At 44.8% G+C, this 276,407-nt stretch overlaps 2 protein-coding genes and 1 non-coding gene across 3 annotated transcripts; all 3 read right to left on the reverse strand.

The window, feature by feature from the left end:
* Positions 1-6,119: 6,119 nt before the first annotated feature.
* NECAB2 (N-terminal EF-hand calcium binding protein 2) lies at positions 6,120-204,082 on the reverse strand. Its single transcript, XM_056862621.1, has 13 exons — positions 203,838-204,082; positions 186,952-186,976; positions 148,788-148,896; positions 108,329-108,354; positions 103,400-103,497; positions 50,416-50,552; positions 36,900-37,018; positions 35,665-35,744; positions 22,293-22,349; positions 17,399-17,511; positions 14,116-14,193; positions 7,477-7,568; positions 6,120-6,173 (listed from the first exon to the last, which is right to left on the reverse strand). Exons 1-13 carry the CDS (start codon positions 204,042-204,044, stop codon positions 6,145-6,147), a joined length of 1,170 nt encoding a protein of 389 aa, XP_056718599.1. The 5' UTR covers positions 204,045-204,082; the 3' UTR covers positions 6,120-6,144.
* Positions 8,283-8,354, reverse strand: TRNAI-GAU (transfer RNA isoleucine (anticodon GAU)). Its single transcript has one exon. It is a non-coding gene; the product is annotated as a tRNA-Ile (tRNA).
* Positions 204,083-236,696: 32,614 nt separating the features above from the next.
* On the reverse strand, positions 236,697-249,383 carry OSGIN1 (oxidative stress induced growth inhibitor 1). The gene is made up of 5 exons (XM_056862614.1): positions 249,300-249,383; positions 243,052-243,188; positions 242,100-242,291; positions 239,161-239,252; positions 236,697-237,789 (listed from the first exon to the last, which is right to left on the reverse strand). The coding sequence occupies exons 1-5, from the start codon at positions 249,355-249,357 to the stop codon at positions 236,787-236,789; spliced, it is 1,482 nt and encodes a 493-aa protein (XP_056718592.1). The 5' UTR covers positions 249,358-249,383; the 3' UTR covers positions 236,697-236,786.
* Positions 249,384-276,407: the final 27,024 nt, after the last annotated feature.

The following is a 276,407-nucleotide window of genomic DNA, read 5'->3' on the forward strand; positions in this document are numbered from 1 at the left end:
TATTACTGATTTTTTTTTAAAAAAAAAAGCTCTCTAGTGGTGGGGAGAATGACAGCCACAGAGAGCTGGCGCAAGGTACTCATGCAGAGAACTCCTACTCGGATGCGCTGTTGCCACTCTGAATGCCTCTATGTTCACAGCAACAATGAGAACTACGCTGCCAGCCATCTCTATGAGGAAGCAGCCCTAATATGGGAGGAAGATGAACTGCTGCTTGAGAATAAGTGTCCCAGGCTGACATGTGAAGCTGGATACCTTAGTCATGGCTGGGCAGGCTGCCGTCTTTTCCAGTCAGAGTCTCCTTCTTCCTGGCCACAGTTCCTTCTGATATTTATCCAGATGTTCCACTTTAAAAAGAAACTTATCCTGTGGCCAGACCTTGAAGGGGAGCCCTGATCAAGTAACTCGAGCTGGCATGTGTTGCAAAGGCACTCAAAGGGCATATCTACAACTCCAGGCTGACATTAGTTTGATGCCCAGGTAAATTCTGTGCTCATTTTTATGTGGCAAAAATGCTGAGAAATGAGTTTAGACCCCCTTTGCAGAATGTAAAGTTTCCTGGGTTGCATGAACAGAGGGAGGGACCATTAGTAGAGTTACCAACTCTGAGTTGGGAAATTCCTGGAGCCTGGGGGGTTGGAGCATGGGGAGGGACCTCAGCTGGGTATAATGCCCCAGAGCCCACCCTCTAAAGCCGCCATTTTCTCCAGGTGAACTGATCTCTATCGGCTGGAAATCAGTTGTAATAGCAGGAGATCTCCAGCTAGTACCTGGAGGTTGGCAACCCTAAAAAAGCAGTCAGCCAGTTGCTAGAACTTCTAAAAACAAGATAGTTGAAGCTCTACAGAGGCAAGCTCACACCTCACTCTCTACCTCCCAGCAGTACATTTTGCCAATTGTCTTGGCAAAAGAGGTACACTGGGCATATGGATGGCCTTTCTGGAAACACAACCAGGTAGAGATGCCAGCCTCCAGGTGGTATCTGGGGATCCCCAGGAATTACAGCTCATCTCCAGACTACAGAGATCAGTTCCCCTGGTTAAAATGGATGCTTTGGAAGGTAGACTCTATGGCGTTGTATCCTGCTGAGGTCCCTGTCCTCCTCAGGCTCCATTCCCAAATCTCTAGAAGTTTCCCAACCTGGAGCTGGCAACCCTATCCCTACCGGTGGCTGGGGGGACCTTGCAACCCTACAATCAGGAGTTGGAGGGGCTTCAGATGATCTACTACTTGCCTGTCAGGAAGGTTGTCTGTGATGGTGGTGCCCCCTCCATCGCTGCTGGTGATGGGCCAGTTTCTTCTCCTCTCATTCAGGTTGCTATTGGCAACTGTGATTCTGGAGCTTGCCGGTTCCCAAAGGGCCAGAGTCGTGATTTGCTGGGGAAACTGGAAGTGTGGAAAACTAACTGCTCCTGACTTGCCTGCAGTTTAAACTTGCGACGCTGAAGGCACTGGTTTCAAGCAGGCTCGTCTGCTCTTGTGGATTAGCAGCTTGAAAATGAAAATGGTTGTTCTGCATTCTGGCGTAAGCCCAGCTCCTGCAGCAAGGCCCTTATATGCTCTAGCCTGAGACTACATCTAGGTGAAGTGGTGCCTTTGGTTTAGGGTTGCCAGCTACCGGTTGGGACATTCCTGGAGATTTGAGGGTGGAACCTGGGGAAGGTGGGGTTAGGAAAGGGGTTGGACCTCAGTGGGGTATAATTGGAGTTGCCAAGTGCCAGGTGGTGGCAGCAACCCCCCACCAATCCATCTAGCTGCCTGCCGACCAGCTGAAAGTTGGCAGGCAATGCGTGCCTGCGCGCCTGCCCGCAGCAGTACATCACTTCTGGTTTATAACCGGAAGTGCTGCATCAAGAGGCCTTTTCCACTCAAACTGGGAGTTTGAGTGGGAAAGGCCTCTTGCGATCTAAACCGGAAGTAACGTAATCGCTTTGGTGTGCGATCCCACCTCACCTCCACCTTAAAAACCTCCCGCCAAAGGGGCTTCCGGTGCTGACGCTGGGCTGATTGCTACGTCCTCCCAGGGGCTCCTGGGGAAAATCCAAGTTTGCGTGTAATTTGGGGTGTTTTACCGCACCCCAATCCAGCCCTTGCAAGTGGGCTGAGAAGCAGGAATTCCCTGCAGCCATATATGCGGTTTGATCTCCTGAATACTCCGAGGAAGCTTTATTAAGTCTCCCGGAGTTTCAGACGTTTGATCCCGTGGGCACGAAGGGATTGAAATCGCCAGCGCGCAACTTCGGCTTTAGAATCTACCCTCCAGCACCTTATAAACATCATAAGGACTACATCAAGATTAAAACCTCACCTCCAGACGCCCAAGTGAGTAGATAACAATCCTTTGCTTTTCACTGGCGTTATCGAATAACAGGGGGTTGAAGAAAACATTCCTGGTAATCGTTTCTCTCCCTTAATTGAACTGGATGATTTTGCTGCATGAGATCCATCAGACAAAGCAGCAGGAGCCTTATCAAACTGATCAACTTAAACTAAAACAACGAGCTTGAATGATTGACGTAAGATCTGCCAATCCGACGCGTTCTTAAAGGAAGGGGAGGGAGAAACCTTTGAGAATTTGCTTGGGGTAAAAAAGGTCCTCCAGCCACGTTTTACAACAAAGAGGATTCCTTGACCGGAAGACTCTGTGCTTCCTTCAATATCCCTCTCTATTGTTCTACAAACAAATCAACAGGAAGAAGGTCGTAGGACCAGAAATTCGTCTTACTCGTGTTACACCAAAACCATTCCTGAAGGTAACAACCATAGAGAAGAGACGATAGAAGGTCCGCGATGAGGCAACTCCTGGAATACTTCCTGGTTCTGCCGATCTAGAGCGTCTGGTAAAACTCGTTGGTATTTTCAACTTTAAAAAGTTATTTTAAGCTTAAATACTCACTTCTTCAACCCGAAAAAGATATTAAGCTGGTCAATGAAATATTCTCTATCAACTACATGTAATGGACTCCTGCTAGATGACCATCAATTTTTTTAACTAAGTTACATATGTAAATGTCTGGAACCTCTCCCTGATCTGGCTAAATTCATAACCCTGCCCTTATGAAATTAAAGGAAACTTTACAGAATTTAACCATGGAAAAAAAAAGTACAGGACATGCTTGCTAAACATTCTGAGGCGACAATTAAACAAGTAAAACAGATATCAACACAGATGGCTCAACTGATTTCAATGATGATGACTCTTGACCAATCATCACAGGTATGTAATCAGAAGTTGGATCTGGTTACAGAAGATATAAAAGTCATGAAAATTCAAATGATGGCCACAAATACAGACATACAAGTAATGGATTCTTCTGTCCAAAAAGTCATGGAAGAATACAAGGATACAAAGAAGAAGACAGAAGTCCAAGAAGGTAACCAGCTGGTGACAAAGAGATCAGACATACAAGAAATGGACTTTTCATTTAAAAAAGTCATGGAAGGACGTGTGGATATAAGGAAGAAGAGAGCAGGTCAAGGAACACAGATTGAAGCCATGATGGAAATGAAGCCCAGAAAGAATTACTTTTGGATACGTACCCTGTCTGAGGAAATAAGAGAGCATAAAGAAATCCTGTTCCCATACCTGACTGACTTATTTCAGTTGCAGAAGGAAGTATTAGACCATGGTTAAAGGACTGATTTAAATATGATTGCTGGATTGGAAGGCTTTGACAGTGTGGATGGGTGGCATGGCTATTAACGATGTGGTGGAATTAAGATTTAGACATCATTTTGGGATTATGTAAACAAGTCCTCCTTTTATAGACTATTAATTGATATAAAAGTATACTGGAATATGTGATTATTACTTTAAAGAAAATGTTGGAATGTACTAAGGATATTGGTTTTTTCTCCTTTTTTTTATAAGGGGTGGACTTGTGATATGGATCTGGGATATGATTTACACTGAAATAAGATCGATTAAACAGGAAATATCCCTAAAATATTGGAGAGGATGTTGTTTAATATGATTAAATTTATGTTATACTGGCTGCAATCTTATGCAGCCAAATGGAAAGGGACAAAGGTTTCAGAATAAAGGGATTAAATCATTTAAATGTTAGAACTGGTGGAGTTGGAGAACCTAGGGAAAAGGGGAGAATTGAAGGAATCATTGTGATAATGTATAAGATCTGGGAAAAATGGAAGGTTACTTTTTACTCTGATCCAGAATGTAAAATTTTATATAACATGAAACTTTAGAATGAGATTAACACTAGGATCAGAATATGTTAACGAAGGATAATAACACTTTATTAAGAGGTAGATGGAGGTGATGGGGAAGTCAATTTATTTTTTATGTTTAATGGTAATCAAGACAACAATTAATGTAATTGTGATATTATTTTTACATTGTTAAAATTATGAAGAATTTAGTTTTAAAAAACCAATAAAAATTTATTAAAAAACAAAAACAAAAACCTCCCGCCAAAGGACAGGAGGGACCTGGTAAGCCTAGGTACAATGCCATCAATAGGGTTGCCAATTGCCAGGTAGTAGAAGGAGATCTCCTACTAATTCAACTGATCTCCAGCCGATAGAGATCAGATCACCTGGAGAAAAATGGCCGCTTTGGCAATTGAACACTATGGCATTGAAGTCCCTCCCCAAACCCCTCCCTCTTCAGGCTCCGCCCCCAAAATCTCCCGCCGGTTGAGAAGAGGGACCTGGCAACCCTAGCCATCAAGTCCACCCTCTGAAGCTACCATTTCATCCAGTAGAACTGATCTCTGTCATCTGGAGATCAGTTGTAATTCTGGGATATATCCAGGCCCCACCTGGAGGTTGGCAACTCTACTTTGGTTTATTTTTTTTTAAAAAAACCTAAAAGGTCTTTTAATGGATTATGCTTAAAGGTCTATTCTAAAAATCTCGGGTCAATCAGAGACACCCTCCCCATCTTGTTAAGCCTGTGGGTGCTTCTGGAATTCTGAAAGTGAATAAGTACCACCACAAAATGGCTGCTATGGAGGGCGGAGGCCAAACACAAAATGGCTGCTACGGGATGCTGGGACTAGGGTTGCCAGGTCCCGCTTCACCACCGGCGGGAGGTTTTTGGGGCGGAGCCTGAGGAGGGTGGGGTTTGGGGACTTCAATGCCATAGAGTCCAATGACCAAAGCAGCCATTTCTTCCAGGTGAACTGATCTCTATCGCTTGGAGATCAGTTGAAATAGCAGGAGATCTCCTGCTACTACCTGGAGGTTGGCAACCCTAGCTGGGACCTATCACACCATCTTGGGAGGTTCCAAACCAAGCATCTTCCTGTGATGGGGGGCAGCCGTTTCTGAATGGGAACTCTTTTGCAGATGCAAAGTTGATGCCTCCTGGGCTCTTCTGAAGCATCTCCTGCTCCAGTGTGGTAGAGGAAAGGGTTTTGGATGTGTCCATGAATGAAAAGTTGTGAAAAGAATATGCATTTGGTAGGTCTGGCGGATCCTGCACATGGCCAATGTGCATTGTGCAGGTAGGCTTGCTGGAAAGTTCTCAGCGCAGTGTTCTGCTCCGTTGCCTGTGTAGCAGCAGTCCCTCTCGTTTGTCCAGGTCTATATATGAAGTCGTCCTTTATTCAGAGAAAAGTGAGCCTGCAAAAACTACTGTTTTGCTTGGGTTATTCTGCCCCCTTAACACCAGTAGCCCTGAAGTGCCCTGCCCCAAAGAGTTTACAATCTAACCTGAGATCCCGGCGAGGGGAAGTGGGTTTGGGGTACTTGGATAGGATTTTTCTTCCTGAAAAAAAAGTCTCCTGGAATACAGGGGCATCCAACCATCGACCCCCAAATATACAGCAAGTTAATAGCCCATTGCCAGAATTGGGATGGTGTTGCCCTGCACATTTGTGGTCAAGAATGGACCCAACCAGGACACTGGCTGCTCTTGTTAATTTGGGGTGATGAATTGTGTGTCTGGCAGGCCAGAAGGCTTGGCTTTGAGAGGTCTGTTTTTTCCTTCACTTCAAACAGCAAGCAAATAACATTTCCAGGTAGAAATGTGTTGAAAAAGACGACACCTGTAACAAAGTCATTAGAAAAGACAGGATATTTTTTTTTTGTTCTCCGCAAAAGAGGGGCAAGCGCCAAGCACGCTGGGGCAGGAGGAGGAGATGACACCAGCCTCCCCCTTCGTCTTCTGTCCTCTCAAAGTCAGTCTCTGTTCAGGGTACACCAAGCAGCTGCCAGAAGAGGGGAGGGAAGAGAAGCCAGAGATGTCTTACAAGGGCACCGTTATACCCATCAGCAAACTATTGACTCCACCCCATCACCACATGTGGGCATTTTTCAACTGTGCCTATGGCTAGAAGGCAAAAAGTGTTGAGAGAGGAGAGAATCTAAACAACCCTTTGCCAGCTAAGAACATAAGAATAGCCATGCTGCATCGGACTGAGGCCCATCAAGTCCAGCAGTCTGTTCACACAGTGGCCAACCAGGCGCTCTAGGAAGCCCACAAGCAAGATGACTACAGCAGCATTATCCTGCCTGGGTCTCACAGCACCTAATATAATAGGCAAGCTCCTCTGACCATGGAGAGAAGAGGAATGCATCATGAATAGTATCCATTTTGACTAGTAGCCATGAACAGCCCTCTCCTCCATGAACATGTCTACTCCCCTCTTAAAGCCTTCCAAGATGAAGCAGAATACTTCTAATCTGCTGTTGCCAGTAGGTACGGGGTGCCCATTTGGTGCTCAACCACAGCATAGGGGCAAAAGAGGGGTGTCTGAGCCTCTTGGCGACTATTTTCCTAATCCCAAATTACCCCACAGGGCCTTGTTGGGGCAAAGATTTAGCTCCTGAGAGCAGCCTGGTTACCCATAGGGACTTTCTTTTTGTTTCTTTTTCTTTGGATTTTTTTTCCTTCAGATTTTTGTTCTCCCATGGACTATAACTCTAAATCAGGGGTCCCCAACCTTTTTGAGCCTATGGGCACATTTGGAGTTTTCAGAGGGGATGGTGAGCACCACTCCAAAAATGGCTTCCAGAAGAGGCAGAGCCAAACTGCAAATGGCTTCTGCAGGAGGCGGAGTCAAATGTAATACCTCCCTCCTCACACCTCTTGGGAAGAAGGAAAGCCTGAAGGGGAGTGGAACCACATGGACTAAGAAAAGCCCACGTGTTTACCAGTTCTTCTCATCTTCCACCCTTTCATTTGAATGAAGGAAGCCAATAAGATGCCCTGCCTTACAATGGCCCCACCTGCTTTCGGACAATCTCAGGCACAAAGGGAAGTCCTGGCAGGTGCCATGGCACCCACGGATACCACGTTGGGAAACCGTGGCCTAACCTGATTGGGGGAAGAAAGTGCAGAATCTACAACTTGTTACTGGGATATGAAACAGTGGGGGAGCCTGAGTGCCTAGTTACTGAAAGTCTTCCTGAAAAATCACCTCCCATGTGACTCTCAATCCCAAATGAGCTATCAGATACCATGCTGATCATCCACCCTCTATGGAGTCTGCCAAAGTCCCAGATCAGTACCTGGAACAGACACGCTGGAGACTGCTTCTGGCTGAGTCAGCGTGTCCACCTTCACATGTTGAAAGCTTTTGCTAGCGGGAGTCTGCAGGTGCCTGGAGATGAGAAAAGAAAAGCAGCCAGTTGACTTATGCCAGCCACAGGAGGCTCCTGGTGTAGTGGGTGGCAGCCATTGGGGCTGAGTTTGCAAGTGGAGCAATAAGAGAAGAAGAAGAGTTGTTTTTTTACATGCCAACTTTCTCTACCACTTAAGGAAGAATCAACCCAACTTACAATCACCTTCCCTTCCCCTCCCCACAACACACACCTTGGGAGGTAGATGGGGCTGAGAGAGCTCTGAGAGAGCTGTGACTAGCACAAGGTCACCCAGCAGGCTTCATGTGGAGGAGTGGGGAAACCAACCCAGTTTTGGATTTTCTTGTAGGAGTGGAAGAAGTTCCTCTTGGTAGTGGTATTCGGAGGCTTATTGGTTCAGCATGGTGACATCAAGGGAAGGCCACAGCGTCTATGCTCCGTTGTTGGCCCTCCATAGTAACCAGTGTGTGAGACCAAGATGCTGTACTAGATGGACCACTGGTCTGATCCAGCGCAGCTTCTCTTACGATTGAGACCAGGATTGTCTTTGCCCTTACACTGTAGCCTCAGAAGAATTCATTCTGGTAGAGCCAGGGAAGTACACATGAAGCTGCCTTATACTGAATCAGACCCTTGGTCCATTTAAGTCAGTATTGTCTACTCAGACTGGCAGCGGCTCTCCAGGGTCTCAGGTAGAAGTCTTTCACATCACCTAGTTGCCTGGTTCCTTTAACTGGAGATGCCGGGGATTGAACCTGGGACCTTCTGCATATCAAGCAGATGCTCTACCACTGAGCCACAGCCCCTCTCCAAGTAGATTTTTCAAGAGCTAATTACTTGGCGTCATAGGGCTGGATGTGGACCATGCCTCTGTGAGAGTGTAGGATGCTTGCAGCAGGTGTTATAAGGCAGAGAATTCAGCATCCTGAAAATACCACATTCCTTCTTCGAAAAGGGAGCCCTCAAGGTTGTGAAACGCCAATTGAAATCTCACTAGCCAGACAGCTGTCCAGTGGTTTAGGTTTCAGTTACTTGCTCTCCCAAGTCCCATAACAAATTATGCCAGAGTCTAGAAAGGCAGAATAAATTATGCAAATGTGATGAATAATCCATGCAAATTGACTAAACCTTCTTTAGTATTTTTTCCAGAATGAAAGTACACTTACATCTGTGATCAATGAGAATGTGCTCCCTCCACATCTGGCTAGGCAGAAGGTAGATTTTTATCCATTACATTTTCTACAGGAGTAGAAAAGAGTAGGAGTCCAGTAGCACCTTAAAGACTAAAATTTTCAGGCAGGGTATGAGCTTTCGTGAGCCACAGCTCACTTCTTCAGAAAGCTCATACCCTGCCAGAAATTTTGTTAGTCTTTAATGTGCTACTGACTCCTGCTCTTTTCTACTGCTAGTGACAGACTAACACGGCTACCCATTGTGATTTTCTATAGGAATTTTGAAACCAGCTTATTTTAAATTGTTTTCTTGCCTCTGACATTGAATGAACAGTGCTTACTTCTACTGACAGATGATTGGTCTATCAAGGTTAGTACTGTCTACACAGACAGGCAGTGAATCTCCAGTCTCAGGCAGACCTGGGACCTTCTGCATGCCAAGCAGATACTCTACCACTGAGCCTGCCTGGAACCAGACCCTTTTCCATTGGCATAGTCCTCTTGCTGTTTTGCTGGTCAGTGTGTCCCCTGTTTTTGGTGAGAGCCAATAACCCCATCAATGTATGCTTTCATTTAAAATATTCCTTTGGAATACATGTGTGTGTGTATGTGCCATCAAATCACAGCTGACTTATGGTGACCCCATACTGTTTTCAAGGCAAGAGACGTTCAGAGGTGGTTTGCCATTGCCTGCCTCCACATGGGCTGAGAGAGTTCTGAGAGAACTAGTCTGGCCCAAGGTCACCCAGCAGGCTTCATGTGGAGGAGTGGGGAATCAAACACAGTTCTCCAGATTAGAGTCCACCACTCTTAACCACTAAAGAGTCAGCATGGTATCATGGTTAAGAGCAGTGGTTTGGAGTGGTGGACGGTGATCTGGAGAACCGGGTTTGATTCCCCACTCCTCCACATGAGTGTTGGACGCTAATCTGGTGAACCAGGATGGTTTCCCCACTCCTCCACATGAAGCCAGCTGGGTGACCTTGGGCTTGTCACAGCTCTCTTAGAGCTCTCTCAGCCCCACCTACCTCCCAGAGTGTCTGTTGTGGGGAGGGGAAGGGAAGGTGATTGGAAGCCGGTTTGAATCTTCCTTAAGTGGCAGAGAAAGTTGGAATATAAAAACCAACTCTTCTTCTATACCACACTGGCTCTCTCTAAAGTACACAGAGCATTGTATCTAGGAGAGCAGGACTTTTAGGGGGGGATGGAGAAATAGTGGTATGCAGCAGAGTGGATGATGTGCATGTAGATGGCAGGAAGCCTCTGTAGGGAACTCAAGACACTCGGATATCTCGCTGGGTGAGAGTTTTGGCACAGTGTCTAAACTTGAAATGATTTTTTTTAAAGGAAAAGCAAAATTGACAACCGATCTCACCACTGTGGAATGTGTCCAGACTCCTCCTGGTTGTGCAAGTTGAATGACAAATGTACTTTCCAGCAAACTGAGTTGTCAGTCTTGTCCCTGCTGGAATGTTTCGTTCTGTCTGCCTGCATTTTTTATGTTTCTTAATGTGCCACATGTGCATATGCCCATTCATGTCTCTGCCCATCACGGTCATTAGTCTAAAACCATGGCCCCTTTTTTAAAGGATGCAAAGAAAAGGGTGTGTGTGTTAGGGACAGCATGGGTGCTAGCCAATCAACACCGGTCATTGCTTAGCTTTTGCAGAACAGTTTCATTTGTCTAAGGGTCACTCCGAAAAGGTATGTTTAATTCAGTGGCATAGGGGTTCTATTTTTAAAAGCTCCATTGCCTCCCAAAATGTCACATGTTCAGGTTTCCCCCCACTGCAATTATATCACATTTAAAAATGTGTTTAGTTCAGGTTTGCTGTCTTGTTGCAATGGGAAGGGAAGCAGGGGTGGGCAGTGAGAGGAAGAAACTGATAAATATGGCTCTCTCTCCATTCCACTGGTTAAAAACAGGCTTTGGACTCAACCCGTTGTCTTTTTTAAAAATAGATTTTGGCTGATTCATACAGAAGTTAATATTTACATTTGGGCTGTATGTCACAATTTCTCCACTCCTGTATCCCAGATACCTCATTAGAACCTTTATCTCTTGGACGCTGTCACTCTCAGAGATGGAACCCTCTCCCCTCTCACCAACCACTCCTACCCCCTCATCCCTGTATCCCCCTGTCTCATTAACTTCTCCTTAGCTGATGGCTGATAGCATTCATCTTAGAGATTTACATAAATACAAGTGGAAAACCACAAGGACTTGGCCCAAAATCTTCCAGTGAACTTCCACAGCAAGATGGAGATTTGAACCTGGATCCCCCAGACATTACTCTGAAACTCTGCTACACCATGCTGGCTTTCATAGGGTCCCTGCTGTTGAACAGCAGCAAGCAGCTAGTCCTAGTTGAGTCATGCAAATTGGGTGGTACTAATTCACCTGTCCTCCTCAGGCTCCACCACAAAATCTCCAGGAATTTCCCTGAAGCTAGCAACACTAGTCACATCTGGCCCATATGAGTCCTCCCTCAGATGCCAAAACAGCCTGGAAAGGGCCCTGCCTTTTACTAACAGAAACTCAAGCCTGGAATGCTGTGGTTGCCTAGCAACAGCCACTAAGGAAATCCATTTTTAAAGCTACAGGTACTCCTTTGATCATTTTTGGGTTTTTAAAACCCACCAATATATTTTTTTTTTAAAGATTTCACATTTTTCTGCAAACCTGGAGCCCTTTTCAGGTTTGTAGAAATATCTTTCTTTTCCATTCACAGCCCCATTCACTGGATTTAAGTATCCAAAGATTTGTTGACTTCACTATTAGAATATAAGATGTGAGTGCTGCATTCAAGCTGGCTTATGTAACCACGCTAATATGAACGTAACAATCTACAAGCTGAAACCACTGAAACCAAACTGTCCAAAAAGTTTCCTGTACTCGTAGATGACATTTTACAGGGCCTTTAAAAACCTTTTTGCAGGAAAGCTGCTACTGAATATGCCAGTGTTGCTAACTCAGGGTTGGGAAATTCCTAGAGACCTGGGGGGAAGGGATCCTTTAGATATATTAATAAAATATACGGGACCGCCTCTCCTGGTATTTTCCCCAGAGACGCTTAAGTTCATGTAATTCCAACTTGCTGGTGATCCCTGGCCCAAGGAGTATCCGGCTGGCCTCAACAAGGGCCAGGGCTTTTTCGGCCCTGACCCCTGCCTGGTGGAATAGCCTCCCTAATGAGATCAGGGCCCTGCGGGACCTTCAGGAATTTCCTAGGGCTTGTAAGACGGAGCTATTCCGCCGGGCTTATGGTTGAGGCCAGCGACGGTTCTCATGATAATTACTGGCCTCCCTAGTCCTTCCCCCCGTTTCCTCGCTGCTGAGCACCACCCCTTCAATACCACCTTAGGGTGTGGTTAGATTAATTTTATTACAAATTTATGTCTCTGGAGTTGTGGCGCCATTGAGGGGCATTAATGGGCTATTTTAAATTATTTTAAACTATTTTAATGGGTTATTGCTTTATTGTGTTTTTAGACTGTGTAAGCTGCTCTGAGCCTGACCTTCGGGTTGGGGAGAGCGGGGTAGAAATGTAATAAATAATAATAATAATAAAAAAAATAGCAAGCAGTAGCAAGCTTATGGTTCATTACCCAACCAGGAGGAGAGTCAAGCTGCAGCTGGCACCTCTCTCTACCCCCTCACCCTACCTGTTTTGCTGCAGTCAGGTGTCCAAGGTGTGCTTGCCTTAGACTCATGAAGACACACATGAAGCTGCCTTATACTGAATCAGATCCCCAGTACATCAAGGTCAGTATTGTCTACTCTGACAGGCAGAGAGCTGTGATGGATAAGGGGCTAATCTGCAGCAAGAGCTGACAGACCAAGAGTGGGCGGAGCCAGAGAGCTGACACTCGGAGCTCTGAGAGACAGAAAAGCATTCGAAGCTAGAGACCCAGCCTGGATAGAAGGCTGTGAAAGTAGTCAAAGCTTGGGACCCAGCCTGGATAGAGGGCTGTGAAAGTAGTCAAAGCTTGGGACCCAGCCTGGATAGAGGGCTGTGAAAGTAGTCGAAGCTTGGGACCCAGCCTGGATAGAAGGCTGTGAAAGTAATCAAAGCTTGGGACCCAGCCTGGATAGAGGGCTGTGAAAGTAGTCGAAGCTTGGGACCCAGCCTGGATAGAAGGCTGTGAAAGTAGTCGAAGCTTGGGACCCAGCCTGGATAGAGGGCTGTGAAAGTAGTCAAAGCTTGGGACCCAGCCTGGATAGAGGGCTGTGAAAGTAGTCGAAGCTTGGGACCCAGCCTGGATAGAAGGCTGTGAAAGTAGTCAAAGCTTGGGACCCAGTCTGGATAGAAGGCTGTGAAAGTAGTCGAAGCTTGGGACCCAGCCTGGATAGAAGGCTGTGAAAGTAGTCAAAGCTTGGGACCAGCCAGAGAAGGCTGTGATAGATTGGAAGCTTGGTAGCGAGACTGAGCGGAAGCCAGACTGTACTCTGTGAACCTGAGGGGTTCTGTTAAAGCCGAAGCTATTGAAACACACAACCTATGGTAGTGACAGGAGTGAGAACTGGGTTAGAGAGGGCACATTCTTAGGTCACAAGGGGGAATTAGTCTCTGAGGTAGAGCTATTCCGGTAGCAGGTAGGTGTGGAGGACTACAGCCACTCAGGTGGGGTAGTCAGAGAGAGATAGGCTGGGGACAGAGTTTGAGAGTCTGAATCTGAATAACAGTTCTGAGGGACAGAACTAAGCTTGAAACTGGGAACTGAAGTAATGTGAGTGAAGAAAACATCTAAGCTATTTCTCTGACGTAATCTTGCAGTATATAAATCTGACTCTGAGTTTTCCCTCCAAATTCTGCCTCTTCCTTGAAAACCAATCTCTGTGAGTTCTGTTCAATAAACTTCCCTGTTTTGTCTGTTCAAGTTAAAAAGCCTCATGTGTCCTATTTCTCTCTGAGGTAAATACTGGTGTGGGGCTGGAGGAGAAGGAAAATAATTTCCTCACAAATATACTCAGGCCAACGCTTTTTCCCTTAGCATATACAGGCGGGCTGAGAGAGTGGGATATTGAAGTGGTTGAAAGGGAAGGTGAATCATAAGGGCTTTCACATCACCTACTACCTGATTCTTTAACTGGAGATGCTGAAGTACTCTCCCATTGAGCCATGGACCCTCCCATGGCACTGAAGGGGAGGGCCTTTGGGATGGTAAAAATGCCTCGAGCTGCCTCTGGTGCCTACTTTGCCCCACCACCCAAGCAAAGAGGACCAGAGTGAAAAGCTGCTGGAGCCCCACAGCAATCCGGGGCACCCTTGCTAGGGGAAACATTTCCACCTGGGCATAATACGGGGGATCTCTGAAAAGGAATTACACAAACTCTGCATATGCAGGGGCTGCTGCTGCAACATGCCTTGACTGCCTGATTTTGCTCCCTTACCGCTTCCAATCGTCCTCGCTTTCCCAGAACTCGTAGACGATGAAAGTGACTCCGTCTGGCAGCCTCACTGCAGTTACACTGCAAAAGAGAACAGAAAAGTGAAGAAAACAGACTGCAATCAAAAGTGAGAATGGTTATGGCTACTGCAGGAGGTCTGCAGAGTGCCAAGGTCTGCCACACCACAGCTGAAGGAGGCGCTTTCTCTCTGATAATGGTCCCTGTTAGTTGATGGCCACAATCAGTGCCAAGTGGGCCATTAACAGCAGCAAGGAGCCCTTTGCTAACTGGCTCTGATTGCTAGCCTTCGCAAATAGATCAGGAATCTTAACATGGTCCTTGTCCTTCCATCCCAATTTTACCTTGTGGCATAAGGAAGAGCTGCTTGTAACCTGGATCCACATGCACCTGGTATTATGGACCCTGGCTGATTCCCACCCCCCTGAAAGCAAAGCATCTGTCTTTATGATAGGGTGGGGGTGTGCACAACCCCTACGTGAAGCCCAATGACAAGGGTTGGGCCACACAGTATAAGGAAGAGGACACCTTTTGCCGTGTCCTCCTAGGAGGAAGGGAAGTGAGGGGCAGGTGGTGGGGGGTGGGATTGGCTAATCTTTGGTATAAAGCAGATAATTGCACTTTTTGTTTACAAAGCTAATACATAAGCAAAGATTTGCTTTGTGAATCATGCAAAATAATATATTATTTTGAGAGGAATGTAAATGCTCTGATGCTTTTCTATAACATCACAAACCAGTTTTTCCATAGGTCTCATACGTATCTAGATTTAGGACACCAATTCCATTTGTAGGCAACAGATGATCTGTTAATGGGTGGTTAAAAGATCTTTTGTGTGCAATATATTTTATTCCAAACATCATGCATCCTATAATGGGTGCTATAATGCATTTATAATCGATACTGTAATCCATCCATGTTCTTTATACCGTTGCTGTAAGTGCTGTTTTAAAACACAAAAAACCGAAATGTTTCATAATAAAGTCCTCCTGAGTTCACTGGGATGTATGCCTAAAGAAGTATGCAGGTTTAATGGACTTTCCCGGTTCCAGAAAACAACGGGTTGGATCCAGATTAAATTTTCCACTGACAGATGGCACTCTGTTAATGGACCAGAACGTTCCTGCCTCCCCCCTACCACTGGAGATCACTGATCACCAAATGCTGCTTGGGGGGGGGGGGAGGGACCGTGAGGTCAAATCACAGATGTGCAGCAGACAAGGGAACTTGGCTGAAATTACACCGCCTCTTCCATTAGTGGAAAATTTAGCCTGAATCCAACCCAACAGATCAAAAATTGTAAAGAAAGAAATGAGCGTCAAGAATTATGGAAATAGTTTTAAAATTATTGAAGTGAATGCCCATCAAGGAGGCATTAAAAGGAAGCCTTTTTTCTTTATTAAAAAAATTCACTTTTTTGCATGTGTGTGGAATATGCATGCATGCACACGTAATTGACAACGCAATCCTAAACAGAGTTACGCCCTTCTAAGTCCATTGAAGCCCATGGGCTTAGAAGGATGCAGTTTGACTGAGGAGTGCAGTACACGGTTGGATACTTATATTTCTGTGGTTTGGTGAATTATTTATACTACCGTTTTTTTTCTAAGCTTGCTGAAAGTTAAGGCTTTGGTTTCTGTCTCAAGAAAGGTAGCTGGATAATGAAGCTTTGAGTGATGCTCCATTTTAGATTCTTCCAATATGGGTGGGTAACAGCAGACACTTATAATCCTAGCTCACTTATACTCATGTGGAACTAGAGATCGTTGCAAAGGTACCCTAACTCTGCAGTGCTCTGGTCTCTGAAGGAAACTAGCCTTATAAAGGTTCTTATGAACTTCCAAGGAGCCTAGGAAGGAGAAAGCCAAGCAGTGAGATCATGCCCAAGAACTGCAAACTGAGTTCTACTTGTGATGTCGATCATGCCCATTTCTCCTCTCTCACTGCAGTCAGCTGCTTCTGAAGACTTGGGACCCTTGGAAAGGATATGGAAACTGCAGCAGGAAGGGGAGACTCGGGGGAGATAGCATATCTTGTGCAAGCAGAAGTGTCCCGAAGTGGCAAGTTGGATCCAATCCAATATATTCAAGACAGACCAATCCATACAATCTCATTAGAAATGAACTGCAGAAGTTATCAACCCCAGAAAGGGGGGGGGCAATATAAAATAAAAATGAACTAGCCTACTTGTGTCAGAAAATAAGAAATATAGGATAGGTAAAAGTGGTATTTTTATATATGCGTGTGCATGTTAAAAACACCTACATGTATATATACCTATCCAATATTTCTTATTTTCTGACACCAGTAGGCTAGTTCATTTATTTTATTATATATATATTATTTACTTATCCTATATTTCTCATTTTCTGACACCAGTGGGGTAGTTCATTTTTCCAGAATGAGCCTCTAGCAAATATTTCTATACAACTTCCAAGATGCCACTGATATGCATATTCATCACCTCATGAGCACTTCCTCAACTAGTGACTTGCATGTGTAAGCTATTTACAGTCCTAGCACCGTAGTCATAAATTTATTATCACCTCAGAAACAATGGATTTCAATGGAGTCACTTCAAGTGAAGAGAAAACCAGTAATAAACATATAGCCATCAACTGGTCCACAGAGTGGGGGAGGCTACTTAGAGTTGGCTTTGTGGGCCAAATCTCATATTCTCTTGGACTGCCACCTAAATTTATGATTCACCAAGAGGAAACCTAATAAAACCTATAGTTTTGAATTTCTCCTCAAATAATACAAAAATTCTTTACAAACTATTAGCTGATAAGGACCCTGAGATAATCGAAAACGTAATTTCTGATGATAGTAAATTTCTGATGATAGTAAACCGATGGTCGAAAGTAGACTCACAACATTATTTATTAATATTTATATTAATTAATTTATTTTACTCTAACTTTTATCTTTTTATCCTTTTATACACTACAGATTGTACTATGCCAATAAAGGTATTTGAATTTGAATTTGTGGGCCAAAAGAACTTACTCATGTCTGAATATTGAGGCTTACTGAACTCATTCAGCCCCCAAACACCAACAGTTTTGACCTGCTCACCATTCAATTCCATATGTAGAAGTCTACAACAACTAAAGTAAATAAATAGTTATGGAAACTCAGCCCTCCCTCTGATTATTGCACAAATCGACTATTGTATGCACCACATTACTTTTGGCTATTTCCTCAACTGCCCTCCTGCTGGCAATGTCACACACATTTTCAGCAGAAATGTAGAAATTGTACTTACTGGAAGCAGTCCTGTTCTCCTGCCACATTTTTCAAGTACTGCTTAAGTGATCCACAGAACTCTCCCATGTGCTTCTGGGAAACGGTCATCTCATTTCGTACCAAAAGAAGATACTGAAGTTGCATTTAAGAAGAGAGGAAGGAAACAAAACAGAAGACAAATCTTAAGGAAGTGGAACTTTGTATGCGTCTGATTCCACACTGGTAGGAGAACGACGTAACACCAACAGTTTAGATGGGATGGCTTGTTGCCCCCATACACCTTGCCTACAATTCAACCCCTGTGCATCACTTGGTAGGGAACACTAAGGAAGCCAAGGAGGCAGAATAACATACATCCTCTCAAGAACACTACAGAGAGGTGCCTTTATACAAGTTACCCAAGGCTTTTTTCTCCTACATCCAAGGTTTGCTTATGCTGAGTGAAACTGTAGGTCCAGCTTGCTCAGGACTCCACCGGCATGTATGTTAAGTGCCGTCAAGTCGCTTCCGACTCATGGCGACCCTATGGATCAATGTCCTCAGAATCTTGTTTTTTTGTTTTTTGTTTTTTTAAGAATCTGGAATATTTATTAAAAAGTACATTGTTACCACTTACAAGTAGTTAATATTCAAAATAGTAATTTATGTCAAAGTATAAGAACTGTAAAAACATTTTACTACTATGACAAAAATATTGAATATTCAGCAACCAGGACACAAACAAGGCATTCCTGGTATCACTAGTTGTGAGGATACTTCGGTCTACTAAATGGTGCTACACCAGAGAATGTGTTTGAGAATCATTCTAAAAGCACTGGTAGCAGTGGAGAAATCAAATCTATTTAATAGAAATTACCATAAACTTTCCATCACAAAATACTTTCTTTTTATGTAGCTAGGATATGTGAACCTTTTTTTTTTAAAGGCTTCTATTACATTAAATATGTTCAGGAAATCCAACGATTATTTAAAACTGTACACTATGAAACAGATTCTGAATGCTGGATGGATTTCATTGCATTCAGAGAAAAGAGGTTTAAAAAGTCAGCATCTCTGATCAGCTTCTGGTAGTATATGAGCATGCAGGCATTTGAGATGGAATGTTTGAGCGTGTACAGTTCATCATCGATTTTCCCTCACCTCGCTTTTCTTTTTGTAATTCTTCATCATTACACCTTTGTTTCATCAGGCGTCTCATTCTAAATTTAACACTTAAATCTGAAAAAATCATTCCCTCCTGAAATTAAAAGTCCTTTTGAATGTCATGACAATATTCCTTAGTTAGCAGTTTCAGAACAGCTAACTTGGTGCAGTGCTATCTTAGTTTTGAGGTAGAGATTACACTGCAGCCTGTATATGAATAAAGGTGTGCTATATTAAGCATGCAAATTCTAGGACAACAAATGGTATGCTTTTAAGAGGAACTGTGTACTTGGCTGGACAAAATCTGAACAGCCCCATCATTTACTTATGCAAGAAAATACTTCAGCTGTTCTACCAACTCAAGACCATTTCCCCCTTAAGATCCGAAGCGTCCTATCTTTAATAGTCTTGCTCAGGTCTTGCAAACTGAGGGCCGTGGCTTCCTTTATAGACGCAATCCATCTTTACACAGTCAATCCATCAGGATTCCACCTAGCAGGAGCTTTCCAAGGTCCTGAAAGGCAAGTCTGGAGGAGCTGCAGTCTTCCACATGCGAAGCCAGTGCTCTTCTACTATTGAGCTTGCTGCCTCTTTGGAGTCCACTGGCCCTTAATGTCAAGCCCCTTACTTACAAACTATACTAAATGTGTGTGAGAGTCACATTTAACATCTTTGCTATGAGTGTGAGTTAAGCGCCATCGAGTCGCTTCTGACTTACGGCAATGTTTATTTATTTTAAAATACTTATATCCTGCCTTCCCACAATGCTGCAGTTGGCTTACAAAATGTAAACATATACAGTCAAAATACATAGCGGAAATACATAAATCAAATTAAAACTGCATCAGGTACACCATGTTAAAACTGCCTCTCCTGCAATAAATATTCCCACCAGCTGCCAAAGACATTCACTAGTTATTTCCACCAAAGGGAATGTCCGAGTAATTCCACTTTTACAAAAGGGAGAGTGGAACATTTCCATACCATATCCGGCTGGCTGTTCCAAAGTGTGGATGCAGCCACCAGAAATGAGTTTACACAGGCTATAGAGAAGCAGACCTCCTGAATAGAGGGGACAGACAAAAATGAGGTGCCTAATGACTCTAGGTGGTGTATGAGATCATACGTGGATAGGCCCAGGCTAGCCTGATCATGGCAGGTGTCAGAAGCTAAGCCAGGTTGGCCCTGGTTGGTATTTGCATAGGAGACTACCAAGGAAGTCCAGGGTTGCTATGTAGACGCAGGCAATGGCAAACCAACCTGAACGTCTCTTGCCTTGAAAACCCTATGGGGATTTGACTTGATGGTACTTTCCATCACCAGCAGGCCATAAAGGGAAAGAAACACAGAGACCACCCCTTAATACCAAGCAGCGATGAAGTGGAACAAACGGAAATTCATTCTTCTCAGCTGGGTTTTAGAAAGCTACTCCCCCCCTTTTGCAAAAGCAAGGCGGATGAATTTAAAGACCTCCCTGTGAAATCTAAGTACCCATTTCCAGATGAGACATTGAGGGAAAGAAGCAGGTTCGGCAAGTTATTTTGAGGCCCTGTTTTTTCATACTCCAGTTGCTTTTCTAATCACAAGCAACAGGATTTGATTAGAAAAGCAATCTCTCCGCTTAACCTTGCTCATGTCTGGAAGCAAACAGCAGCACGGCCAATAAAGAAAACCTCAGAGCACAATCCAAAACTGAACTTAAAAAAAAAAAAAAAACACCTGTTGCCATGGGGAAAGAAAGTCCACTCTATAATAATTTTGGGATGGTTGCAAAAATCCTATTGGCATGGATTTAGCAATCGAACCTAGTCCTTCCTCCCACTGCTTTTCATATTGAAACCTACTCTTACGAGAGATAAGCGGTCTGAAAGGGGTTTGTGCTTTTTGGTCTCCCCTCCAATTTCTCCCTAGTGTTCACTAGGACCGTGAACATTTCGCCAAATTGTGTTTTTTTTTTTGCTGTTCCACAGATGCACACTTTTGTGACCCCAATATGCACAGATTGCAGGAAAACCCATGTGTTGCAGAAAAAGAAAGAAACTAGAAAAGTGAACAGAAATGCCTTCAAAACTACTTCTTTGTGCGCTGGACAGCGGTTCTTTTGACTTAAAAAAGGTTTTTCAGCAAAGCGTTTCTTTTGAAGGAATTTATTTTGCTTGCTTCAATATTCTTAAGAGCACCATCGTGTGCGTCTGTGATATAGAAATACAACAAAACAAACCTCTTCAAAATTACCCCCTTATGTGACAAAAAGTTTAGTTTTTTTAAAAAATTCCAGCAAACAAGGCTGAAAGAAAATATTAAAATATCTGTTATATGAGCAAGATTGTAGACCTGGGGATGGTGGGTGGCTTGCCTCTATGTCTTTGGATTTTTACAGATGGTCAGCTATGTTTATTTACCTACTTCACTTTATCCTCATAACAATCTTGTGAAGTAGGCCAGGTTGGCTGGCCCAAGGTCCCACAGCAAACTTCCATGGCAGAGCGGGGATTTGAACCTGGTTCTCCCGGATTCTAGTCCAACACTCTAACCACTATAGCTCTGGGTTGAATTCCGGGCCCTGGTCTTGTCTGACTCTGTCACCATATCCTTCTCAGAGAAGCTTCAAAATGACAGCAAAATCGCAATCTCAAGAGCAAACATTTTTTTTCAAATGCATCTGAGCTCTGTCGCTAGGAATAAGTTAGGAGACAACAGCCAAAAAATGCCTCTGGGCAGTCCGACTAACTGCAAGACTAACAAGTTCATAACATTCATTTAGCCAAAAAAAAAGCAAAAAAAAAGCAAAAAAAAAGATTCTTTAAATTAGAGCCAAAACCTGTCGGGCACAGGACAGCTTTATCTTATCCTTCTTACTTACTGGGACTTTTTTTCTTTCTCCTCCATTTTCCTTCATGCAATCTCAAGGACAGAATAAGATCTAGAGGTTTTTGTATGTGGCTGATAATTGACTGTACAACCTGTATTTTGACTTTTTAATATGTATTTATATACATTTAGCTAAATAACTATTTATGCAAACTCAGTAATCCAATTACATATTATATATTACAGATTCCCATGAAGAAACCTCTTGGTGAAATGCGCAGGGAATGCTGGGAATTTTAACTGAGTAATAAAATACATTTTTATCATATGTTGCACCATCGGCCTTGTTTTTTAAATCTCAAATCCCACCTCATTCCAAGGATGGGTTACTCTCTCTCTCTTTCAGCCTACCTCACAGGGTTATCGAGAAGATAAAATGAGGAAGAAAGAGACATGTGCATTGCTGTGAGCTCCTTGGAGGAAAGGTGGTATAAAAATGCACTCGATTGATAGATTAAATTTAGAATATATTGCAAAATATTAGCATATCTGGACTTAAATACTCATTTTCTGCAAATGAGTGTGTGTGGAGCTGTAAAAAGCAGCCCTGAAAATAAATGTGAACAAGAAAGCTCTCGTTCGATTGCTAGCAGCTTCTTTTCTCACAGGCTTGAGGAAGTAGAGAGTTTGACCATATGGCTGTGGTAGCTTTTCATGTTGGGAAGAGGGGACAGCATGGGACGGATAACTGGAGGGACTCAACTGGAGGGGGAGTCAGATTAAGCTTTCCGCCGGCCTTACTCAAAGAAGAGATGACCTTTCGAGACACTTCTCCAGCAGATGGTGGCTGAAACGAAGGTAGAAGGGGGAAAAAAACCCTGCCTCTCCTGCTTCTGCTAATTTGCATATGCAAATATATCCTGTCTGCAAAGACAGACAGGCGCTTCGCGACTACTTACTGCGCAGGCCGTGTTTTCGCTGTCTGACAGTCGTTGGTGCAGGTCAAACCAGAGAGTCTGTTGTGGGGGAAATGAAGACAGGAGAAAGTTGGAAACAGCTAGATAAAAGCTAGGTAAAAGCAGCTAGATAAAAAGCAGCTAGATAAAAGCAGCTATGAAAGAGTCGTACGGGTGGATCCGTGTGTGTTTATTTGTGTATTCACCCCTCAGGGGTTCTGTGTGAGCTAAAGCAAAACTGGAGCATCCAAAATATTTTTCTCCCAGTCTGGCTTTGGTAACCAGAAGTGAGCTCGGCTGGAAGAGAAATGCTGAAAGCAACAGAATACAGAGAGGTAAGGAAAGAGGGGAGGCAGGGTTTAGCTCCCCTCACCTACACCCTCTATATTCTGTTAAGACAAAATAGATTCTTTCTGGCCCCACATAAATTGGTAGACACTTGGATCTGTCCCTGCTCCTCTCTAATTTGGCCCTAAGAAGAAGAAGAAAAAAAAACACAGCATTTTGCACAAATAGTTTTCAAATGCCTCACAGAAAATATCTTGTATATTGGGGACAGGTGTTCTGGGAAGCTGCTCCCTGTGATGCTAGCTTTTTACTTGCATGGGCTTTTTTTAAATGTAGGAAATAATTCAATGATTCCCCATGCAGTCTCATATGGTACATTCTGCCACATATGTAGCTCAGCCTTCATTTGGCACTGAATGACAGAAATGTTCTGTCTTTGGAATTTTATTTGTGACAATACATTCACCCATGCAGATCTATCCCTTGATGAGACAGTGATCAACACACACAAATGAAGCAGCCTCCTGGCTCTGCTTTCAACAAAAGCTTGGAGGTTAGATGACCAAATTAGAAGACTTGACCATGAACTGGTTCCAGTGCAAAGGCAGAGAGAAAGAGAGTCTCCCTTTTAACAGGGCTGTATTTTTAATGTCTTTGGAAGTTTTAGGCAGTTTTCATCGCATTTTCCCTTGAATATATTAGACTGTTTTCATTGCATTTTTTTCTGATCTTATAATCCTGCTTTAGTGCATCATTTCTCGTATATATTATACTGTATTTAGTGCCTTGAACCAGGATGAAAGGCAGGGTATAAATGGTTCAATAAATAAATAAATAAATAGGTCTTTAATTTTGTGATCAGCTCCTATTGTATTGCCTGTTGTATGCTGTTATTACATACATATTTTTTTTTTAAAATGGTGCAATCCTCCTTGAATCTCTGCAAGAAAAGTGGACTATAGATTAAGTTGGTCATTAAATAAAGAAATGGAAGGAAAGTCAAAAATACTGTGAGGCAATCAACAAATCACAAGGGATCGTGGGCCAGGGGTAGAGTGTGTCTTTTGCATGTGCAAAATCTTGGGTTCAGTCCCTGGCATCTTGAGTGCAAAGATCTTGGGTTGCAGATGTTGGGGCGAGCCTTTCTGTGGGTCAGGAGAGCTGCTGCCAGTCAGAAACAGAAAATATGGAGAAAGAAGGTCTGATGCTGTTAAGTGCAAAGCGCACTCCGTTGCTGTCTCCAAGTGCAAAGCACGCTCCGTTGCCGTCAGCCCACTCTCCCAATGATCACAAATAACTATTCTTCCAGGCAGACCTTTTAATTTGTTGCTATAGAGTCCAGGTAAGATTCCGTGCTGAAGTGTTGACTTGGTGCCGGCCTCCCCAGCAGAGCGGCACAGTGTCACCCTGACACAACCACTTCTAAACACTTTTACTTCTTCTCGCTCACAAAAACGTGCCATGCCGCCACCTAGCTTGAATCAGCTCCTAATCAGTGGCTTCTGGAAAGGTTTTCATTTCTCCCGGGGATTAGAGATGAAGATATAATGCCTTCATTCACTTTGTGACACGCAGCAGAAGAGAGGTTTGGTTCCTCTATGGAGAGCTCGCCTGGCCTCTCTGAATTTCTTGGTCTTGGAGAGCCACAAATGGTGGGCCCCGGGGCCTTGAAAGCCTTTGTTAATTTGGGGAGATTTTTGGGGTGGAGCCTAAGAGGGTGGGGTTTGGGGAGGGGAGGAGCTTCAATGCCATAGAGTCCAATTACCAAAGTGGCCATTTTCTCCAGGTGAACTGATCAGTTCAATAGCAGGAGATCAGTTGCAATAGCAGGAGATCTCTAGCTAGTACCTGGAGGTTAGCAACCCTACCAAGCAGGATGGAGGCAGTCCATGCCAGCAAATTCTGGAATAGGATTGCCAGCTCCAGGTTGGGAAATATTTGGAGATTTTGGGGGTGGAGTCTGAGGAGGGTGGGATTTAGGGAGGGGTCTCTTTATCCAGGTGAACTAATCTCTGTTGCCTGGAGATCAGTTGTAATCCCAGGAGATCTCCAGCCACCACCTGGAGGTTGACATCCCTACTCTGGAAGCTGAGAAAGGGAGGGGCAAGGAAGGAGTTGGAGCCTGCTCCTGGGGCAGCCTGCATAAGGGTGGTTGGTCTCTCTGCCTGGTTTGCTCAGGATCCTGACCTAACCAGATGGAATGCACACTCCCCTTTCTTTCTTTTGGACTAAATGGGGACCATTAGTCTAAACAAGGAAGATAATCTTTATGGTGGTTTTAAAATACTCTCCCTACACCATCCATTAAATTTCACGGGCATAGTATCTGAACTCATGCCAATGTGTTAAAAGCATGGACATTAAAATGCTGCTTATCTCTAACCTTTCCATCTTGATCAGTCTTCCTCGTCAAGTTCCTAAATCCTTATCGTTCCCCTCTGAGAACTAATTTTAATGTGGTCGTCTGCTCAACTTGCCACCCAAAGGAACAGCGGTCATTTGCACGCAGCTTCTGTGCGCTAAACATGGATTTCAGTCCAAAAATAATCCCTGGAAATGTACACATGCTCTAAATCCTACACATATTGACTGATTTTGAGAGGTGGGGGGAGGGAGAGATGTTGTTGCCTGGACAACCATTTCCTAAAAATATTGCTGGGATTATTGTTGTTTTATAGCGGGGGGGGGGGGCAAGTTGTTATGACAACAGAGAAGGGAGAATGGCTTCAACTCTTCTCGAAAACAGTCCCTATAATGGCAGGCAATACTTGAAGCAAGTGAACACTGGAGATCTGTGGCCAGTGCCGCTTTCTAGAAATGTACTCCAATGAAAATGTAAATACCAATTGCCGAGGGTTGCCAACCGTTCACCCTTGCTGATTATCTTGGCTTAGTAAAGTACCAGAGGTCACAAATGTAGGTCTCTAGCAGCAAACCACAGTGGCAGGGTCCATTTTGATTCTTGCTCAAAGCACCTTTTTAAAAATCCGACCTTTAAAATGCCCACAGTCCCGATGCAAGAGGCGAAAGTCAAACAAATTCCACCCCCCCACACACTCGCCTGCTCCTTCTTTCCTTTGTTTGTATAGCCATTAGCAATCCTTGTTTGCATAGCTAACCTGCGGCTGTGATTCTTTCACATTTTCTTGAGTGGATGCTTTGAGGCAGGGATGGAGCGAATAAAAAAGGTCGAGTTAAAGGAGCTCTTAAGAAATGCGAAGCAGGTATGCGCCAGCTCCGCACTGACTTCTGGAATGGTGGTTCAGCGTGAAGAACTCAAAAAAATATATGCAGGGCACTTCAGCCTGGATCGCGCTGCTAATTGCCAAGCATAAATGGCCAGTGCCTCAATCGCCACACTGCTAGAAACTAGATTAAAAGAGCTTGCCAGAGGTCAGATCTGCTGCTCTGCTCTCTGATGCATTTAGTGCCACCACTGTGAATGGCCAGAGAGTGGAATTGTAGCTGCCTGATCGGATGGGGTCAGGTGACATGCAAGACCAATGGGGATTTATTGGGTCCTGAATCAGATGTCACATTTCATCCCACACCCCATTGCCTAGTAGTCTCTCTCCTAGAGGGATGGGGTGGTGTAGTGGTTAGAGCGTCAAACTAAGACCTGGGATGACTGGGTTCAAATCCCTCACTTGGTTATGGAAGCCTGCCAGCCTAACCTACCCTCGCAAGGTTGTTGTTGCAAGGATTAAGGAGGAGGGAAATGTTGTGAAAAGATGCTTTGAGTCCAATCATGGAGAAAAGCGGGATACAAATTTAAAAAATGACACCACAGAGATTGCACAGGACCTATAGAAAGTATTATTGTTGGCAAATGAGAAGCTGAGGTGGTTTGCCATTGGCTATCTCTGCAGAGCCTTCCTTGGTGGTCTCTCTTCCAAGTACCAACCCTGCTTAGCTTCCAAGATCTGAGGAGATCGGGCTATACCATGCCATCTTAAGAACATAAGAAAAGCCCTGCTGGATCAGACCAAGGCCCATCAAGTCCAGCAGTCTGTTCACATAGTGGCCAACCAGGTGCCTCTAGGAAGCCCCAAACAAGACGACTGCAGCAACATTCTCCTGCCTGTGTTCCACAGCAGCTAATATAATAGGCAGGCTTTCCTCCCTCTCCAGATGGATACGCTTTGTGATATGCTGATGGCAAAAACAGTTACAGGAGCACCTGCTTTATATGTGATAAAGTATGTTATATTGAATAAAATGGAGAAAGAGAATCCCCCTCTGACCATGAAGTCCATGGATATGCTCTGATAATTTCAAAAGCACTTCACTATTCTCTTATTGGGAAAGAGATTCCAATTAAGTGTCAAAAGCTGAATTCAGACATCATGGCAAACCTATGTTTTCTGTGATAGGTGCGAACATGGCCTGTTTGCTGTGCTTGTATGTTCACTCTTCAAATGTGGAGGCCAGCCGAAGTCTTCTTTGAATCAAACTCGTTTGCCATGACATCTGAATATAGGAGTTAGGGTTGCCAACCTCCAGGTACTAGCTGGAGATCTCCTACAATTCAACTGATCTCCAGCCAATAGAGATCCGTTCTCCTGGAGAAAATGGCCACATTGGCAATTGGACTCTATGGCATTGAAGCCCCTCCCCTCCCCAAACCCCTCCCTCCTCAGGCTCCACCCCAAAAACCTCCCGCCAGTGGTGAAGAGGGACCTGGCAACCCTAATAGGAGTCCTTCTCACCACAGGTTTCATCCCATAGATGCATAGTTCGATTCAAGGCTTCCCAAACTGGAAGGCTTCCAATTGTGGTCCTTGCATGAGGGGAGAAGAGCAGCGGAATTCAAGTGTAACAGACAAGTTGTGTTCATGACCATCACAAACAAATAGAGGCTTGCCATGACACTGGAATGTGGTCACAGTTTCCAAAAAGTGGGGGGGGAGAAGCATCTATGGTGAAATATATTTGACAATGACTCCAATTCAATGTTTGTTTGTCTTTTGCAGTCAAGTCACAGCTGACCTATAGCGACCCCGTAGGGTTTTCAAGGTAAGAGATGTTGGGAGGTGGTTTGCCATTGCCTGCCTCCACATCACACCCCTGGTGTTCCTTGGAGGTCTCCCATCCAAATATTAGCCAGGATCAGGGCTGAGAGTGTATGACTGGCCCAAGGTCACCCAGCAAGTTTGCATGGAAAAGTGGGGATTAGAACCTGAGTTTCTCAGGTCCTAGTCTGATACCTTAACCACTGCACCATGCTAGTTCTCCCAATTCAATGTAAAGAACTAGAAAACTATATTATGTGTGCCCAACACCATGTTTCTCAGGCCGTGATTGCTACTGATGCTACAATTGGTATCGGTTAAGTAGACAACTGAGAATGTGACTTTATTTTCTTCAATAGCATTTAAATGACACCCACCACTTTCCCACATCAGTTAACACTGCTGGTATTATTGTAGTATATACTTGCTTCTGTGTATTTCTAGTTTTTTTGTTTATCAAGTTATGAAGAACACGATAAACAAAATAAATAAAGAAAAAAACACAACTATATTATGTGGGCATATTTCATGCCTGACACACAGCCATGCAGATTTCAAAGTGACCCATGTGAATCAAATGAACAAAATCAAATCATTCTTTATTGCAGTGCAAAGGAAAGGGCATTATTATATATCAAAAAGTATCCAACCAACACTCCCAGTCATGTTTCACCTCACCCAGTGATTTGGAGAAGGGAACTAATTTTAACTGGGGATGTTTTCACTATTATTAAAGGCAAAAGGAAAGAGGGCTAGGGGAAAATTGCTTAATAGTTAAATTGCTCCTACACATTTTGCATATGTTTCTTCAGGGGGATCTTTCTGTACTTAAACATCCTGAGCAAGCAGTTTTTTCCCCTTGCAACTATTATTGTAAGCCACTTGAACCAAGAGGAAAAGCTGAATATAAATGTTTTAATTAATAAATCGTAAATAAATTATTTGGCGACTAAGGCTGTTTGCACCAATTGAGATCCGAATCGAGAGCCTTTCTCTTGGTATGGAAAGGACACCTCACATACTTAAAAAGTTAGTCCTGTTCTCATTAAAAATGCAATTATATTTTAGGTCCTGTCAGCTAGGTAAGGGAAACAAGATATCACCAAGTCCTACCACCAGCTACCCCAAGGCTACTAATAATCACTCAACCAAAGCGACGGGGGAAGCAACCTCTAGTATTTAGGCAATAAGTGAGATTAAACTGATCATATTTCAGTTTTCTTGTGCCTTGCAGGGGCTTACAGCAGTTGCAGAGAGGAAGTGGGCATGGGACACTTATTAAAAGGAAAAGGAACACGAACAAAGCTTCCGGGCATCACAAACTTCTAAGAGTTGAAAACAAGCTCAGTCTTTTTTGGCCTCTCGGGAAGGATCCCTGATGAAAAAATGATGCTGGAGACTGTGCTTGGCATAGACATGGTCTTAACCTGTTCAGTTAGTGAACAGAGACTGTAGAAAAGAAACTGGGAGGGGGTGGGTGGAATGGCAGGCAGGGAAATTGTCCCTGCTTGCTGCTTTGTGACATCTGAGTCAGTCTTCATCCAAGGTATTATGCAATGGTTGCTTTTTTTGGGGGGGGGGAAGAATTGAAGAGCCCGCCTCAGACACTCAAGGAGATTATATGCTGAAAGGATTTCAGGGTAGTCATTTCTGAAAAAACTGTTTGCTCCGAAGACTGGAATATTCCCAGAGAGGTCCTTCTAGGCTGGATGGCTTTACAAGAAACCCCCACCATCCCCTATCTACAGTGGCTCCATCATCCTCTGCTCCTGGGATTACTTTCCCTGACTCCTTCCAGTCCCAGCCCAAGCAGCTGCTGCATCTGGGTTGTCGCCCTACTCACAACGCCAACAAGACTGCACAAAGCTCGGGGACACCGGTTTATGCCATGCGGACATACCCAAATTCTATGGACCTTTCTGCAAACCCTCCTTGGTGGAGGAAAATGCCATTAGGTGCAGCTGACTTATGGAGACCCCATAGGGTTTTCAAGGCAAGAGTCAAACAGAGTGTAAGGTCTGAGTTCACCTGATGAATCCCAATCACCAAACGTCCAGACAGGGTATTCTAAGAGGCTGGTTTATTTGGGAAGCATAAGGTGAGTAGCAGGAACTTACAGGGGAAGGTACGAGGACTCTACTGGGGGGGGGGATACAGACAGGTTGGAACATATACAGAAAACCAAAGGCACAGTTGGTTACCAAGCCGAGCCTGGTTCCCATGGTAGATTACAGTTATCACACAAACGGAGAGAAAGCAGTCATAACAAACTTCTGAGAAACAGAACCTTGAAGGCCAGCTACCTGGAGCTCACACAGAGGTGGTTTGCCATTACTTGCCTCTGCATTGCGTGTTAGGATGTCCTTGGTGGTCTCCCACCTAAGTACTAACCAGGGTTGACCCTGCTTAGCTTCCAAAGTTTGATAAGGTTGGGCTTGCCTGGGCCAGCCATGTCAGGGGGCCAACCTTCTTTACCTGAGGAAGCCTGGAATAGGAGACTGCGATAAAGAAGTTCCTGAATGCATGGTTAGAATAGGGTTGCCAACCAGGTAGTAGCTGAATATCTCCTGCTATTACAACTGATCTCCTGCCGATAGCAATGAGTTCACCTGGAGAAAATGGCCACTTGGACTCTATGCCATTAAAGTCCCTCCCCTCCCCAAACCCCGCCTTTCTCAGGCTCCACCCTGCAAACCTCCCGCCGGTAGCAAAGAGAGACCTAGCAACCCTAGGTTAGAAAGTAATTTTTTAAAATCCCAAAGCAAGGAAAAGATAAGAGCTAGGGTTGCCAAGTCCAGGTTGGAGAATTCCTGGAGATTAGGGGATGGAGCCTTGGGAAGGCAGAGTTTGGGGAGGGACCTCAGTGGGGTATCGTGTCCATCCACTGAAGCTGCCATTTTCTCAGGGGAACTGATCTCTGTGGTCTAGGGATGAGTTGAAATTCTGGGAGATCTTGAGACACCCCCCCCCCCGGAAGTTGGCAACCCCACACCTGGCTTGTACATGACAAATAGCTTATTAATTCAGAATGAATTTCAAAATTTTATCAACAATTTTAACAAACTGGTTTTGATTATGAATGCTGCTTCCGACCGTCAGAGGTTGCCTTGCTCTCGCCCTGCGTTTCCCCACATTTTGCCCGCGTTTTCAGAGACCTGTTTTGCCTCGAATTTGAAAACGCAGAGAAATGCGGAGAAACGTCATGCATAATCAAAACAAACACCTAGAGTTGGAGGGGTGACCATGAGGGAAACACCCTTGCATAAAAGGCTTTAATGTCTACTTTGGTCTGATGGTGAGTCATTCATGGTGTTGACCACCTCGGCTAGCAAACCTTGTTCCTTCCTGTAATGCCCACGTTCTGAGACCCCCAAGAGCAAGACAAGGTGAACTATACAGGTAAAGAAATTTTACTTCTGTGCCAAAAGAATGTCTCTTCAACAGAGAAAAGGTCTGTTTTTATGCCGCAGCAGATCTAGGCTATGCTCGGTAGGTTTATTATCCATCATAACTGTGGGGATATCCATAAAAGTCTTATTTCAATAACCAGTGAAACTAGCCCTAAGAGGGGAAAAGCCAATCTTTGGAAGGAGAGAACGCTGAAATGGCTCATTTAAATTATGGATTTTAAAATACCATTGAGGCAAAGAATATTTCTGGTATGTGCAATAAATCACAGATTCATTATCCCCTTAGGGTACAGTTAAAAGAGAAAGGAATTGTTGGAATTCAGCAGAGACCTTCTGCAGAGCCTTCAGAAGGGGAGGGATCAGGGCTGCAAACTAACAAACCCAATTATTATTATTATTTTCAAAATGTTTTTTAATCTGTTCATTGAGTTGTCCTTGGTGCTGGCTGCCCCCAGTGCGGCTATTAGGCATGATGGACTCAGGCTTATTGGGAAAGAAACTCTCTGGGTTTGAATAGTCCACCCTAACTGCAGTGGTGAAGAAGAAGAAGAAGAGTTGGTTTTTATATGTCAACTTTCTCCAACACTTAAGGGAGACTCAGACTGGCTAACAATCACCTTCCCTTCCCCTCCCCACAACAGACACCTTGTGAGGTAGGTGAGGTTGAGAGAGCTCTAACAGAGCTGTAACTTGCCCAAGGTCACCCAGCTGGCTTCGTGTGTAGGAGTGGGGAAACAAATCCAGTTCACCAGATTAGCCCCCACCACTCATGTGGAGGAGGGAACCAGGTTTGATTCCCCAGATCAGAGTCCACCACTCTAAACCACCGCTCTTAACCACTACACCATGCTGGCTCTCAAAAGCACAGTCCTCCTCTGCAGCTTACTTCTTGCCACAACACAGTCCAAGCAGACTCACACCCCAAATAAGTGTTCATGGTGTTGCATTTGTGAATATTAGGCAAGATGCCAGAATAAACCATGAACACATGCCTACATGAAGCTGCCTTATATGGAAACAGGCCCCTGGTCCATCAAAGTCAGTATTGCCTACTCAGACCAGCAGCGGCTCTCCAGGGTTTCAGGCAGAGGTCTTTCACATCACCTACTCACCTAGCCCCTTTAACTGGAGATGCCGGGGATTGAACCTGGGACCTTCTGCATGCCAAGCAAAGGCCCTACCACTGAGCCATCCCCCCTCCCCATGCATGTCAAACACTCCAGCACAAAGGGATGAAATTTCAAACTACCCTTATATAGGGTTACCAACCTCTGGTGAGGCCTTGAGATGTCCTAGAATCACAGCTGATCTCCAGGTGACAGAGATCAGTTTCCCTGAAGGAAATGGCTGCTTTGGAGAGTGGACTGTATGGCATTACGCCCTGCTGAGGTCCCCCCCCCCCAGCCTGCACTCCCCTGGATCCACCCCCCCCAAATTTCCAGGAATTTTCCAACCAAGAGTTGGCAACCGTTCTGCTCCTATATTGCCTAATCTGACTGGCAAAAGCTGTCCAGGATCTCAAGCAAAGAAAGTTCTTTTCCAATACCTGCCACTTGAGATACTTTTAACTGACTATGATTCTGTGGAGACACTGGGGATAGAACCTGAGACCTTCTGCATGCCAAGCAGAAGAACTTCCACTGAGCCACAGAAACTCCCCTTGGCCACTCCTCTCCAGCTCTTCATGGCAGTAGGTTCCCAACTTGATGCATCAACCAGCAGCAAACTGTTTGTGATAAGGCTCCCCATTCCAGGAAGAGTTTGCAAAGAAACAGGGGTGTGTGAACATCTGAAGGTGTGTATATGGAGGAGGCAGGCCTATTCAGGGGCCAACAAAAAGTCAGTGCTGTAAAAGCCAAACTGGCTTATAGCAATATAGAGCCATGGCACAGTGCCTAGGGTTGCCAGGTCCCTCTTCACCACCAGCGGGAGGTTCTTGGGGTGGAGCCTGAGGAGTAGGGTTGCCAACCTCCAGGTAGTAGCTGGAGATTGCCTGCTATTACAACTGATCTCCTTCCGATAGAGATCAGTTCACCTGAAGAAAATAGCCGCTTTGGCAATTGGACTCTATGGCATTGAAGTCCCTCCCCTCCCAAAACCCCGCCCTCCCCAGGCTCCGCCCAAAAATCCTCCTGCCGGTAGCAAAGAGGGACCTGGCAACCCTACTGAGGAGGGCAGGTTTTGGAGAGGGACTTCAATGCCATAGAGTCCAATTGCCAAAGCGGCCATTTCCTCCAGGGGAACTGATCTCTATCGGCTGGAGATCCAGTGTAATAGCAGGAGATCTCCAGCTAGTACCTGAAGGTTATAAGCAATTAGAAAGAAATCCCTATGCTGTATAGTAGAATACTCAATCCAAAGAAACCAGCACGCAGGCTCAAATACACATAATATGAAGCATATGAAAACACAAGTTTACTAACAGTCTAAACAGCACAAAACACACATAAAACAGGCAAAAAATATATGTAGCCTAGGAGTGTCCAACAGATCCGTATAAACTTCTCTGAGTGACATGAGTTTACTTAGAGTTGCACTATTTACACATGAGTCGCACTACTGATACAGGAGTTTATACAGATCTGTTGGACATTGTTGGACACTTCTAGGCTATATATTTTTTGCCTGTTTTATGTGCGTTCTGTGCTGTTTAGACTGTTAGTAAACTTGTGTTTTCATATGCTTTATATTATGCGTATTTGAGCCTGCGTGCTGGTTCCTTGGATCGAGTACCTGGAAGTTGGCAACCTGAACAGCGCCACATTCAATTGCAACACTTGTTTGTAAAATCTGATGCCATTTTATTGGTTTGAACAAGGCTGCAGGAATGCCCCAGCGTTTATTCCTTTATGTTTCCATATTACAGAAATCAAACGGATGAGAACGCACTCTCTCTTTTTTTAATTCAGTGCGCCACACTGAGCCTTCGCAACAGCCTTGTGCATTTCATGGTCTTCTGCCACCGACGGCACATCTTTGCATAATGTTATTTTCATGGTTTTTAGTTTGAGCACAGCGTTCTGCATCGCCTGTGGCCTTCGCACTCACCTTTTCCTTTTAAGTATTCCAGGGCAACACTTCTGCTGCTGCGTTATGACTGAGAGATTTCCTCTCTCGCCCACAGTCCTTCATTTTCATGACACGGTTCCCAATCCTATTCAGCAGGTATCTTGTCATTCTTCAAAGTGCTACCCACATTTTCTCATTTTATGTTAAACATTCACATCTTGGCACAAAGCCAGGCATTCTGGAAGGTCGCACAATAATGGCTTATTTCATTTTTAAAAAAATCAAGCTGCTAAGCTTATCAAAATTAATTTAAAATCCAGTATTAATTAATGAAAGAAGATTACGTGAATGACCACTGCAGAAATGCTGGAAGAAACTTGGAATCAAAATTGTCTTCTAACCCAGTACTCCATCAATATGTCAAAAGCCTTGATACAGGATTGTGGAAACAATCCTAAGTGGGTCTACTCTGAAGTAAGTCTTATGTTATCCCATGGGACTTACTCCCAAGAAAATGTTATCCATTTATTTAGAAGATTTTTATGCCGCCTCTCCCAAGTCCTGTTCAAGGGGGCTTACAATTACAATAATAAATTATCAAATAAAAACAAACAAGCCATTAAAACAATCCCAGGGACAGCATGAAATTATCCATAAAACAGACTTCAGATAGAAGTAGGCCATAAAACAACTGGAAAGATTGTAAATTAGAAATGAGTCAAAAGCCCAGGTAAAAAAACTGTTTTGACTGGCGCTTAAAAGTCAGTAAAATAGGTACCATAGAGCAGCACTTGAGAGGTAGATTTCAACTAGTTGGCTAAACTGCAGAACCGGGTTGGTTTCCCCGCACCTCCACATGAAGCCTGCTGGGTGACCTTGGGCCAGTCACGGTTCTCTCAGAACTCTCTCAGCCCCACCTACCTCACAAGGTGGCTGTTGAGGGAAGGGGGAGGGAAGGCGATTGTAAGCCACTTTTAAACTCCTTAAAGGTAGAGAAAAGCAGGGTATCGTCTTCTAAACTTTGGCATCATATATTTGTACTTAATATCCAGAGGGAAAACTAAAAATCATGTGCACATCTGATGAAAAGGTGTTAATGATGACAGAAGTGATTCCTGTGGAATTATCAGGGGACACAGTAACAAAGATTGGATCTTGTGACACCCTTCCTGCTAAGCAATGGTACCCCTCAGATGGAGGAAGTTTTCTTCTGAGAGCAGAAGACCTTCATTTGGAGGAAGAGTCATTGGAACCAAACCAGTGGCTAGGGAGGGGCCATGGCTCAGAGGTAGAGCGCTTGCTTGGCATGCAGAATGTCCCAAATTCAATCCCTGGCATCTCCAGGACCAAGCTGTAGGTGATGTGAAAGACTTCCAAGGTGGTAGGTGATGTAAAGGACCTCTGCCTGAGACCCTGGAGAGCCACTTCCAGTCTGAGTAGAGACTACTAACTGTGATGGACCAGTGGTCTGATCCAGCATAAGACTGCTTCATATATTCAACACATTATTTTCAATACAATGTGATGCATGGCTTCTTTTGGTCTCTTTCTGTCTGCATTTCTTTATCAGTGTGCGCATTTATGAAAATGGATGAGTGCAAATTAAATTTTAAATGAGAATTCTATGAAAATAGAACACTTAAAAGAACCCCTTACCTTGTTTTCCAGTCTTCCAATCAACTCTGCTAACCGGTTGATTTGAGCTTCCAAACCTTCCTCCTTGGTGTCTGAAGATGCTATAGAAAGAAAAGAGTTATGGGGCAAAAGAGAAAACAGTATGCACACCTGGGATTCTCTTTCACCTAGGCATATCCCCATGAAGTTGACGAACTAGTTCTGTGCTTACCCAATCCACAGTGAAATCACAGGTGTGAATTCGTTTGCATTGGAAAAAGGATTGCTCACTCAGCATCATGTCAGCAACATCATGGTTCCAGAAGCATCTGAACTGCTAGATGCTTTATGGATATGGGTTCAAATCCAATGGACATGGGTGCAACTGGCGGTGGTTCTAACGGCTTATCAAGAAGGTCATGTGGTTGGCCAGATGGACTGTGCCTGTTGTGGCTTATTTATTTTAACGGTATTACAGAAACACTGGGGCATCAAGCGAGACCCACCACTTTCCCCCCACAGTGAGGATTTGAACCTGGGTCTTCCAGATCCTAGTATGACATTCTAACTGCTACACTACTAATGGCCTAATGCAGGGGAACAGTAGCAGATGTCTTTCCTAGAGGAGTGCAGACTTGGAAGGGACATAACTAACATGGCTTCTGCCCTCTCCCCTGGGCTACTGGATCACCATATGGGCTAATGAACCACTGCAGAATGATGGAGGGTTATTGTACCCAAGGTTTACGTAGAGTCAAGGCTGCTTGCCAGAATTCTGTTACAGGACAAACTGGCCCCCTCTGCACAACTGCTAATCTAACAAATAGCAAAAACTTTGTACGAAAGAGGAATGAAAAATTCCATGAGCAACATTACTGGGCTTAATTTCCCTTGGGTAAAAGAGCTCTAGGGAGTTACGCCATCTTTGTAAAATTAATTTATATATAGAACATCATGGAGAACACAAAGAATCATAGAAGCGGGCAGCAAGACTTCTAGTCCTGCATAGATTCCCTCCACTCCAAATAGTTTCACATTCAACCAACTCACAGCTCCAAAAGTCTCTGTCGATCCCTCTAAATCCAAACAGCAAAAGGATCCAAATTTTGTCTCTGCTTCTTCCCACTATCTGGTCAGTATTACCCTCCCAAACTCAGATGGGTATCACATTTCACAAACTGGAGAGAAATTCCCGGCTGATGACCCCAGATTATTAGCATTACTAGTAATCTTAAAAAAGGATGGTGTGCCAGGATTTAAAAAAAAAAACACCTTACCGGTTTGGAAACTTTTTCTGCGCTCTTTGGTCATGATTCTGTTATTGGGGGAGTAATTAGGCACAGGGTTGTCATACCAGGTGTCCATGACACTGTGGCCAGATTTACTGTGCAAATGTCTGAAGTTAGAGACAGAAAAACATGAAAGAATACAAGGAATTAATCTTGTGGGCTCTCCCCACTCAGAGAGAGATACAGTTTAAAAATTGCTTTGCAAGAAAGGTACCCTCTAGACCACCAGCCCCAGGTCATGGTGTTAAAATATCCTTGCACAGGGATTGCAATGGAACAGAGCTCCCTTCAGATCGTGAATATCAGCTCAACAACTTCCCATTTGATTAGAGTGTAATAACCCAGGGAAGGGTAATTGACTTGTGTTATATATGCTGTGAAGTAGCAATCAGTTACAGTTTAATTCTTGTGAATTAAAAATTACATGTACAAACCATCTTCTATCAGGGAACTCAAGCCAATATAAATGGGGGCTCCCAGAAGGTCTCTATTGAGCATTGATCAGACATAGGCTTGTTTTGCTTCAGCAAGGATGATGCATTGTGCACCTTCCAACTACGTGCCCAGACCCAGTTTGATCAGAAGAAGAAAAAGAAGAGTTGGTTTTTATACCCTGCCTTTTCTCTATCTTCAAGGAGTCTCAAGACGACTTACAATCACTTTCCCTTCCCCTCCCCACAACAGACACCTTGTGAGGTAGGTGCGGCTGAGAGAGTTTGGAGAGAACTATGACTAGCCCAAGGTCACCCAGCAGGCTTCATGTGGAGGAGTGGGGAAACAAACCCTGTTCTCCAGATTAGAGACTGCCGCTCTTAACCACTACACCATGCTGGCTCTCAGAGGTGGTCATATGTGCATATGAAGGTGCCTTATACCGAATCAGACCATCGGTCCATCTAGGTCAGTATTGTCAACTTAGACTGGCAGCAGCTCTATTGGGTCTCAGGCTGTGGTCTTTCACATCACCTACAACCAGACCCTTTTAACTGGAGATAGTGGGGATTGAACCTGGGACTTTCTGCATGCCGAGCAGATGCTCTGCCTCTGAGCCATGGCCCCACCTGTGGTCTGCACAGTTGCTTGGGGGACCCTTTTCCCTTCCACTTTCCTATACCTTTAGCTTTCCAGACTGTGCCAAAGCCACGACCAGGGTTGTGATCCAAGGCGAAGTTAAACACAAACCTACACCAAGAACAGTTAGATTCAAGTCCAGTAGCACCTTAGGGACCAACAAAATTTTCAGGGTATCAGCTTTTGAGAGTCAAAGTTCCCTTCGTCAGAGACAGCCATTTGTCATGGGCCATTCCTACTCCTGTCTGACAAAGGGAGCTTTGACTCTTGAAAGCTGATGCCCTGAAAATCTTGTTGGCCTGTAGGGTGCTACTGGACTCAAACCAGACAGTTCTACTGCAGTCCAACATGGCTACCCTCTGATACAACGGAAGAAAAAAGGGGAACAAAGAAACTCAACCTAAAAGTCAGGGGAAACCAAAAGGGTTGAGCGAAACAAACTAATATAACAACCAATAAATCTATTTTTATTATATATAATTTTCCTTTCCTTTATCCCTTAGAAGCTCCTTGATCCATTGATCTTGAGCAGCGTAGTTTTAAATCTAATGTTTGAGGGATATAAGGACTGAGCTAAATCTTGCCACTGACAATGTAGCCTTGGGATCCCGATCACTTAATAAAAAAGGCATTATATCAGACACAGAGGCATTGGATTTATGTATTAAAAGAGGAGAAATATATCGTGATCTAAAATCTTCATAGAAACAACATTTTAAGAGCACATGATCTAATGAGTCAATTGAGCCAGAAGTCCTTTCTGAATATGGCAAATTGCTTTATTATATATTGTGCACAATAGTATTTAAAAACACAGGGCCTAAAATACAGGCTTCCTAAAAAGCACAGACAAAGTTACAAATATTATCAAAACATAACAGTTGACCAAAATGTGATCAGATGTGTTTCGGCCTTTTACAGGCCTTCCTCAGTGGTCATGCATACAACATTTTACAATACACATTGGTCAGATTTTGGTCAATTTATGGTCAATTTATGTACTAACATCAACTGTTATGTGTTGGCAATATTTGTAACTATATAATAAAAATAGATTTATTGGTTGTTATATTAGAAGAACAAGAAGAAGAGTTGGTTTTTATATGCTGACTTTCTCTACCACTTAAGAGAGACTCAGACCGGCTTACAATCACCTTCCCTCTCCACCCCCACAACAGACACCCTGTGAGGAAGGTGGGGCTGAGAGAGCTCTAACAGAGCTGTAACTTGCCCAACATCACCCAGCTGGCTTCATGTGCAGGAGTGGGAAACAAATCCAGTTCACCAGATTAGTGTCCGCCTCTCATGTGGAGGAGTGGGGAATCAAACCCTGTTCTCCAGATCAGACTCCACTGCTCCAAACCACCGCTCTTAACCGCTACACCATGCTGGTTAATGTTTAGCTCAACCCCTTTGGTTTACCCTCTGATACTACACCAGGAAGTTGGCATTGAATTCTGAAATCAAACCCAATTGTTGCTTAGATAACTATTGGAAGCAAAACGGGTTGAGTAGATCAATTATTGAAATCCATCCATGCCAATGTCAACCCATTAAACTGATGAAGAACAGATGCTCTCTGACTGATAGGCCGACCAAATCTTTGATTCAGCTGTGCTGCCAGCTTGTGTTCATTCAGAGCCGGTGTTCATTCAGTCTGCCTACAAGTGGGCAGATAACTCGACATTCAGTACCATTAATTGCCCAGGGAACAATTTCCTGTCTATTCTCTTCACCAAGATAAGTCAGTATCCTTGACATCTGCAGAAGATTTTTGCAGGGGAGATGAAAAATGGATCTGTCAGATAAGCTCAAAAATAAGAACTGAAGGGAAAAAATAGAAGGGGAAAAGGTAAAAAAAAAACCCTACTGAGAGGATGTTACATAATTTCACAAACAGTCACCAAATTAGACCCTGTTGATATGCCTGATGTTCAGCTATGACTACAGCATGGCGAAGTAACGTCTTGGGAAGGATCTCACCTCCATGAACATCCCCCCATGCATCCTGGAGGAAAACCCACTCAACCCCAACAGCAGAGGCAATAATTTGCTTCTCTCCTGTTATTCAGAGCTTCATAAAATGCAAGCAGCCAGGAAGGAAGAAATGGCTGATCCTCTCATTTGTTGGCCAGAGGGAAAAGAGAGACAACGCTCTAACTGCTCTACTCCAAGACTTGTTCCTTCATGACTGCTTGCTGTTCTGATGATCTGGCATATGCTCTGAACCATCAGCATGTTTATCAAATGTAAGTTGTCCTTCATACTCAAGAGAACAAGTACATCTTTACACATGAAGCTGCCTTATACAAAGTCTGACCATTGGTCTATCCTGGCCAGTATTGTCTAGTTTGATTGGTAACTCTCCACAAATCTCAGCTAGGGGTTTTCCCATCCACTACTCCCAGATCATTTAACTAGAAAAGCTGGGGATTGAACCGGGGACATTCTGCATGCCAAGCAGATGCTCTACCAATGAGCCATGATGCCTCCCCAAGTAATCTGACTTGTTTTGCACAGGGGCATATAAGTTCTGTACTGACAACCTCATAGTTTAGGGGAAGGGTACAGTCCAGTGCCAGAACATGTACTTTGCTTGTCAAGGGTCCAGCTCCAATCAATGGCCTCTCTAGTTCAAGGATTTCAGGTATCAAGTGATGAGTAATTCCCCTCCCTGCCTGAGACCCCGGGGAGGCACTGCAGTCTGAGTAGACAACTGTAAACCATGTGGACCGGTGGCTTGGCTTGACATAAGGCTGCTTCATATATTCAAAAGGAGTTCCTAGTGGAGGCATGACTCAGAGATGAAGCATCAGCTTTGAATTCCGAAGGTCCCAGGTTTGATCCTTGACATCTCCAGTTAAACAATCTCATGTAGCAAGGGTTAAGACCTTTCTTCGCCTGAGACACTGGAGAGTCGCTGCTAGTCAGAGCAGACAAAAATGAGCTAACTAGTGGTATGATTCAGTATAAAGTATTTTCATATATTTATATATATGTTCATATAAAAACCAAGGGATATAAGTCAAGAGTAGCTGTGAATCCTAAAAGCACCATTTTTATCATTTAATATAGGGGCTCATCAAATCTACCATAAAACCTTAATCTCATTCATGCAGGAGAATGATGTGTTTTCAGGCATCTGCTTCTGAATCCCGCGGGGCAGAGCTCAAGAATATTCTTAAATAAGGATGGATGGATTTAGAGAAACAGGGGGAAAAAACCCAGAACAAACATAACTTAAGAAATAAATACAAAACTGCATGGAAGGTGACGGCACCGCCATACTCGAAGACTGATGAAGCTTTATTTCCCCTCTCAATTTATTTCCCCTCTCAATCAATCCTTCTCAATTTATTGAGTTAGCTTGCATAGGCAGGGCTACCTCAGCAAAACCCGTGAAGACCACAAAGTGCAGCAAGCTCAGTATACCAGACCCAAGTAGCTGCATCTAATCCCCCCATTGAACTGATTCACAAAATACAAGGTCCTTGTTGGCTGCCACAAGGGCTTTGAATCACATGTGCACTGGGAGTTCTTTGCTTCGCAGGGTCATATTCCAACTGCAGAGCATATGGAGAAGGGGATTCTGCTAAAATGGACCTGTGTGTGTTAAGTATTGTGAAGTCGTTTCTGACTCATGGAGACCCTATGAATCAATGTTCTCCAAAACGTTCTCCAAAACAGCCTTGCTCAGGTCTTGCAAACAGAGGGCCGAGGCTTCCTTTCTAGAGTCAATACATCTCTTGTTGGGTCTTCCTCTTTTCCTGCTGCCTTCAACTTTTCGTAGCACGACTGTTTTGGAAACTTGTGTGTAATGACAGCTGCACATAAGTTTCTGGATGGAGAAACAGCACCTCCCCAGGTCCATTTTTTAAAAACCCTATGATGAGACAATCAAAAAATGGACCTGGGGAGCTGCTATTTCTCCATCCAGAAACTTACATGCAGCTGACATTACACACAAGTTTCCATGGGGCTCTGAACCATGTACTCCAAACAAACTCTAAACCTGAAGTGTATCTTCTAACTCTGAACAAGGTCAGATATTTTCTTGCTTTGATATTGCTTAGCTATGGCACTTCCGGTCGGACGATCCCCTCGCCGACAGTGTTGAAGACGCTCTCCTGCTGCCAGCTGCCGCGGGGCAATTAACCTCCCCCGGGAAAATCCGGCAAGCGGCACCCCTCGGAGTAAGAGGGGATGCGGAGTCGGGAGCTGGTGGCGGACCCGTCATATGAGCGATAGCCGCCTAGAAACCAGCGGCGGTCGCTCTGACGGGGTTCCGCTGAAGAGCCAGCGCCATCTTAAAGAGACAGCAGGAGAGAGCGAGGTGGGAGCCGATTTTCTTTATAATTTTTTTTGAAAAACTTCACTTTGATTTTTAAAGTTACAAATTGGGGTGTGTGGCATTGTTGGTTTCTAAATAAAAACTCTGAACTATCTACAATTCTGTTACGTTTTATTTTTCTGACTTTTGGCTTTTTGCCAGTTGTGTGACGCATCTTAAAAAGTTTAAAAAGTTTTTGGCAAGAGTGAGATCTTCAAAACAAATGAAAGACTTGGGAATCAATTAAGTGACATGACTCAAAATATATGAGATGTCATAGTGATTGTATTCTCCAAACTGAAATAATCTGAAACGTAATGATTTAAAAGAAACCTTCTGCCCCCCCCCCCACTTCCCCCTTGTGGAATACAAGTGCTGGAGGTTTTGCTTTCAGCTTTTTTTAGCCTACTGATGGGAGACAAAGAGAAGCATGCAAAAGACATTCTTAAAGATACAAAGCTGGTTGTGCAGTCTTCTCTTCGAAGGGCCTCTGTAACTCAAGTTACAACTAAAACAACTTCTCCAGCGGCATCAACATCTGTCACTGCTAAGATGCTTCCAAAGTCTAAACCAGAAGTGACATTGACCTCTGTATTTGAATTGCTTACTAAGACTCATCAAGATGTTACAGAAATGAAGCAGGAGTTATCCCAGAACACAATTACTACATCTCAAAATTCGGCTGCAATTGCTTCTTTGCAGGATACAATCATATCGCTGACTGTCAGGCAAGATAAAGTTGAAACCAAGCTTAAGAAAAATGCACAGGAAACCAAAGAAATTAAGAAGAAGGTGGATACCCTTGAGATGTCAATAGCAGCTTCAACTGACAGAGAACAAACACATCTTGACCAAATGGCGATGATGGAGCTTAAGATAAAAGAATCCTCGATACGCATTCGTGGTTTGAGAGAAAAAGTGGAAGACCGGGATTTACGTGGGTATCTGACAGTTCTTTTGGCTGATTTTTTACAAGAATCTGGAGAAGTGACTGAAGGAATGATTGTGACAGCATATAGGATAAACTCTGCATATGCAACCAGGAACAAAGTACCAAGGGATTGCCTGCTTCAACTGTTTTCAAGAAGTCATCGAGATTTGATACTTAATCAACACTTCAAGACACCGATCAAAGTTGGAGAAGAGCCTTTGAGATTGATGAAGGAAATACCTGCAAGGTTACTGATGAAAAGGAAAGATTATATGGAGATTGCTCAACGTTTGAGACTTAGTGGCATCCAGTTTAGATGGGAATTTCCGCACGGAATCGCTTTCATCTTTAAATCAAAGAGGTTCAAGTTCACAGATGTGGATAAGGCTGCACAGTTTCTACGCAGATATGATGCGGAATTGGTTAAACTTATTAAACCAACCAAACAAGATCAAACCAGAGAATTTACAGAGGAAGAAAAGGCATCTGAAGCATCAGGAGGTGGAGAATTACCTATAGATCTACCAGAGGACTCTCTAAGTGATGATCCTGAAGGCTGAACTAATTAACAAGGGGGGGGGGAAGGGAGGCAGTGGGAAATAGGGATTTTTAATTTGTTTAGTGGAAGAATACGGGATCTAACTGAATTTTGATATGTTACAGGTTTTATCTTGGAATGTTAATGGATTGAATTCGCTTAACAAAAGAAGAAAATATTTCACCAACTACAAAAGGTTAAAGCTAATGTTATTTGCTTACAGGAAACGCACATACTTCCAAAAGATATATTTAGATTGGAACAAGCAAGGTTGGGTACAGTATTTACAGCATGTAATGAAAGCAGAAAAACTAATGGAATAGCTATGTTTGTACCTGCTTTGTTAGAAAGTTATCTATCAAGATATTGAGGGAAGAATTTTAATGGTGGAAATAATATGTGGCTTCCAGAAGATAATGCTTGTGGGTTTATATGCGCCTAATGTAAACCAAAAAATATTTTTTGACAAATTGTCAACATTGCTAGCTGAATATGCTACAGTGAAAATGATATGGATGGGGGATTTTAATGGTGTTATGGCACCTAAATTAGACAGATCAGGGAAAAAGAAAAAAGCATCCAATGAAGGAAAATTGCCAAGGGTTTTTAATGCTCTTACAGATGAATGGGATATGTTTGATGTCTGGAGATTGGCACATGGTAATAAGAAGGGTTATACTTTTTTTTCACAGAGACACCTTACATATTCCAGGATAGATATGTTATGGCTATCGAAGGGTTTAATAGAAAAATCAGAAGTTGCAGAGATCCTGCCAAGGGTTTTGTCAGACCACAATCCGATATTAGTTAAAATTAAATTGGGAGATAGAGGATGTAAAATCTGGAGGATGAATGATTTTCTATTAAAAAATACTAAAATAGTTACCAAAATGAAGTTGCAGATTCAGAATTACTTTAAAGAAAATGCAGATAAGGGTACTCGTGAAGATATAGTTTGGGATGCTGGTAAAGCAGTAATTAGAGGATTATTGATTCAACAAAATACAAGATGGTATAGAGAAAGGGAGAAAAAGATAAAATATATACTAGATGAAATAAAACAAGGGGAACGTTGTTTAAGCAAAGTACAAGATAAAGCAGCCAAACAGGAACAGCAGGATAAGATCAGAAATTGCCAACAGCAATATGAATTTATAATTGCAGAAGAAATTGAAAGAAAAGTTATGTATAACAAAGATTTTTTGAACATGCAAATAAACCGGGTAAAATGCTAGCATGGCAACTTAAGCAAAAAGACAAAAGAGTACCAATACTTCAAATTAAAAGGAAGGGTAACAAGAATTAAAGAGGAGATATTAGAAACATTTGTTGAATTTTATACAAACTTATACAGGGAAAACGTAATCCCAGAGGTAGAAATAGATGAATATCTTGCCAAATGGGACTGGGTGAAAATAACACAGGAGAATAAAGATCTTTTGGATTCCCCAATAACTAAGGAGGAATTGGAAGAAGTAATAAATAAGAGTAAAGTGAATAAATCTCCCGGACCGGATGGTTTTAATGCGTATTATTATAAAATTTTCAAGGAACAGTTAACCCCTTATCTACTGGATGTGATGAACCTAGGAATGACAAAAGGTATTATCCCCCAAACCTGGAAACAGGCAAATATAGCATTGATACCAAAGGCAAATTCTGATACACTGGAAGTCAAGAACTATAGGCCTATTTCATTGTTAAATACTGATTATAAATTATTTGTAGCAATTTTAGCTACTAGATTAAAAAGGGTACTGAATCAAATAATACATGAGGATCAGGCCGGCTTTTTACCAGGAAGATTGATTAGTCAGAATGTAAGGGTGGTAATAGATCTTTTGGAGTATGCAGAACAAGATACTACACCAATAGCCTTAATATTTTTAGATGCTGAAAAAGCTTTTGATAATGTTAATTGGCAGTTTTTGATTAAGGTATTGAATTATATGGATTTTGGCGAAAAGTTTAAAACTGCTATAAACGGAATTTACACACAACAAACTGCTAATTTGATTATAAATGGATCATTATCACCAAAGATTGAAATTCAAAGGGGAACGAGACAGGGGTGTCCTCTTTCCCCTTTATTCTTCATTTTAGTATTAGAATTATTATTGAATAATCTTAGAAAAGTTGAGGATGTAGTTGGAATACGAATAGGTAGTAATCATTATAAACTTAAGGCATATGCAGATGATTTAGTATGTTTTTTGACTGATCCAATTGAACAAATTGACAGATGGAAGGAAATTTTGGAGGTTTATGGAAAGCTTTCAGGTTTTAAAATTAATAAAACTAAAACAAAGATTTTAACCAAAAATATGACTCTCTCACAACAACGATTATTAATCAAAAAGACGGGGTTTAATATTGAAAACAAAATTAAATATTTAGGTATATGGATATCGAATAACAATCTCAATTTATTCCATTATGTAAATCAATGGCAAAAGATAAAGAACGACTTGATAAGTTGGGAAAAATTGCCATTATCATTGTGGGGAAGAATTTCGGTAATCAAAATGATGTTACTACCCAAAATGCTTTTTCTGTTTCAAAACCTACCAATATTGAAAGGTGTACAGATATTTGAAGATTGGAAAAAAGATATTATTAGATTTTTGTGGGGTAAAGAGAGACATAGGATTGCATACAATAATTTAATAGAATTAAAGGAAACAGGAGGATTGGGACTACCAGACTTGAGAATGTATTACCAAGCGGCATGTTTCACCTGGATCAAAAACTGGATCTTCTTAGAGAATCTGAAGTTATTAGAATTAGAAGGATTCAATTTGCGATTCGGGTGGCACGCCTACTTATGGTATGAGAAGGAGAAAGTAAATAAAGATTTTAATTTTCATATTATTAGAAAAAAATTATTAAAAATATGGAACAAATACAAATTAGCTTTTGAAAGTAAAACTCCTGGTTGGATTAATCCTATAGAAGCATTTCTGAGAAGAGGTGCACACTTAAATTTGGATGGTAAGGTTTATAGGGAAATGATAGAATTTAAAGATGGGAAGTGGCTACTGAAATCGAGAGATGAACTTCAAATTAAAGACTGGTTTATGTATTATAAATTAAAGGATGTTTTTAATAAGGACAACAGGTTGGGTTATAATCAAACTAAATCTAACTTTGAGATTATATTAGCCAAGGGCAACAAGGGATTGATAGGTAGGGTTTATAAATTACTTATAGAAATAAACTTAGAACAGGAAAGGATTAAACCAGTGATGTTGAAATGGATGCGAGATTTGGGGCATAATATAGATCTGGAAATATGGGAAAAGTTATGGAAAAAAGAGTTTAAGTTTACCATCTCAAATGAAATAAGAGAAAATTTATATAAAATGTTTTATAGATGGTATATAACTCCAGTATTATTAAGCAAAATGAAAAAAGATGGTAAGGCCTCTTGTTGGAAGTGTGGTACGGATATAGGTACATTTATGCATGTTTGGTGGTTTTGTAAAAAAATTAGGAGGTTTTGGAGATTAGTTTTGAATGAAACAAATAATTTGATTAAGTCCAAAATTAAGAGAGATCCCGCTTTTTGTTTATTGGGTATTTCAAAACAAGATTTAGATCTAGGTGACAGAGTCATATGTTAATATAGTTTTGCTGCGGCAAGAATCACAATTGCTAAAAAATGGAAGCAAATAAATAAACCTTCAATTAAAGAGTGGAGAGAAAAACTATGGTTGTATATGCGGATGGCCAAACTTACAGCTTTTCTACATGATAAAGATATGGAGGATTTTAAATCTATATGGTCAAAGGCCGCCGCATATTGGGATAAATCGGCAAAAACGGATTTTGAAACTGTACTTAACGAATTGTAGTATTATGTGATTCTTAATTAACTATAAGATGAGAATTTTTTTTTTTATGTAGTGTCATAACACCCCAACGGAAGTCCAATGGTGATGGGCACTGAGGTGGGGGCTGGGACTCAGGGCACTATGGAGATATATATTAAGAGAATGTATCTTTTAATTATTAGATAATTAGTGCTCTTTGTATTTCTGTTTGGTTGTTTTGTTTGTATTTTATGTTTTGTTTCTTTTTTGTATGTTTTATTAAAAATTTAATAAAAAATTATTTTAAAAAAAAGATATTGCTTAGCTATGATCTGGGGACAGATTTTTTTTTTTTTCTTCCAAATGACGGGTTTGGCAACAGAGACCTTGCTAAAAATGAAACTGCTGCACTGAAGGTATAAGTTATGACTAGGCTTGGAACGAGGAGGACCAAGGCATCGTCCCCACCTGCTAAGTAATCCTCATGAATATACATCTGCTGCTGGCAACTGGCAGCTGGCAGCTAAAAGGGAAAAAAAAATCAAAAGCAACTGGGAGTAAAGTGGGAACCAAAAAAAAGGAGGAACTCTAGAAACATTTCAGACTTTCTTACTGTAAAGCCTACCTTAATGCCAGCTTTTTGCTGAAAGAAAGGAGAGAGCAGGAGGGGAAATGAAGACAAAGCATTTTGCTGTTCAGAGCTGCGATCTCTGTAATCATCACTAAGACCGCTTCAGAGGGTAGCAGTGCTGGTCTGCTGTAGAACAACTCGATTCGAATCTAGTAGCACCTTAGAGACCAACTAAAACCGCTGAGTCTCATCTTTAATTCCTAAAGGTATCCAGCGTGGTGTAGTGTTAAGAGTGGTGGTTTGATTCCCCACTCCTCCACATGAGTGGTGGAGGCTAATCTGGTGAACTGGATTTGTTTCCCCACTCCTACACATGAAGCCAGCTGGGTAGGGTTGCCAGGTCCCCCTTCTAAACCAGCGGGAGATTTTGGGGGTGGAGCCTGAAGAGGGCAGGGTTTGGGGAGGGGAGGGACTTCAATGACATAGAGTTCAATTGCCAAAGTGGCCATTTTTCTCCAGGGGAACTGATCTCTATCGGCTGGAGATCAGTTGAATTAGCAGGAGATATCCTGCTACTACCTGGCAGTTGGCAACCCTACAGCTGGGTGACCTTGGGCAAGTCACAACTTTCTTAGAGCTCTTTCAGCCCCACCTACCTCACAGGATGTCTGTTGTGGGGAGGGGAAGGGAAGGTGATTGTAAGCCGGTTTGAGTCTCCCTTAAGTGGTAGAGAAAGTCGGCATATAAAAACCAACTCTTCTTCCTCTGCCTCCTCTATGACATACACTAAACTTATAACAGGGGCTTGTGTTTTAGTAACTTTGGTGCCTTTCATATAAAAAAATTTCTCCACCTTCCCTCCTCAACTGCAGGAAGCTTTTTTCCTTTTTACTTCCACACGACACCATAGTCATTCTGAGTACTACCTGTGTGGCTCTGGAGTCTTTCCCATTGCTCTGGCTTAAAGGGAAAATAGCAGGGTGGTTGCAGGCAAGCATCCATGTGAAGTCAACCCAGGGATGGGGGAGCAACTAAGTCCCACTTTTCTCCTTCCCTCTCCGGCATTTAAGGGCTTTAAAGAATATAACAGCTATTTGATAGGAATAACTGCTGACACATTTGACACAGGGGAGAAATGACATGTTATAAGAACCTCAGGACTGGCACTGAAAATGGCAGGCCGGTGTCAGGTAAATCCCCCTCTTCCACAGCATGAAGTACCACCACTTTGCCTATATCCTACTGCCATTGTACTGTGCGGCCCCCAGCCCCGCTGTACATCACGGGATTGGGCTGGAAAGGAACAGAGTAAGTTATACTAAATGTTAGAGAACCGAAGACAGAGAGCCAGATGCAGGGCTGCCGTCAAGGATCTTGATGAAATCTCTTATCTGATGTGATTCACATGGAATGAAAGCTCTAATAAGCTACTTTCTTTGTGGCTTGCTGCTTCCTTTCTTTAATTTAGAATAGGCGGGGGGAGAAAAGGTCTCTTGATGCAAGCTTCTGATTTCCCCCCATTTCCATGGCAACCATTTTGGGTTCCGGTCAAGAAGCTTTATGCTCTGTGGAGTTTGGTGACATTTCAGCTCCTATTTACCACATCAAATTCAGCTGGTGCTTCTTGATATATTTTTAATTGGTTTCCACTCTTTCTGGATTTTTGCAAAAAACAATTGGGGGAAGGGAATAGAAACCACAGATCTTGAATACAACTTCCTTCCACTTACTCCAGTTCTCATCTTCCCCAGTTCCTGAAACTTCATTTGGCAACAAAGCTCTGAAAAGAATCCCTGTATTCTTCTCCTGCTTCTACCATGCTGCCCCTATGCCTGATCAGCCCTGTCCACATGAACACATGAAGCTGCCTTCTACTGAATCAGATCCTTGGTCCATCAAAGTCAGTATGGTCTACTCAGACCGGCAGTGGCTCTCCAGGGTCTCAGGCAGAAGGTCTTTCACATCACCTACTCGCCTAGTCTCTTTAACTGGAGATGCTGGGGATTGAACCTGGGACCGTCTGCATGCCAAGTGGAGGCTCTACCACTGAGCCACAGTAGCAGATGTGGGGAAAGTAACATATCACTCAGAGGTAATAATCCAGTTTGGGTTAAGAGATAATGGACTCATCAAGCATCGCTCTGCTTAAAGTTTTGTAGGAGATCAAAGGCTGCATAAAACAGCAGTAGGTTGTCAAGTAGACTAAATGTATGCAGTGCGATGAACTCAAGGCCAGATAAATATAACCAACCTTATCTGACTGGTTTGCTCGTCAATAGCATCCACAGCACTTTCCACAGAGCTGAGCAAGGACTGAATCTGATTCGCTGTCTCCTTCAGCAGGAAACGGGTCACAAATTGGTCCACGTTAGTTCCTCTTTCATATACCTGGGGGGAAGGGGAAGACAGAACTCTGAATAACTACACGTATAGTATCATGTTTTCTTTCCTTAGTTTATGAGGCATCTTCAAAACCCCACTTTCTATTAATGCAAACCAAGTTGGAAATTAGCAACGTTAGAAGGCAAAATAATAATAATAATAACAACAATAATAATGATGATCATAATAATAATAATAATAATAATTATTATTATTATTATTATTTACTGAACATCCTTGTCGGACCTTTGCAGACATGCTCTGAGCATAAGGGATCCTCAGTATTAAGAGTGGGCTTTATCACCAACCATCTTCTTTAATCAAGAGAGGTCAGGATTTAAATATGGTCTTATCACTATAGGATGTAAGAGAGACAATTTCAAAATCCTCATCCCTGTTTTGATCAAAAACGCCATTTCTATTTTACCTCTCTTTCTGAGCTCTGAACCCATTACTTTCTGCCATTTTCTGTTTCCGCGCGCCATATTTTTCTGTTCAACCTGCTCATTTTTCAGCCTCATTTGTTATCATTGAACCAGCAGGATGCATTATATGTACTGTACATTATACATATGCATGATTTACATAGTACGCAGAGGTGCATAAAAACTACAACCATCTGTATGCAATACTAACACACATGAACACACATGAAACTGCCTTATACTGAATCAGACCCTTGGTCCATCAAAGTTAGTATTGCCTACTCAGACCGGCAGCGGCTCTCCAGGGTCTCAGGCAGAGAGGTCTTTCACATCACCTACTTGCCTGGTCCCTTTAACTGGAGATGCCGGGGATTGAACCTGGGACCTTCTGGCATGCCAAGCAGATGCTCTACCACTGAGCCACGGCCCCTCCCCATGGATATCAAATAGACTGAATCAACAGTGGAAAACAGAGAATTTAGACCCCTGACAAAAAAATAAATATAAATATACGGTAACAAGAGACAAAAATAAGGGCTATTTGCTCGTCCTGGGTGTCTCATTTGGCTGAGCATCTCACCAAGCAATCATTTTCTATTCAATGTTTGATGCTCCATGATTATATCAGTAATGTCACCAAAGGTCATATTTACCTGGCTCTGCATACTAATTTCTCCTGCTCACAATGCTCTGTTACCTCATAAAACAGAGTTCATTTTTCCTTCTTTGGGTCAGAATATAAACTGTAATTCAGAGCGTACACAGGTAATCATGCAATTTTCCAGTGGATCTGGGTACCGAGTAGGGACATTAGGCATCCTAGCCCATGGGTTCTCAACGGGGGGGAATCCCCCCAGGGGGGGGATTTTAGGGTTTCAGAAGGGGAATTGGGAACACTGTTCAGCAAAGTGTGATGTCCTGTAGATTATGTACAATCTGTAAAATTGTAGTTTGTTTTTAATTTTGAGTTAGAGTGAGAAGGGGGGAATTATATTATGAACAATGGTGAAAGGGGAGAATGGAGCAAAAAAGGTTGGGAACCACTGCCCTAGACTCTACATATCCCTGGAATCCTTGCACCCAGGATGCTATTGTTTCCGTGTTCCAGGCACAAAAAGGAAATGGATACTCCACAAAGAGACTCCATAGTTGAGAAAAGGTGCAGGAACTCATGAGTAAAGAGCTGGGAGTGATGGTAATGGGGAGTTTGTGGCATGTCCATTGTGCTCTCGATGGTGACACTGTGGGAACACAGCAACATCTCTGGGTTTTTGAAGCACGGTTAAAAATGATTTGTTATTCTCCCAAATAGCTCATGGTAGCCAAGCTCAGTTCTGAACTGAGCGGAGGGAAGTTTGCTCATGATCGAGGCTAGCTTCCAGGATTTTTAAAAACATTCTTATCTTCTCTCATTCCCATTTCATTAGCTCTTGGTGATGTAAGCAAGCAGGCAAGTTATTTCATTCTCCTACTATTACTACTACCACCACCACTACTACTAGTACACGCACACACACTAAGTAGTGGAACATGTCATTAGCCAAATCCCATTCTGTTTTCATTCTCTACCCTACTGCACACTCTAGTTCAAATCAGGAATGAACTAGTAAGAATGTTTTTAAAAGCAATTAACACAGCACACACACACACTAGTGGGAGCTATAGAATAAATACTAGTTTCATATTCCCAAATTCCATTCAACATTTTCTCATACTAACCCATGTCATTTCCCTGACCCACAGAACTGGTTGCCGACAATGGAGAAATGTTATCAGTAAGTCTAACTTGTGTGTAAAGATGGCAAATAAATATTTGTAAATAAAAAATCTGGGGACATTGGCAGCCCCATGTCAAGTGTCACATGTATTCCCCCCCCCCTGAAAGTTCTGTAAAAGCAACTCAACACAACCTTGGAGGAGAAGTACAAACTTTTGCAAGAAAGGGGAAATTGGAGGTGATTGATGTCCTCAAGTTCTTGGGCAATTAAATAGAAATTACAGCAGAGCTAGGGGAAAAAAGATTTCTGAATCTACACTCAGTGGCTTAATTATCTGTCTCAACCGATCCAACTGGAACACCGAGAAATGCTTTTACCTTGGATTTATTTGCTAAACTATGCTAAGCAAACAAATAAAAATCTGCTACACCAGTACAGAGGAAGGGTAAATCCAGCATCTCATAGACGGTCGTTTGTCTTTTTATTTATATAGAATAAACTCCCAGAAACAGCATTTCTCTCCCCAGTGTTCCAGATGGATTCATAGGGGCAGGCAATTAGGCACGGTGTGGGAATTTAACACTACTTCTCCTCAACCCAGCTGTATTTTCTGTTTAATTGCTCAAGAATCAACAGGCCATCAATCACCTCCAATTGCCTTGGCTGATTCTTCCGTTCCCCGCATGAGTTTGCAAGGTTTTCGTCAAGTCCTTTTTACAGAACCTTGATGGGAGAAACCTTGCATAAAAAGTTGCCTTGGATCTAATCAGACTGTTGGTCAGCATTGTCTCATCTGATCGGTAGTGGCTCCGCAGAACCTCATATGAACACATGAAACTGCCTTATAATGAACGAGACCATCTGTTCATCGAGGTCAGTCTTGTCTACTCAAACTGGCAGCAGCTCTCCAGGGTCTCAGGCAGAGGTTTTCCACAACACCTCCCACCTACCTCAACTTTTTAAAAATTAGAGATGCCAGGGATTGAACCTGGCACCTTCTGCATGCAAAGCACATGCCCTACTACTGAGCCTCAGGGCCAAACCAGAAGACTGGGAGTTCTGTAGACAGATATAGTCATGGTGCATGGATCCTGATTCCATTTGGGACCACAGCATAGGAGGGGGGATGGGTTTTTCTTGAATTGCAATAGCACTGGGAAGTTGCTATTGGCCATGCTGGAGCAAACATCAGGAGCAAATAGGCAAAACCGGGCAAACAGTAAGTCCCCCCAATCTGTTTTGGGTCAAGAAAACAGCCAGAGAGAGACTTAAATGCCCTCCCTCATGGAAGGGGAACAGCTCTGATTCAAATCAAGGTTCTATGCACCTGTTATTTTTTAAAATGGGAGATGCTGTAAGCAGAACTCTCAGCATGTCTTTTGGCTTGGCAGTCAGGCCAAAAACAATATTCCCCAACACCTGCAACCTGAGATCCTTAGGACTCAACCGGAGATATCCTGCAAATGAAATAGGTGGTCTGCCATTGAGCAACAGTCTCTTCTCAACCTTTCTCAGCCAGGGGGTTGGAAACAGGGATTGTACCATCCCTCTCCCCCATGCTGAAAAAATATGCACTGGCATATGTTCACTTATTAGTGGGAACAAGTCAAAGGACTGCTTCTCACTTTCAAGCTCTAAAGTAGTACTAGAAGAAGAAGAGTTGGTTTTTATATGCCGACTTTCTCTACCACTTAAGGGAGACTCAAACCGGCTTACAATCACCTTCCCTTCCCCCCCAACAGACACCCTGTGAGGTAGGGAGGCTGAGAGAGCTCTAACAGAGCTGTGACTAGCCTGAGGTCACCCAGCTGGCTTCGTGTGTAGGAGTGGGGAAACAAATCTAGTTCACCTCCACCGCTCATGTGGAGGAGTGGGGAATCAAACCCGGTTCTCCAGATCAGACTCCACCGCTCCAAACCACTGTTCTTAACCACTACACTAAGTGTTGGAACAAGGTACCTGAAGGACCTCCTTCTTCATATCAGCCAACTTGCCAGTTAAGGTTGGCATCTCTGTGCCCCAGTCTGCAAAATAAGGCATTCAAAACCGAAGACTCGTGCCAACAGGTGGGTATGACAGAAAAAAGGCACTAATGGCATATAACATGGAAATATCAGGCAATATTCAATACAATAAGTGCTAAACTATTTATAAGAACAATGCAAAGATGCAAGGCAATGTATACAATGCAAGCAATGCAGAACTAATCCAGATAGGAATCAGCAATCAGGTAAGACAAATCACAATGTCAATGCAGTAATGGTACAGTACTTCTTGTGTCCAAGAGAATAAAGACACTGTAAATAAAGATAGTCTTTTCATAGGTACAGACAAGCCAGGGAACTCTTCATAGATTCAAGAGCCAGGAAAAATGGGATTCCAGTATTAGTCCCCAGTTGTTTCAGCTGCTACCAATTAGAGTATGGGCTTTTTATACAAGATGTAAGTTTCTTCCTGTAGATGACGCAAATCGCCATCCACTAGCTACACTTTGCTACATAGGGTATACACCTAATTCTTGAGTAAGTGTATTTAATGGAATTGTTGTATTTATTTTATTTTATTGCTCTTTATGTTTATGTTTACTATTTCCATACATTATGGTCACCCTTTATGTGTGTATATATATATATAAGGCTATCGTATTTTGGTCACGTCATGAGACGACAAGAGTCACTGGAAAAGCAGTCATGCTAGGAAAAGTTGAGGGCAGCAGGAAAAAAGGAAGACCCAAGAAGAGATGGATTGACTCAATAAAGGAAGCCACAGCCTTCAATTTGCAAGATCTGAGCAAGGCTGTCAAAAATAGGACATTTTGGAGGACTTTCATTCATAGGGTCGCCATGAGTCGGAAGCGACTTGACGGCACTTAACACACACACACATATATTACAGAACATATGTTCTTAGCAATGTGAATCTCACTATTAAAAAGCTGCCAGAATTTGGCCATAAATTGAAGAAGCATGATGCGAAATACTGGAATCCCATTTTTCCTGGCTCTTGGATCTATGAAGAGTTCCCTGGCTTGTCTGTACCTATGAAAAGACTATCCTTGCATCTTTGCATTGTTCTTATAAATAGTTTAGAACTTATTGTATTGGATATTGCCTGATATTTCTATGTTATATGCCATTAGTGCCTTTTTTCTGCAAAATAAGGCAGGCAGAAACTAGAGACAGGGCTTTCTCAGTGGTGGCACCCCATTTGTGGAATGGCCTCCCTCTTGGAACATGCCTTGGGCCTACTTTACTGCCGTTTAGACACCAGGCCAAGCCATTTTGACACACCCTGGCTTTTAACTGAACTTTTATCCCAGCACTGTTATGTGTTATGTAGCTTTTATGATTTTTTTTTTGCCTCTGATTGTTTTATGCTATTTATTTTGTCAAGTCTGCTGCATTTTTTAAACATTTATCCCAGGTGCTTTTACTGCTGGAGAATGGTTTCATTAAATTGTCTTTAATGGATTGCATGCATGTATTGTTTTGAATCTGTATCCATTATGATTAGTTCTTTTGTTGGCAATCAGTTGCCTCGAACAAATTCTGAATAGGTGTCGATAACCTTTACTATATAAACAAACAGTCCATTGTATAAATGGTTAGAATAGAACCAACTTTGCCATCCCACCTCCACCAGAATGGGGACGAGAGCAGGAAGAGGCAAATCTTTTTTGCCTACATTACTGCAAGGCAAAGGCAGCAAAGCGATATCATTGCAAAAAGATAAGCACTCCAGACGAGTCGTGGGGAACTTTTATTTAAAAGTTTAACAACAAAGGGAGGCAGACTTTGTTTTTTATTGGCAGCTATTTTTAATAACTCCACCAAGACTTAATAAGGGAGCACAGAGATATCACTCATTATAATTTATTTGAACACACGCACAGGCAATTTGAATAATCAAAGTCCCATACATGCAAATGGCTCTGGGTTTATGACAGAAAAGATTAACTAAGGTCTGTTGCTATGGGAACTGATGAAGGCACACAGATCTCAGAAGAACCAAGGGCGCTCTTCCACCTTTCTATTTAGAAGAAAAGCAAAAAAAGGGGGAAGGGGAGGAGAATGGTTGAAAGCCTACACATGCAAATTAATTCATGCAATTAATTACAAATCATGCAAACTCATCCCCTTCTTGCAACAAGATAAAAAAAAAAAAGATCCAGCTGAGGTCCAAATCAGAGACGAGGGGCCGTTGTTCACTTGCCTGTCCCATTCATGTATAAAAGGGATTGGGCCAGCATCAGATGGCTGGGGATCTGGATACCACTTGGGCAGAAGCCAGAAATGGGAGATCACTCCCAACTTGACCCCAGTAATGTCAAAACTCAGTTTCCCCTGCCTCTTTATCATGCTCCAGAGTAAGGCTGAAAAACAGCTACTCTCTTCTTTGCATTTTGGTGGGACAGAATTTCTTGCTATTCTGAGCAGACACTGGCGAATGCAGTTGGGAAATTTATAGAATTAGGAAATGCCACCAAGCCTGAACTATACCTGATGGTGTAGACACACATACCGAAACCTGCTGGCTGCTTTTGGAGATATTATTTTGTAAAATTTCCAATATAGCAAATATCTTTGCTTCTGAGTCATCAAAAGAACCTGAAACTAACTTTCATAGGTGGTTCTTTTGAGGTGTTTCTAACCACTACCCTTCCCCATCCAGCTCCACGCAGCTGTACATAGTTCATGTTGCTGTCATCTTCCAGGGCTTCTGCCATCACTTTGAGTGATATTTACTGACCCAAACAGAGCTTAGGCAATATGGCAAAGGATTGCTTTTTTAAATATATGGTGAGAGTAAACCAACCATCTTTTCCCTCTTCCTATGAAAGAATATTGACCAGGGAATCTTCTGCCCCCCAGTCCCAGCTTTCATGGGAGACCCAATCCATATTAATTTTGGACCACCAGAGAGCCAGTGTGGTGTTGTGGTTGAGAGCGGCGGACTTTAATCTGGAGAACCGGGTTTGATTCCCCACTCCTCCATACAAGCTGCGGACTCTGATCTGGTGACCGGGTTTGTTTCCCCATTCCTACACATGAAGCCTGCTGGGTGACCTTGGACCAGTCACAGTTCTCTCAGAACTCTCTCAGCCCCACATACCTTACAAAGTGGCTTTGGGTGGGGAGGCGATTGTAAGCTGCTTTGAGATACCTTACGGTAGAGAAAAGTGGGGTATAAAAACTAACTCTTCTCCTCCTTCTTCAAAGGAGGAGTCCAGAGACTCCAAGCCAAAACAGCACTCTTTCGAAATCTGCTGTCAAATCTCAGCAGATTCTGATCAAATGAACGGATGGTGAATGGAACAAGCCATTGTTTCAATGCTGCTTCCCCCACGGATCATAAATTATTATAAATCATGTCATAGAGAAGTTAATCAGGTGTTAACATGTAGACAGAAGTCTAGGAGTAAACTGTACTAATGGGGAGTGCAAAAGAAAAGATGAGGGCTCTGCTGTAGCTCAGCCAAGCTTTGCCTTGATCAAAACTTCAGACATTTATAGATAGCCTACCCTCCTCCCAGAAATTCATTTTCCTCCCTTTCAAGGTGCATGGTATATGTTTGCAAACAAAGCCAATCTTCCAGGAAAACCCATTTGAATAAAATTCATAATTCTCTGAAATCACATCACTGTAGGAATGGGAATCAGGTGTCAATTGAGATAAGGAATGAACAAAAATGGGAGGGAATCGAAATCATTCCTTTCACTATTGAGTGTGACACAAACATATTCAAATAACCAGCTATCTGGAGACCGAAGCCATCTCTCATGGAGGCAGGTTTATTTTAGGAAAGTCTCCACCTGTGCTGCCATTATTTCCTTTTTAGACAGTATTTAGGGGGGCTGCCCATTGTGAAAGGCAGTGTAGTGGTTAGCGTGCTGGTCTAGGATCTGGGAGGACCAGGTATGAATCCGTATTCTGCCATGGACGCTTCTTAGGTGACCTTTGGCCAATCACACACAGCCTTGCCATGGGGTTGTTGCGAGGAAAATGATGTAAGCCACTCTGGACCTCCCTTGAGGAGAAAAATTGGGTATAAATGAAGTAAGCATACCAATAAATAAATCACTCAAGGGCTTGCAGAAAGACACGCTTAAAGAGCTGGCACTCCATAGTGGTGAGGAGTCAGCTCTGCTAACCAGGAAACCCCAGTTCACATTTTGCCTCTTGCCAGCACTAAGAAATGCACTCAGACATTTGTCTTCTGGACATCTCTGTTCGGTACAGTACAAGGACTGATGAAGGCATCAGCCCTCCATTATTCGACCCAGGGCCCAACATTCAGGAATAAACTGGGAAGATGGATTTAGCTCTCATGGCTCACATACGTTCACTGGACCACTGAGATGACTGACAGGGCCATCCTAAGCACAATTAGTTACAATGTTCTAAGCCCATTGACTCCAATGGACTTAGAAGGGTGCAACTAATTCTGCTTAGGATTGCACTGTACTTGCTTTTAAAGGAACCCCTGCTTCAGCTGCCTTCACATCCTGTGGTGGTGAATTCCTGATCAGTTGTGTGAAGATGCATTTTGTTTTGCGTGCCCTGTACTCCAACACCAATCAATTTCTTGGAGCAGCCAAGAGTTTGAGTCTCCTGAGAGATACAGCAAATTCTCTCCCTCACTCTCTGCACTCTGTCTGCACCGTTTATAATTTTACAAGCCACGGTCTTGTCCCACCTTAGATATCTTAATTTTCAAAGTTGAAAAAAGTTCCAACTGCTTTGGCCTCATAGAAAAGATGCTTCAGTCCCATGATATTTTTGTTTAACTTTGAATGACAAGTGTGTGTGTCTATGTGGACAGAGGGTGCCTTCCACACTTCTTGTGCATAATGCGCTTCAGAGATCAGCAAGCAGCTACAATTATACTTCACACAGATGTGCTTTTCCTCTTTTCTGAATTCCCTCAAATTAGTCAGTACAGCCAGGCTATGCGGTCATATGCAGCAGATATTGTCTCTTCATATAATTACAACCAACATCACCAGGATAAGCTTTTAAATTACAACTATGTAGTTTCCGAGTAGATATCTTTCACCCATCTGATAAAATGACCTCTGTGTTATTTATGTATTTGTTTATGTATTTATTATTTCCATTTGTTACCCCACTTTTCATGGCCAAAGCCAGGTTCAGAGCAGCTTGTGTGTGTGTGTTAAGTGCCGTCAAGTCACTTCCGACTCATGGCGACCCTATGAATGAAAGTCCTCCAAAATGTCCTATCTTTGACAGCCTTGCTCAGATCTTGCAAATTGAAGGCTGTGGCTTCCTTTATTGAGTCAGTCCATCTCTTGTTGGGTCTTCCTCTTTTCCTGCTGCCCTCAACTTTTCCTAGCTTACAGAATATAAAAGTCATATTAATCCATAAAGGAATTAAAACATTTAAAAATAGCCCTAAAAATTGTAAAATCATTATACTAAATTACCTAGGTGCTTCTAACATACGAATCATAATACAACAAACTTTAGGTAGGCGAGCAGATGGAAGGCACCAGATGGACTAAAAAGGTGTTACCGCAGTGGGGAGGTTAGGGAGGCCAGCCTTTATATATAGGAACAGTAGCTGGCCTCAGCCATAAGCCTAGTGGAATAGCTCTGTTTTACAGGCCCTGCGGAATTCTTTGAGGTCCCGTAGGACCCCTGGTCTCACTAGAGAGGTTATTCCACCAGGCAGGGGCCAGGGCAGAGAAAGCCCTGGCACTGGTTGAGGCCAGCCGGACACTCCTCGGGCCAGGGACCACCAAAAGATTGTTAGAGTCCTCCGGGGAACATACCAGGAGAGGCGGACCCGCAGATACGAAGGTCCCAGACCCTGTAAGGTTTTAAAGGTAATATTTGTTATTTCAGCTGCAGCAGACCAACTCAGTTGCTCGTAAGGTAATTCAGAGCTGGGATGTCGAATGGTGTAGCCCGATCTCACCAGATCTCAGAAGATACGCAGGGTCGGTACTTGGATGGGAGAGCACCAAGGAAGATTCTGCAGAGGAAGGCAGTGGGGCTAACCGCCTCTGCTTCTCACTTGTTGTAAGTCGCCATATTTTGGAGCTTCCGTTTCCCTGTCCATGGTGCTGAACTCCCCCCCCCCCCCCGTTGTAACTAGAACTGGACAGACAAGCGGGCATTTCCGCATCTTTTCATTTTGGTCCTAGCTCTTTTCTTTTGCAAATTTACCATTTCCATTTCTTTCTTAAATGCCACATTTATGTTCTGTGCACTCATGTGTACAGTCAGTGTACATACTGGGCGCTCTGCAGTTTTATCTGTGGTCCACATCACTTTATGCTTCACCATAAAACTCAGGAAGTTTCAAGCTGGGCACTTTTCAGCACATTTCAAGCACATTTCCCCCTCTTCTTAGGGAAGAATCCCTTTGAAAATTGTTTCCTCACTTTCAGAGACAGTCGTGCATTTTGATGGCCCTTGGACACTGAAGTTCCCTTCTCTACCCCCTATTCAGGGCTATGCTGGAGGAAGTGCACTATGGCAAAAAAACTGAAGAAGAGTTGGTTTTTATACCCCGCTTTTCTCTACCTTTAAGGAGCCTTAAAGTGGCTTACAATCACCTCCCTCCCGCCACAACAGGCACCTTGTGAGGTAGGTGGGGCTGAGAGAGCAGAGAGAGGCCTGTTCACATTAACCATCATTAGTTTAATTCAACTAAGGTTTCCCATGATGTCTGACTCAAAGAAAGAGGGAGGGTGAATGAGAATGAATGTCACAAGTTCTCCGTTCTTTTTGCTTTTTCTGGGGGGCTGGGGCAGGGAATGTGTGAAAAAATGTCTGGGGAAAAATATAGAAAAACCATCATCTATCATCCCAGAAACATATGACACATAACAGTATTTACAACACCCTAAGTTGAGCCTGAAAATGTTATGCTCCCTTTCCAGTTAGTCCTCTGATTTAGAGGGCCTATATGGCAAATGGAAATATCTGAAAGGTATTCTAATTGGGGTTTTTTAAATCAATGTTTGAATGCAATCGTGTTATTTCTCAGATGAATAAATCGAAGGTGGGGTTACACATACATAAAACCAACTCAGTATTAAGGCACAATAGACCTATCATGGGGACAATGCTAAAAAAATCACACTTGAATGACTTCCAAAACAGGAGAAGCTGTAACATTTTCAGAAAGTCATCAAGGATTGGGCCTAATGAGACTCTCAGGTTCCACAGCTGTGCCATCAAAAGCTAAATTTCTTTCTCATCCTCAACCTAAATTAGTCGCATTTTATTTAATTGGCCAGGGGTCTGCAGCTGATGACTCCATTGCCAAATAAGGCTCTTGGAAAAGAAAAGTGAAAAATAATTAAATTAAGGTATATTGGAGTATCAGGTGGGATGCTAGAATAACCAGGATGTGAAAGATAATTCACAGTGGGTAGCCGTGTTAGTCTGTCTGCAGTAGTAGAAAAGGGCAAGAGTCCAGTAGCACCTTAAAGACTAACAAAAATATTTTCTGGTAGGGTATGAGCTTTCGTGAGCCACAGCTCACTTCTTCAGATACAGCTAGAATGTGAATTCATCTGTCTTTAAGTAGAGGAGAGTGAATTCAGACAAGCATTAGTATGTAAATGTTAACAGTATGTAAATGTGAATAGCAGGCGTGATGGGATTAGGTGTGGTATGCAGAACAGTCTGTGATGTCCAGGGGAGAGATGGGTGTGGAGAAATCAGCATTGGTAATGAGCCATGAATGCAAGGTCTTTATTCAGCCCAGGTAAATGCATTGACTTTAGTTTGAATATCAAATGTAATTCAGCAGTTTCTCTTTCCAATCTCCAACTCTCCCCTGGACATCACAGACTCTTTTGCATACCACACCTAATCCCATCACGCCTGCTATTCACATTTACATACTGTTAACATTTACATACTAATGCTTGTCTGAATTCACTCTCCTCTACTTAAAGACAGGTGGATTCACATTCTAGCTGTATCTGAAGAAGTGAACTGTGGCTCACGAAAGCTCCTACCCTACCAGAAAATATTTTTGTTAGTCTTTAAGGTGCTACTGGACTCTTGCCCTTTTCTACAGGATGTTAAAGGAATGGCAGACAACCATTTTTGTGGGAGTAAAGTGCTTCCTAGAGATGCTTCACAGAAAGAATATAAGAAAAGCCCTGCTGGATCAGACCGAGGCCCATCAAGTCCAGCAGTCTGTTCAAATAGTGGCCCAACCAGGTGCCTCTAGGAAGCCCACAAACAAGACGACTGCAGAAGCATTGTCCTGCCTGTGTTCCACAGCACCTAATATAATGGGCATGCTCCTCTGATCCTGGAGAGAATAGGTAAGCATCATGACTAGTATTCATTTTGACTAGTAGTTATGGGTAGCCCTCTCTCCCATGAACATGTCCACTCCCCTCTTAAAGCCTTCCAAGTTGGCAGCCATCAGCACCTCCTGGAGCACGGAGTTCCACAATTTAACTACACGTTGTATGAAGGAATACTATGTGTTGTGTGAAGAAAATGAGAGATGGGAACAGTAACGTTGCCAACTTCAACTTGGGAAATGTATGGAGATTTGGAGGGCAGTGTTCGGCAAGGACAAAATATGGGGAGGGGAGATCAGCATGGGTGTGATGGCATAGAGGCCACTCCCTGAAGCTGCCCTTTTCTCTAGGGGAACTGATCTCTGTAGTCTGGAGATTAATTGTAATTTTCAACACCAGGCCCCGCCTTGAGATTGGTAACCCTAGTGAACAGTGGCCATGGACAGGCCATGTTTTTCCTCCAGGTTGTTGGCAACCCTACTAAACTCCCCCTCTCCACAGATCCAGCCAGAAAAAAAAATGAGGAACTTAAAAAGAACCACAGCCAGAGCTGAAAAGCCCAAATATGTACCTCCCTTCCAAACTCCCACATGTTGTTTTACGCCTTAACAACTAAACGATACATGCCTACACTTTGTACGAAAGCAATCAAGCTCATTTTGCAAGTCCCTGGCTGTAGCACTGAGATGCTAGAACAGCACAGAGGTACCAAAAATGTGGGGGCTGGCAGGTATTATTAATTGGAGACTCAGAACATTTTGCGGCAAGCCTTGAGTTTAATTACAAGCAAATCCCTCAGCTGTGTCGTAGTCACTAAAACCCGGAGGAGGCCAAAAATTGCTCTTTACATTCTCCCCAGCTTCGGAAACAGCAAGGCCAGCACCTCCTCCTTTCCATGTCACAGTAGGCACGCAGTGCGCGAAGGCCTCGGAGACCAAACTGCACCTCATGTGGGAAATCAGTGACAGATCCTGTAGCTACGACACTCCATTTTCCCTTAAAATGCAACCGGGTGGGGAGTTGCCAGTTTGTTCAGAGCCTCAGTGCACGTGGGAGAAGTTCCAACCCTCTAAGGTGCTATTTGAGAGCCCCGTGGTGCAGTGTTAAGCTGCAGTACGGCAGTCAAAAGCTCTGCTCACGATCTGAGTTCGACCCCAACGGAAGTCAGTTTCAGGTAGCCGGCTCAAGGTTGACTCAGCCTTCCATCCTTCCGTGGTCGGTAAAACGAGTACCCAGCTTGTTGGGGGTAAAGTGTAGATGACTGGGGAAGGCAACGGCAAACCACCCCATAAAAGGGTTCCAGTTTCTGGCTTGATGGATGTTTCCAGCTGGAGCTCCGATAAGGAGTTTTAAATTTTAAATTCACCTTTTCTATTTTCCACCCCTATCTTATCCTGTTTTGGATAGCTTTATCAGTGTGCTACAAGTCAGCCTTATCCTTGTGGCAATGGCGGAATTACCAGAACAAAAACCTCTAAACAACTGTCCAGCCGATATGGGAATGAAAAAACATCCTCGGTCAGCAGTCAAGGAGCTGGATAGTAACCACCCCGTAAACATAGTCTGCCTAGTAAAAGTCGGGATGTGATGTCACCACAGGGTCCGTAATGACCCGGTGTTTGCCCAGGGGACTACCTTTACCTTTAAGGTGCTATTTGCCCTGTCGGAGGAAATGCACATGGGATTGACTTCCAAGAACTATCTTTTTCTTGCTATTCTCCTAGCAACAAAACAATGTTTATAAAATAACGCACTGTGAAATGTTTAGATGGTAGTACAAAGTGCCATCAGGTGGCAGACAACTGATGGTGACCCTATAGGGTTTTCAAGGCAGGAGACTAACAGAGGTGGTTTGCCATCGTCTGCCTCTGCATAGTGACCCTGGACTTCCTTGGTGGTCTCCCATCCAAGTACTAACCAGGGCTGACCTGCTCAGCTTCAGAGATCTGAGTAATTAGGCTATCCTGGGCCATCCAGGTCAGGTCAAATGTTAACATTTGCTGCCTTTAATAGCCCAACACATTATAGAAACATTAGCTAAAGCTGTCCTAGATTTTCAAACTTCTCACCATTTTTTTGGTATTAAAATATGTGCTATCCTAAGATATATGATGAGTTATGTGCAAACATGTGCGTTCTCATAACAGTCTCTCTGGGTCAATGTTAATAGATGTCATTATTTCATTTATATGTTTTCAAGGGATCTTTCTTTTTCACATGAAGATGAGAAGATGCCAAAAAGAGGGCTGTTTAAATTTTAGAATGGAGAGAGAATTCTGGAAATGGGCTCTTTAAAAAAAGAAGAAGCTTGCTTCTAGCTCTTTCCCAAGATTAAAATCATTCTTCTAGACTAGCAGGGAAAGTGGCTAATCCCCTGAACCGGTCTCATTAAACCCTGAGATCCAGCAACTTGAGCAGGCTCTTGGCTGGTACCCTTGCCTTGATGCTTAACCATGGGAGTAAAACAACAGAAAAAAAGATGCTTTAGTTTGTTATAACTTAGAGGAGAAAAGGGGGGGATGCCTACATTGACGCAAGATAGGTGCCGCCGTTTGAATCTAGTGCTCATTAAATGTCTCCTGGGTATGCCTTCCTCATCCGTGCTGGAGATTTAAACTCTGGGCAGAAAACACCTTTAATTGCCCAGCATGCAGAATGCTAAAAGACTTCTTCGAAGTACAGACATCCAGAGGTCAGATCAGTGACTCTTGCTGTAAATAAGCAGGCCCTTCAGTTATGGTGGAAGGCTGCTTTCTCTCCTATTTTCATATAAAAGTGTTTGTTTCTTGTGGGGGGAAGGCATTGTGTGGCTTTTAATGGCTGATACCCAAAAAGCTTCCTTTAGAAACATTTTCCCCCAAAGGGTAGCTGTGTTGGTCTGCAGTAAAACAGATTCGCGTCCAGTAGTGCCTTAGAGACTAACAAGAGAAACTAGACACATTGTTTGCTAGCAGATAGTTTCAGAAGGTAGCTGTGCTTCTCTGCAGAAAATCTAGATTTGAATCCAGTAGCATCTTAGAGATCAACAAGTTCTTAAGGGTATAAGTTTTTGAGAGTCAATGCTTGTATCTGGCGAAGGGAGCTTTGACTCTCAAAAGCTTATACAGTGTGTAACTGGGTATCCATCAAGATGTTTTAGAAAAAATGAAAATTGCATTAGGAGAGGGACTATAAAGGAGAGAAGAAGAAGAGTTGGTTTTTATATGCCGATTTTCTCTACCTTTTAGGGATGAATGAAGAATTCATTTATTTGTTTAGCCATAGGCCATTACAAAATATCTTTACATATGTACAAAAAGCTTAAAAAGGGATAAAATTGCATCAATATACATTGCCTGGATAAAAACTATTTCATACAGAATCTCTATTAAAACAAATATTGCAACTCATTTGCTTTCCTATACAAAAATTTTCTTAATAGCTTCAAGAGCTCTAATCTTTCCGGCCACAATGGCAAATTGAGACATTCTGGAGGTGACATGTGAATCAGAGGGTGAAAACGCATGGTCGCTTTATCCTCCTTTAATCCCTGTTTTAGCCAGGATCGAACGCACAGGCGAAACGCATGCGTTTGATCCTGGCTGAATCCTGGCTGAAACAGGGATTAAAGGAGAATAAAAGCGACCATGCGTTTTCGCCCGGAGTCAGAGAGTAAAAAAACCACTTTATCAATTTCAGAACAAAAATTTACTCCCTTCAAAATTCCATCCAAGAATTTGGCTCTAGGCTCACTATACAACGGACATGATAGCACATAATGAAAAATGTCCTCTGGTGATAAAGATCCACAGATACATGTGCGATGTTCCTTTGGGATACCTTTTAAGGAGAATATAATAATTTATTAGGACTATGACCGCAATCTTGGACCAAGGAAAGAGGGAGGGAGGGGAACACAAAGGAAGGATAGGAAACATAAAACGTAGTAAACATAAGACAATATTAAATTAACAGTGCTAAAAACCAGGCGTCAGCCCAATAGATAAAATTCCTAGCTAAAATAAACTAGGGGCAGAGCGAACTGACTAAAAGTTGTCAGAGTTAGGCATTGAAAGTTCTTTCTTCTTAAGTGCAACCACTCTGGCCAAAAAACGAGCCACATTTGATGTTACCAAACCATTGTTTAAATCGCCAAGCAAAAATGGCAACACCCAGGCATGTGAAGGGAGGTCCAAGCTAGTAAGAATTGGAGCAATAAAAACCTCTCTGTCCTGAGACCAGCGAGGACAACGGAGCATCAAGTGGTCCAAAGTTTAAATTTCGCCCGTATTGCATAAGCAGAGACGATCTGGGTAAGGTATCCTGCTTAATCTGCCCAACGTGACCATAGATGGAAAGGCATTTTAGATGAGCTAAAAGAAAAGCCCGACGATGTGAGGAAATTGGAACCGTAGTATGGAAATTTGGAAGCTTCTCTGGTGGAGGGAGCCCCAACACCAAACCGGAACAAGTACGTCTGGCCCTCACAACCGTGCTGGCCCAATCTAACTCCTTCAGCCTCTTCAAAATTGCCACTGATTGAGATGGCACAAGATTATCAGAGGGAGTAGAAATTGGAAGTCCCAATACTTTTAATTTTTGTGCTAGAAGAGTCAGCCAAGGGTTGGGGGATGGATCCTTGAGAATAAGATGGAGAAACCCCACCTGGGATGGAAGGTTAGCGTGGGACAACTTGAACCTAAGCTTAATTGCTCTCCTCCACGCACGTGCCTCAAGCGAGGGTTGGGCCAATTCCATGCGGAGGGCTGTCCCAGCAACACACCTGGGAGTTCCAGTAATTCTCCTGAGAAAGTTGTTTAAGTGAGAATCTAATTTCTCATCAACACCGGAAATCTAAATGTCTTCTCCGTACAGAATTTGGGAGACCACCTTTGCATTAAATACTTCAGTGGCGGACGGAATGTGCTTGGCCCCCTTGGTTCGGAAAAACTTCTCCACCATTGCAGTAGTGGATCTTGATGTCTTCTTCACATGATCCAGATGGGCAGACCAAGATAGATTATAACTGAAGACGATGCCCAAGCAGCGGAAGGAGGAAACCCATTCGAGCTGTCTGTTTTTAACCTTGAAAAACTGAGAACCTCTTTTCCTGGTGGCAGAAAAGCGAAGAACCTTTGACTTGGCATAGTTCACAGTAAGTTCTTCTTGGTCACACTATTCCAAGAAGAGATTAACAGTAGACCTCAATCCCACTTTGGATGTCACCAACAAAACCGCATATCCGCATATAGTAAAAGTGGTATGGAATGGTTAGCCAGAAGGGGTGTGTGTTTAGCTCCCTCCTTGAGGCGAGGCACCAAATCGTTGATAAATATGTTAAACAGGGAGGGAGAAAACAGGCATCCCTGTCTTACCCCCTTTTGAACTGGGAATGGGTCTGTCAGTGTTCCGCTAGGGTCAACCCGCACAGAGGCAGTTGTTCTAGAGTAAAGGGCCATAATCAAAGCCAAGAGTCTGCGGTCTATACTGGTGTTCATCAGTTTCCTCTAAAGTCTATGTTGGGAGATGGAATCGAATGCAGCCCTTAGGTCCATAAAGGCCACATATAAGCATCCCCTAGGGCGACTAGAATATTTGGAGGCCAGCTGGAGGAGGATCAGACAATGGTCTGTGGTGGAAGAACCTCGTCGAAAGCCACACTGCTCGGGGTAGAGATAAGCCTCTTCGTCAAGCCAGTCCTGAAGCCTCTCCAAGAGGAGTGCGGTGTAGATCTTGTTTTAAGGAGAATCAAACTGGTTTATAATCTCCTTCCCTTCTTCTCCCGGCAACAGATGCCTTGTGAGGTAGGTGGGTCTGAGAGAGTTCGGAGAGAACTGTGACTAACCCAACGTCACCCAGCAGGCTTCATATGGAGGAGTGGGGAAACCAACATGGTTCTCTAGATTAGAGTCCGCCGCTCTTAACCGCTACACCACGCTGGCTCTCAAAAGCAGTGGGGGAGGTGCTTAATCCAGCCCCTTCCTCAGCCTGCCCCAAAGCCAGTTTGTAGGACTGCTGCTTTTGCCTTTCTTGTCCCTTTGCAAATTTCTGCATGGCATTGGCCCCACACATCCCGTGTGCTCTTGTGAATTGTCCCTTGCCTTCTGCCAGATGCTTTGCTTACAGTTTCTCACAGCGCCATGCTCATCTTTTGTGTCGTGGGAAAGTTTTGACGGCAATTATTTTGTGGTCACTCCAACTGCAGGCTGACAGCTGAAAAGTTATGGCTCAGTAGCCCCTGCCCAGCAGTGAGAGAATCCTAGGCTCAAAGGGAGCATTTTCTCTGTGAGCCTCTCTCCCCCTGCCTCATTAAATTTGCAGTCAATGTTCAGCGTGTCCTCACTGCGAGATTTTCTGCAGAGAATTCCTAATGATTGGCCTTGGGGAAACACATCAGCCAAGGAAGAGAAGGAGGCTGCATTTGACTCCTGTAATCTTTTATGGAAATATATATCAAAGAGTTACGAGAAAAATTAAAGTGGCACAGAGTTTAAGCCTCTATTTCTGGACTGAAAACTGCAATCGGTTACTGGATGTTTGGATATAGAACTAGCCCTGTCCCAAGCCCTAGGGCACCTGGGTTCAGTTTTAATACCGGAAATGACTATCAGGATTCTATTGAGATTGGAACTGTTTGGTAAGATTTTTTTGTTTTGTTCCTGCACTAATAAACTGGAAAATGTGAAGTTCTGCCTCCTCTTTACTGTTCAGCTACCCAGCTGAGATGGGACTCCCAACCCTTGTTCTCTGTGCCCCTGTCTCCAGAGCAGGGCATTTTCTGTAGTGGCACCTTGCCTTGCGAAAGCCTTCTATCTTGAGGCTTGCCTGGCATCAGCCATAATGTATTTAAGGCACCAAGTCAAAATATTTCTTTTTTACCCATTCATTTAACTAAGGGGCTTCATCTTTCTACCTCCTTTATGATCGTCTTCTGGTCGGAGGTCTCTTTTATAGATATATTTTTTTAGGCTGTTCAATTGTGGTTTTATGCTGTTTTAATGACTGGTTCATTTCTATGTTTATATATTGTGTGCGTTTTATGGCATCGAGCTGCCTCAAGTAGGACTCTGGAGAGCTGGCATATAAATTCCCTAAACAAATAAAAAATAGCAAAGAAAAGTAACAGAGTTCAACCTACTTGCAGGGCTTCTGATAATCACCATGGGCCCCCAGATAAGATAGTCTCTGGGCCTTGTTTCATACCAACCAGGTCTCCCTCAATAATCAACAAATCACATGCTTTCATCCAAGGAGCTGAGGAAGCATACAGGATTCTCTCCTTCCTCATTTGTTATTCCCATCGACCCTGTGAGGTAGACTGTATGTGTTAAGTGCCGTCAAGTCACTTCCGACTCATGGCGACCCTATGAATCAATGTCCTCCCAAATGTCCTGTCTTTGACAGCCTTATTCAGAGCTTGCAAATTGAGGGCTGTGGCTTCCTTTACTGAGTCAATCCATCTCTTGCTGGGTCTTCCTCTTCTCCTGCTGCCCTCAACTTTTCCTAGCATGACTGTCTTTTCTAGTGACTCTTGCCTTCTCATAATGTGACCAAAATACGATAGCCTCAGTTTAGTCATTTTAGCTTCTAGGGTCAGTTCAGGCTTGATTTGATCTATAACTCACTGATTTGGGGTTTTTTTTTTTTTTTTTGGCAGTCCACGGTATCCATAACACTCTCCTCCAACACCACATTTCAAAGGAGTCTACTTTCTTCCTGTCAGCTTTCTTCATTGTCCAGTTTTCACGCCCATACATAGTAATAGGGAATACGATGAGGTAGATTAGTCTTTGTCGTGAGTCAGCCTGAGAATTACTCTTCAGAAGAAGAGGCGGCAGAACAAGCCCTCACTCCCTCTGAAGAGATAACACCGGAACAGCAAGACGGGGCCTCTGAGCCAGAAGACCGGCCGTCTGAAACAAGAGACCAGGGAAGAGAAAGCCTTTCACCTTCAGGGTCTCCTCCACCAGTGGAGAGAAGAAGAGTAAAAGGTAGAATGGCATTGCAGCAAAGGAGAAAGTCGGCCCGGCTTTTGGACAAAAGACGTAAGTTAGCGCAGGAGGAATCAGAGTCTGAAGCTGACAGTTGAGCTGAAACACCTGGAGAGTCACGAACGCAATATAAGCAAGACTGACCGTTAAGTGCCTCGTGGGAGCAAATGTTATTGCATGCCGCCTGTCTCTTATCTTGAGAAGCTTCATTTGGAGTCCAGTTTGCCGTGGTGTTGAACTTGGAAGAAAGCCGTGGCCTGCAGCCAAGACCTTAAAGGCGAGGAGCTTGTGTCTGTCTGTGACCTTGTTCCTGTATTGTGAGTATACTGCTCCTGTCCTTATTAAGGAGCTGCTGGGCCCTCCCGGCAAGAGTAAAATACGCGTCAGGCTCTGCTTCCTTCAGCACCGATACGTCGCTGTGTGGAAAGCAGAGACTCAGACCTGCCTGTACGCAACAGTCTTAGGGAAAGTGAGAAACACCCAGTGAGCCAAGTAGGGATTTGAACCCAAATCTGCCCTGTCTTGGTCCAGCAGTCTTCAACCACTACATCTCACTGGTTCTCACTGATGGCACCTGAAGGAAAAGGCAAGTAAGGGCAATTGAGGGCAATCAGCAGAGTTTTTTGCACAGAGCGCTGAAACCCACATGGAAAGACGGGTTTTCTGATGCTGCCAACAATCTGTGTGGAAAACCTGACAAGGTTTTCTCCTCAGCTCTTATGTAAAGGTTGGACTTTTGAAACTATTAACATGCTCAAGTTTTCTTTACCAATTAGCAAGATGTAGTTATGTTTGCTGCCTGATTTTTCTGCAGTTTTACTGACTTTAGCACTTGTGGATTTTTCCTAGTCTTGATCGAAAATGACAAGTTAAGAGCAAAAAATCTCAATCTCTCCTCCATCTTCTATCATACAATGGCTTAATTGACCAACAATTATTTTTCACAGCCTCTGGCATAAATATTTTAACTTTGTTAGGGGTGAAAAGACAAGCTGGAAATAAGTGTTCAGGGCAGAATTAATCAGAACAGACCTCATTAAATCTCCCTAGGAAAGGCTGACAAATTTGTTAATAAGACCCAGGGCTGAAACATTTTGGGTGATCGTTGTCTTAATGGCATGCTCTTTGCAAAACAAGTTAACAACATAAGACTTCTATTAACGGAGATCCAGAGAAATTATTATGAAAACGCATATATCGGCACACAACCCACCATGTATCTTAGCATGCCAAATGTTTGAATGCTTCCATAGAAAAAAGGGGAAAAAGAGGACAATTTCCTCTAATAGTTCTATAATGTTCCAAGTTATTACCAGCAGGATATCCAAGCATTTCACAGCACATTATTTTAAGAGTGTTGAAACAAGTGGTTTACAGCACAATCCTAAAAACACTTCCCTGGGATTAGGGTTGCCAGCTTGGGGTTGGGAAATATCTGGAGATTTTTGGGGTGGGGTTTGGGAGGGGAGGGACTTCAATAACATAGAGTCCAATTGCCAAAGCGGCAATTTCTTCAGGGAAACTGATCTCTATTGGCTGGAGATCAGAAGGAGAAGAGTTTATTTTTATATGCCAACTTTCTCTACCACTTAAGGAAGAATCAAACTAGCTTACACTCACCTTCCCTTCCCCTCCCCACAACAGACACCCTGTGAGGCAGGTGGGGCTGAGAGAGTGTGACTAGCCCAAGGTCACCCAGCTGGCTTCCTGTGTAGGAGTGGGGAAACCAACCCGTTTCACCAGATTAGGGTCCGCCGTTCATGTGGAGGAGAGGGGAATCAAACCCAGTTCTCCAGATCAGAGTCCACCGCTCCAAACCCCCACTCTTAACCACTACACCACGCTGGCTTAGTTGTAATAGTGGGAGATCTCCAGCCACCACCTGGTGGTTGGCAACCCTAGCTGTAAGGCCATCTTGGGTGCAGTTTCTTTGATGACCTGATCCATTGTCCAGTTCATCTACCTATCAGTATCTCTGACAACAAAACATATACTGATCGTTCTTTTGACAGAAGCCAATGAAACATTTTCATGACCAGCTTTTACTGGAAAAAGAATAGCTGTTCTGCTTAATTACTCACCATGCCTCCATCAATAAAGGCTGTTTTTCAACAGTAAAAGCCTGTCCTGTTTAGAATTGCCAATTTCATATTTTCTGCCTTAATTGCTATTCGAAAAGCTGTTTCTGCATGCGCACACACAGAGACACATACACACCAAGTCTAATATTTCCAAACAGCATCGGGTTTAAATTCTCTTAATTATTATGGCATTACTTTTAATTCTGGCAGAGTAAAATGCAGATGGGAGGAAAATCAAGAACATAACCCTCCATAATAGAAAGTTATTTCTTCACTAGCAGATTTCCCTTATGACAATTTTTATGCCTGCATTAATGTTATGTTAATCAACTCACTTAACCACATAGATTACAGCCATGCCTGACTGAAATGGAGATTTAATCACCAAACTCGGGACGGGGTGGGGTGGGAGGAGAACCATGTTTGTATGTTCTAGCTGAAACTGTCAGGTGCTAAGCATGCTGAGATTTTGTGGGATTTCCAAGAGTTCACTCTCAGCATAGGATTGGGGATTGTAAAACACTAATTTCTTTAAGATTACTTTTTCTTTAAGGTTACTTTTTAAAGGTTTACGTTTTCTAAACACCCTTTCATGACCAAAGTTATATTAGCTCAAGGGGGGTTTGTTTGAGGGTCATTTATGGGGGTTAGTTATCTCAAAAAATCCATGCAAGCAGAAATGGCCGGACAGAGCTGAGTGAGGCCAGATGAGTAGAGATAAGAGGCAGTGTTCCAGGTCCTAGTCTAACATTCTAACCATTATGGAAGACCTAGATTCAAAAAACCCCACTTCTCCATGGAAGCTTGCTGGGAGGTCTTGAGTCAGTCACTCTCTCTCAGCCTAGCCTACCTCACAGGGTAGTTGTTGTAAGGACAAGATTAAGACGGGGAAACCGCATAGGCTGTTCCGAGCTCTTTGGAGGATGGGTGGAATAAAAAAGGTGCTAGGTAGGCATGTTGGAGAGCTACTGCTTTGGGGAAACATCCTCCCCTGCTGGATTTTTTAACCCAAGAATGTTTCGATTTTAAATACAAGTTGTTCTTTGAATGGGAGCTCATGCTTAAATGTAGGGAAGGACAGCAGCTTGAAAAAAACCTCAGGTCAGGTAATTCAGCACTGCAGGTGTGCACAGAGGCCTCACCCTGGTTGCAGCCCTAAGCCAAGCTCAAGAATCACATTTTGTAGCATTAAATCACTAATATCCCCCAGGCTTCTCCCTGGGAACCGTGGTAAGCAATTTGTTTTATTAGCAGAAGTGAGCTCGTAATGAATTTCTCTTGCTTACTCTTTCCTTATCATGTGCTCCAGTCATTTGCCAATTTCATTCCCCTGAGCTCAGACAGGCTCCTCTGCAAAGATGTATTTGTATTCATTTAAATAAATAAAGGATGGGCTGCATGTTATCATCTGAATGGGACAAAGATGCACACTTGAGCTTTTCAAATAGGCTGGATCTAATATCCTGGCTATGGTAAAGAACCCCCATCTTTGGAGGTCTTTAAGCAGAGGCTGGATGGCCATCTGTCGGGAGCGCTTTGATTGTGGTATCCTGCATGGCAGGGGGTTGGACTGGATGGCCCTTGTGGTCTCTTCCAACCTTGTGTGTGATTTTTTTGTGAAATTGAAGACCAAAGCAGCATCTGAAAATAGGTTGCTAGGCTACCTAGAGTTTGTAACACAATTGGTCTGAACTATGGTTGTGCATGTTGGGGAGGTGGGCTTGCATGTTTGAAAGTTGTCCCCTAAAAAAAAAAGATCCCATGCTTATCTCTTTCTTATATTCCTTTGCAACATTTTCAAAGTGGGGAATTGTACAGGAACTTGGATCTGTGCACTAGTCTGTGGGATAGTGGCATTAGAGCGCAACCTGCTGCTAAACAATGGGAAAGCATGGCTAGAAAGAAAACCTGAGAATTGTAGCCTCCAGTATCAGGGCGGCTATGGGTGGAACGTTTGAAAGAAAAATCACGGTCTTATCAAAGTCCTGGCTTTGAGAGCCAACTCACACGTTGGGTTGCATCCAACGATGCACCAATGGAAACATGAGCTCACTCAGTGGGGTACTGCTTATGCAAGCAGTAGCATAAATATACTGCACTACAGACCAACAACCAGTAATTACTTGCACAGTGTCATGTGTGTGTGTAAAGTGCCGTCAAGTCGCAGCCGACTTATGGTGACCTCTTTTGGGGTTTTCATGGCAAGAGACTAACAGAGATGGTTTGCCAGAGCCTTCCTCTGCACAGCAACCCTGGTCTTCCTTGGTGGTCTCCCATCCAAATACTAACCAGGGCTGACCCTGCTTAGCTTCTGAGATCTGACGAGATCAGGCTAGCCTGGGCCATCCAGGTCAGGGCGCACAGTGTCTTAGGCAAGCAGAAATGCAAACTGGAATACACTACATTTAATTCAGCAGTGGTGGTGGTGACCCCAAAGGGTTTTCAAGGCAAGAGATGGTTTGCCATTGCCTGCCTCTGCATACCAACCATCAACTTTCTTGGTGGTCTCCCATGCAGGTTCTAACCAGGGCTGACCCTGCTTAATTTCCGAGATCTGACAAGATCAGGCCAGCCTGGGCTATCCAGATCTGGGCTGTTTGGATGCTGCCATCAATACAAGCTGCCAATATGGTCTTTTTAGTCTGTTTCCATTTGCGTCAGGGCTCTAGCGTGCACAGAAAGCTTCTGCTGAATCTGACCCACCATATGTTAAATTGCATACTTAAAAAAAAAATCTTAAGGGTATGCCCCTGACCATTTCACATATAAAACTGAGAACAATTGTATGACAGCTCTGAGAGCCAGCATGGTGTAGTGGTTAAGTGGTTTGGAGCAGTGGACTCTGATCTGGAGAACCGGGTTTGATTCCCCAATCCTCCACATGAGCGGCGGATGCTAATCTGGTGAACCGGGTTGGTTTCCCCACTCCTCCTCATGGAGCCAACTGGATGACCTTGGGCTAGTCACAGCTCTCTTCGAGCTCTCTCAGCCTCACCTACATCACAAGGTGTCTGTTGTGGGGAGGGGAAGGGAAGGTGATTGTAAGCCGGCTTGATTCTTTCTTAAGCGGTAGAGAAAGTTGGCATATAAAAACCAACTCTTCTTCTTCTTCTCCTCAAAGGATCATAGCCTTTGGAATAGCGTTACACACTGCTGAATCCTTGACTGTATTCATTGACCCTGCCGTTGCTTGCCCTGCGACAGAAGCACATTTGTTCTTCTACTTTAAAAAAAAAATACTAGATATGTCCAGGGTGTGCAGTGTGCCGTGGCAGGCTGAGCTTGACCCACATGTGCACTAGTGACAAAGGCCTTTTATACTTGGCTGTTTCCCTTGGGTTACCCCTCTGACGACTTCGGCTCTTTGTTCTGATTATGCACGCCGCTTCCGTCTGTCAGAGGTCGCCTCGCTCTCCCCCTGCCTTTCCCCGCGTTTTGCCCGCATTTTCAGAGACCTGTTTTATCTTGAATTTGAAAACGTGGGGAAAACGCGGGGAAATGCAGGAGGAGAGCGAGGCGATCTCTGACTATTGGAAACGGCATGCATAATTAAAACAAAGACCCAGTGTCATCACAGGGGTGACCATGAGGGAAACAGCCAAACATAAAAGGCCAAAACCTTCCCACTGTGACTGAGATTTAACTTTCAGAGACTTGGGAAGAAGCTGAACACCTAAAGAATGAACATTCTAACAGCAACTCAGATTAGCAGTAAACAGGGATGAACAAGGGTCTATGTTACCATGGACAAGGATGAGAAATTTGACTGTCCCTAGTTTTAAAAATTATTTTGTAGAATTGAAAATGACATAATTTGGAATAAAACACAACAAATATAACAAAGAGGAAACTTTGGATATGGTGACAAGTCCTATGGTCATTAGACTGAGCAAAAAAATACACTATTTCAGGGACTATAAATTGAACAGTTATGCAAAAAGAAAGCTATATTTGTAGGGGGGAGATTGTCCCTAGTAAATAGGGGCTATTGGAATATACATGGATGTGGCTTCTTGTTGACACTCATTGTTGCTGAGGAGTGTTAGAAATAGCCCTACTTTGGTTCTAACAGGCTCCACCAGGAATAAAAGAATCCCTCAGACACTGGGACTAGTGAACAGAAACAACTGCCTTAGATCAAATCAGACTATTGGTCATTATTGCCTACTCTGACTGGCAGCCGCTTTCCAGGGTCTAAAACCTTTTGCAACATCTGCTATCTGAGATCCTTTAACCAGAGATGATGGGAAGTGAACCATGGGACCTTGGCATGCAACCTATGCCCTCTCCCACTGATCCTCTCCAACTTCAAAGCCCTTCCAATTTTTTTATTTCCAACAGCCAAACTTCAGATGAGATCAGATAAATCTAAACCAAAATCTTAATGCATTCTTGGTCCTCCAAAGTGGGGGAACACATTTTTCATTAAATGGGAAATCTTATCTTGTTCCTGTTATCAGGAAAGTTTGCTTTTCCCCATCACTGAACCTCCCCCCTCCAATAAACTCCAAAAATGGCATTTCTTCTCACTCACAGGTACAATCTATAGTTAATCCTCTCCATCCTTCCTCCAAGGCTCGCATGCACAGTCTTCCTCTTTTTCATCTTATCTTCACAACAATCCTGTGGGCAGGCCTAAGGTCACCAAGAGAGTGCAGTGACTGAGTGAGGACTAGAACCCAGCTCTCCCCAGTTCTAGACATCAACCATTAGCACACACTGGTTCTCTGTCAGCAGGTGTAGTGGTTAAGAGAGGTGGACTCTAATCTGGACAACTGGGTTTGATTCCCCACTCCTCTACATGAGCGGCGGAGGCTAATCTGGTGAACTGGGTTGGTTTCCCCACTCCTACACAGGAAGCCAGCTGGGTGACCTTGGGCTAGCCACTAGGGCTGAGCATATCAATAAACCCAAGCCAAAAATAAACCCAAAATTAGCGTTTCAGCAATATTCGGGTTTCGTTTCGGCCAAATACGAAAACCTGGGAATCTATCTGAAACTCAATAGGCGATTCCCAAAAAGCCGAATAGATATTCCGCTTTTTGGGGTTTTGGATATTTGTCTTTGCTCAGATGCACGGCTCTGTGCTTTCTCCCATTTTTCTATCTTTGACTGATTTTGTTAGGGCCCCAACTTTTGAGGTAGGCTGAAGGGTATGGAGGCAGAAGGGTCCTTTAGTTGGATATACCCTCCAACTAAAAAGCACCAGCTTCAACAGATCCTGAACAGGCTTCGTTCTGAAGAAGACTGCTCACATGCACGGATGAGCAAACTCCTTCACAAGAGCTGCCTTGGTCATGACTTCAACTGGCTCCGATATCAACCCCCCCTCATTAAAACATGCTCTCAAACTGAAGGTCACCCTGAATAGTGGCTTTCTTTCCCCGCACTGTGACCATCACTTGGAATCAGATTTTTGATGATTATAAGAAAGGACAGTTCTCAGGATGTTATTTGCCACAAAAAGAAATGTTTTCCATGCCTTATTTCCCTTGCATTTAAGCCATTTTCCTCCGTTTGGAAGCTAATTTGCATTCTATGCTATGTGCCCCAGATACGAACGGGGCTCCCAGACTTTGAGGTTCGGCAACGCTGAACTTCTGAACCTGAAAACCGATGGACAGTTCGGCTCGCAAATGCCTGGAGGATGGGGATGTCCCCTTTGCAGGCCCATAAAATTGGACTCCCTGTCCCAACGTTCACCAAACTTTGGTGTCCATCTAAGGAGAGTCCCTTGCAGCTATGCTGCCAATTTGGTGACTCTACCTCCAAAAATGCCCCCACAGGAGCTTCGAAAAAAAATCCCCAAAGACTATATTGTCTAACCCCTTTTTAAAGCCATTTAAAAGGTAAAGGTCCCCTGTGCAAGCACTGGGTCATTCCTGACCCATGGGGTGATGTCAGATCCCGACGTTTACTAGGTAGACTTTGTTTACGGTGTGGTTTGCCAGTGCCTTCCCCAGTCATCTTCCCTTTACCCCCCAGCAATACTCATTTTACCAACCTCGGAAGGATGGAAGGCTGAGTCAACCTTGAGCCGGCTACCTGAACCCAACTTCCGTTGTGATCGAACTCAGGTCGTGAGCAGAGCTTCGACTGCAGTACTGCAGCTTACCACTCTGCGCCAATGGCTCATTAAGCCGTTTAAGCCAGTGAGTATGTCAGTCCTGTGGCAGTGAGTTCCACAAGATCATTATACATTTTGTGAAGACGTACTTAACGTAAGGCTATCCCCCTAAAGTGATTTCCCCCAAGCTCAGCACATTATCAGCTGCATCAAGCTGATAATACAATTCAATAGTTGTTCAAAGAGACATATTAACATATGAAAGAGCCTTGTCATTCTGGAGGAAAAAGAGATCTAAATGAAAGGAAATGTATGAGACACCTGGCTGTGAAGGACTTACTGCTACATTTATTCAACAAAGAAAAGTCTCTTTTGCCAGAAATCTCCATTTTAGAGAAGTCCCAGGAGCTGATCATTTTGGGAGGTTTCATTCTTTATAAAGATATTTCAGGATTATATTTAGCTCTTTGATAAGATTCTCATGCCTATTTAAAACAAATTCCTCATTCCCAAGGACCAGCAGAGCTCTGCAGGTCCTCTCCAGGCACATCTCAAACCAAAGAGTTTTTATGAGTTTTGAAGACTGGGTGACAAACCTTGCATCGCCTTCAATGAAAATCTGGATGTGTCAGAGGAACTTGGCAAAAATTCAGCAGATGACAAAGCAATTCAATGTGTGGATCCCAACCTCTGCAGTTTAAACAATTAACCGTGCATTCCTGAGGGGAATGCCTGCGCCGGGCTTAGGAGGCAATGCAGTGGCACTGCCTCCTAAGGTGCTTTCGGCCCTGCTGAAACCTCCGCCCAGTGCCAAAAATCTGTGCAACCCACATAGGGTTGCACGGGAGATACGCCACCAAAAAAAAAGAGGGGGCGTTCCCAAGCCATAACAGCTTAGGAGGCCGCCTAACAGCAGCCCCACCCTCAGGCCGGCACTGTGACACCCCGGGAACGCCCCCCGTGATGCCGTGATGCCCCGGGAACGCCTCCCGGGATGCTGGGAGGCCCCGGAAATGCCACCCAGGACACCGATACGGCCTTTGCTGGTGTCCGGAAGGCTCTGTTGACGGCCTGGCCCGGTGCTGCCATGGCAGCAGCCAGCAACTGCCGTCCGGGACTTCACGCTGGCGTTGAGGCCATATATGTCGGCGTATGCTGCCCTTTCGTGGCTCAGGAATGCATGGTAAGAGAACAGCACGGGCATTCCACTTCCAGAGAATTAATATAGGGAAATTTTGAAACATGCAAGCCCTTCCCAACAGTCTGAAGCATGTCAAATTCTTGTAAAAAGGGAGCTCCATTAGCAGCTGTATCCAGACAGCTTCCTGCCTGGTCTTGCTTACTTCCAGTATCAGAATCCCTTTATATGGACATGGGAAGAGACTGTTGAATGACAAACATGGATGGCCCCATTGATCTAGCTTGGTCTTCACTGAAGCCATTCACACACACACACACACACACACAGAGTTTCTTGTGTGTGTGTAAAGTGCCATGGAGTTACAGCCGACTTATGGCAACCCAGTAGGGGTTTCAAGGTAAGAGACTAACAGAGGTGGTTTTCCATTGCCTTCCTCTGCGTAGTGACCCTAGTATTCCTTGGTGGTCTCCCATCCAAGTACTAACCAGGGCTGACTCTGCTTGGCTTCTGAGATCTGAAGAGATCTGGCTAGCTTGGGCCATCCAGGTCAGGACTTTGGTTTCTTATCAACAGTCAAATACAAATATCTTCCAACAGTTTCATTTCTTAAAAACAGTTATCTATGGACAGGTCTGCAATATGGAGATGAATTCTTGCTTTCTCATCACTCAGTACTGCAAAGAAGGGACAGAAAAAAAATGAAGGATCAGGAGACACAGCTTGTTGGCAAACTTCCATTGGAAGTCTGCAGGACAATGGATCACCACAGGAGTGTATCCAGGAGAACTTGGAGGATGCAAACCAAAGAATGGAGACTGGCGAATGGCACAGAATTTGAAGGAATGAAACCACTTTGTTAAAGTAGGAGACTGTATGATCCATGTGGCTCTGTACTTCACATACAAGATCTATCATTCGGATAGAAAGAATCAGGTATGATGGTAAAAACAGTCTGTCATTTCTCATCAGCAGCATTGTCCGAGGTAAGGCATTTGTACCCAAGATCTCCGCAAATCCATCATGTGCTTGAAGAGAAGCAGAGAAGCCTTTTGAGAGCCCGCTGGTAGAATTGGCCTTCTAAGCAGATCAGTCATCGGCAAAGACACGGCTAAGTTCAGGAGGTGGTGAAATGCAGGGCATGGTTGGAAGGCACATCATGCGCCTGCCTGGCTGAAGCTAAGTAGGTCTGGCTGTGGTCAATATCTGGACAGGAGACCTCCTGGGAAAACTACGGAAGCGGCCTTGAGTACTGTGATGGATAAATAAATAAGAAGGCTGCTCTGGGATTGTGCTACTTCAGACTGCAGAAGGGGAAAGATGCATCACTTGATGCTTCCCTATGCATATGACGCTAGTAGATCAGACAGAATGCTAGGCTAGAACTCTTCCATCTAGTTAGGCATGTGTATTAGTGCAGGTGGTTTCTTTTCTTCTTCTTTTTATGAAACAACAACATTCAATTTCCCCCAACTCTGGAGTGGTATATGTCATGCAAAGGTACCTCCAGGGGTTGGGGGGACCCTGGCCAAGGTGCTCTTCCTCCACTAAATAACCACCTCATCACAGTGCATTGATGTGTATGTTCACATTACACGCACCCCTGCTGGAAAGAGAATCAGAATATGACTTTTTCACAACCACATGAACACCCATGAACACATGAAGCTGCCTTTTATTGACTCAGACCATTAGCCCATCAAGGTCAGTATTGTCTACTCAGACTAGCAGTGGCTCTCCAGGGTTTCAGGCAGTGTTCTTAAAACCTCCTACCTGATCCTTTCCACTGGAGATGCTGGGGACTGAACCCAGGACCTTCTGTATGCCAGGCACATGCTCTACCTCTGAGCCACAGACCCTCCTTTAAGCTTAGTCGGTGCCAGGAAAATTAAAAGGAATACTTGGAGCTGCCTTATACCAAGTCGGTCCATTGGTCCATTGAAGTCAGTTTTGTCTTCCCATACTGGCAGTGGCTCTTCAGGGTCTCAGATTACAGTTTTTCACATCATCTGCTACCGGATCCTCTTAACTGGAGATGCCAGGGATAGAAAAGGCCCTGCTCTGCTTCCTGACATGTTTTTTGCCGTCAAGTCACAGCTGACATATGGTGACCCCATAGCGTTTTCAAGGCAAGAGATGTTGAGAGGTACTTTGCCTTTGCCTGCCTCCACGTCACACCCCTGGTATACCTTGGAGGTCTCCCATCCAAATACTTGCCAGGGTCGAGGCTGAGAGTGTGTGGCTGGCTCAGGATCACCCAGCAAGTTTCCATAGCAGAATGGGGATTTGAACCTGGGTTTCCCTGATCCTAGTCCGACACCTTAATCGCTACACTACACTGGCTCTCTCCTGACACTTTGGCCAGCATGAAATGTGAGACTGGCACATGGATCTGTGTGACAGGGCCCTCCAAGGTGATCTCCTATTCCCGGAGAAAGTGGCTAGGCCACAGTCTGGGACAAAGGCCACAGCAAAATACCCCCCAGGCCAATCCCTGGACGCCGACCCCAGTGAGTGCTGTGTCTCATTGCAATGATCACACTCTTTCATGCCCTGCTACTTGCATGCCAAGCTGGCCAGATCATGGGGTTGCCAGCCTCCAGGTGGGGTGTGGAGATCTCTGCAGATGTCAGACATCAGTTCCCCTGAAGAAAATGGCTGTTTTAAATGGTGGGTTGTATGGCATTATACCCTACTGGTCCTTCCACTCCCCAAACCTCATCTTCCCTAGACTCCACCTCCCCCCCCCACAGTCAGATTTTCAGATATTTCCCAACCTGGAGTTGGCAGCCCTACTTTAGTCACTAAGAGACAGAGCTTCCACTGCCTATAGGGTTGCCAACCTCCAGGTACTAGCTGCAGATCTCCTGCTATTACAACTGATCTCCAGCCAATAGAGATCAGTTCACCTGGAGAAAACTCTACAGCATTGAAGTCCCTCCCCTCCCCTCCCCAAACCCCACCCTCCTCAGGCTCTGCCCCAAAAACCTCCCGCCGGTTGCAAAGAGGGACCTAGCAACCCTAACTGCCTATAATAAAGGTTTTTTGGTTACAGCTAGCACTTTTCACCAGAAAGGTAAGATATTGATCTTTATCTAAGGAAGCACAGACTTTTTTCTGCTTCATAAATTAAAGCCGCTATGCTGACCAAACTTTTTATTGCTCTGTCAGCATGTCCCCAAGGCCAGCGGAGCAGCCCCAGAAACTCATCTACGGCCTTATCAGCCAGCCATCTATTTCGTTTGTCTCCACCGCTTCCCCTGAAATGCTGCTCTTACCATTATTTTTTATAACTGGTTGTCAAGATTAGAGCATCCGTTCTTCATCTGATCCATTTGCAGAGCTTGTCTAAAATCCCAAGAATTGCAAAAGGAACAAATCCCTGTGTCGTGCATACATGCATTTATCAATATAATTCCACCTCCTTTTATTGTGTACGGCAGTATACAAAGGTGAAATGTTAAAATCACTTTCTAAAAGCAAAGCAGAAACATTAGCACGAGACCTGTTGAGAGCCAGTATGGTGTAGATGGGTTAACTGAATGCAATTAAGAAGCCAAGCTGGAAGAAAAACCCAGTGAGAAAAACCCCGAGGAAGGTCCCCACCTCTGCATCTTAGAAACTGGCAGTAAGTTGATGAACTTAGCTCTGATGCACGCACGCTAATGGTGGCATTCTGATCTGCATGGCGGAGGAATGGTGTTAGTGACACACACAAACCCCATGCACACCATGCAGATGATATAACAGCTGAACATTCCATACCCGTACCTAGGGTTGCCAACCTCCAGGTAATGGCTGGAAATCTCCTGCTATTACAGCTGATCTCCAGCCTATAGAGATCAGTTCGCTTGGAGAATATGGCCGCTTTGGCAATTGGACTCTATGGAATTGAAGTGCCTCCCCTCCCCAAACCCTGCCCTCCTCAGACTCCACCCTAAAAATCTCCCGCCGGAGTTGAAGAGGGACCTGGCAACCCTACCCGCAAGCGATCATGCAGAGAGTCAGGTTGTGCGATTTCATCTTCTTTCTTTTGAGAACACCACTGGATCCGACCAGTGGCCCATCTAGTCCCACAAAGAGGCCAATTAGTTTTGAAGAAGAAGCATGGGCATGCCATGAATCACATTGGTGGGCGCCACCGTGCTCACAGCACACACATCGGTGATTACTGGTATAGAATATGTTACACCATGTGCATAGGGGTGGGCTGCTGCTCCATCATACAGATGGCACAAAAACAACATCTGCAAATGAGGGTGTCAAGCCCTTGGATGGGGTGTGGGAATCCCTGCTCCTGATGCACACTGCCACTCAAAGGGGCCATGGGAGATTTAAAAAACACACTATGCCAGCTGTGGCATCACATCACTTCCAGTAAAAAAACAGAAGTGACTTACTTATAGTGTTTTTAATGTACGTTTGTTCTCTTTTGCTGACAGTTGCTGTATTAATGAACCAACTGACTGACAGAAGTGACTTAGGTAGCTCTAGAAATCACCAGAAACTCTATGGTAAAACCACAGAGTTTCCAGTGATTCCTAGAGCTATGTATGTCACTTTCATTTTTTTTTAACCAGAAGTGATACGACGCTGCAGCCAGCATCACAGCCCCCACTCCCCACAGCCCTCCAACTGGCCGCCAGGCTCTCCCTGGCAACCCTACTGCAAACACTGGCTTTTACTGCAAAATGGTCTCAAACAAGAAGCGGCATTTGGGCCGGTCAGGTCTATTAAGGCATCAGCAATCTGTCCTACTTGTTCAAAGTTAATATTCATGAATGCTTCTGGCAGGTTACCAAGAGAACCTCTCCTCCTAAAATATGTATGACTAAAAGTGGTCAGAATCAATTTGGTCTGCAGGGCTGGGATGAAACCCTCAAAAGAAGCGAGGGAAAGACCAATAAAATTGCTAAAGCCAATAAAATGAAAAAATAGAGTGTGATCTGGCATACCATCCACCTCTTGATGCTGGCATGGAGTATATGGAGACACGCAGCTTATTAAGTTTCAGGATCCTTTGGCTCCATTGCAAAATATGTGATAAAGTTCCTCTCACGTTTGTATAATTTCATCCCACCAAAATATATATCCCTCATGTACCCTCATCCCTCAACTCTTATTGACCCAGGGCCATCTCTATAATGAGGCCAACTGAGTGTTCAGGCAGCCTACAACTTATATGAGAGACTAATACAGCCCAGAAAAGAGCCCCGTGGTGCAGAGTGGTAAGCTGCAGTGCTGCAGTCCAAGCTCTGCTCACGACCTGAGTCCGATCCCGACAGAAGTTGCTTTCAGGTAGCCGGCTCAAGGTTGACTCAGCCTTCCATCCTTCTGAGGTCGGTAAAATGAGGACCCAGCTTGCTGGGGGTAAAGGGAAGATGACTGGGGAAGGCACTGGCAAACCACCCCGTAAACAAAGACTGCCTAGTAAATGTCGGGATGTGACGTCACCCCATGGGTCAGGAATGACCCGGTGCTTGCACAGGGGACCTCTACCTTTTTAATACAGCCCAGAGTAGAACAACTAGCAGGTATTCCACCTAGAGAACTTTCTAATTTGAAATTTATTACATACCCTACAAGCATGCCTTTGGTCTACTGCAGCAGCTGGCAAGAGCAACTTGGTCCTAGGTAGGATGGGGGCACCACCAATGTTCCCTTCCTAGGAGCAAGGACCTTTGCTACATTGAACGATGCCATGGAGACATCTCATTTGAACCACCACAAGGGGCTCTGCGCAGGGCTGCCTTTGAACTGTGCCCAGAAGGCGGCTGCTGAAAAGACGGCTCAGACGATACTTCTCTTTAAGGGGCCGCACCGGTTGGCAATTTGTTTCCAAGCCAGAGTTGCCAGGTCGCTCTTCACCACCAGTATTTGGGTGGAGTCTGAGGAAGGCGGGGTTTGGGGAGGGGAGGGACTTCAATGCCAAAGTGGCCATTTTCTCCAGGTGAACTGATCTCTATTGGCTGGAGATCAGTTGTAATAGCAGGAGATCTCCGGCCACCACCTGGAGTCTGGCAACCCTATTCTGAGCCCAATTCAAAATGTTTGCAATGATTGTAAGTGAGGGTCGTTGGCATCTCCAGTTTAAGGATCTCAGGATTGCTCTGTTTGAGATGTTCTTCTTTTCTGGAGAAGCTGGCCTGGCCGACTCCCTTCTGACCTTCAAAAAGCTTGTAAGAACCCTTTCTTTTGGGGCCTTCACTAGGGTAGTGCTGGCCTTCATGCTTATTGACACGGCTGCTGCTGGTTTTCTTTTTCATAAAACTCCGAGATTAATTTTTACTGGATTTGTATATTCTGCTTCGTGAGTCTCATCTCAGGCTAGTCAAGTGGGACATAAATGTCAGACTATATCAGCAAATCAATCTGTAATTATAATTACTGTGGGCACATTTTTACCAAGAGAAGTTTATTAGGCCTCAGTTAGGCAAAGATTATAATGTTCTGAAAGGCACTCAAGTCACTGACAGTTTCCAAAAACAGGGGAGCTCACCAACCAGGGCTGCCAACAAACTGGTCCCTCTAGCTGCCCCTTGAACATCAGTTTGATCTGCAAAAAATACCAGGTGGGAGGCTCAGCCATGGCTCAGTGGTAGAGCTTCTGCCAGGCATATGGAAGGTCACAGGTTCAGTCCCCAGGGTTGCTAACCTCCAGGTAGCACCTGAAGATCTCCTGCTATTACAATTGATCTCCAGACGACCAAGATTAGTTGCCCTGGAGAAAACGGCTGCTTTGCAGGGTGGACTCTATGGCATTATACCCTGCTGAGGTCTCTGCCCTCCCCAAACCCCATCCTCCCCAGGCTCCACTCCAAAGGCTCCAGCTTTTTTTCCAACCCAGGGCTTCCCTATCAATCCCTAGTATCTCCAGTTATAAAGATCCAGTTGTAGGTGATATACAGAAATCTTCTACAGAGACCCTGGAGAGCCACTGCCAGTCTGAGTAGAAAATACTGACTTTGATGGACCGGTGGTCTGGTTCAGTACAAGGCAGCTTCATGTGTTCATTTGATGCTATTTATCTCCATTCTATGAAAAGCTTCAACTGCCCATTTTGACACATTAATCCTCTACAAAATGAAAGGGACACATTTCTCCTGGCCTGCTGGCAACCCAGCTTGCAAACCCTGTTTGCCTGTGCCTCATTAATTTAATTTTAATACCACTCGCTGGAATTTAACAATTTCAAGGATGGAAAAAACACTCCAATATGTAAATCGCAGAGAGGTAGTGATGCAATAATCATGCGGATTTTAGATAAATATATTGCTTGGTTCACTGTTATGGGTATTTTAGTTATATTATCAGCACGGTTTTAGTTTCTTTTAAAGAATTTGTATTATGAGTATTTTAGTAATGTTATATTTCCATTTTCTTTTATCGTTATATTCTCATTTTCTTTTAATAAAATAATTTAAAAAAATAATTTGATTTTAATAAAACAACATTTTGCAAGTGAGCATGATCAGGACAGCAGCCTTGCAGATCCAGACCAAAGCCTATTTACTTGGAAGTAAGACCTACCAGAAATGCAATTCAAATTCTGCTTAAAACAAGCAAATCAACAAAAACTGAAGAGCAAAACCAAACCATCTGTGGAAGGCAGGAACCTGCAATCCTCAGGATTAATAACATCTGATCAAATGCCAAAAACCTTCTGATAAAAATAGATCTCAGCTAATCTCCTGATGATACAAATCAGAGCTTCTCTTAAAGCCATCCTACCCAATCTTCTGCAGGTATATTGGAATTTAATCCCACTGTGGTTGACGAGTGTGCAGAGAATTACAGCTATGCGTCACGATCCTATGCATGGTTTATCAGAAGAAGGCCCCACTAAATTCAGAAGAAGAAGAAGAGTTGGTTTTTATATGTTGACTTTCTCTACCACTTAAGGAAGAATCAAACCGGCTTCCAATCACCTTCCCTTCCCCTCCCCACAACAGACACCCTGTGAGGTAGGTGGGGCTGAGAGAGCTCTAAGAGAGCTGTGACTAACCCAAGGTCACCCAGCTGGCTTCATGTGTAGGAGTGGGGAATCAAATCCAGTTCACCAGATTAGCCTCTGCCACTCATGTGGAGGAGTGGGGAATCAAACTTGGTTCTCCGGATCAGAGTCCACCGCTCCAAACCACTGCTGTTAACCACCACACCACGCTGAGACTTTCCCTGAATTAGCTGTGCATAGATTGTACTATAACAGTGCACTCCTAAGCACATTTACACCCTTTTAAGTCAGTTGAAGTCATGGCTTAGAAGGGTGTAACCGTTGTGCTGTTAGTTGCATAAGATGATTTGTTTTTTTCTTAGAACACATTCGGAGCCCAGGGAAAAGTTCACCACTGTTTGGTACCCACTATTCTTTGATTCGGTCCCTGCAACTTCTGTACTAGATGGATGTTTTGGGGCAGGAACATTCCACCTGCTGAAATCAAGTAATCAGGACTGATTCAAATGAAACTTGGGTCCCTGCCTGGGAGAATCCTGAGGAGGTGCATGCATGGAAGTCCCGCAGGCATGCAAAACTGGCACTAGTATTACAGGGAAAAGACTGATAAAGAGCAGAAAAAATATTTATTTCATTTATATACTTTTCTCCCTCAATGGAGATCTCAAAGTAGCCTGCCAGAGTCACCCCTTCCCCATTAAAAAATACATATTAAACTTATATCCTGCCCTTTCCTGGCAAGGTCAGACTCAGGACAGCTTCCAACAATAACCAATCATAACATATTACAATATAAATGTAAGATTAAAACGTACAACTTTAAAACAATTGTCTAGTTTAGATTAACAAGATGGCATCCTAACTCCATAACCGCTTCTTAGAAATGACAAGAATATCCTTCGATAGTGAGGCTGGTCTAAGGTGATACTCATGAGACCAACATCAACCCAGAAAGTCCCAGGTCCTCCAAAGAACAGGGACAGGAAGAGGGAACAAGGAGAAGGGGGAAAGGACAAAGAAGGGAAGGGAAAAGGGAAAGGGAAGGGAAGAACAAAGAGGGAAGGGAAGGGAAGGGAGGTCAGTTGATAGAATGGTAGAAAAATGGTAGAAAAAATTAGCCACTCCAATCCGAGCCAAGATCCCAACCATCATGCACATACTTTTGGATCCCTTCCCCATTTAATCCTGAAAGGTTAGGCAGCAAGTGTGTGACTGGCTCAAGGAAACCCAGCACAGTAGCAGAGTGGGGATTTGAACCTGGAAGGAAGAGGAGGAACTTAACCCTTAAACTCTTCTCGGTTTTGATAACCCTGGCTCCCCTGCTCAGCTGTTATGCATGATTTTAAAAAAGATATATATCTCCCCCATTTAAAACACTAATAAATTGTGCGAGTGAAACCAAGTGGGGGTTGGCTGTCTGTGCCCATAGACAGCAAGTTGGGATTTCTATTTTGATAAGTCGCACGCACAAAACTCCAGGCACATAGCCCTTGAGGGGAGAAAAGGCAGGCAATGGCAAACCACCTCTGAATGGCTCTTTCCTTGAAAACCCTGTGTGTGTTAAGTGCCGTCAAGTCGCTTCCAACTCATGGCGACCCTATGAATCAACGTCCTCCAAAACATCCTATCTTTGTCAGCCTCGCTGAGATCTTGCAAACTGAGGGCTGTGGCTTCCTTTATTGAGTCAATCCATCTCTTTTTGGAACTTGCTCTTTTCCTGCTGCCCTCAACTTTTCCTAGTATGACTTACTTTTCCAGTGACTCTTGTCTTCTCTTAATGTGACCAAAGTACGACAGTTTAGTCATTTTAGCTTCTAGGGTCAGTTCAGCCTTGATTTGATCTATAACCCACTGATTTGGGGTTTTTTGGCCACGGTATCCATAACACTCCCCTCCAACACCACATTTCAAAGGAATCTACTTTCTTCCGATCAGCTATCTTCAGCTTTCACACCCATACATAGTAATGGGGAATATGATGGCATGAATTAACTTAATCTTGGTGGCAAGTGACACTTCCTTAAATTTCAGAATGAAAACCCTACAGGGTCGCTATAAGTCAGCTGTGACTTGACAGTTATTATTTCCTATTGGTTTCAATGGAAGACCCTTAGGTCTGTACCTTGATGATCTTCCATCGAAATTAGACAATCCTCAGGGGGATTGTAACATTCCCTTGTGACATCCCCAGCCCCAAATTTTAGACAGAATAAAGGTTGCCAACTCTGGGTTGGGTAATTCCTGGAGATTTGTTGGTGGAGGCTGGAAAGGACAGCATTTGGGGAGAGAAGGGACCTCAGTAAGGTATAATGCCATACAGTTCACCCTCTGAAGCTGCCATGGGCTTCAGGGGCCCTGTAGTTTGGTGATCAGTTATAATCTCCGGGCCCCACCTGGAGTTTAGCAACCCCAGAACCTGGTTTTCCTAAGTCTTCGACTGACACTCTAACCACTATGCCACACTGGCTCTCGGTAAAACACCCTGGCTCCGATGTTTTCTTTCAAGAATATTCTGGTCTATATGGTAAAACACTGAAGCTTTGAGCCCTTTAACTGCAAGACAGCAGGCACGGAGGGGATCCAGGATTTTAAAACTGCTCTTTGAAGGCTCTCGCTATGACGATGAGTTTAAAGCTTACTCGGTAGACCTGAATTGTGGGGGATCGATATTGTGTATAAAAAAAAGGCAGAGCAAAGAAATCAGCCAAGGAACCATTTAAAGAGTTATTTTATTCCTGTCTATTTTCACAGTGGAGGGCCCATCCTTTTGGGAAAACTGCACTACCCAAACGTAGCAAAGAGAAAGCCTGGTTCTCACAGATGAGAAAAACAAACTTTTTCAGGTGTACCATTACAGACTGCAGAGGAAGTGTGTCAGGATTAAATGATGTTCAATAATTTTGAAATCCTTGCATAGAGAAATCTAGCATGTCAGGGAGATGGATTCTAACCTACGTAGTCCTTTTGAACATGCTCATTTCCCACGTGCAAGGAATATCTGTTTTCTTGGGGGAAGCATCCCTTCATGTCAAGAGCCCATCTGCAGTCTCAAACGGTTTGGTTTGCAACCACGCCTACCATTTGTGGGAATCAGGACTAGCTTTAGAAGGCAAATGGGGAGGAGGAGAAGCACAAATTTAAAATGGTGGCTTACAGACTGAAATGTGCAAGTTTGATAAAAGCAGCTGTACCAGCCCAGCGGGTTTCCTTTCAAAGACTGATGCAGATGGCGAGAATTTCAGAGACGTAATGAGGGCATTTACAGGGTTACTGTCACGTGGTTCCTGAGACTGGGTTTTAGAGAGACTTCTGTAGCTGAACTGAAAATGGGAAGCACCACTAATATAAGACTTTAAAGTCAACATGTTTTCCAAGTGGGTCAGGATCAGAATAAATGGAGTTTTCAGAAGCAGGGAACACCTGTAGATTTCAGAAAGGGTTCTTTTCCAGGTACATACCTGGGAAATGAGTTTCTGACAGGTGACTACAGGCACACAGCTGACTTGAAGTCCTCTTGGCAGCCATGTGGACTTTGTAATGTGAATCTCCCGTAAGAGATCCGGTAATTGCTAAGAGCAGTGGAGTCTAATCTGGTGAACTAGGTTGGTTTCCCCACTCCTCCTGCTGGGTGACCTTGGGCTAGTCACAGTTCTCTCTGAACTCTCTCAGCCTCGCTGACCTCACAAGGTGGCAGTTATGGGGAAAGGAAGGCAATTGAAAGTTGTTTTGAGATGCCTTAAAGGTAGAGAAAAGTGGAGTATAAAAACCAACTCTTCTTCTTCTTCTTCTTCTTCTTCTTCTTCTTCGTTTATCAGTAAGTAGTGCCCTAGCTATCTGCTGGGGGAGGCAGGGTATAAATTGAATAAAATAACATAAAAACCTGTCTCTGCTTACTTAAGAGGTCATTTCACCACAAAGGAGAGGCCGTTTTGTCAGTGGAAACAGATGACTCTGGCTTGAATGTAATTACAGCTGTAGGAAAAGACCACTGGCTCCATAGCTGTCCTCAATTATTCAGTGGCTCACTGTCTCCACTTTTAAAAGCAACATGAAGCCACTACCAAGCCACTAGCCACTCTCCCCGGCCTGGAGGTCATCTTGTGGCAAAGACCCTTTCAATAAATCCATTACTCCACAGACACGGGGTTGCGGGGGGATCTGTTCCAAGATGTCCTGTCCTTCTCCAGAGCATCCTTCATTTTACCACTTTCATGTCACAGCTGAAGACATCAGGCCAGCAGCAGGAAAGCTTCTCTCCAGCCATTAAAGCAATTAACAGAACTGCATGGGTTACACTAACATCAAATGCATCTTATTCAGGAGGAGTTTTATCAGAAAATGGCTCATGTGAATGGCTTATTTTAAGATCCTGTTTTCACAAATGAGAAAGGCCCCGCACAACAAACAAGCCCCAAGAGATCACAGGTTAATTAACAAAACTAAGTTCAGTTTGATTTAACCTAGGGGGTTAGGGTTGCCAACCTCCAGGTAGTAGCAGGAGATCTGCTATTACAACTAATCTCCAGCCGATAGAGATCAGTTCACCAGGAGAAAATGGCTGCCTTTGGCAATTGGACTCTATGGCACTGAAGTCCCTCCCCTCCCCAAACCCCACCCTCCTCAGGCTTTGCCTCAAAACCCTCCTGCTGGTTGTGAAGGGGGACCTGGCAACCCTACAGGGGGTGCTTCAACTCCTTTCACCACAAAACACACTACCCAACTTGTGTACATGGATAGGATTGCCAGCTCCAGGTTGGGAAATACTTTTGGGGGGATTTTGAGGGGCAGAGCCTGAAGAGGGTGGGCTTTGGGGAGGGGAGGGACTTCAATGCCATAGAGACCAATTGCAAAGGCAGCCGTTTTCTCCAGGTGAACTGATCTTTGTCGCCTGGGGATCAGTTGTAACAGCAGGAGATCTTCAGCTACTACCTGGAGGTTGGCAACCATATACATGGATCACCAGTTCCTGGACTCAGCATCAGCTAGCATCATACCACATGTTGCTATTCCTGGCCAACACCATTATGAAGTATACATGGAGTTCCCAACACTACTTCAGCAAATGCTGGGAGATTTGGGGGGTGCCTGAGGAGGGTGGAGTTTGGGAGGATGCAGTGTCACTTCTGGCTGCCTCCTCTCATCTCTATGGTCTTTACCACAGAGACTAGGGGAAATTCCTAGAGCACCACAATGTAGAATACCTTTTTTCTAGTACTTCTCATTTTCTTGGGTGCAGGAAATGGATGCTGAGGCAGGCAATTCCCTACCCCTGGCAGGTAAATGAGCTGGGAGCCTGATCCTTACCAACCCCTTCTGTATTCCTGCAGGATGCTTTTGGATCACAAGTGCTGGCTGCTACGATGGGCAAACATGGGTTTGAAAGTACATGTGCTGCCGTACCGCACATGCAAAGAGGCTTCTACAGAGTCAGCATGAATCAATTAAGCTGTTAGCCAGCACAGGCAACTGGAGCCTTCATCCCTTCCTTCCTTCCTTTCCTGCAGTGCAGGTTTGTGCAGGCATGAGGTTTGCCTCGCCAACTGCTTCTCCACGGGAACAGAAGCACATGCCACCCATGTGCCGCCACTGCTGCTTGGAGCTGCTAATTAATTCCTCTCGTGCTGTCCTGAAACTATGAAATGGCGGGGGGGATGTTGAAATGCCACTGTGCACGTGTTAATGCTGCTAGGAACTCAAACCCACCATGTGTCAGTATCACATTGCTCTCCTTTTTCATCAAAACAAAGATGGATTATTTAAGAAAATTTGAATGGAATTTATAAGAATGTTTGAGAAGAACGGGGAGGGGGTGTGGCTCAGTGGTGGAGAATCGGCTGGGGAAGAAGAAGAAGAAGAAGAAGAAGAAGAAGAAGAAGAAGAAGAGTTGGTTTTTATCTGCCGACTTTCTCTACCACTTGTCATGTTGTCATGTGATGTCACCCCATTGGTCAGGAATGACCTGGTGCTTGCACCTTTACCATTACCCTTTATGAACAGCAGGTATCTTGTAGGGGGGAGGGAGCTTTTTGAGTTTTGTAAAATTTTGGTTTTTTTCTAAATTTCATTATATTTACTTATATTGAACTTGTGTTTAATATTTAATTACCCGTATATACTCGGGTATAAGCCGACCCGAATATAAGCCGAGGCACCTAATTTTACCACAAAAAACTGGGAAAACTTATTGACTCGAGTATAAGCCTAGGGTGGGAAATGCAGCAGCTACTGGTACATTTCAAAATAAAAATAGATCCCAATAAAATTACATTAATTGAGGCATCAGTAGGTTAAAAGGTTTTGAATGAGTTTAGATTTTGAATCAACAATAACTTTAAAAGTACAAAAACCTTAGCTCAATCAGCAACCAAGCTAAAACACAAGAGTTAAAATCCTTCAAAACTGGATTCCTCATCATCATCTGTATGTCGAAACAGAGCTTCAGCTGTAGCTGGTGTGAGGTTATCAGCATTCTTCCCTCCCCTCCTCCTCCTCCTCCTGGAGAACACCCGCACTGCACCGGAGAACAGGTAAGTGGGACCCTCATTCGAGTATAAGCCGAGGGGGGCTTTTTCAGCATAAAAAATGTGCTGAAAAACTGGGCTTATACACGCGTATATACGGTATTAATGTAAACCACCTTGAGCCAAGAGGAAAGGTGAGGTATAAATATTTCATAACCCAATAAGTAAATAAAGTGTAGGATGAATTTCACCTGGCACCTGAAAGATGCTAAGGTAAGTTCCTGGCAATTAGGAGCGGGAAGGCAGTTTTGTATCCAGGTTGCCAACACATATATGTTCTCATTCTCTCGTGACCACGTAGCAGAGAACACCTTCATCAAGTGGTCCACTACCTTGTTGAACTTGGGGGCGCTTTTGGGATTTTAAGAAGTGGGCGCCATAACAAAATGGCTGCCATGGAAGGAAGGGTGGGACCAATCGCAAAATGGCTGCCATGGGGGTTAGATCCAATCACAAAATATTGGGAGTTTCCATGAAATGTTGGGGGATGCCAAGCATCCTCTTGTGATGGAGGCAGCTGTTTCCAAGTGGGTGCTCCCCTCAGACATGAAAATGACACCTGCTTATAACTCTTCTTCACCACCTCCTATGTCAATGAAGTGGAGGAAAACATACAGTTGCTTTTCATTTAAAAACAAACAAACTCCAGTGGGCCATTCATATATCTTCTGTATAATGTCTAGTCCAGCCCACCAGTTCTGAATGGCAGCTGTGTTTCCTTCCCCCCCCAAAAAAAAGGTCCCAAGAACATCAATTTTCTTGAAGTGAACAAGAGAAAATGTCACGCTTCTTGACTCAAAAGATTTTTCTTCTGTAACCTTTAACAAGCAATTCTGTATGCAGGGATTTCCTTTCCACCTCCTCGATGCCAAAGCTTGCTGGTAATTGTAACACAGAGGTCCAAGGGAAAAATTAATGTGAGCACAGCAGTAAAGTCATCACTTCTGTTCATGTTACTCCATAACTGATGACAGCTAAGAGCTGGAGTTCAAACGAGAGCTGGGCTCAGTTTGGCATCGAGAGTCCAGTGAACCAAGATCCTAGTAGATTTTCGGTATAAACATCATGAGTATGGGGGGCTGATTCAGGTGAACCCATGAATAGGGTTGCCAGCTCCAGGGTCTCATGCAGGGGTCTTTCCCATCACCCACTATTTAACTATTGTGTCTAGATCAAGGGAAATAATACTACCACTGTATTCTGCATTGGTCAGACCTCACTTGGAATACTGTGTCCAGTTTTGGGCTCCACAATTTAAGAAGGATCTTGACAAGTTGGAGCGTGTCCAGAGGAGGGCGACCAGAATGGTCAAAGGTCTGGAATCCATGCCCTGTGAGGAGAGACTTAAGGAGCTGGGTTTGTTTAGTCTGGAGGAGAGAAGGTTAAGGGGTGACATGATAGCCATGTTTAAATATTTGAAGGGATGCCATGTTAAAGAGGGAACTAGCTTGTTCTCGGTTGCTTCAGAGACTAGGACACAGAGTAATGGATTTAAACTAAGAGAAAAGCGATTCCACCTAAACATTAGGAAGAACTTTCTGACGGTGAGGGCGGTTCGACGGAGGAATGCCCTGCCTCGGGGGTGGGGGGGAGTCCCCGTCTTTGGAGGTCTTTAAGCAGAGGTTGGATGGTCATCTGTCGGGAGCACTTTGATTGTGGGATCCTGCATGGCAGGGGGTTGGACTGGATGGCCCTTGTGGTCTCTTCCAACCTTATGTGATTTTGTGGTTTGTGAACCCTTTTAGCTGGAGATGCTGGGGACTGAAATGGTGACCTTTTGCATGCAAAGCAGATTTTGAGTTCAGCAGCACCTTAAAGACCACAATATTTAAGGCGGTCACGAAACACCCTAAAATTACACATTTTCAAAGCAAGAAATAAGGCAGTAGCAATAATGGTTTGATATTGAGCCAGCGTGGTGTAGTGGTTAACAGCGGTGGTTTGGAGCGGCGGACTCAGATCTGGAGAACCGGGTTTGATTCCCCACTCCTCCACATGAGTGGCGGAGGCTGATCTGTTGAATTGGATTTGTTTCCCCACTCCTACACATGAAGCCAGCTGGGTGACTTTGGGCAAGTTACAGCTCTGTTAGAGCTTTCTGTCTGTTGTGGGGAGCGGAAAGGAAGGTGATTGTAAGCCAGTTTGAGTCTCCCTTAAGTGGTAGAGAAAGTCGGCATATAAAAACCAACTCTTCTTCTTTCTTTCTTTCTTTCTTTCTTTCTTTCTTTCTTTCTTTCTTTCTTTCTTTCTTTCTTTCTTTCTTTCTTTCTTTCTTTCTTTCTTTCTTTCTTTCTTTCTTTCTTTCCATCTTCTACCTGAAGATACCAAAGAAACTGTAGACTCAGCTATTCATGACAGCTAATAAATACTTGCCCTGACCTGGATGGCCCAGGCTAGCCCAATCTCGTAAGATCTTGGAACCTAAGTAGGCTTGAATGGGAGACCGCCAAGGAAGTCCGGGATTGCTATGCATAGCCAGGCAATGGCAAACCACCTCTGTTCATCTCTTGCCTTGAAAACCCTCTTGGGTTGCTGTAAGTCGGCTGTGACTTGACAGCACCTTCCACCACCAATAAATATTTCTGAAACTGAAAAATTCCTGGAAATTGTAGTTTGATAAGGGTGCTGAGCATTCTCTATTACAAATTCCTAGGTCTCTAAACTACAGTTCCCAGGGTTCCATGGGAAGAAGGGACAAAAAAAACTATTAAGCCCGTTTAAGTCTGAGGTGCAGGTATGTCCTTTACTTCTTCAGATAAATTAATATAACTTAGTTTCAGGTAGGTAGCCATGTTGGTCTACACTAGATTAACAAGATTGGAGTTCAGTAGCACCTTAAAGACCAACAATACCTATAGGGTATATGCGTTCGAGAGTCTGATGAATAGGGTTGCCAACCTCCAGGTACTAGCTGGAGATCTCCTGCTATTACAACTGATCTCTAGCCGATAGAGATCAGTTCCCTTGGAGAAAATGGCCCCTTTGGCAATGGGACTCTATGGCATTGAAGTCCTTCCCCTGCCCAAACCCTGCCCTCCTCAGGCTCTGCCCCAGAAATCTCCAGGTATTTCGCAACCCGGAGCTGGCAACCCTACTGATGAAGGGAGCTTTGTCTCTCAAACGCTTATACCCTGGAAATCTTGTTAGTCTTAAGGTGCTACTAGACTTGAATCTTGCTATTAATATAAAATAATGTTGTGCAATTAAAATACTGTCTCCTCCAATCTGATAGTATGTATTTTAGGCAAAAATGGTTACTACTAACAATATGCCAAGGGTAGATCAGATACTGTTCTCAAGCATACCCTAAGATCTGCCCCTTTCTCCGTTTGTACTGGAAAGCCTTACAGATAGCACCCCAGAAGAACCCAACAGAGAATGATCATGACTTGGCTCTCTCTGTATTTGCACAGATTTTATTTAAATACCACCCATTATGAGTAAATATAGCAGGCAGGCCAGCTGGGCTACTGTTTCAAATATTTCCCTCAGTGGTGACCCAAGATCATTCCATACACTGCAAGGCAGAAAATGTAGATATTCCACCAGGAGGAGTATACTCACCAGGGAATTCTGTGAGGATGCCATATTTCTGAACACCTATTTCCCCCCCTTTATCACCCATTATATTTTGAAGTGCACACTTGAAAACGGTGTACATCTCACAACTTGGGAAGCAGCCTTCGGTTTGTCCCATCCTGTGGGCCACTTTAATATATTACACTAGGAACTGACCAAGAGTCCAGTAGCATCTTAAAGACTAACAAAATTTCTGGCAGGGTAAGATCTTTCGTGAGCTGTATCTGAAGAAGTGAGCTGTGGCTCACGAAAGCTCCTACCCTGCCAGAAATGTTGTTACTCTTTAAGGTGCTATGGGACTCTTGCTCTTTTCTACTGCTAGTGACAGACTAACACGGCTACCCATCGTGATCTATCTACTAGGAATTGAGTCACACATTTTAACTGGTTTTATGAGGATTAATCACCTCAAATTTTGATCTTGGTTCAGAGCATTGCTAACAGTACGAGCATTGCATTACGCACACAACTTTCCCCAGAGCCCCAGAAGTTCTATGATCTATAAAATATTGCTAACTTTATACAGGAAGTTCTAGAAGCACCATAAGGGGAACCATAGACACCAGTGGCTGCAGAGTACCTGGAGAACTATCTACAGAGTTATTGTTCTTTCAGAACTCAATAATAGAAGAGACTAAATGCCTCATTCCTTCAAAATACAATGCAAAGGTTCTAACTGCCATGAGCTACAAAGATCATTTGAAAGCATCATGGATTTCGTTCAATAAAAATATTTATTAAAAAAAAAAAGAAAGCATCGTGGATTTCTTGAGGTGGAGTCCTAAGGTGAAAAACTAACAGCTCATCACAGCAAATGGCTTGCCAGTTACCTGCCCATGGTGAGAAACCTTCACTCCCGCTCCCATCCCTCCACACGACTGATGGAGCAGTAGGAGAAAAATGGGTGGGAAATAACATCAAGGCATCCCCGGCGCTCTAGGAACTTCCCCAAATCTCTATGGGTTTTTCCACAGAAAAAGGGGAAATTCCTAAAGCAGGGAGGTTGCCATGACATCACTGGGGGGTGCTCGCTCAGAAGTGATGTTGTGGTGTCTACAGCATTGTCTCCTCCTCAGGATCCACCTGGAAATGCTCCTGGGGTTTGGCACTGAAGGGCTGGCAAACCTATAAATGCATGTGGTAATCTTGATAAATGAGAATGGATAGCAGGCAGGCACCATCACAAAATCGCTGCCATGGAAGTAGGGATGCCAGGTCCCCTTCGCTACCGGCAGGAGGTTTTTGGGGTGGAGCCTGAGAAGGGTGGGGTTTGGGGAGGGACTTTAATGCCATAGAGTCCAATTGCCAAAGCGGCCATTTTCTCCAGGTGAACTGATCTCTACCGGCTGGAGATCAGTTGTAATAGCAGGAGATCTCCAGCTAGTACCTGGGGGTTGGCAACCCTACATGGGAGGAAATCACAAAATGATCTAATCCAGCAAGGCAGGGCTCTTTTTATGTTCTTAACATGTCTATTGTCCAACATGACCTAGCACACAATTCTCTGTTTATCCTCCCAATACGTTTCCATTCTCAATAATGCCTGGTGAATAAATACAACAACCACTTTTGATGAACATTCCCTGTTCCAGTCAAAATATCAGTTTTAGAAAGACTCGCTATGATAAAGTTTAAGAATATTTCTTTTCCTATGAAAAGACCCGTGATTCACAGACAGTTGTACCTCTGAGGTTAATTGCACGAAAAAGGAACGAATGCAAATTAGACTCCCCGTTGTACCCATTTTGGAAACGGAACATCTTACATTGTAAAGAACGGAATGCTTTGCACTCCGGGTGTAACATTACCGTTCATGCACCAATCAAATCCAACAGCTCACTAAATCAGAAAATAATTACTGTCCCGCACTTTTGTTTACCTTGCACACTTTAAGTGCCTAATTACGGAAGATCGTTTACAAGCTTCCCCCACAGAAAATAATTGCCACATGTCTCCTTATGAGAAACAAATGATTAGCGTTCTTTCAAAAGGCTCCGAGTAAAAACACCAATTAAAAATGGTTATACAACCACTTCAAAAAAACTCAGTCGGGCCAGTTGCAAAGATTTTGTTAAAAGGACCCCAAAATGTTGTTAGAACTAAGCACCTGTGCTTGCTTGAAAAGTTAAAAAAGAAAAGAAAAAATACTCGCAAGGATTTTGCTTGTAATAGGTTGATTTAGCCTATTTTGCAATACACAAGCAAGCAACTGAGCCATACTCTAGGATATTTGAATGTTTTCCTTTAAAGCAAAAAAGTGATATATTTCTTTTTGAATAAGAGAATCTGCACAATTCAGAGCATTTGTTTTCCACTAAAAGAGACCTTAATTCAAAAGAGTCCCTGCCTTCATTATAATCTCTTTCTCTGTTATACAAAGCACCCATGCGTTCCAATTAGTCCCTGAGACAGGTTTGGATAATGGCTTGTTTTTATATTTTCAAAGTCTCCTTTGCTTCTCATTACCATAGAGGCATACCGGGAATCAGAGATCTTTTCCTGTTTTAAGGCTGAAATTATCTGCAGGCTGGCCAACATCTTCTCCCTGCTCCCCATAATCTCTTTCTTACAAGCAACCAATCATATTAGGACCTCTGGGCACCTCTAAAACCCAGACACACCTTGGGAATTTGGGTTGGACCCCAAAGGTACTGCTTGGTTGCTATCCTATTCAATCTAGAAACCAGAATTAAATGTTTCAAGCTCAGACAAATCTTCTCCAGTTCTGATTTGGACTGAAAAGAAGTATTTTGGGGGAGGGGGTTGTTGGGAAAGCGGAATGCAGAATACTTTGATTACCACTTAGAGAGGTCCTTCTCTGGAAATGAAATCATAAGTGGGTGCCGGCTGAGAGGAGATGAGTTTCCTCTATGGAGACAGTTAGGCAGGATGATGAAGAAGAGTTGGTTTTTATACGTCAACTTTCTTTACCACTTAAGGAAGAATCAAACTGGCTTACAATAACCTTCCCTCCCCCTCCCCACAACAGACTCCCTGTGAGGTAGGGGGGGCTGAGAGAGTGTGACTAGCCCAAGGCCACCCAGCTAACTTCATGTGTAGGAGTGGGGAAACAAATCCAGTTCACCAGATTAGCCACTGCTGCTCATGTGGAGGAGAGAGGAATCAAACGTGGTTCTTCAGATCAGAGTCCACCGCTCCAAACCACCACTCTTAACCACTACACCACTCTGGCTCTCTCTAAGAGAGGTCCTTCTCTGGCTCTCTCTAACACTTAAGAGAGGCTCTTCTCTGGAAATGAAACCATAAGTGGTTGATGGCTGAGAGGAGTTTCCTCTATGGAGACAGGCAGGATGGATACGACCATTTGCCCACCTGCCAGGAAGAGGCAAGACTGATGGCTATATGGATAGCCTGAGAAGTTTTGGGATGTGCACCTTAGTCTGATTGGAAAAATGCCAAGCAGTACACATGGGGCTTCACTCCCAATTATAAAACAGGTTAACTTGAAACCCTCCCATCTGGGAAAGGAAGGGTTAAAAAGTCTGGAAACCCTATCTGAAGTGTGCGAGCCAGGAATGGAGAACAAGGGAGGGATGTAGTGAAGTATGTCTTGACCAGCCTCTATTTTTGATGTCCCAGTTAGCTTGTGTCCATCCCAAGGAGCGGAATGCCAAGGTAATACCAGGGTCTGTACAACTTGACTAGCCTCATGTTTAGACTTGCTTGTTCTTAGTTCTGTAACACCGTGTAGAGTTCCAATCTAGTTTTCCAATGTTTGTGTCCTCTACAGAGTGCTGATGGTTATTTAAGCGAATAAAGGTCTTTTCCTTTAAAGAACTCAGACTGTGATCAAAACTCTCACCCAGGGCACCTGACCTCTCAATCCACCAGAAACTCTTGACTGGGTTAGAAGACGAAGAAGAGTTGGTTTTTATATGCCGACTTTCTCAACTACTTAAGGAAGAATCAAACCGGCTTACAATCACCTTCCCTTCCCCTCCCCACAACAGACGCCCTGTGAGGTAGGCGGGGCTGAGAGAGTGTGACTAACCCAAGGTAACCCAGCTGGCTTCATGTGGAGGAGTGGGGAAACAAATCCAGTTCACCAGATTAGCCTCCACCACTCATGTGGAGGAGTGGGGAATCAAACCCGGTTCTCCAGATCAGAGTCCACTGCTCCAAACCACCGCTCTTAACCACTACACCACAATGGCTCTCTTTTCCTTTAAAGAACTCAGACTGTGATCAAAACTCTCACCCAGGGCACCTGACCTCTCAATCCACCAGGAACTCTTGACTGGGCTATAGACAGTTAGCTGGCTGGGCGAAAGGGTGTGAAGCATGCATACATGCACATGGACCCACTATCAGTGAGTCAAGCCACATGCAGAAAGAAGAATGGCACAGCTTGAGTGGTGGCATGCTACCCCATACAGGAAGGAAGGCAGAGGCAAGCCAAAACTTTCTTTCCCCCATCCACATACCACAGGATTCTGCCCGCTGCCTCCCAGGCAAAGGCAGTAGGAAGGAAGAAGGGGGGCAAGTGGGATATTAAAGTGGTGACTCCCCCAAAGCTCTTAATCCTACCACCCCCTCTTGTTTCTTTCTGCTTCAAGAGATTCCTGCCAATCAGGGATCATGTACTAGATGGGATGATGTCATAATGCTACGGAGCCAGTCAGATTTCAATCAATGGTGACATCACTAAGGGCAAACAAAGCCCATTCCCAATGAAGGTAATGCTTCCTCTATTGGTCAGATGGGTGATTCCAGCAAATCAGGCTTTCTGGACCAATCCCCAATTTCCAAATAGTTGAAAAGGCAATGCAAGCAAAGACGTTTGTGAAATAGCTGCCAAATTTTGACTCCGTCCTATGAACGTTTCTCCTGCAACCTCAGAGGTACACCCACATTTCTGTTCAAGTTATTCAAATTTCAACATACAAGACTATTTATAAAGAAAAGCACACTTGAGAGCACGAACTCTAAATTTATCCATTGAAGAAGTAGCTAAACACTAAGAAAACATGAAATGTCCTAATTGATGTTCACTGGGGGCTGTATTTTGGGTGGAAAGGTAGCACAGAAATGTTTAAATAAATGCATAAAATAAATAAAAACACTGTATAATGATAACTAACCTTCTTGGTGTAATCCATGGCCTTAAGAATGGAGAGGTTGAGGGTTTCCAGTGAAGCCAGAACATCTTCATAATCCCCCATGTGGTCAGCGAAATAATCTGGACAATAGCAGGATACCGGGGGTAGAAGAGAATAAAGGAGAGAAATGCAATCATTTGTCTGCTTTAAGTGTGATACATGAGAATATCTAAAATATTTGTATGGTGTGTCCTCTTACTACAACCAATTATTTGACTAGGAAAAAAACCCAAACTATCAAAAATCTGGTTTCCAACTCTTACTAGTTGAACAGATTCTTGATATTTTGAAAGAAAACCCTTCATAAAATGGTATGTTTCTTTTCAGATCACCGAGAGAGCTAATTGAGACCATTTTTTCGTACACCAACCTGGAGGATATCCGCTTTGTGATGGGGCCAAGATGTTGCATATTTGAATCAACTGGTTTTTGAATGCCCGCTCTAGAGATTCATTCATATATATCTGTTTATATATTTTAACTCATCTCCTCTGGTGGTCAAGGCAGCCTACGTCAACAAAATCATGAATCAACCAATCCAAGATACTCCCTGGGATCACTGAGGGATAGGGTTGCCAACCTCTATCTGACATCATGGTAATTCCAAGCATGACTTATAGCATTCCCATGGCTTTCTCTTTTAATCTCGAGGGAGGAAAATGAACAAACTCCCCCCCTCTTATTTACAGGGGAATCTTGGGAATGGCTGTGTCCACTCCCCTCCCCCTTTAGTCTTTGCAAGAGCTATTTTTCTTTTTCTTTTCTACAGCTGCACTGTAGCAATACAGGGTGGTTCAGTAGCCAAAGGGGAAGTCAAGGTTTTGGGGGCAGGCCGGGGAAAGCCCTGGCATGGTCACCCACTACATCACCTACTACTACCTGGTACTTTTTGTTGTTTATTTTGGGGGTTTTTTTTACCTGGAAATGCCAGGGATTGAATTGGGGGCCTTATGCGTGCAAAGCAGATGCTCTATTGCTGAGTCACAGCCCCATCACCACCCCATGATTTTCAATCAACACCATGCAATCTGTTCCTTTCCCCATTAAGACATCCAAATCAAGTGAACTCTGCTAATAAAGAACTTTACCAATATACAACTTCTGCTGCCAGAATTGTCTATGCTAGATATTGGAAATCCAACATAATACCAGCTACTACAGAATGGAGCACTAAACCTTTTGATGTCACATTAATGGCTAGATTAACTCATTTGTAACTCAATGGATGAATTCATGATAAAATGGCAACCTTTATATGTTCATTACTCACATGCCATGAATACTTATTAAAAATAAAGTGTTTAGAGAATTATTTTAAAAACTACTAAATGAAAGCTTACAATAACATTTATATGTTTAAGACGATTGATGTTATTTTCTGACAATAGTTGAGACTGTGTAATGCTTGGAAGAAGAAATAGATCTGATCCCTTCCCTTTATTCCCTTTTCCACCTTTTGTATCCCTTTATAAAATCAACTATATATATATATATATATATATATATATATATATATATATATATATATATATAATAAAAAAGTGAGCCCTCTGTTAAGCAATACGTCTAAAGCTGGGCCATTCTGATTTGTGGGCCTTTACGATAAAGCAACGGTCACCCATAATCTTTAAACCCAAATTAATCTGTGAGATGCAAGAGGTTCACACAGCAGAATGGCTTGGGAACATCTGGAGTAGATTTCACCTCAAAAATAGGTGCCACCATGATCTCTTTTAAAACGCACCCATTTGTATTAAATTGATATTTCCTAACAGGACTCTCCTATAAATAACCTGAGGAGATTGACCATTAATTAGCCTTCCTCGGTTTAATTAAAATGCCATCTATCTCTCTGGACAGCGTGCAGGATGAAGAGACTGATAGCAACCAGTGGAAAAGCAGCAAAGTGACATCCGTGGTGATCGACAGCGGTTTTACCGCCGATAAAAAACCTTGCTACCCAATTTTCAGCTGCTGCAGATATTTCGGCACCATACAAAAGGGAGTTAAAAAATATAAATGACTTTATAGAGTTGACTTTTAAAAGGGAAAATGGATCAAAGGAAATCCTTTTCATCTGGAAAGGATGAAGCAAAACCCATCGCAGAGTTCATAAATTGCAAGAATAAAAAAACAGATTGCAATTTTGACAAGGGCTTGTGCTGAAAATCCGTCTGTTTGAAATGGGATTAAATTGTAATTTTGATATTTTTTTAAAAAAAGAAGCAGCCCTTTGCAAGCTATAAAGAATATGTTTTCTTTTGGGCTGGCCAGAGATTTGCTGCCTCAGTAAATAAGCATTTAGGATGGGCCTTACAGATGGTGGCACTGACAGCTCATCTCAAAATGTTATGAATGCTTGCCGGCCAATATAGGGCTGGTTCACACATGTACATTTGGGATGACATCTACGGGTTGCAAAAGCCCTGTCTGCAATAGCTCCTTCAAATCTTCCCATGATGGATGTGCATGAACCAGCTCATGGAGGGCCACTGGAGGACGTTTCCCTGTGGTCACCCCCTCCGACTTTTTCAGGCCTTCCTTTTCATTATGCATTCCTGTCTGAGGTCGCCTCGTTCTCCCCGCACGTTTTGCCTGTGTTTTTCCAGATGCTGTTTTAACCAGAATCTGGAAAATGTGGGCAAAACACACGGGGAGAGCGAGGCGACTTCTGATGGGTGGAAAAGGCATGCATAATCAAAAGGAAGCCCTGAAGCAATCGGCGGACCTGAACTTGGGGATTTTCTGCACTGTTTTTGGTTTTTTGCTGCCGCTCAGCTTCTTAATTGCATCAGTTTTTCCCCTCCCTTACACACAGTACTGTTTGCTAGATGTTGCATTCCTGATTTTTCAATATTGTGTATAAGGGAGGGGGGGAACCAGTGCAGTGAAGAAGCTGAGCTACAGCAAAAACTTAGTGCAGAAAACCCTTGGGGCTGCCTGCTTAGTAGCGAATGGCTTTTGCAACTAGATTGTCTAATAAATAGGGTTGCCAACTTCCAGGTAGTAGCTGGAGAGCTCATGCTATTACAACTGATCTCCAGCCTCCTGAGCTGTTACGGCTCGAGAACACCCCCTTTTTTCTGGCTGAGATATGCCACCTTTTAGGTGGTGTATCTCCCGTGCAACCCGATTTTCGGTGCCAGGCGGAGGTCTTGGCTGGGCCAAAACCTCCTTAGGAGGCAGCGCCGCTTCATTGCCTCCTAAGCCCGGCACAGGCATTACTCTTAGGAATGCGCTGTAACTAAATAAATTGAGTTTACTGCCTGCAGTGATTCGTCTTGAAGTTTAAAGGAGTGAACCTTGACCACTGCTTGGAGAAACCAGGCTATCGTGCATTCTGTGCAGAGCTTCCCTTAAAGACTGTTCTGCCAGATCTCCAGGTTCTTGTGGAAAGAATGAATATCAAGTGTGCATAACAGATTTGTGTTTACCAGGTGTTTCTAGTGCACCTTTGGCCCAAGAGCGTATTTTTAGCAAGCACCTATGATGCTGAAGATAATGTATTCTTGGGCTTTTATCATTTCATTTACCATCAATTACCAGTGTCCTAGTTACAGGATGGCCAGCATAATAAACATTGTTTTTGTCTGTTTCCTGAAAAGCCTGAGAAGCTTCATATAACCTATCTGTGAAGGTGACTTGCTTATACTGAGTTGGGCCATTGGTCCATTGAGCTCAGTCTAGATTACTCTGATGGGCAATGGTTTTCATCTAAAGCAACAAGCAACTTGTAGAACAGCTAGATTCAAGTTCAGTAGCACCTCAGAGACCAAGATTTTCGGGATATAAGCTTTTGAGAGTCAAAGCTCCCTTCGTCTGATAGCTCCCTTCGTCAGTATTTGATGAAGCTAGCTTTGACTCTTGAAAGCTTATACCCTGAAAATCTTGTTGGTCTCTAAGGTGGTATGGGACTCGAATATTGCTCTTCTACTGCAGACCAACACAGCTCCCTTTGAAACTAGTGTCACGTAGACTCTGATCCACATCATGATCCCCCTTCCACAAAGTAAACCAAGCTCTAAGCTAGGGTTGCCAGCCTCCAGGTGGGTTATATGCAGACAATTACCTATGCTGTAATTGAACTGGCTAGTAGAAAAAACAGCATGAAGGACTCTATAAATGAACACAATATCCAATTGTTGAAATTTATGCAATGAGATTATATTATTCAGTTCATCAAATAACCATAATTCACCATTATGATTCTTACAATAACATGCAAAAATGTATGCAAGTAACAAAGCTAACAACTACCATGAAATTAACCGAAGCCTAACCGGCTATTGCCTAAAATTAAAACGAAAGGGATGCACAATTTTACAAGCCTAACTGGCTTTCGCCTAAAATGAAGGCAAAACAATGTGCAATTCAGCCGAAGGCCACTAATTGGTACAATTAAGCTAAAGCAAGCAATAGTATAATGCACTCAAAGTGCTAAAATAAATAGCGAGTGTCCAAAAACAATAATGAAGACAGTTCTTTCATTATGCCCTACTAAGGTCCCTCCCCAAACCACACCCTCCCCAGACTCCACCCCTAAATCTAAAAGAATTTCCAATTCGGTGTTAGCAGCCCCACTATAAGATAACAAAAAATAGCCTAAGCCGAGATTCTGAAGAACTGAGGTTAGTCACCATACCCTTTCTCCTTTCCCAACTGAGAACTTCTGTGGGCCAAAGAGAATCCCAGCCTCTAAACTCCAACTGGTATTGTCTTTAAGGGTATAGTTTAACAATCACTGTCTTGGGAAATAGCTCTTGAGCAATACTCTTCTTTATCTATTTACCATCAGCCTCCAAATGAGAACAACAAAAAAAAAACTTGACTTGATAACAGATATTCACACTCTCCTAAAAAGAAATAGAACAGTTGACTACAGAATCTATTGAGCAGCCAAAAGATACTCACCACATAGCTCTTTAGTATCCACGTTGCTTGAAAAAGAGAAAAAGAAAGACAAGGGGGGGAAATTAGAATACAGAAATTAGGAAATAAGCATGAATCTGAGTGCAGAAAACATGAGAAAAGTTCAGAAGCAAGAAATCGCTGCCTGTGCAAAGGTGTTCTACCGCCGTTTTCATTCAAACAAGTCTTTCTAAAGCTGCACACCAAGACATTTTAAAGTCAAGTGTTCTTACTCCTGTTGTAATTAACCATACTGAATTCCACAATGCAGGTAATAAGCAAAGAGAAAGAAAGAAAGAAAGAAAGAAAGAAAGAAAGAAAGAAAGAAAGAAAGAAAGAAAGAAAGAAAGAAAGAAAGAAAGAAAGAAAGAAAGAAAGAAAGAAAGAAAGAAAGAAAGAAAGAAAGAAAGAAAATATAGTAAAACCTCAAGCACACTGACAATATTAGTTTGGGGTATTGGTTTCAGCCATGTTGGTCTGCAGTAGAAAAGTGAGATTGGAGCCCAGTAGCACCTTAGGGACCAACTAGATTTCCAGGGAATACGCTTTTGAAAGTCAAAGCGCCTTTCATCAGATAACAAAGTTGAACCTGAATCTTGCTCATTTAGGGGTACATAAATGGCACTTTGCGGGGGTGGGGGGCTCTGCCAGTATCCACATGATTACCCAGACTGTGCAAACCCACTGCAACAAAAATCATCATCATCATCATCACCTCCTTTATTAGGCATTTATCACACCATAGTTGCATGGTAAATACCATAGAGACTAGGGGGGAGCAGCTTAAAGCATCACTCAGAAGTGACATTACGTCCTTCCTAAACTCCGCCCTTCCCAGGTATTGCCCTCCCCTATTTCTCAGCATTTGTCAAGGCAGTGTTGGGAATTGTAATTCAAGAATCTTTTTTTGGGGGGGGGTACATTACTTGATTTTTACAAAACCACACTTTAAAATGATAGCTCACTGCAATTTTTTTTGGCCCACAAGCATATTTGTTCATAGAATGATACCTCTTGGTGACTCACTTTCTAGGTCACTATTGAAAAACTAAATGTGTGTACACGTGCCAGCCCTCCCTCATAGCAGATTGTGGAAAAAGTCCAAATGATCAAGCAGAAAGATCTGTTACTTGGGCAGATTATCCCCCTAAACAATCTTCCCCTGAGCAGCAGTGAGCAATCCTGGGAGGGACTAAGCCCATTCTAACGCGACTTGTTTTTACTGCCACTGAAGACTAATCAAGATTTCACCTCTTGCCCGTAATTATTCGTCCAGAACAAAATGGCAAAACCTCACAAACATGAGAGCCTGCTGTCATGACTAGTTAGGATTGCCAAGTCCACAAGCAAACTTGTGTGTACAATGCACAAAATCTTGGAGATAGAAGCTTCAAAATCCTTCTGTTTGCTGTGTCCAGAGCTTGTATGCCATCTGTGGAATGCTGAAGTGTTGACATATAATGGAACATGAGAAGGAATCCACTCGAGACATTATCTCAGTATCTTACAACCAGGGCTATGTTGCTTTGCCACAAGCAATCTGGCCTTCTGTCTGTCTAATGGGCTGTGATCGCTTCCAATTGGAAGCCAGTCTATTAATCCGAAACATCTGTACCCTGCCTTTGTTTCATGAAATCTCCAAGACAGCTTACAATCCAAGGCTGTAAAATGTCCGATAAAAACCCGCATAAATGGAAACAGCCTAAAAATATATGCAAGACAGCAATGCAGAACCAGCAACAAACAACAACAACAACAACAACAACAAAAAAGCAATGTTGTTCGCCAAAAGCTCAGAGAATAAAATGGTTTTAATGGTACCTGAAAATAGGAAAGCAAGGATATTTGGTCACCCCTTTGTTTAGATCAGATATTTGAGCAGTGAGATCAAACATTTGGGGGTGCTCATTTTTTCATAGGTAAAGGTAAAGGTCCCCTGTGCAAGCACCGGATCATTCCTGACCCATGGGGTGACGTCATATCCCGACATTTACTAGGCAGACTTTGTTTACGCGGTGGTTTGCCAGTGCCTTCCCCAATCATCTTCCCTTTACACCCACCAAGCTGGTATTCATTTGACCGACCTCGGAAGGATGGAAGGCTGAGTCAACCTTGAGCCGGCTACCTGAAACCGACTTCAGTCGGGATCGAACACAGGTCGTGAGCAGAGCTTGGACTGCAGTACTGCAGCTTACCACTCTGCGCCATGGGGCTCTTCATTTTTTAAGAAGAAAATTCATAAGCATTTTTTTCATAAGCATTTGAAATTAACAAACAGCTTCACTGACTAGTAGAAAAGAGCAAGAGTCCAGTAGCACCTTAAAGACTAACAAAAATATTTTCTGGCAGGGTATGAGCTTTCGTGAGCCACAGCTCAGTGAGCTGTGGCTCACGAAAGCTCATACCCTGCCAGAAAATATTTTTGTTAGTCTTTAAGGTGCTACTGGACTCTTGCTCTTTTCTACTACTGCAGACAGACTAATACTGCTACCCACTGTGAATTATCTTCACTGACTAGTTCCATTTTGGATCCACTGGGGCTCCTTATCAGCCAGCTGAGCAGTTAGCCCATTCCCACTTGCCTTTGGATTTCCTTGTCATTTTTTTTTTACACCATTTCCATCCTGATAAGCCTTCAAAGGCAACGTGCGATTGACAGGTATCGCTGCACAGCCGCCAGTCCATATGTCTGCTTTAGAAAAAAAATTCCTCAGCTAAAAAGCTGCATGGTTTCATCTTCGTTCTTGCCGATATTCAGGGCTCAATCTGGTCTACTCGGAAGTATTATGTTATTCAATGGAGCTTACTCACAGGAAAGGGTTCTCGGGATTACAGCCTCAGTTATCTGTTCCAAGCCTGCTATTGCTTCTTGAATCTGAGGGGAAACATCACAGGGTTTGTTCTCATGAGCATATTTTCTTCTTAGGGGCCAAAAAATAGATTTATTGGTTAAGGCACATTTCAGTGAGGAGAGGAACTTGATAAAAAAAAAACTCCTCCCTGGCGACGATGACTTTGTCTTGTGTACAGCACAACTGCATTATGACACTTCCAGAAAAAACCTGGAAGTGACATCATGCCTCGGTAGAAATTGCCGGAAACTCTGGTAAAACCCAACCATAGAGGTTATGGCTACATCACTTCCAGGTTTCCCTCAGAAGTGATGCAATGCCATAGGCTGATAGTGATTTTTTTAGTTTATTTCTCTCCCGCTGGCCAACAGAGAGGCAGCAGGCAGCAAGGGTCTCACAGGCAACCCTAGGTCTCAGACTCATGAAACTTCATGCCAAAATACACATGAAGCTGCCTTATACTGAATCAGACCCTTGGTCCATCAAAGTCAGTATTGTCTACTCAGACCAGCAGCGGCTCTCCAGGGTCTCAGGCAGGGGTCTTTCACATCACCTACTTGCCTAGTCCCTTTAACTGGAGATGCCGGGGATTGAACCTGGGACCTTCTGGCATGCCAAGCAGATGCTCTACCACTGAGCCACAGCCCCTCCCCACTGTGTTCCAGTGAAATCAGCAGATGTACATCCTACTAAACCCATTGACTTCAACTAATTTAGAAGGGTGTACACTTAGGATTGCATTATTAGTCTTTCAAGTCCTACAAGGAGACTCTGTCATTTTGGCTAGAATGGTATTGGGCCGGCATGCTAATGTTTCATGCCTAGTGGGATTCCATGGATAATGGACCAGTTTAAACAAAATGCTGAGTACATGCAAGAGTACACGGGTAAATTCCTGCTCCACTAGGGTTCCTGACATTGCCTTGTCAAATGAGAAATTTGGGTGGTGGTTCCTGGGGTCAATGGAGTTTGGGGAGGATAAGATGTTACTCCTTGGTGACTTTCTAGGCTGCCTCCCCTAGGATCTATGGTCTTTACCAGAGAGACTATGGGAAATACCTAGACCATCATTGTGTGAAAGAAGTAGTAGATGGAAACTGGGGCTGGGGGCCGGTAATTCTCCACCCTGGGTGGGTAAATGAGAGGCCTGTTCCTCTCAACTTCATGTTTAAATTGTTATTTTGCATGAAGAAATGCTCAGTGGCAATGGACATCCCTTTCACTTTCATGGCCTGTTTGAACAGCCATTAATCCCTATTCCTTTGACGACACTATGTTGGATTAGTCTCTGTGCATTTTTCAGAGCTGGTTAAACAAATCTAATGATGAAATGACTATCTGCAAGCGTTAAGGTCAGCAATAATCTCTCTCCCTTAGCTTCCATCACTTAAAATAAGGCATTCTTGTTGGATAGTTGGGAGGGTGCATTTGAGACATGGGAAGAAAGCCATGTCTGTGCCCCCTTAATATTTGGATAGAAAGATTAGACATCCTAAGACGATAGCCCCTATGATCAAGCAGAGGCCAAACAATTTGTGTTTATTTATTTACTCCATCTTATGCCACAATTTTCTTTGGTACTTGTAAATCTGGCATTTAGAAGCTGGGGCCCATGAAGAATTATGGGAGGGCTTAACTATCGGGAAATCTTCTAATTTTCTCCTGTCCAAGACATTATACGTTCTCACAGGCCTGAGCAGACTAATTTTCTCATCAACTGACTCTCAGCCACACTCACCATTACATACTCTGGAAGAATGCTCAGCCCTCATCCGACTGTTCGTGTGTGTTTTTCTTATGTTTGATTTACAAAGCCATGTTTTTCTATGTTCCTAGGGAGTCCCCCCCAAATAAATAAGGACCCTTAATTTCTCTGTAGTTGACACAGTTTAGCTGGTTTTGTGATTAGGATAGGACCCAGCTACAATTACTATTTTATGAAGGCAGGGGATGGTTGGGGAATTTCGAAATGTCTCAAGTTTTATGAAAATGCCACCACAAAATGGGCAGTAATGTATGCTTAGCTCATTCATAAATAGCATCAACCTGTTCTTAAGTGCAACAATGCTAGATCCTCTTTCTTCTGGAGTAATGTGTGAATAAAAAGCATCTTTAAAAATATGGCAGCCTTTTAGAGGACCGGTAGACAAGCATTTCCATTTGTGGTCCCAATGCTTCCCCATTCCAACTCAAAATCCGATGGCAGAAAATCACATTAATTGCCAAGCTCCATAGACTTTCAGGGTGGCCAGTGCCTAGGATTGGGAAATGCCTGGAGATTTGCAGGTAGAGGGCAGAGTCTGGGGATGGGAGGAATGTCAGCAGGGTATATGGCCCTAGAGTTCACCCACAGAGTCCACCAACAGCTGCCAAACCTCCAGGAGAACGGATATCTTTTGCATGGAGATCAGATGTAATTCTGGGAGTTCTCCAGGCCTTACCTGGGGATTAGCAACCTTACCAGTGTCACCAGAATTTTTGTCCCCCACCCCATACCTCCTTCTTGGCAGTCCTGATCTCTTGAAGAATTTCTCTTGTGCCTAATAGCAATGGACAGTCTCCCACCAGAACACTGCCCTACATCATTTGAAAAACAGGAGAAAAATGGTACCAATGGTGACACTCTAGGAATTTCCCCAATCTCTATGGCAAACACCATATGGGAGGATTCCTACAGCATCTCTTGGCTCTAGGCTGATCCTGCATTAAGCAGGGGGCTCTAGGCTGATCCTGCATTAAGCAGGGGGTTGGACTAGATGGCCTGTATGGCCCCTTCCAACTCTATGATTATATGATTCTATCATTCAGAAATGATGTCACATTCCCCCAAAACTCCACCATCCCCAGGCACACACACCCCAAATCTCCTTCATTAGAACATAAGAACATGAGAAAAGCCATAGTGGATCAGACCAAGGCCCATCAAATCCAGCAGTCTGTTCACACAGTGGCCATTCTCACAGGGCTGGCGACCCTATTTTTCCCTTCACACCTGTAATCCTAAACATACTTTGCTAAGGAGCAGTAAGACCAGCTTGAATCAGTATGTATAGGACCTGGCAACATGGGGTAAGACCTGTCCAGAGTGCATGAACGATTTTGTATTTTTCATCCCTTGCTATTTTGACCTGAAAAATCACTATTTTTAATTGGCTTCTCACTCCCACCAATGATTATTCAGTTTCACGCTGTTTTCTATTTCCTTCTCCTGAATTAACCCCATAAAATGGATGCACTCCTCAGCATTATTGGAACATCAATAAATCAGTATTATAGATTATCCACATAAGTACCCTGAACCTTTACATATGTATAAATCACATACAAAAACTGTGCAGCATGCATATAGAATGAAGACAAATCTCCAAAACCAACGGTCAAAAGCAAAGACCTGAAACAGCCGGAAAAAAGAGATGAAATTGCAAACGTTTGCTCTCCTTTGCCAGAGAGAATAAACTCTCCCACATAAACCAGAATTTACAAAAAAATGTTAACGGAGCAAAATCTCAAGTGATTCTATTGAAAAATACCTGAACCTAAAGAAAAGTGTGGAGACTTCCAAAAGATAAATGAACTTTTAAGTCTATACTGGTCTAGTATTCAACATTCATAGTTAATCAGCATTCTTATTAGGATACCTAATTAAAGCATTTGCAATCGTAACCACAACAGTGAAAATGATTAGAAAGGACTGCGAGCATTTCATAACAAAAAAGCTGTTAAGAATGGGTTGTTATATGATTCCTCCTGAATACTATAGCTTTTTTTGTAAGGAAGCATCTTTCTCTTACATCAGAGACACTGATAAACCTAAAGGTTTCTTCTATGGGGACTTTTAGAACCTCACTTGTGAAATTCTGTGTCCATTAAAATTTCCGTTCTCAAACATAGGCCTTTTATGCATGGGTTGTTTCTGTTGCCATCAAGTTCGGAGTACTTTGGAACTTTGTTTTTATTATGCATGTATTTTCCGAACATTAGAAGTTGCCTCACTTTCCCCTTTCATTTTCCTTGCATTTTGCAAATGCTGTTTTACCCTGAGTTTAATGTCTGTCTCAAAGCCAAACTGAAAGCTGGTCCTGTGCATTCTTGTCAATTCGGAGTTTTCGCCCCACACCCATTCTCACTTCTCCCTCCCACTTGTCTTTCCCCCTTATCCAACCCCTCTCTGTGAAGCTTGAATAATATGAAGGCTGCTTATTTGGTCAGTTTCACAGTGAGTGTCAGTTTCAGACCTCTGCCTGATGGAACAGGGGATGTTTGTGACTAGCAATAATGCTGAAATAATCACAAATGGCCTATGCAGCTGCTTATTTGGTCAGTTTCACAGACAGTGTTGGTCAGTTTCAGACTCCTGTGCAGAGTGATTTGAAAATTTGACTGAAACACTGTGCATCCAGAGAGCAACATATCCAGCAGAAACAACTCATGCATAAAAGGCCACATTCTCCATATATGGCCCAAACTTATATTCACTGGCAAATGTTGACAATTTCCACCTGCGGAACATAAAATAATGTGCCCCATTTTGCTTCCTTCATCCACCATTTTAATGAAACATTGTTCAACATGTGCTTCTTTATTTTTACATTTGTTCTTGGAGCCTGGTGGTGGGTTGAGGGGCGTGGGATGGGCCCAAAGGGCCTACTAATGCCTAAATGCCTTTTTTGTTTCCTTCCATTTGGTTATCTGCTTTTGTTGTTGTGACGCATTGTGGTTGAACTTGTTAAATGATGTTTAGAGGGTTGGTTTTATTTGATCAACTGCTTGATGGTATGCCAAGAAAGGTACTGAAATTGAAATTGCATTGTGGTTGAACTTGTTTTTGTACTTTTGGGGGCTTGTAGGGGGAAGATCTGCTTGGTTTTTTTATAAAGCCATTTTACTTTGTTTTTACCCTTACTATTCCTATCTTTTGCTGGCTTTTTTTCCCTTTTCTTTTTTGGGTATGGTGGTGGGGGCTTTGTTGCTTAGCGTGCTTTCTCTGGTTGTTTTTCTCTTTCTTCTCTTTGCTTTCACTTTCTGCTGGTTTTATTTGTTGAAAGACTTCTGTTAAGCTTTTGAGCTTCACATGAGACTTGGGGTCTGTTTTTTGTTGCCTTTCCCCCCTCTTAATTTCCAGAAGGTTGGATTGGGGAGGGGGTAGTTCTTTGGAAGTTTAGCTTTGCTGCTGTGTTCTTTGTTGTTGTTGGAGTTATTGTGTTGTGTTCCTGTCGGTTTCCACTGAGCCATGCAATTGTTGAGATTCCAGTAAAGTTTTAAATAGAGGCTACTTTTAATAAGGGTGTGTTAGGAATTGGTTTAAAAAGCTCAAATTAAATTTCAGCACAGGGCTTGTGTTCCTCCCTAATTAGGCCAGCGCTAGGCAATTAAGAAGAGGCAAGATTGTTTGTCAAACAGTAATTAGCATAGATTAACTGTAAAAAAAAACTTTAGTGTCCCCTCCAAACTTCAAAACAATGTAAGCCAGGTGGTTTTTAGAAAAAACTGTGTTTTAGGCTGTTCCATAGTTCCATTCATGAGAAGGAAGCTCCTGCATTTTTTGTGTGCAGACTGCTGAAAATGGAGGATCAGCGTGCACACAAACCCCTTTCCTTCTCAGTTTCTGAGGCCTTCCTTGCGGAACTGATGGTATGTATGTTTGTCAGTGGATTGCCCTTGGTTCTGCTGGGCTTGCCAAAGTGGACCCCTGTATTTATGATTGTTGTGCTCGAGTTCTGTGGACTGCCCTTGGTTCTTTAAAAAACAAACCTGCTGGAACTCTCTGGTTTGATATTGGTTCTGTTGGGCTTGTACTGCCACATTGTCTTTAGGTTCTGCCCCTCCAGTTGATTTTGTTCTGCTGGGATTCTCTGGTTTAACATTGGTTCTTCTGGGCTTGTGGTTCTGTTGGGATGCTTGGCCTCTGCTTTGGCTCTGTAAGGCTTGTGTTGGATGCTGGCATGGGAGTCATTGACCAGTGGTTGCTCCAGGCATGTCTCTTTGCTTTTGCCCTCGATAAAAAAAGACTGTTCCCCCCACTGGAAACAATGGAGAATAGAAGAGGGCACCTTCTTTGGGGGCCCATATAATTGTACCCCTTGACCTAATCTTCTTGAAACTTGGGGGTTCTTTTGTGGAGAGGCACCAGCAGCTCACCTTGAAATTTGGTGTCTCTAGCTTTAAAACAGCCCCCCCAGACCTCCAGATAACTTTCTCATAGGTTATAATGGAGCTGAGTAAATTCGGATTCCTGAATAAAAACTGAATCTGAATACCATACAAGTATTGGAATTTGATGATACTGAGAATACCAATATTTTTCTGTTCCCATATACCCAAATCTGAAAAATAACCTTTTTTAATGCAACCCCCTAATAATAATAGTAACTCATTGTAGGAACTACAATGTTCCATAAGTGGTTGCAATTAGAGAGGACATTTTATGGAACATCAAGAAAATAACAGGGAGAGATAGAAGACCTTCCATCAAGTCTCCCTCCAATAAAGAAAGACTTATTTCAAGAAAGAAAGACCTCTATCAGATAAAGCTTTTCTCCACCGCAGAAAATCTTTTTCCATTGGAGAAAATATTTCTTCCCTGAAGGAAATCTCAGCAGAATAGAATCATGGGATCTGACTTAGTGGAAGGGATTCAACCTTGAATCCAAATTTTCTAACATATTTGGAAGAACTGTACCATTCACATAAAGTTCCTCATTTGCACACTCCAGCCTCCTGAAGGCTTGGCTTACAGATTTGGCAATGCTTCAGATATTCTGCACATCTTGACAACTATCTTGAGTGTTAACCAAGGCACCGAGCCTTTGGCATAGGCTTTTCACTGCTTAAGCTGTCTGCACACTACAGTGAGAAACACAGCCCAGGGACTGAACTGGCAAACGAAGAAGAAAAAAATCCCTAAAACTTTACACATTAAAAACACATCAAGGACGCTCCTTTCAAGCGTCTCATGCACATTATGTACCCAATGGGCTGTTCAAAATGCCAATCAACACCTGATCAGCTGAAGCTAAGAATGTGTATGTAAGTGGAAAAGATCTGTTGTAGCAGGGATGGTTGGCTCTTTCCTCCTTTGGAAAAGGAAACACTTCTACAACTGCCCCCCCCTCTCTCTCTTGTGCACTGAGTTATATTTAGTACATGTTTTCTTTTGACATAAAAAGGGTGACAATATTTATCTAGGGCAATGGTAGGCAACCCTGTCAGGGAGAAAATTGGGCGATAAATTTTTAAACAAGCAAACAAGCGATGCTAGGAGGGATGAGCCAAAATGGCAGAGCGTGTCTTGGAAAAAGTTCCTCCTGCCCACCAGAAGTGGCTTCCCTTGGGGTGGGCTGGGAAGGGCCCACAGCATGGCCTCTGACTCTACACCCATCCAGTACGAAGGCCATGCTTCCTGTCATCATTCTAAATTGGTTTCCTCATGTGATGAGGGTTGCCATCTACCCACTGGGAGTGAGGGAATACCTGCCCATGTTTACTATCCCCTACCCTTGCTCAATGGAGTGGTGAGGAAAAAATCGGGAGGAAACATTGACCTGTGTTAAGTGATGCTTTAGGAGTTCCCCCAATCTCTATGGTATCAAAGATATTAGCGAAATTCCTAGACTGTCACTCAATGCAGTGATGTCCCTTCTGGGTCTTCTCCTAGAAATGACATAATTGTATCATGCACAGCTCCCCCTCCCCATGCTCCATTCCCCAAAGCTCCTGCTAATGCCTGTGCAAACCTATGGCCATTCATGCAGGGTTGATTCTGCTCCTTGCCCAATGCTGATTTTTAAAAATCCGACCTTTAAAATGACTATTCACTGTCCAGATGCAAGAGGAGAAAGTCAAACAAATTCCACTCCTTCGTTTGCACAGCCATTAGCAATAGTCGTAGCTAAGCAGCGGCTGGGATTCTGCATGCTTCCTTCAGTGAATGCTTTGATGTGGGGGCAGAGCAAATACAAAAGGTCATGTTAAAGGGGCTCTTAAGAAACGCAAAGCAGGTATGAGCCGGCTTCACAGTGACGTCTGGATTGACAGTTCAGTGTGAAAAAATAAAAAAAAAATGTGGGGCACTTTAGCCTGGAACGCACTGCTAATTACCAAGCATAAATGCCCTATATGTTATTGTGTTATTGCATAAATCTTGGTCTTGGATTACTTGGGGAATGGGGGAGGAAGAGAGAATTATGGCAAAGCAGCAGCAGAGAAGGGAGCCATGACAAGGTTAAAGCCAGGAACACTCAGATCTTGGCGCTGCTGTAGACAAGGGAGAAATCAGCAGAGACAACACAGTCCAATCAGACCCATTCAGCATCCAATCTACAGCCAGTTAACTCCAAAGCCTGATGATAAAGAAAGAAACATTTCAGCTGCCTTCCAGAAAATCGAAAAGCATGATGCCAAACCCAACTCATGCAGGAGGGAAATGCCCAGTGCCGGTGCCACCACTGAAAGGGCCCTGACGTATGATGCAACCCTCACTTAATGATCTCAAGATCATGGTAGGCTCAAATTCAAAACATTTTCCATTTAAAAAATAATTAAGGAGGCTACCACTGAAGGGATAAATGCTTATGCGATGCTTCATAAAAATTTAAAAACACAGACAGCCTAAAGCATAGATACTGCTGCCTGCACTTACAAACCTGTGATGTGTACCTGGGAGTTAGTCCCCTTGAATTTCAGTGGCACGTATTTCTGAGTAAACTCCCCTACGTAAGTATGTCTCAGAAATATATCTTGTAGGACTTGAATCATTTCCTTGCCTTTTCCCAACTGTAATGCAAAGTGAAGTTCTATCGTTTCAGTTTACAAATGCTCGGGGGCTTCTTGAAATAGATTCTGTGCCCTCAGGACCCTCTCAATCACAAATCCTATTATTCAAAACCAAGAATAATTAGACCCCATTCAATTGAAAGGCAAAAAGAAGAAGAAGCTTGAAACAGCTGGCATACCTAGAGGAGGTGGTAACCCAGATAGAACAGACTGGACAAAATATCTGCCAAGGGGTCTTTAACTCTTTCCTTTGGTGTCCAAAATACCCCTTTAATGCATTATAGATTGGTTTGCAATTTATAGTTTTAGCTGGCCTTTATCACATTTCCTGGAGAATTCCAGTTCAGCTTAGAGACTCCTGAAGGCAAATAGAATTTCTGTTTGGCACAGAACTTTTTGTTTATTTGTTTGTTTAGTTCCCTAGTGCATCAGACATTCATTCCTTCACACACCAATAAAACAATGTTTAACAGGATAGTACCAGATTCTTCCCTGCTTTCAAGAGACATTTGACTATTCCATTTAGAAAGCAGAAGGTCAAAATTATACTGTGTTTTTGCAAGATTCTGGAATGGGAACTAAGAAAGTGACCCAGCAAAACACACAGAATTTCATGTTTGTTGGGGGGGGGGGAAATCTCAAGAAACATCATATACTTCAACAATTTGGGGTTGATGTAACTAGTAACTATGGCGAGACTCCAATTCTCAAATGGAAAATCTAGATGAAAGATTCTCTGGGAAGACTGAGGAAGTCAATGCTCTGAGCTCCTTGGAATATAAATGCAATGCCTGAACCCAACTGGACCTGTCAGAAGACAGAATAACAAATCACCTGACCCAATTCTTCTGTTCTAAATACTGCTGAAGAGACTCCCTTTTGTTCTTATTTGGTACACAGGGATAAAATCTGCCTAGCTTCACTCCCTCCCCAGTTCAAGCTGATCAGCTCCAGCGGCAGCTGACGTGTTCAGGTAAATGCTTTGTTAGCCCGCATGAGTGAGAGCGTTTCCCCTTCTGCTCGATTTGCTCTTCAGAAATGGTTTTCCACGTCTCCTCACTGAAAGTTTCTTGGTGAATGAAATCCAGTGGGTTTCGGGTTGTTTTTTTAAAGGACGTTTGGAGCAGAAAAACAGTTGACTCTTGTCTGGCTTCAGGCTCAGTATTTCAGGCACAGATGAGATGCAAATTGTTCAGCTCTTGAGCAGCAAATGCACAAAATCAGCACCCCAGTCCAGGGCCAGGAAGAGGGCCGCTAGCAAGCCCAGGGAGGGAATGTCAGCATCTATAATTTTTATTTTAGATATGTCTACCCTGCTATCCTCCCCAATGGCCAGGCTCAATAGAAGGCAGCTTCCTGCGTTCACAACGGCAGTTAACACATTGCTGGGATGGCTTAGGTTTATCCCAGCAATATCGCACGCTTTAACATCTCACGTTCCAAAAATTGAACACATGGAGGAGGGAGACAAGGGGGCGGCACTAAGCTGTCTGCCCCTCTCGCACACAAGAGCAGCATAGGGTTGCCAGCCTCCAGGTACTAGCTGGAGATCTCCTGCTATTACAAATGGCGAAGGCGGTGGCGGCTAGGAGAGAGCCTGCGGGGAGAGAGCCTTCTGTGAAGAAGGGACACCGGAAGGAAGTAGAGTCAACCCACACACGCTGAAATGCACGCGCAAACACTCAGAGTTGCAGCGATACTTTACTTTAAATAGGAAAAACAGTGGGATGGAAAAAACAGGTTAAGCCTCGCAAGGGAGTGGGTTGGTCCCACGAGATGGAGACATTCATGCATTTGGACAAGGGACATTCGCTACATTCCACAGAGAATCGCAAGACAAAACAGCCATGCGTTATCACCCATTGAAACCCCCTTGTGCGGAATCAGACCAATGGCCCCTTGGCCTGAATGTCATTGACTCTGACTGGCAGTAGAGATTGTTTTGAATGTCTCATTCTTGTCATGTCATCCTCCAAACCCCTGTTTCAAATGTCCTTATCCCTTGTGCAAAATGAATTCATGATTCTTTATTTCTGCACCATTTTCCATTTTCTTGCACCAATTTTTAAAATAATGTGTATGTATTTTTCACCATCGTTGGTGCATATATAAGTTAGAGGATACATTTTGTGAGCATGTAGAAATGATATACCATGTATGTATAAATATCATTTGCATTACATATCACTCCATACAATCTGTATTAAAATTAGGAATACTCACTAATCCCTAATGGGTTTTTTCTGTCCCTAGCACAGTTCACGGATTTATAAATTCCGGTATGTGGTAGGCTGGGACTCAAGATTAAAACCAAAATAGAGAGTTTTTTGAAATTTGGTAAGTTTTCAAATTGTAACATTTGTGATGTTGAAATTTGACAGCTGTGGTTAAGGTTTTCCTGGTTTGACTGCTTACATGAATGAAAGGAGTTCTGCCAAATTACATTGCAATGTTATCGATCAAACCCTGCCAGATGTTGACAGCTACTGCTTGTCAGCTGGCAGACACTATCAAACATTGCAAAGCCTTTGAGCATCAAATGCAGATACAGGGTACCAAATAGCTGCCAAATACTTGGCGAGCAGTCACATGCTAGAGAGGGCAAATTCTCTGTGGCTCTAACAAAAATATCAGACATGAATTATCTGTGTGAAGGAAGAGGATGCTTACGGAGGTCCTCTTTGCCACTGCATAAAATGATTTTTGCATGCAAGAAGAAGAGTTTTTTTTAATATCCTGCTTTTCTCTGTCTTTAAGGAGACTCAAAGTGGCTTACAATCATATTCCTTTCCTATCCTCACAACTGGCACCTTGTGAGGCAGGTGGAGCTGAGAGAGTTCTGAGAGAACGGTGACTGGCCCAAGGTCAACCAGCAGGTGTCATGTGCAGGAGTGAGGAATCAAACCCGGTTCTCCAGATTAGAATTCTGCCACTCTTCACCACTACACCACACTGGCAACCAGCATGCTGATTTAATGTGCTTGATTCCCAACTTTACTGTTCCCTGAGCCAAACGGCTGGTGGTCCAAAATCTACTAGCATCAGTGAACACAAGGCAAGGTGCATGATAATAATTTTTCAAAACCAGTAACAGTTTTATAAATCCTCAGAATTGCAGGTGCTTCTCAATGATCCTTCCTTTTGGTGAAACCAAAGAAGGGTTGCCAACTCCAGGTTGGAAAATTTCTGGAGATTTTGGGGGTGGAGCCTAGGGAGGGCAGGGTTTGGGGAAGGGAGGGGAGGGACCTCAGTGGGGTATAATGCCATAGAGTCCACCCTCCAAAGCAGCCATTTTCTCCAAGGGAACTGATCTCTGTAGTCTGGAGATCAATTGTAATTCCAGGAGAACTCTGGGCCCCACCTGATTGTTGGCAACCCTACCCAAGGTAATATGTGGATACACCAGATTAGGTTACTGTTTCATCCTCAATTCCCCAATCATGAAATGATTGCAGGATTATTGTGAGGGTATATTTCTTTGACTTGTTTTCTTTTGTTCCGGGTTTTCTCCTTGGCTCAAATGGTTTAAAAGCTATCATGGAGCTGTTCCTGTTGGCAATAGAGGATAGAACATACAATAATGGGTTTAAATTATGGGTGGAAAGGTACCAGCTGGATATTAGGAAAAATATTTTTACAGTAAGAGTTGTTTGACGGTGGAATCAGCTACCTAGGGAGGCGGTGAGCTCCCCCTCACTGGCAGTCTTTAAGCAGAGGCTGGACAAACACTTGTCAGGGATGCTCTAGGCTGATCCTGCATTAAGCACAGGGTTGGACTAGATGGCCTGTGTGGCCCCTTCCAACTGAATGATTCTACGATACAGCTTCCTATCTGCCCAGCATTACTTTCCACAAACTTAGAACGGCCATAATATCTATCTGGTTTCAAACTATGCTTTTAGCTATTTTAGCTGGACATTACCTACAAATAAGGATTGCTTTGTGTTTATGTATCTGTGGAGCCTTGCTTCCCGATGCCTTCCCACGTTACATTTTTTTGCCCTTGTTATATGGAGTCTAGAAGCCAATTTCTCACTGATTTTGAAGGGTGTAGGCCCTTCCACAGTGGAGGAAAAATTATTTTTTCTTCTCTCAGACTCTGATCAGTTGGCCTCCTATAGTAGCACAGCTTGCTGCTGCGGCTAAGAAAATACAGGCTAGAGCTGTACCTGAAGGCTGAAGTATCTTATTTAGCTATGAACATTTTGTTAAAGTTGTTTTTATGTGCTTCTAACTCTGTTCCAATCTACTGTTCATTATTACTTGATCGTTTCATGAATCTTTTCTTGTGTGTTTTAACCGTAATGGTCCTTGGCCTTATACAAATAGGAGGAGGAGGAGGAGGAGGAGGAGGAGGAGGAGAAGGAGAAGGAGAAGGAGAAGGAGAAGGAGAAGGAGAAGGAGAAGGAGAAGAAGAAGGAGAAGAAGAAGAAGAAGAAGAAGAAGAAGAAGAAGAAGAAGAAGAAGAAGAAGAGTTGGTTTTTATTTGCCGGCTTTTATTTGACGGCTTTCTCTACCACTTAAAGGAGACTCAAACCGGCTTACAATCACCTTCCCTTTCCCTCCCCACAACAGACACCCTGTGAGGTAGGTGGGGCTGAGAGAGCTCTAACAGAGCCTTAACTTGCCCAAGGTCACCCAGCTGGCTTCGGGTGTAGGAGTAGGGAAACAAATCCAGTTCACCAGATTAGCCTCTGCTGCTCTTGTGGAGGAGTGGGGAATCAAAGCTGTTTCTCCAGATCAGAGTCCACTGCTCCAAACCACCGCTGTAAACCACAATACCATGCTGGCTGTCTGGTATTATGGGGGTATACAAACACACTATCAGTGCAGTGCTAAGCAAAGTTGCATCCTTCTAAATTGACTGAAGTCAAGGGGCTTGAAAGGATGTAATGCTCCTGAGGATTGCCCAGTAAAATATTTTGCCCTGTGTGGAGGTTGGCAACCCTAAGTACCACCCTCCAGCCATCTGCCAGCAACTCTCTTCATCCACAAGCTGCCAGGAGGGTTCAAGGAGTGAAAGTTGAGGATGCCCCTCCCAGAACTCTTGACTCAAGACTCCTGACACACCATAAGAGTGGGACAGGGTACATCCCGTCTCTCCTCTGGAGGAAAATACTAAAGTTTTTTTTTTAACTGTTATGCAATATTTTGCTTATGCTACCTTTCTCTTCCCTCAACAGAAAGAAAGAGGCTGACTTTAAATGGCATTCAAGCGAGCAATTCAGCAGTGTTTATGACTCAATAATGGATCTTTGCAGTTTTAGCATCTGATTTATAGTCCTGCATCTGTCTTCCAGTGCTGGGTGTGAATGGCAGCATAAATCTCACAGCTAGCTAAAATGCCGAGTCAGCATCCTGCTACCATGATCGATTTTGCTCTTGAAGCATGTAAGATGTCTTCAGCATCGACAGAAATTAAACATAGCCAAATATAGCTGTCAAGAGTGGGAACATAAAAACTCTGGCTAATGCCCTTTTCCTTTTGCAGATTGTGCTTCAGCACCATGCAGTTTCTCCAGCTTTGAAGAAACTTCACCATTAATTTATGCAAATCAAGCACAGTATGTGGAGCCTCCCAAGGCCAAATATAGGATGTGACAACATTCAAACCAGCTTTGGGGCAATTAACACAAATTCAACGCCACCGTTATCTACAAAACAGCAAGAAGTCTTCTGGCCCTTTTAAAGACTAATGAATGCACTGTGGCGTAAATATTTGGGAGCTAGAACTCACTTGAACAGATGCATGAAATGTTACAGCTGCATGGGGAAGGAACGTGGTAATTGTGATCTAGCTGAGAAGAACTGCCGACTTTCTAGGGTTGCCAGGTCCCTCTTGGCAACCGGTGGGAGGTTTTAGGGGCGCAGCCAGAGAAGGGCGGGGTTTGGGGAGGGGAGGGGCTTCAATGCCATAGAGTCCAATTGCCAAAGCGGCCATTTTCTCCAGGTGAACTGATCTCTATCAACTGGAGATCAGTTGTAATAGAAGGAGATCTCCAGCTAATACCTGGAGATTGGCAACCCTACTACTTCCTCTTCCCCTTCTTCAAGGTACCTAATAGAAGCCATAGAGCTTGCCAGAGGTGCAGATATTTGGCATGAGCCAAAGGGTGACAGCCAAAGAGAAAAGGCCCTTTAGTAGTTCTCCTGTGTCCTTTTTACCTTTTTGCTTTTGATTTCCTAGAATTTGCTTTTAGCTGGCGGAGAGAAAGAGCCTGAGGAGGGCTCTTTCTTGGGGCAGAGCCTGAGGAGGGAGGGGTTTGGGGAGGGGCAGAACTTCAGTGCCATAGAGTCCAATTGCTAAAGTCCCCATTTTGTTCAGGTGAACTGAACTCTATCTGGAGATCAGTTGTAATAGCAGGAGATCTCCAACCGCTACCTGGAGGTTGGCAACCCTATCTACCACTGAGCCTATCCACCCCTGAGGCTAGCTCTAGAAAACTCTGGAAACTCTACGGTAAAACCACAGAGTTCTCGCTATTCCTAGAGCTACCCTGCATCACTTCTGGGTTTTCCCATGAAGTAACATAGCTGTGCAGATGCTGCAACCATTTTTTTTCTCCCACCACCTCTCACAGCAGCAACAGGCAACTAGGGCTGTTTATAAATTCCGATTTATAAATTCTGTTTATAAATCCCGATTTGCAGCTCCACACCTCCCCAAACAATGTATTCATTTATGCAGATAAAAAAAAAACGTAGTTGCAAGACAACTGACACAGCTGTTCTCAGTACACTTTAAATTTACAGCTCTTTTTCAAGTCACTTCCAATTGCTGTGCAGTTGGGGGAAAGCAGTGTTTAAATTTTAAATATCATCCAAATTCACCTCTGGCTAATATATGCTTCAGGAATATGTCAAATTGCTTCAAACAAATTAAACAGCAGAGTAGCTCAGAGCTTGTTCGCGGAGGTGTTTTTGTCCGCCACAAGCGAATGACAGCAATTTTTGTTTGCGAGATGCCAAAAGGTATTGGGGAAGAGGGAGGGCTACACAGAACCCAAGACATTAAAGGATTTCTTTGAACAGCTTTTTATTTGTAAGATCTCAACGTCTATGGCTGCACCTAAGCTGAGGAAGATATCAGAATGAGAAATATACTACAGGGTGATATGCCAGAGGACGTTGCCACAGGCAACAGCGCTGAAGAAAGCAGAGCAGAGTAAAAATTGGATCTGTGACTTCACTACCTTCTCATCTTTTTTTCCTTTTTCTTTCTTTTTTTGTGTGCTAATAAGCTCTGTAAAAAAATGGATTTACTAGAATATATCCAATTTTTATAACAAGCAAAAAGAAGGTTAGCTAGAGTCAGAGTGATATTGAATCCTGGAAACTCTTCAGTAGGATGGAATTGGGTTTTTAACAGTATTGCCAAGAGAGACGATGTTTACAATATGTGTGTGTGTACATACATACTAGGGTTGCTAGGCCCTTCTTCACCACCGGCGAGAGGTTTTTGGGGTGGAGCCTGAGGAGGGTGGGGTTTGGGGAGGGACTTCAATGCCATAGAGTCCAATTGCAAAGGCACCCATTTTCTCCAGGTGAACTGATCTTTGTCACCTGGGGATCAGCAGGAGAACTCCAGCTACTACCTGGAGGTTGGCAACCTTATACATGGATCACCAGTTTGGCTAGGATTCCCAACTCCGGGTTGGGAAATACTTTTTTGGGGATTTTGAGGGGCAGAGCCTGAGGAGGGTGGGGTTTGGGGAGGGGAGGGACTTCAATGCCATAGAGTCCAATTGCCAAAGCAGCCATTTTCTCCAGGTGAACTGATCTCTGTCGCCTGGAGATCAGTTGAAATAGCAGGAGAACTCCTGCTACTTCCTGGAAGTTGGCAACCCTAATACATACACATACATATATCAGGGGTCCCTAACCTTATTGGGCAATTTTGGAAATTTGAGAACAGCAAAATGGCTGCCACGAGGGGGGACGATCACAAAATGAGTTCCACAAGGACTCTGCTGAATCATAAAACATTGGGAGGTTCCATAAAATGCCAGGAGGTTCAAAACGGGGGTCCCTGCAGAGAGTGATGTCTCCCGGGTCCTTTTGAAGCACATCTACTTCTACTGGAAGAAAGACAGATTTTGGTCTTTGCTTTGCAGAAAAGTCAAACTGGCACCAAGAAATGAACTGACAGATGCCACACCTCCCTTGGGGCGCTATGTTGGGGGTAGCGTTGCCAACCTCCAGGTGGAGCCTGGAGTTCTCCAGGGATTACAACTAATCTCCAGCCTACAGAGATCACTTCCCCTGGAGGAAATAACAGCTTCAGGCTGTGGATTATATGGTTTACATCCCTGCTGAGCTCCCTTCCCTCCCCAAATTCTGCTCTCTCCAGGTACTGTCAACAAATCTCCAGTAATTTTCCAAGCCGGGGCTGGCATCTCTAGGACACATACACACAATTTAATTCCCCAGACACACTAATCCTCCTGCTACCTACCCAAAAACCATCACTGGAAAGCCCTACCAAATGCCACTTCCTTACAGCTTGTTTTAAAGATCCCACATGAAAATATCTAACAAGTTGAAAGGTGCGGGCTGTGCAGATTTATGAAGAGTAAGGAATAATGGATTTGGAAATCCCCCCGTCCAGCTTGAACCATAATTGTCTCAAGGGTTTTAGCAGTCTAGTTTCCCATTCCCCATCTGGGCTCCCCCAACCCTTTAAATGGAAGTGGTTAGACCCTGGGGCATTCTCCATAAACAAGTCATTGTTGTTTCAGCATTTGCTGTGTGTGAATTGCAACAGAGAAACCACACATTGGTGGATATTGAACCACTGAGAATACTTCTTTTCCTGGCCATCCACTTTCCACTCAGTCTATTGGAATTGGCCAAAGGTATATCTCCAACACTGTGTCCCAGTTGGAGCTAATTACCACTATTATTGTATGATAGCATGTGACCACTCCCTTGACCTCATCTCTCAGGGCCAGCCCAAGTTTTTTTTTGGAACCCTAGATGAACTATGTCTTTGGCTTCCCCATTCAACGGAGAGCAAAATGGGAAGTCTAGAATGAATGTTTTACTTAGTGGGCATTGTTCAAAAGGAACAATGTCAAAAATAAAAAATAGATTAACTCTTCAAAAGCTCTCTATGTTCCAGCATGGCACCTACAGAAGACTAGAGTTGCCAACTCCAGCCTGGTAAATTCCTGGAGATTTGAGGGCGAAAGGTTTGGGGAGGACAGGAACCTCACTGGGGCATGATGCCATCAAGTCTACCTACTAAAGCAACCAGGGGAACTGATCTCTATAGCCTGGAGCTCAGTCATAATTCCAGGAGTTCTCCAGGCCCCACTGGGAGGATGGCACCTCTACAGAAGACCAAAGTCAACAGATATGGGGATTCTAGAAGCCAGTGAACACCAAGCTTTCCTTCAAGCCAACAGAGGAGGCTTCTCTTGCCTTCTTGGCACCCTTCAAAGTCTGAAACCCTAGTTTTGCCTTGTGGCTGGGCTGGCCATGTTTATTTGGTGGTGGCAGGCTTGATGCGCCACCAAACCTTGGCTTACTGAGTCAAAGTGGTGTTTCACTGCTTGTCCTCACTGCTTATCCTCGGGTGCTATGTGACAGTGGTTTGACTGAGCCCCTATGGAGTGGCTTGACTGAGCCCCTGTGTCCTCGTGTGCTACATGGCAGTGGCTTGACTGAGCCCCTATGGAGCCATCACCTCTACGGGCACGACTGGGCAAGTGAGCAGCAGTGACGGCAGCTGGAAGATGGAACAGCAGTTCAGCAATGACTAGGGTTGCCAACCTTCAGGTGGTGGCTGGAGATCCCCCACTATCACAACTGATCTCCAGGTGAAAGAGATCCGTTCACCTGGAGAAAATGGCCACTTTGAAAGGTGGACTCTCTGGTTTTGTACCCCATTGAAGTCCCTCCCCAAACCGCACCCTACTCAGACTCCACCCCCAAAATCTCCATGTATTTCCCAACCCGAAGCCAGCAACTCTAACAATGACAGCCCAAAAAAGCAATACTCACCACTGTCGGCTTTCTGAATCAGAAGAGGGCGAATGGAGTGGGGTGGGGGAGGACAAAGTGGTGACACTGTGCTTAGCAGTGGGGGGAGAAGATGTGGTACAAGTTCAGATCAGTCATTCATGCAAAGGTGCAGTGAGTAGCACCCTCTATGGGTCCACCAAAGGCTTTGATCGTTTTTATCTTAAATGATTTTTCATGGCACGTAGCAGCAGGGGTCATGGCTCCATGGCAGAGCATCTACCTAGCATGCAGAAGGTCCCACGCTCCATCCCCAGTATCTCCAGTTAGGAATCAGGCAGGAGGGGATGTGAAGGACTTTTGTCTGAGATTCTAGAGAGCCACTGCCAGTCTGAGCAGACAATGCTGATGACCTTGACAGTGTAAGGCAGCTTCAGGTGTTCAGTTTTTGTATGGATCTCTGCTATGCGTTGGAACACAGTTTGGAAATTAGTGCCTTAGGAAAACTTCGGTCTGTGCATGTATCTGAAAAGTGGCCGGGGGAACTTCTGGAGGGCACTGTTGCAGTCAGTCGAGCAAATGCCTCCTTGGGGATCTGTAAAAGTGACAACTCCTTTTCCTCTTCAGCAATCCTAATAAAAAAAAACTTTTCCGGCAATGTCAACCAGATACTGTTTGCTGAGTCTCCGGAGAGAATAAGGGCCCGGATGCCTTTGTGCTGAAACGGAACAGTTGCCTTTGACAAGGAGAAACTCAGTAGAGAGGCTGCCAGCTGTGTGATTTGTTTTCCTGTGTGTTTTTATTCCTGACATTGACACAAAAGGCAAACAGTTGTATCTTCTTTTTTTAAAGGAGAAATGGATTGCAAATGGGTAAAACAAGAGAGCAGCAGCTGGGGAGTCACTTCTTGGCGCAAGGAGTAGATGGCCTTCTGCTTCCCCCCTCCACCATTTTCCAGATCTGAAATAGCCCTGAGGCAAGTTATTTGCTCCAGGAGTGCATAGGGTTGCCAGCCCCCGCCCCAGCCACCTGCGGAGAATGGGGGGTAGGGTTGCCAGATCTAGGTTGGGAAACTCCTGGAGATTTAGGGAAGGAGCCTGGGGAGGGCAGGGACCTCAGTGGGGTACAACGCCATAGAGTCCACGCTCCAAAGCATCCATTTTCTCCAGGAGAACATTTCTGTAGTCTGGAGATGAGCTGTAATTCCAGGGGATCCCCAGGTCCCTCCTGAAGGCTGGCATCCCCAGGGGGGCTGCGTGTGCAAGCATTCAGTGCATTTACAGCCCCCTGGGACCATTTTGGGTAGGGAAAATGGGGGGGGGGAGAAACCTTCCTCCTCCTGTACCTCAATCTGAACTTGGCCACTGCTGCACTTCCAAGTTGAGTTCTCAAGGGGAACTTGCTGCTACCTGCTGTAAGGCTGTGAGTCCCCTGTGGCAGAAACGTTGTGTATATAATGCGTGCTTTGGCCCTGTGTTCCTGACCAATGCACTTGGGAGCTTATGGATGATTGTAAGTGGCTCAATTTCATCTTCAACAAAATGAAGGGTATTTAAGGCTGAGGCAACATATAATGCTTGCAGACCCTGTACAACATACAATCTACCAAAGTAATATATGTGACGCAGCCCAAACAACGATGTATTTCCCTCCACAGCTGTAAAACACTTGCTCTAATTGGCCAATAAGCATTTGTTATAGAAGACAGACTGCCTGGGCTTGGTTCTGGTTAGGGTTGCCAACCTCCATGTACTAGCTGGAGATCTCCTGCTATTACAACTGATCTCCAGCCAATAGAGATCAGTTCGCCTGGAGAAAATGGCCGCTTTGGCAATTGGATTCTATGGTACTGAAGTCCCTCCCCTCCCCAAACCCCGCCCTCCTCAGGCTCCACTCCAAAACCTCCTGCAGGTGACAAAGAGGGACCTGGCAACCCTAGTTCTGGTTAATCTATAGTTCTAGCTGGTTTTGATGATTGCTTGGTTTGATTATACCTTCAGAGTGCTGCTTTAAATGCTTTGTAAGTTGTTCTGATTGAGAGCTGTGAGTGGCACCAGAATTACTGACTGACTGATTGATCCATTGATCAATCAAGCTGTTCAACTGGCTTGCACTGCTCTGGGAAGACGCTGAGACCCACTGAACTGGATTATACACATAAATACAGAGGAAGCTGTCACTGCAGCCCAGAGCTGGGGACAATCAATTGTACTCAATAGAATTTTAAAATGAAGATCGGGCCATGTTAGGGTTACCAACCCAATGCTGGCACTCAGCGGCACATTGCCGGGCACAGGAATAAAGGACTCAGTACCTTGCTGAAGTGTGATGTCACTTCTGGAGTGAAAGCAGAAATGACGTCATCACAGCAGTGCCCTGTGATTCAATAAAAACTCTATGGTTTAACTCATCTACAGTAGATATCATGATAGATTTAGGAAGTCTGAAATGTCTCTTTTCGATGCCATGGTTTGGTGTCAGAGCATTTGCTTTGTTCGCCCATTTTTACTCTGGTGTATGTGATCCAAGGCAACAGAGCAAACCTCCAGAAGCCAAAATGAGAAGAAGAGGCACAAGTGGCATATGAAATGGCCAGGTGTCATTTGCGAGTGCCACTGGTCCACAGATTTCTTGAAGTGTGGCCCCCTGATCTGGACACACTACTCCAGATGAATATTGCATAGAATGATTACTTCTAATAATTTTGATATGATGCAGCTGAAAACTAAAGTTGCCTTTTTTGCAGTTGCATTACATTGCTGATTCACGTTCAGCTTGTGATCAACCACTATCTTGAGATCTTTCAAAGAAGAAGAAGAGATGGTTTTAATATGCCGACTTTTTCTACCTCTTAAGGAAGAATCAAACCGGCTTACAATCACGTTCCCGTCACCTCCCCACAACAGACACCCTGTCAGGTAGGTGGGGCTGAGAGAGCTCTAAAAGAGCTGTGACTAGCCCAAATTCCCAGCAGGCTTCATGTGTAGGAGTGGGGAAACCAACAAGGTCCACCAGATTAGAGTCCGCTGCTCATGTGGAGGAGTGGGGAATCAAACCTGGTTCTCCAGATTAGAGTCCACCACTCTAAGCCACCACTCTTAACCACTACACCATGATGCCAGGCCAGGCATCCCCCTTCCTGTACCTGTGTGTTTGATTCATTTTGCCTAAATGCAGAACTTTACATACGGTAGTGCTCAAGAGGGATCGACACTCAGATTCCATGTAAGACAGCTCCATTTGTTCATCTCCAGCATAGTCCTAAAAACTGTGGCCTAAAAATTCTATTGATGGGTATGGATCATTTCCCCCCTGCCCTTGGGAAGCTCACCTTGGCAAAACAAGTAGAGTTACTTCCACAAAAAATGCCCTTTTAACATAATTTGGTCTCGCACATGGGGGGGAAAACCCACACACAATAAAATCACAAAACCAGTGAAGCAGAAAGACGCTAGACTTTGCTACTTAGTGCAAGGCTCCGAGTCTGGAAGGAAAGTCATTGTTTTTTTTTAAAAAACAACCTCCTGTCGATAGGAACCCAATTGTCAAGAGGATTTCAGCCTTGTCTACAGACTGACCTTGTTATGTTGTCAAGGTGCATTTTCGTACAGGCCACTGGCTGTTTTGTAAGTGCCAGTTTTAGTTCTGACTTTCATTTTTCAAAAGGTTCTTTCCGTAGCACTGCCCAACATTTACTCTCTGGCAGAGGGTGAGCCGTTCACAAACAAACCCTTAAATTTGTGTTGCCAGCTCTGTGTTGGAAAACACCTGGAGATTTTGGGGGTGGAGCCTGAGGAGAGGAGGATTTGGGGAGGGACCTCGGTAGGGTATAATGCCATGGAGCCCATCTTTCCAAAGTGGCCGTTTTCTGTTTCCTATATGATTTACAGCAGAGGTGACATTCTTTTTGGATCACCTGGAGGTTGGCAATGGCAACACTATATGTCTTAAATGGCTGACTCACACATTATAGAACACACAGGATGGGGAGTGTTATTTCCCTATTGGGGGAAATGGGGAAATAACTTTCCCCCAGCGCTGTTTTATAGTCTGCCTAGTAAACGTTGTGATGTAACATCACCCCATGAGTCAGTAATGACCAAGTTCTTGCAAAGGGAACATCTTTACCTTTTTATAGCACTATTTTGGTATGGGGAAACAGCTTGGGGGCAAACATTCTGCCCCTGTGGAGTCATTCTGAGCTCAAATGGTCTCTCCTTTTTTTTAGCAGCACTTCCCACGGGCTGCTCAATAGCTGTGGGGAACCTGAATTGGGTCTGGGATGCCTGGACCCAACACTTTAAAAGCCCTGAGTGACGTTCCTTTAGTTTTGGCGGCAGGAGACAATCCCACATTTGAGCAATTAAAAAAAAAGCAATTAAACATATCCTAAGCCGAGTTCAGAGATAATTAATGGGGAGCTATCGCTTGTTAATGTCTTCTTCTTGATGTAGTTTATTTGACTTTTCTCTCCCATCTCCAGAGCTTTGCTTCAGCGAGCTAACCAACTCCCAACGGATTTGCCTGCTTTGTCTACCCAAAATAGTTTGAGATTTCTCCTCAATTGGTCTGGCCAGTACCATATTGCTGAATTCCCCCCCCCCTCCCAGGATTCCCACATTGGTTTGCAAGGCGATTCAAATGCCTCTGTTTGCTTCTGACTGTCAGGCTGCTATCTCGGTTTCGTTATTGCCTCTGTCTCTGCGTTGTATTGTCTGCCCCCCAAGGTCGCATACCTAGGCCTGGGAACCCAGCTCCTGGGAAACTGTATTCAGCCTGTACGTGTAATCACCCGCCTTTCCTGCCTTATAATATCTCCCAGCTAGTGAGCCTCTCATAGCTGTCATTTTATTCGTTTGCACTGTATGCCTAATTGGCCAGTAAAAGCCATCTGTTTGGACTCTATATGACTTTGTGGTGATTTCTGGTTCTGTGGGCCAAGGGCTGACATTATGACAGCTATCTCTTCACCATTCTACTAGCCAGGCTGGAGCCCAGGGGGGTTCGCCTGCCACTTGGATGGGAGCTATGCAGCTCTCCAGGTGATCTACACCCTGGAGCCCTTCTCTGAGGATCCTACTCTGTTACAAGACTTAATCGCTGAACTTTTCCGGACGACCCGAGAGGTTTGCCGCTTGAGGGGACTGGTACAGAAACAGTGGCAATCTCTTAAAGGACGTCTCTGGATGTTAACGTCGGAGGATACTGATGCTCGTCTAGATCTTCAGGACTTGGATCAATTACTGGACGATGCCCGATTGGCGACTGAGGATTTACAAATATTAACTGGACTTTTGGATAATCTTATTTCTCGAGAAACTCTTTCTACCATGGCGGGAGCCCCACCGGAGGGTTTTTCCCTGATCCCGGATGCAGCCAGCTGTCAGGCTGAGGCCAAGCGAGTCGCTATTAGCACCGCTCTTCTCCTTGTGGAATGTACAAAGGACACCCCGGTAGCCACCTTGGCTCAAGTTTTGACCTCGACCTTCGGAGCCGAGGCACCCGCACTGGCGGTTCGAGTACAACCTCTGCTGGGCGGGGAACCCGACCCCATACTCTCACTCCTGGAGACAGAACTTTTGCCGCGCATTACGGCAGAGACTGCCCTGAGACTTGAGAACGCCAAAGTTCTTGCGGATCAGCAAGCCGCCGAAGCGGCTAAGGTCGCAAGAGAGAGAGAGGCTGCGGAAGCAGCCAGGGCGGCTGCAGCAAGGATTAGGAATCAGGCGAACGTGGACACGCGCCCTAAGGGCAATGTACTAGGGCTATCAGGTCTGTCCTTTTCCCCGGCGTTTGTCCCGCCGCGCGCGACTCAACGCGCACGCCGTTTGGCTGACCGACGTCGAGACTCAGAAGAGTCTGAAGACGAGGATTTATATGGGGATAGCTCTCAATGGGCCACAAGCTTCCGGACCAGTAAGCCTCATCTTACTGGTGGCCCAAGTGAGGAGGCTCATTTCTTAAGAGCCCAGAATCGGGAGCTCTCCGACCGTGTTGATCAACTCCAAGACGTAATGGAACGTATGCTTCAGGAGAACAGGCAATTACAACAAACCCTGATAGCTCTGAGACAGCCCGTTCCGATACCGGGTCAGGGGGTACCCGTACAGCCACCCGCTAATGTGCCTGCTCCACCCTTGCCTCCTGGAGCTCCTGTTGCTCCTCCGCCCGGACCACCCGTGCAACCACCCGCTAATGTGCCTGCTCCACCCTTGCCTCCTGGAGCTCCTGTTGTCCCTCCGCCCGGACCACCCGTGCAACCGGGTCAACCTGCGCCCGGCCCTTGGAAGCAACTCAAATTGAGGACTACGTATGACGGATCTCTCGAGACTTTGCCTTGTTTCTTGCATCAAGTGGACAGTTATATGCGAGAACAAGGACAACTTTTCCCCACGGAAGACAGCCGGGTGCGTTACGTAGCTTCCCTTCTGACAGGTAAAGCGGCTGACTGGATGGTCCTCCAGTTTGACACCCGCTCTCGTGCTATTCGTTCCCTCAACAACTTCATGACTGCCCTGAGAAGGAGGTTTGAGGACCCCTTCCTGGGGGAAAGAGCCAAAACGGAACTCTTACAATTAAAACAAGGCTCTGCTACAGTTCGAGAATTTGCCGATGAATTTCAACGACTGGCAAGTAAAATTGTAGGTTGGCCCGAGACCACCCTGATCCATCATTTCAGGGAAGCCTTGCATCCTGACATTCTGAACTGGTCTTACATGCGAGGCGATCCCGATACCCTCGAAGACTGGATCCTATTAGCCGAGGAAGTGGAAAGCCGCCGACGCTTCATTTCTCTCGTCCGTCAAAAGCACAAGGAAAAAGGCACCCAAAAGCCTCAACCCAAGGCACCACTGCTCGTCCCACGAAATCCCCCACGTCCGCCCCAGGAACGTAAAGCCCGATTTCAGAGGGGTGCCTGTCTTACTTGCGGAGAAATGGGCCACTTTGCAGCCGTTTGCCCACGCCGCCAGGAAATATTTCGTCCCAGCACGACAACCCGCGCCCGAGGTCGTCCACCACGCAGAGGCACCGCGGCCACCCGCAGCGCAGCTCCGGGAAGACCCACACCCTCTGCACTCCATGCCGGGGACCCAGCCTCCCTGCCTACTACCAACGACCCCGCCGGGTCTCGGATTACAAGTGCCCCATTGGGGGACGATTTTCCCTCTTCGGATGAGGAAAATCCTTGGATTTCTCCAGCCTTAAACCTGGAATCTCCCCTCGACTTGTCAAAAAACGGCTCCGGTCTGTGGTGAATGGAGCGTCTCCACAGACCTCTCAGGATCTTCCTATCAAACCGAATGCTCCTACCAAAATTAAAGACGTGGACTCCACCGTCTACGTGGATGCAGTTTTACAGCAACTTAACGGTGGCCCACAAATCCCCGTCAAAGCACTAATTGACTCCGGTTGCTGTCGCACTCTCATAAGCGAAACCACTTTTGCTGCACTCAGAGCCGACTCTGAGGCTTTACCCGCCCCCGTCCAATTTGCCCAAATGGACGGAAGCCATTTCCAGGGGGGTCCAGTTGATCACCGCACCATAGGGGTGGCAATGGGAATTGGTTCCCACTGGGAACAAATAGACTTCACTATAGCCCCTATCCGATTTGAAGTGGTCTTGGGAATTAACTGGATTAAAGGACATAGTCCCAGTATTGATTGGGAAACAAACACTATCTCCTTCGCTAGTCCCACCTGCGGCCAGCATCGGCAAAACTTTGCTCTGCTATATCCGCCCGTTCCAGCATTAACCTCTACTGCCCCAGCACCACCGGCTCTACCCGCTGTGTACCGGGACTTTGAAGATGTCTTCGACCTTAAGGAATGTGATGCCTTACCCCCCCACCGGGCCTCAGACTGTGCGATTGAAGTGGTAAAGGACTGCACATTAACCAAGAGTAAGATTTACCCTATGAGCGCTTCCGAGCGCACTGTCCTCCGGGACTTTTTGGACAAAAACCTCGCCAGAGGGTTCATTCGCCCTTCGAATGCCCCAAACTCGGCCCCCGCGTTTTTCGTCCGGAAAAAAGAGGGCGACCTTCGCCTGTGCATTGACTTCAGAAAGCTCAATGCGGTTACCCAGACCAATGCCTATCCTATCCCATTAATATCCGATATTTTGGGACAATTACAGGAAGGCCGTGTGTTCTCTAAATTAGACTTGGTGGAAGCTTACTACCGAGTCCGTATCCGCGAAGGGGATGAGCACCTCACTGCCTTCTCTAGCTGTTTCGGAATGTATGAATTCCTTGTGATGCCGTTCGGATTAAAAGGGGCCCCGGGGGTCTTCATGCAACTCATCAATGAAATCCTACATGACCTTCTATATCGTGGGGTGGTGGTCTACTTAGATGACATTCTCATTTATTCGAAAACTATGGACGAGCATGTGGCTCTGGTCAGGGAAGTTCTGCAACGCCTGCGCAACCATCAACTTTTCGCAAAACTTGCTAAGTGCGAATTTCACCAAAGCAAACTCACGTTTTTGGGATACATCATCTCCCACCAAGGTCTTCGCATGGACCCCGCCAAAGTCCAAGCCGTCCTCGATTGGACTCCCCCCACCAACCGGAAGCAAGTACAGCAATTTCTGGGATTTGCAAACTTCTATCGAGGATTCATCCCTAACTTCGCCCAGGTGGCTCTACCCATTACGGACCTACTGAAAACTAAGGGAAAAGTAAGCTCGGCTGCCTTGCCCTCCGCGAAAATCCTATGGACTGAGCAATGCCAAGCCGCCTTTCTGGCCCTCAAACGCCTCTTCACTTCGGAGCCGGTGCTACAGCACCCAGACCCAAATCAAATGTTCATTGTGCAAGTCGATGCTTCCGATGTAGCCATGGGAGGGGCTCTCCTCCAGCAAGGACCGGATGGTCTTCTTCACCCTTGCGCTTACTTTTCAAAAAAATTTGCGCACGCTCAATTAAACTGGCCCATCTGGGAGAAAGAGGCCTCCGCAGTTCATCATGCTCTGACTCTATGGCGACAATTCTTGGAAGGGTCTAAAGTCCCCTTTGAGGTTTGGACCGATCACAAAAATCTAGCTGCCCTCACGGGGTCCCATAAGCTATCAGCGAAACAACAACGGTGGGCGGAGTTCTTTGCGCAGTTCCGTTTCACCCTGAAGCACGTCCCTGGGAAACAGAACGTTCTTGCGGATGCCCTCTCCCGTTTACCACAATATCCGGTAAAACTCGAAAGACCCACCAATTCTCTGTTCACCCCTATGCAACGTGGGGCTCTACCTATGCTGGCTGTACAAACTCGATCCCAGCATCAGCACACCTTACCCAACGTACAACTTCCGCCAGCTCAACCGGCTGCCCAGCCGCCACCGCAACAAACCGGAGTTCCCGCCCTTCCTACCCCTCCGACCGCCCAGCCGCCTGCAGTCTGCGCGCCGCCGCACGTAAGCACTAGCCCCATAACTGTTTCTAAGATCTCCATGGCCGACGGGGGGGCCCCCTCCAAAATCCCCATCTCCGAGTCCTTTTTAACTGTCCTTCGGGACCAGTGCCTTTTAGAACGTTCCGCTCATACCCTACCCCCTGGTGTTTTGGAACAAGGAGGATCCTGGTACAAGGACTCGAAATTGTATGTCCCCAAGGCTCTCCGAAAGGACGTTTTACATTTAGCCCATGGAGCCAAAACAGCTGGGCACTTTGGGTTTCTGAAAACCCTTCACTTATTGCGCAGACAGTTCTGGTGGGGGGGAATGCGTTCCGACATTGACTCCTTCATCCGCAGCTGTCCCGTTTGTGCCGCTGCGAAACGATCGCAGGGCAAACCCCCGGGACTGCTACAACCTCTTGAAACGCCCAGCAAACCTTGGGAAGTGATTGCTATGGACTTCATGACTGATCTCCCTCTCAGTGGGGGTAAAACTGTGTTGTGGGTTGTTACTGATTTGTTTTCTAAGCAAATACATTTAATTCCATGCGCAGGGATTCCCTCTGCTCAGAAACTGGCCCGCCTCTTCGTGACGCATATCTTTCGTTTACATTCGTTTCCGCGTAAGATAATTTGTGACCGCGGCAGTGGTTTCGTTTCTAAGTTTTGGAAAGCTTTCCTCAAGTTGGTGGGAGTGGAACAAGGGTTGTCTAGTGCATACCATCCTCAAACTGATGGTCAAACTGAACGTGTCAATGCTGTACTTGAATGTTATTTACGCTGTTATGTTAACTACCACCAGGATAACTGGGTAGAACTGTTACCTTTAGCAGAATATGCCTACAATAATGCCATGCATCAATCCACAGGTTTTAGCCCATTTTTTGCTGTGTATGGACAAGATTTCAGTCCCATCGCTCCTACAGATGATATAGAGGGGGAGGGGAACCCCGACATTGCCTCCTGGGCACACGCCCTCCGTACCACTTGGCCCTGGCTCGTTAGCAACCTCGACCGAGCCAAACGTAAATACAAAGCACAAGCTGACAAACATCGCTCCCCCGGGGGTGATCTGCAAGTGGGTACTTTGGTTTACCTTTCCACCAAAAATCTCCGTTCCACCCAACCGTGCCATAAGCTCAGTGCTAAATACATTGGCCCTTTCCCCATCACCCGGGTCATAAACCCTGTCACGGTGGAACTGGCTCTCCCCAAATCCTTGAGGCGTGTACATCCTGTTTTCCACATTAGCCTCCTCAAACCCCATGTTGCTTCTCCACAGTGGCATCCGGACCCACCTCCTGCGCAACCCATCATGGTGGGGGGGGAGGAACACTTCGAAGTCTCCAAGATCCTTGACTCCCGTGTTCACCATGGCAACCTGCAATACTTGGTCCGTTGGAAACATTTCCCCCCTGCCTATGACGAATGGGTACGCGCACAGGATGTCTCCGCCCCCGACCTCGTCGACGCCTTTCACATTGCTTACCCAGATCGGCCAGCCCCCTTGCGAACTGGGAGGGGGCCTTGAGGGGAGCAGAATGTCAGGCTGCTATCTCGGTTTCGTTATTGCCTCTGTCTCTGCGTTGTATTGTCTGCCCCCCAAGGTCGCATACCTAGGCCTGGGAACCCAGCTCCTGGGAAACTGTATTCAGCCTGTACGTGTAATCACCCGCCTTCCCTGCCTTATAATATCTCCCAGCTAGTGAGCCTCTCATAGCTGTCATTTTATTCGTTTGCACTGTATGCCTAATTGGCCAGTAAAAGCCATCTGTTTGGACTCTATATGACTTTGTGGTGATTTCTGGTTCTGTGGGCCAAGGGCTGACACTGACAGAATGAAATGTGGCATAGGCAAGGAGCTGAAAACAGAGAAATGGAAATGCGAACAAATGAATTTATTCAGGGCTGGGTTTAGAATGTCACAAGTGGTAAAATGCAACCTATACATGTCCTAAAAGCTTTAAAAAAAAAAAACTTTTGAGCAGAGACAGCATGGTTACCCACCACTCTAAAGACTTCCAGGAAGAAATTTTTTTAAACACTCCAGAATTTCAGGTCCTCTTTCACACACTGCAAAGTAGCAAACCCTGGTTTTCCACTGAAGAGACCCCTGAATGTAGGACAATCCTTCTTTTAAAAGGTTGTACAAGGAGGGTTTTTTAATTTTAAATGTTTTTATTTCAAGAATAAAAGGAGTGAACATAAAAGGGGGTGGGGGGGATGGGGGATTATAATAATGCATCAAAAATCTTATATCTACTGTTCAATTATATATATATATATATATATATATATATATATATATATATATATATATATATCTACCCTGGGTGTGAATATACCTTATGTCCCAGTTCAATCTCTAACACTCTAGAATCTAATGTATTTGTTCTCTATTTCTATGTTTCTGTTGAGCTTAAACAAAAATACATTTTAATAACACATTTTTAATATTATTCATATCAAACTCCTCATAGCTTATGCTGTTCTTCCAGCATGATAAAGCCTCCAATTTAAAAACAAATTCTTCTCTGGGTCTTTTATTTACTAGATTAGTTAGTTTTGCCATCACAGCATATTCCACCAATTTATTCTTCCATTATATATTGGTTGTACAAGTTTTTGTTATAAAAAAAATTACTGTATATAACTGTAACTTGCATGCAAACTTAAGATGGCTTCCTCTTTTTCTTGACAGCACATGTGGGGGGAAAAACCTGGTCTTCCTTTCAGGTAAATAGGGTGAGGCAGATTAAGGCTGCCAGCCTCCAGGTCCTAGCTGGAGATCTCCTGCTATTACAACTGATCTCCAGCCGATAGAGCTCAGTTCACCTGGAGAAAAATGGCCGCTTTGGCAATTGGACTCTATGGCATTGAAGTCCCTCCCCTCCCCAAAGCCTGCCCTCCTCAAGCTCTGCCCCAAAAACCTCCCACCGGGAGCGAAGAGGGACCTGGCAACCCTAAGGCAGACAGAGCCTTGCAAGGATTTGGAAATAAGGATGACGCGCTTCTTTCAGAGATCTGGAGGTGTACAGAAAGCCAGTGTAGAGCCTTAAGAAATAATTTTTATTTATTTTTTAGGGGGGAAAGCCGCCTCTTCAGAACCTAGCTGGAGGCGCCACTGCTGGGGGTGCCTTACAAAATAAAAATAATTTTAAAAAAAACAGAACATTAAAAGGCATTACTTAAAATCCAGCATTAAAAAAAACAGCCCAGCATAAAAAGTAGACCATATAAACAGATCACTGTGAGCTTAAACTAGCAGTGTGTAGACTAAAATACTATTTTAAGAGTTGCAGTCGTCCAGGAGGGAACTGGAGATCTCCCGGAATTACAACTGATCTCCAGACAACAGATATCAGTGCATAATATGTTTTACTAAGCCACTGACGAAGGCCTGGGGGCCGAAACACGCTTGGCATTTGGTTTTAGACGATCAACCTTGTATTTGTTGCCATAAGAGCTTGTTTTTAATATATGAATTTGCTTTGTAATAAATATATTTCGATGTTTAATTTTGGCTCACCCAACCTTTTGGGAACCTACCCCCAAACTCTCCAGGAATTTACCAACCCAGAGTTGGCAACTCTACCCTTAACTAACAGGCTGGGTGATTAGAAACATTTAATCCTAGCACCTAAAAAAGAAGAAGAAGCAAAGTAGGTGAGAAGGTGAAGTTATAGAGGTGAGGGCTGCAGTGGCGGAGGGAGGAAGTGACTAGTTTCTGAGGGGGGTGGATGAGGGGGATATTTTTTTTAAATTTTTATTGTATATATAGGGTTCAGGAAAGGAAAAAAAGGGAGGGGTAAAAGCAATTCGTCTGCAATAGACGAGCATTCTTATTGGTCTAATATATTCAGAAACGTTTTACATTTTCATACTGCAATAGACGAGCATCCTTATTAGTCAAATATATTCAGAAACATTTTACATTTTCATACTGCAATAGACGAGCATCCTTATTGGTCAAATATATTCAGAAACATTTTACATTTTCATATAACTGGTTACATTGTCTAGTTTCTTATACTATATTCATCTATAAGTTGACTGATATATGAGGGGGATATTTTCTACCAGGCACAATGAAATGACGTGGCCCTACGAGGGACTGCATATGGGGAGCAAAAGAGGGACGTGAATCAAAGGGCGAAAACGCGTGGTCGGTTATAGTCTCCTTTATTCCCTGTTTCAGCCAGGTTCGAACGCATACGTTTCGCCGAACGTGCGTTCGATCCTGGCTGAAACAGGGAATAAAGGAGGCTAAAGCGACCGTGCGTTTTCACCCAAAGATTCCTTAAATTAAGCACTTCAAAAATTGCAAAAAGAAAGGAAATTTGTGTCTGAAGACTTACAATCTAAGCAGACCTGAGCCACAAGAGAAGATCAGACAGACAACTGAAGCGTGTGAGACAATCTACAAAGTACAAAGCAAACAGCGCCTTCACAACAGCACACAATCATCATTATCAATCGAGGGAAGTTCCATACATATTAAAGCAGAGCCAGAGACATCTTAAGAGGTAGGAAAGCAAAGAAAGAACTCCGAAAAGGGCATTTAAAAGCGTAAAGGGAAAAGTGTGGCAGACGGCTGAGGGAAACGTTCCAGACCTAAGGACTCCAGAACAGAGAGATATCAATAAGGTGTCCAAAGAACAGACAGTGAAAAAGAAGAAAGCACAAGAAGGGTGAAAAAACAAACGTATGCCCAGGATGACAATTTGGGCTGTAGGGTTGCCAGGTCCCTCTTCGCCTTCGGCGGGAGGTTTTTTTGGGGCGAAGCCTGAGGAGGGCAGGGTTTGGGGAGGGGAGGGACCTCAATGCCATAGAGTCCAATTGCCAAAGCAGCCATTTTCTCCAGGGGAACTGACCTCTATCGGCTGGAGATCAGTTGTAATAGCAGGAGATCTTCTGCTGTTACCTGGAGGTTGGCAACCCTATTGGGCTGTGTCTAACAAGGAGCAACATGAGTTGATAGAACAGATAGGAGACTCCATTTTTGACACTGGTGCTGTGGTTTGAGCATTGAACTAGGACCTGGGAGACCAAAGGTTCAAATCCCCACTCAGGCACAAAGTTCTTTGGGTGATCATGGTATGACGCACCCCCCTTCCAACCACTTCAATATCCCACTCACTCAGCCCGGCCGTATATGCTGAGGGGAAAAGGCGTTGGCCTGAGTATATCTGTGAGGAGAATCATTTCTTCTTCTCCTCCAGTCCCACACCCGTATTTACCTCAGTGAGAAATAGGAGACAAGAGGCTTTTCAACTTAAAACAGACAAAAGAGGGAAGTTTATTTAACAGAACTCACAGAAATAGGTTTTCAAGGAAAAGGCAGAATATTTTGGAGGGAAAACTCAGAGTTGGATTGATACAAGCAAGATTACTTCAGAGAAATAGCTTAGATGTTCCCTTTACTCAAGTTACTTTCAGTTCTCAAGTTTAGTTATATCTCTTCAGAACTATTATACACATTCAGCTCCAGCTTTAGTTCTGTCCCTCAGAACTACTATTCAGATTCAGCTTTCAAAACTGCCATACAGCTTCAGACTCTCAAAACTCTGTCCCCAGCCCACCTCTCTCCAACTACCCCACCTAAGTGGCTGTCATTCTCCACACCTTCCTGCTACTGGAATAGCTCTACCTCAGAGACTAATTCCCCTTTGTGACTTGAGAATGGGCCCTCTCTAACCCAATTCCCACTCCTGTCACTCCCACAGGTTGTGTGTGTCGATAGCTTTGGCTTTCACAGAACCCCTCAGGTTCACAGAGTACGGTCTGGCTTCCGCTCGGTCTTGCTACCAAGCTCTGAATCTCACACAGCCCTCTCTGGCTGGTCTTAAGCTTCCACTACTTTCTCAGCCTCCTGTCAGGCTGGGTCCCATGCTTCGAATCCTCTCACAGCCCTCCTGTCAGGCTGGGTCCCAAACTTCGAATCTATCACAGCCCTCCTATCAGGCTGGGTCCCAAACTTGAATCCTCTCACAGCCCTCCTGTCAGGCTGGGTCCCAAACTTGAATCCTCTCACAGCCCTCCTGTCAGGCTGGGACCCAAACTTCGAATCTATCACAGCCCTCCTGTCAGGCTGGGTCCCAAACTTCGAATCTATCACAGCTCTCCTGTCAGGCTGGGTCCCAAACTTCGAATCTATCACAGCCCTCCTGTCAGGCTGGGTCCCAAACTTGAATCCTCTCACAGCCCTCCTGTCAGGCTGGGACCCAAACTTCGAATCTATCACAGCCCTCCTGTCAGGCTGGGTCCCAAACTTGAATCCTCTCACAGCCCTCCTGTCAGGCTGGGACCCAAACTTCGAATCTATCACAGCCCTCCTGTCAGGCTGGGTCCCAAACTTCGAATCTATCACAGCCCTCCTGTCAGGCTGGGTCCCAAACTTCGAATCTATCACAGCCCTCCTGTCAGGCTGGGTCCCAAACTTCGAATCTATCTCAGCCCTCCTGTCAGGCTGGGTCCCAAACTTCGAATCCTTTCTGTCCCTCAGAGCTCAAGAATGTCAGCTCTCTGGCTTTGATAAATCAGAATGATAATGAACAATTTTTGGGGGAATGGGAGGCTTGGAGAATGTACTGTGAAAATTATTTTTTAAAGGGACCATTTAAAGGATACTCATTGATCCCTTATTCATACTTTGTATTAATTTTTATATTAGGTATTGATTTCATAATGTTGGATACAACAAGAACAGATTAATTAAAACAATACTGGGATTAGTTCCATTAGCAAAAGATTATACAATTTAATTTTAGACGGAAGAGGGAGAGGGGGAAGTCATTTGATTGTTAAATTAGAAATACTGTTTGTTTTTCTCTTTATTAGTATTATATTGTTTTTATGGATATATTAAATGAAGAAAACTAAAAAATTATTATAAAAAAAAGAATGTCAGCTCTCTGGCTCTGCCCACTCTTTGCCTGTCAGCTCTGGCAGCAGATTAACCCCTTATCCATCACACATGGGCCAGTTGTTTTCTCCCACCTCACTAAACAGGCCTTCACAGGAGTTTTTAGACTCTAGCCTCTAGAAACACACTAACTCAACAAAATAGTATTTGAGTTACCCCCAAGGACACAGCTGATGCTGGCTGGTATTTCTGCAAGCAGAGTTACAGATAACAGAAGGGCCATTATCCCAAACAAGCCAATTAAGGTCTTCTATCTAGTCCCTAGATAGAAGGGACAAAAGGGAGACTGCAGCCAAGAAATCAGAAGGAGATTGAGACTGGGAAGGGCAGCCATGAAGGAGCTAGAAAATATTTTGAAGTGTAAGGATGTGTCACCGGCCACCAAGACTAGATTAATTCATGCCATCGTATTCCCTATTACTAGGTATGGGTGTGAAAGCCGGACAGTGAAGAAAGCTGATAGGAAGAAAATAGATTCCTTTGAAATGTGGTGTTGGAGGAGAGGGTTACGGATTCCGTGGACTGCCAAAAAAACAAATCAGTGGGTTATAGATCAAATCAAGCCTGGACTGACCCTAGAAGCTAAAATGACTAAACTGAGGCTATCGTATTTTGGTCACGTCATGAGACGACAAGAGTCACTGGGAAAGAAAGTTATGCTAGGAAAAGTTGAGGGCAGCAGGAAAAGAGGAAAACCCAACAAGAGATGGATTGACTCAATAAAGGAAGCCACAGCCTTCAATTTGCAAGATCTGAGCAAGGCTGTCAAAGATAGGACATCTTGGAGGACTTTCATTCATAGGGTCGCCATGAGTCGGAAGCAACTTGACGGCACTTAACACACACACATCTAGTCCCTACCCTATGTATCTCAAAATGTTACCAGAGACAGGATCTTTTCTGTGGTGGCACCCTATTGACGGAACTTGATCCATATATCCAGCCATATGGTGATGTGGGTTCTCAGTTTTAGGTACAGGTCATCATGTTTCTGTTCACCCTAACTGATGGATGATTTGGTTATTCTGTTGATTTGGGGTTTACGTATATTCCTTGAATAGTAATTTAATTTTAGAATGGGTGGTTGCTTTGTGGTTAACTGCATTTGATTGACTGGTATTTATTGGGAGTGGATTGATTCCAAACTGTGGGGCTGGATAGAAACGTGTTGTCCTACTCGTAGAAAGACATGTTTGGAGCCTGCTCCATGGCCTGAACCGAACCCCGTGGCATTAATCCAATGAAACATTAGTGAGGTTCATCTCCAACTAAGCGGCGTTCCTTTAACACAAGGATCGTTTGCACAAGCAGTAGTGCTGGACAAGGCATGACACTTGCACAATCCTGAGCGCTGACCATTTCTTTCTTTGAAATAACATTCTTTAACTGCATTGTTTAACCAAAAAATTTAAATCAGATATTCTAAAGCTAATGCTATGCCTTGCACAAGCAAAACAGCTGTTGGGAAACAATAGAGTTTCCTTTGTTCAAGAACATACCACAACTTTTAAAAGGCCCATGGTTAGTTTTAGGTATTTATTCAGAAAATGTGTACGCTGCTTTTCCAGAGACATCCTCTTTGCAGCTTACAACTAGTACAATACAACAAAACCAGTAAAACGCAACCATTAGAAACAAAGCCGTTACAGAAACCACTAAACACAAGTAGTAGAGGTCTGCTTGGCATATTGAAGATACCAGGTTCAATGACTGATGTGTATTAAGTGTTGCCAAGTCATTTCCAATTATACAGCCTAACCCTGATTCGTAGCTCCTCGCCAAAAAAAAATGCTTTTCTAACAGTCCCCGACTTCCTTTGCCTTGGAGTCTTGTTTATGAATTCTGTAGTAGTTCCTCACACAGTTGTTTGTCCCCCCCCCACACACACACACACATTCGCTTGCTACCTAATATTCTCACAAATGATAACACTCCTTGAGAGCCAGTGTGGTGTAGTGGTTAAGAACGGTGGACTCTAATCTGGAGAACCGGGTTTGATTCCCCACTCCTCCACATCAGTGGCGAACTCTAATCTGGTGAACTGGGTTTGTTTCCCCACTCCTACCCATGAAGCCCACTGGGTGACCTTGGCCCAGTCACAGTTCTCTACAAACTCTTGCAGCCCCACCTACCTCACAAGGTGTCTGTTGTGGGGAGAAGGGTAGGTGATTGTAAGCCGCTTTGAGACTCCTTAAAGGTAGAGAAAAAGTGGGGTATAAAAACCAACTCTTCTTCTTTGTTGTGTAAGTCTAGTCACTACAAGCTTAAAGTGACTTCTCCATCCATTACCTTCACATCAAAAAGTGAACACTGCCATTTTGCTATTGCTAACCCAGCAGGAGCAGACTGGCCATGAAGGCCATCAGGGAAATTCCTGGTAGGCTGGCAGCCTAGGTAGAGGGGCTGAGGCAAGATCAGTGGCGGACCAGAGGCTCCCTTTCCAGGGCCATTTTTGCCTTCCACTCTGCCCTTTCACGGCCAGGTACCTAGCCCAGTAAGAAACAGAAGCCACCCAGAGCTCCATTAAGAACAGTTGAGGCATCTGAGAGAAACCTACCTGGTGTTGTCAGAATCGATGGTATGAAAGAGCTTCTCAAGCTCTTCCTCGTTAAGAGTCCCATCTGAAAAGAAAGCCTGGAATTCCTCCAGGGACAGCTTCCCGTCATCTGTAAGCAATGAAACGTGAGGCATTACTAACAAACAAAAACCATTAATTGGGGAGGGGAGAGACCTGTTAGCTAATGCACCAAGAAACTGACTTGCTACAACACAAATGACCAACCAGGCTTCCTACAGTCTTTAAGAAGATTGGAAGGATCTCAGCATTTTCTCAACATTATTAGCATCAAATCTGCAGGTGATTTGGATTTTTCCAAAGCTGCCTTTATAGACATCAATATACAGCTGCTTTTTGATTGAACACATACACATACCAGAAAAGAAACGAGGATGCAAGGAGATCAACATGTCAACATTAAAGTGCATTAGGCAAGTGGGGGCAAAAAATCTAGATGGGGTATAGTGAATATCAACCACTTTGGTGCCACTTTGTGAGCCAGCATGGTGTAGTGGTTAAGAGCAGAGATAGATAGATAGATAGAGAGATAGAGAGATAGAGAGATAGATAGAAAGATAGATAGACCGATAGATAGACCGATAGACCGATAGATAGACCGATAGACCGATAGACCGATAGATAGATAGACCGATAGATAGATAGATAGATAGATAGATAGATAGATAGATAGATAGATAGATAGATAGATAGATAGATAGATAATCTTTATTACGGTCAATGACCAGCAAAAGTAACCTATAAAAGCACCAGTTTACATAAATATAGAATATCTGTATATCAGAATAAAACTTGCTGATTCACTTATTAACATGATAAAATCATGAATAAAATCACTTCAGTAAAAGGGGAATACATATAATTAAGAGAAGTGGTTTAGAGCAGTGGACTCTGATCTGGAGAACCGGGCTTGATTCCCCACTCCTCCACATGAGCGGCGGACGCTAATCTGGTGAACTGGATTTGTTTCCCCACTCCTACACACAAAGCCAACTGGGTGATCTTGGGCAAGTCACAGTTCTCTTAGAGCTCTCTCAGCCCCACCTACCTCACAGGGTGTCTGTTGTGGGAGGGGAAGGGAAGGTGATTGTGAGCCAGTTTGATTCTGCCTTAAGTGGTAGAGAAAGTCGGCATATAAAAACCAACTCTTCTGCTTCTTCAGGTTGCAGCCAGGTTATGGTTTTTAAGTCAAGAGACGAACTGGTTTGCCGTTGCCTGCCTCTGTGTAGCAACCCTGGACTTCCTTGGTGCTTTACCATCCAAGCACTAACCAGAGCTGACCCTGTTTAGCTTCCAATATCTGATGCAATTAGGCCAGCCTGGGCCATTCAGGTCAGGGCATTACCCACTTTAGGGATGTGCAAATCTTTGGGTACTCCACTGAAACAGGTTAGATTATCCACTCTGAAACTTGTTTCTCAAAAAAGATAAAGCTTCGGCCAGCTAAAAGTAGCATTATAGCCAGTGTCTGATACTCTAACCGTTCTGCAAAGCAACAATTTTCTCCAGGGGAACCGACCTTTGTAGTCTGGAGATCAGTTGAAATTCTGTGAGATGTCTGGGCTCCACCTGGAGACTGGCAACCCTAAGTATAATCCATAGGTTTAGAAAGGCATAACTCTGCTTTGGATTGCTTTGTGAGTAACATTTTTTATTTTATTTTATTCCATTTATACCCTGCCCTCCCCCAGCCAGTCTGGGCTCAGGACAGCTGCCGACAACAATTTACAATACATGACAATATAGATATCAAAATTAAAGTATTTAGTTTAAAACCATATTCCCAGTTTAACTTAAAAAGATGGCGTCCTATCTACGTATCATAAAATAAGAAATAAACTCCTTGAGAATCAAGGGAAATGAAGACAATCTGAGCTTACTTTTGCTCATTTCTTGGTTCTCGTCCTTTAAAACTTTTTCTACCAGATTTTTCAACTTCAGTTTTTCCACTTTCAGCTCACAAAAGCTAGAAACTTGCTTTCATTTAAAAAAAACAAAAACCCAAGGCAGGGATTCTCAAAAGGCATCTGCTACTTCTTCTCTCACCCACACATCACATTTTTCTTGAATCAGTGTTTTAAAGGTTCCCTCCCTCCCCACTACATAAGTGCTGTGACTTTTGGTGTTAAAAAAAGCTTCGTTATATATTTTCTGAGTATCAGTGCTGAAATATTAACATTTACAGTGATCATTTCAGAGCAAATCACTATAATGACTGAAAAAACCCTGAAGAAGTTCACAGTCAGTGTTATTAAGAGAAAAAAAATCTCAACCAAGACGAGGACAGTTGAGAACTGGAGCTGAGCCCAAACTAAGGTTTGTGCCTTTAATTTTTTATTCAGAAGCCAACAAAAGGTAAAGTAAAGGTCCCCTGTGCAAGCACCGGGTCATTCCTGACCCATGGGGTGACGTCACATCCTGACGTTTTCTAGGCAGACTTTTGTTTTACGGGGTGGTTTGCCAGTGCCTTCCCCAGTCATCTTCCCTTTACCCCCAGCAAGCTGGGTACTCATTTTACCAACCTCGGAAGGATGGAAGGCTGAGTCAACCTTGAGCCGGCTACCTGAAACCGACTTCCGTCGGGATCGAACTCAAGTCGTGAGCAGAGCTTTTGACTGCAGTACTGCAGCTTATCACTCTGCGCCACGGAGCTCCTAGAAGCCAACAAGTGATGCAATATATACAATCCTGAACATGCTAGATAGCTCAAGTTCCCATTCTTCTTCCTCCATGTTATACTGTGGTCAATCCATGAGCTTCGTGGCAGGGGAGGGGAGGGACTTCAATGCCATAGAGTCCAATGGCCAAAGCGGCCATTTTCTCCAGGTGGACTGATCTCTGTCGGCTGGAGATCAGTGGTAATAGCAGGAGATCTCCAGATGGTTATTTGAACTATAGGTGCTTGTTTTCACGTTCACTCCAATTCGGTTGTATAATTTATGTTGGATGATTTGAGCCCTGCGTGGCTGATTATATATTATAATATCGAGTAGGTTTACGTTGGATTTTATTTCTTAGCTCTGAGCCCTGTGAGGCTTATCATATATGAACCGAGGGACACATATGTTTTTTGGCATGCTATCAATGCTATTCATGAGGTTATTCATGTGATGCATTTCTTAGTAAAAAAAAATTGGGATTCATATACATTACATGATTATTTTCAATTAGGGTTACAGACCAGTAGGTTTAAAACAGAGCCACCGTGCTGCCAGTTCTTTTGAGTTATCTCCATTGTCAGCACGGGTTTTTATCTTCTATTGGTACCTGGAGGTTGGCAACCCTACCAATAGGCCCAGGTTCATGTCCTGCCTGGTTAGGGTTGCCAGGTCCCTTTCGCTACCGGCGGGAGGTTTTTGGTGTGGAGCCTGAGGAGGGCGGGATTTAGGGAGGGGAGGGACTTCAATGCCATAGAGTCCAATTGCCAAAGCGGCCATTTTCTCCAGATGAACAGCTCTCTATTGGCTGGAGATCAGTTATAATAGTGGGAGATCTCCAGCTACTACCTGGAGGTTGGCAACCCTAACTGTGGTGTGGTGGGGGTTGGAGAACTGTCAAACACCCAGTTGTTCAAACACCTCCAGTCTGCAGCAGAACAATAAATATTTGCTACGGAGTCTGCAGTCTGTGAAGACCAGTCCCGAATTAACCTGCAACACTAGCCCAATTAACAGGGACGTGAACCCTTCAAAACTTTACCTGAAAGGCTGCAAAGCGCATGTGTACGAAGCAAACATTTCATGCCAAGCCTGACACAGTTGTAAAGCTCATTTAAACCCTGTTCCTTCAAGCTCTATATCTATAATTGTGTATAAAACCCAGGAGCTCTAAGCCATGCATTGACAGGGTAAAAGAGACAAGAAAGCCCATAAGCAGCAGGTAATTCTCTGAGATAAGACAGGCCAGTGTTATACTAGGCACTTGGAAATAATGATTAATAGAGTATTTTTGAAAAAAACTTTCCCCAAAAGTAACTGCCTGAACAGCTGTAATATCCTGCTTATCCAACCGGTAAAAGTTACGATAAAGTGTGAGCTGAATTTGGAAGACAATTGTATCCTAGGAGTCATAGGAAGGGAGCCAGAAAGCAAGTTTGAAATGTAGAAATGTAGGGATATGCTATGGCAAGGATAAGAATTTAAGCCTGCCTAGATATAATTTGATGTCCACAAGTTTCCAGATGCTGAAAATGATGTGTCAGATTGGCAGCCAGATAAATATTAAGACTCTCTGCCTTGATCCTATTATGTAAAAATTGATTTGGGGCTGGAGTTCAAAATGTGCTTTAAAATGTGATGGCCGATCTCACTTAAAAGAGAAGAAGAAGAGTTGGCTTTTATATGCTGACTGTCTCTACCACTTAAGGGAGCTCAAACCGGCTTACAATTACCTTCCCTTCCCCTCCCCACAACAGACACCCTGTGAAGTAGGTGGGGCTGAGAGAGCTCTAACAGAGCTGTAACTTGCCCCAGGTCACCCAGCTGGCTTTGTGTGGAGGAGTTGGGAAACAAATCCAGTTCACCAGATTAGCCTCCACCGCTCATGTGGAGGAGTGGGGAATCAAACCTGGTTCTCCAGATCAGACTCCACTGCTCCAAAGCACGGCTCTTAACCACTACACCACACTGGCGAAAACTTTTCTGCCTTTCTTGTAGTCCTAGAACTCAAGGTTACCCAGCAAAATTCACTGAGAGTAAGTTCAGGACAGCCCTCAAATAAGCTTCTTTTTCATATAATGCAGGATTAACTTGTGGAACTGCCTGCCACAAGATATGGCTGTGGCCTGAACTCACTGCATGCCCTGCTCCCAGTATTGCTCCTTGCCAGAGTGATTCCAATACACATTTTTGTTGTAATAGTTGTAATAGAAATCTCTAGCTAGTACCTGGAAGTTGGTGACCCCAGGGTCCAATCATGACTGGTGGTGTATGTTGTAAATGTGATAGAACAAGGGTGCTAACCTAGGATGGCCAGCCTTTGTGGGGATGCTGGGAGTCTCCTGAAATTACTACTGAACGCCACACTTCAGAGATCAGTTTCATTGGAGGAAATGGCAGCTTTGGATGGCAGACTCTATGGCATCCCATCTTCACATTATGCCCTCCTCAAACGCCGCCCCCAAATCTCCAGGTATTTCCCAAGCCAGAGTTGACAACTCTATGCTAAGCCTGGGCCCAAATGGGACCACTAAGTTCCCTGTCTTGTCCTGGACATGGAGTGAGTGAAGAAACCATCAGCTGTCCAAGCACAGACAACTCGTACATGTGAAACTATTTCTGTGCCTCTTGGCAGCTCTAAGAGCCTGCCCCCCAGGTTCTCTCCCATCCACTTCAAGACCTTGCTTTTGACAAAGTCTTAAGTGCTTAAACAAGAAATTAGAATTTGCTGCCATGAAGCTCACTCCTTCTTCCAACTCAAGTGAGCAGTCCAATTACAGTCTTACCATGTTATTCACAAGCAGGGGGGGTCTGTGTGAAGAGTCAATCGAGTTAATTGCTGCAGAATGTGCGCTCGCACCCTTATTACACGCAGCGTGAAGTGCTCTCTGTGACACTTCTACCAAGAAATCCCTGGGTAGGAAACTTCTTCGGCAAATTGTCTTTAAAACTAGATGTTGTTTCCTTCGCCGAGCAGCCGTGACACTTCCCACCTTCAATGGAAAGGCACATATAAGCCATTAACTGCCCTGAACACATGAACACATGAAGCTGCCTTATACTGAATCAGACCCTTGGTCCATTCAAGTCAGTACTGTCTACTCAGACTGGCAGCGGCTCTCCAGGGTCTCAGGCAGAGGTCTTTCCCATCACCTACTTGCCTAGTCCCTTTAACTGGAGATGCTGGGGATTGAATCTGGGACCTTCTGCATGCTAAGCAGATGCTCTGCCACTGAGCTACGGCCCTTCCCTATCCTGGATGGCCCAGGTTAGCCCAATCCTGTTAGATCTAGAAAGCTAAGCAGGGTTGGCTTTGGTTGGTATTTGGATGCGAGAACACCAAGGAGTTCCAGGGTCACTGCACAGAGGCAGGCAATGGCAAACCACCTCCGAATGTCTCTTGCCCTGAAAACACTACAGGATTTCCGTAAATTCGCTGTGCCTTGGCGGCAGTTTTGATCCCTTGGGTGATATTCAGTATACCTCATCCAGATTTTTTTAGCCTCCCCTCTTTTTGCCTAATGAACATTAATGATGACATATTCCTTTCATTGCAGCCCCCTTTCTTTTCTGGTATGTGTATGTATTTGATCAAAAAGTAGCTGTATACCAATGCCTACAGGCAGGGCCGGATTTAGGTTTGATGAGGCCCTAAGCTATTGAAGGTAATGGGGCCCTTTATATGTCCAGCTGTCCTTTGTCAACAACAAATTGTCGCTGTTTTTTGTGTTGAATAAATGCTATATGGTAATTTATGGACCTAATAGGTATCTAAAGCCATTTGCACATAACACAATATGTATTTTATCAAAGTAATTGTTGAACTGAAATACAATTAAGAAGATGGGGCCCATTACTTACATCATAGGAGCCTACACAACACAAAACAATGTTGCTGTATGTAGGTTTTATTTTATTTGTTTTTTATCTTATATTTTGGAAATGTACATCCAGGTTTTTTTTCCTTTAAATTTTTTTGGGGGGCCCAAGAGAGTGGGGCCCTAAGCTATAGCTTGTTTAGCTTATACGTAAATCCGGCACTGCCTACAGGGTTGCCATTAAGTCAGCTGTGACTTGACAGCACTTTCCACTACCAAGCCAGTATCTGTGGGGCAATAAACAAATGCAGGCCATATTCACCCATACCACCGCGGCTGCTTCCTCCCAGCTCCAAATGGGCAGGAAGGGTGGTGTCAGGGTTTGGCTCTCGTGGCCCTTTCTTACATGCCCGGAGAAATGCCGATCCCCACTTTGGGGTCAGGGAGCAATTTCCCTCCAGGACAGATTGGCCAGAGATCCTGGAGACTTTTTGTTTTGCCATCTTCTGGGCATGGAGTAGAGGACACTGGGTGTGTGGGGGTGGGGGAAAGGTGAATTTCCTGCATTGTGCAGGGGGTTGGACTAAATGACCCTGGTGGTCCCTTCCAACTCTATGATTCTATGAAAACACATGAAACTTACTTCTACTAAATCAGACCATTGGTCCATCACAGTCAATATTGGACACTCAAACCAGCAGCGGCTCTCCGGGATGCTTTTAGGTGGAGATGCCGAGGACTGGACCTGGGACCTTCTGCATTCCAAGCACATGCTCTACCACGGAGGCACAGCCCCTCCCCATGGCTCTATGTGTCTAGCTACTAGAATGGCACATATGGAGTCTTTTGAGCGCCTGAAAACCAGGACACAGGCAATAAGCAACCAAAGGGAGTATATGCGAACAAGAGTCCTACTTTTGGCAGATAATTTGGGTCAGAATAAATGTTTATCTCTTTTTTTTAACCCATTAATTTGGTTACTCGGAGTAGATATCAGGCTGCAGATAAATGTCTAGTGAGCTAAAAAATAGGAGGCAAGCCTGCAAAAATACCTCTTTTTATTCTCTCCCACTGCACAAACGCTCAGCCTCTCTCGTAAGTGCATATGAAACCGTTTCCCCCCCCCCACAGTCAGAGTTTCAAAGAAACCTCGTGAATGTTTAATGCTTGTGCTCCTTCACTCTTGCTGAATGCACACTTTTTGCCTCTCACCCAATGTTATGCTTTAAATAAATAAATAAATAAAAGGCCTTTTATCAGCTTGCTGCAGCTATTAAAACTAGAGCGATGGCGGAGTACCGTCCAGAATAGCTGACAGTCTAAAAAAAAGTTTAAGAACGCCAGCCATCAAAAGGTACGCATTAGAATTTGAGAGACACTGAAATTGCCTTTGATTCCAGCAAGACATGCTCCTTCAGGGTTCTCAACATATGCGTGTAGAGGGCCGTCAAGTCACAGCTGACTTATGGAGACCCAATAGGGTTTTCAAGGCAAAAGATGATCAGAGGTGGTTTTGCCATCGCCTGCCTCTGTGTAGTGACCCTGGTATTCCTTCTTGGCCACCCATCCAAGTATTAACCAGGACCAACCCTGCTTAACTTCTGAGATCTGATGAGATCAGGCTAGCCTGGGCCATCCAGGTCAGGGCAACCACAACATAGGCAGGTCTTTTTTGCTAGGCCACATCTGATGGGCAAAACTGGATGACCGCATTGATCCACCATAAGTACTTGCCATTCATCTACCCCACCTATGAGCAGCTGTAAACTATATGGGTTGAATCCCATGACTTCCTCCCATCTAAGTGGATTCAATGACTCCTTTTTATTAAGACAGAGAAAAGTGAATAGCTTTACAAGGGGATTAGAATAGGTACACAGAGGAATTCCATTGGTTCCAATTTGAATTGTGGTGATGGAGGTGGGAGGCTTTTAAGCCGAAGGCTGAAATTGTGTCTAATAAATATGTTTGGGGGTGCGGAATGTATGATATAGCCAGATCTTGTCAGATCTCGTGAGCTAAGCGGGGTCATTACTTGGATTGGGGGCCACCAAGAAAGACTCTGCAGAGGAAGACAATGGCACACCGCCTCTGCTTCTCACTTGCGTTGAAAGCCCTTTGCCAGGGTCCCCATAAGTCAATTACTTAAGACCAACATACCTTAAGGACCACCTATATCTACCTGAACACTACAGTCACGCTCAGGGGCCCTTCTTTGGGTGCCCTCACGGTCTGATGTGTAACAACCTGAGAAAGGCTCTTCTCAGTCATGGCACTAAAATTATGGAGTTCCTTCCCAGGGAGATCCATTTATCCCTTTCTATCATCAGCAGTTTCCTCTGTCATTCACTCATTGTCCCTCCTTCCTGTGTATGTGTTTTAACTGCATATGTGGTTTAATTGTTGTTTTCATTTGTTTTATACTATTTATTTTAAAGCTTGTTTCAGTGTTTTTTATTGTTTGCATCCTTGGGGACCCTAAACTGGGTGGAAAGGCAGCATAATTAAAAATAATAATAAGAAGAAGAGTTGGGTTTTATATGCCGACTTTCTCTACCGTTTAAGGAAGAATCAAACCAACTTACAATCACCTTCCCTTCCCACAACAGCCACCCTGTGAGGTGGGTGGGGCTGAGAGAGTGTGACTAGCCCAAGGTCACCCCGCTGGCTTCATGCGTAGGGGTGGGGAAACAAATCCAGTTCACCCGATTAGCTTCCGCCGCTCATGTGGAGGAGTGGGGAATCAAACCCGGTTCTCCAGATCAGAGTCCACCACTCTAAACCACTGCTCTTAACCACTACACCACGCTGGGAGAAGAACATCTAGTTCCTTAGTGAGCCTAATGCATAGGGAAGTGAAATAATATAACACTTAAGGTGTTTACTCAGAATAAAGTCCTGGTTTTGTCCTTGGGGTTTACTCCTGGGCCACTGTGTATAGGCTGAGAGAGCTCTAAGAGAGCTGTGACTAGCCCAAGGTCACCCTGCTGGATCATGCGTAGGGGTGGGGAAACAAATCCAGTGCACCCGATTAGCCTCCGCCGCTCATGTGGAGGAGTGGGGAATCAAACCTGGTTCTCCGGATCAGAGTCCAACGCTCCAAACCACGGCTCTTAACCACTATATCATGCTAAAGACAAGAAACCATATACTCCACCTTCTTTGGAGGAAGGATGTGGTAAAATCCAGTAAAAAAACGAAACACATGGCACCCAAGAGTGTTGGTTAGCCATTTTGTGGCCCCTTCCCCTTTGGACCCCAAAATATTGAGCACCAAGTTTCTAGCTTCAGCCCCATCTTATATTGTTTGTGAAAAGGCAGGGGGGGCTCTCTTTGAATGCTGTCCTTCTGTAGTTTTACAGTGCTGAAAAATTAACGCCGCTTGTCAATTAAGCGCCTTTTTTTCTTGAGTGACTCTCAGCTGACCTTTTCTGAGGCACAGCATCTGCTGTTAATGAATTTCCTTTCTCTGAAAAGAGTGGGATCCGAGACCATAAAGCGTGCTATCTTAATGACTAAAGTAGTTACCGCTTCAAGAAAATATGCCAATCCCATCAGGGGTTCTCTCCTCCGAAGCAAATGACCTTCATTGATGTACCAGCTATTTTGGAGTATGGTTCCAACATTTCCTAATTGGTGCCAAACTGCCAGGAAATGCAGGTTCTGTTCAGGGCTGGGCCAAGTCCCTCTAGCAATGTGTGAGAACTTTATGGTCTCCCCCCTACACATAGGGTTGCCAGCTCTGGGTTAGGAAATACCTGGAGACTTTGTGGGAGTAGCCTAAGGAGGGCAGGGTTTGGAGAGCAAAATTTACCAACCCCTGCTAAGAAGACTTAAGGTCACTTAGGTTTTCTTAGCTGCATGGTTGGATCCCACCCAATGAAATCACGCCAAACCCAAACCAGTGGAATAAAAGCACCACAGGACAATAGTCCCAATGAATAACAATGGATGATTTAACCACTTTAAATGTTCCCCTAAATCCGCATCACGTACAATGTTGCCAGATTTTCACTGCCTGAAAGGCAGCTCCAGCCCCCCCCCCCCCCGATGGCCCTTCCTGCTGCCGCTCAGCTGGATGGCAGGAAAGAATGATGGGGAAACGGGAGGCTGACATCCTGTCACGATGACATCACTTGTGACAAAACTGGAAATGGTGTCATCGTGGCGCTGCTCTAGCCTTCTAGAGCATGCTACATTCTAGCTAAAGTGTCACCAGTAATGCGGTGATGTCACTTCTGGTTTTGCCAGAAGAGATGTCATTGCATCACTGGCAATATCATTATGTCACCATTGAGGGGCTTCATGTTGGGTGAGTATCGTGCTGGAAACCCTAGCCATGTACAAGAACTGTTTATGCAGCCTCAACACTACAAAACCCATGATGCAGTGCTGAAAATGTGAGTAAATATTGTGCATAGGGATGCTAGGCCACTGCCAGCATCCCAGGGAGATTTCAGAGCATGGTAATGAGCAGAAAGGATGTCCGTGACATGTGACACCACATGTGCCCCAAAATCCAGATGTGCTATCTGCATATCAGGTAATGCTCTGGTCTTTGCCCAATGCACAGCTGTCTCATCTGGGTTTTCAAGTAGAAGTGATATCACAATAGGGTTGCCAACCTCCAGGTACTAGCTGGATATCTCCTGCTATTACAACTGATCTCCAGCTGACAGAGATGAGTTCCCCTGGAGAAAATGGCTGCTTTGGCTATTGGAATCTATGGCATTGAAGTCCCTCCCCTCCCCAAACCCCGCCCACCTCAGGCTCCACCCCCAAAACCTCCCACTGGTAGTGAAGAGGGACCTGGCAACCCTATATCACATGTCATCAGATGTCATTTCCTGGCCTGAGCCCATCGTTCACCACTCCAAAGATCAAGGGCAGGAGGGAGGCCTCCTGCTACAACCAAGGAACTACCATCCCTATTTGTGTGCATATATGCACACTCGCAAATCCAGAATCTCCAGACAAAGCAAACCCATGCTAGCATTAGAGGTGTCGCTGTGTGAATGGAAATCTGAGAACGCTCAGCCAAAGTGCATAGAAACAGGCCAGGGAAGCTGAACGCAAAACAGGATTGCTTCTTATAGAAGCTGGGCCCTATTTAATCCTCCTACTTATAGCTACCTGCTGTGCACCGCGCTTCTCTCACCAGCCTTTTATTCAGCTAGACACTTTTATGAACAATCCGACGGTTTCAAGTGGTTGCTTAAAAATTCTAGACTACGTTCAGGAAAGAATAAATAATGCTTGGGTTTAATGGCTTGTTGTATTATGCAGTTGTTGCCACATTTTAACTGTAAGCTTCCCCAAGCAGGGCTCTGGAGAGTAGACATTCAAATATCCTAAATAAAAAACAATTTTTTTAAAAAAATGTAATAGTTCAGGGCCCTGATCTGGATGTAGGGTTGCCAACCTCCAGGTAATAGCAGAAGATCTCCTGCTACTACAACTGCTCTCCAGCTGACAGAGATCAGGTCACCTGGAGAAAATGGCCACTTTGGCCATTGGACTCTATGGCATTGAAGTCCCTCCCCAAACCCCGCCCTCACCAGGCTCTGCCCCCAAAATCTCCCGCCGATGGCGAAGTGGGACTTGGCGACCCTACCTGGATGGCACAGGCTGGCTCAATCTCATCAGATCTTGGAGACTAAGCAGGGTCAGACCTGGTTAGTATTTGGATGGGAGACAGGGTTGCCAGGTCCCCCCTGGCTTCCGATGGGAGATGGAGGGGTAAGGTTGCCAGATCCAGGTTGGGAAACTCCTGGAGATTTGGGGAAAGAGCCTGGGGAGGACAGAGACCTCACTGGGGTACAATGCCATACAGTCTAACCTCCAAAGCACCCATTCTCTCCAGCGGAGCTGATCGCTCTCTTTTTTAACTTTAACTTTTTATTAAGAGAAAATGGGAATATAACAATAAAAGAAAATGGAAATATAACATTACTACAATACTCATAATACTAATTTTTGACAAGAAACTAAAACCATGCCACAAATATAACTAAAATACCCATAACATTGAACCAAGCAAATCTCTATTTACCTAAAATCCGCATGATTATTACATCACTACTTCGCTGTGATTTACACATTGGAGTCTTTTTTCCATCCTTGAAATTGTTAAATTCCAGCAAGCATCCAGTTCTTCCGTATTTTTGTCTTTATTATAATACGTCAACTTAATTAAAGCATAGGTTTCTTTAACCTTATCAAGCCAATTATTTAAATCAGGGAATTTATTGCTTTTCCAATATCTCGCAAGATTTGTGCTAGCAACTGTTATCGTATGGAGAAACATGACTCGAATATCCTTTGGTTGCTCTGGAAAATAATTTAATAAAATTGTTTCCAGTCTTACTGGAATAACCATTTCAAGGCTGCTGGACAGCGGAACTGATCTCTGTAGTCTGGAGATGAGCTGTAATTTCAGGGGATCCCCAGTTCCCACCTGGAGGCTGGCATCCCTGATGTAAGACCACCTAGAAATTCCAGGGGTCACGATGCCAAGGCAGGCAATGGCAAACCACCTCTGTTCATCTCTTGTCTTCAAAAGCCTATGGCGGTAGCCATAAGTCGGCTGCAACTGGATGGCACTCCACCGCCACTCAAAACGGCAGTGGGTAGTACATTGAATCTAGCTAAAAATAAGGTGTTTCTATAAACTAGGATGGTTAGGAAATCCAACAACTTAAATATGTGAACCTGAAAAAAGCAGGACTGCAAACGCAACTAGCATGAACAACAGTGCTATTTAGGCCCCAAAGGAACAATCTTTTTTTTTTTACCAGAGAGCAAGCTGTAGAAAAGGATGTAGTTGACAAAAAAAAGTATCTTCCAATACCAGCCTCTGAAGTGTCTGGCATCTACATACCCAAACCAGGGATTAACATATGAGTCCTTTGTAAACAGACTTAAAAGGAACAGCAAAGAGAAATTTTAATCGATAACTAAAGATTAAAGTCCACGCTTTTGCCTCCAGAGAGCGAATCCCCAGCTCTAATAGCAATCCCTGCCACGCAATAAGGAGCGCCAGTAACTTTCTTAGAAATCTATGCAGAATAGCATCAAGATGCTTGTCTACTAAACCAGCCCACAAAGGAACACCATGAAGAAGATGGGTAACTATTTTTGCTTCAAAGAGCATAATAGCAGAGGGAACAGAGGGAAAATGTTGTCTGCCTCTGGAAAAGAAAAGGCGCTGAATCCCTTTAGACAACTTTAAGGCCTTCTCTTTCATAAGGCCTAAATGAAGAAGAGTTGGTTTTTATACCCCACTTGTTTCTACCTTTCAGGAGTCTCAAAGCGGCTTACAATTAATGATATAGAGTTTGTACATTTGATAGGAAAAATTCTACACGAGGAAAGAACGAATGGCCTTGGGGGGGGGGGATCACAGGTTCAGTTCGCACAAGGGAGAAGCAAAACTGAAATAAAGATTTTGGGGCTGAACCAGCAATCAGATCTATTATTAACCCCAAGAGACTTCCCCAGCTCTAATTCTAATAAATTCCAACCCCCAAAAGTCCAACAAGTGGTAGACATTCGGTCATCTGTGCTTCTCCCAGAGCAGTTCCTGCTCAATACTTGCAGATACGTCTAGGAGTGTAAATGAATCACATCAAAAGTATTTACATCTAACACTGTGTGTGTGTGGGAAGCCATCAAGAATTACAGCAACCAATTTTCACTAAGCGAGCCAGAGCGAAACGATGCACCTGTTTAAACTACACACATAGGAATGGACCAACATCTGCGCCACAAGTTACTTGCATGCATAATTATATTGCCAGAAATATACATATTAATTGATTTGCCCAAACAATGGGCAAATAGGCTTCAATACACCCCCATTTGGAAATTCTACCCATAATGAGTAATTAGGGATACAGAACTAGTACAAATACCGTAATTAGAAATCAGTATGCAACACTGGAAGGGGGCCGATGTGGGATGTCTCTACTGCTCTCTCTCTCTCTCTCTCTCTCTCTCTCTCTCTCTCTCTCTCTCTCTGACTCACAGCCGAGCAAAGAAAAGGTCCTCCGGCTCTGGCGTGTATGAAACAATCTAAACAATCTAAACAGTGCCTTCAGTTCTAGAGGAGCACATTGTAAAGGTCTATGTTGTCTGCCATGAAACATTCCATTTTCTAGGACAGTGCAAGCCTGCTAAAACAGTGGCACAAAGGGAAAAAATTCCAGGGACCCTGGTCACCTTGGGTGAGTCATGTGGCTTGCTTTCATATGATGTCTGGCTTGGATTTGATTGGCAGGCCAATGCTAACTATCCATAGGGTTGCCAACCTCCTGGTGGTGGATGGAGATCTCCTGCTATTACAGCTGATCTTCAGCCGATAGAGATCAGTTCACGGGGAGGAAATGGCTGCTTTGGCAATTGGACTTTATGGCATTGAAATCCCTCCCCTCCCCAAACCTCACCCTCCTCAGGCTCCACCCCAAAAACCTCCCGCTGATGGCTAAGAGGGACCTGACAACCCTATCTATCCAAGTCAATATGATCTACTCGGACTGGCAGTGGCTCTCCAGGTCTCGGCTCTTTCCCACCATCTACCCTCTCATCCTTTTAACTGGAGGTGCTGCTGGGTACTGAGCCTGAGACCATGCGCCTGCAAAGAAGATGTCCTACCACTGAGCCACAGCCCCTTATTTAATCTGCCTTCTCCTGAGTTTGACACGTGCAGCGCAATCCTATTCGGAATTACTCGTCTAAGCCCATTGAAATGAATGGCTTTAGATGGGAGTAACACTCTTTAGGATTGCACTGCTTTTCTATCAATAATGGGCCTGTCTCCTCTGATCGGCACTGGCTCTCCAGGGTCTCAGGGGGAGGCTTTTCACATTACCTGCTACCTAGCCCTTCTGAACCAGGGACCTTCTCCACGCAAAGACGATGCTCCACCACAGAGTCATGACCCCATCCCAAGCCACAGTGCAAGCACATGCTTGCATCTCATTGTAGTCAGTTCCTTTTACAGCTTGATCAGGGGTGTTGAACTCAATTGTTATGAGGGCCACATAAGACATAAACGTCACTTGGTAGTGCTGGGCCATGCCTCAACAGCCCAGATTGAGAGTGGGGTGTGTGTGGCTGTGTCGGCTGGCTTGCGGGCCGGATAAGAGCTCTCAAGGGGCCAGATCCACCCCTGAGCTAGATGATGATGCCACATAGGACAAGGGAGGTCAGTTCAGAGACTGAAGGCAGAAAAGGATAATTTAACTGAAATGGTCAAAAGGTTGCCTAGAGATTTACTAAATTATGAATAACGAATTGTTTCCAGCAGTGCAGAAAAGCAATTGAAAAGGTTTGTATGTGCATTTTGACCATGCAGAAAATGCCCCTTAAAAATGGCAGCTAGTTTTGATTCTGCCCTAATTTAATTGTAGCTCAACGAGATGTTTTGATTTTCTAGTGCTATCATTGCTGATCCTTCTGCCCTATAAAAGGCAGAACAAGAAGCATCTTTGTGGGACCCCCCCCCCCCGCCTGGATGCTTTTAAGTGGCCGAGTTGTGGCATCTGGTTTGTTCCACTGACTGGCAATCACTTTCCTGGCATTTAAAGCGAGATAGCACTTCCATAAATGTTTCATGGGGCCCTTTCACACACTGTGGTCACCCAACCACAGCAAGGTCAGTTGGGCTGTAGCCAATTATGCATTTCGGCTCTGTGCAGCCATCTCTTCCCACCATTTCGGGAAAAAAAGGTTTCTTCAATAAGTCATATCCCACAAAATGAATGGTTCTTTTTCAAAGCGTTCATCGGCCGGCAGTGTGTGTGTGTGTGTGGGGGGGGGACACATGGATCTTCTCCATTTCCTGGCCTCTGCCTCGCATACCGAGGCCATTAAACCCCCCTGGCCCGTGACAATGTCTCCTTCGTTTCTGTTGCTCCCAATCTCTCTAATGAGGATTAGGAAAGAAAAGGCACATCTCTCGACCCACGGAGAAAAGAGAGCCGGCTGCTCTGGGTTAACGTCAAGGATCAAGCCTTAATTGGTGCACTTCAAAGCTAGGCAGAAGTGTTTGAAAAACACTGCCTTCCAGATCAAAATAGCCGAGTTTCAGTGCCACCCCTGTGGCCCGCACTTCCCGTTTCGGCCGCACGTACACAGCTGCCCTCCGTCCCCTCTTCCTTCAGTGAGGTTTCAAAAGGTGACCACAGGCAAAAATCCATTAGGGTTGTTCCCCCCACCCCTTCCTGTTTTAAATGAAGCATTTGCAGGAGACTATTCTGGCAACCTGAAATCCAGATCATTAAAAGTAACCAAGAAAAATGGGAGCACTTACATAGTTTCCCTCCCCCTCGGGCCAAGCTGACGATTTGCTACTTCAGTCTTGGCTACAGAACGAAACTAATTACAGTGGGGAGAGAGAATACTCGATTCACCAAATGCTCGCGTGGCTTCGATGAGGCGCAGCCTCCCTGCATGCAACTTTTGCTGATTTGGTTGGGAGGAAGGGTTGATTCCCACAAGACAGTGTTCGCAGAGTACAATATCCTGGGACCCAGAAACCAAGCACTGTGAACTCAGTATCATGGGCGAACATTACTTGTAGCGTCTCCCTTCTCCTCTTTCACATTGTTCCCACTCTGGATGGGGACCATGGCACAGAAGGAGCCTCAGCCTCCCCTGCCCTAAGTTGATACCCTAGAGTCACGAGGCATACGATCCTTGGGAACTGTTGGAGGACAGAACCTGGGCCGAAGGAGCATCGTTGATGCTTTAATGTCACTTCCAGGTGATCACCCAGAAGTGACATCGCTGCCCACCCACAACGCTCTAGGAGTTCTCCCAATCTCTATGGTAAATATCAATTCTCACAGTGTGGTGGTGGTGGGGAATGACACTGATTTTTCACAGTGCTCACTGGATCAAGCAGGTGGGAGTTCACCCACAATGGGTGGGCACCTGGCCACCTTACATTACCCCAAACAGACATTGTCCAGGGATGGAACTATTTGACCACTTGCCGTCAACCCCATGGTCAGGGCTACAGCTGCAGCCAACATCAGCTCCCTAATATCAGCATACATGCTGTATGTAGGAGGAATTCACATGTTTCCTTGGTCCAAATAGCATCTCTCCAAGGACTGTCGCAGGTTGGGGAAATAGTACGGAGGGGGGAAGGTGAAGCCCCTTCCACACGCATGCTGTGGTCCTGATGCAAATTGGGCAGTATACATGCTGGAGCTCAGTAAGGTTGCCAGGTCCCACTTTACCACCGGCGGGAGGTTTTTGGGCTGGAGCCTGAGGAGGGCGGGGTTTGGGGAGGGGAGGGACTTCAGTGCTATAGAGTCCAATTGCCAAAGCAGCCATTTTCTCCAGGTGAACTGATCTCTATCGGCTGGACATCAGTTGTAATAGCAGATCTCCAGCTACTACCTGGAGGTTAGGCAAACCAGAAACAGCACGCAAGAACAATATGCTATAAATATATTAAAGTGACAAGTGAAAAGGTGAAATAAGCAAAAATACAAACAACAAAATGCACAAATATATACAGCAAAAAATTCCCAGCCTAGACAATTGGCAACCCTAAGCTCAGGAGAAGCTGCAACTCCTATCAGACTGCGTTGTCTGACAGAGGATGAAGACCCCAGACCCAACCTGTGTACTGCATAATGTGTGAATCAGAAAATTATATCAAACATTTTGGGTTCGGTATGCCCCTCAAATGACGCACAGGTTTATGAGGTCTGAAGCGCTCGGCTGAAGGAAGACTTCCAGAAGTAGAAGCCGCAGTTAGATACCCTCATCCTTTTTCAGAAGATGGATTACATTCTTTTCATGCAGGAAGTGAGAACAAGCAACTCCCCTGTGTGGTTTGCTGCTCTGACGAACTGATGCAACAAATTTCTAACTTTCTAAAAAGTACACAGGCATTGGCTGAATAAATCATCAGGAAAATCATCCAGTCACGTACAAAGAATCAAGGGCCCAGAAGGCATTAATCTCTCCCCTGGGAAGCCCCTGCTGCAAAAGAGGAATCCAGAAATTGCCCTGCCTTCAGGAAAAGCCGTGCCTCAAATCATGAGGCAGTACATGCTAAAGACTGACAAGGGATGCCTGGAGAAAGACGAAAAGCACTAAGCAATGCTTTGAAACGGTCTCGCCACCCGTTTTGCGTGCCAAGGCTGCTGTTTGAAGATTACTCTCGGGCACTGGGAGAAATCACAAAGGAAGCTGCAACTATTTGAAAGTGCACAAATGAAACTGCAACTATTTGAAACCACATTTTCGAATTTTGGCGTGCAGCTTTTGCAGATCTCAGATCTGCTATTTACCAGGTGATGTTGTCTGGAAGTGATATCACCATTTCATGGGACACTCCAGGATTCAATCGAAACTCTATACTACAACCATAGACTTTTGGGTGTATCCTAGAGCATCCCACAATGCAGTGATGTCACTTCCAGTTACATGGCCACAAATGACATCATGATGTCGAAGGATGCCATCCCAGCCCTTGCAATTCCCCCACCCCCACCTGCTAAAGAAAAGGCAAGCAACAGGGCAAGGGACAGGAGTTTCCCCACCCCCACCAGGTACATGCAACCCCCAGCTAAACCATCTGTCATACTCTTCTACCATCATCCCAGAAAATATCAGATTTATCTGCTCTGATGAGGGTATGATTCATGAGTGTTACTCCACTTCCATGGGAAATTGCCAAGCCGCTGCTGCTGTTGTTTCTAATGCAGGAATAATTTTAAACAGTCTTTCTTTACTCTCAGTTCACCTACATGCAGTGAGACAGAGGGCACAACAAAGAAGAAATCACGTTTAGGGATCGAGGCCACCATGCACAAAGGCAATATACCTTTGACTGCCAGATGTTGGGGATTAAGAACATCTTTATGCCCTGTTTGTGAGAGGCACTATAGCTCATTGACAGAGCATCTGCTTGGCATGCAGAAGGTCCCAGGTTCAACCCCCGAATATTCCAGTTAAAGGATCAGGTAGTAGTTGAGGTGAAAGACCTCTGCCTAACACTCTGGAGAGCCATTGCCAGTATGAATAGACAAGACTGACCTTGATTCAGTATACGTTTGCTTCATGCACGAGAGCTGAAAGACAACAACCTGGATGTGTTGGAAACAAGAGTGGTGGATTTGATGGAATTTGGTTTAATACCACAAAACAGTTTTGACATTATGATGTGGGCCAACCAAGTGTCAAGAGTTCGGACAAACCAATGCACTGTAGCAGGCGATTTCAACATTCACGCTCATTCAGAAACCCTCGCTTCCACATGAATCTCTGCATCTATAGCCCTACAGAAATATGAGAGGTAGAGAAAACAATAAAGAGAATCATAGTATATAACCCTTATCTTAAAAGACCTGAATAAGGAAAGGCCACCTTCCACCCCTTAAATTATCATGTTGCCTCCTGTCACCAACTTATGTGGATGATGAAAAACTGAAGGATAATTTTTTTAATGGAGTTGCTAGCAGAAGCTGCTCAAAGCAAAATCAGGGGAATTTGCAGAGTCACCACTCAAGCAAATGTAGGCAGGAATGTTAAGGGAACTGAAACTCCATGGCAGAGCTCAAATTTTGCATGGAGGAGGTACAATCCCTGCTAAAAGGTTTTCAGGTAGCAAGTACTGGGAAATGCCTTTCTCTTCCTGCTGACTGGGCAGCTTGATAAAATAATTTCAGTTCAACTAAACTTCGAGAAATTCTTGTGAGGTGTTTGTGCATTCCCTAAATTGAAGCCATCCTGACCTGGATGGTGCAGGCTAGCCCAATCTCATCAGATCTTGAAAGCTATGCAGGGTCTGCTCTGGTAGTACTTAAATGGGTGACCACCATAGAAGTCCAACATTGCTACTGAGAAGTTGCCATACTCTTGTCTTGAAAACCCTATAGGGTCGCCATAAGTCAGCTGTGATTTGACGGCACTTTCCACCACCAATTTGAGGTAACATGAAGAAGAAGAAGAAGAAGAAGAAGAAGAAGAAGAAGAAGAAGAAGAAGAAGAAGAAGAGTTGGTTTTTATATGCTTTCTCTACAACTTAAGGAAGAATCAAACTAGCTTACAATCACCTTCCCCTCCCCACAACAGATACCCTGGGAGGTAGGTGGGGCTGAGAGAGTGTGACTAGCCCAAGGTCACCCAGCTGGCTTCATGTGTAGGAGTGGGGAAACAAATCCAGTTCACCAGATTAGCCTCTGCTGCTCATGTGGAGGAGTGGGGAATCAAACCTGGTTCTCCAGATCAGAGTCTGCCGCTCCAAACCACCACTCTTAACCACTACACCACTACACTACATGGGCTGTTGGCATGAATTCAGAAGCAATGATGGAACCAATGGGTTAGAGCCAATAAACCACATTCTATTCATGGAATAGGGCTATGACCTCCTGCACCCCCTTGAAAAGGAATGGTTGTGGGATGCTCCAGAACTGTATTGGATCTATATTGGGAACAGGGAATTACTCTCCCTTATACATCTGGAAGTAGATTCTATTTGAGCAAGACCACCTTGGGACCCAACCCTGTCTCTAAGTGTTGGTTGGTTGAGAATCTTGGCCACAGGTATGCTCCCCTGGCCAGGTGAGTGGGTCCCAACTCTTTCACATTAAATGCTTTTCCAGCCAGCATGCTGAAATGTGAAGCCTTTGCCAATTTAACGGGAGATTTCAAAATAAATCTGCCATTAGGGGGAAAGAAGTATATTTGATCTCAAATCTAATGAAAAATTAGTGTACTTAAATTCTAATCAAGCAATTTTCTCAACATGCATCTGTAAAATTAGATATGTAATTAGTCACTGGTGCCCACTGGGTTATTTTTAAACTCGAATTAGCTAGAACATGTTTTTCTTTTTGGATGATCAAGTAGAGACCAGATGAGGAAGGAAGGTATAAGAATTGAAGATGCTGGTGGGATCCGGGTCATGTTCAAGCAAGTGGTACAGAGAGACCTATAGGTAGCGACATTCATTTGGAATACCATAAAAGTTTTATTAGTAGCACATAGCAAAGTAGTTTCCATTCCAATGCCTCAATTGCAAGCTGCTAGAGTCCCCCACACCTTCCCACCGCCCACCCGTACAGACAATCTTGGATTCTTCCCTTTTCTCTCTAACCTTTACATCTAGAAACGAGAAGCTGGAGAGCAAGGAATCAAACCCATGGACAGCGCAATCCAAAGGGGGGGGATAGTTTCATCAGGGATGGTGCAGCCGTGGTGCAGTAGGGCCACCTCCTGAGCTGTTTGCTGCGCCATGGCGAGCAAGCCACACAGGGAAAATCCCCAAACCCCTATGGAATTGCTGTATGCAGTTCCATGGGGATATGCCACCGTTTTTGCTGGCATAAGTTGAGGCCAGCAAAAATGGGATTTCCTGGGGCAAAAGTGCTTAGGAAGCTGACTAAAGTCAGTCCTGCCCTTGGGAATGCCCCCTTTGGTGCTGGTGCGTGCCTCTCCACTGAAGGAGTGTTGCCGCTGAGGCTGAACCGGCGTCTGTGCCTCGAGCTGCTGCACTGCTGCCCCGCGCCAGTGTAAGTGGCCCTGTGGCAGCATTAGTGCCCATTTGGATGGTGCAAGTGGCACTTATGCTGGCGCAGGGGTCACCCTGCCTCCAAAGGCCTTTCAGCCACCCCACTTAGGATTGCACTGTAAGAGAAGAAGAGTTGGGGTTTATACCCCATTTTTCTCTATCTTTAAGGAGTCTCAAAGCAGCACCTCCCCACAACAGGCACCTTGTGAGGTAGGTGGGGCTGAGAGAGCTCTAAGAGAGCTTTTGACTAGCCCAAGGTCGCCCAGCTGGCTTCATGTGTAGGAGTGAGGAAACCAACCCAGTTCGCCAGATTAGAATCGCCGTTCATCTGGAGGAGTGGGGAGTCAAACCTGGTTCTCCAGTTTAGAGTCCACCGCTTTTAACCACTATACCACGCAGGCTCTTTGGGGTACTTTGGGGTAAGCCAGCAGTTAAGGCTGGCTCACAGATATGAGTCCACCAAACGTTGGTTGCTGCATGAGCTAACGATTTGCCCGTATGAATGAACCACAGATCAACATGCCACAAGCATCATATGCCCTCAAACATAATATTTTTCAATGATGTCAATTCCTATACACTCAGCTGCCAGTCACGAAGCATCCTCAGGTACTGAGAAATCAAGTGATGGATGATCATACATGAACCAGCCCTCCAGGTCTGTTTGGCCACCATGTTTGGGGTCAGAGAGGAATTTAGGAACTTTTTAAGGGCCTTGCCCTGCAGTAATTTTTAATGCTGTCTGAACTGATTTGAATATCCCCATTTCAATGTGGTTTCTCCTTTGCGAGCAATAAATGTTGAGTCTTTATTTTTGTAAAAGGTTCTTTCTTCATGCCCAACTTTTCCCTTTAAAACAAGCACATTTTCAATATTATTTTTACATCAGTTAAAAATGGGGATATCAACAGGTATTAATGTATAAAATGGAGTCAAACAGGACATACATAAAATGGTTTCTGGTGAGTAGCCATGTCGGTCTGCTGTCCAGTGGCGCTTTTAGACATCAACTATATTTCCAGAGTATAGACTTTTGAGAGTCAAAGCTTTATCTGATGAAGGGAGCTTGAATGTATCAAAAGCTTATTCCCTGGAAATTTAGTTGGTCTTTAAGGTGCTACTGGACTCAAATCTTGCTAATAGCCAACTTGGAAGGCTTTAAGAGGGGAGTGGACATGTTCATGGAAGAGAGGACTATTCATGACTACTAGTAAAAATGGATAGTAGTCATGATGCATGCCTATTCTCTCCAGGATCAGAGGAGCATGCCTATTATATTAGGTGCCCTGGAACACAGGCAGGATAATGCTTCTGCAGTTTTCTTGTTTGTGGCTTCCTAGAGGCACCTGGTTGGCCACTGTGTGAACGGACTGCTGGACTTGATGGACCTTGGTCTGATCCAGCATGGCCTTTCTTATGTTCTTATTCATAAAAATGGTGTAAAATACCATAGAGATTAATTAAGAGTAGATTAAGAGAAGCCATAGAATCACAGAGCCCTTTAATTGGATGGGTTCTATCTAGGCCAACCCTTCTGTTCAAGGCAGGAAATCTAGAACTACAGCATCCTCAGCAGACAGTGGTTCAAATACCAGCAAGGGAGAGCTTCCTTTCCCAGTAGCCAGCAATGAAAAACAGGTGAATTGTTAAGTAATGACCATGGCAACTTACAACATAAAAATGAAACATAAATTATCATTTTGGATCATTATTACCTTTTGGACTACAAGTACATAATGTAACAATGAACAAAAAAAAAGTATTCCATGAATGGAAGATTCTTCAATGAGCAGAAAGGAACTTCAGAATACAACAAAATACTTCCCATGATTCCCAGACAGCATTTGTTCATTTCCTTGCACTCACCATAGGTCAGAAATATTCAATGCAAGGAGAAGAGAGGCTGTATATCCCCTGCTCAAGTTTCTTATGGACCTCCAAAGCCCCACTGTGCTATGACTGGAATGGGAAATTAATTCATTTCCATTTTAATTGTGGGCATTTTTAAAAATATATTGACAGCAGAAATCATTCAAGAAAAAGTATCTGATGTTGGCACATCAGTTCAAATCCTCACAGGAAATGAATTTATGAATTATAAAAAAGTAATATTTTGTTATCTCTGTATTTCATTCAACTGCCAGCTGTACCAGACTTGCCTTCCACGGTCAACTTTTATCATGTCTATCTTCCAGAGAAAAAGGTAATTCTGACAAGAGTAATGATTTAAAGAATTAGGAGAGTCACATTTGAAAGATTCGGACCTTCAGTACAGGGAACCCACGGGGAATAAGATGTGATGATTTCATTCTTTCCTTGAATTGCTTTTAAGGGGCGGAAGCTAGAGAACAGTCACGCTTTAACATCTCTAGACTACGTAACTGCAACTTTCTTCCTATGAAAAATTAAGATAATTTTTTTGGACTTCAAGACTTACAAAGTAGGGTTGCCAGGCAAAGTATGGTTGCCTGGCAACTGACGGGAGATGGGGGAGATGGGAACTTACAGAGGAGGGCACGATCTTCATCCATGTCATGATGACACCACTTCTGGCACAACTGGAAGTGATGTCATTGTGCTGGGGCAATGGCACTCGCCCAAAAACTCTACAGTTTGGGGCGAGTGCTAGAGCACTTACCCTAGCATGACGATGTCACTTCAGGGTTGCACCAGAAGTTGTGTCATCACGTGGGGGACAAAGATTGACCCCCCCCCTCATTTCACTGGTCAGTTTCCTTCCAAGGCACAGCTGAGCAGCAGGGGGTAGTGGTGGTGGTGGAGGGGGGGGGTTTGGGAGATCTTCTGGCAAAAGCAGAAATATGGTAAGCCTATTACAAAGACATGCGGGGGGGAAAGGAAGAAGAAGAGGAGTTGTTTTTTTATATGCCGACTTTCTCTACCACTCATGGAAGAATCAAACCGGCTCACAATCACCTTCCTTTCCCCTCCCCACAACAGACACCCTGTGAGGTAGGTGGGGCTGAGAGAGCTCTAAGAAAGCTGTGATTAGCCCAAGGTCACCCATCTGGCTTCATGTGTAGGAGTGGGGAAACAAATCCAGTTCACCAGATTAGCCTCCGCCGCTCATGTGGAGGAGTGGGGGAATCAAACCCGGTTCTCCAGATCATAGTCCACCACTCTAAACCACTGCTCTTAACCACTACACCACGCTGGGAGAGGAACATCTAGCACCTTAGTGAGCCTAATGCATAGGGAAGTGAAATAATATAACACTTAAGGTGTTTACTCAGAAGAAAGTCCTGTTTTTGTCCTTGGGGTTTACTCCTGGGCCACTGTGTATAGGCTCACAGGCTGTATGCAGATATCACAATTAACCATGGTTAGTTTAAGCCAACAAATCATGGTTCATGCTGCAGAAATGCACTAGAGTCAGCCCCCCCACCAAAAAAAACCTGTTTCCTTGCTGCCAGTGATCTGAATGTAAAAGGGTTAGTCAGGTTTTTCTGCCACCCAGCAGCCACACCATTGCATCTGGATGCAGTGCTACTGAGGAAGCAGGATCAGTAGAGCCACCTTAATAAGTGCACTTTCTCACATGCTCAATAATGCCCTTTCAATCCATTTTCAATGCACTTTGAAACTGTATGAAACAGCAAAATCCACATGCAAACAATTGCTACAGTCCAGGGCCGCAGATTATGAAAGGTCTCTCAATACAATTTTTTTCAGATTTTAGATAACTGGTTAAAAATAAACTTTTTTGGTAATTACATGTACTCTTAAGGTTAGCATAGTTTAGGGGTTTCACATATTTTATCTTAATCCAGCCCTGGAGATTGTCCGGACAATCCCCCCAACACACGACCAATTTGTTTCTGCATAACTTAATACAGGGGTCATAAGAACATACCAACACTTGCACAGTCATTCATCGTTCCATCAATAGTCTTGCACTCGCAAACAAACAAAAAATAGGCTTTCATGCTAATAAGACGACGCAGCAGGAGGCAACAGTCTGGTTTGTCTGGAGGTTTCCCACCTGGCAACCCTAGCACCGTCGCATAATAAAAGATAGCAATAGTACTTCTAAAAGGCTAAGCAAACAATCTAAAAGATCAACTAATAGCAGGATAAAAACTGCAATGAAATATTTTTTTAAAACAACATCAGTTTAAAAAACGATTAAATGCTGCAATCAATAGCAATTGATTGCAGGCCAGAAGTCTAGATTGAACAATATCTGGGTGAAATTTTTTCCAAGCCAAATAATTTTCAGAAGGGGGGGGGCAACCCTCCTAGGGCAGGGAATTCTGTAATTTAGAGCATACAGCAAAAGAGAAAGAGAGAGATTGTTTCATGTGAACTGCTTCTTATGGTAGAGACAAGTGGGGTATAAAAACCAACTCTTTTTCTTAGGGTTTCCAGCTCTGGGTTGGGAAATACCTGGAGATTTTGAAGGGTGAGGTTTGGGGAGGGGAGGAACTTCAATGGGATATAATGCCACAGAGTCTACCTTCCAAAGTGGCCATTTTCTCCAGGTGAACACATGGTGATGATTTGTAATCCCAGGAGATCTCCAGTCATGATCTGGAGGTTGGCAACTTTACTTCTTCTTTATGTGCCTGGCCAACCTTACTTCTGTGAATTACAGCAAGCAGAACAAGGCAGCAGTGGCTGATCTTTAGGCTGCCAATTCTTGACTGGGAAATTCCTGGGGATTTTGGCAGTGGAGCCTCGGGGAGAGCAGGGTTTGAGGAGGGGAGGAATCTCAGCAGGGTTTAAGGCTACAGAGCCCGCCCTCCACAGCAGCCATTTTCTTCAGGGGAACTAATCATTGTCACCAGGAGATCAGTTGTAATTCTGGAAATTCTCCAGGCCCCAACTGGAAGTTGGCAACCCTACTGTTAGGGTTGCCAACCTCCAGGTATTAGCTGGAGAGCTCCTGCTATGACAACTGATCTCCAGCCGATAGAGATCAGTTCCCCTGGAGAAAGTGGCCGCTTTGGCAATGGGACTCTCTGGCATTGAAGTCCCTCCCTGCCCCAAACCCCACCCTCCTCAGGCTCTGCCCCAAAAACCTCCCGCCGGTGGCAAAGAGGGACCTGGCAACCCTACCTACTGTGTGTACCCCCCCTTTTTTTTGCTGGAAAAACTCTGGAACTCTTTTCACAGTAGGAAGGTGGCCTAGAAATATTCTTGGAAAATCTATTTTCAGAACCTGACACTGAATCGGCCACCCTCTTCCCAGCCACTGCTGTGGTACACCGAGCATCCCTATAGCACCCCTATACACACCACAAAACTTTCTACTGTGCAAACCTTTTGTTATGGGCCCGCTGGAATGGGCAGAATTATATGATACAGAAGCAAAGTCACCCACAAGAACAGCCTGTTTCTTCTTTACAGCTTCTGCAAAAGCAAAATATTTGAAGATCTTTTTAAAAATTATTTGTGGGATGATCTAAATGCCCTTTTCAGTGTTTCCCTGAATTCAGCCTTCTTCCTACAGTCTAATCACGATTAAATCCTTGTTTCGAGTTGATCCGACTCCTGTCTTTCAAACTATTAAAAATGCCCCACAATTCCATAAACTGATTCTGTTTTCTTCGCCGTATTATCGCTGCCTTCTAAAATTGATTCTTGCCGCACTGTCCTAAGCAGAATCACCCTGTTCTAAATTCATTGGCTTCAGTGGACTTAGAAGGGTGTGACTCTGTGTAGGATTGCACTGTTGATGCATTATAATAATTTGCTCGATAGGGACTCAGCTCCAAAATAAACCAGCTATGCCTCCAACAGAGAAGAGACCATCCAGCTATGAGTGGTAATAAAGACAGATACAGTCTTTCTTAATTTTCAGCTCGATGAGAACAGTGAGCATATTTCCAGCGAGACCCTGGCCGGCACGAACTGTGTGCGTTATTGAAGGCTGAAATTATTCCCTGCCTTCTCCGCATTTGTCATAAAAACAAATTTCATTTGCTTCCCCACTAGAAGTCATATTAAGTGTTTCATAACTGCAAATAACACAATAAAAAAGAACACTTTTCCCCCCCTTATTCTGGTCTGGTGTAGATGTAAACCATTGCCAGTAGGATCCTATGCAGAGTTCCTTCAGTCTAAGCCTATTGATTTCAATTAATTTGGTTTGGAGTAACTCTGTAGAGGATTGCGCTGTATATTAGATTTTTGTTGCTCACACAAAAAGACAGTATCGCTTGTTGTCCACGGCCTAGACCAGTGGCTTCTGAACTTGCTCGCACACTTTCAGGGATATAGTTCTGCAATTTCACCCTGCACTGTGTTCCATGTTCCTTACTTCCATTGTTTCAGTTTAACTGGGAAAACTTATGCTGATGCATGACAATTTTTGGATTTGCAACAGAAAAGTGTGGGTCCAGCGAGCAACAAACCCGAGGTAAAACTCCCATGCATAAACGACCGATGTCTCTTTATCTTCCATTTAAGACCAGGATCTTATGGAAAGATGTGATTTGTTGTTGGTGGTTTAATTTGCCTTGTACATTTCCCCCCTTGTTATGTTTTGTTAATGTATAATGATGTACACTTGCTGTGTAATGATATATTTTTTTGTAATGTGGCCTCCTAGAGTTGCCAGCTCCAATTGGAAAATTCCTGGAGATTTGGGGGTAGAGTCTGCATCTTCCAAAGCAGCCATTTCCCCCCAGGGGAACAGATCTCTATCACCTGGTGATCAGTTGTAATCCCAGGAGACCTGCAGCCACCACCTGGAGGTTGACAACTCTAAGCCTCATCCTTCCTGTCCACACAACCAGAAACCGACTTTGACTGCGATGGAAAGAAGGTTGGCAAAGCAGGTTGGGAAAAGAACAGAGCAAAGCAGAGGTCAACCCAGAAAGTGGGTGAAATAAGGATGTCATCGTGTGAATGCTTGGCTCCTAAACCCAGGGCAAAAGCTCCAAGTGGCAACATTTTAAGCAAATGCTGCCTGATCAGTTGGATGCTGTACGTTACATCCATACATGCCTATGCTTTAATCTAATGTGGCTAACTTGGAAAGAAAAAGCTACCAGCAAAAACAAAAACAAGCAAAAGACCCAAAAAGTCTGGGAATGGCATGACAAATTTATTCCAAACAGCGGGTCACATTCAGCTGTGCCCTTGGAACACTAATACCAGAGTGCCCTGTGTTGCATTCTGCTGAAAATAAGTTAAAATTCAGCTAGTTTATTAGATCTCCAGTAAGGTGGTTATTTTGTGAGGGGGGCGGGGGAGATGAGTGGTGAAGACTGCCAATCAGTCTTTTGTGACGGATTTTATCCCAAGAGGGGGTGACCGCTGGTTACAGAAATAAAATGGACAACACTGCAATTATTGGCACCTAGTCATCCCTCCATGAAACAGCGAAAGAGTTGTGGGAAATTGACAGGTTGCACAGGAATAGAGTACAAAAAACCCAGGTTTTATTCCATTTTCCCTAACTTACCACAGCAGGAGCCAAAGTGGACTTCGATTCAGATCTAGAGTTCAAAGTCCCTTTTTTTATGCTGCAATCAGGGCCCTTTGGAGTGGTAAAAGATTGCCACTTTTCTTACCTGTGGAGTAGCGCTGCTCTCGCCACAGGTTTGAACAATGGGCAGTTAAAAACCAAACAAGTTAAATATTCCTAGGGAATAAGAGAGTCTGGACTTGCTGCTGCTACAAGCTCCTTGGAAACTTTCTTCTGCGGTCTGTAATGCCCTGACCTGGATAGTCTTGACTAGCTTAATCTCGTCAGATCTCAGAAGCTAAACAGGGTCAGCCCTGGTCGGTATTTGGATTGGAGACCACCAAGGAAGTCCAGGGCTGCTACGCAGAGGCAGGCAGTGGCAAAACCACCTCTGGTCATTTATGCATGGGTAATTTAACTCACGTTCACCCCCCACCCCGTCTGTCTCAGTTGTTCCTTGGAGTTATGCATGAGTTTCCCCTCCATTAGAGATGACCTCACTGCCAGCCCTCACAAATACTGGACCTTCCCGTTCCTCTTTTAACCTGACCCTTCCCTCTCCCCTGAACTCAGCCCAGGTGAAATCTCCGTGCATAAGGCATAGTGCGGGACACACAAACTTAGTTTCACTCACAGCCAATTACAAAGCATCATCTCCAGAGGCGGGGATTAAAACACTCCCTGCTTCCTCGGAGCTCTTTCTGAGCAGAAGAAAGGCTTTTTAAAACCGAGGCTTGGATTTCTGCCCCCTTCTTTTCAGATTGCTCCATTTATTGTTTTATGTTCTTAAAATGTTTTTTTATGCAGCAATTGGGTTTGGGGGGAGGGAACTTTTTTCTCACTACAGCCAATTACGATGCAGCATTTCATGGGGCAGGGATATAAATACTTCTTGATTTGAGCTTGGACACTGCTGGTGCATAGACTCCCAACAGGAAAGTGTGGGTCCAGCAAGCAACGAACCTCACGTAAAACTCCCATGCATAAACGACCTCTGTTAGTCTCTTGCCTTGAACCCCGTGAAGGGTCAGCATGTCAGCTACAACTTGAAGGCAAAAAAAGAAAGGAGGAGAAAATGGATTATACCACCTGGGAATTGCATGCAATGCAACTAGCTACCTGCAGTGGTCCACGCTTACCAAATTTGCATAACAGAAGACCAGAACTAGGTCAGCTTAAATGCTGATCGATATGGAAGGACAGAAATATATACTACAGACAAAGGAAGCTCTAGCCAGGGGAGAAGAAATCCACAGCAATAAGGGCTTCTGTATATTGTATAACTGGGCTTTTAAATTAATTTAAATAATATTCTGCTTTTCTACTTTGTAAAGTTTGTACTCAGAGTGACTTATATGAGAGGGAGAGATAAATTAAACTACCATTATATATGAAACCAATAAAAACAACAAGAAGAAGAAGAGTTGGTTTTTATATGCCGACTTTCTCTACCACTTAAGGGAGACTCAAACTAGCTTACAATCACCTTCCTTTCCTCTCCCCACAAAGACGCCCTGTGAGGTATGTGGGGCTGAGAGTGACTAGCCCAAGGTCACCCAGCTGGCTTCATGTGGAGGAGTAAGGAATCGAACCAGGTTCTCCAGATCAGAGTCCACCGCTCCAAACCACCGCTCTTAACCACTACACCACGCTGGCTCTCAACAGCGCAAGGGGGTGCTAATTAGCTCCTTAAAAAGCAGGAGAGAGTCTAATTATGGATCTCTGACATGTTGCTCAGCCTAAAACTAACAGGCAAAGCTTTCCCTAGCATAGAGATTCAATACTAGGAAAGGATTCGGTGGATATTTTTGCTTTTTATATCATCGTTAACCGAAAACAAAAACAAAAAATTAAATAAAGATTGCACAGCCACATCTTAGAGTGACACCATCTGTCTCACAATTCACATTTGCCAGAAGAGGCAGAGATATTTTCACGCCTCCTTGATGTTCATCTCCAGATCTGACAAAAGGATCTCAGCAGGCACCAACACCCCTTCTCCCTAATATTATGACAATTCACGTTTTCGCAGCAGATGTTACAATCGCGGTTTGCAATCCACTCGAAGCTGAGGAAATATTAACGGGGTGGGGATGTTCCTTTTTAAATTTTTCGCTTTGTTGTGGGAAATGCTCATTATCCAAACTGTCTGGCTGCGCATACCTACCCATCATGGGATTTTAAACAGACAAACGGGCACGCCAGGCTTAAGTGATATCCCCAAAATGAAAGGACCTCAGTGAGTAGGGGCAGTTGTAGTGATTCTGAGGCCCTGGGGGAAAATCGAGAATTGAGCCCCAGAACAAGGCAGCATGGGGGAATCAGCCATAGGGCATTCAGGAGTGTCCCAACCTCCTTGTATATCCTCCCCCATGCAGTGTGATGACTCCACAGCTGCAGTTGGGACAGCTGGACACAGGGCAGAGGGTGCTCCTAGCTAGGGTTGCCAACCTCCAGCTGGTGGCTGGGGATCTTCCGCTATTACAACTGATGTCCAGGCAGTACCCGTGGAGAAAATGGCCCCTTTGGCAATTGGACTCTATGGCACTGAAGTCCCTCCTCTCTCCAAACCCCACCCTCCTCAGGCTCCACTCCCAAAATCTCACAGTATTTGCCAACCTGGAGCTGGCAACCCTAAGGGTTTGATTCCCCACTCCAACCCCTAAGGGTTTGATTCCCCACTCCAACCCCTAAGGGTTTGATTCCCCACCGGGTTTGATTCCCCACTCGTCCACATGAGCAGCAGACGCTAATCTGGTGAACTGGGTTGGTTTTCCACTCCTACACATGATGCCAGCTGGGTGACCTTGGGCTAGCCACAGTTCTCTCTGAACTCTCTCAGCCCCACCTACCTCACAAGTAGGGTCGCCAGCCTTCAGGTACTAGCTGGAGATCTCCTGCTATTACAACTGATCTCCAGCCGATAGAGATGGCTGCTTTTGCAATTGGACTCTATGGCATTGAAGTCCCTCCCCTCCCCAAACCCCACCCTCCTCAGGCTCCACCCCAAAAAACTCCAGGTATTTCCCAACACGGAGCTGGCAACCCTACTCAAAAGGTGTCTGTTGTGGGGAGAGGAAGGGAAAGTGATTGTAAACTGGTTTGATTCTCCTTTTAAAAAGGTAGAGAAAGTCGGCATATAAAAACCAACTCTTCTTCTACTACTACTACTCAGAAATTGCTCAGTGCGGAATACCTGCTTGGACTGCTCCCATTTTCACTTTCCTCTCAGGATCCACGTGTCAGGCAAGCACAACACGCAAAAGCTTTTAGTGGCTGGCTGTATTTTAGCCGTTCGACATTTTCCTTGTTAATGCAACCACAATTTGTTAACTTTGCATTATTATTTACAGGTCACTAGTTCTAACAGCAATGAAAGGACAAAGTAGCACAGTGTGTCGACAACTCCATTGTATTGGGGTCACAATTTTTTTCCCAACAGGGCAGGATTAATCATAAGGTTTAGTATGCTACAGAACAGGACTGCCAATCAATCTAAGGACCCTGTTAGAAAGCAATGATCCCCATGTATTCTGCAGAGTGGGAATCGTACATTTCCTGTTTGCTCTGGGCTAATAACGCTTTGCACTGTAGCAGAAGCCACGAGCGTAGGTTTGCCAACCTCCAGGTCGGGTCTGGAGATCTCCAGCTTTTACACCTGATCTCCATATTATAGAGATCGGTTCCGGAGGGGGGGGGAGGAGGAGGAGGAGGAGGAGGAGGAGGAGAAGAAGAAGAAGAAGAAGAAGAGTTGGTTTCTATATGCTGACTTTCTGTACCACTTAAGGGAGACTCAAACCAGCTTACAATCACCTTCACTTCCCCCCCCCCCCACCACAACAGACACCCTGTGAGGTAGGTGGGGCTGAGAGAGCTCTAAGAGAGCTGTGACAGAGTCCACCGCTTCAAACCACCGCTCTTAACCACTACCCCACACTGGAGGGTGGACTCTATGGCATGGTCCCATGCTGAGGTCCCTCCCCTCCTCAAACCCAGCCCTCTCCAGGCTCCACCCCCAACAAAGTCAGGAATGACCTGGTGCTGGCATCACGTTCAACTTTAATCCAGGGGAAAATCCCTGTGTGGAAGCACCTTCGGCAGCATATCTCTACTCCAATGTTGTGCAATGCTTTTTTTCTGAATGGTATAATCATGCATTCCCCAGAGTGTCTACAATTTTGGGTATGTATTTGCAGACATGCTGCAGGCTCAGCACTTTAGCCTAGGTGTGGCAATCCAAAGCAGTCCTCTGATGACCCTCAGCAGCCATTTCTTCGGATATATACTGAAAAGAGTCTGTTAGGGTTGCCATTCTCCAGGTGCAGAAGAGAACAAGTTTACAAGAATAGCAAAAATCTTATTGAGTGCTTAGACATTAATGACAAAACAATGGTGGAATACATAAACATGAATTACTATCCTGCTAATATATACAGTATATACAAAGCATGTATGATGCAGTATCTATGCAACAAAATAGTCTTCTTTGTGTATGTTCTTCTTGGTAATGAAATATAAATTCTCAAAATAATCCAGTAAATGGTATACAGTCAGAGTAATCCCAATTACACAAATAGTGGGAAAAGAAGGGGGGATGGCCATTTCACAGTCTTTTCTTCGGTATAGGCACGGAGGTGCCCCTTTTTTCTGAATTCTCCAGGTGCAGGCAGGAGATCTCCTGGAATTACAACTGATCTCCAGACTACATAAATCACTTATTTATTGGTTATGTATTTATTTTAAACATTTATTCCACTTCTCCCAGAAAAATATATATTTTATTTATTTATTTTATTCTACTTCTATCCTGCTCTCCTTGACAGGCTCAGAGCTGCTTTTGAAGATGGACTGCATGGCATTATATCCTACCAAGGTCCCTACCCTTCCTAAATCCCATTCTCCCAGGCTCCACCCTCAAATCTCCAAGCATTTCTCATCTCAGAGTTGGCAACCCTACAGTCCACATTATGGTGACTTCTTCAGAATTTCTGCTGAATGTCCTCCTCTCCCAAACATCAAGGAGAAGATCCAAAACCTCCTCGTACCACTAGGACACCCCTTGCCCAGTACCTTCCTCATAGGACATCACAAAGAAATGTCCCTTTAAAATGATGGCAATGCAGTATAGTGCAGTAGAGGTGATGCTAAAAATGTTTTTCAGAATGGCGACCACAGCAAGCAACCTGGGGGTTTCACAAGATGGTATCCTCCTTCTTCTTAAATGGGTCCTATCACAGGGAATGGCGGCAATTCAGAATTGTGCAGTAGAAGTGATCCTGAAAATGTTTTTAATGATGGCACTCGTAGCTAGTGATCTGGTTAGTTCACAAGATGATTATCATCCTGCCTCTTAAATGGATCCTGTCAAAGGGTATGGAGATTCAACTTCTGGAGCTGGCAAAGCTTTTGAGAGGCAGTATTTCCCCTTCACTTTAGCATCGGGGACGGACGGTCATAAGACCTACTGCCAGCCAGCAAGAAAAAATAAATGCAGTTAGAGACATTTGGTTGAGGGAAATATACAACTCTCCAATTATGTAACCATAAATCACTTACACAGCTGCGATTTATTTTTAAATGTGAGGAGAGAAGGAAACGTTTCCCGCTTGCATATTACTAGAGTTTATGTAACTATTCATTTTATCATCTGGACCTCTCCGAACTCCCCTTTATACCATCTGGTAACAAGTTCCCAAACTGCTAGATGGCTCATTTTTGAGTGCTGGTTACATGAAGGGTCATATCTCGGGATCAGCAAACAACACTCATTGCATTTCTTTTATATTCAGCTATAGTTCCATCCCAGGGTTTTGGTTCTCTGCTTTTCACTATCGGTTTGGTAGTTTCGTTCAGACCATGCATCCATGCTGTGCAGTCTTATGTGTAATTGATATGGTCTTTACAGTACATGTACAGTACATGTTATTTAGGAGCCCCGTGGTACAGAGTGGTAAGCTGCAGTACTGCAGTCATTGCTGTGCTCACAACCTGAGTTCGATCTCGACAGAGGTTGGTTTCAGGTAGCCAGCTCAAGGTTGACTCAGCCTTCCATCCTTCCAAGGTTGGTAAAATGAGTACCCAGCTTGCTGGGGGTAAAGTGCAGACGACTGGGGAAGGCAGTGGCAAACCACCCGATAAACATAGTCAGCCTAGGAAACGTAGTGTAGAAGAGTCCATTTGCACAAGAGAGAAGCAAAACTGAAACGGGAATTTTCAGATCAAATCAGAAAATTCAAACTCAGCCCAAGCAGAACCTACATTTCCCTGCCTGCCCTAATCGCCTCTCTGCTCTCTCCACTGCATTGTGTTCATCGCCAAACACAGAAGCAAGCAATACAGGATCAGCAGAGCCTTAAGGTCCTTTCGTTCTTTTCAAAACAGCTCTACCTGCCTGCCAAAGGCCAGATACAAAGTGAAAGAAGGATACTGTGAATGAACAGGCACCCACTCCACCTGTTTGGCTTTTCAAGGCCGAGTTCCCACTCAGGTGATAAATTTCTCACTGGCTTCCATGAACTTCTGGCTTCTCCAAACAACAGTTTTCAAAACCCCTTCACATATCTAGGGCCTAACTACATGTTACACTGTTGACAAGTCTACCTCAGGTCCTGTCGAACCAGACACAAGCTGGGAGTTTCATGCTGAAACTTAATTCTCAGGCATGCGGGGGCCCAATTCAGATTGGCACTGTGGCACATTGGGGGGGGGGCAGCAGAAGCCTTCCTACAGAACCATTTTCCGTACCTGAAATGGCCCTGGGGAACTCACTGTTTGCTCCATTGGGGAAACTTAAGCTCACTGATTGACTACACGTGTATTGGGTTCACCAGAATATCTTGGAAACACCTGGCCTCAAGGGTAGCACTTCACTAAAAACAATGATGAGTCTTCCAGCACTTTAAAGACTAACGGCAGCTATTGTGGATTAGAGTTTCTTTCATCAGATGTCTAAAGCATATCCTCAGCTGGCAGTGTTTGGGTGTGTGTATGCACACACACATACACACACACACAGAGAGAGAGAGAGAGAGAGAAATGTCAACAGCCATGAAAAGCAGGAGATGGCAGCCTGTGACATTTCGGCAATGCTCAAATATATACGATAAGCAGAATGACCTTTCACAGCAGCAATTAATTGGCAACCACACAATCCTCCCTAGCCTTCCTAAGCTGATCTAACACCCGTAGAAGATCAGAAGTGTGCGGAGGGAGACATCTGCCTCCACAAGAAGGCAGGTGGTATTACATAGCAGGCAGTGACTTGCATTTTGCATTGCCAAGCCATCGGGCAGAGGTAGAGGGGATATGGAGGAAGCTGCTTTGCTTCCATCCACCGGAAGGACAACACCAGGCTAAAGAATGGAACAATATATAATGAAATAGACAAGAAACATACACAAAATACTACAATACACAAAATACTACAATGTATAGTAATCTATATAGTGTCTAAGCGCACATATATACAAACATTACAGTCCAACCTCACGTGGAGGTAAATAAGACAGGGAAATCCAACAAGACGTGAAGAATACTGGAGGTCAGGTAAGTGTGGATACTTCACGTTGGATTTCTCTGTCTTATTTACCTCCACTTGAGGTTGGACTGTAATGTCTGTTTATGTGTGCTTAGACACTATATAGATTGCTACACATCATAGTATTTTGTGTATGTTTCTTGTCTATTTCATTATATATTGTTCCATTCTTTAGCCTGGTGTTGTTGTTTTCATTCAAACGTTGCTTTTTACAACACTATCATTTTTTACTTGTTTGTCCATCCACAGGAAGACAGACAGTAGGGCACAGAGGTCAGAGGCACTCCAGAGAGACAGGCAGCAGTGCACTAGAGGGGACACTACAGTCGCTGGGCACTCCCAGGTAAATAGGCAGTAGCGCAGAGGAAGCAGAGCTGACATTTGGGAGTCCCAGGAAGAAACTCCTGCTTTGAGTTTGGCTGAGGCTGGTAGACTTCCCTACCTCTTGCTCATTGTGCTCACAAGACATACTTTTTGAATACTTGCTGGAAATTACTAAAATAAGAGAATACACACTGCCAGGAAACACAAGACAAAACTAATTCACTTTTTCAAGACAGGCTTTAAATGACTAACCAGTGACTGATATCCCAGGAAGAATGTTGGGAATACCCTTGCATTTGCTATTGCAAAGCATCTGAATGAATCTGGGGGAAGAAATCATATTCAAAAAGAACAGTCCTAATTGTTTTCCTCTAATGCAGGGGTGTCAAACTCATTTGTTACGAGGGCTGGATATAACACAAATGTCACTTGATTGGGCCGGGCCATGCCTCGCCAGCCCAGATCGGGAGCGGTGTGTGTGTGTCTGTCTGTCTGTCTCAACTGGTGAGCCCACAGTGGACTTGCCAGCCCAGATTGGGACTGGAGGGGGTGGCTGCCTCAGTTGCCTTGTGGGCCGGATAAGAGTTCTCAAGGGGACGGGTCCAACCCGCGGGGCGTCTGTTTTACACCCCTGCTCTAACGTTTTAATTGTAAACTTCCTGGAGCAGGACTCTGAACTGGCAGCCTAGAGATATCATAAATAAACAAACAAACAGACAAACAAATAAAACAATGTAGTTTTCAAAAATTACTGAACCCTCCTTCAGTCATTTCTCGAAGAAAGACCAACTTAAAAAGAAAAACGTCAAATAAATAACACAAATAAATATGTCAACTTACCATTTTTGTCAGCTCGTCTGAAGATCTAAAATTAAAGAAAGATACATATTTATTATGTTTTTCATAGATTGTTACAATGCAAAGGTTTGAGCAGAAGCAACTGTATCGCCTTGAAAACACAGATAACAGGGTTGCCAGCCTCCAAGTGTTATCTTGAGATTTCCCAGAATTACAATCAAACTCCAGATGATCCCTGGAGAAAATGGCTGATCTGGAGGGTGGAGTCTATGGTATTATATATCACTGAGGCCCCTCCCCAAGCCCTGCCGTCCCCAGGCTCCACCCTCAAATCTCTAGGAATCTCTCAAATCAGAGCTGGCAACCCTAACATCGAATGATTTCAAACTGGAAAGATACATCTTAAAATAACACAAATAAAAATCAATGTATTCTATATTTGATCCACAGGTTGTGCCTGTCAGGTGATCCAGCGGCCCTTCTCCATTTCCCAGCTATGACCCAGGTGATAAATCAGTCACTTTTATTGCCCTTCCAAGTGAAAAAGTGAAACTGACCAGAAATCCACAGAAGAAAGAAGAAGATCCACCTCATAATCACTGGCAGGACTATAGAGAAGTTTAATCAAACCAAGAAAAAATACAATTTGGTAAATAATACTAAGTAGTATTTGATTAGTATACTAATTTCATTAGTATACTAATCAAATAATAAGTGGGTTCTAGATCTAATCCTCCCCAGAAGCTACAATGACTAAACTTAGGCTACGGTACTTTGGTCACATCATGAGGAGGAGGAAGAGGAGGAGGAAGAGGAGAGTTAGTTTTTATATGCCGACTTTCTCTACCACTTAAGGAAGAATCAAACCAGCTTACAATCTCCTTCCCTTCCCCTCCCCACAATAGACACCCTGTGAGGTAGGTGAGGCTGAGACAGTGTGACTGACTGGCCCAAGGTCACCAACTGGCTTCATGTGGAGGAGTGGGGAATCAAACCCGGTTCTCCAGATCAGACTCCACTGCTCCAAACCACCACTCTTAACCACTACACCATGCTGGCTTTTAGAAGATGTGTACGTGTGTGTGTTAAGTGCCATTAAGTCACTTCCGACCTATAACAACCCTATGAATTAATGACCTCCAAAATGTCCTATCTTGAACAGCCTTGCTCAGGTCTTGCAGACTGAGGGCCATGGAGAAGACAAGACTCACTGGAAAAGGCAACGATACTAGGAAGAGTTGAAGGCAGTAGGAAAAGCAGAAGACCCAACATGAGATGGATTGACTCAATAAAGGAAGCCACGGCCTCCAGTTTGCAAGACTTGAGGAAGGCTGTCAATGATAACAAAGGTTTGGAGGTCATTAATTCATAGGGTCGCCATAAGTCAGAAGAGACTTTACAGCACATTGCACAAAAATAACAGCTGCCCAGTCTATCTCAAAATGGGTCACTGAAATTGCTAAGAATGAGAAATTCCAGAAGGGTAGCTGTATTATAGGGCAATCCTCAGCAGAGTCACACCCTCTAAGTCCATTGAAGTCAATAGGTTCAGATGCATGTAACTGTGATTAGGATCGCAATGTTAGTACACTGCAGCCTAAGGAACAAAGAGCCTCATGGCACCTTGAAGACTGATAAATTCATCGTGGCTTTAAGTTTTTGTCATCCAGACAATCAGATGGATCCTGGAATCAGATGCTCATGAAAGCTGACACAATGATAAAGTAGAAGAAGAAGTGTCGGTTTTTATATGCCAACTTTCTCTACCACTTAAGGGAGACTCAAACCGGCTTACAATCACCTTCCCTTCCCCTCTTCACAACAGACACCATGTGAGGTAGGTGGGGCTGAGAGAGCTCTAACAGAGCTGTAACTTGCCCAAGGTCACCCAGCTGACTTCATGCATAGGAGTGGGGAAACAAATCCAGTTCACGAGACTAGCCTCTGCCGCTCATGTGGAGGAGTGGGGAATCAAACCTGGTTCTCCAGATCAGAGTCCACCGCTCCAAGCCACTGCTCTTAACCACTACACCACGCTGGCTCTCTAGTTAGTCTTTAATGTGCCACAAGACTTATTTGGCTCCCCCTTCAAATTCCCCCTTCGAATCACAGCACTGGCAGCTGCTTTAAAAAATTAGGAAAAACAATCTCAGACTGCCTGTGATGCATGATGTGATCCCTGCATTTTCTTGCACAAGTTAGTGCCTTGATAAAATAGCACTAGCTCCTCAGTGTCCATTGCAATATCTGAACAGATGTGGGGAGGAATCACTTTTAATTTCTTTGAGAGTTTCAGGCATCCTAGCTTGAAAACTGAACCAGCACGTTTGTTCCTTTGCCGATCTTGACTTTGCGCTACAGAAATGCTTCTGCATTATGGGGTGGGGGGGAGGGAGAGCAGGGATAAACAAGCCCCCAGGGAGTAATCAGAATGAAACAAATATACCTTAATTGCAGCAGAGGTGTTGCTGTGCATACATTCTCTCCCCCCCCCAATTTGTTGGAAAACACATTCACAATATAAGAGGATGCAAGTAACATCATATGAGAGAGCAGGTTTGGGCCCGGGGGGAGACAAACCCAAGCCAGAAAGCCAGGGCAGGACTGCAAGCTAAGAACAGTGAAATGAAATTTGATACACCGGCATTAAAAAAAAATGTCAGCAAGCAGATTTTCATGATCTTGCATTGCCCGTATAATTAATTTACAGTAGTAAAAGGAGAGATGCCTGAGCACGCTGCGTGGGAAGGAGATAAATTTAGATCAAAGCAAAGCGGAACAGGGAAGAGAAGAGTACAGAATAACAACAGAAGACATCTTGTTGGAAGCAATATTTGGGGAGCAGAGGAGAGGTGGGAAGAGAACCACAAAAGAAAGCCGGTTTGGGGGGAAACCCGCTGAGATTGCCGGTGTGATTCATCAACTAAAGCTTGAATCACAGGTTTTATTTAAGAAAAATCAACCGGCTATGGATGCCACCTTCTTCCTTCTCAACACACGCTCTGTTGGTAGGCAGAAATTCAGACTGGGAGGAGGAAGAGAGAAACAGGCTTACCTAACACCACGTGGATTGCTTCTGCACAAGTTTTGCTCTAGTTTGGCATCCAAATTGAAGCATGGGTTTTTTTTTTGAGGGGGGATTGCAAGTATCCTAATTGGCCACTTTTCAGGTTTCACCCCACTTTGCTGCAATTTCCCCTGAATCTGTTTTGATGCAAATGGGACCATCACTAGAAGCTCTTCAATGGGACAAGCCGGACAAGATGCTGGGAGTTCCCTATCTGGAGTTCCCAGCATTTGTTTATATTTGATTATCATGCATACAGCGGTATGTTCAAGGCTGGAGGGGGCTACCCTTCCCTGCTGCTCCATGTTCCCAACCTGAAAAAGTTCCAGGGAACCACAACTTGCGGAAACGTATGAGCAGTTTCCTGGTATCATTTTAGATCAGTAAAATGGCACGGAGAAAGTCTTAAAAGGGTTGCCAGGTCCCTCTTTGCCACCAGCAGGAGATTTTGGGGGAGGAGCCTGAGGAGGGCGGGCTTTGGGAAGGGGAGGGGCTTCAATGCCATAGAGTCCAATTGCCAAAATGGCCATTTTCTCCAGGGGAACTGATCTCTGCCGGCTGGAGAGCAGTTGAATTAGCAGGAGATCTCCAGTTACGGTAGTACTTAGAGATTGGCAACCCTAGATATCAACTGTCCCTGACATCATCTCTCTCTTCACAAGGTATATTTTGGAAAAAGAGGGTGACCAGTAGTAGATAGGACAGTCTGGTGGAGGGGAAGTCTGATGCAAGAGTAACTAGGAGCCAAGTCTGAATTTTGACAGGGTTTGGCCTTGGGTTATAATGCCCCTTGTTTTCCAAAGTGGAGGAGCTCCTTTAAACTACCCCCTCCCAGTTCCAAATTTTGGTACTGCCCCTAACTGAAAATAGATCTAGTGAACTGTCTGTAGCTATTTTCACAATTCCTTCTGGCTATAATTACAGCCCAACCCAGTCTAGAAAGCAAGATAAATCCGCCAAATGTAATGAAGGTATGTGGGCCCTTGCTTCAGGGTGCTTGCCACGCTGCGGTAATTAAAGTCTGTTTCTCGTTAATTATTTCCCCCTTAATCACCAGGAGGCATGTGCTCTAATGCTTTAGGGTGAACACACTATCCAATGGGAAACCATTGTTTTAAAATAGTCTTTAAAACTGTGCAGAAATTCCCTGAGGCCAAGCTCTCTTTTCTGCTTCCCACCCCCCAAAAGCAACAGATCTAGGGGCAGCAGTTCAGGATGAGTCAATCACCCCATGACCACGTTTCCAGATGGACAAGCCTGCCCATCACTAAGAGCTTTGCATGGATTTCACTCATTGAAGAAGAAGGGGGGAAACATGCTTCTACAGCAACGTGGCGCAGAGTGGTAAGCTGCAGTACTGCAGTCCAAGCTCTGCTCACGACCTGAATTCTGTCTCAAAGGAAGTTGGTTTCAGGTAGCCGGCTCAAGGTTGACTCAGCCTTCCGAGGTCGGTAAAATAAGTTCCCGGCCTGCTGGGGGTAAAGGGAAGATGACTGGGGAAGACACTGGCAAACCACCCCATAAACAAAGTCTGCCTAGTAAATGTCGGGATGTGACGTCACCCCATGGGTCAGGAATGACCCGGTGCTTGCACAGGGGACCTTTACCTTTACAGCAACGAAAAAGGAATCCTTTCCATCCTGGATTCATTCATTTAGCTAGAGAGGAAAAACAAAATACTCACAATTGCCCTCCTTTCAAAAGAAAGGAATAAAGGTGAGGAAGGAAGGAAGGAAGGAAGGAAGGAAGGAAGGAAGGAAGGAAGGAAGGAAGGAAGGAAGGAAGGAAGGAAGGAAGGAAGGAAGGAAGGAAGGAAGGAAGGAAGGAAGGAAGGAGCTTTCACTCAGCCATAGAATAAAATTCTCAATTTTTCTGGGTCATAAATGAAAGCACTCACAGGTAACAGCCCACAAACACACAAACAAAAATGGCTGCAGGGCTGGATTGAACTGGAAATTATTTGAACCAAAATATTGTTTGAGGAACACTGTCCCAGGGACAGAAAGGAATTTGCTTGGCTTTCAGTTCCTCGGGAAAGAAAACAGACCAAAAATTAGTCTGGGAATCTGGGCACAGTCAGTTTCAAAAGAAATAAGCAAGGATCACATTACACCCCGGATCTACCCTCTAAAACACAATATTCAGGAGCTCAGCCCAAAACCAGAATGCGGAAGACTCTGTCATCTTTTGCAAAATTATCTATAAAGGTATAATTCAATTTCCCATTTAAAAAAATAGCATGCACAAGTAAGGGTCGTGACAGACATGGAAAACTCCGTTATTGATATAAATATCAGGATTTCGTCAGTGTGGGGTAGTGAGTAGAATGCTGGACTAGGATCCAGAAGACCTGGGTTCTAATCCCTACACATGGTACGGAAACATGTTGGGTGACCTGGGGCCAGTCACACACTGTCAGCCTCACCTATCTCACAGGGTTCTTGTGAGGTTAAAAATGGAGAGGGCATCATGATGTTAAAAGCTGCTCTGGGTCCCACTGTGGGGAAAAGAGGGGTACAATATCTACATAAAGAAAGGGTATAGCAGGGGACCGCCCCTCCTCAGAGTTTATCTGGCCTCCTTTATGCTAGGAGAGAAAGAAGCTTGGCGATTGAGCCCGTGCATTTCATGAAGGTCTCCAATTCAATCCTCTACGTCTGCAGTAAGAGATACTCGAGGGCAAAAACTCTTAGACCAGTGGTCTGTCTTGGCATATCCATATTAAAACAACCAGGGACCATTTAAATAGTGTTTATGACAGCGTTCGTGTAGCAACTGTGGGCTTCCTTTATGGTCTCCAATGCAAGTCCTAACCAGGGCTAACTCTGCTTAGCCCCTGAGATCTGACAAGATCAGGCTACCCTGAGCCATCCAGGTCATGGCTAAAGTAGCATAGTTTACCTAGAAAGACAGTACTGGATTGGCTACCACGATCCACAGATGCAAGGACTGTACGTCTGTCCCACATTCCTCTCCCCCAAGCAGTCCTTTTCAATTTGGGGAAACTTTATTCCCAAGATCATAGGACCTATGCGGTCCAATATCCATGTGGGTCATGAAGCTACCATGGAGAGGGGAAAGGGGATGAAACTGACCTCTCCTCGGTCTTCCATCAATGGAGCTGCAGAGACAGAAGGAAGGGCTGTGGCTCAGTAGTAGAGCATCGGTTTGGCATGGAGAAGATCCCAGGTTCAATCCCCGCCATTTCCAGTAAAAGGGACCAGGCAAGTAGGAGATGTGAAAGACCTCTGCCTGAGACCCTGGAGAGCCACTGCCGGTCTGAGTAGACAATACTGACTATGATGGACCAAGGGTCTGATTCAGTATAAGGCAGCTTCATGTGTTCATGTGAAATACAAAGGGCAATTTCATTCCCTTTCCTCTCCTCATAAAACGAATAAGTAACTGAACAATTTTACGTCGGGATGAAGGACTATGTTCAGCCTCTCCGTGCCACACATTTCCATTTCCCTGCTCCATCCATTCCCCCAGCGCTTAAATATTGGAGGAAATCACATAACAACCTGCACAATAATGTCACTGTTGGACAAAGGAGCAGGACACAGCGTAATCCCAGACAAATTGGTAGTTAATTTGAGGGGGAAATTATAATTAACTTCTACAAGATTTAAGAGGGAAGGCAAGCCAGAAGGGGGAAATGAAGCCAGAAGGGAAAATCAATAGAACATTACTCAAGAATGGCTTTATTAATGAGGGCTGAGAGAAGGCAACAAGGATGAAGGGGGAAAGCTATCAAGTGTGGTGTTGCTATCTACTTTTGGAGATCGGCCAAACTTTTTTAAAAAGTTGAAAGGTAGGTCACACTCAAGAGCTGCACTTTGACATCTATAAGGCTTGCAGGGTGCAAGTCCATATGTGAATTCAGATTGGGGCTGTAACCTTGCAGGGACCAAAATACACATAAGAGAATCTCTAGCACAGAAGTCTTAAGCAGAGTGGAGAAAGGCCAAGAATGAGAATCTGTTGTGGCTCAATTAAAACACGCTTGCAAATACACACTAGACAGCAATTGTTTGGGGCAAGTTGGGGGGGGGGTGGCCTGCCGGACTATTGAACATTTATCTGTTACATTTTTATCCTGCCCTTCTTCCTCAGGACGGGGGGGCATGCATGGTTTCCCCCCATTTTGTCCTCCCAACCACCTTAGGAGTTAAGCTAGGCTGAGAGAAAATGGCTATTTTAGTGAGCTTGCCTCCTCAGTTGGGTTGTTTACTCTAGAGGGTCAGAGTCTAGTCCAATGCTCTAACTGCTATGCCACATGGCATGTCTACACCCAGCTGTTCCACCAGAGGCTCTAATACTGGTGATCTTCATTAATGTTAATAGTCTTGCAATTTGCACATTTTTGAGAATTATCTCTTTTGGGAGGGGGCTGAAAAGCATCTAATAAATAAATAAATAAATCCAAACACACACATCTAATTAACATATCATTGGGGGTCCCTGGGCACAATAATCTCCTGTGCCACCCCCCACCCCGCCCACTCATGTGCACACATGCACGCGCACACACAGACCCTTCTGGAAGATTCCTTCAGACTCCTTTAAACCCCAGTGGTGCTGGCAGGGCTAAAAGGAGCATGAAAGAGCCATGACCCCTGTCAGTTCTCTGGACACCCCCTCACACAGAATGGAAGATCACCCCAGTGCCCCTGCAATAGGGTTGCCGGATACCTCTTTGCCACCGGCCGGAGGTTTTTGGAGTGAAGCCTGTGGAGGGAGGGGTTTGAGGAGGGGAGGGACTTCAATGCCATAGAGTCCAATTGCCAAAGTGGCAATTTTCTCCAGGGGGACTGATCTCTATCGGTTGGAGATCAGTTGTAATAGCAGGAGATCTCCAGCTAGTACCTGGAAGTTGGCAACCCTACCCTGCAACGTCACTCAGAAAAAGAGGGCAAAGTCAGCTTCTTCCTGTGGCACAGTGGGCCCTCCTGGAACACTGGCAACTGATCAAAGATTCTGGCCCCAGATGCTGGTCTTCTTGACCACTATCCTCTGTTATGTCTTATAATATTTCATTTTTTTGTGCACTTGTATCCTCTCCTTTAGAGTAGCTTCAGTGCCTGGCTTATGGCCTTTTCTCCAAGTATTGGTGAGGTTGGTGGATTTTTATGTAGCAACTCCTGTATCTGTATAAATATCCTGTATCTATATAAATGCAAATTAGCTAGAATGCATCTGTGACGTACAACTCTCTCTCTCTCTCTCTCTCTCTCTCTCTCTCTCTCTCTCTCTCTCTCTCTCTCTCTGTCTTCTGCTTCCGCTGTCTCATTAACAAGGCTTGCGGTTTCAAACTCAACAGCCTGTCTGAATAGCCCTCCTGAAAATATGCTTTCAGCAAAGAGGGCAAGCAATGCCAATGCTACAATTTAAAAGGGTATGCAGAGAAACTAGAAGCTGCCAGTATGACCCTCAACTCCTGTGTCCTGTGGATGCAGGTACATACATCAGTGCCGTCAAGTCACAACTGACTTATGGCGACCACAGCAAGGGACTTTCAAGGCAAGTGAGAAGCAGAGGTGGTTTACCATTGTCTTCCTCTGCAGAGTCTTCCTTGGTAGTCTCTCTTCCCTTCCTCTGCAGAGCTTTCCTTGGAGATCTCCCTGCCAAGAACTGACCTTGCTTAGCATCCAAGATCTGAGGAGATTGGGCTATTCCATGCTGCCTTCCCTCCCCTGAACGCAGGTACCCCATGATAAATAGGGTTGCCGACTTCCAGGTGTGGCTGGAGATCTCCTGGGATTACAACTAATCTCCAGAAGATGGAGATCAGAAGACTAATCTCCAGAGGACCTGGAGAAAATGGCTGCTTTGGAAGGTGGACTCGATGGCATTATAATCCACTGAAGTCCCTCCCTGCCCAACTCTGCCCTCCTCAGGCTCCACTCCCAAAATCTCCAGGTATTTCCCAACCCGGAGCCGGCAACCCTAACTGCAATGCTGTGCCTGCTATGCAATGCTACCCTTGAAAGCTTCAGTAAATCACAACCGATGCCCCTCCCCCTCAAATGCCTCAGTAAATCACAACCGATGCCCCTCCCCCTCAAATGCCTCAGTAAATCGCAACCGATGCCCCTCCCCCTCAAATGACTCAGTAAATAGCAACCGATGCCCCTCCCCCTCAAATGACTCAGTAAATAGCAACTGATGCCCCTTCCCCTCAAATGCCTCCATAAATCGCAACCGATGCCCCTCCCCCTCAAATGCCTCCATAAATTGCAACTGATGCCCCTCCCCCTCAAATGCCTCAGTAAATTGCAACCAATGCCCCGCCCCCTCCAATGCCTCAGTAAATAGCTTCGGGGCTTTCTTTTGATTATACATGCTTTTTCTACCCATCAGACGTCGCCTCGCTCTCCCTGCGCATTTTGCCTGTGTTTTCCAGATGCTGTTTTAGCCAGAATTTGGAAAATGCAGGCAAAACGCAAGGGGAGAACGAGGCGAGCTCTGATGGGTGGAAAGGCATACATAATCAAAAGGAAGCCCTGAAACAGTCGGCAGGGGGAACGTGGGGAAATGTCCTTGCATAAAAGTCCAAAGTTGGGTCCGGAGAATTTGGACCCATCTCTAGTTTGGCCCTGTGTCAAGCCAATGTCAAGGCGTAACTGTGTTCAGGATTCAACAGTCCGTCTCCTCTGCTTGTTTTCTCTTCTTTGCAGGAGCATCTTTCGATCATGAAATGAGTATTCATACATTTACAAGCTCGAGTCTTTGAATCAACAGGAGAGACCATAATATTATAGTGACTTTTCACTGTGAAAGCTAAAACTGCATCTTAATCCCAGGAAGTGGAGCATAACCTATTTAATTTGGCCTGTCCATACGTTTTTAAAGCAAACTCTTGCTCCAAGGGAAAAGGAGCTGAAAAACCACAATGTTTTAAAGAAACCTGTTTGAGGGAGTTCCTCCCCCCTGATCATCTGACAAAGAAAACTGACTCTCGAAAGCTTATAGTCCAACAATCTTGTTGGTATCTAAGGTGTTACTGAACTCATCTAGCTCTTCTTTTCCCATCATATGCACCACACTTTTTTGTCCTCTAGCACCTCTCGTCAAACAGGTTCTGCAGGTTTGTGAAGCTATACAAAAGCCTGCTGAACCTATTTAACAGAGGCCAAAAAGGGGTATGTATACATATGGTGATGAGCAGCAAAATGTTTTCGGTTCTCTAGAAAAGCCATCATATTTTTCCAACCCTGATTGTGGTTTGAAATTATATGTAGGGAGTTTTCTGCCTGCAGTCCCTAATGGATCTAATCCCAAGGAAGCACCCAAATAGGCTATGCTTAATGATGAACCATTCTTGTAAGGCGTCCCCAAAGGTATGCTGTACAGATGACATTAGGGGTAAACTGCATCCCCATACAAACCGTTCATGATCTGTCAGCAAGCTGCAATCAGTACAGCCGAACATTTAATGAACCATTCACCTGCATTTGAACAGTTTGCATATGCTTGACTGCGCAAAGGAAGTGCGTTCTCACACTGCTTTCCCAAAGCTTTCCCCTCCCCACTCTCTGGCTGCTTTTACCTCATTAACATTTCACAGTTAGCGGACTTATAGATACGAAATGTCTCGAGGAACTGTCCAGATCTGGAACAGTTAGTTATTGTGTGTCTCGAGGCTGCATGGTTTGTTATCTGTGTGTTTACCTATATGGCTGGTGTTTGTTAAACAAGAAAAACAAGTGAACTGTATATAGCTGGAATAATTTCTGCATAAGCACTGTCACACTGCCTCATGGGAGTTGTAGTTGTTCTTCAGGAAACGACCAATTGCTCCCTGAGGAACCGTGTGACTCCCGTCTTGCAAATATCACTTCTCTTCATGTGTGAAAGGCCTATGCTGTTCCATTTGATCTGTGAGGTGAGGCAGGATTAGAGCCACGGTTATTTATTTATGGAAGAGCTGCTCATGACTCAGCAGCAACTTAGGCTTGGAAAGCCTGCAAAAGCAGCTGCAGCCCAGGTGTGAAGCTACTCCCGTGGTGTTTTACTTGAACTTCGAGCAAAAACCTTGAAGTGAGACGTTTGAATCACATGTAAATGAGCAGCTCGATCGTATTAAAGTTCAAATGTTGATCAAAGTAGTGTTGAAGTTCACAGCAACCTTAATAATGGGAGAACACTGGGAGAAGACCAGGAAGGAGTATCCCCTCTCATCCTAACAAAGAAATATGGTGATTAGAACACATCCTAACAATCAGCACTGCCTGCTACTTGCTACCCAGGGCTGGGGCTGGGCAGTGCATGCACGGGAGATTCCTTGGGAGTAGGGTCCTAACACTGCCTAGGCAAATGTTGGGAGTTTTGGGGGAGGGGAGTGCCTGGGAAGTATGAAATTTGGGAAGGATGCGATGTCCCTTCCAGGTGGCACTCTAGGAACTTCTGTTCTTTATTGTGTGGAACATAACAAGGAAATTCCTAGAGAGTGACTATGGGAGCCATTTTTTCTCTTATTCCTCAGTAACACAAGGATGAAAGATTGGGGCTGAGGAATCCCCTGCCTGGCCCAAGCAACTGGGAAGTCTGCTTGGGAGCCCTACTACCCTAAATTCCATGGGGACAAATAATATAAACATATATTTAAATAAACATCAATAAGATTATTCATTTAAAAAGCACACCTCACATACCCAGCACGTTGCTCTCGAGGCAACTTCACACAGAATATAAAAAGAATCCAGTCTTACTGGTCTGTAGCCTATCACTCCCTTCAAACAAGCATGGATTCTTCTTCCAGCCTGACAACTCTTCCTCCAGTGGAAAGGTTGTGGAGGAAGGCGTCAAACTTGGCTGGACAGAGTGGTAGGGTGTGTGTGTGTGTGTGTGTTAAGTGCCGTCAAGTCACTTCTGACTCATGGCGACCCTATGAATCAATGTCCTCCAAAACGTCCTAGCTTTAACAGCCTTGCTCAGGTCTTGCAAATTGAGGGCCGTGGCTTCCTTTCTTGTTGGGTCTTCCTCTTTTCCTGCTGCCTTCAACTTTTCCTAGCATGACTGTCTTTTCCAGTGACTCTTGTCTTCTCATAATGTGGCCAAAGTACGACAGCCTCAGCGTGGTCACTTTAGCTTCTAGGGTCAGTTCAGGCTTGATTTGATCTAGAACCTGCTGATTTGTTGTTGTTGTTTTGCAATCCAAGGTATCTGTAACACTCTCCTCCAACATCACATTTCAAAGGAATCTACTTTCTTCCTGTCAGCTTTCTTCATTCTCCAGCTTTCACACCCATACATAGTAATAGGGAATACAATGGCATGACTTAACTTGATCTTGGTTGCCAGTGAGTGACATATCCTTACACTTAAGAATCTTTTCTAGCTCTAGAGCTAGAATACAAGCCAATTTAAAAAACATACTCATATCCCATTTTTGGAACACCAAGATATAGATTTGCAGAGAAATTCCCTGTGCTGGTTCCTTGGAAATAAGTCCCAGTGCATTCAATAGGACTTCCTATCAGGAAAATGTGCATTTAGTATGCCTCCTAGTTTTGTAGGAGGCATACGCTTTTGCAGTGCACATTTCACATCCCAGCTTGCCTGGAAAACATAGGCATGCATGCTTTTTCATTCCTTAGACCTGGTTTAAACTAGCCGAGAAGAATGAGTTGCGGAAGAGGCTGTCGGATGGACGCCACCGTGAATGAATCTCGCCAATTCAGTTGCCAGCTACAGCAAACAACTTCTGCTTTTCAGAAGGACTTGCAAAATGGAGTTAAATTTGCACTCACCTCATTAACTGCCAATTCTAGATGACACCGTTTTCAGAATTAATGATTTCTCTACACTGATTCTGTAATGCTCGTGTGTTTTTTTAAAGTTACTGGTTTTTTTGTTATTATTGCCAGAGTGTTTCCACAGGTTTGTTGCCAACAATAGCTGTCTCCTCCATCCTGTCCAGCATGTGCCAAACTCCTGAACAGGCAAGGTGCACTCAATAGTGAAGGCACAGGTCATTTTTACCCATAGAAATATTGCAAGGAGTGCATGCCCAATGCACTGATTGCAGTTCTGGAGGGGCAGCTGTGTTAAGTCGGTTGCAGCAAAGTTAAACGGGAGCCCCGCAGCACTTTAAAGATGAACACAATTTATTCCAGCATAAGGGTTAGTAAGTCAGAATTCACTTCATCGGATGCCCTGGAGTCTACATCTATGCCTCTGAAGAAGTGAGCTCTGAGTCACAAAAGCTTACACGACAATAAATGCAGTTAGTCTTTAAGGTGCCACCAGACTTCTGTTTAACTATGCCTACAACAGTGACTTCGGCAGAGATACCTGCTCCTAGGAGAGCTTGTTTCTGGTGCATCTCTGCATCATGTGTGATCGGATCACTTTCAATACAGATGGATGGCCCATACAGAAGACAGAAGGCACCTTCACAGCTTCAGAAGAGACTTCACTGATTTGTTGCAAGATGCTCTTTGGGAATGGCCAATGTTGCCGCTCATGCAGTCTTAATTTTTTTAGTGCAACTCAGACTTTACGAGTCCACCGTAGCCGAAGTTTAGAAACCTATAAGCATTTCTTACACGGTACATTTAAAAAGAAAAGGATAGCATCATCCTTGATTTAAAAGTTGCAATGTTTATCTGAAACAGGTGCAGGATTAGCTAGCTAAAATAGCACTTGGATAAAAATAGCGTGAGTTGCTGAAGTACAAAAGGTTTTTCAGGCTGCTAACGAAATACTGATTCTTGCATTCATTGATACTGCATGTTGGGAGTTGGAAGAGGGGAACTGACAGATGCTATTTGTGTGTCATCGCTTTGATCCATCAGGCCAGAGAACAGCATTAACAGAGAGTGCCAATGAAGTTGTGAACTCTTCCGGATCCCCGTCCATATATGCTAGATTCAAGTCCCGCAGCACAGAGACTCACAGGATTTTCAGGGTACAAGATGAATCATACCTGCCGAAGGGAGCTTTGATTCTCGAAAGTTTATACCCTGGAAATCAACGTTTCAGGAGAGTAGCCATGTTGCTCTACAGTAGAAGCGCTAGATCTGGGCAACCTAACTTCTTTGAAGAGGGAAATGTATCTGCTAGCTGCTTTGGAGTTCAATGCATCAATTCTTGGGGGCGGGGGTGGAATAGCCAATTCTGTTGCAAAAATCCCACCAAATTCCCTTGCTCAATGAAAAGAGAAACCAGCATCGGACCCTGCGTGTCATTGCCGTCAAACTATTTGCCCTGATTAAATAGCCAGCTACGATCAGCACCTTTCTAAGCACCAAGTTCTCACTGATGAAAGGCTTAATTTCTAAGTACCTCCCTTCGAGTTTTATATTGAAGAGTTCCACCAGTAATGCAAGATACTCTGGTTTCAGCCCTTGGAATCCACCAAAATACCCTTCTAAATTAAATCAAACCGACGGGGAAATCCTCGTTGCGACCCCTTTGCTACTTGAGCAAAAGCTACAGACTCCTACAATTTTGAGCAGCGTTCCACCCAAGTGATGTTTTCTCCCTCCACCTTACATGGAGGAGGAAGGACAGAAAATATGATTTCAGTAAAAATAGTTTTTAGAAATTTAGTTCAGTTGAAATCTTCCCTTCCTGAGCAGAGGGTTCGATCAGCAGCAACAAACATTCCCCTCCCAATGCCCCCTTTTCCCTTCCTACCATATTGCTCCATACAGAACATGGCTTTTTAACCCTGCTATTGAGAGATAATCCTGTCCTACCTTATAGGATTGTTGCAAAGATGGCTGAGAATGTACACAAACCATCTAAATGCTATAGAAGTGCTAAGCATTATTACTACATCATTGGGAACTGGTCTGCTTCAACAGAGGAAGTGAGCTGTGTGGCCAGGTGTTGGGTTGTAGTCTCCAAGACCTGGGTTCAAATCCCCACCCAGCCACAGAGTTTACTGGATGACCCTGGCCCAGTCACTAGCTGCCCCAAGCAAGCACACACACTACAGGGCTGCCGTGGGGATAAAAAGAGGGGGGCACATATACTACTCTAGGCTCCTTGATGGAAGGAAATGAAGAAGAAGAGTTGGTTTTTATATGCCAACTTTATCACTTAAGGCAGACTCAAACAGGCTTACAATCACCTTCCCTTCCCCATAACAGACACCCTGTGAGGTAAGTGGGGCTGAGAGAGTGTGACTAGCCCAAGGTCACCCAGCTGGCTTCATGTAGAAGAGTGGGAAAACAACCCGGTTCACCAGATTAGCCTCCGCCGCTCATGTGGAGGAGTGGGGAATCAAACCCGGTTCTCCAGATCAGAGTCCACCGCTCCAAACCACCGCTCTTAACCACTACGCGCTGGTGTAGTGGTTAAGATGCTTTGGGTCATCTTGAAGATCCTGAGCGGTGGCCCTGTTGTGATATTGACCTGGAAGCTGACGATTAGAAGCAGCTCGATACTTTATTTTCCCCATCCTGTCCATCTTTGAGAATTAAGGCTTTCCTCTGCCCATTAACACTAATGGCAGAGTTGCTTTGGAGCAGATAGCCCAAGAAAGACAAGTCCCTGATCTCTTAATGGGATGCTGGAAGGTTCCCAAGTCTGCCTAGTGAGGGAGAAAGTCCAGTGCTCCAGTTTGCCTGAGATATGCCCACTCCTTCCTTGGAAGCCTTGATTATAGGGTTGCCAACTGCTGGCCTCCCCCCCTGACAGAGCTCCTATGCTTTTAACAGATCCTGCATTTAGCTGCTGAAGCTTTTCTGGCCCAAAGATTAAAATAACAGGGTCCCTTCCTGGCTCAACAGCAAGCCGCTGAAAGCCCCAGAGGGCTACCAGGGGGGGAAAGTTGGTAACCTTTCTGAATCGCAATGCCCCATGCATATTGTTTGTTCAAGGGGTAATGAAAGGCGCCCTGCACAAGTAGACGGACGCACTTCCAGCCCTGTCCTGTGCAGTTTCACTCAGGAGTAAGTCCCACTGTGTTCAGCGGGCTTACTCTCAGGTAAGCGTGCCTAGGACTGAACTTTAGCCCTTTGCCTATCTCATGGCAAAGCATGCCCCTCTAATCTCTGGAGCTCAAAGTAGATCAAACTGGGTCACTCCCATTCCAGGGAAGTTGCCACTTTCCTCCAGAGCTCCTTCTGCCTTTGGCATGAACAGTGTGGCTTTGCAATTGGGGGGTTGGGGGGTTGGACGACCCTCCCCAGTTCTAACAGAAAAAGAGCCCTGCTAGATCAGAACCCACCTAGCCCAACAGCCTCCAAGAAGCTCTCAAATCGGGTCAGACAAGCAGGCAGCAGCCTTCTCGGGTGGTTTCTCTGCCCCTCCCCAAGCCAGAGGTAGATTGCCTCTGCACATGGAGGTTCCACTGCCGGCATCTCCCAGGCAGGCAGGCGCCTTCCCCCCCCCCCAGATCTTAGAGGCTGTATGTGTGTGTGTGTGTGGGGGGGGGTCTTGCAAGGACTCCAAGGATTCTCAAGTCTTGCAAGGACTCCAAGTCGCCTGGCAACTGCGAAAACGTTTTGGGGAGGGGAGGGGGGGGTCGACAATGTAATCGTTATTCTTTCGCTTAGCTGAGCCGCGGTTCCCCCTTTAGCGGCGGCCGAGACCCCCTTGCCTGGGAGGCGGCGGAAACCTCTCCTCGGCACTTCAGCTGGGAGAGGGGCGGAAAACCCCCCCCAAATAAAACGCATCCCATGTACGCATGGGAGGCTTCGCCTTGGATTTGCCCCTCTTTAGGTGCACTTTCCCCCCATCCATCCCCTCCAAACTCAACCACCAGCCCCCCTGCAGAGTTCTGAGAATTGGGATGGGGGGAAAGGCGCAACTGTCCGGCGGCGCAGCCCCGGCCCTCCCCGGCGTCCCCTGCACGGAGGCAAGCCCGGGCGAGAAACGCCGTGGGGGAGGCAACAAGACTCACATCCAAGATCACGGAGGCGCCCTTCCGCGGCTCGGGGACGAGTCCGGCGTCGTCGTGCAGGAGCTCCCGGTCGGCGAGGCCGGTCTGGTCGCTCATCTTGGTGACGATCCAGCGGAGCAGCCCGTCCAGCCCGCCGAGCTGCGGCTGCTGTTTGCGGAGGAGCCTGTGGACGCTCTCCCGGCAGTAGCGCGCCGCTTGCTCACACATCTTCCGCGGGAGCCTTCATGCTGGAGCCGGGGGTCTCCCCTCCCCTCCCCTCCCCTCCCCTCCCACCCCGGCCGGCGGCGGCGGCGGCTCCCGGGCTCTCGCGCCCCCCACTCCCCCCGCGCCTGGCGCGCGCTCGCCCCACCGAGCGGCGGCGGGGAGGGAGAAGAGGGGGCGGGCAGGCGGCCGGGATGGGGCGCAGAAAGAGGCAGGTCTCTGCATCCGAGGAGCGTGCAGTGGGTTTTTTTTTACAGACAGACAGACAGACAGACAGACAGACAGACAGATAGAGATAGAGATATATAGATAGATAGATATAGACAGATAGATAGAGATAGAGATATATAGATAGAGATAGAGATATGTAATTTTTTTATTCATTTTTATAACATCACACGTAAAACAAAATCAATACAATATACAATATACACAGGGTCTTACTCCGAGACAAAGACTGGACAATTCTACCAACTGTTTTGTCAGATTGCCCAGAGAAGCCACTGAAATTCATAACCATCGGCACAACTTTAGCAGAAAAGAAGAGAGTTTAAGAACGGATAAGGCTCGGCTTCCTGTCCTGAAAACCTCCAGACTAACAAAGACTACAGTCCACAATAGCCATGCGGATTGTGTTTGTGTGTGTGTGTTAAGTCGCTTCCGACTCATGGCGACCCTATGAATGAAAGTCCTCCAAAATGTCCTATCTTTGACAGCCTTGCTCAGATCTTGCAAATTGAGGGCTGGGGCTTCCTTGATTGAGTCAATCCAGCTCTTGTTGGGTCTTCCTCTTTTCCTGCTGCCCTCAACTTTTCCTAGCATGACTGTCTTTTCCAGTGACTCTTGTCATCTCATGACGTGACCAAAATACGATAGCCTCAGTTTAGTCATGCGGATTAGTTTTGGATTTCACACGTTAACAGATCACTTCAGGATACAATGGTTCCATATTAACATGCCACACCCTCATTAGCACATTATCTTGATACTTACAGGACAATGATTAGCACATTACCTTTGTTACTTTTTGCAGGACAATGATTCAGCTCAAACCCAACCCCTTTCTGACTATATATTACTCTTCCGACACACTTGACACTGAGAGACACTGTCCTTCAGTGTTACTCCTCTGAAGGTGCCTGCCACAGCTGCTGGCGAAACGCCAGGAAAGAAAATACCAAGACCACAATTACACAGCCCGGATAACCTACAAGAACCAAAATACAATATAAAATAATATATGAAAAAAAATTAACAACAGAAAATACAAAAGAGTATCTTTATATACTTATTAATAGATCCGTAGTTGCAAAATTATAAAGACCAAAAAGATACCCCTTCACCCTCCGCCCACCTTAAAAAAGTGACCCATCACCCGACTTCCGAAGAAGTGTCTTACCAGTTTTAAAAATATCCATTAACAGTAAAATATAAGAATATTAAAACTAGTTTCTATTATACAGTGGGGTTTTGAGGGAGAGAAGGGGGGGAGGACAAAAATCTGGGTCCCTCGTTTCTTTTTCACGTTTGTTTATAGGGTTAGTTACTCACATACATATATGCACACAGACACAGACATGTATATACATATATATATGCGTGTGTGTGTAAAGTGCCTTCAAGTCGCAATATATGTGTGTGTGTGTGTGTACACACACACACGCATATATATACACATACATACATAATGTGTGTATATGTGTGTATATACATGTACACACACACATATTGTGGAGGGGCCGTGGCTCAGTGTTAGAGCCTCTGCTTAGCATGCAGAAGGTCCCAGGTTCAATCCCTGGCATCTCCAGTTATAAAGGACCAGCTAAGAGGTGGTGTGAAAGACCTCTGTCTGAGACCCTGGTGAGCTGCTGCTGGTCTGAGTAGACAATACTGACTCTGATGGACTGAGGGTCTGATTCAGTAGAAGGCAGCTTCATGTGTACACACAGACACATACATAAACACAAACACACACACACACACCCTTTTTTTTCTCCCCAGTGGGGACCCCAAGCAGTTTACAACATGGTTCTCCCTTTCTCCATTTTATCCTCACACCAACCTTGTGAAGTAGGGTGGGGTGCAAGTTGCGGGCCCAAGGTCACCCGGCCAGTTTCCATGGCAGAGCAGGAATTCGAACCTGGTCCTAGTCTGACACTAAGTGCTACACATGCCATCAGAGTCATTATCTACTCAGACCGGCAGCAGCTCTCCAGGGTCTCAGGTAGAGGTCTTTCACATCACCCAACTGCCTAATCCCTTTAACTGGAGATGCCGGGGATTGAACCTGGGACCTTCTGCATGCCAAGCAGATGCTCTGCCATGGAGCCACAGTCCCTCCCCAAGTAAGTACACCAAGGAAGTACACCATGCCGGCTTTCCCCATTTTACAAGAGGGGAACCTGGAAGGGAGGTTGACTTTTTTAAAAGTCAGTTGAAAATGCTCAGGATGTGGTGCCCCCTCCTTTGCTTGATCCTCACAACAGCCCTGCTGGGTAGTCTAGGCCAATAGAGAGACATACTCATCTTCATGGCTGTGTAGATCTAAGGAGAAACAAAGTAAAGAGGACTGATTGGAACTGTTTTTCAAAGAGATCACCGCACATGGTTTAGAGGAAGTTTTGAAAGGATGACCCAAGCCAGAGCCTCAGCTTGGGGAGGGGCCGTGGCCTCTCAGTGAAAAAGCCTCTTATTCGCATGCAGAAGGTCTCAAATTTAAACCCCAGCATCTCCAGTTAGCTTTAGATTAGGTAGCAGGTAATGTGAAAGACCTTTCCGTGATACCCTGAAGAGAAACTGCCAGTCTGAGTTGACAATGTTGACCGTGATGGAGCAAGGGTCTGATTCAGTATAAGGCAGCTTCATGTGTGACCACAATGGCTCTGTTCTTTGTGTTTTATCTAAATTATGCAACAATACTTATTACTTCACATAGCAATGCATGGATTCCTATTTTCTTTCTTGGCCCTTGTTTTTCCACAGTGGCAACTGAAGACTTGGCTCCTCCTTTTTTCCCTGTGGGGATTTGAACCCATCTCCCTTCAGTCCTGGGCTCAGATCCTATGCGGTGGACTTAGGATCCAAGCGCTGTGACATTCTAACCACCCCACCACACTGGCTCTATTAAAAGAACACTGCCGCATTTGCACAGTGCTTTTATAGCATTCAAAGAGGTGCACAGACACTATCACACTATAACATCCCTGTAAGGTAGGCTGCTTTTATACCCCATCTTGAAGCTGAGGGGGCTTTGGGCTCCCTAAGGTCACTCAGTGAACTTATGGCAGAGGCAGAATTAGAAGGAAAAAGAGGGGAATAGAACCCAACCAAGAAAACAGAAGTTGGGTACCCAAGGTTGGGTGGGATGAAAAAAAATATAAATAATGAAAATATATAATTTATTTAAAGCGCTATATCAAGATTAAAATTATTTTAAAACTGTTAAAATAGCACAAATGCATTTCCTTAGGCTGATGTCTGTCACCACAAGCCAAACGCGTTTTGGCCTATATGGCCTTCCTCAGTGGTCTATTTAAATCATATATAAAACATGCACACACATTACAAATATATTTACATATACAAGCAATATATTACAAACCAGGTATGTAATAGGTTATATATATCACCAATTACACCAGCATCTGGTAGGATTGTCTTAGGTTTTTATGCTGGGCTGTATATGTCTCCCACATAAGTTGTGTGCAAGTATCAACCTATTCAAACAATCTAGACAGTACTGACTTTGATGGACCAAGGGTTTGATTCAGTATAAGGCAGCTTCATGTGGTTCAGGACTAGATGAGCAGGAAACAGAAAAGAAGCAGCATTGTGTGGGGAGCAGGAATCCTTGGTCCCTCTTCCCTGTGTTAATTGGTAGAGGTTTTTTTGCGGGGGGGGGGGGTTACACCTTCCAAAATATAACAAGCAGAAGCAACTCTGGCGTGCAGCTGGATGGCTACGCCTGGCTGGTGCAACAAACCATCCTGTGCCACCAGGTGGGCGAGTGCGCCACTAGTTGGATGCCTGCCTGCTTGCCCATGCCGGGGGGGGGGTCATCTGGGGCTGCTGCCTGCTTGGGGCTTGGTCGGCTAATTTTTAAGTTGATAATTTTGTATGGCCCGCGAATGATGTTATAAATATCCAAATGGCCCTTGGAAAAAAGGTTCCCCACCCCTGGCCTAAGGTGATCGGCCCGCAGAGGGTTTGACAACTCATGAAGATGAGGCCAGTTTGCCACTAAAGCCAAACAAGTTTGGCCCTCAGTAAGCTAGGAGATTTCCTGGGAATCCCGAATTGAGCCTGATACTGACCCAGACCACTGGCCCATCTTCTTCAATTGTGACCTCATTCCCTGAGATCCTAGTTACACCAAGAACACGTTTCCTGCTCAGCCCATTTTCCAAGGGAACTATAGGAGTTCTGAGAAATAAAACAGGAGTCCTTAAAATCTAACAAAGTGTATCACAGCAGAAGTTGTCGCAGGCCAGAGCTCACCTTGTCAGAGGCACTGGAGTGTACAGCCTTCTAAAGGCAAAGGTAGTCCCCTGTGCAAGCAACAGGTCATAAACATCATGATCTTTACTAGGCAGACTGTGTTTACAGGGTGGTTTGCCATTGCCTTCCCTGGTCATCTACACTTTACCCCCAGCAAGCTGGGTACTCCTTTTACCGATCTCGGAAGAATCGAAGGTTGAGTCATCCTTGAGCTGGCTACCTGAAACCAACTTCCTTTGGGATCGAATTCAGGTTGTGAGGAGAGCTTTTGACTGCAGTACTGCAGCTTACCACTCTGTGCCAGAGGGCTCCATACAGCCTTCTAGAGGGATGCTTTTATACTAATGCTCAGGCAGCGGGGATGCATTATAAAGAGAGGCCACTTCAAAACATGACCCAATCAAAAGAATAGTCAGCTCTTTTGCAGTGGGCAAAGGGTAATTCTGTGCTCAGAATTTAATTGACACCTGTAAGGGGTGAGATATGTAAGATAATAGCAATCCCAGATTCCTATTAAGACCAGGGTGGAGTAAATAGCCTTAAACATGTTAATGAATTCTAATTCAGCAATTTCACACTTGATTTTCCCTTTGAAGTTCTTATGCAAAAGAACAGTAACTTTTAGATCAGTGAGCCTCAACGGTTGAGCTGGAAATGATATGATAAAAACACTAGATCTGGAATACAGGCTACATGTAAAACTACCAGTGTAAACTGTTGCAGAAATATTCAACAAAGCTGATGATATACATAATATAAATGACCAATAGACCATATGCGTTTCAGCCTCTTGGGCCTTCCTTATATCTTGTGTGGCCAGATGTAACCATAGGTCTTTAAGCACAGTAACTTGCTCACACGAGCATCTGTTGTAAAATTATCAGTGTTTCCAGATGTGCACCACACCAACCAGTGAAAAAACAGTGTCTAATTTCCAGATGTGTTTTAATAATCATGTTTTATGTAGATGACTACTATATAGATGAGAAATTCCCAAGAGGCCAAAACACATATGGTCAATTGGTCATTTATATTATGTATATCATCAGCTGAGTTGAATATTTCTGTGACAGTTCTCACTAGTGGTTTTACATGTAGCCTGTATTCCAGGCCTAGTGTTTTTTATCATATCTATTGTGTACATTTAAATATAATTATTTTATAAGATGTTATCATTTCCAGCTCAGCCTTTAAAGCTCCCTGTACTGGTATGGCTGAGTTCTTTCCCCCTTTTTTGTTGTCTACTTTTAGATCAGCCACAGGGAGCTAAGGGACGTAATAGGGTTGCCAGGTTCCTCTTCTCCACTGGCGGGAGGTTTTGGGGGTGAAGCCTGAGGAAGGCGAGGTTTGGGAGGGGACTTCAATGCCATAGAGTCCAATTGCCAAAGCAGCCATTTTCCCCAGGGGAACTGATTTATATCAGCTAAGGATCAGTTGTAATAGCAGGAGATCTCCAGCTAGTACCTGGAGGTTGGCAACCCTAAGACTTAAAGAAAATTCCCAAGCACCCTCAGCTTCTTACATTACAGGGGATGTTGTGAGCAAAGCCCCAATAAGGTGGCATAATTGTGATATAAATGGTTGCAGCATAAATATATCCAAGAAGTCGAGGGCAATAGATCACTCCCAGGCCCACCAAGGCAAGCAGAATCATACAATATCTTGGCATTGCTCCTTCTGTAAGGATAGCTTCATTTCTCATTTGGTCAACGGTTTCTCATACAAGCTTACAAAACCAGGGCACACGACTTGCCTACAGCAGCTTGCAAATATCAGACTAGATAAAGAAAATGCACCTGATGCTTTTTCAACATAGGGAAAAGGTCTGAAAAAGATCAGGACTGCTCACAGCTCCCCCGCAGATGACAGAGAAAGGTACTTTTCATCTCCCTTCAGAATAATATTTTCCCTCTGCTCTTGCACTCAGCCAGGAGTTTTAACTAATTAAAGGCTCCCCGCAGGTCAAGGCAACCATTCCTTTTGGAGCCAAATGTCAGATGACTTACTAATGTTTGCTAATGAATGACGGATTGTGGTTAGTCCAACTGCGTAGGATCCAAAGGGGGCCGTAGCAAAGACTCAGCACATAGGAAGGCATTGAGTCAGACATGTCAAGTTCAGGCTATCTGCTTTGACTCAAACAAAAGAAGACTCCCTCATTCAGTCCATAACAGGGTGCTGCAGGCTCATGGAGCCTCAGTTTGCATTGGGGATGTGCAGGTGAAGGGAGAGGGGGTTTAACCTTGCAAACTGCTGTTGATCAGAGAAGCACTGGGAATTTTGTGCTCAGAACTCAATTCCCAAATGCAGATAGGCACAAGTTGGGACTAAGATCCCACCCCCCACCCCGCAACCTGAAATGGCCCTTGTGAAGTTGCTAATTGCTCCATTCAGGAGACTTACATATATGGAAGGCTACATGTAAGTTTTCCCAGTGGAGCAAATAAAATGGCCCTGGGGCCATTTTAGGTCAGGAAAATGACATTGGGGGTGGAGAGACTTAAGTGCCTTCTCCCCACATGCCATGGTCCTAATCTGAGCATGGAATTCCCAGGCTAGGACTGCCAACTGGGCACATGGGGTAAAATAAGGACTTTGAAACTTGTTGAGAAATGGTGGCTTACTCAAGTCACCCTCAAAGACTCCTGCCTGGGGTAGCCTTACCATTTGCCTGCGTCAGTGGGCAAAATTCTGATTCCATCCCCCTTGTTCATTCAGTGGAGCAAACATGTTGTCAGGATCAGGCGTCTGTCCCTAGCATCCCATAAGCAAACTCATCCAGGCAGGTAGTTCTGAAGCAGTAATACTTTATTAGGAGCAAAAAGACAGATTAAAGGACTGATTGCCTACAGGCAGGTAAGGCTAGTAATGGTGAACACAGGCAGGTTACATGCTTAAGACACTACGGACTGAAAAGGTAAACATTGCTAGGCAACCCTGAGATAAGCGGTTCCCAGGAAGACAGACTAAACATTACCACAGCTGCAGAAAAACAGGATGAGCGAAACTGTTGAGTTTGAATTCTAAATAGATCGTGATCTTGTGGATTATTGTACACACACACAAAATAAAGGACTCTGAACTTGAAGCTTTCTTTTAACTGAACAAAGGTTTACTTATTATAGGGAGGGTAAACATGGGATACATAATAAAAGCTGTCATGTCGCTTATAGTTTGAGGAATATGTCCTCTTTCATAGCCAGTCTGGCTCAACCACTTAAAACAGCAGTTTAGCTGCAGCCCCTCAGAACGCAGCAGAATGTCACTTGACCAACTAACGAAATAACACTGACTATGTGCTGCAGCACTGTTCCCTGAGATCATTCAAATAAATAAATACATTTAACTATCATTCCTGATCCAGACAAAAATTCCCAACAGAAACTGTACACAGACGTTCACAGGCACGAGAACCAAGGACTTGACGTGTAGCCAGAACCTGGTCTAACTCATGTCAAGAGCCTTTACTCCAGCTAAAAGGCAAAGGCCTGAAGCATGTTGGGGAACAACATCACTGTCTGTGTCAATTGATATTCTAGGAATTCCCCCAATCTTTATGGTGTTTACCATAGGTAAAAGGTAAGGTAAAGGTCCCCTGTGCAAGCACCGGGTCATTCCTGACCCATGGGGTGACGTCACATCCCGACGTTTACTAGGCAGACTTTGTTTATGGGGTGGTTTGCCAGTGCCTTCCCCAGTCATCTACACTTTACCCCCAGCAAGCTGGGTACTCATTTTACCAACCTCGGAAGGGTGGAAGGCTGAGTCAACCTTGAGCCGGCTACCTGAAACCAACTTCCGTCGGGATCGGACTCAGGTCGTGAGCAGAGCTTGGACTGAAGCACTGCAGCTTACCACTCTGCGCCACAGGGGCTCTTGTTTACCATAGAGATTGGGGAAATTCCTAGAGTGCCATGCAAAACTCCCCCTCCCCAAGCCCCACCGCTAAAAGCTCCAGCCTGGCAACCCTAGGCTGGGGGGAATTTGAACCTGGGTTAGGGTTGCCAGGTCCCTCATCGCCACCAGGAGGTTTTTGGGGCAGAGCCTGAGGAGGGCAGGGTTGGGGAGGGACTTCAATGCCATAGAGTCCAATGGCCAAAGCGGCCATTTTCTCCAGGCGAACTGATTTCTGTCGGTTGGAGATCAGTTGCAATAGCAGGAGATCTTCAGGTAGTACCTGGAGGTTGGCAACCCTACGCTGCCGTGTATATAGAGTGCCATCAAGTCACAGCCAACTTATGGTGACCCCACAGGGTTTTCAAGGCAAGAGACATTCAGAGGTGGTTTGCCGTTGCCTGCCTCTGCGTAGTGACCCTGGTATTCCTTGGTGGTCTCCCATCCAAATATTAACCAGGGCCAGCTCTGCTTATCTTCTGAGATCTGACGAGATTGGACTTGCCTGGGCTATCCAGGTCAGGACAGTATACCATACCATGCTTATAAAATTGCAGGAAAACATGTACAAGAAATAAAGAAACCATCACTGCCCACATCGAAAATAGAATGAAATGTGCAGAATGACAGCATTCCAGTGCAAGAAGAAACAGTTTGAGCATATTTGTCCAGTTTTCATTTTGAGGTTTTTTAGTTTCTAGCATTTTTAAAAAATATATAGGTTTGGGGGATGGGGACAGTTCCCCTAGTGACCCCTTTACAGCCTGCATGCTGGTTCTCTTCGTTTTGCTTCCTATGAGTCGCTCAGTACCGTATATTCCAAATCGCTTTCTATCCAGAGCCTCATCTTTCAGCCTACGCCTCCCGCAAGACTTCCCTGTGCAAAATCTGTCTTTGCTGCTATGGCTTCTTGTTTTGTTTTTGCTGGAGCAGAGCAATGAGGGAATAAGAGAGGCTGTCCACTGAGGCAGAAGTTGGACATGCCAACAACGGCACCAGCTCCACACTTTTGGTGAACCAAAGGCTCCATTCAACAGCACCCTCTATTCCACATCTTTAGGCACAAGGAGATTTCAGCATAATACAGGGCAAGGACGAAATTTACAATGCTTTCTCTTCGAGTCTGGTTCTGTTAGCTGCATGACAATAATCCGGATAATTAGTTCGGCATTCCCTCTTGGTAAAAAGTAAGCTGTTTATCACAGCCTCGCAATGTACAAAAATGGAATACAGTTTTCTGTCTTTCGGCTGAGTTTCTAAGCATCCAGCAGCAGCTCGGCCTGCAAGGAGCTGCTCCAAATGAAGAGCTATACCAGAGACAGTGGTTATGTAAGGCCTAATGGGACCTCATTGCTTCTCAGGTCACTTGGTTGCCTGGGTGAAAGCTGCAATTCACCCTCTTAGCCACCAGCTGGGGGAGTGCTGCTGAGCACAGGGGGAGCACCCGGTCCCTTCTGCCTACCAACTAGGGTTGCCTGGTCCCTCTTTGCCACCGGTGGGAGGTTTCTGGGGTAGAGCCTGAGGAGGGCGGGGTTTGGGGAGGGGAGGGACTTCAATGCCATAGAGTCCAATTGCCCAAGCGGCCATTCTCTCCAGATAAACTGATCTCTGTTGGCTGGAGATCAGTTGTAATAGCAGGAGATCTCCAGCTAGTACCTGGAGGTTGCTGAAATAAATCACACCTCTATACCTAAGGATAATGCAAGCCAAAATCAGTATAGGACAAAAATGCCACATGACACTCTTGATCAGATTATAACCAAAATATCACATATAGTTTGTCAAAATATTCAAAATACAAAAAAAGTATATAACACGTATATGTAGAAAGGATCCAGTCAAACACATGTAACTACATCTACAAATCCACAGGATCAGAGTATTTACTCGCAATAAAGTCCCCAGCAACACACTACAACTCCACATGTAGGTGCCGGTGAACTGTTGAGATCCCCGTGGAACAAAAGTTCATGTCAGTTTCAGTACGTTGATCCACTTCAAAGAAGTCACTTTCCAAGTGAAGGTACACATGCACAGACAATCTTTCTAGATATAGACCGTTTCAATTTCATTTCTTTAGTGTGCTACTTATAACTCATATCCAGTCTCAATAACTCACATGCTACATTGAATCTTGGAATGCTGTGTCTTGCTCTGTCAGATACCACTTGGCCATTGCCACGAGCATGACATAGCATTCCAAGATGCAATTTAGTATGTGAGCTATTGAGACTGGATATGAGTCATAAGTAGCACACTGAAGAAATGAAATTGAAATAGTCTATATCTAAGAGCCCCGTGGCGCAGAGTGGCAAGCTGCAGTACTGCAGTCCAAGCTCTGCTCACGACCTGAGTTCAATCCCAACGGAAGTCGGTTTCAGGTAGCCAACTCGAGGTCGACTCAGCCTTCCATCCTTCCGAAGTCGGTAAAATTAGTACCCAGCTTGCTGGGGGTAGAGGGAAGATGACTGGGGAAGGCACTGGCAAACCACCCCGTAAACAAAGTCTGCCTAGGAAACGTCGGGATGTGACGTCACCCCATGGGTCAGGAATGACCCAGTGCTTGCACAGGGGACCTTTACCTTTATATCTAGAAAGATTGTCTGTGCATTTGTGCCTACACTTGGAAAGTGACTGCTTTGAAGTGGATCGACGTACTGAAAAGATGGAAGGAAAGAAGAGTGACAGACAGTAGGACAGAAGAGAAGGAAGGAAACGTGACAGGGAAAGAAAAAAGGAGCGAAATGTCAGAACTGTGGTCACCCTAGACCCAACCTAGGTACTCTGTAATATGTAAACTGGCACTGAAGGTTAGTGTTGCAGGACAACTGAGACTTGATCTAGCAGCACTGAGAAATTCAGAGGGGTTAGCTGTAGCTATCTCTAATGTTAGGATGGAACCATTGGGGGCGCTACTTGGATGGACAATATTCAGTGAGGAGACCTCCACCTTCTTCCTCAAAGGCAGTGAAGGATCTACTATGAAACTAATGAAACTTAAGCTCCAGAGTCCCCTAATCCCAGAGGGGCCCTGAAGCAACTTAAAAAAAAAAAATTCAACACATGAACACATGTAACTGCCTTATACTGAATCAGATCCTTGGTCCATCAAAGTCAGCATTGTCTACTCAGACCGGCAGCGGCTCTCCAGGGTCTCAAGCAGAGGTCTTTCACATCACCTACTTGCCTAGTCCTTTTAACTGGAGATGCCGGGGATTGAACCTGGGACCTTCTGCATGTCAAGCAGATGCTCTACCACTGAGCCACAGCCTCTCACAATGGAGTTTTTAAAAAGTGTTTATTATTAAAATAAGACTATATTTTAGTGACAGAAGCATAAGCCAATGGGTTGAAGTACTTAATACTGACCTTAGAATATACTCAAATGCCCATTTCATATGGCCTCAAAATGTCCCTGTACTTGGTCAAATTTCAAAATTTTCTCGGGGGCTTGCAGCGCCCGAATGTGAGCCACTTGAGGCATTCTGGGGTCAAGCATGCACAGTCCTGTCATGCAAGACAACAGTGACTAAGACAACAGGGTCTGGTTAGCGCTCTGTGCAGCGCACACAATAAAAAGATGATTTGGTGCAAACCGAAAACCCCAGCCAACTGTGCATGCATCAATTCCACGTTCAATTTTAGAAATCCTCCCGAGTTCAACCAGAAGGCAGGGCCGGGCCCTCCACCCACTGAAATCAACAAAACAGAATGAGGGACAGCTGCTCATTTCTATTCAGGGTTGCAATGAAACGAACCCATTTTATAACAAATCCCCTCATTGGTCAACCTGCTCAGCACCGGATATTCTAGCTCAGGGGTCCCCATCGTGGAGCCCAATTTTCAAATCAAATCACATTTATTAATACGGTCAACTGACCAATCACATGCCAAAGGAGCCCAAGTGTTTTTAGAAAGTGGATGGAGCCAGGTGGGCTTTTGCCCAGCAGGGCTTCTGATTGGCCATTGGAGATCTAATTGGCGGTGCAGATTTTTTAAAAAAATAGCTGCTGCCACTACAGCACAAGGATCTTCACTATGTGACTGAAGGTAAGTTGTGCATATGCAAAAAAAAAAAAAAGATTTGTTAACGATATGTTCATTTAAAAATACACCTTAAACAGAGCTTCTGGCTGAAATGTTGAAGATTTGCTATTAGAGTTATGCATAAGCTCACTCCCTGACATTTAGGCAATGGTTCTGCCTCCTGCAGCAGCCATTTTATGGCTGCACCCACCATCCTGTGTCAATATTCTAAAGGTGCCCACAGGCTCAAAATGGTTAGGGATCCCTAACTGGAAATGGCTTTCCAGGACTCTCAGATGGAGAAGACCCAAGTGCTGCCAACAACTTCTACCCAAGATACCTTAGCTGGAGATGCTGGTGATGGAACCTAGGACCTTCCGCTGGCAAAGTAAGTGCTCTTCCACTGAGGACTTTTCCCCATGGTTTCCCCCCCCCCTCTTTGGTTCTGGCCCCATACTGCTTTGGTTTATCCCCGATTTCCATACACATTTTTGAGCCTTTAGTTTTTGTTTTGTCCCCCCACCCCCTGTTTTCTTTCTGGTTCTTTTGAGACATCTTTTACCCCTATCTTCTTCTAGAAGCTGATTTTGAGTTGCCTTTTTCCTTGTATGTAAAGTTTCGGTCGGTTTTCTTTATCCTGCCCACTCATATCCACCTCCAGCCCACTGTCCGATAATTGGCCCGTTGTCATCATCAAACCCCTCCCCCTTTCCCCCACCCTGAAGACGACTGGTTTTATTTTTAATTTTTTTAAAGGCACTATAATATTGATATACGGAAAAAGGGAAGAGGCTATAGACGTACTTTTTTAAAAAATTAAAGCTTGGATTTCAGAGAACCCGCTAAGCTTGTTGTTACAACAGTATATTGATATATCAATATTTTTAAAAGGTAAAGGTCCCCTGTGCAAGCACCTGGTCATTCCTGACCCATGGGGTGACGTCACATCCCAACATTTACTAGGCAGACTGTGTTTATGGGGTGGTTTGCCAGTGCCTTCCCCAGTCATCTTCCCTTTATCCCCAGCAAGCTGGGTACTCATTTTACTGACCTTGGAAGGATGGAAGGCTGAGTCAACCTTGAGCTGGCTACGTGAAACCGACTTCCGTTGGGATCGAACTCAGGTCATGAGCAGAGCTTGGCCTGCAGTACTGCAGCTTACCACTCTGCACCACGGGGCTCGATATTTTAGTGTCTTTTATAAAGGGGGGTGCTGTGACACCAACAGCAACAGCACTGATGACTCCAGCACGCCCCCTTGAAAATCCTATTAGTTTAGCCACATGTGGAAGAAAATTAACTGACTCCACAACTGTGAAAACGCAGAGGGAGGGCAGATGTGCGGAAGAACTGTGCCCAAACCCATTCTAATGCTTCTCGATTGACTGCCAAGAAAATCCGGAATAAGTTGAGTGTGTGGAAAAGCCCTGAGTCACAACCAGGTAGGGATACTCAAGTCCTTTATGAGACCCCCAAACACATGCAGTTTTCACTTCTTGGATCTCTGTCCAATATTTGTCCCTTAAAGGATGAAACCCACAAGGAATAAGACAACGGTTTGTGCAGGAAACCTTTTATTCCGTTTCTACCAGCAGTGACCTGTTTTATAGTAGTCCACTCCTGACAAAGTTGTGTCTGGATGAAACTTTGCATCGTATGCTGACACCTGCTGGCCACATACAGTAAACACAGAGGCAGGGCGGCAGGATGGAATTGGTAGGATTAACACTTGTGTGTGTATGTGTGTGTTTCAATTTACCTTTATATATTCTATGGCGTAAAAATAACTGTCCATGTTGCAACTCACCTGAAAGAAGGGATAAAAGGAGGGAGTGGGTCAGATGAACTTGAACTTGTAAGTGGTTTGTTGACATCGGCAAAAACAACAATTGCTTTTTCAGGGGAAATCATTCACAGCACCATTGTTAGTGGGAAGAAGAAGAGTTGTTTTCATATGCTTACTTTCTCTACCACTTAAGGAAGAATCAAACCGGCTTACAATCACCTTTGCTTCCCCTCCCCACAACAGACACCCTGTGAGATAGGTGGGGCTAAGAGAACTGTGAATAGCCCAAGGTCACCCAGCTGGCTTCATGTGTAGGAGTGGGGAAACAAATCCAGTTCACCAAATTAGTGTCCGTTGTTCATGTGGAGGAGTGGGGAATCAAACCTGGTTCTCCAGATCACAGTCCACCACTCCAAACCACCGTTATTAACCACTACACCACACTGGCTCTCAAAGGAGCCTGGACCATGGCAGTGGTCATGATATGTAGTGGTTAGAGCATCCCACTCAGATGTGGCAGACCCCCACACAGATCCATTAACTGTCCGATGAAGGGAGCTTTGACTCTCAAACGTTTGTGTGTGTGTGTTAAGTGCCGTCAAGTCACTTCCGACTCATGGTGACCCTATGAATGAAAGTCCTCCAAAATGTCCTATCTTTGACAGCCCTGCTCAGATCCTGCAAATTGAAGGCAGTGGCTTCCTTTATTGAGTCAATCCATCTCTTGTTGGGTCTTCCTCTTTTCCTGCTGCCCTCAACTTTTCCTAGCATGACTGTCTTTTCCAGTGACTTTTGTCGTCTCATGACGTGACCAAAATATGACAGCCTCAGTTTAGTCACTCAAAGGTTTATACCCTGAAAAATCTTGTTGGTCTCTAAAGTGCTACTGGACTCAACTTTAACAGGAGTTGTCACAATAACCTTAAACCATATTCTTCATTTCCTCTTCGGTAATGAAAGATCATGATCGACAAATGTGTTTTAAAGAAAGACGTATTTCTGCTCCAGCTCAAAGCACTGAGACAACCTGAAAAACTGTATTAACATATAAAATAGTCTTCCGGGCCTCTGAACAACCAGTCCTTTTGGTCCTGGGGTAAATAACATACACTGATCTGATCTCCATGGAGGAAGGGCAGGGATAAGGGAGTACTAAGTAAATAAAAAGAATAAATATTCTGACTAGCAGCAGCTTTTCAAGGTCCCAGACAGAGAAAGGTCTTTCCCAGCCCAATGATCCTCTGCCTGAAGAGGCCTGGGATTGAACCAGCAACCTTCTGCAGGCAAAATATGGTCTCCATCACAGTCACACCCTTCCCCAAAGAGATAAGTCAAGGCTCAGTTTCACCAGAGACTGACAGGACAGAAATAACTGTTTGTGCTGTAGGCATCAGAAGCCCTGATAGATAACACCTCCACATTTCCATGAAAAACTTTCATTAATAGTGATGAAAAGGGCCATCAAGTCACAGCCATCTTATGGCAACCCATGATAGGGTTTTCAAGGCAAGAAACAAACAGAGGTGGTTGGCCATTGCCTGCCTCCGCCCAGCACGCCTGGACTTCCTTGGTGGTCTCCCAACCAAGTACTAACCAAGGGGTTGCCAACATCCAGGTGGGGTCTGGAGATCTCCCAGAATTACAACACTCCTCCAGATTACAGAGATCGGTTCCCCTGGATAAAATGGCTGCTTTGGAGGGTAGACTCTATGGCCTTCTACCCAGCTGAGGACCCTTCCAAAACCCCACCCTCTTTGCGCTCCAGATCTCCAGGAATTTTTCATCAAAGAGATAGCAAGCAACCCTAGGTCTCCTGAAACATTAAATGGAGGAGAGATCTACAGCCACAAGGGGGAGCTACTTTCCTAAACTGTAGCTTTTCAGAGTAGAGGTTGCAGCATTGGTCCCAAAGCAAAAGCCTAAAACAAGAGAATCCACTTATGTCTTAAGATCATGGCCTGAGAGATATACTCCCCCTCCTCCTCATTATTTTAGTTTTCACCACCTAGTCTGCTGACAATTTCTGGAGGACTTGAAAGCTTACACGCTGTGTCATTTGGGTTGGTCCTGATAAAAGGTATTAAACAGATTTTTATAGCTTTTGGGATACAAGCAGGCATAGTTTAAATAAAGTGTGGAGGGGAGTGGACAAAACTTACTTGTTTCCCATTCATATTGCCACATATGAATTATTTTGGATTTAGATGTTTTAAGGAGGGGAGAGACAAATGCTAAGAGACTAAGCCATAAATCTGGAACCCCTGGGTTCCAATGTCACTCATGCCATGAGTTTATAACAGGGCGCTGGGCAAGGCCCAGATCCTCTCATCTGCAAAATTGGTATAATAATGCTGGCCCTTTCCACAGGTCTATAAAATGCCAATTGTACTGCATTAGGCTTGTTTTATCATCCCAAAGCCAGCATGGTATAGTGGTTAAGAGCGGTGGTTTGGAGCGGTGGACTCTGAGCTGGAGAACCAGGTTTGGTTCCCCACTCCCCCACATGAGCATCAGAGGCTAATCTGGTGAATAGGATTTGTTTTCCCACTCCTCCACATGAAGCCAGCTGGGTGACCTTGGGCAAGTCACAGCTCTGTTAGAGCTCTCTCAGCCCCACCTACCTCACAGGATGTCTGTTGTGGGGAGGGGAAGGGAAGGTGACTGTAAGCCGGTTTGTGTCTCCCTTAAGTGGTAGAGAAAGTCAGCATATAAAAGCCAACTCTTCTTCTTCTTCTTCATCTAAGTATATATGACATTTGAGTTCTGTGATCTGAACACCAGCCTTGTAATCGTTAAACCTAATTCTGACCTGGGTCATAAAATGCAGATCAAAAAATCCGCACCATGAGGCTAGGGACAGAGGGGTGGATTTTTCTGTACATGCCTGGTGGAAGGCCCAAGTTTTCAGGGGGAAACTATGAAATAAAATTAATGGAGGTTTTGCGGAAATGCAAGGTTTGCACCTTCCAGGTGTTCTTGTGTTTTCTATTTAAGAGAGAACTCTCTGCTCCTTTTCACTGTAGTTCAAGTTGAACCTTGCAAAAGCAATTTCAATAACGCTTACAAAGATGTCCAGGTGTTCTACAAACTCTGAAGCAACTTCTAGTATTGTGTATTTGTTTTTGAACAGCTCAACAAGATTTCCACAATGGGATTGTGTTCACCACAACTGTGCTTTTAAAGCAAGAGTGAATTTCTGATTAAATTAGTTAATTCAGTGGAAAAAACAAACTGACCATAATTCTTTTTGGGTTTTATGTACTGCAGAATCGAAAAGCGGTTGGCTCTAAGAACATGCTTATGCTATGTGTATGTTACATGTTGGTCTCTGCCGGCAACACCTGTTTGTAGAACACCTGGACATCTTTGTAAGCGTTATTGAAATTGCTTTTGCGAGGTTCAACTTGAACTACAGTGAAAAGGAGCAGAGGGTTCTCTCTTAAATAGAAAACACAAGAACACCTGGCAGGTGCAAAGCTTGCATTTCCACAGCGCTGCAGGAAAAGCGCATGTTGCAGTGTGTTGGGTACAGAACTTGGCTTCCCCAAGAGACCCTTGCAAGGCGTTTACAAGTGCCACATCACAAGCGGCCCTTTACCACTCAAACTAAGAGTTTGAGTGGCATAAGGCCTAGGGTTGCCAACTGCCAGGTAGTAGCAGGAGATCTCCTGCAATTGAACTCTATGGCATTGAAGTCCCTCCCCTCCCCAAACCCCGCCCTCCTCAGGATCCGCCCCACAAATCTCCCGCCGGTGGCGAAGAGGAACCTGGCAACCCTAATAAGGCCCCTCGCGAGGCGGCACTTCCAGTTGTAAACCGGAAGTGGCATGCGCGTGGAAGTGCACGTGCGCATGTGCATGTTTGCCCACCGACCCTCAGGTGGTCGACGGGCAGAGGGATGAATTGCCGGGGGGTTGCCTGCCACCACCGGAGGGTCACCGGGCAAACATGCACGCCACCACCGGGCACCTGGCAACCCTAGTGTGAATTTTTTGCTTCTACACATCCTCTCGGCAAAGCAGGGTCAGGCTAAGTCATGCCTAGGACCTAAGTTATGTCAAGTTCCAGAGGCCCCATAGCACTATCAATAGGGTTGCCAGGTTCCACTTCGCTACCGGTGGGAGGTTTTTCAGGCAGAGCCTGAGGACGGCAGGGTTTGGGGAGGGGAGGGACTACAATGCCATAGAGTCCAGTTGCTAAAGCGGGCATTTTCTGCAGGTGAACTGATCTCTATCGGCTGGAGATCAGTTGTAATAACAGGAGATCTCCAGCTATTACCTGGAGTGATGCGGACACTCTAGCAACCTCCGCAGAAATTGCTAGAGTGTCCACGTCGCTGCCGAGTAAACCCAAAAGTGATGTAGGCGCGTTGCACGGGATGTGTGAGTGCATCGTGTGGGACACGTGCATGCATCGTGCCAGGCTTGCGTGTGTGTCCCGCTGTGCTGAAAAGCTCCCACCGATGGAGCTACAGACCTGGTAAGTCTTTAGCACATGCTTATGTAGCACTATGTAGGAATCCACCCTATGCTGAAAATATTACAAAGATATAAAATATAAAAAGCCCGCTGGAGCCAGTTCCACACCCTTTACTAGGGTGCATGCCTTTTAGCTAAAGGCGATAACAGAATCCGGAAGGATCTGCTCAGACTTCAGATAATTATCTCCGGATGTTATAGGCACTTGGCTCAACATTTCTATGCAAATTAAAAACAGCCCTGAAGTGAATCCATTTAAGCCAAGGAGAAATGTGCAGGTTTGTCCTAAGTTCACACAAGCAGGCCCATCCACTGGTGCACATTGCGAGGGGTGGGGAGTGTGTGGAAAAGGGGCTATATCTGAAAGGAAGTGAAGAATTCTATATTTTAGATATAACCCACAAACCAAGACAAAACCCCAGCAGTTCATGGAAAGTTCAGTACTTCTAATTCAAAGAATCCCAGTAGATATACTTGTGTGTGTAAAGTGCCGTCAAGTCGCGGCCAACTTGGCAACCCCTTTTTGGGGTTTTCATGGCACGAGACTAACAGAGGTGGTTTGCCAGTGCCTTCCTCTGCACAGCAACCCTGGTATTCCTTGGTGGTCCCCCATCCCAATACTAACCAGGGCTGACCCTGCTTAGCTTCTGAGATCTGACGAGATCAGGCTAGCCTGGGCCATCCAGGTCAGGGCAGATACACTTAGGGGTATCTATTTAAAAACCACCTCAAAACCACAGGTTCTCGTGACAGTATACAAGGGGAAACAAGTGATTCTGGGAGCATCTCTGTCATCTGGAGATCAGTTGTAATGCTGGGAGATCTCCAACCCCACCTGGAGCCCCACCTAAAGGCTGGCAACCCGACCTGTCAAGTAGGTCAGGCTGAGAGTGTGTAAATGGTCCCAAATCACCCGGCAGAGTGGGGATTCAAACCTGGGTCTCCCAGAACCTAGTCTGAACACTATACCACGCTGAGAGAAGGTAGTACCCACATCCCTATCTGACTGGCTTTCCCATATGCCCCTGCCCTGATAGATTATTTTGTGTCACTCATTCTTCAACATAAAAATGGTATGCAGCATGAGATTATATTACATTAAGCAGTTAACACATTCTGGAGTTTCCAGGAATAACTCTGCATCTATGATGGCATTTGTGCTGTTGGGGATTTTGTGTGGCACGCCCTTATTAATAACCTGTTGTACTGTAAATTGCTCTGGGATTAAAACAGGCTTCAAGGAATTTGTATGCTCAGTGTGCCAAGGTGCGGGCGCCATCGCTACATCACATACCTATAATTAAATCTCGTGAAACAACTGCCAGGCCCAACCAAGCCCTATTGAAATGTGAGGGTGGTGTAGCAGGAAAATCTCCCCATGTGACCCCCATGTGGGGGTCTCAGCCATGCTGTTCTACAACTCATACTAAGCAGCTATATGACACACTAACGATTGGGAAGGGATAGAGATCAGTTCACCTGGAGAAAATGGCCACTTTGGCAATTGGACTCTACGGTAGGGGTGCCAGGCCAATGCACGTGCGTGTCACTTCCGGTTTAAACCAGAAGTGCAGTGCGCATGGTGTGTATGTGTGTGTGCACGTTTGCCCGCTAACCCACAGGTGGTCAGCAGGCAGAGGGGTAAATTACTGGGGGTTTGCCCACCACCACCACCGGGCACCTGGCAACCCTACTCTATGGCATTGAGTTCCTCCCCACCCCAAACCCTGCCCTCCTCAGGCTCCACCCCAAAAACATCCCGCTGGTGGCGAGGAGGGACCTGGCAACCCTAGGCCTGGAGATCTCCCAGAATTATGATTGACCTTCAGACTACAGACAGCTCCCCTGGAGAAACTGGCTGCTTTGGAGATGGACTTTATGGTATTATATCCCACTAGGGTTGTCAGCTCTGGGTTGGGAAATACCTGGAGATTTTGGGGGTGGGGCCTGAGAAGGACGGGGTTTGGAGAGGGGAGGGGCTTCTATGCCATAGAGTCCAATTGCCAAAGCGGCCATTTTCTCCGGGTGAACTGATCTCTTTCCCCTGGAGACCAGTTGTAATAGCAGATCTCCAGCCATCACCTGGAAGCTGGCAACCCTATAGATCCCTTTCCAACCTGCACAGGGGCTTGGGCCTGGCAATGCTAGTGCCTGTCCACAATTTTATTTGATAGTAGGACCCCATGTGGGTTTGGCCAGCCCAGCATGGCCTTTATCTTCATTTCATGGCAGGTTGTATTCAATCTGAACTAATTTGTCTCTAATCACAGTCGATGGCAGGCTTGAAAGGAGAAGCAGGAACATCCCGTTTGCTAATGGTTTCGATCACACAGTCTCCAACTCTTCATTCATTAACTTCCTGTGTTTCTCTTCTGGCACCAAGTTGACAATAAAAGCAGAAGTGCAGAGTCATGGTCATGAGTGTAATCCCATTCAAGTGACTCAGCTATTTATTGTAGAGTATTTTTTTTTTGCTTTGACATCACATCGCATGTCACATAGGGTTGCCAGCTACAGATTGGGAGTTACCTGGAGATTTTGGGGGGTGGAGCCTGAATAGGGTTGCCAACCTCCAGGTACTAGCTGGAGATCTCCTGCTATTACAGCTGATCTCCAGCCAATATAGATCAGTTCAGCTGGAGGCAATGGCCGCTTTGGCAATTGGACTCTATGGCATTGAAGTCCCTCCCCTCCCCAAACCCCACCCTCCTCAGGCTCCGCCCCAAAAACCTCCCACCGATGGCAAAGAGGGACCTGGCAACCCTAAGCCTGAGGAGGGCAGGTTTTGGAGAGGGGAGGGACTTCAGTGGACTTTTTTTCTTTGACCACAGTGAGAAATATATCCCTGTTTTTCAAAAGGCATCTTCTGGACCTGTTTCTACATGAAAAAGATCACCTAGGCCTGCGGTTCCACAGGAGCAAAGCTCCTAACCACCTCTTCCCAATGCATTTCCTTCATTGCATAACTTAACCCCCAGATGAGGTTGCAGTAGCATTCCCCAACCCATGATTAAAAGTTCGTTACTGATCCCTTTGCCAACAAAATCAAAATTGGCTGGGAACAAGATTTTAATCTGCTCGCACTTATTTAGTTACAATTGGCCCAAAGCCTGACATTCCCAGGCGACTTATCAAACAGAAGGGGGTTCTCAGATGGCCCCACCACGCCATCGGGACTGATCACAAGGTGGCCCTTAAGGCAGCCAAACTGGAAAATTGACGCTGGGTGGGCCCTAACGGAGCACCAACCTCTTGCAGCAACAAGGATCTCTAAGATGCTTTTCTCCTTTGACGAGGCATATTCCTAAGAAATATTCTAGCGGTTTCCAAGCACTATTACCATGCCATCTCTTAACAGAGTGACATAGGGTTGCCAGGTCCCTGTTCGCCACCAGCGGGAGGTTTTGGGGGCGGAGCCTGAGGAGGGCGGGGTTTGGGGAGGGACTTAGCATCTAATTGCCAAAGCGGCCATTTTCTCCAGGTGAACTGATCTCTATTGGCTGGAGTTGTAATAGCGGGAGATTTCCAGCTAGTACCTGGAAGTTGGCAACCCTAGAGTGACACTCTTCTAAGCCCATTTTTAATAGATTTAGAATCATGTAATTCAGTTATTGCGCTCTAACCCACCTGAACTCCTGGGGTCAGCAACTCATTCTCAATATTTTCAAACAACCAAAGACTGAAGTCCTCCTCCCCATTGAGAGCAGAAATGGAGGCTTTGGCAGCATCCTCCTTTTCACAGCCAAAGCCTCTCAAACCGTTCGCACTACGGGAATGTGATTTAGAGCCCTTGGCCTGCCTTTAGGTTCGGGATTAAGTGCCCATGATACCAATAGTATGCGTAGGTTGCAGAAGGGCTCCTAGTAGGGTCCCCTCTGCAAGCAGAGTGCCTCATTCTAAACCCAACCCAAATTATTGTTTCTAGCATTTTGCATTGGAGCTGAAATACTATCCGTCACTGAGTACCAAACCAGCATCAGCCTCCCTCAGTGCATGTCCCCGGTCATACAAAGCAAAGGGAATCCCCTTGGTTGTAGTGCAAGCACGGTGGGGCAACTCCCTTCTGGGACACATCGTGCCAGGGTTATAGATCGGAGCATGCTCTCAGCTGTTGTGTTAGAATTCATGCTTTCAAGATATTTCCTTAGAGTAGTGCAGTGTGTTAATTTGAGGACCTTCCCTAAGGTCACATGTTCAAGTAGACAGGTCAGCTAGTTGAGAGTGCTTGCATGAATCTGCTGGAGCTGCTCCTTAGAGTAAAACTGTTGGAACTACTCTTCATTCTTCTGGTCTCTATTTTGGAACCCAGAAACATTACACAGCAGCCCCCTTTGCCACACTTTCACAATCTGTTACTTTCCCCTTTTTATTTGCACCCACCTAGGGAAAGGGCAGTGGCTTAGCGGTAGATAGGGTTGCCAGTTCCCTCTCCGCCACTGGCGGGAGGATTTTGGGGTGGAGCAGGAGGAGAATGGGGTTTGGGGAGGGGAGGGACTTCAATGCCATAGAGTCCAATTGCCAAAGTGGCCATTTTCTCCAGGTGAACTGATTTCTATTGGCTGGAGATCAGTTGTAATAGCAGGAGATCTCCAGCTAGTACCTGGAGGTTGGCAACCCTAGTGGTAGAGCTTCTGCTCAGCATGCAGAAGGTCCCAGGTTCAACTGCCGGATTCCCCAGCTAAAACAATCAGGCAGGAGGTGATGAGAAAGACCTCTGCTTGAGACCCTGGAGAGACACGGCCAGTCAAAGCAAATACCGGCCTTGATAGATCAGTGGTCTGAGTCAGTGTCAGGCAGCTTCACGTGTTCGGCCACAAAGTTTAGATTTCCTTCCTGTTGCTAAGTTTGTGGCATAACCTCTGCTAATACCAGATGCTCAGCTCTCTCATTCTGCCTACTCAAGATTACATTTTATGTAACCCTTTTACTATTGGCGACGTTCCCAACCAATGCCCTACTGTGTCTGTCATCAAGCCCCCTTTCCCCGCCCGGAGGAATTCTAGTCCTCACAGCTCTTGTACTCTTATTTCAAATGTTTCTACCCCTGCCTTTCGGACAAATGACATCTAAAGCAGCTTGCACTCAGCATTTAAACCAACAATACTTATTTACATTCTTTATTTACGTTATTTATAGTCCACCTTTCTCACTGTGACTCAAGGCAGATTACTCAGAGCAAGTCAATACAACCAACAAGATGCAGGGTTGCCAGCTTCGGGCTGGGAACTACTTGGAGATATTGGGGGCAGAGCCTGAGGAGGGTGGTTTTGGGGAGGGTGGGACTTCAACCCCATAGAGTCCAATTGCCAAAGTGGCCATTTTCTCCAGGTGAACTGATCTCTGTCGGCTGGAGATCGGTTGTAATAGTGGGAGATCTCCAGCCATCACCTGGAGGTAGGCAACCCTAACAATATGGGACATTCAATAAACAAGGAAATAGGATTTGGGTTGTAGATCCGACCAGAAGTCTAAAAATCAGAAGTGAAGCAAAGCAGAAGTGTTAATATGACACATTTTCTGGCACATAGAATGATAACAGGTGGCACTTTTTCTGGCATAGCAAAGCAGTAGAATCATAGAGTTGGAAGGGACCACCAGGGTCATCTAGTCCAACCCCCTGCACAATGCAGGAATTTCACAACTACCTCCCCCATACACCCCCAGTGACCCCTACTCCATGCCCAGATGATGGCCAAGATGCCCTCCTTCTCATGAACTGCCCAAGGTCATAGAATCAGCATTGCTGACAGATGGCCATCTAGCCTCTGCTTAAAAACCTCCAGGGAAGCAGAGCTCACCACCTCCTGAGGAAGCCTGTTCCACTGAGGAACTGCTCTGTTAGAAAATCCTTCCTAATGTCTAGATGGAAACTCTTCTGATTTAATTTTAACCCGTTGGTTCTGGTCCGACCTTCTGGGGCAACATTAAAGGGGGGTCTTAATTCATTCACCGGATTAATGTTAAAGGCACAGAAGCAGCCCCCGGAAGGTGAAAAAAGGAACACGGCAGGCTCTGCCTGTCCAAACTGTGGGCCTTGTGATCAAAGGGTTGTGCTGGTTTTGAAGAGTCACCAGCTAGCTGCTGACTACAGCCCAGCCTGACGTTGGCTCGCTGTGTTTATCTGCGGATAATCAGATGTTTTCCCATAAATGATGCTGATCCAGCTGCCTTATGACTTGGCCCCTTGGCTGGCAACGAGTGCGCACGAGCGCACCACACAGGCCTCGGAGACCACGCTACGATAGAAAAGCTCTTTTGTTGTTTGTTGCTTTGCTGAGCTCCTTCCCTTGCAGGAAATGAAGCTGGGTATTCATGTAGTTTATCTGGCCTCTTGTAACCCTTCTGGAAAGAAACCCATGCGGTCTGGGGCCCTTTCAGTTTGTGCACTCAGTGATCTGAGATCACCAAATCTTTTTTTTTTAACCTGTTCCTTATCTGCCTTTTAGCCAGAGGCTAGAACAGACACATCTGGCCACAAACAAATGCTTCCTAGTCCTGTGTTCACTGCCACCATGCAAAGCAGGAGGAGAGAAGCATTGGCACAGAGAAAGAAAAGGTGACATTTCCAGGCACTCAACTCATACCTCACTGTTCCACTGCAACCTGTCCCCCCATCTAGACAATACAAACTAGGGTTGCCAACCTCCAGGTACTAGCTGGAGATCTCCTGTTATTACAGCTGATCTCCAGCAGATAGAGATCAGTTCAGCTGGAGGCAATGGCAGCTTTGGCAATTGGACTCTATGACATTGAAGTCCCTCCCCTCCCTAAACCCCGCCCGCCTCAGGCTCCACCCCAAAAACCTCCTGCCGGTGGCAAAGAGGGACCTGGCAACCCTAATACAAACCGTGAAGTGTCAATGCAGCAAATAAGTGTTTGCAACCTCATTTAGGGTTGCCAGCCTCCAATTGGTGGCTAGAGATCTCCCACTATTGAAACTGATCTCCGGAGAAAATGGCCGCTTTGGTAAATGGACTCTGTGGCATTATACCCCATTGAAGTCCCTCCCCTCTAGGTTTGCCAACCTCTGGGTGACACCTGCAGATTTCCTGCTATTACAATTGATCTCCAAATGACGAAGATCAGCTCCCCTGGAGAAAATGGCTGTGGAGTTCGGCTGTGGCCGGGGACGCTGAACTGAAGGCCGGGCTCGCTGCAAGCCTAGCCTTCAGCGCTGCACCGTATTTTTTGGGTTCGGGTTAATTAACCCGAAATTTTCAATTATCCGGGGAAAGCCGAATTAAGTATACAGCGTTTTCCGGATTTTTCTAAAATTTCCGGGTCTGTTAAATGCTAACCTGAAAAATACTGGGGGGAAAATGGTATACGCCCCTAAAACAAGCCACTCTTGCTAACATTTCATTCTTATCATAAACTGAATGCTAAAAGAAAACTATACCTAAGGGTTAAATGTTCCAGTATACTGGAGACACAGATTAACAGCTTGCAATTCTAAACCTTCATATAAACTATTTTCTCCCCGTATGATCAGTCAGGACCTGAATGGCCCAGGCTAACCTGATCTCATCAGCTCTCAGAAGCTGCTGCTTCTGCTTCGATGTTCAAAGCAAAAAAAAGAAAAGTTGCATAGCTAGAATGTTTCTCCACATTCTTTAGGGGACAAAAACATACACATTGGGGGAGGATCAGTCACAGGGAAGAGTGGAAAGGAGATGTGGAAAAAGACCTCACAGAGACTTAGAAGTTTGGAAAGAGTCCAAATTCTTTGCTAGCAGGGATGCATCAGGCGTTCCTGCGGATCAGGGTTTGAACCGCCGAACGCTGCCTTTTCCTCTGGTTTGTGATGGGTGAGCGAATTTCCGTACACTGTTTATGCAGGGCTGTTGCATCAGCCACAATCCCATGAATGAATGAAGGAATGTCTGCACAGGAATGTCCGTCATTCCTGAGGGTTGGTTGCCAAGAGAAGCATCTCCCCCAAGGCAGGTATGCTATTTATTTAGCTATTTTGATTCATTTCCCTCCCTCAATGGGGACCCAAAGCAGCATACAATTCTCCCTTCCTCACAGCATGAGGTAGGTTAGGCTGAGAGAGTGTGACTGGCTCAATGTCATCCAATGAGCTTCCATGGCAAATTGGGGGCTTGAACCAGAGTCTCCCGGATCTTATTCTGACAGTTTGATCGCCACACCATGCTACAATACTGGGGGATACTACATTATGGCTACTGTCCTCCAGGTGGGCCAGGGGTTCTCCTGGAATTACAGCTGATTTTCAGACTACACCGATTAGTTCCCCTTGAGGAAATGGAGGCTTAAGAGTGCACACTCTATGACAGCATATCCCTGCTGAGCTCCCTCCCATTTACAGACTCTACCCACCCCCAAGCTCCACTCCTAGGGTTGCCAGGGTGGGGAAATATCTGGAGATTTGGGGGTGGAGCCTGGAGAGGGCATAGGGTTACCAACCTCCAGGTACTAGCTGGAGATCTCCCGCTATTACAACTGATCTCCAGCCAATAGAGATCAGTTCCCCTGGAGAAAATGGCCACTTTGGCAATTGGACTCTATGGCATTGAAGTCCCTCCCCAAACCCCATCTTCCTCAGGCTCCGCCCCCAAAACCTCCCGCCGGTGGCAAAGAGGGACCTGGCAACCTTACACCCACAGAATGAGCTGAAGATCCATGACACAAATCCATGATGCAGAGAGGGTAGATAGAACCATTTCTCCCTCATCCAAAATTTAGAGCCCCCAATGAAGTTAATCAGCAATGGGTTCATGACAGACAAAAGGAAATACTTCTTTACTCGGCAAGTGATTAAATTGTCAAATTCATGGCCAGAGGATGTGATGATGGCCCTCTTTAAAAGGGGATGTGATCACCTGTTTTTCCTGTGAAACTTGGTGAGGTGTGGGGTTAAATGCTGTTAAGTCTTTAAGGGGCCTCTGGATTTTGCCATAATTAAAAAAAATATCCAGAATGGATAGAATTGGACCAACCTTTGATTGACCTATCCTTCCCCAATTAAGGACATTGCTTTCCAAGTTGGGTTGCCAACCTCCAGGTGGTGGCTGGAGATCTGGTATTACAACCAATCTCCAGATGACAGAGATCAGTTCCCCTGGAGAAAATGGCTATTTTTTTAGGGTGGACCTTATGGCAATATACCTTGCTGAGGTGCCTCATCTCCTCGGGTTGCCAACTGTGAATTGGGAAATACCTGGAAATATTGAGGGCGGAGCCTGAGGATGGGATTTGGAGAGGGGAGGGACTTCAATGCCATAGAGACCAATTGCCAAAGCGGCCATTTTCTCCAGGAGAACTGATCTCTATCGGTTGGAGATCAGTTGTAATAGCAGGAGATCTCCGGCAACCACTTGGAGGTTGGCACCCCTCTCCTCTCCTCTAACCCTTCCTCTCAAGGTTCTCCCCCCAAATCTCCAGGAATTTCTCAACCCAGAGCTGGCAACCCAACTGACAGTATCGAAAGCATCTATTTCATGCCAACTGTGGATGGCTATGAATCTTTCTGGGCCTAGAATTCCCCCAGATGGGGATGCCAATCAAAAACAGTCCAGCTGAAAGTCCTCTTCTCTTCTTACCTGCTTGGAGCCCCACCCATAGACAATACTAAAACTGAAAGCAGAAGCAACAACCTTGGCAACTCCCAGTGGTCTCTAGTTTGCAGAGCTTAGTGGAAATACTAAATGTACATAAGGGTCAATGTTTACCTGCCTGCATTACACCATGCGATTGCTTCAGACGTCCTTCGCCAGGCCCATGCCTGCATCTTCGCAGAGAAAGGCTATGTCATCATCTAGGCTGTACAGAGAGACAGCCATCAGCAGTTCCCATGGCTGTGCTTGCAGCTACTTCAGGAATCACTGCAGCTGTATCTGCTGCGTCCAGCCCAGTTCACGCCCCGTGAGTGCGACTTGGGGGGGGGGGGGACAACTGCCCGGGGGGGGGGGAACTTGCTCAGGTTCAAATATAGCCAGCCCATGCCCTTTGACTCTAAGCCAGTTTGCACATTGGGTAGGCCTTTACCAATGAAAAGCTGCAAAGATAGGACTCACAGGAGAGAGGCTCCACCCTCCTTAGGCTCCACCCCCAAAATCTCCAGGTATTTCCCAACCCGGAGCTGGCAACCCTACTCACAAGCCACCTGAGGATCTCAGACCATGAATCAAAGAGATTACAACTGCTGTGTTCTACCACAGAAAGGCATCACAGAGGAGTAGGACTGCCAGCTCCAGGCTGGAAAATACCTGGAGATTTTGGGGGTGGAGCCTGAGGAGGGCGGGATTTGGGGAGGGGAGGGACTTCAATGCCATAGAGTCCAATGGCTAAGGCTGCCATTTTCTCCAGGTGAGCTGATCTGTATCAGCTGGAGATCAGTTGTAATAGCAGGAGATCTCCAGCTAGTACCTGGAGGTTGGCAACCATACAAAAGGGGGACAGTAGGTATCCCAGTACTGTTTTTTTTACCCTCTTCATGAAGCAAGAAGGCTGCCCTTGAAGAGTGTTTGAAAGCTGCAGCTCCAGCAGAATGCTGCTGCAGCTAGATTGCTGGTTGGGACCAGCTATTTGGACCATGTGTCCCTGATATTACAACAATTACACAAGCTGAGATTCAGATTTATTAATACAGCGAATGCTATTAAAATATTCATATAATTACACAAGCTAACCATCCACCCGAGAGCCCAGATCAAGGTGTTGGTTTTGATCTATGAAGCCCAACAACTGGGATATCTGAAGGACCTTCTTCTCCTGTGTGTTCCTGCCTGAGAATTCAGATCACAGGGAGAGGCCATCCTGACTGTCCCATCAATCAAAGAAGTTCATTTGCTGGGCACATAAGAGAGGGACTTCTCAGTGCCAGCCCCACAATTATGGAATGACCTCCTCCCCTCACTTTTGATCCTCAGGAGGCAGAAGAGTTGGTTTTTATATGCTGACTTTCTCTACCACTTAAGGGAGACTCAAACCGGCTTACAATCACCTTCCCTTCCCTTCCCCACAACAGACACTCTGGGAGGTAGGTGCGGCTGAGAGAGCTCTTAGAGAACAGTGACTAGCCCAAGGTCACCCAGCTGGCTTCACGTGTGTGAGTGGGGAAACCAATCCAGTTCACCAGATTAGCCTCCACCGCTCATGTGAAGGAGTGGGGAATCAAACCTGGTTCTCCAGATTAGAATCCACTGCTCCAAACCACAGCTCTTAACCACTACACCACGCAGGCAGTTGAAGATGGTTTTATTTGGGACTGTGTTTAGTTAAATTGACTAGCTGTCTTGGGCTGTGATTTTAAATTTTGGGTTTTAGGTTTTTAATGCATTTTATTCTATGTGTTTTATCTATGTTGCAAGCTGCCTTGAGTTCCATAAGGAAGAAAGGTTAATAAATGCTTTGAGTAAACAATAAATAAATAAGGCTTTCGCTGTTCGCGCTGTTCACCTCTGCATATGATTGTTTCTGCAGATGGGAGGCTCTCTGCACGTCTGTGACTTGATAGCTCAGGCTGGAATGTACTGTATGAACAGGACACAAAGTTTATCTCCGAGGGCTCGTACAGCAGAGACCAAATCAGAAAGCATCAAACCCATAAATGCCCCACGTTCCAAGCCCCCTTGTTAATGTAACTGACACACAAGGCCCTGGCCCCATTTGCTGAGGCAGGAGGTCAGGAGTGAGCACAAGCATTTATTTTTGGCAAGGGACGGCTGCCCATCGATTGATCTTTTTTTAAACCAGGACAGCTGGACTGCCGGTCAAATGCAATAATGGAAATGTACTGCCTGAAGAGCTCAGTAATAGTGGAAATGTACGGCCTGAAGAGCTCAGTAATAGTGGAAATGTACGGCCTGAAGAGCTCAGTGGGGTTCTTGGAACAGCAAGAGATGATAAGGTGTAGCATTGTTATGGGGAGAGGAATTCCCCCCCCCCAGAAAAATCACTTTTTTTTAGATCATAGAATCAACGAGTTGGAAGGTACCACCAGGGTCATCTAGTCCAACCCCCTGCACAATGCAGGAAATTCACAATTACCCCCCCACACACACACACACCCAGTGACCCCTTTTAATTGTAGGACATTGCAAAGTGCAAAGATATTTGGCTTCGAGTAGAAATATGGAAGAATTCAAGTAGTGTAAGTTTTGCAGAGTGCTAATGGGGCAACGGACACAAGTCACTTGGTTTTTTAAAATCGTAGCTGATAAAAGGTTTGCAAACCCTACATGCGTCTTCGCGTCACTTGAGTGCATCAGGACAGAAGCAGGTTGAAAACACCGTCCCAGTCAGGACACTGAGTGCCTGGAAAATAGTGACCTCAGTAATGAATAATTGGGATGTCGGAATCTTCAAAGAGAATAGATTGGGATCAAAGAAACACAACTCCATAGAACACAGAGATTCTTTTATTTAAAAAAATAACTAGTATACAAAAGCTATTCAGAAAGCTATAAAAGCTTAGAAAAAAGTGCACAGTAACAAAATAAATCATATGGAGGGATCTTTACTATATGGCTTTAAAATCTGCACCATTAAAAAAAATTCCTGAGATTTCTGCTATTGCATCTTCATGTAGAGATTAGAAGAAGAGTTGTTTTTTATATACCAACTTTAACTACCTTTTTTAAAGGAGAATAAAAAACCGGCTTACAATCTCCTTCCCCTCCCCACAACAGACACCTTGTGAGGTAGGTGGGGCTGAGAGAGCTCTAAGAGAGCTGTGACTAGCCCAAAGTCACCCAGCTGGCTTCATGTGTAGGAGTGGAGAATCCAACCCAGTTCACCAGATTAGTCTGCTGCTCCTGGGGAGGAGTGGGGAATCAAATCCAGTTCTCCAGATTAGAGTCCACCGCTCTTAACCCCTATACCACGCTGGCTCTTTGCACATCTACAAAAGGGGAAAGCAAGGGCTGTACCATCTCCACAGGGCTGTACCATCTTCAATTCTAAGCAACAGATCAGCCCAACAGATGCATCTTAAGGATACAAGAACATGTTTGTTGCCACTAGAACCTTTGGCTTTGATGCAACCCCCTATCCTCCATGTGTGAGTAAGTAAATTCTACTAGGCCAAAAAGCGGCTCACCAGTTCCTACCCTCCTGCTTCCTGATTCCCTGCAACTCAAAAAAAAAAAAGTCACTTTGGGCAGGAAAGCAGATGCAACCATGTGCTTAATTTTGTTCCGCAACGTTACTTCTTGGGCAATGATCTGATTTTGTAGCAATTCAGAACACAATTAGGACAGTTGACTTTGGGAGCTGCACACCGAGAAGATCTGTTACAGATTTAAACTCCAAGGGCTCAAAATATGCCGTTCACTTTATTTAAAAAATACACCGTGCCAGTTAGTGGAGAGTTACTACCTTGTACCCCTTCCATACAGAGCAGAAGGCAGTCAGTCTCCCATCCTGTATGCCATGGTCTTCATAGCACCACCTTCAAGTTTACATAAGGGGAAGAAGAGTTGTTTTTTATACCCCAACTTTTCTCTATCATACAATCATAGAATTGGAAGGACCACCAGGATCATCTAGTCCAACCCCCTGCACAATGCAGGAAATTCCAAAATACTTCCCCCCCCCACCCCCAGTGACCCATACTTCATGCCCAGAAGATGGCCAAGGTGCCCTCCCTCTCATGATCTGCCCAAGGTCATAGAATCAGCATTGCTGACAATGCTGATCTACCTTTAAGGAGTCTCAAAGCGGCTTACAATCACCTTCCCTTCCCCACAACAGATACCTTGTAAGGTCGGTGGGGCTGAGAGAGTTCGGAGAGAACTGTGACTGGCCCAAGGTCACCCTACAGGCTTCATGTGTAAGAATGGGGAACTGAACCCAGTTCACCAGATCAGAGTCCACAGCTCTTAATCACTACACCACGCTGGTTCCCAGGGAAAAAAATTCAGCAGAACCCGCACAAACTTGTTGACTTAACCATCTTGGGTTGGTGACACAACCTTCGGGGCAACCCCAGGGTGTGCTATGGTAGCGAGACTTCCTAGCTGAAATGGCTTCTACCTATCCAATGCTCTTGCTTTTCCAGAGAACACATTGGTCTTTGAGAACATGGGGCTCCGTTCAACATTATGGAGGATTCTTGTTGGCTTTCTTCAGCAAGGAGTTGGCAATAGCCAGAGCACCCCCTTGTACAAAGCGCACAAAATTGTCACCAGCGAGCGGTCCCATGGCATAGAGCCCCTTCTCGTGAACAGATTCGTAAGTGAAGGGGTCTACATCGATCGGGTTCCTCTTGGAACTGACAGACTGTTCACAGTCTACTGCCAAGTCCACGCCATTATTTGGCAGGTAGGATAGGTTGGGATTGGAGCCAATGAGAACAAAAGCCATAGAAACATTGTACACTTTTTGGCGGCTGCTCTTATCCCGGAAGATGCACTTCCTATCCTCCGTGAAGGACACTATGTGGTGTTCAGGAAGGCTGATGTAACTCTCGTAGAGTCCTGGGCCAGAAGCCACCTGTTCTTTCATCATCTGGTGGACTTTGTGGTACTCGGGATACATAGTTTTGGGGAGCTGGTTGAAGATCAGGGCCGGATCACTGACGCTCCGCCGGAAGGCATGGATCACTGGAATGCTGCAGTGGTGTGCAAAGAGGACCGCATCTGCTGCTGTTAGCCCAGCACCCACAATCAGAATTGGATCTGACATCATGCCAATTTCCTTGTTCCTCACAGCGTCTTCCAGGGCGGAGAGCTTGTGGTGGACAAAAGGAAGGGTTTCTCCTTGGACCCCAAGCCAGGATGGACTGTCGTATGTCCCTGTGGCTAAAACCACGTTTTCAGCGTACACTGAGAAAGGCTGTGTGCCATTGATGGTTGTCACAAACCCGTCAACTTGAAAGAGACTTCTGAAACCTTCGCCATTGTCTTGTGGTTTCTCGGAAGGATCCCATCTAGAGTCACCGTCTCTTGAATCGTGATTGGTGTAGTCGGCAACCGCACCGAGACTTTTCACTGATGTCACAACCGTTTCACAGAGAAAATTATTCTTTAAGCCTTTGTTGGCCACGTAGTATTGGTAGTACTGGACGATGTCTCCCGCTGTTGCCCGGTTGTTTCTGAAGCCTCTGCAATGAGAACATCACTATCAGTACTGTCTCGATAATCAAAGGGGAGGGGCTGTGGCTCAGTGGTAGAGCATCTGCTTGGCATGCAGACGGTCCCAGGTTCAATCCCCGGCATCTCCAATTAAAGGGACTAGGCAAGCAGGTGATGTGAGAGACCTCACACTCTGCCTGAGACCCTGGAGGGCCGCTGCCAGTCTGAGTAGACAATACTGACTTTGATGGATCAAGGGTCTGATTCAGTATAAGGCAGCTTCATGTGTTCAAAGGACACCTCTGCTATGGAAACTGACCAAGGGAAATACTGGATCACAGGGTTGGATCCAACCAGGTTTTCTGCTCAAGTTCATCCAAACTGCTTTGTCATTGTATCCCTCATTTCACATTACTTTCGTTCATGCCAGTCCCACGTTTCCCAGCACAGATCCCATGATCAGCACAGAGCTAAAGAGGCTCCCCCCCCCTCTTTCGCCAGTGGGAAAAACTGGTAGGATCCAACCTATTCTGTACTTCTAGCAGCGGACTGCAACCAGTTTCAGTAAAATACAAAAGTGCAAATAAAAAGCCAGCCCCACACATAAGAACATCCAGTTACTGAGTTTTTCAAGAACCTCCCACAAGATTACTGTAATTACGTTTAGAAGCAGAATAAAGGTGCGTTTGGGCTTGCACGCTAAACCGACATCTTGAGAGATCAAGCCAGCTTATCTGCGGCTATGATCCTGAATGGAGGTGGAACATCCTCTTTCTAATCATCTGTTTTATCCAGAAGGGTTTGTTAGCATTGCTGTTTCCCAAAGGAGATCCTTATCAGGAAGTGTGGAACATTAGCCAGAAGGAAGCCACACCACCTTCCCTTTCCATCCTAAGCCAACATCGGAAAGATTTCTTCCTCTTACTACATAATAGAAGAAGAAGAGTTGGTTTTTATATGCCGATTTTCTCAACCTTTTAAGGGGAATCTTAGCAGCTTACAGTCTCCTTCCCTTCCTCTCCCCGCAACAGAAACCTTGTGAGGTAGGTGGGGCTGAGAGAGCTTGGAGAGACCTTGACCAACCCAAGGTCGCCCAGTTGGCTTCATGTGTAGGAGTGGGGAAACCAACCCAGTTCACCAGATTAGAATCCACCGCTCTTAACCGCTACACCATGCTGGCTCTCCTTGGAGTTTTACCAGCCTCCTTGGAGTTTTACCAGCCACACAAAATACAGTTGTTTAAAATTTCCAACATGCTACAAGAATGATCTATGTATGGGTTTTGTTCTTTCCATATTCAAAGAGAAGGTGGACTTCATTGTACTAGAGCTACCTCACGGTTTCAATCTGAACGCCTCATTTTGAAAGGATCGTTCCGTAAAAATTGAAGGAAATCTTACCTTTTCTTCCTACTCATCCAGTCTTTGAACTGAAGGCCAGGAAGCTCCATCCAGTCTCCCCGGCTCAAGGTGAACATAGACCCCTCAATAGACTGAAAAGAGAAAGGTGGGTCAGTCCATATTTATATTTTATATTGTTTTGTCAAAACCTTTGGTCTGCTTTTGAGGATCAATACAGAACCTATATATCCAGTGGCTCAGTTTAGACACTGTGCAAAACCGTGGTTTTATTCAACTACCGTTAATGGGATTAACTGAATACAGGCCACTAACTATGGTTTGTTTTGGTCCATGAAACCAGGATCTTGTTGCTGCCCTGAACAATCTGAAGCTGGTTTATTAACTGCAGTCAGGTCATTTATGCGTGGGAGTTTTACCTGCGGTCGTTGCTTGCTGGACCCACACTTTCCTGTTGGGAATCTATGCACCAGCAATCTCCAAGCTGAAATCAAGTCCCGCCCCTTTAAATGCTGCTTTGTAATTGGCTTACCTGTAGCGCTTACTGAGAGAGAAAATTCCACCCCCCAACCCAATCGCCACATAAAAAAGCATTTTAAGAACAACATAAAAAATGGAGCAATCTGAAAGGAAGTGGGGGGTGGGGGTGGGAGAAATCCAAGCCTTGGTTTTAAAAAGATTTTCTTCTGCTCAGAAAGAGCTCCAAGGAAGTAGGAAGCATTTCAATCCCCGCCTCTGGACATGCTGCTTTGTAATTGGCTGCGAGAGAAACCAAGCTTGGGTGTCCCACACTTTGCCTTATGCATGGGGACTTCACCTGGGCTTTGCTCAGGGAAAATGGAAGAGTCAGGTTAAGAGAGGAATGGGAAGACCCGGGCATTGCAAGGGCTGGCAACGAGGTCATCTCTAATGGATGGAAAAGTCATGCATAACTCCAAGGAACAACGGAGACAGACCAGGGGTGAACATGAGTGAAAGTAAAAAAAGTAAAGGTCCCCTGTGCAAGCACCGGGTCATTCCTGACCCATGGGGTGACATCAGGTCCCGACGTTTACTAGGCAGACTTTGTTTATGGGGTGGTATGCCATTGCCTTCCCCAGTCATCTTCCCTTGCCCCCAGCAAGCTGGGTACTCATTTTACTGACCCTGGAAGGATGGAAGGCTGAGTCAACCTTGAGCCAGCTACCTGAAACCAACTTCTGTTGGGATTGAACTCAAGTCATGAGCAGAGCTTGGACTGCAGTACTGCAGCTTACCACTCTGCGCCACGGGGCTCCTACCTGAGTGAAAATACCCATGCATATTAAGGTTGTTTATGCATGAGTGAAAGTACCCATGCATAAACAACCTAGTCTGCCTTAATCCTGGATTATTCTCTGGCAACACCCTCCCAGGCAACACAGAAGGAAGCAAAACCAGTGTTTGCAGAGGCAAACCGGGATTTGCGTGACTGAGCGTGAGCTGAATCCTGGTTTCGCAAGCTAACCATGGTTTCACATTATGTCTGAACTGAGCCAATAGCCGTCACTTATGAGGAATGCCAATTTATTGACAAACACTGGTCACACACGTACATCTGACAGGAAGTATTTTATGTGAGGCAAAAAGAAAAGGGTATAAAAATCAAAATAACTGGTCGCCCCACTTACACTAGGGAGAAGTGAAACTGAGAAGGAGCTCTGGGGAGCTGAAGCAAGAGGGACGAGAAATATGAGTCCTCCCTAAAAGGAATGGGAGGTGGGGCACTCTACTGTAGCAAGTCTCATGAGCACATTGGAAACCTCAAGCCGTTGCCTGCCCTTCCAAAAATAAAACGTGAACGTTGACAGGATTGACGGGGCCCAAATTGTCGTTCGCTGGCCGGCCATAAATAAGCAAAGCCATGGGAACGAGATCCGCACGCTATCAACAAACAGAGCGTGCACGCATGCACACACGCTTCAGGCTGGCAGAGCAGAATGCATTTAACTTTGCCTTGGCAGAGAGCTCTGGCCTTGCGGAGATACATGCTGCTACACTGCACAACCGCGTTCACAAGTGTCACGGCCTCCGGAATGTGCACTGCGCTGCCTCAGTCAGAACCAGAAGTGTCTGGATTCTGACGTCATTTGCAAGACTGTAACAACCCACCCTAGGGTTGCCAACCTCCAGGTACTAGCTGGAGATTTCCTGCTGTTACAACTGATTTCCAGCCGATAAAGATCAGTTCACCTGGAGAAAACGGCCACTTTGGGAATTGGACTCTATGGCATTGAAGTTCCTCCCCTCCCCAAACCCCACCCTTCTCAGGCTCCGCCCCAAAAACCTCCCGACAGTGGCGAAGAGGGACCTGGCAACCCTAACCCACCCCTATCCTACCTATATGAGCAGGAAAGTTAATTTGGGTTGGCTTATTGTATTTTATTCAATGTATACCTCATCCTATCCCAACCAGGTCGGCCTCAGGGTGGCTTTCGAATGGTTAGTATATATAATACAATATTAAAACATCAGTTAAAACACAGAATTAAAAAACATATGCAATCAGATTAAAAGATGGTTGTCTAATTTCACACCCAATATAATATTAAATATTTCCTAAAGGTGAGGGGGACTCATCACGGTCACAGGCAGATGGCCAAAATGATTTAGCAACAATACTCAGGGGCCATTTATGTAGGGTTAATTTTGATGCTCGCTCAAAGCTTTTTTTTAAAATGCGACCTTTAAAATGCCTATTCACGGCCCTGACGCAAAAGGAAAAATTCCACCACCACCACCCCACTCGCCTGCTCCTTCATTCCTTCCATTAGCAACCGCCGTTTGCATAACTAACGCATGGCTGTAATTCCGCATGCTTCCTTGAGGGGATTCTTTGAGGCGGGGCAGAGCAAACACAAAAGGGGCTCCTAAGAAATGCGAAGCAAGTATGCACCCTCCTTAGGCTCCGCCCCAAAAACCGCCCGCCAGTGGCAAAGAGGGACCTGGCAACCCTAACTTACATGCCAAGCTCCTCCAGGAAGGTTTTTGCCAAGAACAAGGTGAGGAACAGCTTTGTCAGGCTGGTGCCACCACGTGAGAACGGAATCTGCTGACCCACCAAAGTCAGTATCTGGGCGAAGTAGAGCATCGAAGAGAAGAGCAACTGGGCTGGACGATCTCCCTTCCAAACCTTCAGACAGGTACTTGATATCCTGAAGATGGAAGACAAGAAGCCAAACTTATCACCGACTTTGGATTGACATTTTTTTAAAAAAAGCTATTGGAGCTTATCTGGTCCATAAAGGTAAAAGTTGTCCCCTGTGCAAGCACCGGGTCAATACTGACCCATGGGTTGATGTCATGGGGTTTACTAGGCAGACTATGTTTATGGGGTGGTTTGCCAGTGCCTTCCCCAGTCGTCTACACTTGACCCCCAGCAAGCCAGGTACTCGTTTTACCAACCTCAGAAGGATGGAGGCTGAGTCAACAGTCAGGACTGAAAACAGGTCGTCAGCAGAGCTTTGACTACCACTTTGTGCTATGGGGCTCCGATCCGGTCCATATCAGCTCAATATGTGGATCCCTGCACCTATCCTATTTTAAATCCATGTGGCTCCTCAGACCCCAATTACACAACTCAGTAGCATGGTACAGACAACCCTACCCACGCAGTGACTGAATGCATGAGGAAGGAGAGTGAGCACACTGGCCTATACATGGACATAACTGTACATATGTTCCCTTCCTGTGACTAATTAATGATTGAGGCAAAGCTGTAGCTACATCCTACAATCTAACGGGGAGGGCAGCCAACACAGCCTGTCCCTGAACCCAGAAGGGAAAGGTGGATAATGCTCTGGCCACAGAGTCTTCTGTCAATAGACCCTTTACTTTAGAACTACAGAAGGACCAATCCATGAGGACATCCTGCCATCCCTTATGACATCTGTCTTGAACCCATGTTATACCAACCTGGTCAAAGATGGGGATTTCAGGTGTTTCTTCCAGTTTCCTTTGTAAAATGGGGTTGGGATGAACAGAGCCCCTTCGGACATAAGGGATGTAGCCAGAGAGTAGGTATGATAGGCAGATGCCTGAGGGGCCGTTTCCTGAAAAGAGAAATTGGAAGGAGTCATCAGTAAGATTAGAAGCATCAGCCTAACAGAAGGCTTTATCCAGAGATGGGGGCTCAACTTCCATTCCTGCCTTAGAATGACTGAGCCAACTTTGGTCTATCAAGAGCATACTCGGTTGACAGCAGCTCTCCAGGGTCTTACCTACCCAATCCTTTTAAGGGATTGAACCTGGAACCTTCTGCATGCAAGGCCGGTGCTCCACCAGTCAGCCACAGCCCTTCCTTCTCCTAGTCAAATCAGATATACCAACATGCAAAGCCAAGAACAGGGAGTAGCAAAGTATCCATTGTTTGGAAAGATCAAACTGTGGCATAGAACTGGCGTAGCAGCTAAGGGTCTGAGCCATTCACCAGGAGGACAAAAGGAAATACATCTTTACACAATGAGTAAGGTTGCCAACCCCCAGGTGGTGGCTGGAGCTCTCCCGCTATTCCAACTGATCTCCAGAAGACAGAGGTCAGTTCCCCCGGAGAAAATGGCCACTTTGACAATTGGACTCTATGGCATTGAAGTCCCTCCCCTCTCCAAACCCCACCCTCCTCAGGCTCCGCTCCCAAAATCTCCAGGTATTTTTCAACCCAGAGCTGGCAACCTTAACAATGAGTAATTGTGTGTGTTAAGTGCCCTCAAGTCGTTTCCGACTCATGGCGACCCTATAAATCATCGTCCTCCAAAACATCCTATTCTTAACAGCCTTGCTCAAGTCTCGCAAACTGAGGGCTGCTGCTTCCTTTATAGAGTCAATCCATTTCTTGTTGGGTCTTCCTCTTTTACTGACTTCAACTTTTCCTAGCATGATTGTCTTCTCCAGTGACTCTGGTCTTCTCATATGTGACCAAAGCCTCAGTTTAGTCATTTTAACTTCTAGGGTCAGTCCAGGCTTGAATTGATCTATAACCTACTGATTTGCCTTTTTGGCAGTCCACAGTATCCATAACACCCTCCTCCAACACCACATTTCAAAGGAATCTACTTTCTTCCTATCAGCTTTCTTCATTGACTAAAAAGTGGAATTCATTGCCAGAGGATGTAGTGATGGCCGCCGGCATAGACTGCTTTAAAGGGGATTAGATAGATCCATGGACAAGTCCGTCAGTAGCTACTAGCCACGGTGACTAAAGGGAACCTTCATGATCAGAGGCAATCAGTCTCTGAATTCCACTGCCAGAAGGCAATATCATGGGAAGGCCTTGGCCTCTACACCCTGTTGTTGGCTCTCTAGAGTAACTGGTTGGCCACTGTGTTAAAACAGGATGCTGGACTAGATGGACCACTGATCTGATCCAGCAGGGCTGTTCATATGTGGACCCCAGTGCAAATGTCGCCTGTGCCACTAGATGACCACAGGAAAGCCAATCTTTCTCAGCTTCACAGAATCATAGAGTTGGAAGGGACCACCAGGGTCATCTAATCCAACCCCCTGCACAATGCAGGAAATTCACAACTACCTCCCCCACACACACCCAAGCGACCCCTACTCCATGCCCAGAAGATGGCCAAGTTGCCCTCTCTCTCATGATCTGCCTAAGGTCATAGAATCAGCATTGCTGACAGATGGCCATCTAACCTCTTCTTAAAAACATCCAGGGAAGGAGAGCTTACCACCTCCCGAGGAAGCCTGTTCCACTGAGGAACCACTCTAACTGCTAGAAAGTTCTTCCTAATGTTTAGACAGAAACGTTTTTGATCTAATTTCAACCAGTTGGTTCAGGTCCGACCTTCTGGGGAAACAGAAAACAGCTCAGCGCCATCCTCTATATGACAGCCCTTCAAGTACTCGAAGATGGTTATCATATCATCTCTTAGTCTTCTCCTCCTCATGCTAAACATACCCAGCTCCTTTAACCTTTCCTCATAGGACTTGGTCTCCAGACCCCTCACCATCTTTCACTGCTCAACCAATCATGTGGACACTCTGTAGCCACCGCAAAGGCCTCTGCATTCCCAACGGCAGTGACGGCAACACAGAAAACCGTCGCTGTGTGGATAAAGCCATCTGTTCTTATTAGCCACGAGAGCCACAATGCAGAGATTGCATTTTCTGCTTTTGACCCCAACGTGCCAAGCCTGGTCCAAGAAGCCCAATCTCCAATTCAGGCAAGCTTCCATGAAGTTCAGTCACATCATCCCTCTCTTGGCCAGATAAATATTTTACAGCCTCCCCATCCAGGCCCAGCTGTCACTTGCTGCATCTCCGTCTTCCATCGCTCATTATAATGTGTCAAAGCTAACAGCTGAATAATGCAGGGAAGCAGGTCAGGGTGACACAGCAACTTCCTGTCCTATCAGCAGCCGCATGCCAGTTTGCACAATCACCGGGTTGTAAAACCCAGCAGGGAGCAAAGGTGCCCTCTGGGCTATAGTTAAGGCCCTCTCTTGTTCTCATGTTGGAGAAGAGTTTTATGGGTTCTGTGGATCGCCAAAAAGACAAATAAATGTTTAAGGACGCAAACTGTAAATGTTCACCTAATTTCTTCCAGATAACCTTTAACAAAACTTTTTTCCTTGCCAGGCTATTTCTGCTGGTTAGAAACCCATAAATTTAGATGAGCTTTCTTATTGGCAAGGTGTAATGCCTTACACTCAGCCGAAATGCAAGGGAGATACAATAAAATTATCGCAGAAGAATGAAAATGCCTGTTTTGTCCAGATCAAGTAGACTCCCTGGCCCACATTGTTTTAAGATGTTCACAAAATAATACTGCACGAAACAAATATATCACTCCCTGAATAAAGCAGCTAATGACAGTTTCTGAGAAGCGGATACTGCGTTATCTGCTGTCAAGTAGATCGGTGAATTGCGTGAGAGATGTGGCAACTTTTCTCTTTATAGTGTCAAGAAAAAAAAATTATTTATTTGTTATTTACATTTATATCCTGCCCTCATTCCCAGCAAGCCGGGTTCATCATTAATCCTCATTCCCCCGCCTTTTTTTTTAAAGTGTGAAATGGTAGATGAATAGCCAGTGGCTGTAAAATCTAGGGAAAGGATATTTTAAATAAGTGAGGTCTTGATTAAATCAAGCCTGAATTCTCCCTAGAAGTTAAAGTGACTAAACTGTGGCTATTGAACTTTGGTGACATCATCAGAAGGCAAAATTCACTGGAAAAGGCAGTAATGCTAGGAAAGTAGTAGAAAAAGAAGAAGACCCAACCTGAGATGGATTTATTCAATAAAGGAAGCCCTGGCCTTCAGTTTGCAAGACCTGAACATGGCTGTTAACGATGGGATGTTTGGGAGGTCGTTAATTCACTGGCTCCCCACATGCGACTAGGTGGCACAAAGCAGCCATACACAGAAAACACACATTCCTTGCCTATGCATTGATCTACAAAAGGTCCAGACAGAAACACTTCACATGGCTCCACCACCCCAACTGACAACTCCTGAGTGCTTGGAATATAAGCCAAGGACCCCAAGCCTGCACCGGTCACAATTTCAATCCCAAGGATGCAGCCCTGATGCAAAACAGGCAAAAGGACTTCGCAGCTGATGAGAACAAGGAAGAGCGGTGCGGCACAGCTTACAGGCTGCCGGTTGCAACATCTGCTCACCACAAAACAAGCTGCTGCCAAGGTTGTAAATTAGAGCCTGTCTGGGCCTTGGCAGGAGAGATTTTCCCCTCTCCTTTGATGCTGCCTCTGAAGTTGCCTTGGATCACCCTTAGAGGGGCAGTGCTAAAATGCACACGTACAATCGGAGGCCCCAGTTCACAAATTACACTGAATGTGTTTACTATAGTTTACACATAGTAAACACACTGAATGTGTTTACTATGTGTGCTTGATTTCTCTTTATATGTACATTGAGGAATTCTTGTTTTACATTCCATGCACGCTTGTAGCCGCTGACGGACCTCTCTTCCATGAATCTGTCTAATCACCTTTTAAAGCCATCCATGCGTTTGGCCATCTCTATGTCCACTGGTAGTGACAGCCACCATTTAACAACACAATATCCAACTGGGGTCAGATCACTGGAAGTAAAATGACAATATTTCCCCAGTTGGCTGTCTGGCATCCCCCCCCCCCCAACTAACACCCACCCACAACAGCAAGCAGATGGGCCTGTCCCGTTACGGCCTACTTTGCTCTCAGGGAGATCAGCGTGGGCAGGATCCATTCCAGGCAGGCCTCCCATATGACCACACTTGCCGACTAGCTGAAACAAAAGTACTTTGGCCTTTTACCGCTAACTAGCAAAAGCAACAGTAAACTCCGCTGGCGCCGAGAACAAACATAATGCAAGAAGAGTCCTGATGGCCCAGGATCAGCATATCTGCAGGAACGTCTCCTGCCACATAACCCCAGCTGGATCAACCTGGCCCCAGAATCTTTGATCACCTACTCTAAACCCTTGTGTGTAAAGCACTCAGTGGAAAGAATTTGGATGGAGGACCTCCAAGGAATACCAGTGGAATGACATGGAGGCAGGCAATGGCAAACCACCTCTGAATGCCTCTTGCTTTGAAAACCCTATAGGGTCGCCATAACTGTGACCTGACAGCAAAACACAAACAAATGTTCAGCTTGATCTTCTGCCTCTTGCTATAGGCGATCCTGCTGTTTTACTTTATGGTTTTTAGTGGATACTTTTTTGCCTTTTTAGTATTCTTAGTTTTTTTTTATATATATAAACTGGGCCAGAAGCAAGTAGATTAGCAGAGAAGGTCTGCACTGTTGATTTGAGGGGATCTGAAGCAGGACAAACTGAGGTGCTGCTTGCTTTTGGAGTCCATTTGCTTCTAACAAGCTCTGCTTCTTATGTATTTCAGAGGGCTTAATTGCAGGAACGTGTTCTTAGGTATTTAGCCAAAGCCTCTGGTTCTATCTCACCCAGCAGCAACTCAACCCCTTGACTCCTCTGCTTAGATGCAGTGGGGTTTACTTGGTATCATGAATTTATTAATCCACCATCCAATGTGTTCAGAGAGATTAAGGTGAAAATCTTCTGGTCATGTTGACTCATAGTCCAACGAGGCTGGTGGCCAAAAACAAGTTGTTTCTATGCCATCAGAAGGTAAACCTGCAAAGTGTTGATTATGTAACCTTCCTCCGTGCAGCCAGGACAATCTAGCAAATAGTTCACACTCTGGAAGGAGGGCTGGGAAGAGCCTTTTAAGAAAGCAAAATGGGGGAGCAGGCAACTAGCCTGTTGCAGGCAGGAGCAAGTAGCCAGAAATTTGTGTTTGGGATTGGCAACCTGGAAAGTATAAGCAACAATTGTAACCTATGCTACATCAGCTAGAAGTTGGTAAAATACTCCAGAGCAGAGGTAGGAGACAGAGGCCTTTTATGCATGGCTGTTTCCCTTGCCGTCACCCCTCTGATAACTTCATATCTTCGTTTTGATTATGCATGCCGTTTCCCACCGTCAGGGGTCGCCTTGCTCTCCCCAATCGTTTCCGTGCATTTTGCCCGCGTTTTCAGGGATCTGTTTTATCATGAATTTGAAAACGTGGGCAAAATTTGGGGAAACGCAGGGGGAGAGCAAGGCAACATCCGATGGTCAGAAATGGCATGCATAATCAAAACAAAGACCCGAAGTCGTCGGAGGGGTGACGGCGAGGGAAACAGCCATGCATTAAAGGCCAGAGAAACTGCATGACCATCTGGCAAGCAAGAGATTTGGTAGGATACAGACAACCATTTTATCACCTGTCTGCCTCTAATATGTGGTCAAGATCTCCCTTACATGGATGACCATCACTTTGCTCGGAAAGGGTTCTTCCATATCCACCATCTGGGGCTCAAGCCCCCAGTACCCAACAAGTTCGCCCACAACTCTAGGCATGCCTGCTCTCCTACATAATTCCACTTCCCTATCAACCACATCCCCTTAGAGTTGCGGGTCCTGGTGCCACATGAAAGCCAATTCCTGCAACATCCAAGAACTGCAGGCCCCATTCGCTCCCAATCAACAAAACTGCACTCCCTCCAAAAAGGCGCTGAAAGAGAGGGGATTCTAAGGACACTTCTTGCTGTAAGTCATCTCTACTTGAATAGCAGCCTGTGGTTAACAAGAGCAAGGTGGCTTCCTGAGATAACCATGGATGACTGTAGATTACCCCAGAACATACTTACCTATGATCACCACAGGAACAGGCTTGGCGCTGTTCTGATCCAAATGAGTGTGTAGCATAGTGCCTTTCTTTCTGCCCGCAGACTTCCAGGAGACCCCGAGTCCACCTGTAATGATAAGGCCAAACAAACATGCATTATATCTCCAGAATGTTCTCGTCAACCTCTCCAAGCCTACGACCAGAGACACCTGCCGAACATCATAAAGCTAGAAGGTTTACAAATGTTTATAAGACTGGAAGAATGCACCACTCCAACATTTTACACACAGAGAGATGAGGGCAGGTCTATATCATAAACTGACAAGGATTAAATGCTATTGCATCCCAACCATCGGCTGTCAGACAGTAAACACCATTGCATGTTAGCTAAAGGTTCCGGATCCAGCATTTGGGAAAGATTCAGTGACTATTTGACTATTCAAAAACAAAATCCACAGAAGAGTGGTTGTTTGTTTCCTTTTTCAGCTCCGTTGCATGTATCATTCTGTAGACTGTGTAAAGCAGAGTTGTTCAGAAAGGCGTTTTTATAAAGGCAGCAGGGCTTGTAAATTGTCTCAAATTTTAAGCAGTTTTTTATTACATTATTCATTGCGTTACACTCTTCCACAGTTTTGCAATCTGGCTTCATTGTACATGTTATTCCACTTTCTAATGCATTTACTAATTTGTAATGCTGCTTTTATGGCATTGCTTGCCCACTGCTTTTAATCCATTGTTGTCCTTTCTTTTCCCACGGCATCAATTTAAATGGCGTCATCCACCTTGAGCCTCATAGTCACAGTGAGAAAGGGGAACAATCAATGAAGTCCATAAAATAATTTTTTGGTATACAGCAGCTGCAAGAAGAAAGGGCAAAGGCAGATGCCCTCGGCACATTCTCTTACACAGAATTCAAACCACTAAATGGAAGCTGCATAGCATGATGGGAAATAATGCAACCCATCAAGTGTTGTCTGGACATGTGCGAATCTTCCAAAAGGAACTAAACTTCATGGTATCATGAAGGTGCCTTCTATTTGAGTCAAGGTCAGTCTTGCCTGCTCTCACTGGCAGTAGCTCTCAAGAGTCTCAGATCTTTCCACAGTACCTGATCCTTTAATGGGAAATGCCAGGGATGGAATCTAGGACCTTCTGCATGCTAAGCAGATGCTTTACCACCAAACCACAGCCCCAACCCTAACTTATCTTCAGCAACTTAAGAGGGCTCCTGCTTTTCACAGTTCTTGAAATTAAAACATGTTAGAACTTCAATGCCTGGGGGACGGGGGAAAATAACTCTTCCCTTGTGAGGTTCTTAATGTATGCATGACTGGTGAGATTGGGCATTTCTGCAGAGTTCACTGAGTGGCAAGTGAGCTCTGGCAAACACCCAGCAAGATTTCCCCATTCTCTTGGCAAGTCTTCTTCACAATACCAGCTTGCACAATGTCATTCTGTTACCCTAATCTGCTTCTGAGCCAGAATCAGACGCCACCACCTAGGGGTATACTAAGGACGTTTCCAAATGTTCTCTTCACCCAAGTTGCTCCCAGGATATTGGCGTTTCAAATCCCCTGGCCTTACTTCCAGAACAAACAAATACGAGGAATTCTCCTCTGCCCCATGTTGATTTGTGAACTTTGTACAAAGTGCTATGCCTTGGCAGCTGCCTACAACTTTCTAGCCCTGACCTGGATGGGCCAGGCTAGCCAGATCTTGTCAGATCTCAGAAACTAAGCAGGGTCAGCCCTGGTTAGTACTTGGATGGGAGACCACCAAGGAATGCCAGAGTCACTATGCAGACGAAGGCAATGGCAAACCACCTCTGTTAGTCTCTTGCCTTGAAAACTCTACTGGGTTGTCGTAAGTTGGCTGCAACTTGACGGCACTTTGCACACACACACACACAACTTTCTAACAACACCAGCTGAGCTGAGGGGTTGATTCGGACCTGGGAGATTCAAATCCCCACTTAGCTGTGAAGATCACTGGGTGTCCCTGGACCAGTGTGGCAGCAGATAATTGTTGACACTGTTCGTGGAAGATCAACAGGAACAAGTGTAATAGATAAGCACCTTCCCCACCCTATTGTCCATGTGCCCATGGATAAAAATGAAGGCGAAGAAACTTATTAAAATATCATTTCCCTTGCACCAATTGTTTCTTCGCCTTCGTTTTTGCCTTGGTGCAGCCCCCCTCTTTCTCCACTGATGAACTCTAGAAACAAGCAATATTGATGCACCATCACCCCCGCTGACTGCTTCGGGGCTTCCTTTTGATTATGCATGCCTTTTCCACCCGTTAAAAGTCGCCGCGCTCTGCCCGCACATTTTGCCCATGTCTTCCAGATGCTGTTTTAGCCAAAATCTGGGAAATGTGGGGAAAACGCACAGGCATGCATAATCAAAAGGAAGCCCTGAAGCAATTGGAGGGGGTTACTGCGGGGAAAGATCCCTGCATAAAAGGGCCCGTGTGGCACTTTACAAACATGCCAGAGTGCATTTATACATCAGTAAGATACCACACTAAATAGAAATTAAGCCATCATACAATGGCATACACAATTACAGCAGTGCTACTTATACCTATCATGCACATGTGAGCATCCACAACATGCGGGGAAATATAAAGTGAACTGAAAATTACTGAAAGTGGCAGAGAACTACAAACAATCCAATTACAGAATTAATTTTGGAAATGTTCCTCATTAAACCAGAATTAAGGAGGAGGGGACTACAGCACAGAGTGAAAGCCCGAACAATGAAAGGATATCTCCGTGCTTACATTAGAAATCTGGGGGGGGGGGGGGACAACTTCAGGAGTTTGTAAAAAAGATAGTTAACATTATTAGAAAGGATCTGGGACAGAAGAAGAGCCAAAAGGTATCCTAACTGCATTATTAAAAAGTCAGTACCTTTGAACTACTTCTACATTGAATTTAAGAAAATGATTAAAATTAATAAAACTATAGAATATCATAAGACAATAAAAGTAAAATACACAATGGCTGGGATTCAATACAGAATTCTCCAGGGTCGTTTCCTAGTTCAGTTCATATTCCTAAGAGTGACAGGCGAGCAACATTCGTTATTAAAATTAGAATTCTGAAAATGAGATGCACAAAATTAGGCCCAATGTCACATGTACATATAATTCAAGCACTCTTGATACTAAAATGCAGCTGCTAAAGGAGGATGAAAGCCCAAACCAGTGACACATGCAGGATGGGCTACGCTGGTTGGAGGTCATCACTATACTGACACTCTAGACTGGGGTGGATCAGACAGGGCAGTATAAATTACCATGTTGTGGTGACAGCATTTAGACTATATTTCTGTTTGGTATGCCATACAGTTTGTAAAATATAGGTATACTATATTTCTCCAGATTAGAGTCCGCCTCTCTTAACCACTACAGCACACAGGCTCTCACATCTTCGGCTCCCCACATGGCTTTTAACAGAAACCCATAACATAAAAGTGTCTGTTTTCTCCCAAGGAACTGATCTCTGTATTCTGGAGATGTACTGTAATTCTGGGGGATCCCCCGATCCTACCTAGAGGCTGGCGTCCCTAGTGGGTATAAATGAAGCAAATTAAATTATTATTTTTTAAAAATCAGCCTTTGCTCCTTCAGGTAAATGCAGTGCTGGACTGGGTCTAAAAACATTGGTTGCCAGGAGACAAAGGGGGCCCCCACCCACAACTATAAGGCTATCATGTAATTTTTATAAGAAATAAAATTTTCAAAAAACGCATAAGTGGAAAAAAGGTACAATTAAAAATACGCCTGTAGTCACTAAAGCCAAGTACAAAGGGTGATGGATTACAAGTGTTGGGAGACTCAAAGGTATGAACAATATAAGCATCTATTTTCTTTGTTATATGTTAGCCATTTTTATTAAGATAGTAATACATCGTAAATTTTAGTTGCATACAGTAATAATATTGGAGCTTCTATTATATTTTCAAGCTGCTGAAAGGCCATTAGCATTTTTAACATATCGTCTAATGTTTAAGGGGGCCCACTTGCCATCGGGCAAGCTGACACCCTGGCCAGTCCGCCACTGGTAGGATTGCCAGGTCCCTCTTCGCCACCGGATGGAGGTTTTTTGGGCGGAGCCTGAGAAGGGCGGGGTTTGGGGAGGGGGAAGGACTTCAGTGCCATACAGTCCAATTGCCAAAGCAGCCATTTTCTCCAGGGGAACTGGTCTCTATCGGCTGGAGATCAGTTGCAATAGCAGGAGATCTCCAGCTAGTACCTGGAGGTTTGGAAATCAGCAGAGAACCAATTGAGTATAACAAGGTGCAAAAATTCTGTTAAATGCTACAACAATATACAAACAAATACTCTGACAATAAATGTCAACAACCTAAATAACAAAACTATCCTAATATATACAATACAGTGAATTCTAGTGTATAGTTCCAAAGTGCTGGAGCACTGAGAATCTTCCCGGTGGTACCAATCTTTGGACCATGGTGAAACTTGGACCTGTATTTAAAACAAGAGAACATTAAGCTACTTTGGAGCTATACACTAGAATTCACTGTATTGTATATATTAGGATAGTTTTGTTATATACTGTATTTCGGGGGATCCCCCAGAATTACAGCACATCTCCAGAATACAGAGATCAGTTCCTTGGGAGAAAACAGACACTTTTATGTTATGGGTTTCCGTTAAAAGCCATGTGGGGAGCCGAAGATGTGAGAGCCAGTGTGGTGTAGTGGTTAAGAGCGGCAGACTCTAATCTGGAGAAATATAGTATACCGATATTTTACAAAATGTATACAATACAGTGAATTCTAGTGTATAGCTCCAAAGTAGCTTAATGTCCTCTTGTTTTAAATACAGGTCTTCAAGTTTCACCATGGTCCAAAGATTGGTACCACCGGGAAGATTCTCAGTGCTCCAGCACTTTGGAGCTATACACTAGAATTCACTGTATTGTATATATTGTGAGTGAGTAAAGTGCCTTCAAGTCACAGCCGACTTATGGCGACCCCTTTTTGGGGTTTTCATGGCAAGAGACTAACAGAGGTGGTTTGCCAGTGCCTTCCTCTGCACAGCAACCCTGGTTGGTCTCCCATCCAAATACTAACCAGGGCTGACCTTGCTTAGCTTCTGAGATCTGACGAGATCAGGCTAGCCTGGGCCATCCAGGTCAGCATTAGGATTATTAGCATTAGGATAGTTTTGTTATTTAGGTTGTTGACATTTATTGTCAGAGTGTTTGTTTGTATATTGTTGTCAGAGTGTTTGTTTGTATATTGTTGTAGCATTTAACAGAATTTTTGCACCTTGTTATACTCAATTGGTTCTGTGCTGATTTCCAAACCTAACAGGTGTTGGTTCTTGTAGGTTATCCGGGCTGTGTAACCGTGGTCTTGGAATTTTCTTTCCTGACGTTTCGCCAGCAACTGTGGCAGGCATCTTCAGAGTAGTAACACTGAAGGACAGTGTCTCTCAGTGTCAAGTGTGTAGGAAGATATAGTCAGAAAGGGGTAGGGTTTGAGCTGAGTCATTGTCCTGCAAAAGTAATGTGCTAATCATTGTCCTGTAAGTATCAAGATAATGTGCTAATGACACACTTGACACTGAGAGACACTGTCCTTCAGTGTTACTACTCTGAAGATGCCTGCCACAGTTGCTGGCGAAACGTCAGGAAAGAAAATTCCAAGACCACGGTTACACAGCCCGGATAACCTACAAGAACCAATGAACTCTGACCGTGAAAGCCTTCGACAATATTTTTAACAGGTGTCTTTTTTTTCCAGTATCGGGAGGTTGGCAACCCTAGCCACTGGGTAAATAAATGCCTTTGCAGTTCAGAGCTAAACAGCCCAAACGACTCAGCACAGACTGCGAGGGTTTTGTTTCCCAGGATGAGTTCCGTGCAACTTGGCCACGCCTGCCTGCCTGATCCGGAGCCTCCCTAAACCGCCTGGCCTCCCGCTGCCCAGATAGCATAACATTACATAACCGGGCTCGCTGGGAGACCGTCCGCAGCAGGCCGGGCTCCGCCGGGTCCAGGCTTGCGGGAAGCCTGCAGTTCCCGGCGCTGCCGGATCGAAGCGCGGGGGCGCTCTCGCTATTCGGTCCGCCAAGACGGAAAGTTCCAGCCTGGGAGATGCGCCAGGTTCAAGCTCGACTCAGCCCCAAATCCCCCAAGGCGGCACGCCTGCCCATCCCTTGACCTGCAGCCTGCGGCCAACCTTACAGGGCTGTTCTAAGGGTGTAAGGAAGGTAACGTGCGCGAGGGAGCCTCAATGCCAATGCTCAGGAATCATCCTAAGGGCGCCTCTGGAAGAAACGAAAGTCGGTTTTAGATGGAGGAGGGAGTTACGCGCAGTCGGGGTCTAAATATATTGGTTGCCAGGAGACAAAGGGGGCCCACCCACAACTATAAGGCTATCATTTATTTTTTATTAATTTTTATTTTTTAACATATTGTCTAATATTTGGGGGGGGGGCACTTCATCAGGGCCCCACAGGGCCCACTTGCCATCGGGCAAGCGGACCCCCTGGCCAGTCCGCCACGGGTTACACGATCCTATTAGGATAACTCCCCACGTGCATCGAGCAAGCATGCAAAAGGCACGACGGGGCCCCACTCCGGGGAATAAGCAGCGCCCAATGCAATTTGAGACTTTGGAACGGTTGCCAACCTCCAGGTGGTGGCTGGAGATCTGCTTTTACAACTGATCCCCAGCCGAGAGACATCAGTTCCCCTGGAGAAAATGGCTGCTTTGGCCATTGGGCTCTATGGCATTGAAGCCTCTCCCCTCCCCAAACCCCGCCCTCCCCAGGCTCCGCCCCCAAAAACCACCCGCCGGTGGCGAAGAGGGACCGGGCAACCCTAGACATGTTATTTCAGGCTTAAGAATCAGCAGGTTTCCGGTTGCAATGATGGACTTTGCGGGAACTTCCCCGTGCGCCCAGCTGATCCAAGTCCCGGAGCCCTCCGAAACGAGCGAATGCTGAAACCCTGCACAGCGATCCTTTGAGGCCATTGATGCACGGGAGGTTTGGCCTTGGATTCGCCGCTCTCTAGATGCACCTTTTCCCCATCCGGATCCTCAGAACTCAACAATCAGCCCCCGTGCAGAGTTTGGAGAACTCGGGTGGGGGGGAAAGGTGCATCCACCAGAGAGCGGCAAACCCCAAGGCAAAACCTCCCGTGCGTAAAGTTAGCTTAATTTAATTTAAATTAATTAATTAAATTTAAAAAAGGAGAGCCATTTGTTCTGGGGAATGAGAGCGCGGCGGAGGCTCCTCTGCCCTTACCTCGACAAGCCGGCTGCGAGGGGAGAGAAGTGCCAACAGGTGCCACTGGTGCAAAAAAAGGGGACCCGACCTCCACGAGTTGCAGCACCGCATTCGCCGTTTAAATATATGACAGGCGCCCTGCGGGGGGGAGGAGGAGGGGGCGGGGCCGAGGGGCTCGGGGGCGGGGCTAGGAAAACCGCTGGTAAGCGTGAGTCAGCAGCCGCCGCCCCCGCCCCCGTTTCCTGTGACTTTATGAATGGAGACAGGCGCGTTCGGCCGAGCGTGGGAAAGGGAGGCGAAGCGACGCGGCTGCGCAGAGAAGCGCGGTGGCTCCTCTCGCCTGTCCGGGCTCCAGCGCCGATTGCAGCCTCTGGGGTGGGGTGCCGTCCTGGTCGCGCTTGCCTGGGAGCAAGTCCCGTTGGATCCAATGGGACTTCTTTTCGAGTAATGTCTCCGAGCGGGCTGGAAAGGTGTAAACCCCATCACTTTCACACCTGCTGAACAATGCACTTATATATATGTGTGTGTATATATATGTGTGTATATATATGTGTGTGTGTGTGTGTATATATATATATATATATATATATATAAATTTTTATTGAATTTTTATAACATAAAACAAATTAAACAAATACAACGATAATAAAAAGTAAAAAAAGAATCAACATAACAAAGAAAGTCATGAGTATCTATATAAACTCATTAATACATTCTTGATTATACAATTATATATTCTAATATGATACCCCTTAAACCCTCCACCCACCAACAACAGTGACCCGTCACCCGACTTCCGCAGAAGTGTCTGACAGTTTTGAAAATTTACCCATAAGATATAAAAATGTTAAGAAAAAACTAATTACTATAACTCACTAAATAACTTAGTAAAATCCATTTTTGCCAGTTTATCCCAATATGTGGTGGCCTTTGTCCACGTATTTTTAAATAACAATGCACTTTCAGTCCACTTTCAATGCACTTTAACGATCATTTGCAAGTGGATTTTGCCCTTTCACACAGTCATATCCAGTTTCCAAGGGCCATTTATGCATGGAAGGTTTTGCCTTGAATTTGCTGCTCTCTAGATGCACTTTTCCCCAGCCGAATTCTCAAAACTCTACATGGGGGCTTATTTTTGAGTTTTAACAATATAGATGGGGGGGCTTATTTTTGAGTTTTAAGAATATAGATGGGGGAAATGTGCATGTAGAGAGCAGCAAATCCAAGGCAAAACCTCCTGTGCATGAATGACCCAAGTGGACTGAAAGTGTGTTATTTTGCATGAAACTGACAAAAGGCTTGGCGTGAATACAGTGTGCGAGTCTTCAAGCTGAACCCCAATTTCTGTCACTAAACACAGGCTATTTATGCATGGGAGGTTTTGCCTTGGATTTGCCACTCTTCAGATGCACATTTTCCCCATCTAAATTCTCAAAACTCAACAATAAGCCCCCATGCAGAATTTTGAGAATTCAGATGGGAGAAATGTGCATCTAGAGAGCGGCAAATCCAAGGTAAAACCTCCCATGCATAAATGGCCACACTCGGACTGATTTCAGGGGTGGAAATGCCAAATAGGAAACTCAATGCTTTCACATGTGCTGAATAATGCACTTTTGATCCACTTTCAATGCACTTTGCAGCTGGGTTTTGCTGTGTGAAATGACAAAATCCACCTGCAAACGTTCATTAAAGTGCATTGAAAGTAGACTGAAAGTGCATTATTCAGCATGTGTGAAAGATCTCTCTTTTCTTCACTAACACACCCGACAACACAAAAAGGCGATACCTTTCTATCCAGACCCCACAACGCAACAAAAGTATTCAGCCCAATAATGTTGCTGTGTTTGTTTTCTTTCGACAACAAGGGGTCTTTAATGTCTGTGGAAGAGAGCCAGCCTGGTATAGCGGTTAAGGTGTTGAAAAGGGATCTGGGAAACCGAATCCCCCCTCTGCCATGGAAACTTGTTGGGTGACCTTGGGCCAGTCACACACTCTCAGCCTTGACCCTGGCAAGTACTTGGATGGGAGACCTCCAAGGAATACCAGGGGCATGACACAGAGGCAGGCAATGACAAACCACCTCTGAATGTCTCTTGGTTTGAAAAAAAAAAACAACCTGAGGTCACCATGAGTCATCTGTGACTTGACAGCAAAAAAAAAAAAAAATCCTCTGGAAGGTGGAAAGTCAGCAGGTGAAGCATTGCATCTGTTCCCTTGGGAAATCAGCACTTGTCAGTTTTATGGCTCTCTGGCAGCTGTTCAAAGACTCCTGCATATTCTATATTTCAGTTTAACCTTTTCTCTCAGTGCCCTCTAAAAAGCCAGTGAATTAAGACCACTTGAATATCTTTCATATAAAGGTTGCCATCTCAACTTAAAGCCATCTATCGATCTCTTTTTTAACCAAACACGTCAATAGACTACCTTTACCTTTTAACAAAGGTTTAATGTGTGGAAACGGGAAGCTGAAGTTTTTCATGACATGGGGGTGAATCACATCACCCGTTAAGACACCAATAAGACTCCATTAAAGGGGCAGGACATTTTATCCAGGCCAGTTGGCAACTCTATTTTCAAATGGGTCCCAAAAAGTACAACGGGTTTAGAAGTGGGTCCCAACGTAAAAAGCTTGCCAATTGCTATTGGGGTAAAGATAAAGGTAAAGGCCCCCTGCGCAAGCACCAGGTCATTCCTGACCCATGGGGTGACGTCACATCCCAACATAGGCAGACTTTTGTTTACGGGGTGGTTTGCCAGTGCCTTCCCCAGTCATCTTCCCTTTACCCCCAGCAAGCTGGGTACTCATTTTACCGACCTCGGAAGGATGGAAGGCTGAGTCAACCTTGAGCCGGCTACCTGAAACCGACTTCCTTTGGGATCGAACTCAGGTCGTGAGCAGAGCTTGGACTGCAGTACTGCAGCTTACCATTCTGCACCATGGGGCTCTTTTGCTATCGGAGTGGGTGAAAGGAAATCCAGAAAAGGGGGCTTAATTTGACTTGCTCATCTGCATGGTGTGTGTTGCGCTAAAGATGCTCCCCTTCTAGTCCAAAAATACAATTTTAAACATTGGGGTGGGGTGGGGGTGTTCTGGCAAAAGAATGGCTCAGTTGATACAAACTTAAGTCAAAACGTTTCTAACTTTGACAAGTTTCCTAAACCACCTCCCCCCCTTCCTTTCTTTGCTCTAGCCAAAGCATACGGCTGACTTCTTTGCTGAAATCCTAGGGTTTATTTTGAAAGTGCTCGGTTAACTTCCTCTCTTGACTGTTCCTCCATTCCTGGCATTGCCAAGATTCTTCCAACTGTGTTGACACTCTGAGTGGTGGCTCCGCTGTGTGGCTGCAGCTGGACTCACAACTTTTCTCCTGCTCCCACGCTGCTTGTTCAGTTAAGGAAGTTCCCATTCGTGCGAGGCACTTGCAACATACCTAAGGGTGCAGGATTTCTCAGAATCAGCTACCTGCAACCCAACACACGCAATCTAAGGACTGCATAATATCCTTGTTCGTCTTTGCCATATTACTTGCAGGTGGCTGGCTCTAGCTGGGCCCATTCAACTGCAAAGCCCACCAAATAATGGGTGTATATATAGAAACGGAGGAGAGCCAGGGTAGTGTAGTGGTTAAGAGAGATGGACTCTAATTTGGAGAACCGGGTTCGATCCCCCACCCCTCCACATGAAGCCTCTGGGTGACCCCACCATTCCCCCAGAACTCTCTCACGTGGAGGCAGGCAATGGCAAACCACCTGCAAACATCTCTTGCCTTGAAAACCCTACAGGGGTCACTATAAGTCGGCTGTGACTTCATGGAGATTGGCAAGCCTAAGTCCAGGGGAGCATGGAAACTGTCCCTTAGGTTGTCAGCCTTGCAAATAGGACTGAGACGGTGGGGATTGGTGTAGCGGCTGGTGCTGTCACGAAAGCTCCAATGGCTTCCAAAGGCAGGGTTCTTTGTGTGGGGGTGGAGGAGCATTTGGGGGCTTTTCTCTTACTTCATAGTTTTCAGATCCCCCCAACAGCAAACTGCCGCTTTCCTTTCAGCTTTCCAACCGTGCCATTCCCGTCCATACCTGCAAAGGATCTTGGGAAGAGAAGGCAGAGAGCAGGACAGACTCACAGAGGTGTGGGACACATTGTTACATAAAGGCATCTAAATCCAGATTGATGTTTTAAGCTCAGATTGATATGGGCCTCACATGCTGAAGACGCCCTTGGCATGCAGCGTCGCCAAGATGGATGACTTCACCCGGCAAGTTGGAAGATCTTTCAATGAAAGAAGTTCAAGTTATTTCAGGGAGTTGTAAAGAGTCCAGATACTGTGGAGGCGAAGGGTGGGGTAATGATCCCCATTGATGTTGTATAACGTTCCATTCTTCTCTGATTGTGGCTTCTATGCTAATTTTTTGCAGGACCTGTGCCTAGAAACACTCCATTTAGCAGTACAAGATGGTCTGCATTTCAAAAATTAGCCAGAAAACAGAGTACACAACCCCCAGCAAGTATGTTGACTAGCAGCATGCCTAGGGTTTCCAGTCAGTGGCTATCACCTGGTGGAACACTACTAGGGTTGCCAACCTCCAGGTAATAGCTGGAGATCTCCTGCTATTGCAACTGATCTCCAGCCGATAGAGATCAGATCACCTGGAGAAAATGGCCGCTTTTGCCATTGGACTCTATGGCACTGAAGTCCCTCCCCAAACCCTGCCCTCCTCAGGCTCTGACCCAGAAACCTCCTGCCGGTGGCGAAGAGGGACCTGGCAACCCTAGTCACTAGGAGTGAGCAGTCAGAATGGCATGATAATTTCCAGCCTGAACCTGGAAGTGACATCACCTCACTCTAGGATTCAGCAAAAACTCTGTACCACAGAGTTTCCACTGAATCCTGGGGAGGTGTTGTGTCACTTCTGGGTTCATCCCAGAAACAACATCACACTGTAGTTGCGACACTGTTTTTTCCTCATTTCCCCCCTACCGGCCTACCAAGCAGCAGTGGGGGTTGGACGGTTGCTGATAGGAACAAGAGACCTAGTAACCCTGGACCACATTTGGCTGGTCACAGATTAACGCTGGCATGTGTAAACTTGAAAAGGCCACGATTCCCTTCTTGGACAGGACTTTGCCCCATGTCAGTTTTGTCCAGGGGCTGTCTGACAGTGTCCACGTGGCCGTGTGCTTTCCAAACCAGAGAGAGTGGCCTGTTTCATTCACTTTTTGTGAACCTGTCTCTCAAGGGCATTCTGGGCATGCCTCTCAAACATGAAAAGGGAAGGCCCCTTGTCGCAACGATCTAGAATGGCAGCAATAACCTGCGGTGTTGCTCAGATGAAAATGGGAAACCTGCGTATCTGTATTACTCCTCATGCCAAGGACTGTTATTTGAGCCCCCCCTCCCAGCCCACCATGCACACACTTTGATTTTTTATGCCAATAAAGGAATGATTGACTGACTTCAACTTCACAAGGTAAAATTTGCTATTTCAGACTGACTTCAAAATCTGAACCTAACTGAAGTAATGCTGATGCGTAGGGTTGCCAGGTCCCTCTTCACCACCGGCAGGAGGTTTTGGGGGCGGAGCCTGGGGAGGGCAGGGATTGGGGAGGGGAGGGACTTCAATGCCATAGAGTCCAATTGCCAAAGGGGCCATTTTCTCTAGGGGGACTGATGTCTGTCGGCTGGAGATCAGTTGTAATAGCAGGAGATCTCCAGCTAGCACCTGGAGGTTATGTCATGAGACGACAAGAGTCACTGGAAAAGACAGTCATGCTAGGAAAAGTTGAGGGCAGCAGGAAAAGAGGAAGACCCAACAAGAGATGGATTGACTCAATAAAGGAAGCCACAGCCTTCAATTTGCAAAATCTGAACAAGGCTGTCAAAGATAGGGCATTTTGGAGGACTTTCATTCATAGGGTCGCCATGAGTTGGAAGCAACTTTACGGCACTTAACACACACACACACACACCTGGAGGTTGACAACCCTACACTTAGGTCATCACTGGAGGGCCTGGGCCTATGCGCTCCTGCCTGCAGTGTGCACCTTTCCCACAGTTGCGCCATATCTGTGGACGCCTTTTTCGCGGTAATCCTCCTGGCTCAGTCATGATGATGGCCATGGGCACATTCCTTCAGACTTTTGCTTAAACGGCGTTCAGCTCCTGTCACTTAATTTATCCTTACGGCTTGGAGACTGTTGCTGTTTGCATTTGTACCGAGTTGTGATGGTTTTTTTTTAAAAAAAATGTCCTTGTGATTGTATTCAGTTTCATACTTTGGAGAGGTTTGGGTGATCAAAAAAAAAACAAAAAAAACACCCCAGGGTGGAAACATTTTAATATATTCATCAGTCATTAACAGACACTTATGATAATTACTGGAACTCCGGCAACATGGCTTATTCTACAAGAAGTAACCTGCCAACGGATTAAAAGAATTATACAGTTACATTTTTAAAATGTTTTTCTTTAGCTTCCTCTTTGCCGGTTGGCATTGGGTGAAGGTTCATCTAGCCTGGCCTTGCAAGTTGGGACTTTGCTCTTCTCCCCGCCCCCTCTCCCCCGCCTCTGCTCTGGTAACTACCAGAAGGCTCTTGTGATTATGGTCTTTTATGCATGGGTTGGATCTCCCTGTTTGGACCTGGGTTCACCGCACATTAAAGTAACCTGGGTTGGGGAAAACTGTTTGCATTGGCTGGAATTATCAGGGACGAAACTGTGTGAATGGAGGCATGAATACAGAAAAGCAGTCTCCCAAGTTCAAATCAAGTCCCACCCCTTTAAATGCTGCTCTGTAATTGGCTTACCTGGTGAGAGAAGATTTTCTTCCCCCAAAACCAAACTGCGGCATAAAAAAGCATTTTAAGAACAAAAAATGGAGCTACCTGAAAGAAGGGGGGGAATCCAAGCTTCGTTTTTAAAAAGCCTTTCTTTTGCTCAGAAAGAGCTCCGAGGAAGCAGGAAGCACTTGAATCCCCGCCTCTTTACGCACTGCTTTGTGATTGGCTGTGAGAGAAGCCAATCTTCTGTTTCCCCCTGCATGCTGCTTTGAGGAGGGCGTTGGAAAAGGGTGGGGAGGGAAACTCAACCCGAGAATGGAGCATGCACACTCTGTGACTCCGGAATGAGCAAGGATGAATGGTTTAATTCGGGCCAGAAGGGTAATGGGAAAAGCTGGGTTCGTTTTGCGCTGAAACAGCGTTGGGCTTCCCAGGAATGAGGTATCGTGCATACTGAAAAATTTGATCCTGGCTGAAACGGGGACTAAAGGAGGTTAAAGCGACCATGCATAAATGACCTATCTTTCCGGAATATTCATCCCGGTTCCATCCAATTTAAGAAAAAAAAATACTGATACAGAGGAGTGGTGCTGAATTCTTGGCAACTCCTTCTGCTGGAGAGCGATCAGTTGAAAGATCACTGTAAGTACTCAAGAAAGGCAGCACAGTGTAGTGGTTAGAGTGCTGGAAAAGTTTTGAGCTATCTGTTAGACTGGTGTATGGCTATCTGGCTTAAGAGTTTGCAGAGCTCAGAGGGAGGGAGGGAGGTAGAACTGATAGGTCTATCTTAACTGATTACCAAGGAGAAGAGAAACAAATCTTGCCAAGAAAAAAGACTGTACCTACCCTTCCATTCATACTGCAGGTTCACTGGACTTGGGGAGATCTTTGATTGGCTTTGGTTTGCTTTGCTATTTGTGTGGGGGGGTGTTGCTGTGCCTACTTGGCACAAGTGCCAAACATTGCTTGCACACCCTGGCATGCAGCAGGCAGAGCTGCAGACTGCAGAGGGGTAGAGGCAAACATTAAACTCTATGCCTTTCCTTCCTCTCAAGCGATAGGTAACACTTCCGCTGGGGTAGACAGACACAAGTAAACATTCTACTTCCACCCCATGATCCCTACAGGCAATTCTGCAGATGGAGGGGTGTATCTAACAATGGGGATAATAAAGACAGACATTAAATTTATGCTCCCCCCCCCCCTGCAACTGCCTATCAATGGACTGCTTTATGAGATCAGGAAAGCTCCCGGCTTCTATTCTGTGTAAAACAGAACTGTTCAGGAGAGCATTTTTATAAATGGGGGGAAAGAACTTTCTAATACCTGTGAAATTTAGTCAGTTTTCGTTGCTTTGTTCCTTAACTATATTGTGCGCTATTTTACTGCATTGTTCTCCAGCTTTGCAATTCAGCTCTGTTGAATTATTTGTATGAATTATACTGTTTTATTGTACGTGTATTGTTTAGAACAGTGATACTCCGTGGCTCTTCTGAGCACCATTTCCCAGTGTGATACCTGCACTTGTGTTTCAAGAAAGCGGGCAAGGCCCTTGCCCGGGGGACCCTGGTGATGGCTGCCAACTTAGAAGGCTTTAAGAGGGGAGTGGACGTGTTCATGGAAAAGAGGGGGTATTCATGGCTACTAGTCAAAATGAATACTAGTCATGATGCATACCTATTCAGGATATGAGGAGCATTCCTATTAGGTGTTGGAGAACACAGGCAGGATAATGCTGCTGCAGTTGACTTGTTTGTGGGCTTCCTAGAGGCACCTGGTTGGCCACTGTGTGAACAGACTGCTGGACTTGTTGGGCCTGGGTCTGATCCAACATGGCTTTTCTTACGTTCTTATGCCCTTCTGGTTGGCAGGGGGTTGCCACCATGAAACAGCCACCCTTGGAACAGCAGGGTATAATGCCATGAAGCCCACCCTCTAAAGCAACTGTTTTATCCAGGGGAAAACTGATCTGTGTCTGGAGATCAGTAGTAATTCTGGGAGATCTCCAGGCCACACATGGCAGTTAGCATCTCTATCCCTGCATCATCCACTTTTCTTATTAGTGATGGACACTGGAATAAACTCATGTGGATTTGCCTGAGAACAGGCATGCCGTTGTCATAGCAAGCAAAGCAAAGGCATCAGGGAGTTGTTCTCCAAGCGATGCCCGGCCCTTGCCCGATCCCTGCCTACACACTCAGTATAGAGGTGGCACTAGTTTTGCCCTGCAAGCCAGAGTTTTAATTGCCTATAAAACATGGAACTCTTTCTCCTGTCACCGATTTGGCTGGGAGGATCTGTTGGGAGTGTCATACAGTTCCTAAGAACATCATCTCCGTTGGATGGAGGGGAGGAGGGAAGAGTTACAGCCAGAAATGTGTTTCCCATGAAACCAGCGGAAGCAAACAAACCCGAATAAATGAAATTAAAGCCAGCTGCTGCTTTCCACAGACAGCGAGGTCTGTCTGTCTGTGTCCAGACTGGTGCGATCCAAACCGTGTCCCAGCTTTTCCAGGATCGTCTCTAAGACAGTGCTCCAGGGTTATTCAAGCCAGCAGGTGCCTTTCTTTCCTTCTCCTGTGCCGTATCACTGGCATAGTTAAAATTCAATTAAACAACAGAGCTGCTCAGACAGGTTACTCAAAATATACAGCTGCTACGGCTATGTGTTACAAGAAAGTGTTATATTCATACAAAACAAAACAAGGTGCTGTTGCCTTTACTATAACAATTTTTATACTTATAAGTTCAAACACAAACAAAAACAAATGCACTTCCAAAATATGTAGTGGCTGCTAAATTATACAGAGAGTTCTTTTCACATGTATCGAATCCATATTAGGCAGTAAGTGGATACAAAAACAGTCACAGAGTGGATTTGATACATTTGAAAAGAACTCTGTATAATTTAGCAGCAGCTATAGATTTTGGAAGTGCTTGATGCATGTGAAGAGAACTCTCAGTATATCACTGGCATAGGCTGAAGGATGCAAGGGAGGGGAGGATCTTCTATCATGCACTGTGCTTGTGAGGGCGTAGCCTCTGACACTGCTTGGCTGGAAGGCCGATTCACACATTACAAGGTCTGCCACAAGGACTTTTGATCAGATGTGCGCTGGGAGTTCCCTGCTTGGAAACTTACAGGACAATCCTAAATGGAATTACACCCTTTTAAGCCCATTGTTAATTCCCAGGCCTGTGTGGATCCAATTGGGACCATGGTGTCTGGAGAGAGCGGGATTAAATTTCCCCCTTCCACACTCATATCATGTTCCTGATCACAGCCACAGGACAGATATTTGCACTGGTGGAGAAGTTGATGGTGACGTCTAAATTTGCCCTGCCAGGCAAATAGTGGCTGCTGGGGACCATTTCAGGTTTGGAAAATGGCATGGGGTTGTCAACCTCCAGGTACTAGCTGGAGATCTCCTGCTATTACAACTGATCTCCAGCCAATAGAGATCAGTTCACCTGGAGAAAATGGCTGCTTTGGCAATTGGACTCTATGGCGCTGTAGTCCCTCCCCTCCCCAAACCCCACCCTCCTCAGGCTCTGCCCCAAAAACCTCCTGCCGGTGGCGAAGAGGGACCTGGCAACCCTAATGTGGGGGAGCATGCATTTGCATTTATTTATTTAAATCCCCCTTTTCTCCCCAGCTGGAACGCAAAGAGGCTTAGAACATCATTCTCCCCTCCTCCATTCTCCCATAACAACCCTGTGAGGTAGGCAAAGTTGAGAGTTTGTGACAGGCCCAAGGTCACCCAACAAGAAGACCTCATGGCCAGCCCTCACAAATCCTGGGACTTCCTGTTCCTCTATTAACCTGATTCTTCCATCTCCCATGAGATCAGCCTGGGTGAAATCCCCATGCATAAGGCAAAGCGCGGGACACGATAGCTTGTGGGAGTGACATTTCTCTCACAGAAAGCACTACTGCCTATTACAAAGCAGTGTGTCAAAGGGTGGGGATTCAAATGCTTTCTGCTTCCTCAGAGTTCTTTCTGAGTAGAAGAAAGGATTGAAAAAACGAGGCTTGGGTTTCTTCCCACCCACCCCCGTTTCTTTTAAAGAGCTCCGTTTTTAAAATGCTTTTCTTCACGGCACTTGGGTTTCCACGGGGAGGGGGGCTTTTCTCTCACAGTAAGCACTACAGGGTGCTTTTTCGCACACAGTAATCACAAAGCAGCATTTCAATGGGCGGGGACTCAAATGCTTCTTTATTTGAGCTTGGAGACTGCTGGTGCATAGATTAGCAACAGGAAACTCCCTTGCATAAACGACCCTAGAGTCCCGAATAAAAGGTTTTATCCATCGATCTCTTGTCATCTTAAGCAGGCCACAACTGAATAGAGAATGTTGAAGGGTGTCTATTGACCAACATTTCTAACGAAGACATTTTAATTTTTTTGTTCCAGATATTCACCATGTCCTCAACAATGCCTGCAGCTGCTTCCCCTCAGAGAAGAACCCTATACCCACCCCACCTATTTTCCACTGAAAAGGGTGCCGCCCGTTCTATTCAGATATTTGATGTGCTGTTTAACCCTCCAGCTTTGTTTTTTTGAGGAAAGGGAGTGCAAAAAGAAAAAGCAAAACAAAAATTCCTGACAGTCATCTGGAACACTTAAAACATGCTCAGTCTCACCCTTTAAGCAAACATGTTCTCCGAAAGTGGAGTGGCAAAGGGTTTACCCAGATATCAGCTTAATCTTCACACATTACAGAGTACACAGGTTGGGTTTGGGGTCCCCGCCCTTTGTCTTGTGTAACAGTTACATGTGACTTGCAGGTTCTCCTCAATTCGCATGCCTAATTCAGATTGCGGCTGTGGTACACGGGGAGAATTATTTTATTTTTATTGACTTCATTTACAATTCCTCTTTCTCCCCAGCGGAGACACAAAGGGCTTTTCTATATGGGTTTTTTCTTCTTCGTTTGCTTTAGTTTATCCCGTGATTTCCACATGCATTTTTGTGCCTTTAAGTTTTAACATTTCTTTTCTTTTCTCTCTCTCCCCCCACCCCCAGTTTTTTTCTGGCTCTTTTGAGACCATTTGTACCCCGAACGTTTCAGTAAGCCGATTTTGAGTTGCCTTTTTCCTCGTGCGTAATGTTTCTGTTGGTTTTCTTCGTCCTGCCCACTCCCACCCATCTTCAGCCCACTTTTCAACGATTGGACTGTTGTGGTCAAACCACTCCCTCTCCCCCCTCAACCTGAAGATGAGGGGTTTGGTTTTCTTTTTTTTCTTTTTTTAATGACACTAAAATATTTCTAGAGCATTGTAACATGGCTGAAACAGCTTCACAGGGTGTTTGCCCTGTTGTGATATCCCATGTATACTGACTAGAGCATGCAGAGCCCCACAGCAGGGCAAACAGGGGCTCCCCCTGGTCATTTCAGCTTGGGAAAATAGCACGGGAAGGAAGGCTGCATCCTAGGGTTGCCAGCTCTGGGTTGGGAAATACCTGGAGATTTGGGGGTGGAGCCTAAGGAGGGCAGGGTTTGGAGAGGGGCGGGACTTCAATGTCATAGTCCAATTGCCAAACCAGCCATTTTCTCCACATGGAGCCTTAAGATCAGTTGTAATCCCAGTAGATCTCCAGCCATCGCCTGGAGGTTTAGCAATCAAGCAATTATCGAGTGCTCATAAAATTGCCTATACTGAAGAAGCTGCTGCAAAATGGGAGGACATACCGGAGGCCCATTATATTGGCAACTATGAACTTTTCACTTTTTTGCTATCAATGATACATAGGAATTTACAACTACTGCAACTTGCTATTTGCACATGTGTAACAGTTTTGGAATGCTTTGTTGTTACTTGGAATATATTCACTTGGCATATGTGTGCTAGTGTGAGTGTTTTTCTTGCCAGTAGTGCTTCAGTGATTGTATAATCGCCTGGAGGTTGGCAACCCTACTGCAGCCCCTCCTCCTCCCCCCCCAAGGACAAAATGTTGTGAGTTGCTTTGGATCCCCCATTGGAGAGAAAAGCAGAGATAGAAACATGCCCTTGCCTCCTCAGATGCCTTGACACGTTACTATAGCCATATAGGTCATGGCAGGGCATTATATAATGGCACATAAAGGGTGGGTTAACCCTTTTAATAAACACCAGTTTCGGTGCTTTTGTTTTAGTAGATCAAGGTAAGCCTAGTTATGTCATTTTTAAAATTCTTTATTAAATGGTGCTTTTACCACTTGCATGTTTAGGCAAAGAGGAACGCTCCCACTGAACACTGATCATAGTTACCGTATTTTCCAGTGTATAAGACAATGTTTTTTTCCTTTAAAAATTAGAAAAAAATTGGGGGTCATCTTATACACAGAAGGTCGAGGACCCTCAGAATGCCGGCCTGCGACTGGCCTTCTGAGGGTCCCCGCTCTCTTCTCCACCTGTATTTTTCTGTACACCCCCCATGTATAAGTGTGTGTGTGTGTGTGTGTGTGTGTGTGTGTGTGTTAAGTGCTGTCAAGTCGCTTCTGACTCATGGCGACCCTATGAATGAAAGTCCTCCAAAATGTCCTATCTTTGACAGCCTTGCTCAGATCCTGCAAATTGAAGGCTGTGGCTTCCTTTATTGAGTCAATCCATCTCTTTCCTGCTGCCCTCAACTTTTCCTAGCATGACTGTCTTTCCCAGTGACTCTTGTCTTCTCATGACATGACCAAAATATGATAGCCTCAGTTTAGTCATTTTAGCTTCTAGGGTCAGTTCAGGCTTGATTTGATCTATAACCCACTGATTTTTTTGGCAGTCCATGGAATCCGTAACACTCTCTTCCAACACCACATTTCAAAGGAATATATTTTCTTCCTATCAGCTTTCTTCACTGTCCAGCTTTCACACCCATACATAGTAATAGGGAATACAATGGCATGAATTAATCTAGTCTTGGTGGCCAGTGACACATCCTTACACTTCAAAATCTTTTCTAGCTCCTTCATGGCTGCCCTTCCCAGTCTCAATCTCCTTCTGATTTCTTGGCTGCAGTCTCCCTTTTGGTTGATGGTGGAGCCAAGGAATAGAAAGTCTTGAACAATTTCAATTTCCTCATTGTCAACCTTAAAGTCCTGTAGTCATTACTTTTGTTTCCTTGATGTTCAGCTGTAGTCCTGCTTTGGCACCATGTATAAGACGAACCCTGATTTCTTAGTTTGGGGTTCAAAAAAATAGGGGTCGTCTTATACATGGGGGTGTCTTATAAACGGAAAAACATGGTATATATTATTCTATTCCTGTCCTGCCTTTCTGCCACCCCAAAGCCCTGGGTGACTCTTCCCCAATGTGAACCCAACCTGCTTAGCTGTGGCAAGGTGACCAAGGGCTCAACTAGGTGATTCATGTGACCTGAGTTGGATCAGACATCCAAAGGCCAGTGAGAGGCAGAGGTGGGTTGCCATTACCTTCCTCTACAGAGCCTTCCTTGATGGTCTCCCATCCAAGTACCGACCCTGCTTAGTTTCCGAGATCTGAGAAGATTGGGCTATCAGGATTCCCCAATCTTTTTGAGCCCATGGACACCTTTGGAATTCTGACACAACTTGGTGGGTGCGGCCACAAAAATGGCTGCTGCAGGAGGTGGATCCTGCTACAGAATAGTTGCCCCAGCTTACCTTCACTCACAGAGATTCTGAAGATTAAAAAATGTGCACAGCAATCAAATCTCGGGCTCCCCATAAAAAACAAACCCAACCTCAGTAGCAATCAGAACTGCCATCAGAAACTACTAACCTCATTGTTAATTTATCATCCAGGACACTGACTCCGGAGGATAGAAAAGTCATTAATTTAGGCTTAGGATTTGTACCCACCCCGCGTTATTCAGCTTTCAAAACAAGGGTGGACCTTTATAAATTTTTCAGAATCATTAAGTTGAAGGAATTTTTTAAGGGGCAATCTTCGGAGATCCGTACTTTTCAGCCAAAATCTACTTTCATTCCAAGAAATGTTAGTCACCACATCAACACTTTTCAATCTGTTGTTCTCCGTGATGTTGAAAAACTGGAGAAACGTAAGGCTTGGAAGAATCATTCTCCACCTAATTTTAGCATGGAGGAAACGTCCGTTTTGAAACTTCTCTCTGAAGATAAATCCATTGTCTATCGGCCCGCTGACAAGGGAGGGGCCATAGTAATTTTGGACTCTCAAAATTATGACAGTGAGAACTTGAGGCAACTGCAGGACACAAGGTTCTACAAACGTATCTCCAGAGACCCTACAGAGAGAATCTCCAACATAATCAAAATGGTTCTGTATGAAGGCTTGGCTCTCAACTACATAGACAAACCCACAGCGGATTTTTTGTTTGTAAAATATCCCCGAGTTCTGATTTTTTACTCCTTACCCAAAATTCATAAAACTTTGAATAACCCCCCCGGCAGACCCATCATATCTGCAACTGGCAGTCTATTGGAACCTATTTCGCAATATATAGAATCCTTTCTCCAGCCAATGGTAAAAACCTCTCCTTCCTATATCAAAGATACTAGGGATTTCATCACCAAAACTGAGCATTTGGAAATTCCTTCAGAAGCTGTGTTTGCTACTCTAGACGTCTCAGCACTCTATACAAATATTCCATTGGAGAGTGCCAGAGTTATTCTAGAAGAGGAATTGAATCATCGTGAGAATCCATTACCACCCACGCATTTCTTATTAAGTTTGATTGACATTTTATTCGAAAATAATTTCTTCAGGTATAAGAATCAGTTTTTCATCCAAACTCAGGGGGTGGCCATGGGCGCAGCCTGCGCTCCATCGATTGCCAACTTGTACATGATGTCCTTTGAGCGACGGCACTTATACAATAATGATTTTTTTCTGGCACATGTCACATGTTATTTTAGATTTATTGATGATTTATTTTTTATATTAAATTCAGCAGACAGTTTCTCACCATTCCATGCATGGATGAACTCTCTTGACGAGCACTTACAGTTCTCAGGCTCCTTCAACCAGCAGTCGATCTCCTTCCTAGACGTGACGGTCTTTAGGACCAAGCATAACACAGTTGCAGTAAAACCTTTTCAGAAACCCATGGATTTAGGGGCAGGTCTGCACTTTCATTCACATCATCCCCTTCATCTCAAACTTAATCTACCATACAGTCAGCTATTAAGATTAAAACGCAATTCCACTTTCAACTGTGACTATAACAAAGCAGCTTTGGACTTAATAAGGAAATTACGCGCTAGGGGCTACACGGAAACTGACATCAGAAAAGCACAAGATTGGGCGAAACAAGCTGAAAGGGATTCCCTTCTTTGCAGCGAGAGAAAAAAATGTGCCACTACCCCTAGAATGTATGGCTCTTTGGAGTTCAATCATTTAACATATGACATTAAGAAAATCATTAATCGTCATTGGCACATTTTGCAGGATGTACCTGGATGCCAACAACTTCCTTTATTTGGTTTAAGAAAAACTCAGTCACTTAAAAATTATATGATCAAAATTGACTTCTTAGATCCCAAACCAGGGCCGATCACCACTGGGCATCACAAGTGTGGGACCTGTTCAGTCTGTTCGCTCAGTTTGCCAGTGAAAGAGGTGAGCTCCTCTGCATTTAATTTCAAATACCAACTGAAACATTTTACCAATTGTGCATCACGTAACACCGTTTACGCAATTTCGTGCCCATGCTCTCTTTTATACATTGGTTCATATACCAGACAATTGAAACTTAAGATCGGTGAGCATCGAGCGCACTTGCGCGCGAAGGTACTAGATGCTCCCCTCACGCAGCACTATCTGGAGAAAGGACATTCCGAAAATGACATTTTATTTTTTGCCCTCTGGAAGTATACACCGCGTCCTTTTCACCAACAGGATATTGCAACCATTTTACACAGACAAGAAACAAAATTCATTTTTCTTTTCAAAACGATGCATCCAGCAGGACTCAATCATGAATTTGACCTGTCGAGTTTCCTTTAAGCAGGATAAGTGTTTGGGTTGACTGCACAGCTGACTCCTATCTATAACTGCTAACACCATTCCCCTTAGTGCAACATCCTCTCAGTAGGAGTAAGGAGCCCGTTTGGGTCTTGAGCTGTGTCAGGTCTATTATTATTGGGGTAAGACTGCATTCGATATAATACTTAATATTGTACATTGAAGAATTTGATAATGACGTTATTACATATATTTTGATATATTTTTATAGAGGCTGCATGCCCAAACTACACATAAAAAGAATTTTCTTTAAAGTTCAACTGAAGAAGCCGGATTGGCGAAACGACCACTTATCTAGAAGTGTCGTCTTTATGATTTGGAACGTCTATTTATGATTTGGAACAATTTTGCTTGAGATTCGGAACTATATTGCTTCATCCCCTGGAGGACATTTGGGGAACTGACGCCATAGGAGGAACTTACCTTGACGGTCTGGTGTGACCTATATTTGATTTGGACTCTTTACTATGGTTTGGGAATGAACTTTAATTCCTTTTGAATTTCTTTTGTATGTCCTTGGAAGTTTATTGCTTTGGTAGTACAGGAATAATGTATTGAATCATATTTGACTTGCTATAAAGTTTTAGCATTACAAACTAATTTTTGTTTACAATTGTTTTTTATAAAATTTATAAAATTGTTACATGTTTAATTTTTGAGCCGCATGCTGTTGTTCTCAAACCTTCAGGTACTAGCTGGAGATCTCCTGATGTTACAACTGATCACCAGACAATAGAGATCAGTTCACCTGAAGAAAATGGCTGCTTTGGCAATTGGCCTCTATGGCATTGAAGTCCCTCCCCTCCCAAACCCCCGCCCTCCTCAGGCTCCGCCCCAAAAACCTCCCGCCGGTGGCGAAGAGGGACCTGGCAATCCGAATCATTCCACATCCCTGTTTGTTTTTTACAGGAAAAAAAAATCTGACATACACTTTGAAATCAAACAGACTAGATAAAGGTTGCACTTTGAATGAAGTTGGAGGGACGCCTTCTGCAGCTTATCACCGACTGCTTGTTTATAAAAACAAGAGTTCAAGGTAACACAATCCCTGGAAATTATTAGATCCAGTTTAATCTCCTGCGCCTACCTTTGATGCACCTTGTTTTCTGCAGGCATTTGCCAGCCACCCCCGTAAATCAAGTCAACATCACGAGGTGACCCTCTGGGCCTTCCAGCCCGGAAAGAAAGACACTGAGATTCATTTGATAACATTCCTGATAAGAGTTGGCGCAGGAACCATTAGTGTTATGCAACAGCTCGATGGGAATTATAGATTAACTGTCAAGAGCAGGTCAGGTGTTTCTGTTCCATTTATGGAGTGGCCTGAGATGATAGCCGAATAGACAAAATCAGCTATGGCACTCTGCCTTTCTTTTGAAGGGCTAGAGGCATGCAGTTGATGGGATGTTTATTTAGGGTATTCCAGGTTTGTTACATTCTTTAAATCTGTGTTTGACGATGGGGGGGAATCTCTTCTTCGCCTCCTTGTCGGCAACCCCATTTACTGCCTTAATTTATACAGTTAGGGTTGCCAGGTCCCTCTTCGCCACCGGTGGGAGGTTTTTGGGGCGGAGCCTGAGGAAGGGTTTAGGGAGGGGAGGGACTTCAATGCCATAGAGTCCAATGGCCAAAGCAGCCATTTTCTCCAGGTGAACTGATCTCTGTCGACTGGAGATCAGTTGTAATAGCAGGAGATCTCCTGCTACTACCTGGAGGTTACAGCCCACAATAATTACTTAGCTGTACTGGGATATGTTACTCAAAAAACACAACTGTACGGCTTATATTTGACAGAGAAAATATAAGCCATACAGCTGTGTTTTTTGAGTAACAATTACCTGGAGGTTGGCAACCCTATTGATCTTTGTTTTGAATTTCGATACCATATGGCCCTCCAGTGGTAAAAGGTTGCTGACTCCTGGTCAATGATATCAAAAGACACTGAAAAGTATTGGAGAAACTGCAGAGTCACATACCCCTAGTCAAAATATAGCTCATCTATCAGGGCCACCAGGATAGTTATCTGTGCCATGTCCAGGACAAAAGCCAGATTGAAAGGAATCTAGATATTCAGTTTCGTCCAGAAAGACCTGTCGTTCTGCAGACTGAAAAAAGCTAATCTTTCTGAAATAATAACAGCCATGCATTTGTTTGTTGTGTTTGCACAAGCTAAATACACCATGCCAAGCCTCCTTTAAGTCTTGATTATGTTTCCTCCACATATACATCTCCCACAATGGAATAATATTGTATCTGCCTTGGAGGCGAACTAGACAGATATCAAATATGTTAAGAAGTCAGAGGGCCCTTCCTCGGTGGAAGGAAGGAAGGAAGGAAGGAAGGAAGGAAGGAAGGAAGGAAGGAAGAAAGAAAGAAAGAAAGAAAGAAAGAAAGAAAGAAAGAAAGAAAGAAAGAAAGAAAGAAAGAAAGAAAGAAAGAAAGAAAGAAAGAAAGGAGGAAGGGAGGAAGGGAAGGGTTTGGTCCTTATACTGTATGGGATTTTTCTATAGAGACTGAATAAACTGGAAAGGGTATAGGTTGAAAATGTACAAATAAATATGCTCCCCTTGAAAAATAATCATCCTCATAAACATGTGAACATTGAAACAATGAATGCCACAACACAGGTTCAGCCAAATTGATTTTTTAAAATACCCTTTAACTTGTTTTTCTTGTAACCTTTGCCACTACTGAGGCAACGCCAGCAAACAAGCATATGAGAACAAATAAGATTGAGCCGGCTGCTTGATTCCCCAACACCCCCGAACTCTAGATTGTACTTTGGAGTTACAGGCAGTTTTAGAAGTCTGACATGGACATGGTTGGAGTTCGGTGTGGTTGGGATACCCTTTTTGTGAGGTCAGTCTTGTCCAGTTTGCTTTTCTTTAGAAGGCGGATTGGTAACTTGTTGCATTTTGTGAGCCAGAGTTCTGCAGGCTATGATTTTATCTACACTCCTCCCTTCTGCAGTGTGATCTAGGACTTTTGCAAGGTCACTTTGTTAAACATAAGCAGGGATACGATCTCCTTCACTGCTATTAACCCTCTGGGAGTGATCACTAACTCACCCTGGATGCCATTCAAGGCTTTCCTGAGGAAAGTCAGCTGAAAAAAACGAG

The sequence above is a fragment of the Euleptes europaea genome, chromosome 17 (genome assembly GCF_029931775.1).
Source record: "Euleptes europaea isolate rEulEur1 chromosome 17, rEulEur1.hap1, whole genome shotgun sequence".
NCBI lineage: Eukaryota > Metazoa > Chordata > Lepidosauria > Squamata > Sphaerodactylidae > Euleptes > Euleptes europaea.

Excerpts from the sequence above, each read along its gene's own strand:
- NECAB2 (XM_056862621.1), bottom strand. The coding sequence starts at position 204,044 with ATGTGTGAGCAAGCGGCGCGCTACTGCCGGGAGAGCGTCCACAGGCTC. Across the intron at positions 50,553-103,399 it reads CCATGGATTACACCAAGAAG|GTATATGAAAGAGGAACTAA; the intron begins GTTAGTTATCAT and ends CCTTCCCCCCAG. Across the intron at positions 35,745-36,899 it reads CAGAAAAAGTTTCCAAACCG|CATCTTCAGACACCAAGGAG; the intron begins GTAAGGTGTTTT and ends TTCTTTCTATAG.
- OSGIN1 (XM_056862614.1), bottom strand. The coding sequence starts at position 249,357 with ATGCTACACACTCATTTGGATCAGAACAGCGCCAAGCCTGTTCCTGTG. Across the intron at positions 243,189-249,299 it reads TGTTCCTGTGGTGATCATAG|GAAACGGCCCCTCAGGCATC; the intron begins GTAAGTATGTTC and ends TTCTCTTTTCAG. Across the intron at positions 237,790-239,160 it reads TGGATGAGTAGGAAGAAAAG|AGGCTTCAGAAACAACCGGG; the intron begins GTAAGATTTCCT and ends TTCTCATTGCAG.